General features: G+C 41.0%; 1 protein-coding gene across 1 annotated transcript; it reads left to right on the top strand.

Moving 5' to 3' along the window:
* The first annotated feature begins 53,749 nt into the window (after window positions 1-53,749).
* LOC126460440 (ovarian-specific serine/threonine-protein kinase Lok-like) lies at window positions 53,750-255,461 on the top strand. The gene is made up of 8 exons (XM_050095913.1): window positions 53,750-53,990; window positions 98,429-98,695; window positions 144,656-144,783; window positions 146,210-146,335; window positions 155,124-155,327; window positions 181,000-181,205; window positions 202,567-202,768; window positions 254,888-255,461. Exons 1-8 carry the CDS (start codon window positions 53,852-53,854, stop codon window positions 255,011-255,013), a joined length of 1,398 nt encoding a protein of 465 aa, XP_049951870.1. The 5' UTR covers window positions 53,750-53,851; the 3' UTR covers window positions 255,014-255,461.
* The last annotated feature ends 32,897 nt before the right edge of the window (window positions 255,462-288,358 follow it).

Below are 288,358 nucleotides of genomic sequence, written 5' to 3'. Positions count from 1 at the left end.
ACAGTACATGATCGCCAATCTGGGGTTGCCATACTGCTTCTGATGTCCATTTTCAGCATTGCTGGAGATCATATATATATTCTGTGGACCACCTCTTCCCAAAGGACTGATGCCACTGCTGCACAAGTTGCCATCTGTGAAACCTGTCGGCGGGAAACTCAAGGACGGAGGGTTCAGGATGAGCATAAAGGGCTGTACGATTAGGAAGCGACCAGGAGTGAGAGTGGCAGGTGGATCTAGGTCATCAGAAAGAAGACACAACAGCCTTGAATTCAAGCATGTTTTTGTCTGAATTAACACAGTAGTCAGTTCTCCAAATGTCAGTACCGCATTGCCTATGACGCATTTGAGATGTAACTTCATACATATAATTCCTGCCTTCCAGAGTCCACCAAAGTCCGAGGCACAGGATGGAGTGAACTTTCAACTGATTTCCTCTGAGGTCGGAAAATTAAACACACCTTCAACAGTAGCATCATTAGCGAAAAAACGTTTAAGTTCATTGTTTGCACCTACGAATGTGATGCCATTGTCACTTTACATGTGAGAAGGTTTTCCTCTTTTTGCAATGAATCTCCTGAGGGTGGTCAAAAATTAACTTGTTACCAAGTCACTAACTAATTCTAAGTTGATGGCCTTGGTTGCCATGCAAATGAATAAAGCAATATAAGCCTTGGTGGTAACCTTACTCCGTCTTCCACCATGCTTTACAGCAATAGGGCCTACATAATCTACTCCACAGTGCTGGAATGAACGATACTCTAGCTGCAGGTAGCTGACCCATGAGTTGAACTGCTGTCTTGGACTTAAGCCTAAAGCATTTTAAACATTTCCTGATAACTCCTTTGAGTGTGTCACGCACATTGGGGATCGAAAACCTACGCAACATAGCCATAGTTGTTAATCCACGAATAACCACACTTATATGAGCCACAGAAGAAAAGGCAACTAAAGCTTTAAATCAGCTTGACGAAAACAGATAAATCTAACAATAATTCCACCAAAAGTTGTGACCCAGCATGCAACAATTGTCATGTTCATATATTACGAAAATTTTTATCAAATGATGCTTTTGCGGTACGATAAGAGAATGGCGCTCATCATGTGGTACATCAGCTTTCATTAATCTCCGACCCACTCGTAAAATACCTTCGCCATCAACAAATAGGTGCAGATCTCTTATTTGCTATTATGTGGAATAGGGGAACTGGCCTTCAACAAAGCGATCTCATTAGCATATTCACTATGCTGAGCTGTGCCAAAGGCCCTTTTGATACCGTTTTGGCATTGCTGTGGAGTGAGTGGACCAGTTATCCTGTCTGATTGCTGAAGCCTAATATTATTAGCAAACCTCAGTGCATAGACTAAAACTCTGTAAGTTTTCTTGAATGATAAATATTTACACAGCAGTTCATCATCAAGTTTAATGACCGACACCAAGGATACTTGTACACACCATCTGTCAGGCGCATCTTCTACGCTGAGTGGAGTACAGGTGTTGCAGTTGAGGTCGCAAGTGGATAGCCATGATAGGCCAGACCACCACTGAACAAGTGAACTCAAAGCAGCTGGATTAATACCATGCAATAAGTGATCAGCAGGATTATCCTCTATTTTTACATGTCTCCAGTTGGCAACTGAACTCAGTTCCTGGATTTCAGAGACTCTGTTGGCAACAAAAGTTTTCCAATGACCAGGACTATGGTGCAGCCAACCGAGAACTATCGTGGAGTCCATACACAAATGAATGTCACCACAATCTGTGATGTCTATGGCATTGGTCGCCTTGTGAATGAGTCGAGTAAGAAGCAGAGCACCACATAATTCCAGTCATGGAAGAGACTGTTGTTTTACAGGAACAACCCGAGATTTGGCAGGAGCCAATGAGACCAACACACTGTTATTGGGAAGAACACATCTGACGTATACACATTCACCATATGCCAACTTTGAAGCATCACAAAAACTATGAATTTCTAATTTAGCATACTGGGGACAAGGAATGATCTTTCTGTTAATCAAAATACCATTTAGGAAAGGCAGTTGCACACAAACAGCATTCCATTCATCAGTGAGGTTGGATGGAAGAATTTCATCCCAATCAAGGCTTAGTTGCCGCAAGCGCTGCAAGAACAGTTTACATCTTATGACTGCTGGACCTAGAAGCCCCTGTGTGTCATAAATTGTTGCTACTGTAGACAGGACATTGCGCTTGGTAACCTTTGAGATCTGATGACTCTTCAGCTGCACATGGCAATGGAATATGTCAGAACCAGGGTGCCATAATATCCCTAACGTTTTTATGGCTTGTCTATCAGTAAGACGACAAGGCAAAGACATTTCTCTGTCCTGCATAAGAATTTTCTCTATGACCGTGTTATTGGGATGCCCTTTCCTCAGTGGAATCTCCCAGAAGCAAGTAGTTGAGTCAGCTATATTTGAAGTTCCTGAGCTTCAGCTTCCACAGCTAATCCATCTAAGAAGTCGTCCACATAAAGGCTGGACATCAACGATTGCGATGCCATTGGAAACCACTTTTTATCTTCCAAAGTCAACTGCTGAAGACATCTAGTAGCAAGAAAGGCAGCAGGAGCGGTTCCATAAGTGAGTGTACACAGTCTATATTCTTGCGTCAGTTCAGATGGTGATTCATGCCACAGAATTGTGTGGAAGTTCCTATCATCAGGATGACAGAGCCACATTAAAGGATCGAAATTTCATAACAATGGAAAATAAATGTGGCTGGACAGTGGGACCAACCATCAAGATTTCATTGAGAGATACTCCATTAGAAGTGGCAGCAGAGCCATCAAATACTACCATCAACTTAGTAGTGGGGCTACATTCTTTGAAGATAGCGTGATGTGTAAGGTAACACCTTGGACCAATAATACCTTGAGAATTAGAGACGTCCATGTCTGCAGTTCAACATATTCATGCACGAATGCAGCGTATTACTTCTGCATATTTGGCTGGCTTTTAAATCTCCCCCCAAGATGCGCCAGTCTCCGAGAGGTTTGTTTTCGTGATTCATCTAAAGGTTTACAGTCAGGTTTCACTGGCAGTCGAACCAAAAATCTCCCTTCTTCATCTCGTGCCATGTGGCCTTGAAAGTGAGCCTCACATATTTTATCCTTCTTACTCATCGTTTTCCTAGACAGTTCCTCTAACTCCCAAAACCTTTGCAGTTCGGCATCTAAATTGTCACCTGTAACAAAGCACGAGGTCACTGTAAAACGAGGCATGTTGCATGCAGCTGAAGGCATCCTACCAGACAAAATCCACGCAAATTTTCTTTCGATCAGTGAAGGATGACTTGGTTTCACCAGCCTTTCCTTACAAACAACATCAAAGAAAACCTCAGTGCCAAGAATTAAACCTACTGTGGCAGACTTGTTGAATCCTGGATCAGCGAGCAGAAGATTACGTGGGACACTCCAGGACCTTGTGTCTATCTTGCTCGCCGGTAGATCACTGGTGACATGGTCTTCGACAGCACAAGTGGTTCTAACATGAAAGTCGTTGGGCCTAGACGACAGTTCAACATTACAGGTGTAAGACACTGAGGCCGCAAAGGCATTGTTCATGTCTTTCCAGGAAACGAATGTTTACTTCGTTTCGGTTTTAATTTCTCTGCCATGGCCTTAGATATCAACTAAATATATATATATATATATATATATATATATATATATATATATATATATATAGCTGACTCGCACTATCTAGCAGAACTCGGCAAACCTGCTGTCTGCCCATGCTGTCCTTAATGTTGACAACAGCCGTTGCCAACAAAACATCACAATGTATGTTTGCTTTCCCATTCGTAGTTTGATGGCCTGATTCACTGCTCTGCCCATTCCTTGGATCAGCAGGCTTGTTGAGCAGTATGTTGTGCCATCCGTTACAGGTCTCACAAGGAGAAATCTTGCATTTAGTCGAGAAATGACCAGAATGGGTGGCCGAGCGGTTCTAAGCGCTACAGTCTGGAACCGCGCGACTGCTACGGTCGCAGGTTCGAATGCTGCCTCGGGCATGGATGTGTGTGATGTCCTTAGGTTTGTTAGGTTTAAGTAGTTCTAAGTTCTAGGGGACTGATGACCGCAGAAGTTAAGTCCCATAGTGCTCAGAGCCATTTGAACCATTTGAACCAGAGTGGATGCACAAAAAACAAAGCTTATTTTTTGTCACATATGCCCGCCGCTCATTGTAATATTGTGCCGTGCCCACTACGTAATAACATGCTATTTTCCTTTCCTATCGAAATATCAATAGTTAAAGATATAATTTAACTACTGAGTCAATGAACTGTGCTGCAAGTCAGTCAATATGTATCGATACAGGGCATTCCATGAATTACAGTGAAGTGAAGATTTTAACGTCCACCTCGTCCTTTTAAGAATCTGTCTTCAAGGAAGCTATAGCGATTAGATTAGCTAATAATTTAATAAATAGAGATAATGGTTTTAATTTGGACAAAGCATGGAATCCGGCTCTTGGGGCAATTAAATTGCACAGAAGTCGTCATGGTGTCACCGCCGCCCATCATACATCGATAAGCGAATCGAATGTCTGTACGCCTTCGCCACAGGCGGCGCATCTGTGACATCTGTGACATCTGTGACCCGCATGCGCAGTACCGCCGCGGTGGAGCATAGAAGGCCGCGCTTGGCATCTTACTCTAAGGATGGTTGGAGGATACGTGGCCGAAATATCAGTGGAGGAAATTTCATTTCCACGGTTGCATGCGCGAAATTTAATGGACTATTCATTACGCCGCCAAAAGTTGAAAATGCACACGATATAAGATTGTTTTTGCGTGTGAAGACAGAGAACACAAAATGGCCGATTTCGCTGCTCAGTGACAAAAGAGCATCGTAGTCAGCAAAATATTGTTAAATATTAACATTCATGTGACGAATTTTTCACAATATTTCGAAATTTCATATTATGGTCAAAGTCGGTAGAAAAGAGAATTTACCATCAGATTTCAAAAATGAAGCGGTAAATCTAAATGTATCACTCATAGATTTCACTGCGAGTGAGTTAGAAAATCAAACCCCAGACTTGAACGTGTCCGCCGCGATTTCGGAGATCGCACAAGGTAACGAAAATGGTCTTCCGACCACTGCAATTACTGAAACTGCGCCGCATACGGATCAATCGAATGAAACGACGGAAGACAGTATTGCGCTTGACCTGCTTACTGCTTTCCTGAAAAAGTTGGAATTACGCGATCGCGAACGCGATCAGCGGGGGGGAAAAAAAAAACGGGAAGCTTCACGCGAAAAGAAACAGGAACAAAGAGAGAAAGAATTAAAAGATGAAATAAAAGCCGAATTAGCCAACATCAGGTCCGAGTTAATGAATATGAAGCAACCTTATGCACCAATTTTGGACCAAGTCAGTAAACTGGACAGCGATGTTGAAAAATTAAAAACTTCGCATTCCGCAATAAACTTGATGTGGAAGAAATAACATCTGACAGTTACAAATCTCAAAATAAATAATCAAAGGTTTTAGACGAACAGCTAGAATCTCACAAAAGGTAAATAAATATTGGATTATCCAACTGGATAACCCACTAAAGAGACGGAACTTGATACAAATATTAATGTTGCCGTCGACAACGTTGTGCAGCGCGCACGGGAAGAACATGTTCTGCCGTACAAGCGAATTCAGACGCCGCACACAATCCGCGAGACGTACAAAAGAACCAAACAAAGGAATGCCTATGTGGACACGGGAAACAAACGCTGACGTCCGTAAATTGGAGATAGCTGTTTCGACGGACAGCAGAACGGAAATGAATTTTCCTATGCAACCGACGAACGACGACAATGCACAAAAACTACATTCGGGAATAAAAAATATTCCAATCACCCACAAAAAATATTCCAAACAGGCGACTTGTCGCCATCAAAATGTAATCACGAAGACGAACGTATAGTGAGTGCCGCGTAGATTGATCAAAGTTTGCTCAAGCATCGCCATTTTCAAATATTTTCCGAGGGCAAGAATTCCATCCATCCAATTGTATTTATACGCGCTTTCAAAACCATCTTTCCAGATACTGATCAGAATATAAAAAAATTCAGTTCGTGATGTCACACATCACCGGTGATGCAGCTCTATGGCTAGCGAAACCTCTGAATTATGCAATACGATTACTAGAATTCGAGAAAGCTTTCCTTGCAACATATTGGTCTGCAGGAATGCAAGAACGTTTGCGCAAAGAAGTTTATACTCCCGAACTGTATAACCCGAAAAAGGGGAGCCTGCGCAAATATTTTGAACGATACATTGCGAAAACGAGATATTGGTCTGAGCCTATCTCACAGAAATAAATACTATGAATATTAAAGACAAAATTATCGATCCATCTTAGGGAAAAACTAATAAATGTACCAGACGAAGATTTGGAGCATTTCCTTTCGGTGATTGACTCCTTAGATCTAATTCAAGAAGACGCAAAGTCCTACCAAACATTCACGAATAACTGCAACGACTGTCACAGTACTGATAATCCGAACAGTGATGAACAGAGTAAACGTAACTAACACAGAAAAGGTCAATACGACAATGTGAATGTGGCTGGTTACAACAATAATCCGAACCATGCTTCGAATGACGCGAATACCGGTTACGTAGCCAATAAATGGAATTATGGCAACGGTTAACTCGGGAAACGTCACGAGCCATAAGCGTAAATTCGGAGATAGAAATAATTACCATGACAGTTACTACGATAAAAGGACACCGTGGAAAAAGCCGAATGGCAATCAATGGGGTAACAACAACAGTCCTCCGAATCAGCCAAACACAAATTATCGGAACAATATCCAATATCAGAATAGTAATAACGGCAATCAATGGTCAAACCAGCAACCAATTCTATGGTTCGGTAACTAGACGGCGAATGTAATGCAAGCAGTACCCGTCATTCCAAACGCGAACGGTCAAGGTCCTACTACAGCGCGAGAATGTGAAGTAGTAGAACAATCCGGCAAGCAGCAACAGTCAGACTAGAGCCGACCGTTCTGAACGGACTCCCGAGGACGGTCAGATCTATGAGTGGAGGCAACCCCACAATCAACCTGAAAGCGCTATGTTGCAACGACGGTGCCGACATCAGGGACGAATTATTAGAAGAAGCTAATGTCTGTAAACATGATGATGAATACATGGTGCAAGAAGCAGTTATGGTCACTATTAACGGTGTTAGTGTGTAAACAATCATTGATACACCAGCACCAGCCACTACAAGTGTTGTAAATCAGACCTTGTTCGACCAAATTAACTGCACAAAGAGATTACCTATATTGCCCGTGCAAAATTGCCGAGTTCCAGGAGCATTAGACGCTGCCACACAGATAGTTAAGCAACAGGTGCAGGCCGATCTCTATGTAGAAGACGCGCAACTTACGTACCACTTCTTACTAATTAAAAATTTATCGGTTCTTTGCATTCTGGGATGGGTTTTTCTACGCGGTAGAAATGCGAAGGCGGGAAAATGCGTGGTTACAAAAAGGGGCAAAAGAATTGCACTACCGTTAATTAGGTCCACAAATACACATAAGAGATAATGTCGTAATGTTATTGTTAAATTGGTCGGCCCAAGAATACTCCACATTTCTAAGGATTTCGAGACGTCAGAATCTCTGCACTGTACCTAACAATTCAGCATCAATTGTAGCAAAGTATCAGAGTAGACCTATCCGAACGAAACACAGAAGGAAGATCTCGCAAATCTCAGTGACGATTATATGCCTATATTTAATGGTAAACCTGGCATCATAAAGAACCGTGTGTTTAACATGGAGGCTGCCCCAAACGAAACTTCTTTTAGGACATCATATGCCGTGCCGTGGAGTAAAAAAGGAAGCTATCTATTGAAGATACTGTTCTGTGACAAAGTCAACGGACTTTACAACCAGATAGATTTTAAAAAAGTATTATGAATGACCAAATGTTAGTAGACAAAGTGCTACTTACCCACTTGAAGTAATGACCTTTGTTACATGTGTACTAGTATTTGTATGTAAACAACTGTACTGTGTATCTAACTTGTATACAGATTTCATGATGTATGCATAACTAATGTGAATCTCTTTCTTTCAGTATTTAGCTCATAAGTTTTTCCTTTCGAATTAGTTGAGTAAATAACTTCATTCAATAATGAAAGGTAGCTTTTTCAAAAAGAACTTTTTCAAATGTTGTTGCTTTAATGGTATGAATACTTAGTCATGACAGGAATGAAGTTAAAGAAACCTTTTAAACTTAGTTTACAAAGTCAAGGAGTAAACTCAAACTTTGAATCACTTGATGAATAGTAAATTTCATTTTTCCAATTATATATAAAACAATTTCGACTTTGTGTGCTAATACACTCCTGGAAATTGAAATAAGAACACCGTGAATTCATTGTCCCAGGAAGGGGAAACTTTATTGACACACTCCTGGGGTCAGATACATCACATGATCACACTGACAGAACCACAGGCACATAGACACAGGCAACAGAGCATGCACAATGTCGGCACTAGTACAGTGTATATCCACCTTTCGCAGCAATGCAGGCTGCTATTCTCCCATGGAGACGATCGTAGAGATGCTGGATGTAGGTAGTCCTGTGGAACGGCTTGCCATGCCATTTCCACCTGGCGCCTCAGTTGGACCAGCGTTCGTGCTGGACGTGCAGACCGCGTGAGACGACGCTTCATCCACTCCCAAACATGCTCATTGGGGGACAGATCCGGAGATCTTGCTGGCCAGGGTAGTTGACTTACACCTTCTAGAGCACGTTGGGTGGCACGGGATACATGCGGACGTGCATTGTCCTGTTGGAACAGCAAGTTCCCTTGCCGGTCTAGGAATGGTAGAACGATGGGTTCGATGACGGTTTGGATGTACCGTGCACTATTCAGTGTCCCCTCGACGATCACCAGTGGTGTACGGCCAGTGTAGGAGATCGCTCCCCACACCATGATGCCGGGTGTTGGCCCTGTGTGCCTCGGTCATGTGCAGTCCTGATTGTGGCGCTCACCTGCACGGCGCCAAACACGCATACGACCATCATTGGCACCAAGGCAGAAGCGACTCTCATCGCTGAAGACGACACGTCTCCATTCGTCCCTCCATTCACGCCTGTCGCGACACCACTGGAGGCGGGCTGCACGATGTTGGGGCGTGAGCGGAAGACGGCCTAACGGTGTGCGGGACCGTAGCCCAGCTTCATGGAGACGGTTGCGAATGGTCCTCGCCGATACCCCAGGAGCAACAGTGTCCCTAATTTGCTGGGAAGTGGCGGTGCGGTCCCCTACGGCACTGCGTAGGATCCTACGGTCTTGGCGTACATCCGTGCGTCGCTGCGGTCCGGTCCCAGGTCGACGGGCACGTGCACCTTCCGCCGACCACTGGCGACAACATCGATGTACTGCGGAGACCTCACGCCCCACGTGTTGAGCAATTCGGCGGTACGTCCACCCGGCCTCCCGCATGCCCACTATACGCCCTCGCTCAAAGTCCGTCAACTGCACATACGGTTCACGTCCACGCTGTCGCGGCATGCTACCAGTGTTAAAGACTGCGATGGAGCTCCGTATGCCACGGCAAACTGGCTGACACTGACGGCGGCGGTGCACAAATGCTGCGCAGCTAGCGCCATTCGACGGCCAACACCGCGGTTCCTGGTGTGTCCGCTGTGCCGTGCGTGTGATCATTGCTTGTACAGCCCTCTCGCAGTGTCCGGAGCAAGTATGGTGGGTCTGACACACCGGTGTCAATGTGTTCTTTTTCCATTCCCAGGAGTGTATGTTAATTGTCATGTGTGTATATAGAACCCTTAGGTAGTCAGTCTCTAGAGAATCATAGGTGTTACCTTGCTTAACCATTAGATTATACATCATTCTGATGTATACGTGGTAGCCTTTTGGCTAATTTTCGGTGCAATTTTAATTTCGTAAGTAGGAAGTAAAGTCGCGCGATTTTCTCCACTTGACAGAGCAACGAATATAATTTGAATGAGAATGGAAGTTCTTCATTCCTTCCTGTGAATATGTAAATAGTTACGAGTAACTGAATTTTGAGTAATGTATATTTCTAATTTCATTGTAATTCTTTATGGACATTAGTGATGGTCTTCTGATCAGTGACTGTTACTGTGAAATCCAGTATATGAACCTCCAACGCGAGTATAGCTAAATGTACGCAGCAGTGAACTCTCACAGACCTGTGTTTCAAAGAATACCGAGATATTGTAACTATAAAATTTACCCAAAGTGATTACGTTGATTAAGACTTTTAAAATAAAGCGTAATCGTATTCTTCATTGAACAGTGTTGTGATTTACTGGACAATATATAAAAGCAACGGCTGTCTCAACGAACTGTGTATAAAAATAATTCTATTTAATGAACAGTGGTACCACGTCAGGTTTTGTGTGGCGATTTTTCTACAAGGTATGACAGTTGGTGACATTTCCCCATACATTACTGCGAGCGAACTGTGTGAACTGCTTCATTCAGTAACCATAAACTGCAACCAGACATAAAGTGATCTCTGAATTTTGTAACTTTACTGCCACAAAACTGAAAACAAGTGTGATCAAGAGGACAGAATCCGCCCGAGAACTGCAAATTTGATCAACTTGTTAAAGACTATGTGTGTGTAGTCGGAACATTGAGTCAACGTTCTTGCTTTGGCATGAACATTTCCTCCCCAGCCGCCGCTAGCGTCGCCTGAACTATTGTTGGGAAGGTTTACGCAGCGCTGTGCGGAGCCAACTAATGCTTACCGAATCGTCTGCAGAGAGACTTCGCGCGCAACGGCAATCAATCGCGCTCCGCGCTCTGTGAATTGTTGTGGATGAACAGCAAAATTCAGGACTCAGTACCTGTCTTACAACACAACTTACTTTTCAGGGCGATAAGCTAGCGTCTACAAATACAACTATTACAACATGTACTTGTTTTTTTTTTTTTTTTTTTTTTTTTTCATGACCACCTTGCAACGAGCTGCCACCCATCCATAACGGGCCGCGTTCTAGAGAATGTAAGTGCTCGTGTCCGAGAGGAAGGAAGGATGAAAGTCGCAGCCAGTCGGTGAACCACAGCACGTCCATCCGGACAACGCTGCTTAAAAGACAAGGCCGCACAGCTCGCCTGTGACGTCATGAGTCTAGGGCGGCGGGAGCCGGCAAGCTATGCCGCTATGAGGGCTAAGACGTTGCACTGGATTGACTTTGAAACTCGAAAAACAGCAGGCAGCCAAATGCATTATGGATAGGCGAAGGAAACTTTTACGAAAAAAATAAATAGCACGAATTGGTGGTTTTCAGTGAAATAACATGAATTTGAAGAAATAGCGTGATTCATGTCACTTTTTCGTGTAAACAATAGCTGAAGAAGACAGTTGACGACATTTTCGTAACTTTCAGTTTTTGAATGTTGAACTTTTCTTTTGCCTTTTTCTGCTCAAGGCCGTGACTCGTGTATTATCTTAAAATATAGTTCATTCCCCACGTAACAATCTATCATGTCATGTAAACAAAACAGCACTGAAATTGAAAAAATAAACCACCGAATCTGGCTAAAAACACAAAATTGGACAGTAAACCACTTTTACTTGGGAAAAGCAGCGAAATTGGCTAAAATAAGGAATTTAAAAAAGAATTATCATTGGTAAAACATTTAATTCTGGCAAAAAATAGCACCTGTGTTTGACAAAATAAATTCCCAACTTTTGCCAAAAATATTAGCAAAATTTGGCAAGAAATACACTGAAACAATTTCTTCCTGTCCCTAAGTATGGGTGTCAAAGTAATGAATATGAGGTAATTAAGACGTTATTGGTCATGGTATCACTGACAGCAAGTACGCAACAAACAGGTGGTTTGTAAAGTACATCAGCTGTGAAAGAACGGATGTGTAGCACTGTAACAAAACTTCTTTTACACTGCATTTGTTTCAAAATAATTGTTGTTTCTTTAACACTGACACAGATAACGACAAATAAATCATTACGAGAATTCAGCTACAAACCCCAGAGAAATTTTAGACCGTTGTCAACAGTTCTCTTTCAAAAAGGTTTCTGCAAATGCATTCTTCAATAAGAAATTTTCGGTATTGAAGAAAGTAGAGGTTTATCACTATACTCAAGCTTTATTTACGCTAAATATGTTTTATTAATACAGTTGGTCCATTAACATTACGACAGCTAACAGAAAGCTGACATTTATTTCTTATAGGTACAAATACTTACGATAATTCCTCTGAAAACTTGTAAGAACTGCTTCTCTGGTAAGGCTTACTGCACAAAACCGTTCAAATTGCTTATTATTTTATTTTTCAGGAAAAAGAAATGAAAGAGCTGGTGTCAGTTGTCTCTTACAGCGCAAGTATTTATGAGAATAAAAGTGCCCCACTGGAAAATAGCTGGGGAAATTAATGATGAAACTATTCAGACTTTTAAATCACATCTCCAAGACATGGACTGTAGACCAGTATATAATTTAGGTAATGCCAAATGCAAGTACAGTTTAATACTAAGTTATGAATTGTAATTTTTTAATTATTACCAATTTGTATTTCAAGCCTTTGTCTGTAGCTCTTAATGATATGAACAAAATAATGAAACTACTATTTTGACTCATTCCACATCCATGCATTATCACGCAATAATGGGTCTATGGAATATGTACCACAAATAAATAGATAAAAAACGCTAACAGATGAGCCAATCGTGGCAGAACCATCTTCCTACAGTACTGGTAACAGTACATCTCATAGGTAAACTTGTAGGCTTCAGTAAATGATTCATACAGTTAGTATGTAGTTTGTCTCTAGCTCTCTACACACACAAAGCACTATCACTGTAAAGAGGATTACGTAGAGTAAAAACTTGTAAATAACAGGAATGAGTTTATTGTACTGTTTATTAATCGTCTGTTAATACAACATGAAAAGAAGAGAAGTCAAATAATACATAACTACTTATTGCCTCTCTACCCTTAACAATTTATGCACTTTGAATCACATATCTCACATTTAAGGGAGGACACAAACTCATGGGAGTACATTGTAAACTTGTTTAACTGGTGCCATAAACTTACAGTTACTAAGTCACTGATAAATACACAAGAAACATATAAAATTATGGACAGCTCTTTTTAGTTTCAGTGTTTAAAATATGTCCTCCTGCAACAGTTTTCAGTTTTCTTTTATTTGAGGAATTTGCACCTTGTCTATTTCCATTAAACAATAGTTTTAAGAAGTATATTAGCACTGGTAAACACAATAGAGTTCCAAATTTCTGCTGATGAATGTTTGTCACATACTTCTATCAAAAAGTCATCATTGTTTAGTATGGAATCGATGATTAATTTGCTTGCTACTTGACGCTGGTTTTGAAGTCTAAAGAAGGACCCACTATGGTCATCTGATAACAGCTTTTGCATCCAGCAGAAAGAATGCATCACAATCAACACTGTAATTTTGTGAGGATATTTCAAGCTATCCCTGTCTAAAGTTTTAATAAGTTTGTGCTCTGCACCACATGCCAGTTCTCCATCCACTGTGAGCAATTGAGCACAATTGCTACATTGTAATTTTATAATGACACTGTAGCATCAATAGCCTGCAATAAATGTAGGCACTGGTAATTCTGGGGTTATACATTCCAAATCAGCCTGGTTGACAATTATTTGACGCAAAGTATTTGGTGCAGAGCTGTCAATAACTGTGTCGAGGTATTCTGATTGATCACAACTGGGTAGAGATCTAATTATAATTTTCTTAGTTGAACCACTTTGTAAAGACAGCTCTAACAAAGAAGACATTCTCAGTTTCTTTTCTGCTTCATATATCTGCCTTATTGATACATGGTACTCGGTTCCTGAGAGCCTTCGATATAATTCAAACCATGCTTCCCGTGCATCCATCTGATACTTTAGTGGTGGTACATATGAAATTTTTAGTTCTGATACACAATAGGTTCTCAGTTCTAGTAATGCATATGTGCTACACCTAAGTGCAGAATGTGTTTCTTTAGTGAGCTTACCTACTGACAAAATCATGAACTCCCATTTATCTAAACAATCAAGAAACTTCTCTAGAAATACACATCATTCATCTTCTTGATGTTTTGTAAGTGGTTTCTGCATGACTTCCTTAAATCTTAGTCCTTTAAAAGAGGTCTTAACATTAACAATCTGCTACCAAATGCTAATTATGTTTACAAATTCAGCAGTGCCTTCATAATATTCAATATGATATGTGGGTCCTAACTCAAGTAAACTACTCTGGATGTTTTCATTGAAAACTTGGAAACAAGCTTTACATTCTGTTTTTCCAGTGAAGATGGCCACAGTGCTTTCAAGCTTAAACCATAAGCAAATTTTAGTAATTTGTTGCTTTCAATTTCAAATAATGATCTTACTGCAGAAAATGAAGCTTGCATTGTAATAGATGTGCTCTCAAAACTGGGGAAATAGAATATCATATAGTCATTATTCAGGTTAATCCAATTATTCCTTATGCATTTGAAAATATGAACACTGTCAATAACATAGAACAAAGGCCTGGAATGATTTGCAGGGTGTGGGTAAGCAGTACTGAACTGTGGTGGAGTTGCAAAATTAGATATTGCCTTTCTATTAATAGAGTTTTTGTCTGTTGTAATACAGATAACTCTTAAACCTAAGTTTTCTGACCCAATCAATACATTGCTGATTACACTGTACAAGTTATCAGCAGTCATCTTATTTACAGGCAAGATGTGAACAACATCCTTGAATGGTGACATCACACCTTGCACCATAAACATGTGTCCTGTTGTTGTATGAGCTGTACTGTCATGTGCCATTCCTACCAGATTTCCACCTTTATAATCCATGGCTGATTTAATGTGTATTTCATCCAACATGAGTGTCATGAAACACTCCTGTGGTTTCAGATTCAATACTTTCTCCCTAATGTATGCCAAAAAGTTTGAACTACTAGGATTAACTTCAGCATTACCAAAAATGTTTCTGATTTTATTGGGATGGGGCAGAATAATATTCCCAGTACCATGTATAAACCTGTATGCATGACTTGAAATGGAAAACAACAATGGTGCAAAAATTAATACATCAGGAGCAAATCTGTGTCTTTTAGGAGGTGAAAAGCTCAGTTGAAGCTGACTTGTTTTAGTTCTGCCCTTCACGCTATAAATTGCACAGCAACTCAACAATAATATCAGGTAGGTGACCTTCTTCTTGAGTATGTATCAAACCTTCTGCAAATGTTATAAATTTCTCTATATCAAGAATAGTACTTACAGTTTTTGCAATTTTTTTGCAGGAGACTTCTTGGCCCTTGAGAAAAACACTTACGCTCAGATTTGAATTAATATCTATGTACAGAACATCATGTGATGTTTTCTCAATATCAAAATAAAAAAAAAATATGAATCCTTAACTGCTGTAGACCACTTATCACTACACTTCACACACTCAAGTTTCTTCGTTACTTCTTCAAATGAGCTGAAATTTATCGTCTTATTGTATTCTTCCAGCGACTTAACACTGGATTCTATTGCTGACTTCAGTGTAGCAGCCTCATGTTTTTGCTGCTTTTCACGTGGAGATTGCCTGCAGGATGGCATTTTCTTGGATAAGTAGGATGGGCAGTTAGGAAATTTGCACAGTACAGCAGTTTTTCTGAGTTATGGCTTGCTCAGAGGTGAAGTTACTGTAAGTCCCGTCTTCGAATCTACTGCACCCGTTTCCATGATATCGACAGATATACGGTATTGACATTGTAAAAATTTTACTACGAAACTACATTAAACTGCTAGGTACTTTCGTCATACTAACAGTGCTTAAAATGAAAGATACTTACCACAGAATGCTTGCTATGAATAAAATTAGCCCTTTTGATTGCGGATAACCATTTTCCACGCATTTCTTCATCTGAAGAGAATGTACATATGTGCACTTTCTTCTTATTGTTGTAGTTACCGACACAGCCAGAAACACAACACTTGTTGACCATTGTATTGACTAAAGCTGAGCTGTTAAAGATACCTTATGCCTCAGAAACCACTACAGTGATTTCCAACAACATTTTAGTCCATTTCAGTAGCACAGCTAAACTAAGGCCGTTAACAGGTTGAAACAATAAGCTCCTTTGGCGGGAAGGCAACTTCACATTCATGTAGAGTCGTTTCCAAACAAGCCACTGTCGTGGCTCTGGCTAGTTCCTCCTAACCGCCATAGGTGGCGTTGCTGGAGCATAGCCGGTAGACCGTGACGTCACAGCCTGATTCTCAGTGAGTTGGGAGGCCTTGTCTTTTAGGTGGCGTTGATCCGAACCTAAGGCTTACTTCACAATCTACCCGGCAGCCGACAAGCTGGCATTCTTGCCAGGCCGACACAAGAGCCGCGTCTCTTCAAACTCACCCGACAGCAGCACGGCATGCCGTGCCGCGCCGTCCTTCCGCCAGCAGTTGCTTTCAGACGACAAATGGAGCCCGACCAGTTATTATCGTGGCTTGTCTTGTACAGACGTTTGAAGGGAAGAAGAAGAAGGATGCATTGGGTTCATCCACTCATTATGACAAGAGACGAAATGGGCGCATTCTTCGTTCTTTTTGAGACATTAAGGGGAGATGAAGATAACTTTTTTAATTTTTTTCGGATGAGTACACCAACTTTTGACGATCTACACGATCCATTCAACGCTGCAACACGTCCTTCCGAGAATGTATCCAGTCTAAACAAATGTTGGCAATTACAATCAGGTTAGTGGGATAAACAATGGTAAAATTTTTAAAAAGTTTACTAGCCTGAAGGATGTACATTTTTGTAATCATATTAAAAAATTGAAACTAGCTTAAAAATTGAACGACCCAGCACATGAATTTTCAGAGGTTTTTGATGGCGTCCCTGAAAATTGCTCCACTGCTTGTTGGTAACATTATGTATCGGTTGCGGATCGTTGCCTATTGACTTCTGCATTTGTAATTGTTTGTGCCTCATAAAGGAGTAAACATGTGTATTCACGTGATGTATTAGGATGAGCGGCAGTATTATTTTTATCCCACGACTTTTTACGCTGCTTAATTTCCGAAACGATCTGCATAACTCTTAATTGAAACTCCACTATCTCATCGTCGTCAAATGTTTCCAGCGTTGGAACTATCCCGCTGAAAAAAGACATATTGTGATTGAATTTTCTGTGCAGTGCATTGACAGTTCTACCTCTACACGGTCAAGCTTCCTCTTATGGTTACTGCGTGATTTCGGTATGTCAGAATTACGTACTTCCTCTGTGAATGTCTCATTACAATCAGTTTCTGGATCCTGAGTATCGTCAGTGAAGGAAAAGTGTCATCAGAAACTGATCTTTCCGTGGTCGCATTTTCAGTCAGCGAGAAACTGTCGGGAGTCGGACGTGCTTCTGTTGTTTTCTTCAAAAATTGAAGCTGTCGACTGTATATGTACGTTCTGGGTGGTTGCCTCTCACTCCCAGATTTTAGAGATGAAATACATCCTCTCGCTTCTTTGGAAAGAATCGCGAATATTCGCCCACTTCTTCATAACCAATTTGCCTGAAGCAAAAATGCTAGCTGAAGAGGTACATCACACTACTATCCTTACAAAAGGAAGTTTAATGGTTTTCAACCTGTCTGATTTTAAAGCGTCATGAAAGCCGGAAAAATTAAAGTGTCTAGTGAACTAGAAATTAAGTTTTTAGAAAACCAGTGTTGACCGCAACATAAAAAGTATTGGAAAGCAGTAGGAGAATGAAATTTTACATTGTAAAACTATATGTTGATAAGTTGTTACAGACGAAGTTTATCATGCAATTTCTTCTCGACATATGAAAAGCCTGACCTCACACTTCTTTCAAGCGACTATTTTTTCGTCAGTCTTCTTTTCAAATCGCCTTTATGAAAATTGGTCATGCAATTTTTTTTGTTATTTCACGTAAGAAAGCCAAAACGTTGTACAATATGTCGTAGATTTGTTTCTTTCACAAATATATTGTCAGAGATATAGCGCAACGTTGTCGAAAACTAGGGGCGGACTGTTGAAAAGTGCACGATAGGGTCAAATATTTCCAGAAGTATTTAATTGGTTAACGTTAAACATTGCCATTGGTCACTTGGGATATGTGTCAATGTTCATACAAAATTTAATCAAAATCCGTGATGTTCATGCAGGAATACTTTCCGATTTTAGATCACTGTGCATGGATTGGGCCTACTGTAGGATAGTTCATTTTATTGCTTACGTTACAGCACATGCTATATTCAGTTTACTTTTCCAAAAAGCTACACAGCCATTCTACAATACTGAAACTTTCTTTTCAGATATCTGGCCAGTGGCTGTACGTTCACAGATCTTCATTATAGTTACAGAGTTGGTAATTCCACTATCAGTAAAATAGTCAGATGTGTGTGTCAATCTGTTTGGTGTCTACGTTGTGAATATATGCCTCTACCCACCACAGAAGACTTCGAAAACACTGCAGCAAAATTTGAGCAAAGAGCAAATTTTCCTCACTGCATGGTGGCTCTAGATGGAAAGTATGTCCGTATCGTCCATCCATCTAACTCAGTGTATTACAATTACAAAGGATATTCATCAATAGTGCTGATGGCTATGGCAGACTCAGACTATAATTTTATCTACGCACATATCGGCAGTTATGGCAGAGTGGGTGATTCTACTATATTTAAAGAATGTTTTTCGTGGAAATCACTGATAGGGAAGAAGTTGGTAATTCCTGAAGACATATGTCTTCCTAGTTCAGTAACTCCAAAGGTACCTTATTTTTTTGTTGGTGATGAAGCGATTGGACTGCATCAACATCTTCTACGACCACTCTCTGGACACCAATTAACAGTTGCTAAAAGGATCTTGAATTATCGCCCGTCAAGAGCCCGGAGGTACGTAGAGTGTTCATTTGGGATACTGACTAATAAATGGAGGATTTTCCACAGAGCTATAAATTTAAAACCCGATTTTGCTCTTGACATTGTTAGTGTTGTTTTGCATAATTTTGTTCTTAAAAACGAAGGCTACAGCTCCGAGGATACTCTGTACATAACTGGACTTGAAACTATAACAAGAAGTGAACGTGCATGTGGGGGAATTTCTGCCAATAATGTACGAAAAATCATGATGGACTATTTTATGACACCTGAAGGATCTGTGACATGGCAAGGATCTAAAATTCAATGTGCCACTGATTGTAAAAAATGTTGCGGATGAAGGATCTGTGAAATGGCAATTATCTAAAATTTAATATACCACTGATTATAAAAAATGTTGTGGATTTAACATAAAAAATATAATATGTACTTACCATAGTTGTCTCTATCCTTGTCACACATCCGTTCAAAACTTTCGTTCAATTCTTTGTAGACTTCGACCCATGCATTCCTGGTTTGTATTCTGTCCTTATGACAGTCTTGTCCCATAAAACTGGTCGATCCAGCACTAATGTTATCAGAATTTCGACATCGATTTCCGCCATGGCACACTAGAAATCTTCAGAACAGGCTGAACAACCAGAACAAAACAAAACGCAACTGGTCGGCAGACGACAGTAGATGTGAAGCCCCACTACACGCGCCGGGTGTTCCCCACGACAGCCGCCACCGGGCCGACACAGTGGGGGCCGCCGAGCCGGCATCCCGGCTGTCGGCTGTCGTCCAGCCGGCCACGTCGGCTGCCGGGTAGATGTGAAACAAGCCTAATACTTACGTACGGGAGGGCGAGAACTGTACCTAGCAGTCCACGCCGTCCGCCGTTCCACTGCTACGCAATTTTTTCACCTCCTCAACCAACGCTTCAATCAAGTCATTCATCATTCCACCACGTGAAGATTTAAATAGAAAGCTGTTATGAGACGTAACCACAAAACATACACTACACACACAGTAAAGTTCTAAAGTATACTTTGATTGAAATCTGGTTAATTCACAGTAATGCAAATTTTAATGTAACTGTATTGTAAAATATTTAAGATTTTTCCTTACAGTTTATGATGTGCTGTGTAATCATAATCCAAAGTAACATCCTTTTCCGTACCAATATGACGTTAATAACAAAAAAGACATATTTATTGTTCTGTGATAATGTAATCAATTGAGATTTGAGTTGAAATATTTAAGGATTCATATGATATCAGCATCGTCGAACACCAGTTCAATGAATTGACTTTAAATATTTACTTCCTGGTAGTATTCTATAAAAGCATAACTTCCAAATAGTGCAACCTAAGAGGGTAGTGAATGCCAATGTAAAAGGAATTTTACTGAAAACTCAGTAGTATTGCAATATATAACTACTATTTGAAAGTATCGTACAGACCTGATTGTAATGTAACTAGTAGACACGCGCAACCCTCTGCTCAAGGGGCGTTATTTTTAACGGTTTTGTTTTTTCCGGACCCTCCACTGCCGAATGGGTGACCCTGTTGAAATTAACAAAACTGTAGTCCAAATGTGAGGGTGCACATGTCAGTCATAGAAAGCCACTGGAAGTTAAAGAATGAACATTCCAAAGGCATTGATAACCCTATGATCAATTGAAATTACTAATACCAGTCTATGACCAATCAGAGGATCTATTATTACCAAAATTTGAACGGTAATTTCAAAAATATTGTAAATAGTTTTTAAATTCCCGTCCGGGAGGCGAGGTAATATTGTGCACTGCCCACGACGTAATAACATACTATTTTCTTTTCCTATCGAAATATCAAGAGTTAAAGATATAATTTAACCACTGGGTCAATGAACTGCGCTGCAAGTCAGCGAATATGTACGCTGAGGATAATGAGAGCGGCGTAGCGTTATCATCTGTATTTCGGTCTATATAAGAATGCGCACTCGTCTTCTCTTTCTCTTCTTTAATCGCGCGCCTTTCCGTCAGCATCTTACGCTATCAGACTCTTATTTTCTTCCATTTTGTTTAATCAACTAAAATTGTATTCCTGTTAGGAATTTGTTTAATTGTGCCATTATTATCGCCAATCGCGATTACTGATGTGACTTTACTATGAATACTTTTTTGTTTTGCTCCAGAATTGGGCTAAGGTTACTGTAATTTCTACGATTTCGCTGGAATACGGCAAAAATTCTTTGTTACGTTCAAACTGTGAGATTAATGCGCGAGATGTCAGATGTCTGTATAAAAAGCTTCATTCATTAAATAATAATAGTTTAATTTGGCATTTCTGCTTTAATTTCATCATAACGATCATCAATCCCCAATTTAGAAATGTTACAGACTGAACTTTACTATATTTTTTCTTACGTTACCAAAGCGATACCCACGAAATTAAATTAAACTATTCTGACTTTTCTTGCGAGGAGAGAATATAGTAATTTCCCTGCGATTATAGAAATCCAAATTAAGCGTTTTTCAGCACCCAACGAGCCTACCGACCTTCACTTCAAACAATAAAAAAGGTAAAAAAGGGTGGAATTAACTAACGAGTGAAATGATTTTTTTACGTAGTTGATAACATCGTATGCATCTTTGAGCAAAAAAAAATTTTCATTATAGAGACTAAAAAAGTGGTGTGTGTGCGTGTGTGTGAAATATTTAGGTTCATTTCACTTTTCATTTAGTAGATTTCCTTTTAATTAATTAATTGTTTAATTATTATCTATTATTATTATTATATAATCGATATTTAGTGATAAAAACCTCTTGCATTTTATGATAGCATGAAGTTCACTACAAAAATTACATGACTCCTCAGTATCAACATTAGCCAGATGAGCCCTCCTCACATGTCCCATTTGATTTGAATTATTGCCATCTCCTTACGGGTCCCTTGCGGTATTATTCCCGAACATGATCAACTCAAGGGCCTGACATTTTGTTTCCAAAAAATCTACCAGTTGATTTAATGTGGTGAATGTCGATCCAGATATCTTTCATTCCCACTCATGACGATCCGTGGGTCGCATACTGGACAGAATCTCTTCTGAAAGAATAACTTCATGAAATGGAACATCATGTTTGAGAGCTTCTAAGTCCTTCAAATGGCTATATACGTGATAATTAGTTGCCTATAACCGCTCGCTGTGCCATGGCCGACCGTAGGTAAGGCCAACAAAGCCTTACTATGTCTGAGGGCAATTATTTTTGAGTCTTGAATTGTTATTCATATTGATATTCAAAAATGTATCCCTGTATGATGACCACTAAAGGTAGTCGCCTTCAAAATTTGGCAAGTTAATTGCGGGTAGCTTCAAAGAACTGACACTGCCTGATGAATTAGAGCCCAAAGACTGCGAAACCTGGGTGTATCTATTCATTGTACCCTTGATAGTGGATTCAACGAAGTCCCAGTCCTCCAATTCTGCCCTGTCCTTACTATGATCTGCTGATTCGTCTTCAGTTTGCAGCCGTGTTTGAGACAACTCATAATTAATCTGAATCTGACTCAATCGACTTAATTTTGATTCCAGCATTTCGACGCTGGAACTGTCCGCAGACCGCGCAAAGCTCCGTAAGCGCGCAAGAACGGCCTTTGCTACACCTCTCTGCTTGACTAACTTCGTTTTCTCTGAGGGCTCCATTTTAGGACCGGGAAGATGATAGCAGCAACCCAACAGTTGCACTAAGCAGGTTGCAGCGGCAATACGAGGCTGTACGGAGTAGAACAGCAGCGGCATCACAGGCACTGGCAGCTGGCGTGGCAGGCAGGCGCTGCAGTCTCCGGCGGCACCAAGTTTCGGCGGGAGCAGGAGGTGACGTCACCGATGATGCTGGCACCGACACGTTTCTGTGCTTCTCGCACGTGAGTTCGAGCAGGGGCGCCGACTTAAAAAAAAAGTATTTGGGAGCTGCCCATACTGGGGGTCTTGCCCCGGGAAATTTTCTAAATTATAGATGAAAAATCGTGAGTTTAAAATTTTTTTAAAGCGTCTTAGAGTCATACGACCAACATTAGAACATCAAAAACTGGACTCTCGGTAACTCGACATTCCAGGAAACTCGACAAGCCTGACACATTTTTTGGTTTTGAAAAAAAGAAACAGAACATAAACACACATGCAGTATTTTCGTAAAAAGCTAATTTAGTTTACAGTAATAATCATGCTTATAGACTATTACAGAACAGTGAATATATAGCTCCGAAAAGACTGAAATTACATTTAAATAAATCCTAAACTATCATTAAAAGAATAACACATAAAATATTGCTGTCACACAGTAATAGCACTTTGATTAATATGTGAGATAGCTAATTTAAGCTTGCTATGAATAAGGCTCAGGGTTCATTGGATAACAACAATATCTAAAAATTAATGCTTTAATACAGTTAATAAATTTAATACAGAATGCCTAATACTTTCAGTCAAAAAGTATGTAAATGCCGGGTTTTAATTGGGTCTTACACCCTAAAAATATTTAAGTATTTGAAAAAAACTAATACACTACTATAGTAATATAGTAATGCACTACTAAACTAGTACTAATATTTCGAAACTGAAAATTCAACATTATGTATGTATCTAATACATACATACATAATGTCTTTGTGCGTGGAATCATACACGCACATTAACCTGGCCTAGGGTGCTTAGAGCCCCATTCTCTAGGCGCACTTGGGTAATTCTCAGCAGGCGCATCCATGTCGTGGGGGTGGGTCCGGCTTTCGAGCTGGTGGTAAAGTTCTGCTAGGGACCCAGTATTGTGGGGTATAACACGTTACCCATGCCCAGTGTTATGGGTGAAGGCCACATCGGCAAGGAAGGCGAAGAAGATGGACTTCGGTATGGCAGACTTGGCGTAAGTGGCACCTCATTCCCAGAGGAACCCAAGGGATGGATAGACAGAGTACCTGGGCCCAGAAAGGCAACCGTCTAGTGGAAGAAAACCGTGAATAAAAATCACCTGGTCCTCCAAGTTGGGGGTTTAGGCATTGGACTTGCACTCCATCCTAGCAAAAGAAATCAAATCCAAAACCTCCCAATTTATCCTTGGAACGGAATGGATCAAAACGAAGACGACAACAGGCACGAAAATGGACAATGAGAATTGCAACATGGAATATACAGGGAATTTCTACAAAGGAATGTGAAGTCTTTAAAGAAATAAAGCGCCTTGATGTCGACATAGTGGACCTAACAGAAACCAAAGTGAAAGGGCATGGTACAGAAGAGACAAATGATTACATATACATTTATAGTGGCGTACCAAAGGAACAACGAGCCCAAACTAGAGTTGCCATTGCTATAAAGAAACAACTCAATAAAAACCTAACCACCTGTGAATATGTCAGTGACAGAATTCAACAAGTACAGATGAAAATAAAGGGCCATCCTGTGGTGATTATTGTGGTCTATTCACCAAACAACGACGCTGATGTACTGAAGAAAGACTTATTCTACACTTAACTGACAAGATCTCTTGAAAATATAGGGAATCGAAAAGAAGTCATTTTACTAGAAGACCTAAATGCCAGAACAGGATGGAAAGCTAATGACAACATAGTGGGACAATATGGTGAAGAAACCATAAATGATAATGGTGAAAGATTGATAGAATTCTGCATGCAAAATTACTTAAGAATTATGAACGGATGGTTCAAGCGTAAGGACATCCACAAATACGCATGCACGAAACCAAGTGTTAACCTCAAGTCCATAGACTATGTCGTAATAAAGCAAACAACAAAGCTAGTAGTACAAGACGTGAGGGCTATGAGAGCTACAGAGTGCGGATCAGACCATTTTGTGCTAATGTCTAACGTATTATTCAAGTTTATCAAAGACACAGAAATTCAAGTGGAAGCCGGACCAAAGAAAGCCAATAATATTCAATATAATTTACAAAGCCTTGACCATAGTTCTACCCACTTCTTGTACCAGCAAAGGCTAGCAGAAAAACTTGCTGCTATTGAAGAAACCTCTGAAGATAAGATGTATGAGATGGTTAAAGAAGCCATCCCTAATGCAGCTTATGAAGCACTGGGAAAAAAAGAAATCCAAAAGAGTAATAGAATATGTGATGATTAGTGGAACCACTCGGTACAAGAGAAGGCAGAAAGTAAGAAGAAAGCTTATAATAAATGGTTGAACTCAAGACCAGACAATGATTGGCTGGAATACAGAGAGCGGACAAAAGATGCACAGAAAACAATAATTAAGGCAAAAAACGAAGCCTGGCAGAAAACCGGAGAAGAGATAGAAAAAAGCATGGGGAATACACTAGCAAATAAAGCTTGGAAGGTATTAAAAACAATAAGAACACAGAATAAAGATAAAGCAAATACAAACCTCATTAGCATGTAGGAATGGGTACAACACTACCAAGGACTACTAACTGAGAACAGAGCTGCATTCACTGAGAACCCGCCAGGCACTGAAATCAGTAATGATAATATACCACCGATAACCCCAAAGGAAGTCCACAATGCAATTAATGCCATGAAAAACAGAAAGTCGCCAGGTCCAGCATTAATTTACATAGAACTGGTTAAAGCAGCACTGTCAAAACTCTTTTATATATTGGCAGTGATTTTATGACAAATACCTTAGAGGTGACGAAGCCCCAAAGGAGTGGAAAAAGGCAACAACTACATCAATATTTAAGAAGGGCAATAGGAGAAATTGTGCAAACTATCGTGGTATTAGTGTGATGGCATCCATGGCGAGAGTCTATGGCTGTATCCTAAAAAAGAGGATAGAAGAAGAAATAACTGAATCTGAAGACTAAAATCGATTCAGATCTGGTCGCTCCTGTACTGATGGAGTATTTACCCCAAAAACCCAGTGGAGAAAAGGACAACAAGGAACCTTACAACCCACCATGTCTTTGCATACCTCCAGGAAGCTTATGACACAGTTCCACAGAACAAGCTATGGACAAGTCTAATTGATAATGGTGTGTCACTGAGCTACGTGAAAGCTGTCAGACTCATCTACCAAGGTTGTATGGCAATGGTTAAAGTGAGAAATCAACTATCTCAAGAGTTTGAGGCGACGGAGGGGCTACTCCAAGGATGCACACTTGCCCCTACACTCTTTAAGATCTACCTGGAGGAGGCACTAAAATCATGGAAAAGGAAATGCACAGGAATGGGTGTCCCTATAGATGACGATATCTTGTTCACTCTATTTTTTGCTGACGACCAAGTGTTAGTAGCTGGAGATGAGGAAGATCCAAATTACGTGCTCCGCAAATTAAAAGAAGATTATGAAAAATGATGTCTTGTCATAAACGTATCTAAAACAGAATATCTGAAAGTGGGAGAAAATACTGTTAACGACTTACAGCTCGGTTCTGATACTGTTAATGGATGTCATAATGTTAAGTACTTGGGAGTGACACTGTCATCCAATGGTAGAAGTATGGATGATATGAACAATAAAATAGGCTAGGGCAAGCGAGCCATAAAACAACAAAATGGTATTCTCTGGAACAAAAACATAACGTACACAACAAAACATACCATCTACCACACAATTATTGAAAGTATCACAACATATGGTGCAGAGTTGTGGGAGCTAACTCATAGGCAGAAAGATTGCCTGCTGGCTGTCGAGATGGATTTCTGGAGACAGAGTTGTGGACACTCCGGACTTGCCCATATTAGAAATGATAGGATCAGAGAGGTTATGAATGTCAAAACCACAATCCTAGACCACATAGAAAGGAAGCAGCTACTCTGGTATGGACACTTAGAGCGTATGCCAGACACAAGAAGGCCAAAACGGGTATGGCAATGGACTCCACATCAAAGAAGAAAGCGCGGTAGATCTGTGAGATGCTGGAAAGACGACGTCAACGAAGCAATGGCGGTGAGAGGTCTTAATGAAGGAGACTGGAATGACTGTGAACGATGGAGATTGGGATGCGAGAGACGGCGGCAGCCGTAGAAACCTCTCTCATATATATATATATATATATATATATATATATATATATATATATATATATATATATATATATAATTCTCTATTTTATAATGATTTTTAATGTTGTATATATGGTTCTCGGGCGAGACGTCGGATGTCATAGTGCAAACTCCACAATATTTCGTCAGCGCAACTGGCCGACATCTTCAGGTGCGACGAACACACTGCTAAGGCAGGACCAGGGCCCCCTATTTATGCCAGTTTTAGACAGGAAGTGCGCATGCGTGGAGGCGCCAAATTCGATGGCCAATAGCGACGATATCAGCTAGTAGCTGGAAGGACAGTAATGCCACCAACAGGATGAAGAACCAAATACTTCGGCGCACGCGCGGAGGCTGCCGCCGCTGCTCTGCGCAGCCATCGGCCGCCCCAGCGACCTCTGTCGGAGGCCGCAAGCGCGGAGGCTGCCGCTGTTACTCTGCGCTGCCATCGGCCGCCCCAGCGACCTCTGACGGAAGCCGCAAGCAAAACTGTGCGTCCACGTAGGCGCCTTGATTATTCTCCCGTTGTCAACAGAATATTTATGTTGCTGGCGAATCGTCGTCAGTCTCATGACCAATAGTATTCCTCTCTGCTCGAAGCGACTTCAATATGGCCAGTGCTGGATCCCAAGCTGTACTAAGCTGAAAGCCCGTGTCTCTGTTTACAAGATTCGTCGAGTTACGTATTTCCACTGCTTCCTTAATAACACTGTCCCAGTACGAACTCGTCGATGCGAGGATTTTTGTATGTTGATAATTCATAGAATGGCCTGTACTGAGACAATGCTCGGCCACTGCAGACTTTTCTGGTTGCTCCAGACGAGTGTAGCGTCGGTGTTCAGTGCATCTCTCTTCTACAGTGCGACACGTTTGTCCGATGTACGACATGCCGCAGCTACAAGGAATCTCGTAAACACCGGGTTTTCTTAGGCCAAGGCTGTCCTTAGATGAGCCCAAGAGAGCTCTGAGTTTTGCCGGCGGACGAAAAACACATTTAACTTTATGCCTCTTCAATAAGCTTCCTATTTTTGAAGAGACACCGCCGATGTATGGCAAGATGACCATTCCCCTTTGTTCTTCGCCTTCTTCCACTTCCTCACGTTGGGTAACCCGCTTCGGTTGTAAGGCACGGCGAATCTCCCGTTCGGAATATCCATTTTGTTGGAAAACGGTGCGCAGATGGAGTAGCTCATTGGATAAGCTGTCTGAGTCTGATATGGCTCGTGCTCTGTGGACCAACGTCCTCAGTACGCCACTTCGTTGCGAAGGATGGTGACAGCTGGTGGCCTGTAAGTATAAGTCCGTGTGTGTTGGCTTACGGTACACTGAGTGACCTAACATGCCATCTTCTTTTCTCCGTACCAACACGTCCAGGAATGGAAGTTCGCCGTTTTTCTCCATCTCCATCGTGAACTTGATGTTGGGATGAAGCGAGTTAAGATGCTCAAGAAAAACATTCAGTGACGCAATGCCGTGAGGCCAGATAACAAAGGTCCAGCTGGATGGGGAACTTTTAGACTTATTCCAACATGTGCTCACCTCGACATACTTTTTATTTAATGGACAATACTTTGAACAGACTGACGGCGCCGCAATGGGTACTCCCCTGTCACCCATTGTGGCTAATCTTTTTATGGAAGACTTCGAGGAGAGAGCACTCCAGACGTCGGATTTGAAACCTACGTGTTTTTGGCGATATGTAGACGACACCTTTGTTATCTGGCCTCACGGCATTGCGTCACTGAATGTTTTTCTTGAGCATCTTAACTCGCTTCATCCCAACATCAAGTTCACGATGGAGATGGAGAAAAATGGCGAACTTCCATTCCTGGACGTGTTGGTACGGAGAAAAGAAGATGGCACGTTAGGTCACTCAGTGTACCGTAAGCCAACACACACGGACTTATACTTACAGGCCACCAGCTGTCACCATCCTTCGCAACGAAGTAGCGTACTGAGGACGTTGGTCCACAGAGCACGAGCCATATCAGACTCAGACAGCTTATCCAATGAGCTACTCCATCTGCGCACCGTTTTCCAACAAAATGGATATTCCGAACGGGAGATTCGCCGTGCCTTACAACCGAAGCGGGTTACCCAACGTGAGGAAGTGGAAGAAGGCGAAGAACAAAGGGGAATGGTCATCTTGCCATACATCGGCGGTGTCTCTTCAAAAATAGGAAGATTATTGAAGAGGCATAAAGTTAAATGTGTTTTTCGTCCGCCGGCAAAACTCAGAGCTCTCTTGGGCTCATCTAAGGACAGCCTTGGCCTAAGAAAACCCGGTGTTTACGAGATTCCTTGTAGCTGCGGCATGTCGTACATCGGACAAACGTGTCGCACTGTAGAAGAGAGATGCACTGAACACCGACGCTACACTCGTCTGGAGCAACCAGAAAAGTCTGCAGTGGCCGAGCATTGTCTCAGTACAGGCCATTCTATGAATTATCAACATACAAAAATCCTCGCATCGACGAGTTCGTACTGGGACAGTGTTATTAAGGAAGCAGTGGAAATACGTAACTCGACGAATCTTGTAAACAGAGACACGGGCTTTCAGCTTAGTGCAGCTTGGGATCCAGCACTGGCCATATTGAAGTCGCTTCGAGCAGAGAGGAATACTATTGGTCATGAGACTGACGACGATTCGCCAGCAACATAAATATTCTGTTGACAACGGGAGAATAATCAAGGCGCCTATGTGGACGCACAGTTTTGCTTGCGGCTTCCGTCAGAGGTCGCTGGGGCGGCCGATGGCAGCGCAGAGTAACAGCGGCAGCCTCCGCGCTTGCGGCCTCCGACAGAGGTCGCTGGGGCGGCCGATGGCAGCGCAGAGCAGCGGCGGCAGCCTCCGCGCGTACGCCGAAGTATTTGGTTCTTCATCCTGTTGGTGGCATTACTGTCCTTCCAGCTACTAGCTGATATCGTCGCTATTGGCCATCGAATTTGGCGCCTCCACGCATGCGCACTTCCTGTCTAAAACTGGCATAAATAGGGGGCCCTGGTCCTGCCTTAGCAGTGTGTTCGTCGCACCTGAAGATGTCGGCCAGTTGCGCTGACGAAATATTGTGGAGTTTGCACTATGACATCCGACGTCTCGCCCGAGAACCATATATACAACATGTCCGTCGGGAAAGCCTCAAGCAACATTTTTAATGTTGCTCTAAGTGCCATTATTAGGGCTAGAGTGTCTTTAGAAAGGTGCAAATGTCGACCGTCTGACTGGATTTCTGAATATAAAGTCGTTGATGACTGGTCGGATATCCAAATGCATCCAAAACATCTCAGTGGGCATGAAGAACAGCCAAGTTGTTCAATCGCTTCTGTCCCATTGTTGGTTGGAAAAATGACTTCAGATGTCTAAGGAAGCTAAATGACCGTTTTGCTGTTGCTGTCCTAATTGGATCTACGAGGGCGAGTCAAATGAAAACCTTAAATTTGTAATAACAATTCGAAATTTCGCGCCGTTATCCTGTAATTTGGTAAGCGTGCTACAAACAGCGTGTAGAATGGCCTGTAGGTGGCAGCATAGTGCAGATGCGCACATACCGTCGCAGTATAAGTATATAGATGGCCGCCCCACTTGCGACTTGCACCAGGGAAGAACAGCGTTCTGTTATTCGGTTTTTACGTGGTGAAGGTGTGAAACATATTGAAATTCATCGACGAATGAAGGTTCAGTACGGTGAGTCATGTTTGTCACAGCAGCAGGTCTACAAAGGGAGTAGGAAGTTCGCAAATGGTGTGGCTTCAGTGGAAGTTGCTCCTCGTCCAGGTCAGGCACAGCGAGTTGTGACTCCACAGAACATTGCAGCAGTTGCAGCCGTAGTAAAGGAAAACCACCAAGTGACACTGAATGACATTGCAGCATGTTTACAGATTAGTCATGGGTCAGCACACCACATTGTGCATGATGTGCTCCAATTTCACAAAGTGTCTGCAAGATGGGTGCCACCGCAGCTGACTCCTGAAATAAGAGAACAATGTGTTGATGCTTGTGAAGAACTTCTTCTGTGCTTTGAATGAGAAGGTGATAACATCCTTGCAAGAATCGTTACTGGGGACGAAACCTGGGTTCACTTCCACCAACCACTTCCCCATCCACCAAACTCACCAGACCTTGCCCCAAGTGATTTCTATATGTTTGGGCCACTCAAAGACGCAATGGGAGAAAAGAAGTTCCGTTCTGATGAAAAGGTATGCCACACAGTGCATGAGTTGTTGCCGGACTACCAAAAGAATTTTTTTCTAAAGGAATTTATGCACTTTGTAAACGCTGGAGGACTTGCATTGAGCGTGGCAGAGATTATGTTGAAAAGTGATACAGCTTTGTACCACTTCTGCACGGTAAATAATATTTAAAAAAATGTTTAAGGTTTTCATTTGACTCACCTTCGTACTTGGAGAAGGTTAATGCACTTCACTACTTCACATAACATTTCTCCAACTGCAGGCTCTTGTGTAATGTACTTTGCTACATCACACATGTTTTTTAAGGCCAGTTATTTTTATTAACGATATCGGCTAACATATTCAAGTGTAAGCGCAGTCTCTCAGTGTCTAGGTCATTTTTGAAACACTTGATTGATTTTTCCAAATTTGTTTCACATATGCTTGCTAAAATAAAGCACTCTTGTTCACCTGCAATGACCTGTGTGAGTCCAGTTGAGGCAAACCGCTCAGTAATGCAAGAATGCACCGTTTCACAAACGTTGATGTAAATAGCTTTGTCGTATTTCTTTGGGTTTTGAAAGTGTGCAGTGAGCTGGCTTCGTTGTTTTCATAGGATCATCAACTTGTGAATGTTTTTCTTTTAAACACAATTCCCAAAAGCGATCAAAACTATCATGCTTTCCATTCAATATACATGTCAAGCCCTCATATATTTTTTCCAGATCAGCAACACTTAGATGAGGACATTGAAGTTTTTCATTGACACTCTCTACTGGGTTCATTGCATGGCAATAAAGACATAAAAAGAAATAAGTCTTGAATTGTAACATTGACTCAAGGTAGTCTGCACATTTGTAACCTGCCTCTGTTTTGTCCTCTGCAGAAAAAGATTCGAAAATTCTAGAAGTTCTTCAAAGTTTTTCAGTATTCGCAAGATAGTAGAAACCTGCATAGTCCAACAAGTTGGGCAAAGGGGTCATAGACCAGCTTCTTCAGAGTTTCTGATACAGTGTTGGGGGCCTCATATAAGCCAAAAAAATTTTTGTTGGTGATTAAGGAATCATCGACAGTATGAATACAAAATGACACTTGTTCGTGCATCTAAGAATCACTTGTTTCGTCAACTATAATAGAAAAATGTTCAGTCTTCTTGATTGAAGCCAATACGTTTCTCAACACAGACTTTCCTAGTAGATCAATGATCTCGTTTTGAATATCGTAGGACGTCTACCTATACCTCAAATGCCCTAACCAATTTTTAAACTGAGATATGTCATTCTGAAGGAGTTCCAACAATTGAAAAAACTCTGAGTTTACGTCTACATGCCCTCTAATTGCTAGTCCTTGTCAGCATAGAAATTGTACGGTAGTAAAAATTGTCTCAAGAGCTAAACTGCCATTCTTCATATCACTGTCTAATTGTTCATTCAGTTGGGATGCCATACTTTGGTTAGTGATAGAATTTAGTTTCAGAACACCTTCTTTGTGCATAAACGTATTTTCAAGAAGATGGAGTTTTTCCAAAGCCTTTTTCCAATTACAAAACCCTACAGAAGTAAATGCATCTTCTTTTTTTGAAGAAAATTGTAATAAATTTTTAGCATCTGCCTCTTTGCAGATTTTACAAAAAAAATTTTTCGGTAGATGATTCATATTCTAGCCATGTATATTTCATGAACCAAGACTTCTGAAATGATCTTCTCTTACTGTATTGTCCACGTTTCGGCTGTGAACGGTTCTCGCCTGAAGACGACTAAGCAATTGATGACACATTAATTGTTGGTGGTTAACTTGCAGTATCACCAACTTCCAAGCGCGCCATTTTGGTTCAAATGGTTCAAATGGCTCTGAGCACTATGGGACTTAACGTCTCAGGTCATCAGTCCCCTAGAACTTAGAACTACTTAAACCTAACTAACCTAAGGACATCACACACATCTATGTCCGAGGCAGGATTCGAACCTGCGACCGTAGCGGTCGCGCGGTTCCAGACTGTAGCGCCTAGAGCCGCTCGGCCACCCCGGCCGGCGCGCCATTTTAGTAACGAATTTATCCATTGCAGACTTAACTCACAATACACCAAGTGTGCCTTTTTGGTAACAAATTTATCCACTGCAAACTTAATTCACAATACACTAAGAGACTAAAGTAAACAAATAAAATATAGTCATATAAAATAGTCCACTAGACACTAAAGTCGGAACGCTAAACATGTCTGCAGCATGCACTGTACGAAACTATCCACACTGAGTGACTGCGACACCAGGATGGGCTTTATATAGCCGCGGTGTCGTAATGTCCCGAAGTATCAAGGCGACACAAGGCGGAGGGTTCCAAGCACTTCTGCTCCAGTCCTTTTGATGTCACTATGGCCGCAGTGCTGGCCCGCCGGCGCCAGACTTTACCCGAAGGTTAGCACACTGGGACAAATTCAAAGTGTGCACACAGCACCGTAACACTGTCATGATTCACATCACTCGTTTTCAGTTAACCTGCTTACTGCCATAATAATTATTTTTTCAAACGCATTAGTGAATGTATTTTAAAAGGTAACTATCGTCAAAGAAGGAAAATAAAAAATTCCAACATAATTTTGTGATTTTACAAAGCATAATATACGTAATAATTTTCTTAAATTATTAGGGGTCTTCGCCCCCACAAACGAATTTTTGAGAGGGTTCAGGCCCCCTCAGGCCTGTGGAGTCGGCGCCTGTGAGTTCAAGACACATTAAAAGTTCACAATTATGTCCTCTATCAGTATCAGATCGTTAAGGCTGTTATTCTCAAAGGCCCGAACAGGCCTTGGGACACTCGATAGCGGTCAACAACGAAAGCATTAACTTGTGCACCTCACACGTGTTTTACGTTCACAAGTACTGGAAAATAAATCCACACAAACGTAAATTCTGCGTGGTCACTGCATCCAACCTGGAGGACCAAAAAATGTACACACAGGCTCTTTCTCCCACGTTAGTACATTTGAGTTTGAGTGTATAGTGCGAGAGGACTCACTGTCCTCCCCTTATTTCCACTCACAGTAATTGGACAGAACACAATATCTGGTAGAAATGTTTATTCTAATAAACTTTACAATGTGCACAGGCAGCGATCCAACTGTGGTTGCTGGCTTAGCTGAGAGACATATATGCCTGTCTGTTATGTGGTCTCGAAGTTACCTGCTCGGCGCTAATCTTACCTGCATGCACAAAAGACCTGGGAGATCCACTTCTGCACGTAGGTTGCAAGGTCTCCTGACATGGACGAGACTATACTGGACAGTCTGACCTGCCCAGTGTGGAAGCTGCCACTAGATGGCAGTTGGAGTGAGTTGCAGAGTCCAAACAATATTCTTAATTCCGCATGAAAGAACTGTCAAAATGTTGTCCACTAAAGATCACTTCATTTGTATTTGTTTCAATATGATTATGATCATTGGGGCATTGTATTAATGATCACTTCATTGATGCCCGTTTCCATTATTCCATCTGAAGTCCAATACTCTTTCTCCAGCTACAGCATATTTCTGCAGTAGCCCTGCCAGTCCTGTGCAGTAACTGAGAGGAAAGCAGCATTAAGAAAATTCTGCAGTCTTTCGTTTGACGTGTCACCAGCGACATTGGTCTGCCTGAAATTGTGTTTTATTTTGGCCTAAGCCAATTCTGTCGGATTTAGATCGCAATCGCAGGGCGGTAAACGCACTAATTTGTGGCCTCTGCTCTCAGTCATTTTATCCACGAATTAGGCTTCCGCAGCTGGTTTGTTTTCCTTTATTTTAGATAACTGTTCAGCCTTCCTCACTGAGTCATTGCAGTTTTTTCACCAGACTCGCACCACTCTAACATTGAAGTGCTGAAATCATATTTATTAGGCATTCTGTAGAACTTCCTGCTATGATTTGACGCATTGTTCATGCAATCACTCAATTGTGTGGATTATTACGAACGGCCATATCTGCAACCCCCTTCCCAATCTACGTCCGCTAGTTTCGTCACATTCAAGAAGTTCGCAAGTTGGTGGAAACTGTTTCTTGCATGAAACTTCCTGACAAATTAAAACTGTGTGCCAAGTCAGGTGCCAGATCTCAGTCTCAGCCTTGCATACAGTTTTAATTTGTAAGAAAGTTTGAAAGCAGATGAAGTGAAAATTCGTTCTAGTTTCTTGCAACATATTCGAAGTACCTACCGAATTTATCTTCTCGTGGAAGTTCTCAAATTTACAGAGCTTGTGCGTTTTCATTACTGTGCCAAAGTTTCATTTTTGAAAAGAAGAATGGCACAAAGACAAATGGGCCGAAACAAAGGTACCATTGGGATCCCAAAACAGCTAAATGATTTTACTAATCAATTTGTTTCACCAGAAACTTTAAGTGATTTTTTAATGTTACTGTATACATAAATGCAATACATCTGTGATAAAACTAGTAAATACTGCTTGTAAAAATCGAAGAGTAGTTAAAGAGCAGTCTCTCGATGAGATACCACTCTGCATTTTTGTTTTCTGTTATCCAATACCTGATTACACAACAGACAAGAAGTGTCCAAAATTTACATACGATATCCTCAAAGTTTTTAACCTAAATGAAGCCCTCTGATTTTATTTAATTGAATAGTGTCTCGTGGTAACATCGTATGTATTCCTCTAATATTTTTTCTGTTTTCTTTTTTTTAGTTTTTGAGTTTCGTCACGATTCTTATGTATTAATAATAATGCAACAACACTGGCGACTTCTCTGGTTTTTAAGAACAACTGCACTTCTGTAAAATGCACTTCTGGCGAGTTCCTGAAATAAACTTATCCAAGTGACCTGCAGAAGTAAACTTGACTATGTTTCCGTTCAACTCAGAAAGTGCTTACGAAAGTTGTTTTTCAGCGGACGCAAGCCTTTTGTAAAACTTTGCATCCAGGGGCAGCATGATGTTGGCAGCACTTCAAGACAAATCAATTTCTTTCAAGTAATGCCGATTTTCTCCACTTCTGGCAGCACTAGCGAAATCGTTAGTTACTGTAGTGAAACATTACATCCACCTTTTGTGTTTCCACAAAAGCAGACTTGACATAATGGTCATAGGGATTATTGATTCCTTTTCTTGTGGTGAGGCTCTCGTTTGCGTCCCAGTCAGCACCAAGATTTGTCTCTTCATGACTTCAAAATTAGAAAAATAAAAACAAGCAATCCAAAATGCAAATCAAATTGGTCTACACAAAGCACGTAGTAGTGGCTACAGCGCAACTGTTTGCTGCAGTTGCCACTGTTAGGTGTAGTCAGGCCTGGCCTCTACTGGTATTTTGACTTTTCGTGGCTTTTCATGTCTGGTTTGAAAATATCAGAGAACAGATAAATAATAATAAGTAATGATAACAGTATGTATCAGTTTATACAAACTTTGCGCGCTTGACAATGGCTTTTGCGTAAGGCCTGTCCACTGTAAGTCTGACTGTGGGTGATTTTTCTGAAAATATATCTTTATTGGACTGCGTAGATTTAACAGTTCCAATGTGTTGTTCGTACTGAACCTTTGATATAATTTGTAACATAGAACCTTTGGCCTTGCCAAGATGCTGTTTAATTGGAACAATAGTTCGCAACATAAATGAAACACAAGATTAAATAATATCACTGTATTCACAAGTTATTATGTTAAATTAAATTACATAGACACTAAAATGAATTCCGTTGCTGTGTGGAACTGTGAGTACACTTAGTGAGATGTAAATAATGGATTTCAGCTATCAGTCGTCCTTTTTGAATTTTATTGGGAGATCTAGATTTCAGCTAGAAACTAGCCATTCTCAAGGCACTATCATTTTTGATCATTGCATGTAACGCCTGTTGGGCGGGCTTCATCCACAGTTCATACCTATATTTGTGTCACCAAACAAATATTCATTGGTATTCAATGAACTGTGGATGAAGCCCAACCAACAGGCATTACATGCATTGATAAAAAATTATAGTTCATTGAGAATGGCTAGTATCTAGCTGAAATCTAGATCTGCCAACAAATATTAAAAAGGACAACTGATAGCTGAAATCCATTATTTACAAGTCAATATAACAGTCTCTGTGTGCAACAGCCTTCTGAATGGAAGGTAATCTGATTTTGTGAGATTGTGTCTCAATAAAATATATTGATGACGGTGTGCCAAATAATTATCTGCAGTTATGGTAATGTACGCATCCTGTCTGGACAGCTACCAAAACAAAAAAGGTGCCATATTCTCGGGAAGACAACTGAACTGTGTAATTATTCTAATGTTTCAGCGGTTGCATGCTATAATCGATACAACTGCTTTTACTAATCAATATCTTAAATAATTCTTTATTTATATTCTGAACTTATATATACATTTTTGCAATATATCCACGCCCATCCTGCAAATGTGCCTTTAAACTGCACTGTGAATTGCGAAGTGAAGGGACTCATCTATAGGTGAGCAATTCACCCTAAAGCACATTCAGTCCAATATTTACATACATATTCAAATACAATTCATGGTATATAATATTTGAATGGGGCACGTGCGCCCAGAAGATTTCAATGTTGGTATTATAGCTGCCGCACATGCACAGTCACATGTATTTCAATGTGGTAGTACCTGTTAGTTGAACATATGACATGGTGATCACATTTTATATACAGTTCATATGTACATGTGTGCTACACATCACTATGACATGTTATTCCAAGAAGATTTTACAAAAAATATGCACTAACATCTAAAACAGGTACAATATTCTTAAAACTATTACATATCTTAAAGAAAATAATTTCATTATTGGTCATTGCCTCTCATGGAAAGTATTGCATTTAAAATGCCTTTCTGTTTCAGATTACCTTTCCTTGTACAACGTGTCATTCTTTGCAGTTCATATTCGTAATACATAAAATAATAACATAAAGGTAAGCATTGTTTTGGTAGTTTACATAATGTAAATGTTATTGCATACTGATGTCACCATTCTGAGATTTCGCAATCGATGTGTGGGCATGTTCACTTGTTGTACTGTTTATTTTCACTGATAACTCTGTTCTTCCTAGGTCATGTGTCGCATGACTGAAGACCAGTGGATTTCCATTCCACAACATAAATTCCATGAAGGCGTGGATGCGAGACTACAGATGGCAAACTGCTAGCATCGATGTCCAGGTGAGAGTGGCCATCATATTCTAAGAACATTACATTCCTGAAGTCCCATGCAAAATGCCTCCACCCATGGAGTTGTATTCAATGTTTTTGTGCATTGCAACCGTAGGTCCAAAGGTTTACCAGTTCCTTATTTTGCACAATTGCATCACAGTAAATGTCATTAGGCAAATGTTGTTGCACTCCACACACACAGTTCCATCGTGCTCACAGTTTATTGGGTGATGAACAAAGGATCTTTGTTAACAAGTTTGTACATAAGTATTTCATCGTGGTCCTTCTCATAGCGGTATATGAAGAATAGTTTTTAACAATTTTGCACACATACCTCATCGCAGCTACAGGCATTGTAATTTATGTGGAATGTCTTTAAAGCAGTCTCTTTTTGACATAAATCTCCTGGTTTTACACATTTTAATAGGTATTACAAATTCTGATCGCATTTATGTACCAATGTATTACATTTTGCTTTGCATCAATATAGATAATTACACATAAATATATTACATTTTGGCTTTATCTGGAATACTAGTTTTCACATAATTTTTCAAACATTACAGATTTTTTAACCAAATTTTGCATTCACACAGTGATGTCATCTGAAATTGGAAAGATTGGACACAACATCTGGCTACATCAGCAAACAAGCCCAAGCGCACATATACTAATGGACAAATGTCTAAAGCAATACACTAAAATCAAACTGACAGAATCCTCGAATTACAAGTATGTGTATATGGCCTTGGCCTCATATAAACATGTGTTATGCAGTATGAAGCGCATCTAATCCATTCCTAGGCGATAGTGTTTGGTTGTCATGTGGTTTTGTGTATACATCAATCAATCATGAATAGTCCTTGACTGACATTACAGTTAGTCAACTATATTGTCTCAAAAATATTTCCATCACACTTGCATAAATGTCATCACAACATTTGCATTAAAATCTAGGCTGATGTTGGTTATGTACGTTTGGCGAAGTCGAAATCTCTTCTTCCTTTTCTGCTGCTAGCTGGATCAGCTGAAGTAAAATGTTTTATGCTACCTAATTTCCTTGCAGCCGTACTGAGAGGTATTTGTGTTTTATAATTGCACAGTTTACTGACTCATTACTTATAGATATACGTTTACTGCTTAGAATGAAACACTCTTAAGTCTCGATGAGCATAAAGCTCAATGATTCTATTTGTTTTTGGGTTCTGCAACAGGTATGCACCAGGGTACAGTACGTTGACAAATATGTACAGCAGACGCCACTTCGCTTTGTGCTGCTTTAGTGCAGAAGATTTGTGGTGAGTAGTCAGTAGCACTTGCATGTCTACCTTCAATTCCTGCTTTCCCTTAATTGTACTAGAGTAGTGTCTATTTCTTGCATTAGCATGCTGTGTCAGCATGGTTAATACGTCTCTTACCTTTTATCGTGCAACAGCTGCTGAAATGAAATCTTTGGCAATGGGTCACTCCACTCATTTTACTCTTTGCAGTCGAACATAAGCTCATTAGGTGTACAGGTTGTGTCATACATATATTCAGGTTGTTGTGAACTTGTTCAAATAGTGACAAATAACTTAACCAATTAGAATGCTTCTAGATATATATGTCCTCATGAATCTGTTCAGAAAAGGTAATGGAATAGATATAACCCTGACTACCCCAACATGCAAGGTAATTTTAATAACTGGAATAGATTAAACTGTTGTGGTGTATCACCTAACGTGGATCTATACAATAACAGTGGTTAACATCGAAAATCAAATGGTCAGATGAACACTGTGTCAGATAATAAAATTAGATAAGGGGAATCAACAATAGTTGAGATGGTTAATAGCAACCACCACCAGAAATTGCTAGCCCACCTGTTCCTGGATTTAGGTGAGTGCATTCAGCAACTAGTCATTATATGAGGAACAGTGAGGAACACGACTTGGGAGAGGAGTTGTGCTCCAAAGAGACAAGGAAGGACGAAGAGAAAGTAGCACAAGCAATAATATATGCAAATATAGGCAATATACCAACCCATGTGGTTCTGCATATGGTGTGTCTGCTAACGTTTTGTCCAAGATTTTGTTTGGTGTGATAGGAAAGGTGATGCATGTATCCACCTTTCCAACACAGAACTGCAAAATATTAACGGTTTTAGGAAACAAGACAGAAAATGTAAAGTTACAAGCATGCATTCTTACTACCTTGGATAATACTATGATCAAAAGCAATTTTCTTGTGGTTGGGAAATTAATAGTAAATTATATTCTTGGAATGGACTTTTTCAGACAGTTTAAGGCAGACTACAACCTGGGTAGTGGTAAATGCTACTTGCAGGTTGATTGTTTTGTTTTGTTATAGAGCGCTAAAGCAATTAACATCATATTTGGTCATGTCAGAACCTTAGAAAACTAAGACGAAGAAGGAGTTAAAAGCAACTATACTTTAACCCTAATCAACGGAAGGAAAGATGGCTAAAAACAAGGGCTTCCTCTTAAAGAAAGATCCACAAAATACACCATAGAGACAACAGAGGTCCTGGACTAAACATTAGATGTCCTTTGCCATATTGCTACGACGAATAAAAAGTAAAATGCGGTCAACAGCCCACACGTCATTCCCTAAAATGGCCAATAACTCAGATGGCAAATGTACAGTAGAATGCAAGTGGTTAGAAAAAGGGCATTCGGTCAGGAAATAGTGAACCGTTGAAAGTTGATGACAGTGAGCACAAAGTAGTGGGGGATCACGGCTTAAGATATGGTGATTACTAAAAAGGTAGTGCCCAATACGTAGCCTAGCTAAAATGATCTCCTCTTGGAGGGAGGGCGAAACGAGGTTGGGAAAGCAGCTGGGAGAGGTTTAATTCCCTGGAGCTCGATGCAATGAAGGGAAGACCAGTGGTGACGACAAAATGACACCATCTGCTGACAGACGACAACACAGATATAATCAGAAGGAATGGAAGAACTTGTGGACCAAGGTACGAGGATTGCAGCCTTTGGCATAGGCGTCAGCAGCCTCATTTCCCATCAGACTGACGTGACCAGGGACCCACATAAACATCACATTAGCTCCCTCAATAGAATCGGAGCAAATGACACAACTGAAAAGCCCATGTCGCTAGATGAACTACGTGGCCTGATACAGGGCAAAGAGCTCTGCTGTATTTAGTGAGCAGTGTCCAGAAGCCAATACCATAAATGGTCGGTGCCAATGATGAAGTCACACCTGACACCAAAGTCAGTTTGAACCATCAGTGTACACAAAGATACTATCGCTAAGTTCTGTGCAAAGATTGAGAAACTTACATCAACAGATGGAATCTGGAGTAATGTCCTTAGGAAGTGAATGAAGTCCAAGGTGAACACGAGCCACGGCACGAACCCAAGGTGGTGAAGGGTTCACACCCTTTGGGAAACTGGCAGATAGCTTGAAGATACGCTGCCAGAGCAATAGCCAAAAGCAAACTCCAGGAGGTAATAGAGAAGAGCGATGCACCCTATACTGGCAATCAAAGGGGTCATCAAAGAAGGAGGGGTAGCATGGGTGGCTAGGCATGGCAAGCAAACTGCCTGCATATCTGCTGAGGAGAGCATCACATCGGTCTGACAGTGTAGTTCGGCAGCTTCTGCATACCTACTCTCAATTGGGTTAGTGTAAAAGGTACCAGTGGCCAAATGGATGCCACGATGGTGCATAGTACTGGGGCGGCATAGGAGGGACAGACATGCAGATGCATAAACGAAAGAAACTCAAATCCACTTAGATAGAAATTGAAGTTTCATGTGACATTGAGGAAGATTCATTGCCTGGAGTGAGCATAAAATGATACTTGGATCCTTCTAATGCCCACCAGACTCATCTCCTATTGTAACCAAAAGTTTTAGAAAAAACCTCAGTTCACATCTACATCAGTTCACGGATCATACTGCAATCATGTTGCGAACTGATGCTGTATGTGCGCCACTGCAACCTCCAACTCGGTCCCTTACTGTGTGTTAATGCAGTGAACATATGGTTCCAATAGAGTACGACTGGTCCCTGACGGTATCATGGGAGCAGGTTAAGCCTGCATATGTGTTCCCTACAGACATGCTCACTCAACAGCAAGGGAAGAGGGCTGCTGTACTCCCGATTACGACCCCACCTGACAAGCAGGCAGAACACCGGCAGCTGAGCCACCTCCAATATTTCAAGCAGAACTGCAAACGATGACAGGAGGTCCACTGACATATGGAAGAGTAGCTTATCAAGTATGACATAAGATGGCACACATTCCTTGGTTTCCACTATGCCATGGGGAGGGGGGGGGGGGGGGGGGGGGGGAGGGGCTGTGTTGGAGACTCCATTTAAGGACAGCAAATGAAATGTTAATTATTCTTTAGCCAAACAGCTGAGTTGTTTGTTCTCATTCATTCATTGTTTATTAGTTTCTTGGCAGATCAGTTTATTGACCGCCAATTTAGTTTTCGCTCATGAAGAAGAGAGATAAAATTAATTACTATTCAGCATTCGATAGTCTTTTGATCTATGACATTAATTATGAGTTACATCTACGGCCCTGTCCACATGCAACGATGTGTCCTGGCAAGTATCTGTGCACATCACATTGGTGCAGGCAGATCTTTGCGTATGAATTTGCACAGATAAGATGTGTGAGCAAACTATGAAGTTGGAAATTTGAGCGAATCTGAGGGTTGGAATGACATCTATACAGAGAAGTTGGAGCGTGTGGACAGGAGAACAACGTATATGTGACGCTAAAACTTGTTTGAGTCAGATTATGCTTATCCATTATGGATATTTTAGAACAGTGACTGTATATTGAATGGAAATAAGTTATATACAACTGCAACCAGTCACTTTTTTGAATAATAATGCTTTATTCCATAAACCGGTTTTCAAACCTTTTCAGGTTCATCTTCAGATGGTTTCGGGAGGATCCGGGAAGTTACATCATTACTGGTAGTAGCATAATGCTGGGTGCTGGTTTGTGACAGTATAGGCGGCTTTTTTCGGATCTGTCTGCCTCCATTTTGATGCCCAGAACACTTTCACACCAACTATATTAGTTTACACTTTACCAGCATCCAGCACGCACTTTACAACTGTTGCTTGTAAGAAAGATCTTTGTTACAACAACACAAAGATCTTTGTTACAAGCAACAGTTGTAAAGCGCATGCTGGATGCTGGTAAATTGTAAACTAATATATGAGGGTTGCCCAGAAAGTAATGCACCACATTGTTTTTCTTCAAAAATTCTTTATTGAACATAACGAGAATTACACACATGTAAGATTGGTGTTTTATCTGCACACCCTATTTTTCCATGTAATCTCCATCCCATTCTATGGCCTACCTCCAGTGCGAAACAAGGGCGTGTTGCCCTATCACTACCATTCCTTGTCCTGCTGGTGAAGCCAGTGCTTCACTGTGTGAATCACCACCTCATCGTCCTCATAATGTCTCCCACGAATGGCATCCTTTAATGGCCCAAACAACGTCAGCTCGCTGCAACATGTCAAGTGTGACAGCCGTGGATGCTCCCCCTGACCAAATCGTGGAGCTCTGCCGAACAGCTTTCTGATGACCTCACCCTTCGTGCCCAGTGACTAGCGTTAGTTCTGCCGACAGCAGATGCTCCACAGACTCTGCATAACCGTCTCTTTCACTGCAGTGAGAAATTAAATGACGGCACGTTGCGTGTAACGTACATCACCTACAGACGCTATAAAATAAATAAAATGAATAATAAAAAAAATGTTGTTATTTTAAATATGTTAATTATTCTATCTGTATGATGGTGATTGTGATTGCAATTGTATTTGCTTATCTGGAACGTGGACGTTTAATTATTCGGTATCAGACGCTTGACAATGGCTTTTTCGTAAAGGCAATGTTACTCGTAGTTGACCGTGAAATAAAACTGAATAATCGGACTTCGTAATTAAATCGTTTCCAAAGACTGCTGCGGTAGGTGCGGACTCATAATCTAAATCTCAATATTACAATAATTTGCCAGCCATGCCAATACGTCGTACAGAGGTGATTGTCTACTAAACATAAAAAAGTTACACAGTTAGTTAAATCAGATATATTCAATGAATAAGCCTACAGTTCATAATCCTACTTACTTTTATAAATATAAATTCTTTACAGAATCGAGTGCCTAGTGTGGTTGCAACTCGCAGTATTCTTCTATAACATGAAATATGGCGGTGTGCCAGACAATAAAATAAAATACGTGCTTCTCGCACCACTTCAACGAGAGCTCTCCCTTTCTTAAACAAACATAAGAGTAACGTAATTGTGCTTTTGTTTTATCAGCGACACAGCGCTGCAGTTGTGTGCCATAGGCTTTATTTATTTGTCACTGATTATTTATTTAATTAATATTTCGCGTTTCCGAGGAAACTCACGCTCGGCATGCAAATGTGCCTTTATATTGCCCCCTGAATTGCGAGGCGAAAGGACACACCTGCAGGCGAGCAATTCACCTAAAGGCACAAGAAAATCTAAGTTATCTACAACTATTTACATGACTTACATTACACATTATACACATTATATACAAAATTTGAATGACGCGGGTGCGCCGTAAAAGTTCTAATGTTGGCAGATAGAGTGCGCGCATGCGCAGAAGCGTCTGTGTAACTGCGGCACTGCCGTTATATCGTACAGTTAGATCATGCGGCACAGTATTGCAGATCATATTGTTCGTGTGCGCGCGTTTTTCAGTCGTTGCACAAAGAAAATATTCAACCAAGATTTCATATGAAGACTACATTCTACGACAGGTAACTTAGTTTTAAATTTACAATATTTGTTATAACACAATACAACTTAGATTGCTGAATGTTCTTAGTTACATAGTATTGTTTTGAAATACTTCAAAGAAAAATGTCCGTATTTTTCAGGTGCGTTGACCTATACACATCGTGTCGTTATTACAGTTCATATTCATCCGCTGCACAATAATTTTTTACAGGTTAGTATCGTCGTGGTAAAGTTTTTTGATCACAGTAAGATCGTTGTATAACAACGTGATTAATACATAAGCGTGTCCATTTCTCATTTCCATTATAGTCGTAGTGATGCAGTTCGTTGTGACTAAAAGCATTGCTTATTACAGATCAGACGTGACCCGTCGAGTAATTGGTCCACGTGCAGTTCGTTTTTTACATTCCGTGGAAGCTTGGTTGCAGAACCTCGGACGGCACATAGCTGGCGTCGATCCTTGGACAGTCCAGGTAAGAGTGTCCGTCACATTTCGAGAACATTTCATTCCCTGAAGTTCCAACCAAAATTCTTCCACCCGTCGTGTTGTTTTCTGGACAGGCACTTTGTGTCCATTTAATCCAGTTAACATCTTGAAGTTGGGTACTGTAGTAATATCACTAGACGATGCACGAATTATGCACTTCACATTTTCAGTTTTTTTGCTGAATATAGCTCACCTAAATGTTCGTAGTTATTAATCAAGGAAATCGTTCATCGCGTTCACATAGATACGCTGCATAATGAATGGCATTAACAGTTTCTTTCACATAGGTTTCCGCGTAGTTGCAGAGTTAGTAATGTTCGTTAATGTCCGTGAACAGTGGTTCACTATGCAATGTCTTTTTGGCACTCGTTTTGTTCAAATTTTTACATAGTAACAGTTACACTATACATCAGTTAAAAAAATAAGTAATTATACATACACACGTCACATATTTTCTTAGCATAAACATAATATAGTTGCACATAAACATGTTTACATCATCATTACATCGCTATAGGTTATTACATTGTGTCACATTTTATTACATGAATTGCAGATATTTACATCCTCTTTAGCGGTTTTGCTGGGATATTATCGATGTTTTTTGTGATGTCAGCTGAAATTAAGATAGGTTAGACACAACATTCATTACATCAGTAGGCAAGACCAGGCGTTTTCACTACTCAATAAATATTCAAAATAGTAAGAGAGAGAAAATGTTCGATTCCTCGCGTTTTGTGCGTGTGTGTAGAGTGTCTGTGTGGCCTTGACTACTGATAGATGCTTTTCGTGTTGAGAGATGTGCGTCTAATCTATTTCTCAAAGTAAAAGATCGCTTCACAGATGACGTCTGTCAGTTCGTCAGGTGTCACACCAAGTCAGTGGTACCTTCAGTAACAAATGTTCCGTGAAAAATTAATATGTCATCCACTGCTACGTAATCATAAATTTTACTTTAATATTCCGTCTTTCAGGTGGAGGCGCGCGCTGAAAGAAGAGTTCTTCTGTCTTCAACTGCGTCACTGGAACCGCTGAAATGAAAATTTCTATACTACTTATTATCTGTGTTGTAACAACAGAGTTTTTCGAGTTGCTTAGCAATATTTTGATAGGTATGACTTTGACATTATTCAGCATGAAATGCTCTAAGATCTCGGTGTGCGTATAGCCCAATAATTTTGTTAGTTCTAGGATGTACAAGTTTACAAGTTAACAAAAATGTCAGGGCCTGGTGATCGGTGTAAATTACCGTATGTTTTCCAAATAAATAATAATTGAATTTCTTGAATGCCCATACTATGGAAAGTGTTTCTAACTCAGTAGTGGAGTATGTACGCTCACATTCAGTTAGAGTGCGACTCGCAAACCCAATAATTCTTATCTGTTCCTCCTCTTTATTCTTTACAACTTGAAATAAGCAACAGCCCAAGCCAGTACGTGAAGCGTCACAAGTCATACAAAAATCTAAATTGAAATCTGGATGGCTCAATATGTTAGCATTCACTAAAGCATGTTTAATTGTATTAAAGTCATTCTGGCACTGTTCCGACCAGATCCAAACTTGATTCTTTCTGAGTAGATTTAGCAGATGTTTACTGTTCAAAAGTGGTTGTGGCAAAAAACGTCTGAAAAATGAACATAGCCCAAGGAATGATTTTAACTGCTTTTTAGTTCGAGGGCTAGGAAAGTTTCTGATAGCATCTAATTTACTGGGATCCGGACGTATGCCCTGTGAATTAATGATATGTCCTAAATACTTTATCTCACTGCAACCAAATTTTGATTTTCTTAGGTTGGCTGTGACTCCAGCTTGTGCAAATTTTTCTAAAATTCTTTGAAGAGTGTCAACGTGTTCATTCCAAGATTGTGTGCTATCAGTATATCATCTACATAGTGTGTGACTGTCTCAACTAAATCGTCGCCAAGCACGGTATCCAGGGCTGTAATGAATACCCCAGAGCTGACATTCAGTCCGAAGGGTAGAACACAAAACTGATAGGTTCGCCCCCCGAACATAAATGCAGTATATTTCCGAGAATCAGGAGTGATACCCACCTGCCAAAACGAATTAGCGAGATCTATTGTGGAAAAATATTTTGCATCTAGAAATTTCTGTAATTGGTCTTCTAAATTTTCAGGTTTTGTGTGAACCGGTAAAATTATTTCATTAATAGCTCGTGCGTCTAACACTAACCTAATGCTTCCATTTGATTTTTTGACAACAAGTAGAGGACTACAATAAGGTGAGGTGGATGGTTCAATGACCTTCCAGTCTAACATTTGTTTTAATTCTTGCCACACAGCAGGTCGTTGAGATAACGGTACGTTATATGTCTTATGGTAGAAGATCTTGTGAGGCTTAACTTCAATCTTGTACACATACGTGTTGATAACACCTAATCGTTTGGTAGAAACTTGCAAATATTTGGATAACACTTCCTGTAGTTTTATACGTTCATGTACACTGAGAGCTGTAGCTTCACTTATCTTATGATCAAGCAATGTTTTCAAGTCCATTAGCTCTGTGTCAGATGAGTGTGTTTGCATGTCTTGAATGTCATTGTCGAGTACTAACTGAACCTTGTACCCTGTACAGTGTTTGTCATGCTTTAGAGTTCTCCTGTCCAAATCAATAATAATTACACTGTCCTTATCATTTAAAATACATTTACCTTTGGAGAGGTCTATAATGCAGTCCTTCTCGCTCATAATATCTATTCCTAATATGCAATTTGTCACAAGGTTTTGTACAACCAGGAATGGCCATTGTACGGTTCCATTACCTATTTTAACGTTTACAAAAACTTGCTTCGTAACCCTACATGACTTATTACCTAGTGCAGTAGTTATTTTACAGTTTTGGGCAGGAAACTCAGGCACAGGTTCCAATTCACACATCTTTTTATAGAAATTAAAAGACAAAACGCTCACAGCTGCACCTGTATCTAGGATAATAGTAGTTGGAATGCCACCTACTACACCAGTAGTAGATGCTAAAACAATTTCATTTGTGTTTAAACGACATTGTGTACTGTCTTGTAAAAGTTCATCTGATATATTGTTATTGTGGTTGTATCTTATAAATAAAACAGGTAGTTTTTGTTTAGAATTACTCGGCATATCATTATTCTGTTGTTCAAGTGTGGTGTCGAATAACTGATTAACATTGAAGTCGCCCCCCAAGAATTCTTCAGCCACGACCTGGGGCAAAGTAGTGACTGTTTCTAGTTTGTTGGATTATCATTTGTACTAGGTACTGACACAGATTGAGGTTGTGCATCAGGTGTCATTTCTATTATATTCACATTCGGATATTGCCTATTATGATCTCCAAACTTTTGCGGTTGTTGTTGCTGTTGCGCATTATAACTTACCTGTCGGTCGTAAGGTATGCTCCAATTTTGTCCTGGTGGCTGCTGTGGTAAAGCAGAGTTTGAATGAAAGTACTGATCGTTACGAGTCCAACCTTGATGCTGTCTTGGCTCGTAGTTATTATTATTTCTATTTCTGTTTGTGTTTTTGTTATTACCTTTGTATCCGTTGTTACCGTTGTAGTTATTACCACGGTGCCTTTTGTATGGATTGCCGCATGAAATGTTATTACTGTTGTAACTATTGTTTGTATTGGAATACGCGTGTAGATTTTGATTTCCGTACTGAGACGGCATGTGAGTTTGCTGTTTTTGTTGTACCGCGTATCCAACTGTGGGCGCGCCAGAATTGTGTTGGCAAGCCTGCATGTTTTGCATACCACTAGTGTAAACATTGTGGCTGCTGTTTTGCCGCACGAAGCGCTGATCTTCAAGTAACATGTCAACCGAATCTAAGGCTGTTAAAAAATAATCTGAATCGTCATCCGGGATATGTAGAAGTTTTTCCTTAATGTTGAAAGGCAATTTGGCCTTCAACGCTCGGAGTATATCACGCGTTGCGACTGGTTCGTCTAAAAAATGTCCCATGTTCAAGTATTTTTCAAAATATCTGCGTAAGTTACCATTTTTACTGTTAAAAGTTTCAGGTTCTAAAATTTGTCTTCTGAGTCGCTCCTGGACGGATTGCGACCAGAATTTGTTCAGAAAAGCACGCTCAAACTCACTGTACGTGGTACATACGTCAGCTTGACTGTATGCCCAGACAGCTGCATCGCCTTGGATGTAACCGACAATATATGAAATCTTTTTCCGGTCACTCCAAGTGCGTGGAAATGCGTTACTAAAAGATTTAAGAAAAATCACCGGATGAATGGTTCGTTTTTCTGGGATAAAAATCTGAAATTGCCTGTGTTTCATTAAGCTTTCATCTTCCTTCGCATTGTGATATGGATTTATTCCACTGTAATTACTGGTATGTTCAGCTGGCGAGTAATTACGATAATGTTGCTGTGGTTTACCATGATAATAGCTTGTGTTTGTGTTTCCACATCGTGGTATGTGTTGTAGTCGTGGTGTGTTTTGTTCTTGTGTATTTGTCGTGTGCGGAATGTGTGTATCATACTCGAATGTATATTGGTTTCTGAACTGTACATTTTGACTGATATTTTCGTTACATTCAGACTGTAGTTGATCGGTGAATTGTCTCATGGGTGCAGTGACGGATTGTACTGCGTCACTGATCAGCTGTTTGTTATTAGTAATGTATTGCGCTACGGAGTCGTGCACAATTGTTGGTAAATTTTCACGTAAGCATCTATCAAAATGTTTGTCTTTGTTCTCAACCCAATCATGAAATTCTTTATTAATATTTTGAAAATGAGCTGTGGCATCTGATTGTAAGATGTCAGTCAGGTGTTGTTCAACATTGTCAAATTTATTCTGTACGTCAGTAATTCGTTTTTCAAGGTTGTCATGTACTGAAGGATATGTTTGAATTTGTTCAGTAAGAACTTCACACGTGACATTAAGGTTTTTTACTTGTGTCTGTAAAAGTGCTACGTCAGTTGTAGTCTTTTCTTGTCTCGTATTGAGCTGGGAAAATTTAGTACTGAGTTCGGTCATCTGTTTGGTCAGTGTGGCGTCTATAAGTTCCACACGTTTACACAAAGTGTCATTACCTATCTTGATTGCTATGAGATCAGATTTGATTACGTCATTTTGTGTTTTTAACTGTTCATTTTGTGTCTCTAATTGTGCCTTTAAGGTTGCCATGTTTTCGGCGTTTTGTTTCATTAGCATTTGTAACATGTCGGCAATGTTTACCGTTTGCAAGGTCTCTGCCCCCGCCGCGTCATTAGACGTGACGTCATGCATTAACATGGGCTCTGATTGAGATTTTGAAATTTTTGTAGTGGACGGCCTATCGTCAAAATTTTCGTCAACACTTGCGTCAATGTTTGATGAATCGTCACTACCGGTTGCTGTCGTAAAGTCATTTTCTAACACTTGTCTCACGTCCGAGTCGGATTGCGTCTGAATAGTACGTCCTTGCTGTTCCATTTTTGCGTATTGTTTTCTAGTTATTACCATGCCACACGTGATATATGTTTCAAGAAAATTTTTGACACTGATTTTAAAATAAAATGTAGTTGAGCATGAATCGCTCGTAGCAACAATGGCTGTCTGTTAATTTAAAAATATAAACTGAATTTGAGATTATTGGTAATGGCTGCTGGCCATGTTACATGATATCGTACAGAAGTCGGCCATATTGTACACTCGTGTATTGGTATTGTTGCATACGTTATTGTTTAGGGAAAAGTACTGAGAATGAATTTTATCACTGAAACTGTTATGCAGAAAAGAAACACTGCAGAATTTACTGAAAAGCTAATACACTGAATTATACGTCTGGTCAAGCCTACCAATGCAAAGATGCTGCGTCTTACCTTACTTTGCTGGAAGTTTCATTGCGTCTTCCCGCAAAATTTCAGAATTGGAAAATATCTTCAGATTTTGTTATCTCTCATACATTGACGTCCAGGTCCAGAAAGTTGATTTTTTACATGAAACAAAGAGAACAATGTAACAAATGACAAAATAACAAGTCCGACACGCAGTCGCCAATATAAAATTAATAATAAAAAAATGTTGTTATTTTAAATATGTTAATTATTCTATCTGTATGATGGTGATTGTGATTGCAATTGTATTTGCTTATCTGGAACGTGGACGTTTAATTATTCGGTATCAGACGCTTGACAATGGCTTTTTCGTAAAGGCAATGTTACTCGTAGTTGACCGTGAAATAAAACTGAATAATCGGACTTCGTAATTAAATCGTTTCCAAAGACTGCTGCGGTAGGTGCGGACTCATAATCTAAATCTCAATATTACAATAATTTGCCAGCCATGCCAATACGTCGTACAGAGGTGATTGTCTACTAAACATAAAAAAGTTACACAGTTAGTTAAATCAGATATATTCAATGAATAAGCCTACAGTTCATAATCCTACTTTTATAAATATAAATTCTTTACAGAATCGAGTGCCTAGTGTGGTTGCAACTCGCAGTATTCTTCTATAACATGAAATATGGCGGTGTGCCAGACAATAAAATAAAATACGTGCTTCTCGTACCACTTCAACCAGAGCTCTCCCTTTCTTAAACAAACATAAGAGTAACGTAATTGTGCTTTTGTTTTATCAGCGACACAGCGCTGCAGTTGTGTGCCATAGGCTTTATTTATTTGTCACTGATTATTTATTTAATTAATATTTCGCGTTTCCGAGGAAACTCACGCTCGGCATGCAAATGTGCCTTTATAACGCCATTTTGAAACTGTCCTGCAGCTACGCTATCTGTCGGAAGTGACAGAAACTCGGCGCTCTCACTCAGGAGACTTCAAATAATACATACGTAGCGTTTCACTTTCGTAGCATTGCTTTCAGATGAGAAAAAAATGCGGTGCATTACTTTCTGGGCAATCCTCGTAGTTGGTGTGAAAGTGTTCTGGACATCAAAATGGAGGCAGACAGATCCGAAAAAAGCCGTCTATACTGTCACAAACCAGCACCCAGCATTATACTACTACCAGTAATGATGTAACTTCCCGGATCCTCCCGAAACCATCTGAAGATGAACCTGAAAAGATTTGAAAACAGGTTTATGGAATAAAGCATTATTATTCAAAAAAGTGACTGGTTGCAGTGGTGTGTAACTTATTTACATTGTTTGAGTCAGCTGTTTGTTCAGGCAGGTGTTCTCATCTGTGTGTGCATAGTAAATTTTAAAATGGCATATACATGTGAGTGTACCCAGGGAATTGCTAGTATACTTTCTGTCAGTACTATCGTACACCATAATTTGAGTTATGAGAGCGGAGCAAAAAAAAGTGATAATGGAAGATCTTGGAAGAGCGCCTTCAGGGACATGGCTATTATTACACTAATTTTACACCCTAATGTAGTAAGTGTTTAACTACAAGAATTGTTTTACAGATGAAGTATAGAATTCACTACCACAATACTGCAAGTAAGTCTTTCCAGATACATGGGTCGGCATTTTATATTCTGATACAAAAGTTGCTGGTAGAAGGTAGGGAACTGGAAATCTCGGCTTAGAAACAAACTTAACTATATCTCATTGGCCATATATATCACTCCTAAGAATATACTGTGTCTCACCTGTAAAAATATTGTCTGTAACTTGGCACAATTGAGGTACAGTACTTTACTTTCTTCCTTGAAATCATCCTTTAGGACAGCGTAAATAGCTTCACGTGTTGCAGGTATGATTACATTCAATGCTTTTTTTCGGAACTGCACTGCAGTAAGAAATTCTAGACGCTTTTAACTTCTATTGCCAGTGACCTCAGCGGCACCGTCTGCCATGTTGCGAAATTTCTCTCCACATACAAGTTTCATATACTTGGAGTAACGAATGTCAAAATATGATTACACTTTTCTAAATCCACACGCATGTAACTACGATAGTCGTCGAGTTCGTTCTACAACTCATGAAGTAAATTTACGTGCGATAACGCCTTCAGTTAAGGAGCCACTGTGTTGATCTGTCTTTCTGTTTCTGGCTTTTTGTTTGCAGTTTTTAGCAACACAGTTTGCAAACGCAGACCATAATGAAATTGTTCCATTTCTGAATAAATGAAATAGACCTTGAGGTTACGACAGTGTGCTGGCTTCCATTGAAATTTCTGCTCTACACCGACAGATGGTGGACGAGCAGTAGATCGGAACTTACGTCGTGTGTACATACTAGTTCTGCTGCGATCATGCATCCACAGAATTATGCGGAGATATGCGCGCAGGCAAGATCGTTGCGTGATTACCTGCTTCTAGTATCGCAGGCTGTATACACTTTGCTTTGGGCAGAGACATTCTGTAAGTCCAAATAGAAGAAAACTTGTTGCGACAAAGTTTTATCTTTCCGAATGCCGGATTTAGAGTGTGGGAGAGTGGGGAGTGGGAGGTATGAACAACAAAGCGATGGATGTTCCAAACAGTTTACCAGATACTCAGCAGAGTGATGGAATTAATTATAGTCAAGATATTGTTGATAATAATAGCTGGGGTAGGCTGTATGCCACAAGAAAGCAGTTTACCACTATTGGTAAGGGTAACATTTCGTTTTCAGTGTTTTTGTCACTGTAAATTTGTTTTGTTTCTATAATCTTATTGACGTAGGATTACTTTTTTTCATGTCTTTCCTAAAGTTTTTAAAACTGAGTGCTATATGCAGATATCTTATGTTTGCTTTTAACTTTGTTACTGTGCAAAGGGATGTTAGTACATTTATTGTAAAAACAGTGAGTGTGTGGATGTAGTAGTCGTACACAACAAGATTGTTAAATAGTTGACAAAAAATGTATAGTCGAAAATATGAAGGCATTCATTCTTTAGTGGTCGCATTTGGCTTTTTATTCAGAATGTTCATACGTATATTTCTTTATCGGGATCTTGCATTCTTGTTTATGTGTCGAAATGGATAGTACGTTAGATTTTTCTTTAAACGTGTTTAACGCTCTAGACCTAGGTTAAATGCCATGTTCCAAATGTTCCAAGCTTTTTCGCTGGAACGACCCTCAAGTGTTTCATGGCTTGAAAAGGTCCAGCTTCATGCCACTTAAGGCATGGTTGCTCAATTCATCTAATTACACTTCTTCCAGTGAATCTCATGGTGCATTTGCCCAAGGTGTTATTTGGTTTCTTTCAAGTTTTGTTTAATTATTCATGTCTACATTGTGGTTTGGCATTCAAATGAAGCCTTGATTGTGATTAGTCTGATCTACAGCATAGTCCAAGGTTGGAAAGTGATAATTTGCTTTTTGAGAGTTGCCAAGACAGTTAATGTGAATGCAAAATAAACGTTGTTCTAACAGATTGCCCTGTAATGTAGTGTGGTGTGACCCATGTTCTGCAGGATAAATTCAGAAAAGCTAAATTAGAACAAGTACAAGTCTTACAGTATATCGATACATGTTGTGTACATATACGTAGACTTAAATTTTGAAAGGTGCAGAGAGGCTCCACTACGTAATCCTCTTCTTCTCATGGCGTTACAAGCCTGCTTAGATCATAGCCTCCTCAACAGGTTTCCTTCATTCTCCACTCCCCAGCACAATCCTCCATTATCCTCTACTCTAAGACATTTTATATCTTCTTGAGTATAGTATATCCATTCCTTTTGAGGCCTTCCTGTCTGTTTTCTTGTTCTTCCAGTGTCCATCCTAGAGACAAGTCCGAGCGAAGCTATTCCCTACTTTTTAGTAATCTTACAATGTTGCAACTCATATGGGATGGCCCAGATTAGTGTTCAGTCAAACCATTGCTATTCTGAATTGCCCCAAAGATATTTTGCAGAACTTTACCTTCAAATATTCTGAGCTACTGTTCATAGGTACTCCTTAGTGCACATTTTTCACATCTGCAAGCTACAGTTGGCCTTATCGTGACTTTGTAAATTTGCAGTTGCAGCTGTCTGTTTAATTACCTAAAGGCCCACAATCTCTTATTTGTTAAACATGTGAGAGTGTCTGTTATCCCTTACAGTGTGCAGTTTTATTTCAGTTGACGTGGAATTTGTCGTATTAATATTAGATCCCAGGTAGTCAAAATTATGCACATGTTCTAAATTGAAACCTGCTGCTGATAGTTAATCCAAGTTATCTTTCTTCCCGGTGAAAATCAAGTACTTAGCCTTCATTTTATTAAAAGCAGGCCTCTAAGTATTGCTGTTCTTTTTTTTCCAGTTCACCCATTGTTCTCTGTAGTGAAACTCTTCTTCTACTAATTATTGCTGCATTGTCAGCACATGCATATAGGTTTACATTGTGCCCATGTAACCAGATATTTCAAGCTTATGAATTTCTACACAAAGAGTTGCATTAAAGAGCGTTGTATGGAGGGTGTCCCCTTGTCTGTCTACTTTACGAATTCTAAACCATTTACTGAGTTCTCCATCCACTCACACTGCAGCCTAGGAACCAGCCAATGTTGCTTACATTGGTGAAGCATACTTAGTCTACTCTTCCTGGATTCCTTCCTGATTTCAAATAAAATTGATAAGTTTGTGGATTCACTTACTGAGACCAGTTCCTCCATTTTTAACAGTTCTGCAGTTATTCCATTGAGTCCTGGTGCTTTGTAGTTTTTTAAGACTGTGCACTACCTTCCACACTTCCTGTGTTGGGGTTTCATCTGGGTCATTCCACATCAAGGGGACCAGGGGTCCCCACTCGACCATTTCCAAATCTGATGAAATTAGGTGTGAGGGTTCTGTATGGTATTTGGTGGCTACATAACAAATTTCAGTTTAGTATCTTCAGTGGTTGAATTCTCAAGGGATTTTAAAGAGAGGCAACTCACCTCCGCATCATGTACGGAGGTGCAAATGTGCCAACTTTGACAGGCTTTTCTAAAAGTTCTATCAAACATTTGGTCATTTGCTTTAATATACACAGACAATTTTTTATGTTGAATCCCACAATGGCAAAAATTAAGGATTTAGCCTTATAGATACAAGCCTCTAAAGTGGGTAAAAAATTCGTCGCGCTATTCTGAGAGCCATGGTTTGACCGACACTGCTACATTTCATATGAATCAATCACACCAATATTTCAGCGGGTTATTTGTATCTATGATGTCTGTATATCGACCAGATTTAATTAACATTGGATGCCCAGATTGAAAGATATGCATCAGCAAAGTTGGCCAAAATTTTCTAATTGCAAAATTTTAGGGTATTTTTGGGGGGCAGTATCTCAACTACATCTTCTTCAATCCTCTTTTTTTTTTTTTTTTTTGCTATAGCTGGAAAAGGTATGCTTTAAGCTTTCAAAGAAATATTGTTTAATTTCTGGATTTTCAGTTTAATGAGTAAGAACACATTTCAAAAGTTATTATCTTAGCACTTCGAGAAGATTGAAAAGTCTTATATTTTGCTCATTAAGTCCCATAATTAATTATTTTTATTCGAGTGTATAAGTCAGTTTCAAACATTAATTTAGCACGACATATAAACAAGTATAGTACAAAATACAGCAAATAAGCAGAACAAAAATACTAAGAGACGGTTCCATTTTCGGTTAAGCACTTCTACAATGTTTTCAATGACAGAATGTGGATAACTGTATTGTCATCCTAGTGATGATGTTGATGGGGCTTGTAAAGTCATGAAGATATGTTGCTAAGGAATCCAGCAGGTATCTTTAGGAGTCGGCTAGTGGAAGGAATGAACATGTCCTTGTGGGTGCGTAAAGCTGATGGGGAAGTGAAACTTCATATGTTCTAGTCTACCAAAAATCGCCATACATAACAAGTAACATACTGTCCTGTAAACTTCAAACTGAGACTGCTGGAATTTCTTCATGTGCTTCGAAGGCATTAACTGTGAATGCTGTAGCATCATTAAAAACTCTGCTTACTCTGAGCTGATTACAAGTAATTGATTTTCTCTTGCTCCAGATACTGTATATCCCATGGTAAACCTTGTTTCTTGATCTGGGTGGATTTTTTCAATTTCATCTTTTGGTTCATAAAAAAGCTTTACACCTGTAATATATCATATGGAGTCAGTATTTGGTTATCTAAGGCCCTCTGCAGAATAGCGCAGGCTCAAGTCCTTTTGCTGTTCCCCCAATGCCATCACAAGGCAATTTACCGTGGCTTGTTTTAAAAAAATTCCATTTGGCAGTAATACCAAAATCCTTTTCGTGCAGGCATAAATTGATGAAATTTTTGAAATTCTTATATTGAACAGCTAAAGCATCACTAAAGTAATTAATGTTTTCAGTCTTTGTCTTTAAATATGCTATCAACTTTATTTGAAAGGTGTGGACAACAGTGGTATTGTGACAGAATAGTCGCTGACCATATGAATGCTAATACTCTGACATTCTTTTCCATCAAAATAGACATCAGATGGATGAAATGTGGCCTGACTAGTCTCCCAGTGGAATCCTTGCACTCTATCCTAAACAACAAATGAATATTTCTCAGCAAAATCTATCAATATAGTTAATTCATTTTCTGCAAGATTTCTTTTTATCTGCTTAAGATATAAACTTTGGTGTTCTGACACAGTGATGGCTTCTTAAACTGGTAATTTTCAAAATCAATACCTCCATGAAATCTTCAACAGTTCTCTGGCAAGTCTCCAATGTGTGTTTGCCAAAATGGACCCATTGTTTGTATTACATTGTTTCTTCAGGGTCATAGTCTTTAAAAGAGTCTTCAAGAAAAGCCTCAAGTCGCATTTTTCATGAACATTCCTCGCAATGTTGCAGCATACAATTTTTTTGATTACAAACTGCATACAGTTTTTTTCATCAATTTTTTGTAGTCTTCTTAACTTGATATTTTGATGAATTGCCCATAACATACTGAATGTGATTCAGAAGCACCAGCTGTACTACACCATTTCGGCTTGAGCTCATAAAATTTTGAGAAGCTTAGTTCATTTCCATATTGCTTACAATAAGCAATGAACATTTCTTGAAGGTTACAAAGGAGCAGGCATTTCTCTCCTTGTGAGTACTTCCACATTTATTCTTACTGCAACACAGTCCTTTTTCCCTGGGCATAAACGAGAAAACTCCTCATCTTCAGAGTAAATGAGGACATTTTGTTTTATTTCCCCAATGAGCTTTTTCCTCTTTTCGGTTTGCAGGTGTTGCCAAAATCCCGTCTTCCATCTTTAGTTTCCAAGCCTTCTTCACCGTTTTAGTTGAAGCAGCAAATTATTTAGCGATTTTTTTTTTCAGTAGTGCAGCTGTTTGGGGCCAGGGTCAAAATTTGAAATTTGCTGTTATTGCTTGAAGTCTGAAGTATAATCTTAACTTAAGCAATTAAGATGTCGGGTCAATGGAAGCGTTCGATTCCACCTGTCGGCTTTGACCCATGACGGCACGGAGTTTAGTTTGTGAGTGTGGCGTGTTTATAGGTGTCATTTTGGTGCGGTCGATCGTGCTCTCTGGTGGTGTGTTTATGTGTTGCATGTTATGTGGTGTATTGGGTTTAGTTGCGTGTTAGTCCTTGATGTGTTCGGTATTGCTGTTGACTGTGGGTTTACAGGAATGGTTTTCAGTGAGTTAACAATTTAGTTTTTGTTGTATTTTTGTAGTTATTGTAGTGTTGTTTCCTGTTCGTCGTTTGTGAATTAAAAATTAAATTACTTTGTCTATACCTTTGTTAGGTATGGATATGACTGACAAATTGAACAGTACGCGTTTGTGTGCACTACAGATGGGGAACAGTGCTTTGTCCCACATAAAGTTTCTCCAGCTTTTTGGGCTGTTGGCCGAAGGGGTGAAGTGCCTCTGTCTGTCAGGAGGAAATAAGATTGACGAAAATTCCAGTGTCTCGGACCAGGGACGGCTACATGTGGAGGAGTATATTAAGTACAGGGGTAAGTTGGGTGGGCCTAGGGTGGTGGTGGTGGTGGAGGTTGATTAATCACAGTTTGAGAGGAAGTAGTATGGAAGGGGTAAGTCTTTCGTTTGTGTATGGGTGTGAGGGGTGTTGTTTCAGGGGGTGGTTTTACAGAATGTGTATTTAGGGTTTTCGAGGGGCAGACGTAAAGGGAATTAGTGAGATTAATTGAAAATTTCACAGAAGATGGGAGCACCATAGTTTGATGTGTTTTCATCTTATAGGGGGTTGGGTGAGCAGGGGTACATTCATTTAGTAGTTAACCATAGTGTTGAGTTGTAAAAATTATGAGACCAAGGCCTGTACTAATACCATAGAGGGGTTTTGGGGTGCCATTATGTCAGTTATTGGGAAGAGGAAGAGGCGCTCTTCTAACCTTCAGTCTCATTTAGAAGAGCGTCTCTGAGGGCTATTGTGTTTTTTTTTTTTTTTTTTAAGGACAGTTAGTAGGATGTATAGGCCGAAGGTTGTTGGTTAGGGAGGTGCCGTGTGGGGGGGGGGGGGGGGGTTAGTTGGTGGCAAGGTATTTTGGAGGTGGGTGGTGGTGGTTGCTTTGTGATTTTGTTGTAGAGGATTTCTTTTGTTGCAGTTGTTGTTGACTTGTAGTGTGGGATTGAGATTTTTTTTTGTTTTGTTTTTATTTGTTTATCGGTCTTTGATTTTGGGGGAGGCTGGGGGCGGGGTGAGTTGTGGGTGGGTTGGGAAATTTTTTTTGTTGTGTTTTTTTTTGGTGTGTGTGTGTGTGTGTGTGTGTGTGTGTGTGTGTGTGTGTGTGTGTGTGTCCGTCCGTCCGTCCGTCCGTCCTAGAGTGCAACACCGGAACTTTTTTGTGGTAAGTTGTTTTTTTTTTTTCTTTTTTGTCTGTTTAGATGGTTGGTGGGGTATTTGTGAGTTGTTTGGTTTGTGGTATTGGTGATTTGGTATCGTGAGTTGCTGTTGACCTATCTAGGTCAAGGGAAGTGTTGGGATTCCAATTTGGTTTTTGTAGGGTTTTTTTGTGGTAGCAGTAATTGTTGCGGTGGTGAAAGTTTTGGAGTTTTATAATGTGCTATCTATAGTTGCTGTTGAGCTATATAGGTCAGGGGAAGTGACCGATTCCATAGGATATGGTGTGTAGTGGAACTTGGGAAGGTTGTGGGGTCATTTTATTTTGTCATTTTGTGGCATTTAGTACAGTGGTGTGTGTTTATATTTAGCTTGTCCCCACCCAAAAACCCCCAATTTCCCATGCTTGTCCCGTTAGTTTCATTATATCTTTGGAGGAAGATGTCTGTGATGGTTTTATGATCTATTTTCCTGTTTGTTTTCATGTTTACGTAATGACGTCATAGGCGTGATATGGGAGTAGTTGTGAATGGTCATTTCCGCCATATTAGTGATGTCATGGGTCAAAGTAGACGGATGGAATCGTATGCTTCTGTATTCCTAAGATGTCCATACCTTTACATTTATGGCACTCTTCCATTTGTATCTGAACAATAACTACTTGGCTCACACCAGAAACTGTGGCAATTACCTTAATAATGCTGCCTTGGGCTTTCAGACATTTGCACTTTATGTATCCCATTGAATTGCTTTCGCTGATCCGTTGAACCTTTAGTAGTGATTCTCCAAGTGATGATAATGAAATATTATCAGTAAAACAGGCATCGACAACACCCATGTCTTCAGTGGATGATGATTTTTGCTTATCCTGGCAGGAAGATTCTTTTTGGGCATATCATGTTGACACTCGATACAAATTTTCTGACCAGGTTTAGAAACTTCATTAGTCAGTAACTTCAACCTATCAGACATTGGAGTGTTTACTGGTGTTCAAGCCTTCTTGGTTATACATTTTTCGTTACCAAATCGGTTGCAGAAATTCTGCAGGAATTAAAATTTTGTCATTAACAAGGCATTCTGGTATGAAAAAATTTGGGCATCTTCAGTAAAACCTAGCCCAGACCTACACTGAATGAGCTCCTTGTCAGTTGGTGACATTTCCTTAACTGATTGTAGTTCCCTCTTGCCATGATAAAATGCTGATGACTTCAGACGATATTCAGGCTTGTTTTTATATAAAATGTACATAATGGTGATGATGTCAGACAGTATTGAGTATTATTTTTTATATAAAATGTACAAATTAGGCCATCAAAACATTGTTTTATTGCTTACCTTGAGCTACAACAAAAATTACTGACTATTCAAAACTCAGTACTCAACACTAAGATTGTGCAGTGTCAACATCAAAGATTACACCACACAAAGACTGATACTGTGAAAATTGCCAATAATGAAAGCAGCAATGGAAAGTGGTGATTCAGCAATGTATATCACTGCTGTGAGTATAGAGCCTTAAAAGAACTATTGCTGCTTTAAAATACCAATGGAAACTGAGTGACAGTGCATTGTAGGGTTACAACCTTCTAAAGCAACATAGCATTCCATTATGATCTTCTAGATTTTTAATCTTCAGGGCACTTTCTGAGGTTTTATTATATTTATATTCTACACCGTAAAATAATGTAAAAACACATCTTATTAGCACAGTTACTTTCCTTTAACCACAGGAACATCCTATACTATTAAAAGACACTACAATTACACATTTTTTTGATTTACAACTTCATATTGTTTTAATTTTTGTATTTCTCAGTAATCCATGTTACCTACTTTTGATAGGCGTTCTTACTCAATAATATGCAAGATCCAGAAATTAAACGATATAGCTCTTGAAAGCTTAAAGGATGCTCTATCCAGCTGTGGCAAGAAAAAAAGGATTGAAGAAGACACAGTTGTGATATTGCCCCCAAAAATACCATAAAATTTGCAAGTAGAAAATTTTGGCCAATTTTGCAGGTGCAAATCTTTTAACCTGGGCATCCAGAACTAATTAAATTTGATTGATATATAGACATCATATGTAGGAATAGATACATACATCTGAAGTTTTGGCATGATTGGCTCATACCTAAAGTAGCAGTGGTCGGTCAAACCATGGCTCTCAGAATAGTGCGACGAACTTTTTAGCCTCTTTAGAGGCTTGTATCATTATTTGGGTATGGCTAAATCCCTAATTTTTGCCGTGGTGTGATTCGGCATAAAAAGTTGTCTATGTATATTAAAGCAAATGACCAAATGTTTGCTAAAACATTTAAAAAAACCTAGCAAAATTGGCACATTTCACCTTTGTACATGATACTGAGGTGAGTAGCCTCTCTTTAAAATCCCGTAAGAATTCAACTACTGAAGATATTAGGATGAAATTTGGTATATAACCATCAAAGACCATGCTGAATCTTTACACCAAATTTCATTACACTTTTCAATATTGGTCCCTTTGCTGTGGAATGACCCTTCCCTCTCTGGGTCTGCAGTGTAGTATAGTGGCTGCTCACTCCTTGTAAGACTGGCCTCCAAAATTCCCATGAAGTATTCTCTCCATCTATCCAAAACATGGTTCATCTGTCAGCAAATTTTCCTCTTTTTCCTTACATGCTACTATTTTTGGTTTATATTTTTGAGTACCTTCTTTAATTTTCTTATAAAATTTTCCGCTGTCATTCCTTTGGTAGTGCTCTTCCATCTCCTCTACCTGTAACCCTATGGCTTTCCTTTTTGTTTGTTTGTTTTCCTCCTACATATCCTTGCTGCCTCTGTTCTATGTTCATTATATAAAACCTGATTTGATCTTGTATTTCACTGTAAGAACTTGAGTCTTGCGTCCTTTTTCTTTCCCACTTTGTCTACATACATCATAATTCTAGTTTTCATTTCTTAATCTCTTTGTTTCCCCACATTACTTCATGTACTGGTGTCAAAGTGTAATTTGTTGGAGTTCCATTCTGTGTCTTTAAGGTCTTCACAATCTTTTGTTTGTAATTCCTGTCTCCATCTGTTCTGATTTCTTTAATAGTAGACCTGTCTGTGTCATCCCATGTCAAATGATCTAGAGGTTCCCACATGGCAATCATAGATTTTGATGAAATTTTGTGAGAGCGTTCACACACATTCCCAGTGAACATTAGTAAAGTTTTTCTCTACCAGTATAATACTTGGTAGAGATGCAGTCATTTCTTTGACTCCATAGTAAGCTTTCAGCAGTGCACCTATGAGTTTTTGGTAACAGTGAGGCATAGTGTCTCTGGCAATATTTTCTTGAAAGAAACAAAAGTAAGCAACTTGTACAACTTTTTGCGCTTTTAAATGATACAATAAAAACATCTCTTGAACAGAATGAAATTCACACTCTGCAGTGAGTGTGAAACTTCCTGGCATTTAAACCTTTGTGCCGAACTGAGACTCAAACTCAAACTCGGAACTGAGTTCAAGTCTCGGTCCGGCACACAGTTTTAATCTGCCAGGAAGTTTCACATCAGCACACAGCCTAAAAATGACAACAAAGTAGAGGTGAATTGAAAATATGTGCACATTCCATTGGTACTCAAATTAAATACTACATTTTTTACTATTTTCTATGATTGTTTAATTCTCCCAGGGAAAGGTAATATTGAAAGTCCAAGTGACTAGGAAGTGAGATAGCCAAAAGAACTCAAAAAAACTTCAAAAGGGGTGTCGCACCACTCACCATGACACATCTCGGTCCCTTTTTTAACTGTGGATTACAGATGCACTGGACATCATGGTGGTAAGATTGTTGCATAACAGATGCAACAAACCTTGTGTAAATTGCCTTAAAGTTTCACACCATTGTCACATAGTGTACATATTGGTGAACTTCATATCATATGACTTTTGTTATAGAGAAATTTGAGTGTCTTTTTTATTGTACAATTGTACAGTGCTATTGATTGCTGTCTCATGATTTGTGTAATGATGAAAAATTGAATAAGTGTTTTTCTTGGTCCATGGTGGCGTAACCACTGCTGTTTTTTTTTTTTTTTTTCAAAGGATGGAAACAAGCATCCATGGACCATAGCAATACATTTGTTCAATTTTTCATCATCATGCTTATGGGTCACATATACCAAAAAGTATGTGAACACGGAACATCTTATACTTTAAACTGGAATTAAACCAGCACATTCTTAACATTGTACAATACTTGAAGGCATTTTATACAATGTGTACTCCAGCTGTTATGCAACAATTTTACTACCATGAAGTCCAGTGCCTTGGCAATTACAGTTAAATTTTGAAGTTGATAACCAGTTTGATTCTGTAGTTATTGTAGCAGAAAAACAGGCTGAAATTTCATGATGATCTACAACGAAAGACACTCCCGCACCCACTCCTACCCTCCCTCCCCCCCCCCCCCCCCACCCCCTCCCACCCTCTTCTTCCTCTAGACTCAATCTCACTTGCTAGTCATCAGGTCATTTGATATTACATCCCACAGAGAGTACTAAGTACTGAATACAAGCAGATAAGTGAACATTTCAATGATGTGACACTGAACATAATAAAATGTGTCAGTTTTAATAACTTCTGTGAACGGTCAATTAAAGATTTTGTTTTAGTATTTGGAAGATCAAATGATGCTAGCAAAAATCAAGCATCTGATGCAACCTCTGCTCTCCAGAGAATACTAGCAAACCTCACACGCACTAACGCCATAATAGTGAGCATACTCGATCGATATGAGTTGATAGAGACATCATGTGTGGATAAAGTAGTATTGAAAATGTGTACTAAATACAAGTAGACAGTGAACATTTCCATGATGTGACACTGATGAATACAAGTACTTTCAAAAGACAGCATTATACAAAACATGGTCAGCACTTTAACTACTCTGGTAGGTTAGCCTTATGCAAAGCTATTGGAAAATGTGTAAGTGAAAAATTAAAGTCGAGGAAATGTCTAGTCGTGAACGATAGTGTCTCTTTCAGGGAAACTTTTGCAGCGATGACCAAATCTTGTCTTCACACATCTGTCTATTAAGTTACAATCACTATCAATAACTACACAATCATGTAATGATAAATCTGTGCTACAATTAAAAGCTGAAGATGTCAGTTTGTCGTCCTGCCATATAGATACACAATCAGTGAGAAATAAAGTTACTGAACTACAAGGTGTACAACTTTGCTTCTGCTGTTTTTTCCCCAACATTTGAGGCTTTAATGAAACAAATTGGTTACACGTGTATCATTCAAAGTATTTTCCATTGCTGGCGACTACATTCTCTCATCTTTCGGGCAGTGTACAAATCCCGTGTTGAAAAAATTGTTCATCTTTTGAAGCGATCCACGAATCGATCCAATTTGTGACTTCTTCATGAGATAGGAAGTGCTGGTCAGGCAGGCCATGCACCATTGATCTGAACAGGTGATAGTCAGAGGGAGCAATGTCTGGAGAATGTGGCGGGTGGGGTGGCACTTCTCATTTTAACATTTCCAAGTACGTTTTGACCTCTTTTTGCAACGTGGGGTCGAGCGTTGTTGTGCTGCAAAACCGCTTTATCATGCCTATCGCTGTATTGTGGCTGTTTGTCCTTTAATGCTCTGCTCAAACGCATTAATTGCATTTGATAACAAGCACCTGTGATTGTTTCGCTTGGTTTCAACACCTCATAGTAACCACCCCCCCCCCCCCCCCCCCCGCCTCCCCCCCGCCCCTGCGGGTCCGGGGATTAGAATAGGCCCGAGGTATTCCTGCCTGTCGTAAGAGGCGACTAAAAGGAGTCCCTCCCCCTCAAGGGGGTAGTTAGAGCCTGCGTCCGGAGACAGACGGTTCCACGGCCTCTATTTGCGGTCATTTGGTTTTTCACTTCTCGTTTCTTCCTTCCTTTGGTTGGTTCCTTTCTTTGCTCTTCTCCATCTCACTGTCTTCCTTACTCTTTCCCTTGTCTTCTTCTCCTTGCCTTCTCATTGCCTTCTCTGGTCTCTGCCTCGGTGTTTGAGACAGTCTGTCCTCTCTCTCCCTCTCTCTCTTCTTTTTCCTCTTCTTCCTTCCTCCGTGTGCGCGTCTGAAGGCCGACCCACGCGTTCGCACGCGTAGCCGGTTATGGGGTAACACGTAATTCCCTGCCCTGGGTAGACAAGTAAGGCACGCACGTACCCCTGGTAAAGGCCAGGCCCAGGGAGGGGTGATTGCCTGAGATGATACCTTCTGACCATGCCGATTGGTCCCTCCGTCTGTTTCTCGGGAGGTGTGACCTGAGGTGTAAACATTCACCTAAGGCGGGAGTGCCCTCTGAGAGGGTCCCCACAAGGAAGGAGCGCGCCATCGGAGACGCTGGCAATCATGGGGGATTCCTCCGCAATGGATTTCTCTTCTTCTTCTCTCTCGACTTCTGCCCATAAACGGAAACTTGACCAGCCAACAGTGACAAAAGTACTACCGCCTGCCCCACAGTTCCTCGTAGTTTCTTGATCTGAGGACGGCAAGGATTTTTCCTCTGTCAACTCTTTCGTTATCCAGAAGGGCGTAGATGCCATAGCCAGATCTGTCAAGTCGTGTACCAGGTTGCGTAATGGTACCTTGTTACTAGAAACTGAGAGCGCCTTTCAGGCACAAAAACTGCTTCGGGCCACACTCCTGTACACGTCCCCTGTCCGGGTGGAGGCTCACCGCACTTTGAATTCGTCTCGTGGTGTGGTATATAGTCGATAACTCGACGGGTTGACTGACGAGGAGATTCAGTTTTTCCTCGCTGAGCAGGGTGTGACGGCTGTCCATAGGGTCATGAAAAAGGTCAACAATGACCTTGTACCGACCCGGACACTTTTCTTGTCCTTTGATAGTGTTCAGCTGCCGTCGCGTATCAAAGCGGGCTACGAGGTTATTTCTGTTCGCCCCTATGTCCCGACACCTACGCGCTGCTACCAGTGTCAGCGTTTCAATCACACTCGACAGTCTTGTTCCAATGCGGCTAAATGTGTCACTTGCGGCAGGGATGCCCATGAGGGTGACTGTCCACCTCTGTCTCCTCGTTGTGTGAACTGTCAGGGTGATCATGCAGCGTCCTCTCGCAACTGTCCCATCTACAAGGAAGAACGCTGTATCCAAGAAATTCGGGTCAAAGAGAAAGTGTCCACCTCGGCTGCTCGCAAGCTATTTGCTAGTAGGAAGCCCACGCTGCTCCCAGCGGGAAAATACAGTACTGTCCTCACCTCTCCTCGGACTACCAGGGTGGTGGCGACGCAGACATGCGATCTGACCTTCAGCACTACGGTCGTCTGTTCGGCCAGTGCTAAGATCGCGCGGTCGACTTCTCCTCTTCCTCCCGTCACCCCTCCAACACAAGCACCTTCATCAGCTTCTGCCAAGACAAAGACCCAGAAGTCAGATGCACGGGCCTTCAAGAAGGAACCATCCTGTGCAGACTTCCTACGTACCTCGAACTCCCAGCCGTCGACCAGTACTTCCACTAAAAGACCTTCCAAGAAGGCTCATAGGAAGCACAGTTCTCCTTCTCCGCCACGGCGCATTTTTTCTCTTGCGCCACCCAGCGGTTGCCGCCCCAGGCCGTCATCCGTTTCGCCTGGCCGCACCGCTGGTAGCCGAACATCTGACCGTCCACCGGCGGAGGAAGCTCCTCCTCCCGGCCATCTTAACGAGATGGCCGATGAAACTATAGAACCAATGGACGATGACTGTCCGCCTACTGATAGCGGCGGCAGTACTCGCTTGAAGCCAGGCCCTCAGCGGCCTTCGAGGTGACCCCTTCTTTCATCTTCCTTTTCTTCTCACGATGGCACTTATTCACTGGAATATTCGCAGCATTCGCTCCAACCGAGAGGACTTGAAGTTGCTGCTCTGCTTGCACCGTCCGCTCGTCGTAGCCCTCCACGAAACGAAGCTACGCCCATGCGATCACATTACCTTGGCACACTACACCTCTGTGCGTTTTGACCTACCCCCTGTGGTGGTAGGTATTCCGGCTCATGGAGGGGTTATGTTGCTGGTCCGGGACGATATTTACTACGATCCCATCACATTGCACACCGGCCTGCAGGCAGTTGCCGTCCGAATTACTCTCCTCACTTTTACATTTTCTATTTGTACCGTTTACACTCCATCGTCTCCCCCTGCGGGTCCAGGGATTAGAATAGGCTCGAGGTATTCCTGCCTGTCGTAAGAGGCGACTACAAGGAGTCCCACCCCCTCAAGGGGGTCGTTAGCGCCTGCGTCCGGAGACGGACGGTTCCACGACCTCTATTTGCGGTCATTTTGCTTTTTCACTTCTCGTTTCTTCCTTCCTTTGTTTGGTTCCTTTCTTTGCTCTTTTCCACCTCACTGTCTTCCTTACTCTTTCCCTTGTCTTCTTCTCCTTGCCTTCTCATTGCCTTCTTCTCCTTGCATTCTCATTGCCTTCTTCTCATTGCTTTCTTCTCCTTGCCTTCTCATTACCTTCTTCTCCTTGCCTTCTCTGGTCTCCGCCTCGGCGTTTGAGACAGTCTGTCCTCTCTCTCTCTCTTCTTTTTCCTCTTCTTCCTTCCTCCCTGTGCGTGCCTGAAGGCCGACCCACGCGTTCGCACGCGTAGCCGGTGACGGGGTAACACGTAATTCCCCGCTCTGGGTAGACATGTAAGGCACGCGCGTACCCCCTGGTAAAGGCCAGGCCCGGGGAGGGGTGATTGCCTGAGCTGATACCTTCTGACCATGCCGATTGGTCCCTCCGTCTGTTTCTCGGGAGGTGTGACCTGAGGTGTAAACATTCACCTAAGGCGGGAGTGCCCTCTGAGAGGGTCCCCTCAAGGAAGGAGCGCGCCATCGGAGACGCTGGCAATCATGGGGGATTCCTCCGCAATGGATTTCACTTCATCTGTCTCGACTTCTGCCCAAAAACGGAAACGTGACCAGCCACCAGTGACAAAAGTACTACCGCCTGCCCCACAGTTCCTCGTAGTTTCTCGATCTGAGGACGGAAAGGATTTTTCCTCTGTCAACCCTTTCGTTATCCAGAAGGGTGTAGATGCCATAGCCGGATCTGTCAAATCTTGTACCAGGTTGCGTAACGGTACCTTATTACTAGAAACTGAGAGCGCCTTTCAGGCACCAAAACTGCTTCGGGCCACACTCCTGTACACGTTCCCTGTGCGGGTGGAGGCTCACCGAACTTTGAATTCGTCTCGTGGTGTGGTCTATACTAGCTCCCTCGACGGATTGACTGACGAGGAGATTCAATCATTCCTCGCTGAGCAGGGCGTGACGGCTGTCCATAGGGTCCTGAAAAAGGTCAACAATGACCTTGTACCGACCCGGACACTTTTCGTGACCTTCGATAGTGTTAAGCTGCCATCGCGCATCAATGCGGGCTTCGAGGTTATTTCTGTTCGCCCCTATGTCCCGACACCTACGCGCTGCTACCAGTGTCAGCGTTTCAATCACACTCGACAGTCTTGTTCCAATGCGGCTAAATGTGTCACTTGCGGCAGGGATGCCCATGAGGGTGACTGTCCACCTCCGTCTCCTCGTTGTGTGAACTGTCAGGGTGACCATGCCGCATCCTCCCACGACTGTCCTGTCTATAAGGAAGAATGCTGTATCCAAGAAATTCGGGTCCAAGAGAAAGTGTCCACCTCGGCTGCTTGCAAGCTATTGGCTAGTAGGAAGCCCACGCTGCTCCCAGCGGGGAAATACAGTACTGTCCTCGCCTCTCCTCGGACTACCAGGGAGGTGGCAACCCAGATATGCGATCTGACCTTCAGCACCACGGTCGTCCGTTCGGCCAGTGCTAAGATCGCCCGGTCAATATCTCCTCTTCCTCCCGTCACCCCTCAGCCACAAGCACCTTCATCAGCTTCTGCCAAGACGAAGACCCAGAAGTCCGATGCACGGGCCTTCAAGAAGGAACCGTCCCGTGCAGACTTCCTACGTACCTCGACCTCCCAGCCTTCGACCAGTACTTCCACCAAACGTCCTTCCAAGAAGGCTCATAGGAAGCACAGTTCTCCTTCTCCGCCACGGCGCATTTCTTCTCCTGCGCCACCCAGCGGTTGCCGCCCCAGGCCGTCATCCGTTTTGCCTGGCCGCACCGCTGGTAGCCGAACATCTGGCCGTTCACCGACGGAGGAAGCTCCCCCTCCCGGCCATCTTCCCAAGATGGCCGATGAATCTATAGACCCCATGGACGATGACTGTCCGCCTACTGATAGCGGCGGCAGTGCTCGCTCGAAGCCAGGCCCTCAGCGGCCTTCGAGGTGACCCCTTCTTTCGTCTTTCTTTTCTTCTTACGATGGCACTTATTCACTGGAATATTCGCAGCATTCGCTCCAACCGAGAGGACTTGATGTTGGTGCTCCGCTTGCACCGTCCGCTCGTCGTAGCCCTCCAGGAAACGAAGCTACGCCCATGCGATCAAATTTCCTTGGCACACTACACCTCTGTGCGTTTTGACCTACCCCCTGTGGTAGGTAGCCCGGCCCATGTAGGGGTTATGTTGCTGGTCCGGGATGATATTTACTACGATCCCATCACGTTGCACACCGGCCTGCAGGCATAGCCATCCGCATTACTCTCCCCACTTTTACATTTTCCATTTGTACCGTCTGGATTGAAGGACATGTTCCCGCATGCTGGCGCGAGTCTATTGTTGTACCGATTCCTAAGCCGGGGAAGGACAAGCACTTGCCTTCCAGTTATCGACCCATCTCGCTTACCAGCTGTGTCTGTAAGGTGATGGAGCGAATGGTTAACTCTCGTTTGGTTTGGCTGCTCGAATCTCGACGCCTACTTACCAATGTACAATGTGAATTTCGTAGGCGCCGCTCTGCTGTTGACCATCAGGTTACCTTGTCGACCTTCATTATGAATAACTTCTTGCGGAAGCGCCCGACCGCAGCTGTGTTCTTTGACTTGGAGAAGGCTTACGACACCTGTTGGAGGGCGGGCATTCTCCGCACCATGCATACATGGGGCCTTTGCGGTCGCCTCCCTCTTTTTATTCGTTCCTTTTTAATGGATCGACAGTTCAGGGTACGTGTGGGTTCTGTCCTGTCGGACACCTTTCGCCAGGAGAATGGGGTGCCACAGGGCTCAGTTTTGAGCGTCGCTCTCTTTGCCATAGTGATCAATCCAATAATGGATTGCCTCCCAGCTGAAGTATCAGGCTCCCTTTTCGTGGACGATTTTACCATCTATTGCAGCGGGCAGCGTACATGTTTCCTGGAGCGCTGTCTTCAGCGTTCTCTTGACCATCTTTACTCCTGGAGTGTCGCCAATGGCATCCGTTTTTCTGCCGAGAAGACGGTCTGTATTAACTTCTGGCGCTACAAAGAGTTTCTCCCACCGTCCTTACGACTTGCTCCCGTTGCTCTCCCATTCGTGGAGACAAGAAAATTTTTAGGTCTTACATTTGACAGGAAACTTAGCTGGTCTCCACATGTGTCTTATTTGGCTGCCTGTTGTACCCGTTCTCTAAATGTCCTCCGTGTCCTCCGTGTTCTCAGTGGTATGTCGTGGGGAGCGGATTGAACCGCCCTGCTTCGTCTATATCGGTCGATCGTCCGCTCAAAGCTGGATTATGGGAGCTTCGTATACTCCTCTGCACGGCCGTCCATCTTACGCCGCCTCAACTCCATACAACATCGAGGTTTACGTCTTGCGATCGGAGCATTTTATACTAGTCCCATCGAGAGTCTTCATGCTGAAGCCAGTGATTTGCCACTGCCCTACCGGTGCGATATACTGCTTAGTTGGTATGCCTGTCGGCTACTGTCAATGCCTGACCACCCGTCTTATCGTTCCTTTTTTGACGACTGTCTCGATCGTCAATACGGGTTGTATGTCTCTGCCCTGCTACCCCCTGGAGTTCGCTTTTGTCGCCTCCTTCAACACCTTGATTTCTCACTCCCTGCAACCTTTAGAGTGGGCGAGAGCCACACGCCACCTTGGCTCCAGGCTCAGGTTCGCGTTCACCTTGACCTCAACTCGCTCCCAAAGGTGGTTACCCCCGGTTCGGTATACCGCTCCTGTTTTGTCGAACTTCATTCGAAGTTCATTAATATGACCTTCATTTATACAGATGGCTCTAAGACCAATGACGGGGTCGGTTGTTCTTTTATTGTCGGGGCACAAAGTTTCAAATACCGGCTCCATGGCCATTGTTCGGTCTTCACAGCTGAGCTCTTTGCCCTCTACCAGGCTGTTCTTTACAACTGCCGCCACCGACATTCTGCTTATGTCATCTGCTCTGATTCCCTGAGCGCCATCCAGAGCCTCAGTGATCCGTATCTGGTTCACCCTTTCGTGCACCGGATCCAACGTTCTCTTCAGCAGCTGGTGGACGACGGTTCTCTGGTTAGCTTTATGTGGGTTCCTGGCCGTGTCGGTATCCCTGGGAACGAAGCTGCAGATGCCGCGGCCAAGGCTGCGGTCCTCCAGCCTCGGACAGCTTCTTGTTGTGTCCCTTCATCAGATTGTAGCAGGGTCACTTGTCGGCACATTTTATCGTTGTGGCATGCCGATTGGGCTGCACTTACGGACAACAAGCTTCGGGCCTTGAAACCTCTTCTCGCGGCTTGGACGTCCTCCTCACGCCCCTCTTGACGGGAGGAGGTAGTTTTAGCCCGGTTACGAATTGGACACTGCCGGTTCAGCCATCGCCATCTGCTGACAGCTGCGCCGGCGCCTTTCTGCCCATGTGGGCAATTGCTGACGGTCCGCCACATTTTAACGTCCTGTCCGGATTTTACTACACTGCATCTTGATCTTGGCCTGCCATGTACTCTCGATGCCATTTTAGCGGATGACCCAGGAGCAGCTGCTCGCGTTCTTCGTTTTATCAACTTGACCAACCTGTGTAAGGACATTTGATTATGCTGTTTTTTTAATCCTATGCCTGTCGATCTTTTGTAGTGTTTTCCCTTTTAGTTGCTGTTTTAAACTTGTGCCTCGCGATGCATTCCTAACGTAGTCTGGTCGCTAATGACCGTTGAAGTTGTGCACCCTGAAACCACAAAAAAAAAAAAAAAGCTCGTAGTCCATGGTCCATGATGCCAAGCTGGTCCCACCAATCTCAGAGCACGATCTTGGAGCTGTGTATATTCGGTTTGGCCATCGTCGTAGAAGCATGACCGGGATATCCCCATGATTTTTTGTGTTTAGGGTTAGTGTAATGAACCCATTTTTCGTCCCCGGTCACAATGCGATGCAGAAATCCCTTCCGTTTTTGCCTCTGAAGCTACTGTTCACAAACACACAAATGCCGTCTTTTGGTTTCAGATCACACAGGACCCAAGTTCCTTCTTTCTGAATCATGCTCATAGCCTTGAGACTTGAAATGGCTTGCTCTGTCACTCCCACTAATTGTACTAGTTTTTCTTGAGTTTGATGCGAGTCTTACTCAGCAATGTCACCAGTTCTGCATCTTCAAACACATTCTCTCTTCCACCAATATGCTGGTCTAAGATGTTAAAAGCACCATTCTTGAAGCTTTGAAGCCACACAAGACACTGAGATTCAGCCGCTGTTTTGTTCATATTGAAACACAACAGTAACACCTCCCGCAAATTTGAGAATTAGGCTTGTAAACTGACATTTTCAATCAAGAACAACTTTATGATGCAGACACAAATCGACTAATGTTTGAATGAGGTTATGTTGACTGAGGTCCAAGCTAACTGTCTGACATCTGCGATTTATTTATTTAGCATCCAATACATCACATGATCTAGGATTTGTCATTTGATTACACGTAACACATAACAACACATACACATAATAAATGGACAAACATATACAAACAGCAAAACAAATTACATACACATAGTACATAAGTAGTGTACAAGAACTTATTACACAAAAACAAAAGTACGTGCTCATTATAAACAATTATAGATCATGAACTACGCTTTATACACAAAACGTATTACGGATATTTAACAGATTTTTCATAAGTACCGTAATTACAAAGTTGAAAACATAATTAAATTAGTTTGAATTTTTAAAAAATAAGTACAGGTTTCAATCCACAATCTGAGACAGGCATTCATTTACGCTGTAGTAGCATTTTTCCATCAAGTATTTTTTTACTTCACACTTGAAATTATTTTTGCCTTTCAATTCTTTAATTTGAGATGGAAGTGCATTTAAAAGCTTTATTCCTAAGTGGCTAACATGTTTCTGACTTCTAGTTTTTGCTACATAGGGAATGTGGAAGTATTGTGATCTTGGTAGCTTGAGTTGGTTTGGAGATCGCAGTTACTTTTACTGATCATTTCCAGGCATTTAAAAATATATATCGATGATATTGTCAGTATCTTTAGTTGTCTGAATAAGAGTCTACAGTCAGTTTGTGGTGGGCTGTGTGTCATGATACGAATAGCTCTTTTTTGCATAATAAAAATGTCATTTAGTCTTGACGGGTTTTTCCACAAAAACTTATGCCATAGCTTGCAACTGATTGGAAATAACTAAAGTACACCGCTCTAATACATTCCTTGCTACATACCTTGGATATTATTCTTAAGGCAAAACATGCTGAGCTAAGTTTCTGAGTAAGATATACACTGTGTTCATCCCAGTTTAAATCTTGGTCAATTCACATTCCCAGAAACTTTGTGGTGCACACTTTTTCTATTTGTTTGCTATCCAGCATAAGGCACATATTTTCCCCTTGACACTTGCTTCCATACTGTATAAAGTTTGTTTTCTTTGTATTGAATGTCAGCTTATTTGAATAAAACCATGACTGTGTGTATGAGGGCATTTTTTCTGGTGTAGTACACAATGATTCTTTTATATCACTAATTATGATACTAGTGTCATCTGCAAATAGTAGAATTTTGGCTGAGATGTCGGGAGCCTTTATATCATTGATATAAATTAGAAATAACAATGGGCCCAGAATGCTGCCCTGTGGAACACCCATTTCAATTTGTTTTGGTTCAGATATGAGTTTAAAATTGTGAAGATTGTTGGATGACCTCAGCTCAACAACTTGTGATCTGTTTTGCAGATAAGATTCAAACTATTTTTTAACAGTACCCCTGATGCCTATTGCTTCAAGTTTCCCTAGTAATATTACATGCTTCACAGTATCGAAGGCTTTGGATAAACCTAGATTAATTCCCCTCCCCCCATGAACCATGGACCTTGCCGTTGGTGGGGAGGCTTGCGTGCCTCAGCGATACAGATGGCCGTACCGTAGGTGCAACCACAACGGAGGGGTATCTGTTGAGAGGCCAGACAAACATGTGGTTCCTGAAGAGGGGCAGCAGCCTTTTCAGTAGTTGCAGGGGCAACAGTCTGGATGATTGACTGATCTGGCCTTGTAACATTAACCAAAACGGCCCTGCTGTGCTGGTACTGCGAACGGCTGAAAGCAAGGGGAAACTACAGCCGTATTTTTTCCCGAGGACATGCAGCTTTACTGTATGATTAAATGATGATGGCGTCCTCTTGGGTAAAATATTCCGGAGGTAAAATAGTCCCCCATTCGGATCTCCGGGCGGGGACTACTCAGGAGGACGTCGTTATCAGGAGAAAGAAAACTGGCGTTCTACGGATCGGAGCGTGGAATGCTAGATCCCTTAATCGGGCAGGTAGGTTAGAAAATTTAAAAAGGGAAATGGATAGGTTAAAGTTAGATATAGTGGGAATTAGTGAAGTTCGGTGGCAGGAGGAACAAGACTTCTGGTCAGGTGACTACAGGGTTATAAACAAAAAATCAAATAGGGGTAATGCAGGAGTAGGTTTAATAATGAATAGAAAAATAGGAATGCGTGTAAGCTACTACAAACAGCATAGTGAACGCATTATTTTGGCCAAGATAGACACAAAGCCCACACCTACTACAGTAGTAGAAGTTTATATGCCAACTAGCTCTGCAGATGATGAAGAAATAGATGAAATGTATGACGAGATAAAAGAAATTATTCAGGTAGTGAAGGGAGACGAAAATTTAATAGTCATGGGTGACTGGAATTCGTCAGTAGGAAAAGGGAGAGAAGGAAACATAGTAGGTGAATACGGATTGGGGGGAAGAAATGAAAGAGGAAGCCGCCTTGTAGAATTTTGCACAGAGCATAACTTAATCATAACTAACACTTGGTTCAAGAATCATAAAAGAAGGTTGTATACCTGGAAGAATCCTGGAGATACTAAAAAGTATCAGATAGATTATATAATGGTAAGACAGAGATTTAGGAACCAGGTTTTAAATTGTAAGACATTTCCAGGGGCAGATGTGGATTCTGACCACAATCTATTGGTTATGAACTGCAGATTGAAACTGAAGAAACTGCAAAAAGGTGGGAATTTAAGGAGATGCGACCTGGATAAACTAAAAGAACCAGAGGTTGTAGAGTGTTTCAGTGAGAGCACAAGGGAACAATTGACAGGAATGGGGGAAAGAAATACAGTAGAAGAAGAATGGGTAGCTTTGAGGGATGAAGTAGTTAAGGCAGCAGACAATCAAGTAGGTATAAAGACGAGGGCTAATAGAAGTCCTTGGGTAACAGAAGAAATATTGAATTTAATTGATGAAAGGAGAAAATATAAAAATGCTGTAAATGAAGCAGGCAAAAAGGAATACAAAGGTCTCAAAAATGAGATCAACAGGAAGTGCAAAATGGCTAAGCAGGGATGGCTAGAGGACAAATGTAAGGATGTAGAGGCTTGTCTCACTAGGGGTAAGATAGATACTGCCTACAGGAAAATTAAAGAGACCTTTGGAGAGAAGAGAACCACTTGTATGAATATCAAGAGCTCAGATGGCAACCCAGTTCTAAGCAAAGAAGGGAAAGCAGAAAGGTGGAAGGAGTATATAGAGGGTCTATACAAGGGCAATGTACTTGAGGACAATATTATGGAAATGGAAGAGGATGTAGATGAAGACGAAATGGGAGATAAGATACTGCGTGAAGAGTTTGACAGAGCACTGAAAGACCAAAGTCAAAACAAGGCCCTGGGAGTAGACAACATCCCATTAGAACTACTAATGGCCTTGGGAGAGCCAGTCATGACAAAACTCTACCATCTGGTGAGCAAGATGTATGAGACAGGCGAAATACCCTCAGACTTCAAGAAGAATATAATAATTCCAATCCCAAAGAAAGCAGGTGTTGACGGATGTGAAAATTACCGAACTATCAGTTTAATAAGTCACAGCTGCAAAATACTAACACGAATTCTTTACAGATGAATGGAAAAACTGGTAGAAGCGGACCTCGGGGAAGATCAGTTTGGATTCCGTAGAAATGTTGGAACACGTGAGGCAATACTAACCTTACGACTTATCTTAGAAGAAAGATTAAGAAAAGGCAAACCTACGTTTCTAGCATTTGTAGACTTAGAGAAAGCTTTTGACAATGTTGACTGGAATACTCTCTTTCAAATTCTGAAGGTGGCAGGGGTAAAATACAGGGAGCGAAAGGCTATTTACAATTTGTACAGAAACCAGATGGCAGTTATAAGAGTCGAGGGGCATGAAAGGGAAGCAGTGGTTGGGAAAGGAGTGAGACAGGGTTGTAGCCTCTCCCCGATGTTATTCAATCTGTATATTGAGCAAGCAGTAAAGGAAACAAAAGAAAATTTCGGAGTAGGTATTAAAATTCATGGAGAAGAAGTAAAAACTTTGAGGTTCGCCGATGACATTGTAATTCTGTCAGAGACAGCAAAGGACTTGGAAGAGCTGTTGAACGGAATGGACAGTGTCTTGAAAGGAGGATATAAGATGAACATCAACAAAAGCAAAACGAGGATAATGGAATGTAGTCAAATTAAATCGGGTGATGCTGAGGGAATTAGATTAGGAAATGAGACACTTAAAGTAGTAAAGGAGTTTTGCTATTTAGGGAGTAAAATAACTGATGATGGTCGAAGTAGAGAGGATATAAAATGTAGGCTGGCAATGGCAAGGAAATCGTTTCTGAAGAAGAGAAATTTGTTAACATCGAGTATAGATTTAAGTGTCAGGAAGTCGTTTCTGAAAGTATTCGTATGGAGTGTAGCCATGTATGGAAGTGAAACATGGATGATAAATAGTTTGGACAAGAAGAGAATAGAAGCTTTCGAAATGTGGTGCTACAGAAGAATGCTGAAGATTAGATGGGTAGATCACATAACTAATGAGGAGGTATTGAATGCAACTGGGGAGAAGAGGAGTTTGTGGCACAACTTGACAAGAAGAAGGGACCAGTTGCTAGGACATGTTCTGAGGCATCAAGGGATGACAAATTTAGCATTGGAGGGCAGCGCGTAGGGTAAAAATCGTAGGAGGAGACCAAGAGATGAATACACTAAGCAGATTCAGAAGGATGTAGGTTGCAGTAAGTACTGGGAGATGAAGAAGCTTGCACAGGATAGAGTAGCATGGAGAGCTGCATCAAACCAGTCTCAGGACTGAAGACGACGACAACAACAACAACAACAACAACAACAAATTAATTCCAACGACCTGTTTATTTGACTCCAAATTTTTTACTATTTCTGTTGTGTAGTCCAGTATGGCTGTATCTGTACTGTGTCCTGCTCGAAAACCATGTTGACTGTTATTTATTAGTTTGTTTTCCAAGATATTTTGTAACCCTGATTTTCATTAATTCCTCAAGTATTTTGGAGAAGGCTGGGAGGAGAGATAAAAGTCGGTAATTTTCTATTTTTTGTCGGTCACCATTTTTGTATAGAGGTATCCCTTTAGAGATTTTAAGTTTATCCGGAAATATCCCTTCACCAAGGACATGTTTGCTATGTGCACCATAGGTTTGACAACACATGGAGCAATTTTCTTAATTATTGATACAGGTACACCATCCAACCCAGAGGACATTTTGGATTTCAAGCATTTAATGTCTTTTAGAACTTCATGCTCATCTGTTGAGATTGCCGTCATGCTGGTATTTACCATTGGAGTTGTCACTGTTGGTTGTTGCTTAAATTTACTACTTAAAGTAAAGGGAATATTTACAAAATAATTGTTTACGTAGTTTGCCATGGCATCTTTTTCTATGGGAATATTTTCATTATTTTTTAAGATTGATTTCCTGTTCTTTAGTTTGGCCCCCAGTTTCTTTTTTTACCATTTTCCACATCATTCTGGACTTGTTACTAGCCTGCCTTATTAATCTATCACTACTTAATAATTTTGCTTTTGCTATTATTTTGCGGTAAGTCTTTTTGTATGTCCTCACATACTAAACAAGCTGCTGATCATGACATGTTTTTAACTTTAAAATTAGTAATTTCATAGTTTCACTTGACTTTTTAATTCTGGGTGTAATCCAGGTCCCTTTGGATCCACATGATCTATAACTCAAAAGCTTTCTTGGGAAACACATTTCAAACTGTGTCATAAAAGTGGAAGCAAGCATCATTCGTGTTTCTTTCGACCGCTACTTACCGTTGTCCTATCGCCAAACAGCTGAGGCGAAGTTGTACACCTTGTAGAACTATTTTTAGAAGAATTGTAGTGTTATATACTGTGCATAAATGAGCACTGACTTGAGAACATGAATACAAGATGTATATTGCAGTTGGCTTTAAATTTCGAACAGGTCATTTTACTTAAAATATGGAAAATGTTGGGTATCAGTAACAACCTAAACTGATCTCAGCTATATGGTTAAGATAATGCACTGTCCAGTCACATTAATATAACCACCTTTCAGAATCCTGAATGACCAGATTTTGCAGTGCAGACCATTGCGAGACCTGCAGGAAGAGAGAGTCAATGAGAATTGTGTGTTTTCATGGTAGCGTACCTCTTAAATTTCATTTGAGTATTTCTTTTTAAGAGGTTTCATGTAATATTTTTAATTGTATGTGTAATTCCAGGCAGTCCATAACACAGTTCTTACTTCTGAGCAGCACTTTAAGGAATCAGTTCTTTGTCGACGCATACTAATGTGTTAGCCATATCCATTTTTGCTGCTTTTATCCCAATATGAGCTTAAATGGAAGTGAGCCACCGATAACCAAACACGATTTATTTTGCCCCCCCCCCCCCCCCCCCCCCCCCCCCCCGACACACACACACACACACACACACACACACACACACACACACACACACGCGCTATGGGGCTCACCTCTATTTGGTGAGTATGTGATTGGATACCATGATGTCCCAGCCTTTGCAGCATTGCTTTCTGTCTCTCTGTCTGTTTTGCAAACCTACACTTCGAGTATATATTACCTTCTCTGACTTTGTCGAATGGTCCTTCTGGTGCAGACTTGATTCACAATTTTGGTCTTGATTTCTAGTTTTACTCCCAGCAATATCTTCACCTTCCATTAATGATTATGTGGCTCCCATTATTGGGTTTGGTCTGCATCTTTTCCAAATTTTACAGACGTGCATGTTGTGCAGGGAAGTTCGCCCACTGTGATGTATGCTCTGCTTCTGTCTCTTTCCACTCTGGCACCTTCTTTCCTGTTTTCATAGCACATCCAAAACCCAGCATGGTAGCCATCCCATTGTAGGGGTGGGTGGGATCGTCAAGTACCTGCACAGTGGTAGCCCACTGGGTATGCAGTGATCGCTATGTGGTGCCTACGTTGCACATTTCCCATGTATGTCATGGAGTGTGTGCCCATCATGACTGGGACATGGGGACTCCTGGCAATAGATTACTGGTCATGTAGCTGTAGCTGTTGCTGTGGCTGGGTGGTGCCTACAGGGAGAGCCCTCGTTTGGAGCTGGTGGCGCAATGGTAGATAGTTCACACATGAAGCAACTAAAACTTTCTCCTGTTGGTGGTATTAAGACCCAAGAAGTCTCTTTAAATTGAAAGGTTTTGTTCTATGCAACAAAGCATGATCTCAATGTATTCCTTTCCCTTGCGACGTCTTGGGATTAGATTATATTCAATTTTTGTTCCATAGACCCAAAAAATGAGATGATTCTCATGGCTGTGGAACATGTCAGAAAGTATAACATAAAAACATAAAACATTTGAATATAATACTTACTACACTGATCATTTGTCAGGAGATGGACGAAATAGGTTAATACAATGCAGTAAACTGGAACAGCTAATATTTACAGAATTAACACTCTTTCAGAATGAAACACTGTTATAAACTATTAATAAATTTATCATACACAAAATACCTAATCTTGACTGTTGTGACCAAGTGTTGTCAAAACTGAAATCTAACAAATATTTTTACTTAAGCTGGCTTAACAGTCTCTGTTAAGATATTCATCTATGGAGTAGGAGGAGTTGCGTATCAAAAAGTCGTTCAAACTCTGTCGAAACCGTGCTTTATCTGAAAACAGTTTTTTATGGTTGCTAGCAATTTATTGAAAATGTGGGTTCCTGAATATTGTACCCCTTTTTGGACTAAGGTAAGTGATTTTAGGTTTTTATGTAGATTGTTCGTATTCCTAGTATTGATACTATGTATTGAGCTATTGGTTGGAAATAGAGATGTATTACTTGCAACAATTTTCATTAAGGAATAAATATACTGAGAAGTAGTGGTTAGAAGACAAAGTTCCTTGAACATGTTTCGACAAGATGTTCTTCCACCAATGATTCTTGTCGCACACTTTTGCACCCTAAAAACTTTTGCTCGGTTTGAAGAGCTGCCCCAGAATATGATCCCATATGACATAATGGAATGAAAGTAAGCAAAGTATGCAAGTTTTTTTGTATTTATATCTCCTACATTTGACATCATTCTCATGGCAAATACAGACTTGTTTAGGCACTTAAGCAATTCTGTGGTATTCCCTTCCCAACTGAATTTTTTATCAAGTTGTAATCCTAGAAATTTAACACTGTCAACATCTTCGATATGCATATCTTCACATGTTATACTCGTGCTGGAAGGAAATCTCTTACAGGTTCTGAACTGCATATAGTGGGTCTTCTCAAAGTTTAATGGCAGTGAATTACCTTTGAACCACATATTAATGTCAGTGAAAATTTGATTAACAGCTATTTCTAAATCTGTACTTGACTTGCTACTTATTGCAATGTTTGTATCATCTGCAAACAAAACAAACTTAACATCTGGCAATGTAACAGATGAGAGGTCATTAATGTACACAAGAAAAAGCAATGGACCCGAGACGGAACCTTGAGGAACACCACATGTAATTAATTCCCAATCAGATGAAGACTGACTGCTTACTGCAAAGGTATTTCCGGACGACATCCTTTGTTTCCTGTTAGATAGATAAGACTCCAACCATTTCGCAGCATTTCTGGTGGTGCCATAGTATTCTAATTCACTTAAGAGAATGCTGTGGTTCACACAGTCAAAGGCTTTTGACAGGTCACAGAAAATGCCAGTAGCCTCCAATTTATTATCTAATGATTTAAGTATATTCTGACTGTAAGTGTAAATAGCTTTCTCTATATCAGAACCCTTCAGAAATCCAAACTGTGACGTGGTCAATATATTATTTGCAATCACATGCTCAAAGAGATGCTTGAATACAACCTTTTCAAATATTTTTGAGAAAACCAGCAAAAGTGAAATTGGTTGATAGTTTGATGGCATTTCCTTATCCCCCTTCTTGTAAAGAGGCTTAACTTCAGCGTATTTTAGCCAGTCTGGAAATGTTCCACTGATAAGAGATTGATTACACAAATAACTTATGGTAATAGAAATGAAGTACTTGTGTAAGAGTTTTGCAACACTACATGTACTTGTTACAATAGTCTCATTTATTTTTTGAGTTATCTGTTCCTCTTCCTTTTTGGCCCCACCTGTCTCTGTCTTCATAATATCCCATACAGTTTTTATTTTGTTACCTGATGTAATTATCTTTTTCTCATAATAAAGTTGCTTCGATTTGTGGATTACTTGTTTCAATATTTTGCAGTATTCTTCGTAATACATTACAATTCTAACATCAGAGCTGTATCTAGATATTACATACAGTCACCTTTTTGTTCTACATGATATCTTTATTCCTTATGTAATCCACAGTTTATTTTTTTACTTCTGTGTGATTTGAGTTACCTTTAGGGGAAAGCAATTTTCAAAAGTGGAGGCAGCTTTGTTAATGAATGATTTGTATTTTCCATTTGACTTAGACGGGTTGTAAACATCTATCCAGTCCATGTCTTTGAGCAGTTTCCTGAATTTCTCAATTTTTGACTTATTTATTACCTTCCTGTACTCAGATTTAATAGATTTTTTTTTTATCCTGATAAGTTTCAACATTTAGCACAAGATGCTGCATGTCATGATCAGATAGCCCATTTACTATTGGTTTTGTGATATGACTTTTTTTCCCTAGATTTGTCTACAAAGATATTACCAATAGCAGTCTCAGAGCATTTGCATATCCTAGTTGCAAAGTTCACAGTAGGAACAACATTGAATGATGCAGACTAGATGACAAGGAGCAAAATCCTTCCCCCAATACCCGGTCTGTACCAGGACAGACAGTGACACCTTTTTGGCCACAAAGCTTTTATTTTCTGTGGGAAAACATTGAAGACAAATACAGGAAAGTTAGAGCCATTCTAAGATGATGAGTGGTTCCCTCGTCATTAAAACAGGTGCTGCTATCTTTTCAAAAGTTAGATAACATTCCCATACTGTTACTCCACACAAATCTTAGTGTGACCCAGGTATCCTCCTCCTGAAATCTGACAATCCCCCAAGGGGGCTCACCATTCTTTAGCAGGTTCGTGCTTGGTTACCACGGGGCCGCAGCCTTTGCAGCATCTTTTCCCTTCCGTGCTGCACATCTATCCTCTTGCTATTCTTTTTCCCCTCCCTTGGAGAACATGTCTGTGGTGTTATTGAGAATGTTCTGCATTGTCTGCCGCTGACATAACAGTCTTATTGCTGTTTTTCGTTCCCTTTTTCTTTCTTTGTTTCCCTTCTCCTCTCATTCCTCTGCTTTGGCAATTGAGGTTCCTCTTTTTCTTCCTCCCTGTGCGCTCCTGAAGGCCAGCCCATGAGTCTGATGTGTAACGCACGAGTGGGTAACGCGTAATTCCCAGCCCCGGATTGACAGGTAGGGTTCGCATGTATCCCTTGGTACAGGACTGGCCCAGGGAGGGGAGATTGCCTGATCTGCAACCTTCCCAAATTGCCAATTTGTTCATCTCAGGAGGTGTGACCTGAAGTGTGGACAATCATCCCCATGTGGAGAGGGCCCCCAGTTGGAAGGAGTGTGCCATCAGAGACGCTGCCAATCTTCAGGGATTTTCTTGCAGTGAGCCGATCATCTGCACAATCAATGTCTACGAAATGTAAATGGAATGAGGCTAACAATTCAGACCTTTTCAGCTGCACCACAGTTACTTGTGTTATCATGTACTGAGATGGTCAGTCCTTTGCCACGGTAAATCCGTTTATTATTCAGAAAGGTTTTGACACAATTTCAAGCTCTGTGAAATCCTGCTCTCGTTTATGGAATGGCACTTTGCTTTTGGAGACTACTTCTGATAGCAACTGCTTGCTGCCTCACTTCTCCACGGCTGTCCTGTTCATGTCAAGGCCCATAGAACTCTGAATTCTTCCCGTGGTGTTATTTGCACTAGGCTGCTCGACTGTCTGACTGAGGCCGAAATCCGGTCTTATCTCTGATCAGTGTGTCATTGCCATCCGTTGAATGATGAAAAAGGTAGATTCATCCTTAGTGGCCACCTGCACTCTTTTTTCCTCACCTTTGATAGTGATGCTTCTGACCAAAACCAAATCGAGCTATGAAATTATCACAGTCCGACCGAACATTCTGAACCAGATGCGCTGTTACCAGTGTCATTGTTTCAACCACACTAGACTGTCTTGTCGACACACAACCAAATGTGTAACCTGTGGTAGGGATACGCACGAGGGCAATTGTCCGCTTCCTCCTCCCTGCTGTATCAACTGCAATGGTGGCCATGCCGCTTTCTCTCGGATTGTCCCGTGTATCTCGATGTGCGGGCTGTCCGAGAGACCCGGGTAAAGGAAAAAGTGCCTTACGCAGTCACTCGTAAGCTATTGGCTAGTCGTAAACCCTTCGTTCTCCTGCCTGGCACCTGTAGTTCTGTTCTTGTTACCCCTCACGCCACGAAGGACGTGACCGTGCAGACGTGCGACCTCGAATTCAGCTCTGTGGTTGTGAAATCACCCAGTGTCGAGGTAGCATCTGCATTGCCCTGTCCAGCTGTGCAACAAGCCATCAAACTCTCACCTCAAGGGGCAAAGCCATTGGCTACACAACTGGTTGGCTGAAAAGGACAGAAGGAGTACTCCCGTGAAGGCTTCCTATGTCTCTCCAGAGTCTTCCTCTGCTAACTGGAAAGGCTTGAAGTCCACCAAAGGCAGACAGTCTTCTCCTTCACCAACTCGGAGGTCCTCTTTGACGGTGTTGCCGTGTGATACCTTAGCCCGGCCAGCCTCTGTGTCGCCAGTGCGCACCACCAACTGTTTTTCTGTATTGGGCTCCACAGATTGACAGCAAAAGTAAGCTGATGTATCTGTGCCCTGTAACAGTGACTCTTTTCAGGCTGTCACTCAGCAGCCGCCTAGGTGGCACCCCTTCATCTCTTCTTCATGATTCTCCTCCAATAGAACGTTTGTGGTCTTCGGTCCCACAATTAGGATTTACGACTGCTTTTAGCATCGCAGCGTCCCCTTGTACTCTGCCTTCAGGAAATGAAATTGTGTCCTCACGACTGCTTGGAGCTTTCCCATTTCTTCCCAGTTTCATTCCATCTCGAGGGGGCATCGTGCCACTCGTACGAGATGACATTCGTAGCGAACCCGTGTCCCTGGCTACCCATCTTCAGGCTGTTCCAGTACGCCTTTTCCTCCCTCACCTGACTTTTTCCCTCTGTACTATTTATGTCCCTCTGTCATTTGATTTCATCAGGGCAGACTTTGTTCAGTCTATTGGGCAGCCACCTCGTCCATTTCTGTTACTCAGTGACTTTAGTGTGCATCATCCCCATTGGGGTTCTCCCAGGACCTGTCAGAGAACTGCCATCTTAGCTGATGTTCTTAATCAACTCGACCTCTTTTTACCTTAACAATGGAGCACCCACATTCCTTTCTGACTCCTCGCAGACCTATTGCTATTTGGACCTATCCTTCTACACTGCCCAGCTTGCCCGTCATCTTGAGTGGTCCGTTCTGACAAGTTCTCGAGCGACCCTGTCCCGTGTGCTATCTGTCTGCTGACTCCTACCCCAGTTGCATGCACACTCAAATGGCAGTTTACTAAGGGTGACTGGTGGCTTTATTCCTCCCTGGTGAACTTTGAAGAACAAGATTTCCCCAATTTGAGATGACCAGGTTGAATATCTCAAATGTTGTGTTCCATTCCTCCCACTTCCTCTTTACTAAGCTGTGTCCCAGTCCCTTGGTTGACTGAGGCATGCCGCGACTCAATTTGTGAATAGAGACCTGCTCTCCGCCTTTTTAACCATCATCCTACTATGACAAACTGCATTCGTTATAAGCAGATGTATGCAAAGTGTCGTCACATTCTTCGGGAAAGCAAAAAAGCTAGCTGGCTTTCATTTGCTAGTTCTTTTAACAGTTCCACCCCTTCCTCTGTCGTGTGGGCCAACTTCCGACGGCTCTCTGGGACCGAGATCCATTCGTCAATTTCCGACCTGAAAGTAGCGGATGATGTTATCGTGGACCCTCTTGCTGTCTCCAACCTCTTGGACCCCTATTTTGCAGACATTTTGAGCTCTTCCCACTATCACCCTGCCCCCATCAGAACGAGTGTAGGTGACTTGGACGATACACTTTTCTTCTCAGAACCTTGAGTGCTACAATGCCGCCTTTAGTATCAGGGAGCTAGATCGTGCTCTCAGTTCATCCCGATCCTCAGCCCCAGGGCCGGATGCTGTCCATATTCAGATGTTACTTCTCTCGTGCAGGCAAGCACTTTCTGCTTAACATGTACAACCGCATCTGGGCAGAGGACACATTTCCTGCACATTGGCATGAAGCCACAATCATTGTGGCTTCACACCAATGTGCAGGAAATACCTAAACCCAGGAAGGACAAAGAGCTGCGTTTGCAAGGTGATGGAATTATTGCTTGAGTCTTGCAATTTACTAATGACAGTGTGGCTTTTGAATATGGTGTTCTGCAGTTGACCATCTTGTTACTTTGTCCGCCCGTGTCATTATCAGTTTTCTGCGGAAATCCCAGACTGTGACATGTTTTTGATTTGGAGAAGGACTATGGCACCTGCTGGAGAACTGGTATCCTCCAGACTCTTTACATGTGGGGCTTCCGTGGCCACCTGCCCTGTCTCCTTCCAGAATTTTTAAAAGACAGAGTTTTGAAGGTGCTTGTGGGTTCTGCCTTGTCAGACACCTTTATCCCGGAAAACGGTGTGCCTCAGGGTTCCGTCCTGAGCATCGACCTCTTTGCTATCGCCATTAACCTTTTTGGTGACTATTTTGCTATATATTGCAGTTCTCCATGGACCTGTCCACTGAGCGGCATCTTGAGTGATGTTGTGATAGTCTTTACTCCTGGAGCATTGACAGTGGCTTTTGTTTTTCCACTGAAAAATCATCTGGTGGTGCAAATGGCTTCTCCCACCATCTTTACATTTTGGGCCTGTTGCCCTTCCATTCATTGAAACTATGAAATTTCTGGGGCTTCGATAGGAAACAATCTTGCTCCTCACGTGTTTTTCCTGGCAGCCCACTGTACGTGGTCCTTCAATGTCCTACATGTCCTCAGTGATACTTCCTGGGGTGTCGATCAAACTGTCCTCCTCCCTTAGTACTGGTTCCTTGTCCGTTCGAAAGTCAACTATGGGTGCTTCGTTTATGTGACTGCATGTCCATCCCTCTTACACCTTCCCAACATCCCTCTTACACCTTCCCAACAGTATTTATCATCGTGGCATCCGTTTGGCCACTGGCGCCTTTTACACGAGCCTGGTTGAGTGTCTGTTTGGTCTGTATGCTGAAGCTGCTGAACTACCACTGTCCTACTGCTGTGACTTTCTCATCAGTAGGTATGCATGTCATTTGTCTGCAATGTGTAGCAACACATGCTGTGCCTCCTGCTTCTATGTTTCGTTTGATTGTTAGTATTGGGCGCAGCCCTCTTCTCTGTTACCTCATGGAATCTGCTTTCGGCACTTGCTTCGGCAGCTTACCTTCACACTACTTGCAACTTTCTCGGTGGGTGTGAACCCTTCACCACCTTGGCTTCGTGAAGTGGCCCATGTTAACCTTGCCCTTCATTTACTTCCTAAGGACACTACTCCAGCCTCGCTCTGTCGCCTTCAGTTTCATGACCTTCGCATGGAATTTCGCGATAGTGCCATTGTGTACACTGATGGCTCTCGGACTGACCTTGGTGTCAGGTGTAACTCTGTCATTGTTGCCCACATCCTAGGTATCGGCTTCCGGCACGCTACTCAGTATTTACAGTGAAGCTTTTTGCCCTGTATCACGCCATGGATTACATCCGGCGACACCAACTTTTCGATTGTGTCTTCTGCTCAGATTCTCTCAGCGTTCTTAAAGGCTGTGTGCTGTACGCTGCCCATTCCTTAGTGCAATGGGTCCAGAAAAAATGTCACTTGCTCTCTCTTGGTGGAGCCACTGTGAAGTTTATGTGGGTTCCTTGTCATGTTACCTCAGCCCACTAGTTCATATATTCCCTGTGTTACCATCTACCAGGAGGTGGTGTTCCTTTGGCATCGCCATTGGTCCACCCTTCATGGGAATAAGCTCAGGATTATTAAGCTTTTCCCAGTGTCATGCACGACCTCCTCTCGATCTTCCATCTGGGAGGAAGCCATTTTAACCCGGTTGCATATTGGGCACTGCCTTGTTAGCCATCATCATTTGATAAGTTGCACTCCCCCACCACTTTGTACACATTGCACCCAGGTGACGGAATGCCCATTTTTTAACTGTTTACATTCCCGCTTGGGTTTGCCGTCTGAGTTATCGGCCGTTTTAGCAAGTGGTGCCCAGGCTGTTGACCGTGTTTTACGTTTTGTCTGTCAAAGCAATATGGCCTTCATGCCATTTAATTTTTAATTTTGGGCCTCCATTTCTAAGTGGTGTGTTTAGTAGCTCTTTCTCCATGTCCCTGTTTGTAGCTGTCTTCTCTTATTTCAGTAGGGATTGACGTTTAGCCATTTTTTAACTCCTCTCTGTTTTCGTGTTCTATAGTTTTGACGTGGGCGTGTATGACCCCAGTTGTTTTTGCGCTTTAAAAACAAAACAAAAAAATGACAATGAGCTGCAGGTCAACTTAGAGTGACAAGGTGTGCACTTCGTCTATTGTGTCCCTGGGGGAACAATGGAAAACAGATTTCCTACCGCGGGCTTGCCTTGGCTTTCAAGGATGATGCATTGCATGAGAAGGTTGATGTGATGACCTACGATGTGACATGAAAACCCAGCATTTCTCTGAGCATTATGCTTGGGCATGTGAAAACTACCATCCCGCCTTTCAGCCCATAGAATAGCTAGTGGAGAAAAAGCACTTATCTTTTACTACCCACAACCTGGAGCCATATAGTGCTCCAGTCAGTGAATGGGGACTCACCAGTGCCATAGCCCGTTGCTTTCACATAGTCCCAGGCCCAGACTGCATCCACAACTAAATTCTGAAACATATCTCAGTATTTTGTCAGCATCACATCCTTCCTCATTTTTATTGGATCTGGAATGAGGGCGAGTTTCTACCTTAGTGGCGAGAAAGTATGATAGTTCTGGTACTGACACTGGGTAAGAACCCCCCACATATTGACGTTCTCTGTAAGTTGCTCTAATGTGTGGTGAACAAGCGGCTGTTGGCTCCATGAGTTGGTGCCTTTTGGGTGCTCCTCAGGGTGGTTTTCACAAAGACCGCTCCACTGCTGATAATTTGGGTCTCTTGGAGTCCACCATCCGTTTGGCCTAAGCACACCATCAGCACCTCATCGCTGTCTTTTTCGACCTACCGAAGGCTTAGGACACGACATGGCATTAGTACATCCTCACTAAGTTACATAAGTGGGGTCTCCAGGGTCCACTGTGCGTACCGGGTTCAAGTACCCCATATCCAAGAGAATGGGGTCCCATAGGGTGCTATACTGAACATCCCCCTTTTTCTGGTTGCCATCAATGGTCAAGCGGCAGCTATGAGGTCTTCAGTATTGCCCTCCTTGTATGCCAATGATTTTTGCATTTATTATTGCTCCTCAAGCTTGGTTCTTGCTGACAAGGGGAGGCCGCCAATTATGAAATTCAGATTCGATTCATACTACGCATAATAAAAGCTCTTGGCCAGAGGTGTAATGTGGCAAAGCACCAAGACGCACTTCTCAGCCATTGTCGAGAAAATCGACAGTTAAAAGAAACCGTTGCGGTGAAATACTCTCTACGATTAATAATTTTCTACAGCGTCGGGTTCGTAATCCGAAGGTCGCCGGATCGAATCTCGCGCCACGCAATTTTGTTTTATTATTAGTTTTTTTGTAATTCAAATACACACACACACGCACACGCACACACACACACACACACACACACACACACACACTATTAATGAAGTGCTTATGCATGTTGGTGAAGGCGGATCGCTCTCCAATTGTACCGCCTCCATTTTTCCGTTTGTTTAACAGGGTGTACCAAAGCTCTCACGTCCGCACTGATTTTCGACGAAGTTATAAGTTGCGCTAGAGACCGCATCTACCTTCTATCGAAGTTAGCAGGCAACTACGCTGCTATGCGGCGGCTCGTTTCGGCCCATTCAACATCTGTCCTTCAAGTGTAACGAGTGAGTAACGGAGTTTATATTTCATACCTGCCACAGCAAATTTGTGTTCGTGGGGTCTCTATTCTAATTCGCAATACGTATTCGTTTCGGAATATCGTTTCTACGTCTTCCGTTAACTATACGTGCTTAACATTATGAAGACAATTAATAACATTTGTGAAATACAACTTTGTTTGCGGAAAACATAATGATGTTCGAAGTGGCCAGTTTTTCCACGACAAACGACTTTCAACGACTTATTATATGCATAATGGTTGCAACTGATTGCCGGGAATTTTATATATATATGTGTGTGTGTGTGTGTGTGTGTGTGTGTGTGTGTGTATACCCATTTGAATTACAAAAAACAAATACTAAAAAAAAAAAGGTTGCCTGGCGCGAGATTCGATCCGGTAACCTTCGGATTACGAAACCGAGCGCTTTCCGCTGCGCCACGACGCTGTAGAAAATTATTAATCGTAGAGAGTATTTCACAGCAATGGTTTATTTTAACTGTCGATTTTCTCGACAATGGCTGAGAAGTGCATCTTGGTGCTTTGCCACATTACACCTGTGGCCATGAGCTTTTATTATGCGCAGTATGAATCGGATCTGAATTTCACAATTGGCGGCCTCCCCTTGTGAGTGTCACCTACAGCACACCATATGAAAGGTGCAGTGATGGGCTCACCCATGGCTCCTGGTTTTCTGGCGCCAAGACTCTTTGTCATGTAGTTCTGTTGCCATCATACTGCCCACTCACACCCAGACGTTACCTACATCATCAATTACTTCTTGTCGTTGAGACGCACCACATTTTGGGACAGGTCTTCAATTCCAGTCTGACATGGTGTCCCCACTGTGACTGACTTAAGTGAAAGTACTGCTGACACTTCAATATTCTTCACTGCCTCAGCGATACTAACTGGCATGCAGATTGTTGTACTCTTTTGTGGCAAAGTCATGATTCCGTCCCATCTTGATTATGGGAGTCTTCCACATGGTTCACCATCAGCCTCAGCATTGCAGATACTGCACCCCCATTCATCATTAGTGGAGGGGGGGGGGGGTGTCCTCATGACAGGAGCCTTCCGAACTAGCCCTGTGAACAGCCTACCAGTCAAGGCTGGAATCCCTCCATTACCTATCAGGAACCAACAACAACAGCTACTGAATTAAGTGTAACACTTCATAGCTTCCCTGAGCATCCCAGCTGCTGTGTCCTTATCCTTGGAAGGGAGCTCCACCTCCCACAATGGCAACTTCGTCCACTGTCACCTCTGGTCAGGGAGACATGGCATATACCCCCACAGCTTGTGGCCTGACCTCAGACTTGTCTTGAAGCCTTCTTTCGTCCAGAAGATCCTATACACCTAACAATATTTTACCACCTGTTCTTGGCTGTCCTTAAGATGTATTCGGGTTGGGAAATGGTATTCACAGATGGCCCAACAACTGACGGATGAAAAGGCTTGCATACACACAAGCACGGTGCATTGAATTCCACTCTCTACCAAATGGCTGCAGTTCCTTCACTGCTGAATTTATAACCATTAAACTAGCCCTAAGCCATGTTCAGTCTTGTACTGGCAAGAGTACTCTAATCTGTAGTGACTCCTTTAGCAGCCTTCAGTGTGTAAACCAGTGCAACTGTCCTCACCCCCTGTTTACGCCTATCCAGGAACTTGTCTCTGACCTCTGTCAAGCTGGTCAGCTACTGGTATGGTGGGATTTCAGGAAATGAATGAGCTGACTGGTTGGTCAAGCCAGCCACCATGATTCAGGTTCTGGGAATGGGGGTCCCAGAGCTGGAGCTTTGGTCATTTATATGCCATGGATAGCTGCAAGTGTGGTATCAGAATGGTCTGCCCTGATCTCCCCATTGCAGCGCAATTAAGGAGACCATGAGAAAGTGTCAGTTTTCCCTGTGTGCTCCTTGCAGGGAATCCACCATCCTGGCCACACTCGGCTGACCCATTGCCACATTCTCTGATGGGAGGATTCCCCTCACTGCCGACGCGGAGCCTGCCTGATGGTGGCCCCGTTGCTCATAGCCTGCCCTAATTTGGCTGCTCAGAGGCAGGATCTTAATCTTCTTGGTGTGTTCCCTCTGATGCTAGCAGCCAGTATCAAATCAGCTGATCTGATGTTATGTTTCGCCTGCAGAAGCTCTCCCTGCTGGACGGTGCAGATAGGTGGCAACTCACATGTCTTAGGGTGCCAACCTCTGTGAATGACCTGGCCGGTGGTGAAGTTGATAGTGAAGGACGCCACAATGTTTATCCTTGGCTGAGAAAAAATAACTTTTGAAAAATCATAAGAAGTTTTTTGGTTAACTGAAGAAAACTAACTTGAGATTTCCACTACCAATATATGTGCCTATAAACTATTAAAATTTCATTAAAATTGGACAAATTCATTTCAAGCTATATAGTTTTAAAGTGAACAGTTCATAGCAAAGATGGTCAGAACTGGGCAATCATTGCAACAATCTAAAATAAAAAATATGTATTGAACTTAAAACTAAATTGCTCTGTATAGTCTAATGTGAAATAAAACAACAAAAATATTGGTGTGACTTATTTTGTGATAGGCCCATTGGTTCACTTGTTGAGCATAATGGATAATGCTTTGAAAAATAGATGTAAGATGAACATCAACAAAAGCAAAACAAGGATACTGGAATATAGTGGAATGAAGTCAGGTAATGCTGAGGGAATTAGATTAGCAAATGAGGCACATAGTCATAGACGGGTTTTGTTATTTGGACAGCAGAGTAATTGATGATGGCTAAAGTAGAGAGGATATAAAATGTAGACTGCTGATGGCAAGAAAAGCATTTCTGAAGACGAAAAATCTGCCAACATTGAATATAGATTCAAGTGTTAAGAAGTATTATCTGAAAGTGTTTGTGTGGAGTGTAGCCATGATGCAAGTGAAACGTGGACAATAAACACTAGGCAGGAAGAGAATAGAAGCTTTTGACGTGTGGTGTTACAGAAGAATGCTGAAGATAAAATGGTTAGATCACGTAACTAATGTAGAGGTATTGAGTAAAAATGGTGAGAAAAGAAATTTGTGACACAACCTGACTAGGAGGAGGATTCAGTTGATAGTATTGGGTGGAGGGTGGTGGTGGTGGTGAAATTATAGTCAAACCAAGAAATGAATACATTAAGCAAATTCAGGAGGATTGTAAGTTGCAGTAGTTATTCAGAGGTGAAGAGGCTTGCACAGGATAGAGTAGCATGGAGAACTGCATCAAAACACGTCTTCCGACAAAAGAAGAAGATGATGATGATAACAGTTGGAATCAGTAAATACGTATAAATACTTGGGTGTAATAAATTAGTAGGGACATGGAGTGGAATGATCACATATTCTCAGTTGTGGGTAAATCAGGTAGCAGAATTCAATTTATTGGTAGAATACTTGGGAAATGTAATTGGTCTAGAAGGGAGATTTGCTTAAAAACCACTTATATGATGCATTTGAGAATTTTGCTTAAGTATGTAGTACCAATACCAAATAGGACTTGCTGGGGATATTGAGTATATGCTGTGAAGGGCAGCAGAAATGCTTCCAGGTTTTTTTTTTTGATCTGCAGGAGTGCGACACTGAGATGTTGAAGGAACTGTGCTGGTAGATTCATGAAAATAGACGAAACTATCCTTACAAGGGAACCTCCCCATTCCACCCCCCTCAGATTTAGTTATAATTTGGCACAGTGGATAGACCTTGAAAAACTGAACACAGATCGATCGAGAAAACAGGAAGAAGTTGTGTGGAACTATGAAAAAATAAGCAAAATATACAAACTGAGTAGTCCATGCGCAAGATATGCAATATCAAGGCAGGTGTGAACAGAGGAACGACGTGGTCCCGTGGTTTGCGTGAGCAGCTGCAGAGCGAGAGGTCCTTGGTTCAAGCCTTCCCTCGGGTGAAAATTTTAATTTTTTATTTCCGGTTTACATGACAAACTCTTATGTTTTCATCACTTTTTTTGGAGTGACTATCACATCCACAAGAAAACCTAAATCGGGCAAGGTAGAAGAATCTTTTTACCTATTCCTGAAGTGTATAAGTTAGGTGGGTCAACAACATATTCCTGTCATGTGACGCACATGCTGTCGCCAGTGTCGTATAGAATGTATCAGACGTGTTTTCCTGTGGAGGAATCGGTTGACCTATGACCTTGCGATCAAATGTTTTCGGTTCCCATTGGAGAGGCACGTCCTTTCGTCTACTAATCCACGGTTTTGCGGTGCGGTCGCAAAACAGAGACGCTAAACTTATTACAGTGAACAGAGACGTCAGTGAACGAACGGGCATATCATAACTTTGCGAAAATAAAGAAAGTAAACTTTTCACTCGAGGGAAGACTTGAACGAAGGACCTCTCGTTCCGCAGCTGCTCACGCCAACCAGGGGACCACGGCGCTCCTGAACTCACTTAATCCTTGATGTTGCACATCTTGAGCATGGGCTATTCAGTTTGTATATTTTGCTTATGTTTTCATAGTTCCACGCAACTTCTTCCTGTTTTCTCGATTGATCTGTGTTCAGTTTTTCAAGGCCTATCCACTGTGCCATCTTATAACTAAATGTGAGGGGGGTGCAATGGGGAGGTTCCCTTGTTAGAAAGTCAACTAACATGGTTTCAAGATCCAGCTTTAAATGATGACTCTAGTAATATACTACAATGCCCTATATATATCACTCTCAAAGGAATTGTGAGGATACATCTAACTACTCGGACAGAAGCAGTGCAGTGGGTAGCACACTGGACTCACATTCGGGAGGATTTAGGTTTTCCATGAGTTCCCTAAATAGCTCCAGGCAAAGGTCAGGATGGTTCATTTGGAAGGACACAGCCTATTTTCTTCCCCATCCTTGACACAATCTGAGCTTGTGCTCAATTTCTAATGACCTCGATGTCGACAAGACGTTAAACTCGATCTTCCTTCCTTAAGACTAATTACAACATACACAAAGGCATTTAAACAATCATCTTTCCTGTGTTCCATATGTGAATGGCAAGCCCTAATAACTGATACAGTGGTACATGCCTGATGCTGTTCACTTGATCATGTAAAGGTGTCCTTTGTTACCTAGTAGGTATGAATGTGAAATGAGTCTCTTTCTCCATATTTGTAGAAATTTCATTTCCCAAGATGCCAAACTGGTTGCTTAATTTGATGGGGTGTAGTATTCTATTCTTAGATAAATTCTCATTATCTACATTTTTAACTTCCTGTCTGGTATGGTTTTTAGTTTTATAGCTACTTCCAATCTGCATCCGATGATGATGTGAGGTAATTCCATGTGAACTGACATAATCTGAAAGGTGCTCCAAGCTCAACTATCTTCGATTTTGTTGAAATTTTTACAGAATATGCCCGAGGTACCTGAATGGACTTTGAGCCAAATTCATGCTATGTATAGTTTTAGCATGCGAGACGGAGATGAGCCAGACACACATTAAATTTTTGGCAGCTTAAATGACCATCACAAAATGGTCAGGATGCGAGGGTCAGGGAATGGTAATTTTAAATCAGGCATATACTGGCAACTTTATCACACTTGATTATTAAATTAAACACACGTAAGGTAATTACTAAATTGTTTAAAATCACCAAGTGAATCAAACACTTTAAATATAAATATAACCACAAAAGACACCATAATAAAAAAAAATCGTTGCCACATTCTGTTGCCACACAAGACAGTTGAAAACAAAGTGAAATTTGCACCAAGATTGCACCTGGGGATGCAATAATTTAAAGATTAAATTAAATCTCAGGAACGTATAAGTACTGGATTGCACTCTGTTGTGTACATAGTTCCGCATAGTCAGCGTGTACACAACGTTCCCACTAGAGCGCGCCTTGCTAAGCAAAACAGCGCAGGTGCAGTGCTTGTCCGTCTCTGCACTACGAGATGGCTCTGCCTTAGAGACGGACCAAATTCTGCTTCTGCCGATCCGCGTATTAATATGTAACGCAGCCAATGAGATTGCTGCTAATGTAGAACCTTTTCTCCTCGCGGATCACACTTGCTCAGTGATACCTGAACGCTCGAGGTATTATAACGAGTGTACAGGCCTTCGAGCAGTCAGTCTGCATTAGTCTGTAGTCAAGTTTGTCTGCGCCTAATAAGATTATCATATTCCTGTACATAGCCATGAAGAGAAATGTATAGACACTTTGTCAAGTACCAGAGATATGTGAGAATAAGATTAACGTACCAAGACCAAAGGAACTTCAGATTGTCAATTGTAAATAGCATCCAGAATCGAGTTAAGTAAGGCTTATGATTGTTATTATTTTAATAAATGTGTGTGAAAATTAATCAAGTTCTGTTTAAAGTTGGTCACCGTCAATCTGCTACTCTAAGCGTGCAAGTGGCATTTCTATTGTCTGACCTAACGGCAGAAGATAAACACGTCACGATAAGACCACGAGACACATTGCTGACACTCGCCTACTTTGCTAGAACGACAAGTCAAATAATCTGATGGTGTGTGTACCGAAGGTCTTACAGTACGCACACCACACACTCCCTTCAGAATCTGAAGTAAAAGGAACACAAATTTAACATGTACCATAATAACTGATACCTGATTTTTAAGTGTCAAACACAGATCCAGTTTTTGTCATCACGTAAATGATGAGTCAGCTGATTTCGTATGAGCATTTTTGAGGTTTACTGATGCAAGTTCACTAGCTCTACTTACGTAACTCAGCAGACAGAAGCTTACATACTAATTCCTGTTCTAGGGTGATAATGACTGCCACAGCAATTTCACACCAGGTATCCTTTGAACTACTTTTGTGGCAGGAGCAGACCTGGATCCACTACATGGAAATGTTCCACATAAGCAACTTAAACACCATGAAATGACCGATGTTGTATGTGGTTACCAATCATGTAGCCTGCTCCAAACTAAAAAATCCGCCACCTTTTCGAGTCGGCATTCAGCACCTTGTGTGGGTGATGTTAATGTGCTCACCACTGCCAGGAGACTTCCTGGCCAATGTACCTCTAAAATCCCTCTCCGGTGCCATGCTCATGCACTGTTTGAAAACCGATGTGTGTGGAAATCAACCCCTCTTGCGTGGTGCCAAGAAAACTCTTAGACACTTTGAACTGGTACACCAGCTAGTCTGAGTGTGGTTTCTAAACAATTTTCAACACTCTTTTAGGGAAATACTGATGTGGTTCCCAATACCTGCCTCATGAGTTACGATAGCACACAGAATAAAGCTTATATGACAGACAGATGGTACACACACATTCCCAATCATAGGTATCCTGTGGCTGTTACGACAGTATGAGCATCTGGCCACAAAGTTAAAATAAAGTGAATGTGCCAAAACATGAAAACAGCAGATAATCTTGTACGACAGGATAATGCGCTGTGTGTGTGTGTGTGTGTGTGTGTGTGTGTGTGTGTTTTATTGTTTGTTTGTTGGAGGGGCATTTCTGTTTTTTTTTTTAACCACCTTATATTTTTCAAGTTCTTGAGTTACTTTGCATGCTTTGTTTGTAATACTGTGCTAACTCGTAATGGTTTTATTTCAGAATTAACAAAGGATGAGTACACTGTTGGACGATTGCCAAATTGTGATGTAACAATTACAGAAAGAGAAGTTAAAAAAGAAGTGCTGACAACAATAAGCAAATTGCATTTTAAAATAAGGAAGACGAAAGTAGGGGATGCACAAGCTGTATACCTGGAAGACTGCAGTTTTAATGGAACATTTGTTAATGGCGAGAAAATAGGGAAAGGCAGAGTAATAGTGTTACAGAGCAATGACCAAATAAGCCTTGCTGCTGCACCTTTTCGGGGTAAGTGTTGAATGAACTTGCCGTATTTAGTCTAGATTTTCACATGACTTTTTATCATTTGTTTTTCTTTTTTAAAATTATTATTATTAATATTAATATTAATATTAATATTAATATTAATATTATTAATATTAATATTATTAATATTAATATTAATATTAATATTATTAATACACTTAAATTTGTTTTGAGAATAATCCCCCAAAACAGTATGCATTTGAGTCATTTTCTAGCTGTATCTAGAATGTGATTCCACTGTTTGTGCAAGAATCCAAATTAGTTAGTTAGTTGGTTAGTTAGTTATGTGTTCAATTAGCGTCAATCCAAATGAAATGGTCCAATAAAAATTAAGTTGCTTGCTTGTCCATTTGTAAATATTCTAAGAATATAATAGAAGGAAACATTAAATGAAAATAACTGGAGAAAGTAACTGGAGATCTGTTGTGAAAAAAGGCGAAAAAGTGTTGGTTAAAGCTGGGCTATGTTGATCCTGTGGTGAACTTGGTGTGCACAAAGGTTAGGTGGTTGTGTTGCCGCCAAAACACGTTAAAGGATGGAGAAATTCGGGAAAATTTCGAAAAAAACTGCGTGTAAATGTATTAAAAGGAGTGGTTTTGTGGTGGCAGATTATGAGAATGAGGCTAACAATTGTCTGGCGAAGAAATAATGACGTTAAAACCCGTGGGAAGCGGCTAAAAATTATCAGTGGTGTGCGAAAAACGGAAATGGAAATAAAGCGAAAGTTATCAGAACTAGACGAAATGGTTGTTTAATAGGTGAAAGGAACTGTTTGTGGACTAGAAACGGTGGATTTATAGCACCTATTAAACAACCATTTCGTCTAGTTCTGATAACTTTCGCTTTATTTCCATTTCCGTTTTTCGCACACCACTGATAATTTTTAGCCACTTCCCACGGGTTTTAACGTCATTATTTCTTCGCCAGACAATTGTTAGCCTCATTTTCGTAATCCGCCACCACAAAACCACTCCTTTTAATACATTTACACGCAGTTTTTTCGAAATTTTCCCGAATTTCTCCATCCTTTAACGTGTTTTGGCGGCAACACAACCACCTAACCTTTGTGCACATCATTGTAAATATTATAATTATTTTATGTGTGATTACCCTATAATTGAGAAGTTCAAAACAGTTTTTAAAAAATTTACCTTTCACCTTTACTGAATGGCGGCCATTTTCATTTGTAAACGCGCGACAATGTTTGTTTAGAGACGTTAGCACAAATATGAACATCTCTGCACTGGGTTAAGTTATAACATTACAATTGACATGATTGTTTTTAGAAAAGTATCCTCTACAACATTGTCTATTACACAAAATACCCTAAATTCAAAAATAACCAGTCAAAATGACCTCAAAGTTTCGTATCGAAATTTTCAGAAATCCACTTTTTAGGCCCAAAAATAACAAACAAGGAGTGATTTATGAGTGTCTATTTTTTTCCTATAGTTAGATATCATACACTACTAACGTCATGTAGAGCAAGAACAGTTACAAATGTTTCCTTAATTTTTTATGAATTTTTGAAATTTGAAAATTTCCATTTTTGTAAAGTTTGGGTTTAGTTTTCTCAGGTGGTACGGAATATAAAAATAGGATTTTTGCACAGTTTGTACATGTATATGATAGCAACAAACTGTAAAAATTTCAGCATTAATATCGGACTGTGAACAGAGATACGAAATTTTGAAATTGAGGACATAATTCACATTACTCTACAACTGACTCTAAGGCTGTTGCCTATTCATGTATGATATTGACGGGATATAATCAGTTATTATTGAAGTAAGGTACTGAATTATATACAAAAAGTGGAAAAAATCACTGAAATTAACATTTATATTATTTTGACATACTTAAAATAAATATTTTCAATTAACATCCTTCGAGATGCGATTGTCCCTAAACCTCGTGGTGAATGTTAAGAACACTTATTTCTTCAGACAGCTTCTGTGATATAGAATAAGACCTCCCAGTTGCTGTGGTAAGTTCAGGCACTGAAAGTTTCCTTAAAACATTTTTCATTGGTATCCAAACTTTGTCACTAGTAGATTTCTTGAATGATCATCTTGGGCCAGCAGGGTGGTAAAAATGCACAAAAACATCATTGTTTTTCAAACTTATTCTTTCAACCTCAGCAAGCCACCACTGTCCATCATACACACATGCCACTATGTCATTCAATGTTAAAGACAGAGATGTAATTTTACTGACACAATGATTCTCATAATTTTCGGTTTCTGATAGCATCAAACTAAGTTTTCTGCAATGCCAAGGAATTTGTGGGAATGCCATGTTCCTTTTACTGCTATACAGTTTTCAAGTCTGGTTTGAAGTGTTGTTTTCATATGCAGAACCGCTTCTTCTTTATTGATCAGATAATAGATGTTGTTGTTGTTGTTGTGGTCTTCAGTCCTGAGACTGGTTTGATGCAGCTCTCCATGCTACTCTATCCTGTGCAAGCTTTTTCATCTCCCAGTACCTACTGCAACCTACATCCTTCTGAATCTGTTTAGTGTATTCATCTCTCGGTCTCCCTCTACGATTTTTACCCTCCACGCTGCCCTCCAATACTAAATTGGTGATCCCTTGATGCCTCAGAACATGTCCTACCAACCGATCCCTTCTTCTGGTCAAGTTGTGCCACAAACTTCTCTTCTCCCCAATCCTATTCAATATCTCCTCATTAGTTATGTGATCTACCCATCTTATCTTCAGCATTCTTCTGTAGCACCACATTTCGAAAGCTTCTATTCTCTTCTTGTCCAAACTATTTATCGTCCATGTTTCACTTCCATACATGGCTACACTCCATACGAATACTTTCAGAAATGACTTCCTGACACTTAAATCAATACTGGATGTTAACAAATTTCTCTTCTTCAGAAACGCTTTCCTTGCCATTGCCAGCCTACATTTTATATCCTCTCTACTTCGACCATCATCAGTTATTTTGCTCCCCAAATAGCAAAACTCCTTTACTACTTTAAGTGTCTCATTTCCTAATCTAATTCCCTCAGCATCACCCGACTTAATTAGACTACATTCCATTATCCTTGTTTTGCTTTTGTTGATGTTCATCTTATATCCTCCTTTCAAGACACTGTCCATTCCATTCAACTGCTCTTCCAAGTCCTTTGCTGTCTCTGACAGAATTACAATGTCATCGGCGAACCTCAAAGTTTTTATTTCTTCTCCATGAATTTTAATACCTACTCCGAATTTTTCTTTTGTTTCCTTTACTGCTTGCTCAATATACAGATTGAACAACATCGGGGAGAGGCTACAACCCTGTCTTACTCCCTTCCCAACCACTGCTTCCCTTTCATGTCCCTCGACTCTTATAACTGCCATCTGGTTTCTGTACAAATTGTAAATAGCCTTTCGCTCCCTGTATTTTACCCCTGCCACCTTTAGAATTTGAAAGAGAGTATTCCAGTCAACGTTGTCAAAAGCTTTCTCTAAGTCTACAGATGCTAGAAACGTAGGTTTGCCTTTCCTTAATCTTTCTTCTAAGATAAGACGTAAGGTCAGTATTGCCTCACGTGTTCCAGTGTTTCTACGGAATCCAAACTGATCTTCCCCGAGGTTGGCTTCTACTAGTTTTTCCATTCGTCTGTAAAGAATTCGTGTTAGTATTTTGCAGCTGTGACTTATTAAGCTGATAGTTCGGTAATTTTCACATCTGTCAACACCTGCTTTCTTTGGGATTGGAATTATTATATTCTTCTTGAAGTCTGAGGGTATTTCGCCTGTTTCATACATCTTGCTCACCAGATGGTAGAGTTTTGTCAGGACTGGCTCTCCCACGGCCGTCAGTAGTTCCGATGGAATATTGTCTACTCCGGGGGCCTTGTTTCGACTCAGGTCCTTCAGTGCTCTGTCAAACTCTTCACGCAGTATCATATCTCCCATTTCATCTTCATCTACATCCTCTTCCATTTCCATAATATTGTCCTCAAGTACATCGCCCTTGTATAGACCCTCTATATACTCCTTCCACCTTTCTGCTTTCCCTTCTTTGCTTAGAACTGGATTTCCATCTGAGCTCTTGATATTCATACAAGTCGTTCTCTTATCTCCAAAAGTCTCTTTAATTTTCCTGTAGGCGGTATCTATCTTACCCCTAGTGAGATAAGCCTCTACATCCTTACATTTTTCCTCTAGCCATCCCTGCTTAGCCATTTTGCACTTCCTGTCGATCTCATTTTTGAGACGTTTGTATTCCTTTTTGCCTGTTTCACTTACTGTATTTTTATATTTTCTCCTTTCATCAATTAAATTCAATATTTCTTCTGTTACCCAAGGATTTCTACTAGCCCTCGTCTTTTTACCTACTTGATCCTCTGCTGCCTTCACTACTTCATCCCTCAAAGCTACCCATTCTTCTTCTACTGTATTTACTTCCCCCATTCCTGTCAATTGCTCCCTTACGCTCTCCCTGAATCTCTGTACAACCTCTGGTTCTTTTAGTTTATCCAGGTCCCATCTCCTTAAATTCCCACCTTTTTGCAGTTTCTTCAGTTTTAATCTACAGGTCATAACCAATAGATTGTGGTCAGAGTCCACATCTGCCCCTGGAAATGTCTTACAATTTAAAACCTGGTTCCTAAATCTCTGTCTTACCATTATATAATCTATCTGATACCTTTTAGTATCTCCAGGGTTCTTCCATCTATACAACCTTCTTTCATGATTCTTAAACCAAGTGTTAGTTATGATTATGTTATGCTCTGTGCAAAATTCTACCAGGCGGCTTCCTCTTTCATTTCTGTCCCCCAATCCATATTCACCTACTATGTTTCCTTCTCTCCCTTTTCCTACACTCGAATTCCAGTCACCCATGACTATTAAATTTTCGTCTCCCTTCACAATCTGAATAATTTCTTTTATTTCATCATACATTTCTTCAATTTCTTCGTCATCTGCAGAGCTAGTTGGCATATAAACTTGTACTACTGTAGTAGGTGTGGGCTTCGTATCTATCTTGGCCACAATAATGCGTTCACTATGCTGTTTGTAGTAGCTTACCCGCATTCCTATTTTCCTATTCATTATTAAACCTACTCCTGCATTACCCCTATTTGATTTTGTGTTTATAACCCTGTATTCACCTGACCAGAAGTCTTGTTCCTCCTGCCACCGAACTTCACTAATTCCCACTATATCTAACTTCAACCTATCCATTTCCCTTTTTAAATTTTCTAACCTACCTGCCCGATTAAGGGATCTGACATTCCACGCTCCGATCCGTAGAATGCCAGTTTTCTTTCTCCTGATATTGACGTTCTCTTGAGTAGTCCCCGCCCGGAGATCCGAATGGGGGACTATTTTACCTCCGGAATATTTTACCCAAGAGGACGCCATCATCATTTAATCATACAGTAAAGCTGCATGCCCTCGGGAAAAATTACGGCTGTAGTTCCCCCTTGCTTTCAGCCGTTCGCAGTACCAGCACAGCAAGGCCGTTTTGGTTATTGTTACAATAATAGATATGCCTTTAATAATATCCTTGCAAAAGAGATGCATGTCCTGTACTGCTAGAATTTGGTCTGTGGCTGGTCTTTGTCGGCTGGCTTTACTTACTTCACGTTTTGTTGTACCTCCTACTCCATCACATGCATCTTTACCATGGCAAGACGCAAAAAAAGTGCCATTCAGCTGCCAACCCAAAGTCTACTTTGTGGTTGCACAGATTTAAAAAATTCTTTTTGATCTTATACTGACTACCACTTATATCTGAAAACTGTATCAGCTTCTCAACCTCTTGAAAAATTTTCTTTAATGTAATTTATTACATACTTTTGAAACATATGTACAGCCAAAGTGTTGTGCCCCAAGTAGTCACTTATAATGCAAATTGAAGAACTGCAAACTTCGCCTTTCTTAATTTTAAAGTAGAAAATAAATGGATATACTATTGCCTGGCCATTGACCCAGTGGTACCCTTGTATTTCATCCTGAATCACAAATGGAAAATTTTCTGCAAAATCAGCTTGCACTATGCATTCAGTTTCTTGAAGTTGTGCTTTTTTGTCCTTCAAAAACTTACTTTGGATTGTAGAAACATAGTGGTGACTTTGGAGTTGTTTTTATGTTGTCAATTAAAAGATTCCAAGTAATCTTCCTGAGATTTATCCACTGTTACCATTTCTGCCCTATCAGTTGTGACCCACTGTTTTAAGGTAATAAAGTCTGGCATTCCCTTATCATATTCGTGAAACAGTTCAATAACGGTTTTCTTACCAGGGCATTTATTACACGAAACTCATCATGCTGTCATAACTGTTAGTGTCACAGACCATTAAATCTCTTAACTCTTTGTAGTTAAGATCACTGTGTTTTGCACCGGCAATCATCAGTTTGACATTTTGATGATATAAACAAACACATATGGAGTGTGTCCCTGAGGATCCAGCCAAAATACACCACTTAGGGTGTAGGTCACAAAATTTTGACCTTCCGATTTTGCATTCAGGATGAGAATTTTTGAAAGCTACATAAAGGTCATTTAAATTTGACAGCACTAGTCGTTTCTGCTTTGTTACTTTAACTCCATTTATAGCAGCTCTTTTGCTGTCTTTGCAACCTGAGCATATTCTACTGTTTTCATCATCTTCAAAAACTGCTTTTTAATTATTTGTTCACTTATACCTACTACTTTCTTCTTTCCTAGAATTGGAAGAATGCCTTGCTATTTCACTAATTTTCAGGTTAGTTTAACCAAAGGATGAGAAATGTTGAATTCATGAACTATTTTTTATCTTTACCATAAGTTGGGGAGCAAACTTAAAATTATAATTTTTCGTTCTGTAGATGTCACTGAACATTTAATTTTTAATTTCTCTACTAAGCTCAAATATTCAGTGTCAGATGATGCTGGTGGTAGGTTTTCTTCTTCTTTAGAAATAATGTTGGTATCTTCAATAGTTGCTTTTCTTTTTCTGCTACTTAATTTTATTATTTTTGAAGCAGGAGATACGTCTAACTTAAAACAAGCAAAATCTAATATGTTAACAGCTTCCTCATTAGGAATATAAATGTCATTAACAAGGTTACATAATTCTGGTTCTGGATTCACAACAAATATTTTTGAGTAACAACTTGAACACAAGGAGTTTCCTGGAATCGCATTACGTTTCACTTGGGAAGCTGTTTCACTCTCACATAACAAGGACAAATGTTGAAGTTTTACTTCCCTCAAACCTTTAGTAATAGGCTTTTTATGAAGTGGGTCACAGCACATCCTTCCAAAAACGTAATTGTACATCAGAATATATTTCTTCTCATGATACTCACGCACTGATGTTACAGAACAACTTACTCGAAATTTAAACTAAGTTTGTCTAACTTCAACAAAGTCATTGACATTTTTCAAGTTTTTTGAAACTGAACCGTAAACTGTTTTGTGACACACTTCACTTGCTATATGTCCAACAGAGCACTGTTCATCCATGTTATTGCATTCCAGTTAATCTATCAAAATTAATTACAAATTACACACAGAACAAAGCACATAACACATTCTACACTCCCGATGAAGTATGAACACCCACTCTAACGGGGGTTTCAGAACAGACTGACTACAACAGTGACACACCCAGTAATAATGTACTTCTTTTCACAATAAAGCTAAATGTAAACGGCATTTTTATTACCACAGAATAAAAGCAAAAGCTCCTATTCTTTAATATTGCATTATTAAAAATAAATAAACTACATGAATATTATGTGAAAGTGTTAACTAAATATATGTCACAATTAAATTTTATTACAATGAAATAATAAACCATTTAAATAGGCAACAGCCATAAGATCAGTTGTAGAGTAATGTGAATTATTTCCTCATTTTCAAAATTTCATATCTTTGTTCAGTCAGATATCAATGTTGAAATTTTTACAGTACATTTCTATCATATACGTGTACAAACTGCAAAAATCATATTTTTATATTTAGTCTCACCTGAGATAACTAACTCCAAACTTAACAAAAAATGAAAATTTTCAAATTTAAAAAATTCATAAAATTAAGGAAACATTTGTAAGTGTTATTGCTGGGTCATTCCATGCCAAGTGGTCTAGAGGCTCCCACATGACCCTAATGGATTTTGATAAAATTTTGTATGAACATTCACACGTGTAAAGTTTCAGTTTCAGAAATTCAATACTTTCGGAGATACAATCACTTGTTTAAGATCATAGCACAGCTTTCTATAGGGCGTCCTTGAATTTTCAGCAACTTTGAGATAAGATATCTCTGCAAGTATTTGCATGAAAGAAACAAAATTTGGCCATCTTATACAACTTTTAGAGCTCTTTAAAGTAAAATATTAAGAAAAGGATTTCTGAGCAATTTTCATATAGATAATTTGAAGCATAGTTGGGTGAAAAAATAGCTGTTTTAAAAAAAAATGCGAACTTTAGTTTTTTTATATCTCCAAAAGTAATTGTGGCATGTACATGAAACTTTGCACACCATAATTCACCAACACAAGGTCTTAGAATATAAAATGTCATTATCCTATTGCTTTCCATTATTTCACAAATCTAGGGTGAAGTTGACGATTTTTCAAAAAGTGCTAAAAAATGGGTATTTTTAGTCAAATTTTTCAAAGAAGTGTTTTCTCCAAACTCTTCTAAACTATGGTCATTAGAAAGAGCATATTGTAAACTATCTAGAAAAGTGGATTTGGTTTTGCAATGTAAGCATATAAGGCCCTAAAAAGTAGCATCATCAAAGAGGCGCACTGGAAGTTTGAACACATTTTTCTGGCACTCAAATTATACCTGAAATCTTTTATTTTGCCTTATACATGTTTATTAATGTCTGGGATAAGTGAAATAAGAAGTCCAGATGAATAGGACCTAGCTGAAGTCTGAATAGCAAAAGAATAAAAATAGAAACAATGTTATTTCTTAATTGTCACCTCCCCCCCCCCCACCCCACCCCCCCCCCTCTCTCTCTCTCTCTCTCTCTCTCTCTCTCTCTCTCTGACACACACACACACACACACACACACACACACACACACACACACACACACAATTATTATTAAGAATGAATGTAAATCGTGAAATTTATTTGCATAATCATCTAATTATTCCAGAATGAGATTTTCACTCTGCAGCAGAGTGTGTGCTGATATGAAACTTCCTGGCGGATTAAAACTGTGTGCCGGACCGAGACTTGAACTCGGGGCCTTTGCCTTTCGCGGGCGAGTGCTCTACCAACTGAGCTACCCAAGCACGACTCACGCCCCGTCCTCACAGCTTTACTTCTGCCAGTACCTCGTCTCCTACCTTCCAAACTTAACAGAAGCTCTCCTGCGAACCTTGCAGAACTAGCACTCCTGAAAGAAAGATGCCGGTGTGGCACACAGTTTTAATCTGCCAGGAAGTTTCACATCAGCGCACACTCCGCTGCAGAGTGAAAATCTCATTCTGGAAACATACCTCAGGCTGTGGCTAAGCCATGTCTCCGCAACAGCCACAGGTGAGTTTCTTTATCACAGGTTCCCAAGCCTGATAGTAAAATTATTGAAGTGGACTGTGCAAAATTAGAAGGCACTCCTGGGTTCCTCTAACCTATTTCAATTTTTGATATGCTACATTTATTTTCTGATGAATATCAAGAGGAATGGTGTATTGCCGGCCAGACGAATTTACTGATGGAGCTGGAATAACTGCAACAATGTGGTGTTCCGGAACCCAGCACTTGTCACTTCTTGGTGGCCAATAAAATGAATTTGCTGGACCATGTGGGTGCATAAAGTTTATTAATGCATCCCTTTGCTCTGTGGAGGTCTCACATTTATTCCCAATCCACCACACGTTTTCATAGATGTATGCAACATATTGTCCTGGTTGGAGAGCAGACATTAATATGCCTCCTTCATTAATGTGACCCATTTTAGCTAGAAAAGATGAGCAATCATTTGAAACTCTGCTGACCTGAATTGTTGTTTCATCAATAGGTAAAAAGTGATGATTTTCTCTAGTGCCTGTACAGTTTGTCCAAGTTTAAACCTCTCTTCTTGTGATACAATATTTTTGTTCAATTTCATCTTTACGGACGAAAACAAATTTAATTCCATTAATTTTTTCAGAGCAGAAGTGAAACAGATCTAGAGGAGTAAGAATTTGTCCATTAAGTGACCGTTGCAAGCTTGCTCTTGATGCTAACCGCTTTGTTGTACCTCCAATCCCATCACAAGGTGATTTCCCGTGACTCGTAGCAAAAAAATTCCATTCAGCTGTCATTCCAAAATCACTCTTATGATAGCACAAATTTAGGAAATTCTTGAAATTTTTATATTGAGCATTGGAGGCATCACTGAAATAATGAGTGTGGGATATCTGTGCAAACCGTGCTTTTATATATTTGATGAGCTCCTTGATAAAAACATGAACTGTAATAGTGTCATGCCGCAAACAATCACTGATAAAGCAAAAACTTAAAGATTCTAATTTCTCATTTTGACGAAAGTAGATAACAAATGGATGAATTGTTGCTTGACTATTGTTCCAGTGGAAGCCTTGCACAGCATCCTGAATGATAAAAGAATAATTTTCTGCAAAATCCATTAGGACAACAAGCTCTTTGTCTTTCAGGTGACATTTAAGGCCTGTAAGTTGCAAGCTTTGATGCTTGGCAATGTAATGATGGCATGACAGACTCCATATTTTATTTTTTACATCTTCAATAATTTCATCCACTACCATTTGCTTCGTGTCCAGTGTGGCCCGATCGGTATGTATCCATTGCTTAAACACAATAACTTCTGTGGCTCATGATCTAGGAAATAGCTGGCAATTTCAGATGCAATAGCTGCGGGCCCAGGACACCTTTCACAGCGATGTAGCATGCACTGTTTAGAGTTCAAACTGCAAACTGCCTTGCTGAGAATCTCCTTATAATTTTCACGTATACCAGCTGTGCTAAGCATAAGTTTAACATTTTGGTGAATTGCACAGACACAAACTGCATGCATTCCAGCTGATCCTACTGTTACACACCATTTGGGTCTAAGTTCACAAAACTTTGAGAACCCTATTTCTGGACTATTTATATTCTTATAGTTAACATATATTTCCCGTCAATTGCAAAGTAACAATCTTTTCTGCATGTATATCTTTCTATCTAAAAGTCTAACTGAAATACTATCTTTTTTTCCAGGGCACACGCTACTATACTCATCATGTTCAAAAAAAATTTCGCACTCTACTAGCAACTTCTGCTGGTAATTTCCTGCTTTGCCTATTTTCGGGAAGTGCCAGAATTCCCTTCTCTACCTTAAGCTTCCGAGCATTCTTCACCATTCTTTCGGACATGCCGAACTGAGCTGCTGTTTGTCTGACTGTCCAACTTACAGGTGCCAAGGTTAAAATTTGCATCTGTTCTTTATGAATTGCATTCTGCTTCTTGGCTTTCAGTTCAGTCAGCAAATGTGCATAGTCGGCACAGTTTCCACATTCCTTAATTTAACTAGCATCTTCAATTTGTCGGTTTACTCCCATTGCATTTACAGTTCTGTTTTTAATCACATTTTGAGCCTTTTGAATTTTCTTCTTCACATTTTGGGACTTATCACTGTTGCTTACTGTTCTCTTCAGGGGTGAAATACCGATAGACAATAAGCTACTATTTAACTCTTCTTTTGGTGTAAAGTCCTCATCAGAATGTGATGATCAGGCTGATAAAGCTTCGTCAAAGTGTTTATTTAAGGTAGTTGTAGTAACACTGTTCACGTTTACGTCGCACTTCACTTAGCGTAGACCGGGACTGTGTCCTAGGCATGCCCGATGTTAACTGACTGGGGCACGGCCCGTGCTGCCGGAGTCGTTGTTGTTGTTGTTGTTGTTGTTGTTGTTGTTCTTATGCCGGCAGAGGTCGCGTCCGAATTCTCGCGTGCCCTCTGGTGGACGGGACTCTACTTGCGGCAACTACCGTCCGTGACGCGCCGTGCCAATGTGCGCCTCCCGCGATCTTTCTGGTGGCTACTGCAGTAGTCCTGCAAGCCGGACAAATTTTCTGACCTGGCTTTATGTTACTAACAAGCTGCTTCTTCAACATATCAGAAGCCTTATTAGCTGTTTCAGTATAAAGAGTGCGAATTCCTGCCTTAACATTATGATTCACCTTCCCAAAGGGATTGAAGAATTTTTTTTGTAACCTCTCGTATTGTGTCAATAACAGGGCTTCATGGTGCAGGCAAACTTGAGAGGTATTGTCCAGCTTTGCTTCAGAACGTCAGACCAACAACTCTTTTTCCTCATCACTAAAATCAGCAAACCATTTGAAAGCAGCTTTTTTGGCAAAGAAAGTGACATGACACTTTGTTGCACTATCTCCTTGTCAAATTGAGCAGGAAGGTATGCTGTTCCCTTCTGCATCCATCTCTAATCAGTAACTAAATAATGTATTTAGCCTCTAAGTGCAAATTATAATCTGCTTAAATGTCAGACAAATTGCTACTGAATGAAATTATACACAATGTATAATACCAATGAAAAAATCTAATAAGAGACATATGCTATAAAAGACACAAAACAATTTCTTGTGATTGTTCAAACAAGGCTCACAATAATGAAACAATCTGGTTGTTAAAGTAATTGTTGCCATTATATTTTCTATAAACAGTGAATCTTGTGAATTTTCTCTGTGAAACTAGTGGTTACGTATTTACCAAGGTAGTAGGCTACATTTAAGTGCGATTAAATACAAAATTAAAAGTCTTAGATGTTTAACCAACCAATTTCACATGTTTCCCTAATAACTTTTAAGACAAAAATTCACAGGTTACAACACCTAGGTATTAAAACCTCCGCAATATTGATTGGAAAATTTACACCACTTGATGCATGATTCAAGCAAACCGATTCTTTTTTGGAAAAATGTTTTATACAATTGAATCCAAAAATTAGGTCTTCATTTTCCACTTGTAAATATTTATAATTTTGAGAAGTACAAAAAATATGAAGCTATTATTCATTGAATTCTTTATGATCTCTCTCCCTCTCTCTCTCTCTCTCTCTCTCTCTCTCTCTCTCTCTCTCTCTCCCTCTCTATCTATCTCTATCTTCTTCTTCTTCTTCCTCTTCTTTTTTTTTACGAATGAGAAGAGTTTTATGCAGATGAATACTTCCGATAAAAGCAGAAGGGCTACTTCTCATGGTTTTCGAGTTTTTCTGACAGTCCCATTGCCTATTTACCAGATCTTTTTATTTCAGTTATTCAAGGCACTAATAAACATTTATTAGGCATAATAAAAGGTTTCAGGTATAATTTGAGAGCCAGAAAAATGTGTTCAAACTTTCAGTGCGCCTCTTTGATGATGCTACTTTTTAGGGCCTTATATGCTTGCATTGCAAAACCAAATCCACTTTTCTAGATAGTTTAGAATATGCTCTTTCTAATGACCATAGTTTAGAAGAGTTTGGAGAAAACACTTTTTTGAAAAACTTGACTAAAAATACCCATTTTCAGCACTTTTTGAAAAATCAACTTCACCCTAGATTTGTGAAATAAAGGAAAGCAATAGGAGAATGACATTTTATATTCTAAGACCTTGTGTTGGTGAGTTATGGTGTGCAAAGTTTCATGTACATCCCACAATTACTTTTGGAGATACAAAAAAACTAAAGTTCGCATTTTTTTTTAAACAGCTATTTTTTTCGCCCAACTATGCTTCAAATTATCTATATGAAAATTGCTCAGAAATCCATGTCTTAATATTTTACTTTAAAGAGCTCTAAAAGTTGTATAAGATGGCCAAGTTTTGTTTCTTTCATGCAAATACTTGCAGAGATATCTCATCTCAAAGTTGCTGAAAATTCAAGGATGCACTATTGGAAGCTGTGCTATGGTTTCAAACAAGTGACTATAGCTCTGCAAGTATTGCATTTCTGAAACTGAAGCTTTACCAGTGTTCATGGAGAACATGTGTGAATGTTCATACAAAATTTCGTCATAATCCATGATGGTCATGTGGGAACATTTCTCGATATTAGACCACTTGGCACGGAATGGCCCTGCTCTATATGGGGCTAGTAGTGTATGATTTCTAACTATAGGAAGAAAGTAGACTCTCACAAATCACTCCTTGTTTGTTATTTTTGGGCCTAAAAAGTGGACTTTTGAAAATTTGGATACCAATCCTTGGAGGTAATTTTGACTGGTTATTTTTGAATTTAGGATATGTTATGTAATAGACAATGGTGTAAAGGACACTTTTCTAAATACAATCATGTCAGTTGCAATGTTGTAACTTAACCCAGTGCAGAGATATTCAAATTTTTGCTAATGTCTCCAGACTGAAAAATTGTCACATGCCTACAGATAAAAATGGTTGCCATCCAGTAAAGGTGTAAGATAAATTACTTGAAAAAACTGTTTTGAACTTGTAAAATATGGAGCATTAATATAAAAAAATTAAAATATTTAAAAATGGTCAAGCAACCATCACTGGACCACTTCATATGGATTGACCCATAAATCATTTATCTTTTGTTGAAGTGATGTTGAATGAGTCAGTTTACAGGATATGTATACAAATTTAGTGTAAGCATTAATGAACACAGTACTTTTTTGTCCTACTTATGCAACTAACCTTAAAAACTAGTTCAATTCATGGAATAGTAGTCCAGGAGAAATGGTTTTGTAATTAATGTAAAACTTTCTTTGCGAGGTCAGATATTTGATATTGTTGGGCCGCATATTGAATTCCTTTCTGAGTCCCTAACAGCTTTAATAATTGGTAGTAAAGGTTTTTTTTTCTTCTGGTGTTGTAGATGTGGACATCACTGTTATTGTCAAATTCTGATAGGCTATTTATGATTAATTTAATTTCTGAATATATGTAGTGTTTTGGTGCAGTTAAAATGCCTATCTCCTCGGATAGGAATTATGATCTGGCCTGAACACCACATATTATTCTTACTGCACATTTTTGTGCCATCAGTACTTTCTAAGATATGAGTTACTCCACAGAATTATTCCATAAGAGATTATTGAGTGAAAATATGCAAAATATGTTAAGAGGTCGATTTGTTCATTTCCAAGACTAGCAGTTATACAAAGAAAAAAAATAGCGGAAATGTTGAGTCGCAGACAAGTACAACAAAGGAACATGTAAGCTTCGGGCCAGAAAACCTTCTTCTGAAACACACACACACACACACACACACACACACACACACACACACACACACACACAATTGTCTCTGGCTGCCAGGGCTAGACAGAGCAACTGCACATGATGAGAGAAGCAGTCTGGGCAGTGGGACTAGGGAAGGGGCTGGGGTGGAGAGGGGGAGGGAGTGCAGGATATGGAGCAAAGTGCTGTTAGTGAGGAGCAAACAGGGATGAGGTGGAGAGAGGGTAGGGCAGCTAGATGCAGTTGGGAGGGCAGGTGGGCAGGGAGGAGATGGGGAGAAGGGAGGGGGAGCAGAAAAGGAGAGAAGTAAAAAGAGTGGGTGCACTTGTGGAATAGAAGGCTGTGGAGTGGGGACAGGAAAGGGGATAGGTGGGTGAAGGACAATGACTAATGAAGGTTGATGCCAGCCTATTCGTGGACCATCTTGAGGAGTCCCTCCTAATCACTCACGATCCTTAATCTGGTCAAGATTCATTGATGGCATCTTCGTGATGCCAACCCACATTCACCCAGATCAGCACCACCTCCTCCCTTATTCGCTTCACCTGGTCCTCCTCCAACTCAACAAGCCACCATCCTCAATGTTTATGTCCACCTCAAAGGTGGCTGCATTAGTAACTCCTTCCACATCAAACCTACCAACCGCTAGCAAGACCTCTACCTCAGCAGCTGCCACCCATTCCATACCAACAGGCCCCTTCCTCATGGCTGTCACATTTGTAGCGATGAGCATCCCTCTTGAAATATACCAAGGATCTTACTTGGCCTTCACAGATCAAAATTACTTGACCAACCTTGTACAGAAACAGATCTCCCATGGCTTCTCTCTCCAGTCACCCACTCCCTCCATAGCCCCATCATCCAGACAAAGAGGAGCACTCCCCTCATAACTCAGTACCACCCAGAATTGGAGCAACTGAATCGCTTTGTTTGCATCCCATGAGGGCTCTCTGTTCTTTGTGAGTTTGTGTGTGGTGGCCACGGGGCCCCAAGCTATTGCAACCCATTCTTCCTTCCCGTGCTGCATTCCCTTCCCTGTGCCCCTCCCTCCCCCTCCCTGCTCCCTCCTTCACCTCTCTTAGTGTTCTTACTTGCATTGACCTGGCTATCCACCTGGTCTCCTGTCTTCCTTGCAGTTTTATTCTGCTTGCCTTCTGTCTTGCATCCTTCGTTTTTGGCATTATTGCTTCCCTTTAGAGTTTGATCTTCACTTCTGAATTTTCTGTCTGTAATGTGAGCCATTTGGGAAAAATTCTCTCCCTAGTGTCAACAGCATGGGTTCCTATCCCCCCGTCCATCCCCTCTTCCTTCCCTGCTGTAGGCATCCCTGACCGTCACTGCTCCTACAAGGTGTTCGTTTTGTTTGCTGTGTGTAGAAAGATTGTAAGGACAACCATACAGATAACAGCACCTGTATTCTGTCTTTTGAGGGAGGTACCCGCCCCAACAAGGTAAAGGTTGTGTGTTTCACTGTAATGTGAAGCCATATGTCTCGCCACCCATTTGGTGCCATGGATGCTTTTGTATCAGGCACATCTTCCCAATGTACAGCAGACCCACTGTGTGTTGACTGTGGATACCCTCTCCATGAGGGAAGCTTCTGTGTTCCACAAACTACATGTGTAAATTGTCACAACTTTCACTCTTCACACACACCAGATTGCCCGGCTTACAAGAAAGAAAATGAGATAAAAGTCCGTGGATCATTTATCTTACAATGAGTCTCATCAGAAATTTGACCAATTTGTGTTGTGATCTTCCCCTCCTCCCTGTTCCTTACTCCAGTCCCTTTACCCTTTCCTCTCCCCCTCCCCTGTGGTTCCCATGCCCTCCCCCCCTCTCTGGATGATCCTCCCCAGCCAAAGAAGTGCCCCTCTCCTTTATGGCCACTGCCCTCAGCATCTCTCGAGCTGGAGTGTTCGGATCCCATTTGGATATGCTCACTCTGTGATTATTCAGTGGAACTGTAATGATACTACTGTCACATCCCAGAGTTCCAATCCCTTACTACCTTTCACTCTGCAGCTTTTGTTGTTCTCCTGGAATCTCATTTTACTGGCGCTCACTCACTGAGCCATCATGTGTTATGTGGTTTGTCAGAACCGAGTCATCTCTTTCAGGTCTTCTGGTGGCATCTGCATGGTGGTCCACCTGGACATTGTTAGTATATGGATCCCAGTTCATACCCTGCTGGAAATGGTTGACATTCACGTTCATGGTTTGCAGTCTCTGATCTCTTTCCTGACAAGCCACTGACATCGCTGCCCTATCTGCTCTCCTTCAGTATCTTCCCTCCCCTGTCCTCAGTTTGGAGATTTTAATGTGCGTCACCCTGCATGGGGCTGTATTTTTTCCAGTTGGTTGCTCCTCACTGACCAATTTCTTGCGGACCACGACCTGTGACTTTTTATGATGGTTCCCTACTAATTTCAGTGCCACAAATGGCACATTTTCTGGCATTTATTGTCTTCCCCTCCTCCCTTCCTCAGAGTGTTCACCATATGGTGACCTCTATGATAATGACCACTTCATGTTGATTCTCTCATTCCCTTCCCACCTTGCAGTGACCAGGTTACCCCACTGGTCTTGCCATTGTACAGATTGGCTTCTATATAACTGTCAGGTCGTGTTTCCAGGTTCTTTGTCAGGTTATATCGATGAAGTCATCTGTGATCAGTCTGATAAGATAATCCGTGCTGCTGGCAGTGCCGTTCCCCACTTGACGGATCTCTTTTGCTGTTGGCCAGTTCCATAGTGGCCCTTGCAGGGGGCGTTTGTGTAGATCCATCAGTTCTCGCTGAACACCTCATGACCCATTTTGTGACGGCATTGGTGTTGGCCTCCAATCCAGCTGCCTTCCTCCTCCAGAAACAGCTGGCTGAAGCCACCCACTAATGTTTTACCCCTTGTTAGGTGAAATGCTACAATGAGTTTCTTGTGGACCTCTCTTCTTCCTGCGATCAACACATATCCCTGATTCCATGCCTAACCAGTTCCTTCAACACCTCAGTCCTCCACAATGCCAATATATCCTCCAGGTGTTTAACTGTATTTGGCACAAAGGCATTTTCCCCTCTCAATGGAAGGAGGGATAGTGTTGTGGTTCTTATCTGTAAGCCTAGCTAGCATGGGTCTATCATCTCTTTATAGCTACTGGTCCATCACTCTGACGAATGTCCCCTGCAAGTTACTAGAACAGATGGTGCCTCATTGGCTCAGTTGGGTCCTTAGAACCTTTTATCTCCATACCAGTGCAGCTCTTGGGAAGCACAGTCTCCAATCGATCATCTGCTTCAGTCGGAAACTGTAGTTCGGCAGGCCCTCTCTCAACACCGCCATCTTCTCGCAGTTCGTAAGGTCTATGACACAGCCTAGTGCCATCACAGCTTCCTTAGGCTCCATCAGTTTGGTCTCTGGGGCCCCATCTCGATTTTTGTTCACCAGTCCTTGTCCCACAAGTCATTGAGAGTCTGGGTTGACATTACTCTCTGATCTCAGCAGACCCATGAGAATGGTATTTGACAGGGCTCAATATTAAGTATCCTTTTTCTAATCACTATTAATGGACATCTGGCCTCTGCCAGACTGTTGGTCACACGTGATGTGTATGCAGACAATTTCTGTATTCGGGCTAGCTCCCTCTTGATGGCCTCTACAGAATGAAAGCATCTGTGTGCCATCCGGCACACTTCCACATCGACACACTTGCATGGTTTTCAATTCTCTCATCTTTAGTTGAAGGCTGTGCATATTAGAAAGTACGGACAATAAGATAAATAAAATTGTGGCAGTCGCTGGTAGTTTGTATGCTATGTACTGATGTACTCGCCCCTGCAGGTTCGGGGGTTAGATTAGGCCCAAGGTATTCCTGCGTGTCGTAAGAGGCGACTAAAAGGAGTCTCACACGTTTCGGCCTTTATGTTGTGGTCCTTTGTAGGGTTTGACCTCCATTCCTCAAAATTTTCCCGAAGAGCGAGCCAATTGGGAAGGGCGCCTTTCATGGTGCATTGTGTCCATCATTCATCGAGATATTTAGCCCACTTTCTCGTCCCTACATTGCAGTCCCACCCATTGTCCATATCTTGTGTGAAGACACCTACCTGGGTGTGTTTTCCACCAGGCACTATGCAGTGTCACTTTCTACATCGACGATGACCATGGACTTGTTTGCACCAGATACCCAGCACGTTAGCCAGTCCGTTGTGGTAGGGCCGCCATCTACCCTGTTGGTTGTAGCCTTCTGACCACACACAGATCGCTCTGCTGATGCCTGCGCCATTAACTCCCCACATATGCCAAGGGGTAGAGGCCCATTCCCTGGGGCATCGGGACTCCCGGCAATTGCCAAGTGGCCTTTGCTGCAGCTGGGTGGTGCCCGTGGGGAGGGTCCCTGGTCGGAGTGGGTGGCATCAGGGCGGATGACACGTTATGAAGTGTAGTCAATCATCTCTTGCTGGTGGTGAAACACCGGCAGTCTCTAAGTGTTCACGAGCTCAATTCAACACACAGAAGTACTTCCCCAAATCGTTCCCCTCCCTGGCCACACCATGGGAGGAATGTGAGACTAAGGATGGCAGCAGATTTTATTCACCCCGGTACCTTGTAAGTTTGAGAGCTGATCTTTCACGATGCTGCAACCTGTTTTTTGTTGAGCATTTAGAGGACACGTTTGGGGAGGTGGAGTGCTTGTCCAAACTGAGATCTGGGTCAGGCTTGATCAAAACAGCATCCTCTGTCCAGTCACGGGCGTTACTCGCTTGTGACAAGCTGGGGAAAGTTTATGTAACCATCACGCCCCTTAAGACCTTAAATATGGTCCAGGGTGTCATATTTCACAGTGACCTCCTTTTGCACTCTGACGATGAGCTGCACGACAATTTACAGTGGTGAGGTGTACATTTCATTCAGCGTGTCCACCGGGGTTCGAGGGATGATCAGGTTGCTACCAGTGCCTTCATCTTGGCCTTCGAGGGTGATACATTGCCCGAGAAGGTCAAGGTGATGGTCTTCCGCTGTGATGTAAATCCCAATATCCCTCACCCAATATGGTGCTTTAAGTGCTGGAAGTTCGGCCATATGTCTTCCCACTGTACTTCCAGCGTCACGTGTTGAGATTGCGGATGCCCATCTGTGTCTGATGCGGAGAGCACCATTCGCCTTGCTCACCAGACTGCAGGATTCTCCAGAAAGAAAGGAAAATCATGGAGCACCAGACCCTGGACCGACTGACCCACACTGATGCTAAGAGAAAATTTGAATGCTTGCATCCCGTGCTTATGACAATGTCTTAAGTTGCCCTTACAACAGTTCTGGCACAATCAGCTCCATCAACCCCCGTCACCTCTCAGAGCCGGAAGACTACGCCTGCTCCCTTGATGGTGGGGACACTTCCCTCCCTGTTGCTCCTGCACCACCCACTTCACTAACAAGCCCCCCCCCCCCCCTCCCCCCCCCCCCCCCCAACCATTGTGGACATTCGTCCCCACTTCTAAGCCGGAGAAGCATAAGCTTCTTCGGCTTCTCTCTCTCTTTAGAGGGGTCCCTCGGATCACTCCCATCCCAGGTTTCAGCTAGTGGGAGAGATGACACCTGCCAGTGGCTGAAGAGCCCAAAAGCAGCTGGTCGTACGTCTTTTTTCACGCTCATCCTCAGCCCCGGACACTGAGCCAGTGAAGTCCTCCCAGCCAGGGAAACCCAAGGAGCAGGAGAGAAATCCGAAAAGAAAACCCTTAAGACAAAGGAAATTGCAGTGGCACTCACACCACTGCTACCTACAAGCTCTGCGGCTGAGGATGGGGTAGAGATTTTGGAATCCGCTGAGGACCTAGATCTCGCCAGACCATCAGACACAATGGACATAGACTGCTCAGGCAATAAATCAGTGGCATCAGGTGATTCTGAGGTGTAAACTGCCCCATTCAATGTTCCATGCCCTCGCAGTCTCACGATGTCATCCTCCAGTGGAACTGCGGCTGTTTTTTCCACCACCCCGCTGAGCTACAACAACTGTTAAGCTTTACACCTGCTATCTGCATTGCCCTCCATGAAACCTGGTTTGCAGCAATGCAGACCCTTGCCCTCTGCGGCTATAAGGGATATTACAGGATCGTAGCGACTATAATTGAGTGTCAGGTGGAGTTTGCGTTTATATCCTAAACTTGGTCTGTAGTGAACATGTGCCCCTTCAAAACTCTCTTGAAGCTGTGGCTGTCAGAATGACGACGACGCAGGAAATAACTGTCTGCAATGTATATCTTCCTCCAGATGGTGCAGTACCTCTGAATGTATTAGCTGCACTTATTGATCAACTCCCTAAACCTTTCCTACTTTTGGGAGATTTTAATGCCCATAACCTCTTGTGGGGTGGCACTGTGCTTACTGGCCGAGGCAGAGATGTCAAAACTTCACTGCCTCAGTTTGGCCTCTGCCTCTTAAATGCTGGGGCCGCCACACATTTCAATGTGGCTCAAGGTAGCTACTCGGCCATTGATTTATCAATTTGCAGCCCAGGACTTCTCCCACATATCCACTGGAGAGCACATGACGACCTGTGTGGTAGTGACCACTTCCCCATCTTCCTGTCACTGCCCCGGCGTCAAACCCACAGACACCTTCCCAAATGGGCAGACTGGGGAGCTTTCACCTCTGCTGTCACCACTTAATCTCCCCCACACAGTAACAAGCAATCTGATGGTTGAGCAGGTGAGTAGCCCAATTATTTCTGCGGCAGAAAACGCGATCCCTCGCTTTTAGGTCGCCTGAGGCGTAAGGCAGTCCCTTGGTGGTCGCCGGAAGTCGCTGAAACGTTTAAGGAGCATTGTGAAGCTCTACACTGGCATAAGCAGTACCCTTCCCTAGAGCATCTCATAACTTATAAATGTGTCTGTGCCTGTGGTCGCTACCTTATCAAACAACGGAAGGAGGAGTGTTGGGAGAGATATGTCGCCACCATTGGGTGCCACACATCACCTCCCCAAGTCTGGGCAAAGATCAAACGTCTTTCCGGTTACGAGGCCCCCAACAGCTGCCGCCGGTGTTACTATAAATGGCGAGTTATGTACCGACGCGAACACGGTTGCCGAACACTTTGCTCGAGTCTCTGCGCAGGGGAGTTACCCCCCCCCCCCCCCCCTCCCCCCTCCTCAGCCTTTCGCACACTCATTTGGTGGCTGGAAGGGAACGTCCTCTTATTCACTGTGCGCTGCAGTGAATCCTATAAAGCCCCATTTACAGAGTGGGAGATCCTCAGTGCCCTTGCACATTGCCCCGACACAGCTCCTGGGCCTGATCTCATCCACAGCCAGATGAATAAACATCTCTCATCTGACTACAAGCGACATCTTCTCATCGTTTTCAACCGGCTCTGGTACGATGGCGTCTTTCCATCGCAATGGCGGAAGAGCACCATCATTGCGGTGCTCAGACCCGGTAAAAACCTGCTTGATGTGGATAGCTATTGGCCCATCAGCCTCACCAACATTCTTTGTAAGCTGCTTGAACATATGGTATTATGGCAGTTAGGTTGGGTCCTGGAGTCACGTGGCTTTCTGGCTCCATGTCAGGGCGTCTTTTGCCAGGGTTGCTCTGCCGCTCATAATCTTGTGTCCATCGAGTCTGCCATCTGAACAGCCTTTCCCAGACGGCAACACCTGATTGCCGTCTTTTTTGACTTACATAAAGCGTTCGACATGATTTGGTGCATCATATCCTTGCCACATTGAGTGAGTGGGGTCTCTGGCGACCACTCCCGATTTTTATCCAAAACTTCCTGTCACTCCGTACTTTCCGTGTCCAAGTGGGTGACTCCCGTGGTTCCATCCATATCCAGGAGAATGGAGTCCCGCAGGGCTCCGTATCGAGTGTCCCCTATTTATAGTGGTCATTAACTGTCTTAACAGCAGCTGTCAGGCCCTCGGTCTCACCTCTGTACGCAGAAGACTTCTGTATTTCGTACTGCTCTTCCAATACTGGTCTTGTTGAGCGGTCCCTACAGGGAGCCATTGACAAGGCACAGTCATGAGCTCCATGGCTCCCAGTTTTCAGCCACGCAGTCTTGTGTCATGCATTTCTGTGAGTGTCACACCGTTCATCCAGAACCAGAACTTTACCTTAATGATGATCCACTCACTGTAGTGGAGACATATCAATTCTTAGGACTGGTTTTCGACACGTGATTGACCTCACCTTCGTCAGCTTCAGCGGAAGTGCTGGCAGCACTTCAATCCCCTCTGCTGCCTAAGCAACCCCAGATGGGGTGCAGGTTGCTCTACACTGCTGCAGCTCTATAGAGCTGTTTTTCATTCCCACCTTGACATTGGGAGTCTGGTTTACGGTTAGGTGGCGCCCTCAGTATTGCGTTTACTCGACCCAGTGCACCACTGTGGCGTTCGCCCAGCGACGGGAGCTTTTAGAATGAGTCCGTTGATTAGTGACCTGGTGGAGGCCGGAGTCCCTCCATTGAGGGTTAGGCATGCACAACTACTTGCCAGTTATGTTGAAAATGTTCTTATTTCTTCTGCGCAGCCGAATTACCATCTCGTATCCCAACCGTGACAGTTCGTCTCCCGCATCGGCGGCCCAGGTCAGGGCTTACGATTGCGGTTCGCGTCTGGTCCCTTCTGTCTGAACTGGAGTTCTTCCCGTTACCACCTCTCCTCGAGGTCCATTCATGTACATCTCCATGGTGTACACCTAGGCCACAGATTCTTCTGGACCTTTCGCATGGCACTAAGGACTCCGTTAACCCTGCGGCTCTCCAGTATCACTTCCTCTAGATGTACTGAGGCCATGAAGTGATTTACACCGACAGCTCGATGGCTGATGGTCACATAGGCTTTGCATATGTTCGTGGAGGACAAACTGAACAGCACTCCGTGCCAGATGGCTGCAGGTTTTTCACTACAGAGCTGGTGACCATATCTGGTGCTCTTGAGCACAACCGCTTGTGCCCAGGGGAGTCATTGCTCCTGTGTACTGACTCCTTGACCATCCTACAAGATATCGACCAGTGTTACCCTGCCATCCTTTGGTAGCGTCCATCTATGCCCTGGGAACGGTCCCGTTGTTCAGTGGTGTTTGTGTGGACCCTCAATCTTCATTAGTCATTGTCCATCACCCACCTATACCTTCCCTGTTTCCATTCGACAACCTTCTGTTCCACAAGCGCACCCATAATCTTTTTTCTTCTCTCCTTTTATGGTCCCTCCCCTCCCCTCCCCTCCCCTCCCCTCCCCTCCCCTCCCCTCCCCTCCCCTCCCCTCCCCTCCCCTCCCCTCCCCTCCCCTCCCCTCCCCTCCCCTCCCCTCCCCTCCCCTCCCCTCCCCTCCCCATTCTTCGTCTAGCCTCCTGACTGCACATAGCTGCCTAACCCACCTCCACCTCATCCCTGTAAGCTCACACAAATACCACTTTGTCTCCCACCTGTACCCTGCTCTCCCACCCACTTTCTGATCCAGCCTCCTCCTTACCCCCACCACTCAGATTGCTTCTCCCATCTTGCACAGATGCTTGCAGTTTGACCCTGGCAGCCAGAGACAGTGGTGTCATGTGTATATGTGTGTGTGTGTGTGTGTGTGTGTGTGTGTGTGTGTGTGGGGGGTGGGGGGGGGCGGCATGCACATGCAGATGCAGTCTTTCAGGAGGAGGCCTTCTAGCTGACTGCTTGTGTGTTTATAGTCTTTTTGTTGTGCCTGTGTGCGACTCAACATCTCTGCCAGGTGGTGAATAGCAGTCTGGCCTTTTCAGAATATTGTCTTTATTCCATCCTGGGTTTTGTATTGTTTGATACTAAGGAGAAAAGTGGCTTGATTAGATTGTCTGAAACATTCACTAATATGTTTCTTCCAGTTAAAGGCTTCATTAACGTGTACATGGGAGCATTGTACCATATCTACTGGTTACAGGTAACGTGCTACATTAATTCTTGATATGATTTTGGTTCATCAGAGATAAGATATGCTACAGTTAGAAAAGTTCTTATTTCCGAAAATGAAATTACAACCTGGTTTACATGTATTCCATCTTCAGATGTGGCTGTAAAGTTATAAATAAATAATGATGCCAATGCAAATTTTTAGCATTAAAAAAGCTAAACAAAATGTACACCAAAATTCTTAAGGAAGAACTACGTGTACATACAGAAAATGAGTCCATAAAAGTCGAATAATAGAGTTTAAATTAGGTTAAAATAGTGGATCCTTGGTACATGGCATAAAACAGGAAACCCTCTCAATTACGAGGCCTGCTGGAAATCTCACCACAGAGCAGGATCTACATAAAGATAAAGGTTCGTAACTAAAAGAGTGGAACCACTGTAAATAAAACCGTAATATAACCTATTATAGGACCAAATGTCCCATACTCCTCGTTCCAAACTTCCAAAGGTCGGGCTTAAGTGCTTGCCAAACATGGATCTGTATAAAGTTAGATAGGTGGTCTCTCAAACACAGGAACGAACCCATAGTCCATATCAATTCAGGCAGGCTAGGAAAAAATCTTACCTACATAGTCTCGGATATTACTGAATTTAGCAAATGTGAGGCTGTGTAGCTGCAACATAAGGGAGTACACTGTTTGGGCCAACTGACAGTCAAAATTTGAGATCTTGTTGACAGCAGTGAACTTGTTGTATTGAGGTTTCTTTAGTGGCTTCATTTTCAGTTTTTGTTTGAGTGCACCAGATATTAATGTTCGTTCTGTGTGCAACCGTGTTCTGTAACATTAAAAAATTATATCTTTGTTTTTTGTTTTGTTTTTGTTGTTATGGTTAATGTGTAACTTTGGTTGCAATAAAGAAAGGTGCAATGAGTTATTTTTACTCCAATATACCATATTTCACTCTGATTTTCTGCCAAACATACAGGGTGGCGCACGAAATGTGTTGCCAATTGTTTTTTTCACAATTTACGACGCACATTAGATATCCCACTGGGATCTCTACAGCAGTACCAGCAGAGCTTGGAAAAACAAATGAGTTATGAAATGACGTGCAATTCACGATACTGTGAAATGACGTGTAATTCACGATACTGCCGCTGGGAGACTAGTAAGCAGCAATGGGTGACAATGGAAGTCTGAGACACAGCAATGATCGACAATTGTGTAACTTTTTCATGAAACGAAAAGCCTTGTTGTGACTCAGAGGTGTTTTCAACAACAGTTTAACACACAATGGGTCCCTTGCAAGAAGACCATCCACAGGTTGTACAATAAATTTGTACAGGAAGGAATAGTATTGGAAGCGAAGTGACCTCGACCTAACCCTGTTTGTTCGCCGGAGAATATTGAAGCGGTACGAGTTGCTGTACAGAGAAGTCCCGGGAAATCGTGTAGAAAGGGAGCAGTGCAACTGGGAATATCCAGACGCTCCGTTCAATGCATTCTTGAAAGTGACCTCCATATGTACCCATACAAGGTGACCTGTGCACAGAAGCTCACTGAAGAACACAAGCAGCAGAGACTGCTGTTAGCTCAGTGGGCGGAGGATAGGGAAGAAACTCTCAACAAAGTTTGGTTTTCAGACGAGGTGCATTTTCATTTAGACGGTGTGGTTAACAAACGAAATGTATGCTTTTGGGCCACTGAAAACCCACAAGTGCTTCATGAACGATAACATTATGCTCCGAGGATTACAGGGTGGGCAGTAATTTCCAGCCTGGACCCTTTTTCTTTGAAGAAACTGTGAACAGCGAGCATTATTTGAGCATGCTTCGCAGTAGCTTCATTCCACAGCTTCTTGCTACTGCCTTGCTCTTCAACACACAGTGGTTCATGCAAGATGGAGAAGGCCACATACTGCAAACACTGTGTTGGAGTTTTTACACGAGTATTTCGTCATGCGGATCATTTCACTCAGATTTCCAGGCAGCTTCAATGACGGACAAATTGTCCCCCCAATAGTCCAGACCTCAATCCATGTGACTTTTTACTTTAGGGGTACCTAAAGGAAAAAATTTTCCCGAAACGTCCACATGTTTTAATGGAGCTCAGAAGACTTATTCTTCAAGCTTGCAGTGAAATTATGGAAGACATGTGCCATAGGGTAATCAGTAACTTCAGTGTTCGTTTGAAGGAAGTTAGGAAACGAAATGGGCATATTGAGCATGTGCTGAGTTAGAACAAATCTCCATGGATGGCTCTTTATTGTAGTATATGTTCCTTTCAGATTGTATTGACAATAAAGTTTATATTCAAAAACAAAATGGTAACACATTTCGTGTGCCACCCTGTAATTAAAGACGTCAAATCATGGGCCCAGGCAAACGGCCTGAACTGTGACACTCAAGTTCTCTAAATATTGTATTTTGCTGGTTTATTGTGGAAAACCTTCATTTTCGTTTTGAACTGAGTATTATGAGTTTGACTTACATTCAGCCTACATGAAGATGGATAAATTGAAAATGTACACTATCCAGAAATTTGACAGTAAAAATTTCCAACTGTGGAAATATCAGATGCAAATTATTTTTCATGCTGAAAAAGTGCTTGATATCGTCGTGGGGAAACTGAGACCAAACGAAGCTGGTGAGAGTCAAACCGCTTGGGACAACTGGGTGCTAAGTAAGGTGATGCTCGTTCTATCTACTGTAATGGAATTTGACTAAATGCAATCTGTTATGACATGCACAAATGCAGCAGAAATGTGGGCCAGACTAAAGACTACTCATGAACAGCAATCTGCAGTAAGTAAAATGGCCTTGAAGCAGTTTTTGATTACAGAATGTTGCCAACAGACGCAATCGCACAACACATCAGTCGAGTCGAGTCCTTGGTTCAAGCATTAACTGATATTGGGGAACCTGTTACAGAAGCTGACAAAATGTCTAAAATTTTGGGAAGTCTGCCAGCAAAGTTTGCAACTTTTTCAACTGCCTGGGACTTGACTTGTGTTCTGAAGATCAACAAATGTTCGATAATTTGACTTTAAGGTTATTGAAAGAACAACAAAAACTTTTACAATGCAATGAAAACTCAACAGCCTTCGCACCAGTTAATGTGGACTAAACATGCAAGTTCAGTTCAAATACCGGTAACAAAAGTGGGTTAACACGGTCAGTAGAAAAGACGTTGAATGTTATTACTGTCACAAAAAGGGACATTTTAAATCTGAGTGCAGAAAACTATTAACAAAACTTAATACAAAAACTGATACGTCAGAGCACCAAGCTTTGAGTGCAGAACATGCGTATGTTTTTTCTCCAGGTTGCGGAAACATTCTGTTAGCTGACAGTGCTGAGTGAAAACATATGACGTCATATAAAGAGTGGTTCAAAACATTTAAGCCTATTCAGTCGGATGACTAATTTGTTCAAATTGGAAACAACTTGATTGTCGAAGCAGAGGGCATTGCATCTATTGAAGTATTGTCATTAGTTGAGAGCAAATGGCAACCTCACCCTTTGGAAAACACATTATATATTCCTAAGCTAAAGAAAAATTTATTTTCAGTGGGAGCAGAAGAATGAAAGTTATTTTTGACGACAAGAGAATAGAAGTTTGCAATTCAGGTCTAATTGTAGCAGGAATTAAGATGGGCAATCAGTGGTATCAAATGTAGTTTAAATGTTCAAATGTACGACAGGCAAATCCTGCTTCCCTGAATTCCACCGTGATCTGGGCTGAGAGACTAGGGCCCATTAATTTCAGTGGTCTCAATAATATGACTGATACCTAGTTTCAGTTGGAAGAAAGTTGAAAATCTGCGTTGTGAACTGTCAGTATGACAAAATAAAAAGAAAATCTTTTAATTAAAATTTGGAATCACGATCGGTAGTTCCTGGTGAATTTATTCATGTAGATTTGAGTGGATGGATGAGAAAACACTCTCTTGGAGGTGCACAATTGTACATAGTTTTCAAGGATGATTGCACTTCATACAGGTTCATGTATTTTCTTAAAAGTAAGCATGATACTTTCCCTGTGTTTTTGGAATTTCAGAGACTGATTGAAAGACAAACTGAAAACAAAATCAAAGTTCTGAGAAGTGACAATGAGCCTGAATTGGTAAATAAGCAATTTGAAGATTATTTCAAGAAAAGTGGTATAATGCGTGAGGAAAAAAGTCCCTATAAATCACAGCAGAATGGCCGAATTGAATGAGAAAACAGGTCCATTGCTGAGCGTGCACGCATGTTATTATTAAGTACTGACTTGTCTCACAAATTGTGGGCTGAGGCTGTAAACTGTGCTGCATATATCTTAAACTCACCGACCATGTAAAGCAAATGACAATGTTACGCCATATGGTGGTTTGCAGAGACTAGGTGTGATTTGCTGCCAAACATAATTAAAGACAGCAGATCATATAACTGTTTATTTTCAAGTCTAGAAACTTAAAGACTGTCATCAACTACTGCGACAGCTAATTTCACTCATGTGCCAGAGAGGTACTAATATTACAGATTGCAATGTGTGCTGTAAACACATTACAAAGCAACTAATCAGGTCAAAGCTGAGTAAATGGTCTATAATTCCTATCATGCTACTCCAGAAATCACATGGCACAGTACGAGAACATAATGCAAATTGTCACAATTTTGTACCCATTCAGGACCGACGATAAACTAAAGCAGGTGGAAACAATCTTATGAGGCACTCACAGCCCACTAATAATGCGGATCAAGCAGGTAAAAAAGTGCAACAGTATTGATCACAATAACAATAGTCATTACAATAAAATCAAAATGTTGCTCACAGCAACAATAGCCACATCAATAAAAACCAGATAATAAAAACAAAACTGACAAAAAAACAGAGCCAAAAGTGAAGCACAAGGTGCTGCAGTATCATAGGCACCATCATTTATTTATAGCACCTGAAAAATGGACAAAGGTCCTAAAACTGGGTTGTGCATTTCTTTTCGGAAATAAAAAATTTAACAACTGTAGCTCAGATATAATTGATGATGAATATAAACACTTGTGGATGTACTGTCAAGAAAACTGAGACAGTCTATTTTCAGAGAACCATTTATAATATTACGGATTACAGTCTGTAACAGTTATTAGGGTTTCTTTGTGTTCCATTCAAGAGTGGAGCACTGGAAGAATGATTGTTTGAATGGATCTGTGCAAGCAGTAATTAATCTTATCTTGTCATTACAATCCCTATGTTTGCAATACATAGGGGGTTGTTGGATATTCTTAGAGTAATCATAATCCCCCCCCCCATGAACCATGGACCTTGCCGTTGGTGGGGAGGCTTGCGTGCCTCAACGATACAGATAGCCGTACCGTAGGTACAACCACAACAGAGGGGTATCTGTTGAGAGGCCAGACAAACGTGTGGTTCCTGAAGAGGAGGGGCAACAGCCTTTTCAGTAGTTGAAGGGGCAACAGTCTGGATGATTGACTGATCTGGCCTTGTAACACTAACCAAAATGGCCTTGCTGTTCCGGTGCTGTGAACGGCTGAAAGCAAGGGGGAACTACAGCCGTAATTTTTCCCGAGGGCATGCAGCTTTACTGTATGATTAAATGATGATGGTGTCCTCTTGGGTAAAATATTCCGGAGATAAAATAGTCCCCCATTCGGATCTCCGGGCGGGGACTACTCAAGAGGATGTTGTTATCAGGAGAAAGAATACTGGCGTTCTATGGATCGGAGCGTGGAATGCCCGATCCCTTAATCGGGCAGGTAGGTTAAAAAATTTAAAAAGGGAAATGGATAGGTTAAATTTAGATATAGTGGGAATTAGTGAAGTTTGGTGGCAGGAGGAACAAGACTTTTGGTCAGGTGAATACAGGGTTATAAATACAAAATCAAATAGGGGTAATGCAGGAGTAGGTTTAATAATGAATAAAAAATAGTAGTACTGGTAAGCAACTACAAACAGCATAGTGAATGCATTATTGTGTCAAAGATAGACATGAAGCCCACGTCTACTACAGTAGTACAAGTTTGTATGCCAACTAGCTCTGCAGATGACAAAGAAATTGATGAAATGTATGAGGAGATAAAAGAAATAATTTAGACACTGAAGGGAGACAAAAATTTAATAGCCATGGGTGACTGGAATTCGAGACTAGGAAAAGGGAGAGAAGGAAACATAGTAGGTGAATATGGATTGGGGGTAAGAAATGAAAGAGGAAGACGCCTGATAGAATTTTGCTCAGAGCACAACTTAATCATAGCTAACACTTGCTTCAAGAATCATGATAGAAGGTTGTATACATGGAAGAACCCTGGAGACACTAAAAGGTATCAGATCGATTATATAATGGTAAGACAGAGATTTAGGAACCAGGTTTTAAATTGTAAGACATTTCCAGAGGCAGATGTGGACTCGGACCACAATCTATTGGTTATGAACTGTAGATTAAAACTGAAGGAACTGCAAAAAGGTGGGAATTTAAGGAGATGGGACCCGGATAAACTGAAAGAACCAGAGGTTGTACAGAGTTTCAGGGAGAGCATAACCGAACAATTGACAGGAATCGGGGAAAGAAATACAGTAGAAGAAAAATGGGTAGCTTTGAGGGATGAAATAGTGAAGGCAGCAGAGGATCAAATAGGTAAAAAAATTAGGTCTAGTAGAAATCCTTGGGTAACAGAAGAAATACTGAATTTAATTGATGAAAGGAGAAAATATAAAAATGCAGTAAATGAAGCAGGCAAAAAGGAATACAAACGACTCAAAAATGAGAACGACAGGAAATGCAAAATGGCTAAGCAGGGATGGTTAGAGGACAAATGTAAGGATGTAGAGGCTTATCTCACTAGGGGTAAGATAGATACTGCCCACAGGAAAATCAGAGAGACCTTTGGAGAAAAGAGAACCACTTGTATGAATATCAAGAGCTCAGATGGAAACCCAGTTCTAACCAAAGAAGGGAAAGCAGAAAGGTGGAAGGAGTATATAGAGGGTCTATACAAGGGTGATGTACTTGGGGACAATATTATAGAAATGGAAGAGGATGTAGATGAAGATGAAATGGTATATATGATACTGCGTGTAGAGTTTGACAGAGCACTGAAAGACCTGAGTCGAAACAAGGCCCCGGGAGTAGACAACATTCCATTAGAACTACTGACAGCCTTGGGAGAGCCAATTCTGAGAAAACTCTACCATCTGGTGAGCAGGATGTATGAGACAGGCGAAATACCCTCAGACTTCAAGAATATAATAATTTCAATCCCAAAGAAAGCAGGTGTTGACAAATGTGAAAATTACCGAACTATCAGTTTAAGAAGTCGCAGCTGCAAAATACTAACGCGAATTCTTTACAGATGAATGGAAAAACTAGTAGAAGCCGACCTCGGGGAAGATCAGTTTGGATTCCGTAGAAATGTTGGAGCACATGAGGCAATTTGTGGCAATTTTTCATTGTTTTAGTTTTCAGTTAAATTTTTGTTATTTTGACTGGTAGGAACTGGTACTCTAACAATGAATTTTACTGTAGCAAGCTGCTGCAGCGTACAACAGCATTACTACTGAGTACTTTAATCATTCAGGAAGCTTACAATTCTTAAAGGAAAAATTACAAATATGATTAAGTACAGGACTAATATGTGCGGCACAGAACTTTAATATTCTACTAGGTACTCCATCAATCAATGAGAGTCCGTAGTCTTCAGTGATTTAATTAAGACACCAGTCTTCTAAAGGCGTTTTCCAAGAAAGTTACATGATTCCCTCTAAAACTAAGTTATTATTTAATTCACCAGCAGTGCTCAGAAAGTGATTGTTAAATACTGTACATATGCGTGATTCATCAGTAACAGAAACATTTGTACTATGAACTGACTGTATTGTAGACCTTTTGCTGCTGACCACACTTTATTCACGACTGACCATATGATTTTAATTTTATTCTGTGAATTAGCTACTATTTTTGCATACCACATACTCTTTGCCTTCCTAATAACATTTTTAAGCACCTTACAATACTGTTTGTAAAGGGTTTACAGTAGCTTGATAGTGACTATCTCTAACATTTTGATATAATTCCCACTTCGTTCTACATGATATTTGTATCCCACTAGTCAGCCACCCTGACTGCCTTTTACTGCTAGTACCTTGTTTGGAACATTTTAATGGAAAGGAACTTTCAAAGAGCATGAGAAATGTGTTAAGGAAAGCATTATGTTTGTCTTCTGCGTTATCGTCACTATAGACATCTTGCCAGTCTTGTTCCATAATGAGATTTAAAAAACTCTCTATTGCCAATGGATTAGCTTTCATACATAGATTGTAATTATATGTAACATTTGTTTGAGCACAAATACCTTTTAGTGTTAAATTTTGTGCATCATGGTCTGAAAGGCCATTCATCCTTTTACTAACAGAAAGCCCGCCTAGTAATGAAGAAGGAATAAAAATATTGTCTTATGACTCTGCCAGTGCATCATGGTTGGAAAAAACGCAGCCTGCAGCATATCACACAAATTGAGGAGATTTTCCAGTATCCTTTTCCTTGCTCAGTAATGTACATAATTAATACCAAAGTCACCACATGTAACTAGTATTTGGTGCTTCCTATAAAGTGAATCAAGAACCCTGTATAGCTCGAGCAGAAGTGCTCTGAAGTCAGAGTCAGGAGCTCTATAAATAATAAGTTAGAAGTTTAGTTTCACTAAATTTGACTGCCCCTGCACGACATTCAAATACCAGTTCAGTTCAGTGCTGTGATGCATCAACAGACTCAAATGAATTTTTTTCTGTTTTACATACATTGCCATTCCCCCATTCTGCAAACAGCTCCTTGAAAAACAGGCAGCTAATTCATATCCTGGTAAAGGAAGCCTCTGAATTGCCAGATTATTTAAGTGGTGCTCTGATATACCAATAAGGTCAGCCATCTATGAGCAGTTCACTAACTTGATCTATAATAGCATATTTCAACGAAATATAAGAGCTTATTCCTTCACTACCTGAATACCTGACGACCTCTGAAGGTGATTCCTTTGTTGGAGAGTTTTCCTTTAAGCAGGGATACCTATCAGCTGACTTCAGTCTAAAAAAAGGTGCAGCTGTAACACCAACTAGTACAGGAATTTTCCCTAGAGTGATCCCACCACTGCCCACTACACTGTCACCTATGAGCTTTGCCAGCCTCCCGTTCCCATACCTATTCAGGTGCAAGCCATGCCTAGTGAAACCTGATCTGTTGATAGATTCAACTGGAGCCACTGCAATGTAAGCCATGCCTTCCTCCATCGGTGCCTTCTCCAGCCCCATGTTAACATGCCTAACAGGAGCATTAAGATGTTGCCGATCATGATACTGCAACGAGCATTAAGATGTTGCTGATCATGATACTGCAACGAGCATTAAGATGTTGCTGATCATGATACTGCAACAGCTGCATGAAGTACACATTTGTGCCACCAGTTTGAGTAGCTATCTTCACCAGGTCCCCGTCCCTATCAAGACTAGTACCAGCTCTACCCACAATCACTAACTAATCCTCTTTTGTAAAATTCCTACGTAACTCCCCGTGTTAAGTCACCTGAGCCAACCCTGCATTAGGCTTCACAATACTGGTGACATGGTACCCACTCCCAAGCAATTCCTCCAACTGCGGGCCCAGTTCTCTTCCATGTGGACTACCTAACAACAGAGTAATCTTCTTTCTGTTAGAATTTGGAACTGACTTAAGCTCACCTTCTGCTGAGGACTGCTGCATGTTTCCTACACCTACAGGAGCAAGAGGCTCCTCTCCACTATATTGTAATAGTTGATCAAATCTATTGGTTATAAGCAAAATAAAACTGTCTGAATATCTCCTTCTCCTAGTTGCCTTCTTACCAGCTGCCAGTTCCCATTCCCCAGTGCCCTTCATCCTCCTCGTCCTATCTAATTCCTCATTTTCATCTTTTTAACTGCACCTGAAGAGCACAAATCTCACACTCCTGCTCATCCATCATCTTATTTCTGCTACAAATCCTGCATTTCCAGGAGGGGTTCTCACTAGAATGCCCAATGGCTTTCCCACAGAATTCCTCGAATAAAAATTCTTTAAACAAATCTGACACCGTAACCCATTACTCACAAATCTGCGACAAAGCCCATACTTCTCACTCACAGTAAAATGTTAAAACTTAGTGAAAAAATGAAATGTCTGTGTTACCCAATTTCTGTTACTACGGTAGAACCATTTGAAGACCTAACAATAGTCATCTCGAATTTTGCTCTCTACTAAGAAAGCAACTACTTTATATTAATACTACTAAAGCACAACTGTTACCAATACCACAAAAACTTCACACAGTTTATAATCTAAAACCAAAAATTCAAGCGATTACTGGAACACTCAATGAAATTAAACACAGTGAACAATAGTTGGACTGAAATATTCCACTGCAAACAATAAGAAACCTCAGCTGAAACTGCTTTACTAAATTTAGTAAATAGCGACAATCCACAAACAACTCTGTAAAACACAGTGGGCAAAAGTTTCCTAAAGTTTGTGAAACTGTTATTTCACCAGAAAGAGCATGAGACACCGTTGAAAACTTCTAAATTTAATAACTGAAAATTTAATAACTGAATAACAGTGCACAAACAACTTTGTTAGAACTTAAGAACTGCCGCAGCTGCAATTGCGCGCTGCAAAATGTAAACACACTTCTACACAAAGATGACGTGACTTGCCAAACGAAAGCGCTGGCAGGTCGATAGACACAAAAACATACACACAAAATTCAAGCTTTCGCAACAAACTGTTGCCTCATCAGGAAAGAGGGAAGGAGTGGGAAAGACGAAAGGATGTGGGTTTTAAGGGAGAGGGTAAGGAGTCATTCCAATCCCGGGAGCGGAAGGATTTACCTTAGGGGGAAAAAAGGACGGGTATACACTCGCGCGCACACACACACATATCCATCCATCCATCCATTTCCCCCTAAGGTAAGTCTTTCCGCTCCCGGGATTGGAATGACTTCTTACCCTCTCCCTTAAAACTCACATCCTTTCGTCTTTCCCTCTCCTTCCCTCTTTCCTGATGAGGCAACAGTTTGTTGCGAAAGCTTGAATTTTGTGTGTATGTTTGTGTGTCTGTCGACCTGCCAGCACTTTCATTTGGTAAGCCACATCATCTTTGTTTTTAGATATATATTTCCTACGTGGAATGTTTCCCTCTATTATAACTGTGTATATATATATATATATACCTAAAACCTCTTTCCTCATCACCTTAGCCAGCTTCATCCTGACCCACAACTTCTTCACTTTTGAGGGCCAGACATACCAACAATTAAAGGGAACAGCCATGGGCACCAGGATGGCCCCCTCGTACGCCAACCTATTCATGGGTCACTTAGAGGAAGCCTTCTTGGTTACCCAAGTCTGCCAACCCAAAGTTTGGTACAGATTTATTGATGACACCTTCATGATCTGGACTCACAGTGAAGAAGAACTCTAGAATTTCCTCTCCAACCTCAACTCCTTTGGTTCCATCAGTTTCACCTGGTCCTACTCCAAATCCCATGCCACTTTCCTTGACGTTGACCTCCACCTGTCCAATGGCCAACTTCACACGTCCGTCCACATCAAACCCACCAACAAGCAACAGTACCTCCATTATGACAGCTGCCACCCATTCCACATCAAACGGTCCCTTCCCTACAGCCTAGGTCTTCGTGGCAAACGAATCTGCTCCAGTCCGGAATCCCTGAATCATTATACCAACAACCTGAAAACAGCTTTCGCATCCCGCAACTACCCTCCCGACCTGGTACAGAAGCAAATAACCAGAGCCACTTCCTCGTCCCCTCAAACCCAGAATCCCCCACAGAAGAACCACAAAAGTGCCCCACTTGTGACAGGATACTTTCCGGGACTGGACCAGACTCTGAATGTGGCTCTCCAGCAGGGATACGACTTCCTCAAATCCTGCCCTGAAATGAGATCCATCCTTCATGAAATCCTCCCCACTCCGCCAAGAGTGTCTTTCCGCCGTCCACCTAACCTTCGTAACCTGTTAGTTCATCCCTATGAAATCCCCAAACCACCTTCCCTACCCTCTGGCTCCCATCCTTGTAACCGCCCCCGATGCAAAACCTGTCCCATGCACCCTCCCACCACCACCTACTCCAGTCCTGTAACCCGGAAGGTGTACACGATCAGAGGCAGAGCCACGTGTGAAAGCACCCACGTGATTTACCAACTGACCTGCCTACACTGTGATGCATTCTATGTGGGAATGACCAGCAACAAACTGTCCATTCGCATGAATGGACACAGGCAGACAGTGTTTGTTGCTAATGAGGATCACCCTGTGGCTAAACATGCCTTGGTGCACAGCCAGCACATCTTGGCACAGTGTTACATCGTCCGGGTTATCTGGATACTTCCCACCAACACCAACCTATCCGAACTCCGGAGATGGGAACTTGCCCTTCAGTATATCCTCTCTTCTCGTCATCTGCCAGGCCTCAATCTCCGCTAATTTCAAGTTGCCGCCACTCATACCTCACCTGTCTTTCAACAACTTCTTTGCCTCTACACTTCTGCCTCGACTGACATCTCTGCCCAAACTCTTTGTCTTTAAATATGTCTGCTTGTGTCTGTATGTGTGGATGGATATGTGCGTGTGTGCGAGTGTATACCTGTCCTTTTTTCCCCCTAAGGTAAGTCTTTCCGCTCCCGGGATTGGAATGACTCCTTACTCTCTCCCTTAAAACCCAATTCCTTTCGTCTTCCCCACTCCTTCCCTCTTTCCTGATGAGGCAACAGTTTGTTGCGAAAGCTTGAATTTTGTGTGTATGTTTGTGTTTGTTTGTGTGTCTATCGACCTGCCAGCGCTTTTGTTCGGTAAGTCACCTCATCTTTGTTTTTATATATAATTTTTCCCACGTGGAATGTTTCCTTCTTATACACACACACACACACACACACACACACACACACACACACACACACACACACACACACAGCCTGCAGAGAATTATGCTGCTACATTTTTTCCTACATGTACTTCATCCCAGGTTTAGTTTGCCAGTTGTTTCAGTGACTGGAAGACTAGATGGAAATTCCATTTGAATGTGGGCCCAGATTTGTGTGTTATCCCACAGATTTTTCTGTAAAATTTCCGACCAACAACTTTGTTCTGCCTTTCTGCTCCTAACAACTTACTAACAGCCACTTACAGTACAGAACATTTTGAGTTGGACTCGGGATTGCATCGTGCCTTCATTCAGAATTTTACTGTTGTGGATGTCATGGAGCCTATAATTGGAGCTGACTTCCTGGCTTCTTACTATCTGTTACCTGAGGTAGCAAATGCATGACTTATCGATTGTGTCAGTGCACTTTCTGCTGCTGGATTCTGACGCAGTGTAGATTGCAGAAAGTAGGTAAAGTGAGATGTTCGACAACCTAGTGCACTGAGGGAGGTACATCACAACACTGTGCATTTTATCGAAACCTCCTGTGGCCCGCCAGGTTCATACTGTCCTAGATCGTTAGCTCCTGGTCACCTCATGACCTCAAAGACAGAGCTTAACTTGATGCTTAGGAAAGGTGTTATTTGTCCTCATAGTCCTTGGTTATCACACCCAAAATAGTTGGCATGTAAGGTGTATGTGGTGATTACTATGTGCTTAATGCAAGAACAATTCCAAACAGATACCCAGAACCACTGTTAAGGGATTACAATTGTGCTCTCTGTGGCGCAAATATGTTTAGCATTCTGCACTGTGTAAAGGCTTTTACGCTAATTCCTGTGGCAAACAAAGATATTGCAAAAACTGATCACTCCGTTTCACTTATTAGAAAGTCAAAAAGAGCAAACACCACACACATAGTTGTAGAGACACACCTCAATGGGTAGATGACTCTTTCAAAGCAGATGCACACCATTATTCATCTTGTCATGGGAATACGGCGAAGTTGTGAGGAATGGGGAAAATAAATGGGGCACAACTTTGGTAGCAAACAGTACTCGGGAATTTGGGTTGGAAGAGAAGTGTGTCCAGATGCCCGGTTAAGGCAACCTGTTCCAGAGAAGCAGAGTATCTGGATTTGAATCCCAGTCTGTCACAAATTTTCAAGTGCAGCTGTCGAATTATTTCAACATCCAAAGGCACTATGGTGTACCAATTTCCCTCTAGTTATGAATGTAAAGCTGCAGGAGTTATTCATTGTTGTCTGTTCTTTGTACATGTCGGAAAGAACACATATGACTTACATACTGTATAAATTCGTCTCTATGGTAGACAACTCTGTGTCGATGTATACTATTGTATGTATCGTTAATGAGAATGCATTGAGGCTGCAAATAATGCGAAAAATGGAGGGGCTCACATTAGTTGTGAACAGCACTTGGGAATTGAGGTCGGGTTAGAGTCCTGGTCTGTGGTGTGACTGTAGAAATGCAAAACTTGCATTTTTGTGGGAGAGAAGTGAAAGACGTGGGAAATTTTCCAAATGAAGCCCCCCTCGGACAGCACCTTGGAGCTGATATTCAACCAAGGCTACAGATTGGGAGCTTGCTTGCAGCTGAGATTACATATTGGGAGCTATACCAAATGCAAAGTCACTGGCATACAGTAGAGGGATGATCACTGGTCCGCTGGAGGTAACTAGCTTGTTTATATTGGTAAGGAAGGGTGTAACACTCTGCACGGAGCCCTGTGGGAGGCTAATTGATGTACCAAGTCCAAGCAACAACAAGCATGGTGATAAAAACTGACAAATGGTAGAATGTCTTGTCCGAGGTTACTATTCATATTGCCTGCTAGGTCATTGGTATAGAACGTGAACAGTAAGGGTCCCAACACACTTCCATGGGGCAAAAGTATTTCTGATGATGATTCTCCATCCAGGATTACATGCTGCATCCTCCCTACCAAGAAGCGCTCAATCCAACTACAAATTTCACTTGATACCCCATATGATCTTACTTTTGACAATAAGCATAAATGTGGTACTGAGTCAAATGCTGTTTAGAAATCAAGAAATATTACACCTACTCGACGGCCTTGATCCAAAGCTTTCAGTATGCAATGTGAGAAAAGTGAAAGTCGGGTTTCACAAAATTGATGTTCTCGGAATCCATGCTGGTTGACATTAATGAGGCCATTCTTTCAGAGATACCTCATTAAGTGTGAGCTCAGAATATGCTCTAAGATTCTACAACAAATCGATGTTAAGGGTATTGGACTACTACCCATAGTTTTGTGGATCATTTCTACTACTTTTGTTGTAGACTGGTGTGACTTGTGCCTTTTTTAATTTTTCAAGGACTGGACACGTTTTTTTTCTCTTGGGATCTACGATCGGAGAGGGGCGAACTCGAGAAATGTTGTTCAGGGGCTCTTGGGTCATGCAAATGCAATATGTATCAATCCCAGAGCTGTGAGGCAAGTTGGGCTAGGTAGCAATATGTGCTACAGAAGTAAGAAATTAGCCCCAAATGATAAGATTAGGAAATAAATGTTCATTTCGTTGAATTTTCATCAAATAGGAAAAGATGTGAGTAAGTATGTATGCAGCAGAAGAAGGTATCAATCTCTACCAGAAAGTTTCATATCAGCGCACACTCCGCTGCAGAGTGAAAATTTCACTCTGGAATCTAGACCAAACGCAAAATGTTTATTTTGTTGAGTACTTCTCTGCTGCAATAAAAATATATTTTTTCTGAATTCATGCAGTAACTGTGTGATTACCATCTTAATCGTCACTGATTTGTAGACTTAATGCATTCTAAAACATTTTGATTCATTGCTTAAGAGAAGTGCTGTACTGAAACATGTTGGTTGGAAACCCATGGGAGGGCCAGACCGTACTTTGAAGTACCAGCTTTGTAAAATGGTAAAAAAATGTAGAATTCTGAAAAAAAATTGAGTTATGTTACTATGTACTGCTGTGATCCATAAAAATATGGTGTGTTTTTCATAGTCAAGGCAACAAAGGGTTGACATTGATATTGATAATTATGATTGTTTTATAGAAGATGTGTGGCGGTGATGCTGTGGCGTCTGATGACATTTTTATTCCATTTTACTGTTGTGCCTGTGGTTTGTAGCTAGCTCCCATCTGGTGGACATGATGCGAGTGTGCATTGTCCACATTTGACAATGTTTTCGCTAGTGAGCTATAATTCTTTCTGTAACTAAATAGTTTCGAAATTGTAAAGAGACATAGCGTATGTGCTTGTTTTAATAAAGCTTCTTTTCCATTAGATTTGTTATATGACTTGTAGGCACAATCGTTTCCATTTTATCTTCTACATTTTCTTCCGTAGAATTTGCATGAAGTTTTCTATACGCTTGAGTATAAGGAATGTACTTCTTTGGCAGTAATGACGTCTAGTAGCATGGTGTTCTGTATGCCACAAGCATCACACATTGGAGAGTTCTCGTGCTGAAACAAGGAGCCTTGCTTCATAGGACTGTCGCCTATGCAAAGACAAGTAAGGAGGACCTCATCCCACCTGTGTGGCTGGAAGGAGGTATGCCACAAGCACATTGTGCACCTAACTCGCTTTTTTGCATCAGTGGATGACTGTACCATGATGGGCAGTATTGACACAACCAGTGAAAGATTGTGCAGAAGCAACTTCAACAGTTAAATATGTTGAACCACCATTTCAGATCAGCACAAGCATCTGGCACATATGACCTCGCATAAAGTAAAGTTCCTAAGTTGGCTTTTACATATAGATAAATGTGTGAATTCCACAAGTTTTTTTACTTAGCTGAGTCTGTGACAACTGCTACATTGGTGTGCAAGTATGCACATTGTAGCATCAGTTTCTTGGTCAAAATGCAAAAATGTGCAGCACCAACGAAGCATGTCTTCTGCTTGGAGATGCTCACAATACTTTATCAGAGTATGAGTTCCATTTTGTGAACAGTGCTTCTGACAGTAAGTACACAGGCAACTTAGGTAGACATGAGACTTGGGAGTGAAGATTGAAGTATATAACCCATCGCTGTACACCACTGAATTGCACGTGCAGTTTCAGTGATGAATTAATCTGCTTAACTTCTTACTGAATAACCGTTAATTCAATACTGGGTTATTCTATCAGTGAACACAAACATTTTGATACCTTTGGTATACCTATTCGTCGCCGTATTGATAGCAGACTTCCAAGTCTGTAGCCTGGTGTCAATTTGTGCTAATAGAAAATTGAACAACATAGTAACTGGTGTTGAGACATTGTTATATTACTGTGAAACTGAAATCTAACTCTATTTTGGTGTTTTTCACTTCATTGATGAATCCTCAACTGATGATGTTGGAGGATTGCAATTATTGGAAGAAATTGACCACTTCATTGTTTGTGATGCTCATTTATATGGAACCTTAACTGGCAATGGCTATTGGCTGTGAGCTACACACTCCAAACTTCTTCAGGTTTAGAGTGCTCAGAGAAGAAGAAAAGTGGTTCCATTTTCCACGACAATGCTTCACTGACTCTCATCTGTCCTCATGTTCACCGAGAAAAAAGAAAAGATATGGGAGCACCAATTTTGTATATTGAGAAAGCTATAGTTTTATGCATCAGTATTAAACAATATTACTTGAGAAGTGTGGCCTGGTATTTGTTGTTGGTGATTACAAAGAATAGAAAATGTTACGTACTGTGACAGGGAGTAATTCTCTAACTTCTGGAATAAATTTATTATAAATGATCCAGTTAATCTATTCTGCTCCTTCAGCACTTATGCACAGTACCCTTTTTTTCCTCTGTTCCTTACCTTAGTAATGAAACTCAGTAAAACAAAAGCAAAAATTGCTAACACAGTTTTCACATTCCCTTTCGCGAGTCTTTTCCCCCTTTGCTCATCTGATTATTTTCCTTTCTTATAAGTTGTATTGCAGATATGATTCCAGCTGCCTCTTACCTTTCTTGAAATTTTCTTTCGCTCCCCAACTAGTAGCATTAGTTCTTTGTCCTGTAGTTCTTCCTTATTCATTTTATGTGCCTCCCTGTGCATTCCATTCTTTTTTACTCCTTCTTATCCTTTATGGATGATTATACATAGCAACTTTGTTGGTGGCATTGTAAGTTTTTATTGTGCTCCATGCCTAACTTTACAGATAGAATTGGTACATTTGGAAAATGTTCAGTACATTTTATTATCTTTCATTTTAACTTTTTCATTTATTTTTGTAGTTTCTATTCCTTTTTCCTCCTCATTAAAGTTATTTTGGCCTCCGTTTTGCATCATTTGTGTAATAAATATGAATAAAGCAAATGTAATTATCTAGAGTTTAATATTGCAGTACTGATTAAATAAATGGTAGTTTGTGAGAACTTTCTCTTTAGACAGTACTAAAGTTTGTAAGTACTTTGCTGCATGGACATTTTATGTGCCTCCAGTTCTTTCAATTAAAATTCAAGCTGCTCATGTGGTATTTCTCCTTTGATTTTAAGAGTAAAACAGTATTATGATGATGATATCATCATAGTAAACAACAATTTTTTTTCTGCTCCCTGTTTTCAATTATTGCCTATCACTACAGTGAGGAATAGGCCTTTAATGTGATGACTTTGTTATCTCTGTTAGTAATATGAGGGTTATTGTGTGTGTGTGTGTGTGTGTGTGTGTGTGTGTGTGTGTGTGTGTGTGTGTGTGTGTCAGTTTCAACCAAACTTGGCACACAAAGAACCAACAGCCTGTTATTGGGTTGAGGAAACAAATTTGCGATAGAGAGAGATTGTGGGGAGGAGGAGATAGACATGGAGGAGGAGGGGGATGGGGATGGGGATGGAGATATTGACGTAGAGGGAGGAGGGTGATTGATTTAGAAAAGGAAGGAAAGTGAGTGACTTAGTGAGGTGATTGGCTTTGAGAGGGGGAAAAGGCGGTCATTGACAGTGTTTGGAGGGAGTAGGCACACACATCCTCTCCCATTTTCTGTCCATATACACACTAAGGTTACAAAGCCTAATATCATATCGGACCTCTTTTGCCTGGTGCAATGCAGCAACTCAACATGACATGGACACAACAAATCGTTGGAAGTCCGCAGCAGAAATATTGAACTGCGCTGCCTCTATAGCCGTCCATAATTGCAAAAGTGATGCTAGTCCAGGATATCATGTACAAACGTGACCTCTCAATTATGTTCCATGTTGGGCAGTCTGGGTAACCAAACAATTTGTTCAAATTGTCCATTGTGTTCAAACCAGTCACAAATGGTTGTAGCCAGATAACATGGCGCATTGTCATCCATAAAATTCCATTGTTGTTTGGGAATGTGAACTCCACGAATGGCTGCAAATGTTTTCAAAGTAGCCGGACAGAACCATTTCCAGTCAAAGATAGGTTCATTGGGACCAGAGGACCCAGTCCATTCCATGTAAACACACCCCACACCATGATGTAGCCACCACAGGGTTGCACAATGTATTATTGACAGCTTGGGTCCATGGCTTTGTGGGACCTGTGCCACACTACCATCAGCTCTTCTGAACTAAAATTGGGACTCATCTGACCAGGCCACAGTTTTCTAGTCGTCAAGGGTCTATTCGATATGGTACTAAGCCCAGGAGAAGCACTGCAGGCAATATCGTGCTCTTAGCAAAGGCACTTGTCGATTGTCTGCTGCCATAGCCCATTAATGCCCAACTTCGCCGCACTGTCATAATGGAATGTTCATCATATTTCCACATTGATTTCTGCAGTCATTTCAGTCAGTGTTGTTTGTCTGTCAGCACTGACAACTCTATGCAAACTCCGCTGCTCTTGGTTGTTAAGTGAAGGCCATGTCTGTGCTGAAATATTTGGTAAATGTTATACCTGAGAGTCTTTTTGTTGTGCCTATCTGCCACTCAACATCTTTGCTATATGGTGAGTAGCAACTTTCCTTCTCATAATATTTTTACATTCCATCCATGATTTTCCATTGTTTGATTTATACCTGATATTTGGTATTCTCATCACACTGTTGGCACTGTGAATCATGGAATACTGAGTTCCCTAACCACTTCTGTAATTGCATATCCGATGCGTCTACCTCCAACTACCATTCCATGTTCAAAGTCCGTTAATTCCCGTTGTGGAGCCATAATCACATTGGGAACCTTTTCTCATGAATCATCTGAGTACAAATGACAGCTCCACTAATACATTGCCCTTTATACATTGTGTACATGATACTATCACCACATGTATAGATATCCCTGGGCTTTTGTCACCTCAGTTTTATTGGCAGAACACTTGGAAGATGCAATTGATCTACTAAAGGGACTGTCAACAGTATTCTTGTTTGTTCTCTGCTAGAGCATTTTTGTGCTGAATGGGGGTCCTTACTAGATAGGGTTGACAGAGGACGTTGTAAAAGTTCAAAGAAGGCTAGCTTGTTTTGTATTACCACAAAGTAAGGAGGAGTTTGTCACGGGTATTGTAAGCGAGTTTGGATGACAGTCATTAAAACAAAGGTGTCCTTTGTTGTGCTGACATATTTTCGTGAAATTTCAGTCACCAACTTCCTCCTCTAAATGTGCAAATATTTTATTATTGTCAAACTACATAGGCAGAAAAGAAATAGGAGTTCATGGAAAAGAAAAAAAATTAAGTGTTGATTTTTCCCACGTGCTGTTGGAGATGGAATGCTAGAGAAATAGCCTGAAGACGGTTCAAAGAACTCTCTACCAAGCCAGACACTTAACTGGCGAGAGAACTTGTAACAAAGGATTGTAGCAGCAATACTAGTCAACCTTGTTCACATGGTTCACAGTTGTTCAGTAGAACCCTGCTATGTTGCTTTTAAAGGACATTTGCCATGATCTATATAAGTTTAATTTGTCTTGGTTGTAGAGAGTCCTTTTTCTGATACGTACCTTAATAGCACCTATCAGTGACAGTTAACTTTATCGTACAATTTGCAGTTTATCTCTTCATGAGTGCCAGCTCTTACGATTCTTTGGACTATCCTGAAGCTGTAAGATCTCGGTACGTGATATCTCGGAAGCTAGGTGCTGGAGCATGTGGGGAAGTGTTCCTGGTGTTTGAGAAGGTAAAATACAATCCTTTGCTTGTAAGGAAAATGAGAGCATAATGATAAATAAGTTGTACATACGAGGCAGCAGTAGATAGACACACACAAATATTGGCACAGAACTGGAGATTCCTTCATCCAGTGTAGCAACAGAGTGCTCTATTCTTCAGTAGTCAGAACCATTATGTTTATATCACCTATGCTTCTATTTTCAGTCTGGCCGCCATTTATCTCCGCCTTATCAACTGCCCTCTATGACACCTAAGTTTTAAATCTGTCTTGGCATATGATGCTGTTCCTCTTGACCTGCATTACTTTTTTTTTTAAAAAAAAAAACCTTCTCTGCTTAATCACTGGTTTATCTCATTGCTTTCCACCTTCACAACCTTAAGTACTTTAACTGAATGAAGCAACCTCTGATTGCAGAAGTTAGTTTTCATATGTAAATTTGTAGTAAGTTCATTTTGGCAACTACTTTTAGTTTTAATAAGCATAAGGTTTTGTGGATTTGGAAATGAATTCATATATTTTGGCACCAGCAATGCTCGTAAGACAGGAGCTTTTGGGAATAATATCCTGCACATTCAGTTTTATTCTGTCATGGTCTCATAACACATCTTCATCAAGGTAAAAAAAAGTGTTAAGTGTTCATGTGCTTAATGTTTGTGCCTTTGTCTGCATCTGCCTTGTAAGTAGAATTTCTTTGAACATTTTGATTTACCAGTGTAATTTTAAAGTAATTTGTAAAAACAAGCATACCCTGTTATTTCTATTAAATTTTTGTGGTGGGAATTTCATAATATCCGTTAATAATAATAATAATAATAATAATAATAATAATACTAATACATTAATCAAGTTGTTAATATGATGCTGAAAGTTTTCTTTATTATTTACAATCTACTGTCTTGGTTACTGACTTTATTTTTCCAGCATTAAAAAAAAAAAAAAAAAAAACCAAACATGTCTTCATTTATGCATTATTTTTAAAGTATTACTTTTTTTACACAGAAGGCTGTATTATGTTTTCATTATACAAGTCTCATTTTATTTAGTTCCACACAAAAGGCAATGAATCTCTTGTTTGTTTCACTTTCGGGAGAGAAAGGAAAGACACAGGAGTGAAGAATGTATATGCAGTGGAAGAGCTGTGGATCCAGTGAGTGATTGAAGGGGAATATTGTTAAAAATCATGCTGTTAGATCATTACTGACAGAATATTAAGAATAGTTCATTTTAATGTACTTGAGAGTAACTACTAAATGATAAATTGTGACATCCAAGTTTGCATAAGAATGTGACATTAAATGCAGTAGTGGTTGAAGCATTTCATTTGTGTGTAATGTGGGTGGTGCCTATGCCTTGAGCTACACTTTAGTGAATAGAAATTTTGTACTTTTTCTCAGCTCTTTTTTTTTTAACTGGTTACTTTATATATCCACAGAAAACATGTAACAGGTTTGCGATGAAGGTTGTGGAGAAAAAACGATTAACAAAAGGAGGAAGACATTTATTACTGGACCCAGAAAAAGTAATGAATGAAGTAAAAATACTGACATCCTTGAAGCACGTATGTATGAAATACATTGTGGGTTGTTATTTTGTAGTAACTTTATTTTGATAACAATATGAAGGGCAGTTGTTGAGAAATAGAATATTATGGATTCTTGACAATGTTAAGCAACTGGAAAGTGAAGATCACTATGACTAGCTTAATTCATTAGATAAGGAGGTTAGTACTGGAAAGAAATTTTGTTGCTGAGTAAGAACTGTACTTACTGAAACATTATAGACTGCCTTGTCCTTATACCTTAATAATTAGTATTTTACTAGCAAGTAAGGACTTCAGGGATGAAGCTGTGACAGATAGATGAAAAGCATATTATGAGGTTCATACAAATGAAACCTGGTCAGTGCGTCTATGATGCATGCATGCTGTTTGATGTTGCATAGCACCAGTGTGGTTTCATGCTGAAGATAAGGTGGTCACACAAGTTATCGTCCACTATCGAACATGCAGGCGAGTAAGTAGGAACAATGAGGAATAATAAGATTTTTGGTGGCAGTGGGAGTTGGAGGCTGTGATTTGTACTGATGCATGAAGGCTGTGTACGGTGAGTACAGTTTGAGCCATTCAAGTGTTGTGGAATGGCACAAACAATTCCTGGAGAGGCACAAGTCACTGGGAAACAATGCTCACCCTGGACAGGCTCATCATGTCATCACACTGTAAATGGTTGCGGAAGTGAATGCTTTAGTTTTGGACAACTGCGGAATCACCGTGGACGATACACGTCGGTTACCGGATATTAGCGTGGGCACTGCCCACACCACAATGCATCAGCACTTTCAAAAAATCTGTGCCCAGTGGGTTCTCCACCAACTGACCGCCGAACAACGCTATACTCGAGTGGCGCTACCTTTGAGTCATCTGCAACGTTATCATGAGGAGGAATATGGCTTTTTGTTGGGAATTGTCACAGGTGACGAAACATGATGTCCCCATTTTAAACCGGAAAGCAAGCATCAGAGGAAGCAGTGGAAACATGCGATTTCACTACCTCCAAAGAAATCAAAGGCCGTGCACACCAGTTCTGGTACGGTCATTATAGCCTTCTGTTTTGACCGCGATGGCCCACTGCTCGTTGAGTTCCTGGAATGGGGAACCACCATCAATGCCCAGCGTTATCAAGCCACTTTACAGAACCTTAGACGAGCCATCAAGTCGAAACACCAAGGCATGTTGTCCAATGGCATTATTCTCCTGCATGATAATGCCTGCCCACACATGGCCAATGCGTTGAAGACAACATTGCAGCAGTTTCGGTGGGAAACACTGGAACATCCACGGACAGTCCTGACCTTTCACTGTGTGACTTGCATGTGTTTGGACCTCTGAAACAAGCTATTCGCGGACATCAATTCGCAGTGGATGACGAAATGTGTGACTGGGTCTAGGCCTGGATCCGACACCAACCTACTAGCTTCTTCAAGGATGGAATCGACCTGCTAGTGTCGCAATCGGAAAAATGTGCCAACAGTTTTGGCAACGATTTTTGACTGTGTACTGTGTATAACTACATTTTTGAGTTAATAAAATGGTTACCGTTACTTTGCACTTGTGACTGGGTTTCATTTGGCTGCCCATTATATATGTATAAGATGAGTCATTAAAGCCAAGAAGGAAATATAATAAGAGATTTACACAAAGTGACAAAAGTCGTGGGACCTCCTAATATCATGTCTGACCTTTTGCCTGGCATAGTGCAGTAGCTCAACATGGTTTGGACTCAGCACATCATTGGATATTCCGAGCAGAAGTATTGAGCCATTCTGCGCCTATAGCCATCCATAATTTAGAAAGTGTTGCCAGTGCAGGATTTTGTGTGCAAAATTTCATCTCCCACAAATGGGTTCCATAAATGTTTGAAGGGGTTAATGTGAGGTGATAGAGGTGGCTACATAATTCGCTCAAATTGTCCAGAGAGATCTTCCAACCAATTGCGAACAACTGTGGCCTGGTGATATGATACTCATTTGGGAACATGAAGTCCACGAATCACAGCAAATGGTTTCCAAGTAGGTGAACATAACCACTTAAGTCAGTGATCAGTTCAGTTTGACCAGAGGACCCAGTCCGTTCCGTGTAAACACACCATTATAGAGCCACCACCAACTTGCACAGTGCCTTGCTGATAACCTTGATCCCTTGCTTCGTGAGGTCTGCGCCACATTTGAAACCTAACATCAACTCATAATAATTTAAATCAGGACTCATCTGACTAGCCCACAGTTTTCCGGTCATCTAGAATCCAATTGATATGCTCACAACCCCAGGATAAGCACTGCAAATGATGATGTGATGTTAGCAATGGGACTAGTGTCAGTCACTGGCTGCTATAGTCCATTAACGCCAAATTTTGCCACACTGTGCTTATGGATACATTCATTGGACATCCCATATTGATTTCTGTGGTTATTTCATGCAGTGTTGCTTTGCTTGTGTGTTACTACTCACAACTCTACACAAACACCGCCACTTTCGGTCATTTAGTAAAGGCTGTCGGCTACTGTGTTGTCCATGATGAAAAATAGTGCCTGAAATTTGGTACACTCAGCACTTGGTTTACACTGTGGATCTTGGAATATTCAATTCTGTAATGATGTCCAAAATGGAATACCCATGTGGCTAGCTCCAGTTGCTGTCTGTTAATTGCCAGTGTGCAGCCATAATCACTTCAGAAACCTTTTCACAAATGACAGCTCTGCAAATGCATTGCCCTTTTATACATTGTGTATGTGATACTACCGTCCTCTGTATATATATGCATATTGCTATCCCATGGCTTTTGTCACCTCAATGTATATCTTATGTTTCAGTCCTATAATGGTGCAGCATTAAACTATATGTGGCGGTGATATAATACTCATAACTGTTCTAATTAGAAAGAAAAAAAATTGCTTGCTTTGACAGTACTGATGCCAGTAAATGCTTCATTTAAGGATGTTGACAATAACTTGAGGGAAACCAAAACTGTGGCAGAGTGGGGAGATTAGGCACATATGTGGCAAATCAAGAGATTGTTGCAAGCAGCGGTTTTTGTGCCCTTACTGATGTATTTTACCATTTGTAATGTAGTTGAAATTGAAGCATTTATATGTGGTAACTTTTATGAATTCGACGTGGGTTGGACTACGAATAAACAGGTTAAGCAATTGATTATGACATTTGGGGATGCCCAGTCTTCAGTTAGCGGAACAGATTCAGTGATTAATCTTTTGACGGTCAAAGTTGGTATAGGTGCCCGACGACAGCTCCTAGTAATGCATACGTTTTTTCTGTGTGTGCAGAATGTTGTAAGAATGCAACTTACTATTCATATGTAGGACAGCCCACCTTCAGAAAAATATAGCTGTGCTATTATAGCATGTGAGATTTGTAGCTGGGCTGTTGTAGCACTGGCCACATTTCCTTGGGAGAAGAAAGCAGAATTCCCATTTGGTACTGTATCAATGTGGGTGACCAGTACTACAGAGCAAAGTGCCCTCTCATCAGCTGAGCTGACAAAATGTAGTAGCTTGCAGCACTGGTGCTCTGTCTTTAATGGTGAATTAGTGAGTACTATAGTTGCATGAGCCTTCGTGTGTTTGGTTGTTTGCCTGTTTGATGGGGACAGAATGTCAGTCAAGGTGATGATTGCTATGCCAGATATTGACTCATTGCTGTATTCAGAGTGTATTGCATATGCCCCCATAAATTTGGCATCTGGCAAAAGGGACCCTCCCCCCTCCTCTCTCTCTCTCTCTCTCTCTCTCTCTCTGAATTTTCTCGCCAGCATTCAGCATTTGTCGGGAAGAAATAGCAATTAAATGAATTCACTGCAAACTCCATCTACATACTCACCAGGGTGTATCCTGTCTGCCAGGTGCTAGTGGCAGCGTCACATATCTGCAGTAGTGTTGGAATGCCAGTGGGTGTGTTGCCCAGAGTCAGTGTCAAATGTTGCTGCTGGTCACAAGTGGAGCTTGTATCATTACTGTGATACCTGCTGTTTTGTCAGGAGGAAGAGTGGCTGGAACTGATAGAAAATAAGTTATGCCTAGTGCAGTCAACTGTCTGAACACAGACATAGGCTGAAGTGTTACTGACACCAGTTTGTATTGAAAACAGTCCCCTGACCTTTAGATTTCACCAAAAGCAAGAGGACAGCCCTATAATTAATTACCTGTGGACTCCTTGTTTTAACTGATGATTAGATTGGTGTAGCATTGTATGAGGTTATACAGGGTGTACATGCCTCAGGAAAGTCTGGAAAAATGGGAATCATCTGGTTAAAACATGAGAAACTTTTAGGATTCTGGGAAGTTTTTGTTGTTTTAATTTTCAGTTAGATGCTGCAGAATAATACTGTAGCAGTAAAACATAATTCAGAGAATAACACCAAAATAAAACTTTTGTTGCAAAGAAAATACCCCATTTATGACAACAATACACAATACATGTACATGCATCTGCTAACAGCAAAATGTGTCATAGGCTTTAAGACGAAGACTATGCAATACTTCGAACAACAAACTCCTTTCAGTAAGCGTATTGTCGCAACTGTTTACATTTTAAACAGGTCACAGGAAAATATTATGAATGGTGGTACGAGAAGCGTTACTTTCAAAATAAATTTCCTTTTACACAAGATGGATAATGTAGTGTGTGAGAAAGTGCAATGAGTGTTTGACACTCATTCATAACATAATGCTTTGAGGACCAACCACTTACAAAAATTTTGGGGCCAGATGACTAGCCATTTATGCCATTATTTAAAATTTTATTGGCTCATTTGTGTTTGATATATCTTAAAGGGTAATGCATGCTAAAGAAGACAAAGCTCCAGTTTTAGATTTTTGTGTTTATTTTAGATCTTTCGTAGATCACAAATTACACCAATAACCACAGAAAAAGGTATAATTATCCTTATTTAAAAAAAGCATGAAGCGAGTTTTTGAGCAGTTTTAAATGTAATTGGCTTTTCTATGGAAAACCCAAAGTGCTCAGTGGAACAGGTGCTCAGTCAAGTAACCCACAAAATGTTCAGTGCACAGCAGTGAAATTTGTAATCATGCTTGTCAGATATATTCAGCTGCTACAGTTTAAGCTGTGTTCTTAGGATCCTGCTTAACCACACACTTGGCAAAAAAACAGCAAAATATTTATGATGACCTGTCTTTCTTGTAGCTATACTGTATGTATATAAACAGTGTAAGAAAAGATAGAATGCTTCATACTGTGAAAATAACAAGCAATGTTGCAGACAGGTACAATTAAAAGAAATAAAAAATTCTCTGTCATCAACGAAGGCTGTGGCTGAAAGTGTCTTTTAATTGTGCTTGTCTGTAACTGAGCATGTTATCATTGTGATAAGTAGCAATCTCTCTTTTTCCTGCATTGTTTGTGCTGCATTTATGTCGATTTTAGCCATTAACTTTTCCTATTTGTGTGATCGCACTACTTAACAGTGATGTTGCTATTGGCTGGTGAGACCACATGACATGAGCAGTGGTTAGCTGTCAAAAGTGCATCACACAGTGCAAAGTAGATTTTTGTGCTTCAGAAGCATGCTGTGCTTGGTGGAATTTGTATTTATCATAATAAAAAAAAAAAAGTGCTGAGTACATGTTGCCATGCATCACAGATATTTCCAAAGAGCATTGTGAACTGTATTTTAACCAGGAAATCCAGAAAATATCCAGGGATATTTCTTTCTTTCTCATGTTCACTCCCTGGATTATAGGACTATTCCAGAAATTATGCCATAGATTTTAACTGATGTATATCAGTGGTCAGCTAGCCAAAAGTAATTTGTGAAAACCAGGGTGTATACGATCCAGGACAACTGGGAGACTCGGGAAAAATGCGGGAATTTTTTCACCCGGGAGAGAACTGGGAAAAACTCGGGGAATTTTTTTTTTAGAATTCCATGAATTTTTCATTGTTTTACTTTCCAGTTAAATTTTTGTTACTTTGACTGGTAAGAACCAAAACTCTAACAAATGATATTACAGTATCTGGCTACTGGCAGAATAATACTGCAGCAACAAAACAGGAATGAGAGGGAAAAAAAACAAAAAAATTAAGTCTCAAAGGAAATGCTCCATATACAACAAAATACAGTGCTCATACATGTGTCTGCAAACAGCTAAATGTGTCAAAGGCTTTAGGAAGACTGTGCAGTGCTTCATAACAACAGATTGCCTCCAATGAGCATGACACCACAATTGTTTACATTAGATTTGTTTCAGCAGTTGTGAGTGAGCTCACACATATGCGCAGTTGACTTGCGTATGAGTAATACCTTCTCCCGCTTCTGGCTACAGAAGTGTGGAAGGTAGCTGTATAAGCAGTAGCAGCAGGCTGCCAGATGCAAGTTTTACTGGTGTGCTTAAGCGGCCAGATTCATGTATGCGGAACTAGGGGGTGGGACAAACCGGGGTACCTGCCCCAGGTGGCAATTTCAGTGGGGTGGGGGGACCAGATTGTGGAAAAAGACCTTGTTTCACAAAGCGCCTAGCATCCAGCGCACGTTGGTTATCAGTTATTCATATGATTTTTAAACGCATCCCTGTTGATTTTTGAACAAATTCTAAGTTGAATTCTGAATGAATCGTAAGTTGATTTTTGAATGCAAGCATAATGTACGTGATGTCTCTGCCAGGGGAATCCCCATCACATCTAGAAATAAACTTCCCTGCAGATAAAAGAGGACGGGGCTATACGAGTTGTGCCTTATAAAGCCCAACGGGTGAATGACGATCGCTGATTGTGTGGTTGACTGGGTTTGCAAATGATCAGCGTTGTTATAATTACTAGTGAAATCCACAGATTTAGCCTACCAGAGTGGAAATAAATGACTGACAGCTTACAAAGATTATGTATTATCTTCTGTGTGTATCCAAGAAAATGAAATTTTGAGAGAAAATTTTTGGCCAGACGGCTACACTACTAAGGGCCAGTTGTTCAGTCCCCGGCTAGCAGTCGCTAAAATTCTGTTCTGGGAGTAGCATGGAAAACACATTGTACGAACACTTAATGATGCCTAACTGGAGAATAAACTCAGGATAATTAAACCGGTGATTGTGGCAGGGTTTGTGAAGTTAACCAGAGAATAAGTATTGACTCTGGCAGAAATTGTTACAGAATTAGTGACGACAATGTTGTTTGTAAGAATGAGGAAGGAGAAGAAATGGAGACTCACAAATTATGGAAGAATATGACGATTCCAAATTTATATTAAAATTTAATACTACTACTTTTCGACCTCATGCTTTAGAAGCTAGAGAGTATGAATGAAATGTGAAACTATTACCTAACATAAAACTTTTTCCATGTAGTTGGAGTAATAGGCATTTGATATTGGTACTTCATGAATTATATTCTGTCATGCTATAAAAATAACCATTATTGCCAAAACAGTCTCGTTTATTTGGTGTGTGTAACAATTGCTGCAATATTATGCAGGCCTATTTCATTTTTCTAGCAGACAGTGACAAAATACATGTAATCAGATCGAGTAACCACACCAGTCTTGGGTACTATTTGTATTAACATCTTTTTCAGTATTAGACAACATTTTGATTTTTCATGTAGCGACGAACTTTGATGAGGTAATATTCTTTCGCAGAAAAGAAAGCACACCATGTAAAGCTGTAGCAAGATCGAGAGAAAAATCGCTAGGATCTAAGGATTGAAGAAATGTGCACTGTCTTGTCAGTCTCTTGTCTTTACTGGTTTTGGGTACGCTATATTTAATTTTATGTCACACAGAAGAGCAAGTTATTAGCTAATAGGCAATAAAGAGTCCAGATTCTCTGAAGAGTTCTTGTCCCGATTACAAATAATCTCATCCAGTATTAATTGTGAGGGTGTTTTTTTTAATAAAAAAAAATACGTATTATAATTCCCAGCTGATTGAAAGGTCATTATGTCCTGCAAGTTTGACGTACTTTGAGCGTTACGACATGACAGAACAACTGTTGTCCAGGATAGCTGTTTTGGTTTCTGTGGCCGATCGTGTCATTGAGCTATGGCATATGAGATGTTTTCTCTTTATTACAAAAATGATAAAAAGATTTACTTAACTTGATCCAATCAGTTGCCACAGGTATGTGCCAAATATTTACAACTGTCTTTGAAATTAAAGGATCACTTGATACACACATTTAGTAAAAACTTCTGTCAAAGTACAAAGTTCAGAATGACTGTTAAATGTAAGACAAAGTAATGCATCTCCTAATGGGATGAAGATGTCTGCTTGATCGGAGGTCATGAACTGAGCTGAGCCTCTGCTCGGCTGTATATCGGCCTCCGTGTGGGACCATTGTGGGGCTGGGAGAGGGGGTGTGGCTTCGCCAGTGTCCCCCATTCATTCTTGCTGTATGCAGCGAGATACTATTCTCTTTTTTGGTGTCAATGGAGGTTTTCCAATTTTGTTACATTATCGAGATCTGTGGACAATACCACAATGAAGAAATTGTGTTTGTAGAATGTGGAGTAATACTGGCATAAATGCCACAGTATAGTGCTTGGTAAAAGTCAAAGGAATTTACAAATACCATGCTTATGAATGGCAGTCAGTCTTTTGCCATTTTGCAATCTGTTTAAAACATCTAGTTTCGGTAAAACAATTTTCGATGGACTTTTTTAAAATCTTAAATGAGTTTCCATGTAATAGCTTTATTAAATTACTATGTGGAATTGTGGATGAAATAGCAAAGTAACACAGATAGTGAGAATTTTTTTGTGACCATTTATCTTGATTTTAATTTGGAATATGAATGGGATTTGTGACAGATAATCCTTGTTTCAGCCATGCATTATAACCATCCATGACATTGTGGATACATCAAATAAAGTGTACATGTTTCTGGAACTGATGGAGGGAGGGGAGCTTTTTGACAGGATCACCAAAAAAGAACAGCTTGGTGAACCAGAGGCAAAGCTGATATTTTATCAGATAGTTGTAGCTGTTCAGTATTTGCATTCAAAAGGAATAACTCACAGAGATCTTAAGGTAAGTAATAATAGTTTGTTCTGTCTCAAAAACAATCTTACCAGTAACATGATAAAGCATAGTAGTGTGTGTGTGTGTGTGTGTGTGTGTGTGTGTGTGTGTGTGTGTGTGTGTGTGTGTGTGTTGGGAGGGAGGGGGGGGGGGGGGGCAGTGAATGTGTGCATGCACTCTACGTAACTATCGTGTGTTGCAAAACTAAAACTTCCTAGGGGCATCATTTTCATGTGATGGTTGTTTTATGTTGGGTGATTTTATTGATCCTTACAGTAAGGGGGGGGGGGGGGGTCTGTGCTTGTGCCCACCTCTTGTAAATATTGTAATTTAAGTTGGTGTTTCATATTTTAAAATTCTTATAAAATTATGTTCTGTTTTTTTATTATTTCCTCAACCAGATTTTATGAATACATAAATTTATTCAGCAAAACTTGAGCCATCAATTTTAGTCTAATGAAGTTGTCATAAAGTGTACTTCCTTGGTAGTAGTTGTGACTTGACAACAAATATCTTTTTCCATAAATTGTAACATTTCAGCAGTGTAGACCCTCTGGGCACTGAATTTCTGTGTGTGGGTAGCAACAGTGGTCTTAACAATGATTCATTTCTCTTTCACTTCCGATTCTCTCTTGTTCCATCTTATACAGTGCTGTTTTGTCCAGTGTTAAGAGACAACTGAGACTGAAAATGTACCCCAGCTCTCTTATTGAAAGAGCAATGTTAGACAGTTTAGAAGAATGTACAGAATTTGGTGGTAGTGGTGAAGTGGTGAGTGCAACTGAAGGAGTGTGTTGCGTGTGAGGATGTGACGGTGATGGTGTACAAACACTCAGCAGACTAGCTCTAGTTACCTGCAGTGGATGATGATACAGCTGGTTGGGTCAGTGAGAAGTATTTTACAATCACAGGGAATGATTTTACATCCTCATATTACAAGGTGAGTAACATAAAACATAAACAAACCGTGAGAAGGCATGAGAAAGGAAGATAAAGTAGGAACAATAAGAGAATAATTTGTAAAGAATTTTTCTCCAGAAGTTGTTAACACCATAATAAAGATTACTTGTGAAAAAGCATAAACCACATATGCTCTCAGCATGGTGCCATATGCAGGGAAGAAAAATGATAGTCCATAACAATCAAATTCAGCTGCAGCTGTAGTGAAATACCTGGTTGTTCCCATACATAATTCAGGGCACAATGTCACCACAGGCAGATATTACCCTTCGGTTGATTTGGAGGAAGAATTGTTGAGGAAACATCACAAGCTGGGTCTTGTGGAAAAATTACAAACTAATAGCAAGCAACACCTGAAAGACATTTCAAGAAGAGAATTATATTCAAGTAATTTTTTTTTCTTTTTTTTTTCAGTGGTTCTAGCACTGGAAATACCCTAGTCGCAATTGTTTCTTGTATCCCCACACCCTGCCCAAAAAAAACTTTCGTTGCTGTCTATTCAACATGATGCTGCAATTTATTCACCTACTGACACTAACAAGAATATCAACAATGTAGGAAAAGATTAGACACATTAAGTTGCAGAGAGGCACAATTAAAAAACACACTTACATAAAGTTTTTTGCCATAGCCTTCATCAGCAAAAGAGAAACACAAACCATTCATACACACAAACAAGGAAACCTCACACACACAACTGCCAACCCAGCATTTCAGGCCAGAATGGATTCTGGCCCACGCTGAAGTTGGCGGTCGTGTGTGCATGAGGTGTGCTTGCTTTGTGTGTGAATGGTGTGTGTTTCTCTTTGGCTAATGAAGGCTGTGGCCACATGCTTTATGTAAGTGTCTTTTAATTGTGCCTGTCTGGAACTTAACGTGTCTTCGTGCCCCTCCCCCCTGTGGGTTTGGGTGTTAGAAAAAGCCCTAGGTATTCCTACCGTTTGTTAGAGGTGACTAAAGGATTCTTCCACTTTCCAGCCTAATAAGTTATGGTCCGTTTTTATAATTTGACCTCCATATCTTCAAATTTTTCTGACATGCAGGCAATTTGAGAAAGGACACCTTATGTGGTGCATTATATGCTCATTGTGCATTACGATTTTCTGCAACTTCACCCTAATCCAGGTATTTGGGTGAGGACACCTCGCAGGATGTACCATCCACCTCCATTGTCCGCTGCCTTCTTCTGCACCCATGATCGTGATGGGACCTTTTGCACCTGATATCCAGTACAGTAGCCAGTCCAGTCTTGGAGGGGTCATCATGTGCCTTCTTGGTTGTAGCCCCCTCACTACACAGGGATCACATTGCTGATACCTGAGCTGCAACCTCCCCACATATGCCAAGGAGTATGTGCCTGTCATCTTAGGAATCAGGATTCCTGGCAATGGCCATTGTGCCAGGCTGTGCTGGTGGTGACCATGGGGAGACTCCCTTATTGGAGTGGGTGGCTGGTGGTCAAACAGCCTCAAAAGTCTCCAAGTGAGACACAACCCTAAGAGACACAACCCTAAATTATTCCCTTCCGTGGCTACACTATGGAAGGAATGCAGGGCTCATGATAATGGACAAACTTACTCTCCTCGATACTTGGTTTGCACCGGGTCTGATGGCAATCCTTTTTAATGGCAAAGCCTCTTTTTTTGTTAAGCACTTAGTAAACAAGTTTTGGGAAGTAGCAGGAATATTCAAAATGAGGAACGGTTCGGTCTCAATACAAACCAGTGTCCCCAAGACAAATTGCTTGTATTTTTCACCTGTGGCAAACTGGGTGATGTTCCGATCTTAATCATCTCACATAAGAGCTTAAATATGGTCCAGGTTATTATATTCCATAGAGATCTCCTCCTCTAGTCCGATGACAAGTAGCATGCCAATCTACAGCCATGATTTGTACACTTTGTCAGGCGTGTGTATAGGGAGCCTGAGGACAACAGGGTTGCTACTGGTGCCTTCATCTTGGCCTTCAAACGTGATTCGCTGCCTGAAAAGATATACCAGTGTGACGTTAAACCCTATGTTAATTCTCCTATGTGGTGCTTCAAATGTTGGAAATTTGGGCATATGTCCTCCAGTAACACCAGCCCCACATGTCGGGACTGCGGATGTCTGTCACACAAAGTTCCTTGTGCCCCCCTTCCGGTTTGTGTCAGCTCGGAGAGCACCATTCCTCCTGTTTACTGGACTGTACCATTTTTCAGAAAGAGCAGAAAATGATGGAGTATAAGACCCGGACAGACTGACCTACACAGAAGCAAAACGGAAATACGACCACTTAAATCCTGTGCACGTGATCTCCTATGGTGTAGCTATGATGAACGTCACCTTCTCTGGCAACAGTAACCCCACCACCTGTTCCTCGAAAAGTGGGCCTTCAGTGCTGCCAGACTAAATCTGCCTCTTTGTTGCTCGGGGGCACTCCTCCCATTCCTACCCAAACATCTACTTTGGGAGCAACGCCACCCCCTCCCCCTCCCCATCAGTCAGTGGTTCCCACCCACCCCTCTTACTGAGAAGCAACAGCCTCCTCTGGCTCCTCTCGCAAGAAAGGGGTCCTTTGGGACATTGCCTTCCAACAGTTCTGCTGCGGAGAAGCCAGACACAGGCCATTGGCTAAAGGAGCCCTAAGCTGCTACTTCCCAATCATCTCCGGTTCCTGAGCAAAACTCAGTAAAGCCCTCCCAGCCAGACAAACTGAAAGAAAAGCAGGGGGACCAAAAGAAAAAGCCTATCTAGAAGAGTGATTCCAGTGGTCGCCACACTGCTGCTTCTGGCAGATTCCAATTCTGAGGATGAGGTGGAGATCCTACTGTCCTCTGTCTCCTTGGAACCTCAGAACCAATGGACACAAAATCCACAAGCCCTCAACAGGTGGCAGAAGGTGATCAGAGATGTAAACTGCCTCTTTGGTGACTTCATGCATCCTCCAGTGGAATTACTGCGGATCTTTCCCCCACCTGGCTGAATTACAACAACGCTTCGTGCCGCACCTGATTTTTGCATGCCCTTCAGGAAACCTGCTTTCCAGTAATGCGGATCCCCGCCTTTCGTGGCCATCGGGGGTATTAAAAAATCATACTGACTGTAACAAGAGGTCAGGTGGAGTTCATATATATTACCTCTGTATGTAGCACACCTGCACCCCTTCAAACAACTTTAGAAGTTTTATTGATAACAATGCAGGAAATTACCATCTGCAACATCGACCTTCCTCCAGATGTATTGGCTGCGCTACTTTCCCAGCTACCCCATCTTTTCTACTTTTAGGCGATTTTAACACTAGTAGCGCTTTGTAGGGTGGAACCAAGATTACTGGCTGTGGTAAAGATGTTGAGGTCTACTAACGCAACTTGACCTTTGCCTCCTACATAGAGGTGCCCCCACTCGTTTCAGGGTGACACATGGCACATACTCGGCCTTTGATCTTTCAGATTACCAGTGCCACCTCCTTGCCATCTTCAACCGCATCTGGAGCAATAATGAGTTCTCGTCACAGTGGCATCAAAGCATCGTTGTTCCAGTGCTAAAACATGGTAAGAACCCTCTAGATATGGATAGCTATCATCCTATTAGTCTCACCATTGTTCTGTGCAAGTTGCTTGAACATATGGTTAGCTGGCGGTGGTGTTGGCTCCTTGAGTCTCAGGGCCTTCTTGCTCCATTACGGGCTGGTTTTCGCCAAGATTGCTCCGTCACTGACCGCGTGGTGTACTTGGAATCTGCCATCTGAATGGCCTTTTCCCCACCAACACCTTATTGCCATCTTTTTTGACCTGACGAAAGCCAATGACGTCACTTCGCACCACTACATCCTCGCTACATTACAAGAGTGGGGACTCAGTGGCCCACTCCCAATATTTATACAGAACTTCTTGTCGCTCAACTCCTTTAAAGTTTGAGTCAGTGTTTCACACAGTCCTCCCCCCTCCCCCCCCCCCTTCCCTATGTCTAATATAATGGGTTCCCATATGGTTCTGTACTGAGCATCCCACCCCTTTTAATTGCCATTAATGGTCTCACAGGAGCATTGGGGTCTTCAGTATCGCCCTTCTTGTATGCTGTTGACGTCTGTATTTCCCTTTGCTCATCTACAGTTAGTGTGGCTGAACATCAGGTGCAGGGAGCCATACAAAAGGTGCAGTCATGGGTTCTCACTCATGGCTTTCAGTTTTCAAGTTTTCAGCCAGCAAGGCTTGTAATTCACTTTTGTCGTCGTACTGTCCACCCACATCTAGAACTTTACTTCGATGACCTGGGACACACACCTCCTTCCAATATTTAAACAATTTAATATTATGAGTTTAGATTAACAAATGCGGAGATAGCAAATCAGGGGATCAACTGAAATAGTGCGTCGCTTCACTGCAATTTGCATTTATTGTAACACTTGATAACAGACCAAGAAAATTAATTAGTGTTACAATAGAACAATAATGAACACCTGATTCAGTTTGCTGCACTTTAGTTGAAGCTCAACAGGGGAACACACTTTTTCTCCCATAAATGTAAATATACACATAGGTGTGTTAAAAAAACTGGTTATGAAACAGTCACTTATAACATAAAGGCAGGGCACACTTCATGTAAAGAGAAAATAATTAGCAAGTTTACACACTGACTAGAACGTAAAGATGAATATCAGGAAAGTGTGCTGTCCCCAACACCTTACGGTGACAGTTAATCTCCAATAAGTTCCTTTCTTTACAATATGACTTGAAGTACAGTTCAATAGTAATAAAAAATTTAGATTCGAGGGAAACATTCCACGTGGGAAAAATATATCTAAAATAGTCTGCTTGTGTCTGTGTATGTGCGGATGGATATATGTGTGTGTGTGTGCGAGTGTATACCTGTCCTTTTTTCCCCCTAAGGTAAGTCTTTCCACTCCCGGGATTGGAATGACTCCTCACCCTCTCCCTTAAAACCCACATCCTTTCGTCTTTCCATCTCCTTCCCTCTTTCCTGATGAGGCAACAGTTTGTTGTGAAAGCTTGAATTTCGTGTGTATGCTTGTGTTTGTTTGTGTGTCTATCGACCTGCCAGCCCTTTCGTTCGGTAAGTCACATCATCTGTGTTCATCAAAAAACAAAGATGATGTGACTTACCAAATGAAAGCGCTGGCAGGTCGAAAGACACACTAATTTCAAGCTTTCGCAACAAACTGTTGCCTCATTCCTGCCTCTTTCCTGATGAGGCAACAGTTTGTTGCGAAAGCTGGAATTTTGTGTGTATGTTTGTGTTTGTGTGTCTATCGACCTGCCAGCGCTTTTGTTCGGTAAGTCACCTCATCTTTGTTTTTTATATATATATATATATATATATATATATATATATATATATATATATATATATATATATATATATATATATATATATATATATATATAAAAATGAGGGAAACATTCCACGCGGGAAAAATATATTTAAAAACAAAGATGATGTGACTTACCATACGAAAGCGCTGGCAGGTCGATAGAAACACAGACACATACATACACACAAAATTCCAGCTTTCATAACAGACTGTTGCCTCATCAGCATATATGTGGATGGATATGTGTGTGTGTGCGCGCGAGTGTATACCCGTCCTTTTTTCCCCCTAAGGTAAGTCTTTCCGCTCCCGGGATTGGAATGACTCCTCACCCTCTCCCTTAAAACGCACATCCTTTTGTCTTTCCCTCTCCTTTCCTCTTTCCTGATGAAGCAACCGTTGGTGCGAAAGTTTGAATTTTGTGTGTATGTTTGTGTTCGTTTGTGTGTTTATCAACATGCCAGTGCTTTCGTTTGGTAAGTTACATCATCTTTGTTTTTAGATATATTTTTCCCACGTGGAATGTACGTGGCAGGTGTGCCAGCACATCCGTTCCTACCCGAAAATCAACATTCACAACATAAACCATTGACACATTTCAGATAATATTATAGAACAACATACTTAAATACCTTTATTTATCACAAACCTTAATTAGTTAACAGGTTAGTTATTGAAGCCACGCAAAAGAGGTAGCAAGTTAAGGTCTAAAATTCTACTTTGCCATCTAACACCCTTCGTGATGAGGAAAAGGAGGACTCCAGCTAATTAAATGAAAGTCACTACTTGGATTCAGTATTTGATGATGCACTCAAAATTAACAGATGAAGGTGAGAGTCAGGTTTACACTCGCAAACAGCAGACGCAGAACACGAGCGTAAGATGAACATTACGTAAACTTCTCCTTGTTCAGTCATTTACACACCGATGAAACAAATAATCTTTGCCGAATTACTGCAGACGCCAGAATCCCCAGTTGCTTGCAAATAACGCAAAATAATGGCCAAAACATCTTACTTTAAGTCTGACGACATCCGTAGGATAGGAGTTTCAATGGACAACCAGGCCCCATCCTTTTGATCCATCTGCGACCAAGACTATAACATTGGCTGCTGTCATAGTCGCCGGCCGATGTGGCCAAGCGGTTCTAGGCGCTTCAGTATGGATCCGCGCGACCGCTACAGTCGCAGGTTCGATCCTGCCTCGGGCACGGATGTATGTGACATCCTTAGGTTAGTTAGGTTTAAGTACTTCTATGTTCTAGGGGACTGATGACCTCAGATGTTGAGTCCCATAGTGCTCAGAGCCATTTGAACCATTTTTTGCTATCATAGTCTTAACGATGCATCACACGGGACACGAGTCACGCCAAACATCAACAAAACGGCGTGGCCTCCTGTACACTCTCAGACGTCCGCAATTAGTCCCTCCTCCAGACCAACGCTCTCTCGCAAACACGGCAGACGCCTGGCCGCAGCAATGGCACAGCGCCCTCTGGATAGGGTAAGGAAACAACAGAGTGCGAAGCGGGAATTTCAAAAGAAAAGCACTACATACAAGGAGGAAACGCAAAGAACCAACTGTGACATTTCGTCACGGCTCATGACCAACTGCTTAATTTAATGGAGACTTATTGCTTTTTGGGACTGGTTTTCGATGCCTGCTTAACTTGGCTTCCCCGTCTTTGTCAGTTTTGAGATAAAGTGCCGATGTCATCTTAACATTCTTTGACACCACAGTCACACCAACTGCGGTACAGATTGCGCTACACTGTTGCAACTGTGTAAGAGCCCTTGTACAGTCCCATCGTGACTATGGGAGCCTGGCATTTGGTTCAGCATCTCCCTCAGCATTGCAGATGCTGGACCCTATACACCACTGTGTAGTTCAACTTGCGACAGAAATTTTCTGAACTAAACTGGTGAACAGCCTACTTGTGGATGCTGGAGTTCCTCCATTGCGGATCAGGTGATAACAACTGCTTGCAAATTAAAACACAGTGATCTCTCTCACGCAATGGTGGCCTAGATTCGGGATTCCAGTTTGTTGGTGTACAGTCCTTTCTCAGTGACTTAGAGTTTTCCCTCTACCACCTTTCCTGTGGGTCCACTCATGTACACCTCCATAGTCTGTGCCTCGGCCACAGCTTGTCTGGACCTATTGCTAGGCTCAAAAGACTCTGTTTCTTCTGAGGCACTCCGCCGCTAATTTTTCTCTATTCTCAGTGAGTTCCAGAGCTCAGAAATAGTCTACACCAATGGCTAGATGGTCATTGGTCACGTTGGCTTTGCCTAAGCTCGCACTCGATATACTGAATGCTGTTCCTTGCCAAATGGCTACAGTATTTTCACTGCAAAGTTGGTAGCCATCTCTCGTGCTTTTGAGCGTATCTGTTCCTGCGCAGGTGAGTCCTTCAACTGTAGTGACTCCTTAAGCAGCCTACAAGCTCTCAACCAGTGTTTCTCTTGCCATCCTTTGGCAGTGACTGTCCAGCAGTCTGTCTATGCCCTTGAAAACCGTGGACATTCAGTGGCCTTCATTTGGACCCCAGGACATATCGGAATCCCAGGAAATGAACTTGCTTACAGGCTGGCCAAACAAGCTACCAGTAAACCGACTCTCTCAATCAGCCTACCAGAGACTGATCTCTGATCAGTCTGACGCCGTAAAGTTTTCTGGATCTGAAATATCAAATGGCGCACCCTAAGTACATCAAATAACCTATGTGTTATCAAGGAGACAACAGATGTGTGGGGGTCATCCATGCGAGCCACTTGCAGGGACTCTGTTGTCCTTTGCCGGCTCCACATTGGCCATATTTGGCTGATGAACGGTCACCTCCTCCGTCCCTGCAGCTCTCAATTGATATTAGTCCACATTTTGCTAGACCGATCCAATCTAGCTGTCCGGTGGCTGCCTTTTAACCTTTCAGATGTGCTACCTTTGGTATTAGGTGACAGTGCCTCAGAGGCTGATCTAGTTTTATGTTTTGTTCGAGAGGGAGTTTTTGTCACTCAGTCTAATAGTGGACCTGTGCCCTTCTCTCCCAGGCCTTCGCCCTACCTAAATTGTAACTCTTCCACGCTCGCTCTGGGCTTGTGATTTTAGATGGGTGAGTTTTGTGTGTTGCGGAGTGGCTGGATCATCCTTTTCTATCTTTACAATCAGTCAGTCCAGCCCACTGCTATATTGTTTTACCACCTTCTACAGCTTTTTTTGTTTCAATTAATGTTTTCACTTTCGGCTTGGTTCTTTTGTTAGTCTTCTGTGTGGTTACACAGTTCGTGTTACACCTTTTGTTCCTTTCTCCAATTTGAAGTGATAGGATTCATTTGCGGTATAGGTTTCATCCGAGTCCTGTGTGACCTAGTAAAAAGGACTGATAACCCAGCTGTTTAGTCCCTTTACTGCCCAAACCAACAAGCCTACCATCCTCTTTAAGGTAAGTAGCAATTGGTCCTTTCCTACATTGTTGATATTCCATTGTTTGACACTAAGAAGAAAAGAGTAATATGATTATATTTTAATTAGACAAAATACAGTGTTGACACAATGGATCAGATAGTAAGGAAATTTTCAATTAAGAGGACCTAGAGGGTGGCCACTACCTATTTTCTATACTCTTGTGGACGTAGCAGCGTTAAATGGTTCATATTGTTTCTGCTCAACTTTCCATAGTGGAATAAGACAAAATCTAATAAACAGCAGCTTTTTCTTCAAGAATTGGTACTGCAGCTCATGAAACCCTACTTGGAAGAAAGGACTATGAATATTAGAGGACTCGAAAAGTGTGTGGTTTCAGGTGTGGGAGGTATTCTTGGACAGAATATCTGTCAGAAGTTTGCAGCAGAGAAAGCTGAAGGAGGAAGGAGAATTGTCATTTGTGTTGTGAAAGCCTGTCAGAAGCAGTGAAGTACAACAAGTGAACAAAACAACTATAATCTGTAACAACTGAAAGAGACGAGATACAAAGCAGTAAACATAACAGGGAAACTTAAATATGTTTCAAGCGTGAACAAGTTTCCAAAGAGAGTGATGAATAAGTGATCGCAGAACCTATGTAATGTACACTGCTGTATTTAACTGAAAATATCTGTAATATTTTTTAATTATATTGTAGTATTCTTCAATAACTCTGTAATGACTTTTACTACCAATGTAAAGACAAGAAAATAAGGTTAAATAAACTTAAATGATGAAAAAGTGAAAAATATAAAATGAATTTTTGTAGAGTGCTACAAGAAAAACAGTTTATGGAACTTTATTACTCATCTATAGCTCTTTATAAAAATATTTCGTAAATAAAGGTCAATAAGGTCTACTGTGTCAGCTGTTCTTCCTCTACTTTGAAGTTAATATTTGTTAAATTAGTGGTCCATGCATGAAATTTGAATGGTGATGTGTAGGCTCATTGAGATTGATGTAATGACCATTTTGTATATATTGGAATTTCTCTTGATGCAGCATTCTCACTTGTTTGTTCACGTAATATACATATCTGCCTATAAATTCTGATAAGTTGTCAGATATGAGTGGAATGGTATTCCTACTAAGACATAATTGTGCTATACGCATATCTTCATTTATAATGTTTCTCTCTGCCAATTTGTACTTGATTTCTCGATAAGTTTTCTTAACTTCACTCGAAGTCTTATATATTGCAGGAAATTCCTCATATTATCATATGACTGAAGTGCCAATATTTTTATTTATTGTGGGCCTGCAGCAGTGTATATGTTTTGTAAGGACATTCTATATATGAAAAACCAATTACACTGCTATAATGTTTTTATTGAGCTGTTCTGATTGCTTTTAGCTCATTTCGAAGCACATTTTCAATCTATCTCCAAAAAATTCAGTAAACAAACATTTTTTTACATTTTTGTTATTTACAAATTACATCACAATTTTTATTACGGTGTATTGATAATTTTTATTTTTTCGGCTGTCTGACTACAACTGAATGAAACACAATTTTTGTACTGTAGACGTTTCGCCTTTTATTCTCTGCAAGGCATCTTCAGTGGCACGTTGCATCGACGATTTTCTAAATATTATGCTTCTGTTCCATTTTTGATGCTGTTCCGCCAGTTGGCAACACAAACCAAAACATTGCATCAAAACAAGTGTTTGTAGTGTTGTGAAATGTGGGGAAAAAACTGTAAGTGGCATTTATAAGAGGAGGAACGGCACCAAAAACGGAACAGAAGCATAATATGTAGAAAATTGTCCACACAACCTGCCACTGAAGATGCCTTGCAGAGAATAAAAGGCGAAACGTGTATGGCATGAAAATTGTGTTTCATTCAGTTGTAGTCAGGTGGTTCAAAAAGTAAAAATTATCAATATACCGTAATATTACATGCAACTGAGGGAGACAGGACTTCAAAAAAATGGTTCAAATGGCTCTGAGCACTATGGGACTAAACTGCTGAGGTCATCAGTCCCCTAGAACTTACAACTACTTAAACCTAACTAACCTAAGGACAGCACACCCATCCATGCCCGAGGCGGATTCGAACCTGCGACCGTAGTGGTCACGCGGTTCCAGCTTGTAGCGCCTAGCAGGACTACAAAAGTTGAAGATGTTATTACAATTTTTAATTACTTACGTTCTTAGCACATTGTTATTGCAGGTTCAAGCTTCATGAATCGTAAAAAAGTCTTTCACCGAAGTCCTCAAAACAAACAAGCAACGTCAATGGGTTCCTAAAATAATCAGAAGCATTAACCAAAAATTACTCATACATCAAGCAGCAGCAATCAAAGCAGTTAAAAGGAATAGCCTTGTAATAAAGAAACAAAATGACTACATAAGAGGAGTACTAGAATTTTTCACGGGAAACAGTATTACAGAAATACTTATAAAACCAACTAACAATACGCTTCCCAAACCAAAAAAGTAATAAAAAGTAATGTTACGTGCAGTATAATGCTGTTTGCGAGTGATTACCATTTATAATTATTATCTCTGGTGCAGTTTCTGACTTATATTTTTCTTGATTTGTTTATATGCTGTTCTGTTGTTTAATTTTCTAGTAAAGGAGTCGTATGAGTTATGGTGTTTTTTTTTTAATGTTGCAATCAGTTCAATATAACTAGTACCACAACAGTAGCAACACATTTCTCACTGATTGGGAAGAAGAAGCAATACATCTCTATGAACCCAAGAAAACCCACACTTCACACACAGACAAGGATCCATAAACCCCAAATTCCAATATGGCCTCTAGTCAGCTGGATAGACAGTCCAACCTACAGAATTATGAAAAAATTAAACAGTCTGTAAAACAACTATTACACTTGCCAGAGACTTACCACAAAATCAGACATAAAAATAACAAAGAATGGAAAATTTGTATCTTTCGACATCACAAACCTGTATACCAGCATTCCAACAAATGAAAGAGTTGATATAACAGAAAACAACCATGTACAATACTGAAAACTGCCAGTCTCAGCAGTACTAGAAATATTAGAGCTACTGAAACTAGTACTCAACCAGAAGCATTTCGAATTTAATAACAATTGTACAACCATAAAGACGAAGCCGCCATGAAATGCAGTGTAGAAGGTGCTATCACTGATACTTTTCTCAATACCTTTGAATGAGAACTATTCAACCCTACAAACAAGGGACTAATGAAATCATACACTACTTTCATTATGTAGATGACACACAGCTTCTAATAGATGGATCTGACACACACATACAACACATCCACAATACATTAAACAATCTGCACCCAGTATATGAAATTCAACAGAGAACTAGAAAATAAAAAATCCATTCATTTCCTAGATCTAATGATAAAAAACATACACAACAGGCATGAATTTGAAATTTACAGGATACATACCATATCAGACAACATCGTAGATGCATATTCATGCCATCCTGAATACACAAATACACATATTTCCAAACCATGATAAACAGATTAGTAAACATTCCACTACAAAATCTTGTGGTACAGAAGGAATAAGCAACACCAAAATACATAGCAAACACAAAGAACTATAACCCCACTATAGTAGACCAACTATATGAAAATTGCACAAAGCCAGTACACAACATAATACATAATGACCAAAAAAAAAGAAAGTTAAACAAAATATTAAAGAAAAAGATTTGCATTGTGCACTGTACACATCATCAAAACACAAATCCGATCTGAAGACACAAAACCACCAATCCACACTCATGCCGGTCTATATATAATCAATTCAGCGACTGTGACTAATTCTATATAGGCCAAATAGACAATTTTCAAAATGTGATATTAAGAACACACAAAGACATAGTACAAGTTTATATACCAACTAGCTCTGCAGATGATGAAGAAATAGATGAAATGTATAACGAGATAAAAGAAATTATTCTGGTAGTGAAGGGAGACGAAAATTTAATAGTCATGGGTGACTGGAATTCGTCAGTAGGAAAAGGGAGAGAAGGAAACGTAGTAGGTGAATATGGATTGGGGGGAAGAAATGAAAGAGGAAGCCGCCTTGTAGAATTTTGCACAGAGCGTGACTTAATCATAGCTAACACTTGGTTCAAGAATCATAAAAGAAGGTTGTATACCTGGAAGAATCCTGGAGATACTAAGAGGTATCAGATAGATTATATAATGATAAGACAGAGATTCAGGAACCAGGTTTTAAATTGTAAGACATTTCCTGGGGCAGATGTGGATTCTGACCACAATCTATTGGTTATGAACTGCAGATTGAAACTGAAGAAACTGCAAAAAGGTGGGAATTTAAGGAGATGGGACCTGGATAAACTGAAAGAACCAGAGGTTGTAGAGAGTTTCAGGGAGAGCATAAGGGAACAATTGACAGGAATGGGCGAAAGAAATACAGTAGAACAAGAATGGGTAGCTCTGAGGGATGAAGTAGCGAAGGCAGCAGACGATCAAGTAGGTAAAAAGATGAGGGCTAATAGAAATCCTTAGGTAACAGAAGAAATATTGAATTTAATTGATGAAAGGAGAAAATATAAAAATGCAGTAAATGAAGCAGGCAAAAAGGAATACAAAGGTCTCAAAAATGAGATCGACAGGAAGTGCAAAATGGCTAAGCAGGGATGGCTAGAGGACAAATGTAAGGGTGTAGAGGCCTATCTCACTAGGGGTAAGATAGATACTGCCTACAGGAAAATTAAAGAGACCTTTGGAGAGAAGAGAACCACTTGTATGAATATCAAGAGCTCAGATGGCAACCCAGTTCTAAGCAAAGAAGGGAAAGCAGAAAGGTGGAAGGAGTATATAGAGGGTCTATACAAGGGCGATGCACTTGAGGACAATATTATGGAAATGGAAGAGGATGTAGATGAAGATGAAATGGGAGATACGATACTGCGTGAAGAGTTTGACAGAGCACTGAAAGACCTGAGTCGAAACAAGGCCCCGGGAGTAGACAACATTCCATTAGATCTACTGATGGCCTTGGGAGAGCCAGTCATGACAAAACTCTACCATCTGGTGAGCAAGATGTATGAGACAGGCGAAATACCCTCAGACTTCAAGAAGAATATAATAATTCCAATCCCAAAGAAAGCAGGTGTTGACAGATGTGAAAATTACCGAACTATCAGTTTAATAAGTCACAGCTGCAAAATGCTAACGCGAATTCTTTACAGACGAATGGAAAAACTGGTAGAAGCCAACCTCGGGGAAGATCAGTTTGGATTCCGTAGAAAGGTTGGAACACGTGAGGCAATACTAACCTTATGACTTATCTTAGACTCTAGATTAAGAAAAGGCAAACCTACGTTTCTAGCATTTGTAGACTTAGAGAAAGCTTTTGACAATGTTAACTGGAATACTCTCTTTCAAATTCTGAAGGTGGCAGGGGTAAAATACAGGGAGCGAAAGGCTATTTACAATTTGTACAGAAACCAGATGGCAGTTATGAGTCGAGGGGCATGAAAGGGAAGCAGTGGTTGGGAAAGGAGTGAGACAGGGTTGTAGCCTCTCCCCGATGTTATTCAATCTGTATATTGAGCAAGCAGTAAAGGAAACAAAAGAAAAGTTCGTAGTAGGTATTAAAATTCATGGAGAAGTAGTAAAAACTTTGAGGTTCGCCGATGACATTGTAATTCTGTCAGAGACAGCAAAGGACTTGGAAGAGCAGTTGAACGGAATGGACAGTGTCTTGAAAGGAGGATATAAGATGAACATCAACAAAAGCAAACCGAGGATAATGGAATGTAGTCAAATTAAATCGGGTGATGCTGAGGGACTTAGATTAGGAAATGAGACACTTAAAGTAGTAAAGGAGTTTTGCTATTTAGGGAGTAAAATAACTGATGATGGTCGAAGTAGAGAGGATATAAAATGTAGACTGGCAATGGCAAGGAAATCGTTTCTGAAGAAGAGAAATTTGTTAACGTCGAGTATAGATTTAAGTGTCAGGAAGTCGTTTTTGAAAGTATTTGTATGGAGTGTAGCCATGTATGGAAGTGAAACATGGACGATATCTAGTTTGGACAAGAAGAGAATAGAAGCTTTCGAAATGTGGTGCTACAGAAGAATGCTGAAGATAAGGTGGGTAGATCACGCAACTAATGAGGAGGTATTGAATAGGATTGGGGAGAAGAGAAGTTTGTGGCACAACTTGACTAGAAGAAGGGATCGGTTGGTAGGACATGTTTTGAGGCATCAAGGGATCACAAATTTAGCATTGGAGGGCAGCATGGAGGGTAAAAATCGTAGAGGGAGACCAAGAGATGAATACACTAAGCTGATTCAGAAGTATGTAGGTTGCAGTAGGTACTGGGAGATGAAGAAGCTTGCACAGGATAGAGTAGCATGGAGAGCTGCATCAAACCAGTCTCGGTACTGAAGACCACAACAACAACAACAAAGACATAATGACACAAACCAATCCACAGACTTTCATCACATCAGAACAGAAAATTGCCATGTAAACCAGTGAGAACATGCTATAGAAGTCTTGCACGTAACACTGAAGGACCTGACACTAAATCTTCTCAAAGAAATGGAAATTTACACTCATACTCGCACATATCCCAACCAACTCTTAAATGAACAAACTTAATTAAAACATAAAAACTATATTGACAGCTTTATTGAAATCATTCAAAATTGGTCTTGGGTGAATAAATGAAACACAGATAACACCACCAATAAACAAAACAAAAGATAACAAAATCACACAAATTCACAGATTAATATTAAGAGACATAACCATAGTACCAATAAACAGAATGAAGATTATATCTGCTCACAAACCCATAATATAAATCAGAGGCATAACAATAACTCTAGCAAACCCATAGAAACCCATAGAATAACAATCCAAAGTTGTAACCGTACTACATCATGAAAAGCTTTCAAACATGAAAATAATTGACCATCTTAAAAATAGTGTGCAGTACCTGCATAAGCTGACAGCTAATGCATCTCCACCTGTATTAACATTTCGACAGAACTTGCAATAATGATGTGCTAAGTATATAAGTAATTCAAAATTGTAATTTGTAAGTAACAAAAATGTGTGTTTCAGGATTGATTATTTTGCAGATAACTTGAAAGTGGTCATGGGGTTCAGAATGAGCTCGCATCAATCAGAACAACTCGGTAAAAACATTCTAGCAGCACAATTGGTTTTTCAGTCTCCTCTTAGTCATTGTCTTGAGAGTTGAAAATACAGTGGCTTGTGAAGTTTTATGTATGGTTAGCCCATGAGTAGAACTACTGTAAGGCCGTGTGAAATTTTATTGTCTTTAATCAAAGGCATGATGACATTAGCTGCTAGTGGGCATTGAATTAAATCGGGGGAAAGTTGAAAAGTTGTGCATGACTGTGACTGACTGTGACTCGAACCTGGATTTTTCCATTGCCTGCGAATGGTTGCCTCGACCCCTGACTGACCCGATTTCACAACTGATCTGCACACTACTGACATAATGCTCCTGCCCATTATCTTAATTTAATACATTACCCACCAGCAGTTAATGTCATTATTCCATTATAGTGCCCCTGCCCATTACTTTACAGGGTGTTTCAAAAAAGACTTTACAACTTTGAAAATTCATGTAAATTAATTTGTAATACCTACAGGGGTGATTGTAGTGTCAATTTGTAGAGAAATATATCAAGTTTTTGTAGAGAAATATATCAAGTTTTTGTCTTGCATAGTTCGCTAGTGCTGAATCACACCTTCAGGAATGCTAGCGGCAGTTGCGTTAAAAGATGACTGCCGTCACTGGGCCTGAGCATGCTAGCTGTGTGTTTTATTTATTTATTTAACCTGATCAGATTAGGGCCATCAGGCCCTCTCTTACATCGGACCAGTGTTTCACACGTGCAGCATTTCACACATCAGAGTTACATCATGACAATACTTTAAATAAGAAAATTAGATTACTCTAGTCACAATATGAATAAAGAATAATGACTAAGACTTAATAAAGTAAGTACTGGCAGTATTTTTACAACAGGTGCTATACATACAAATTATGATAAAAATAATAATAGTAACAGTAAAAAAAATTAAATAATAATGATAAACATGAGAAAAATGGGCAATAGTAATGAAGATTTGTGCAGATGTATATTAATATCTTGGTGTGTAAAGTAGATGTTTACTAGTATAGCGAGTTTTGGGGGAGAGAGATTTAAGGAGGGTGAAAGAGGGAAGTAATGAGGTGAAGTGCATTCGTGTACAAAGGAAAGCATTACTGTTGTTTGAGTAGATACGTCATTAACTGTTTTTTGAAGCTGGACATGTTTTTAATTTCTCTAACATACCGTGGGAGGTTATTCCATAGTCGGGTTCCCGCTACTGTAAAGGACTTGGAGAAGGTGACTGAGCAATGCAGTGGAACAGAGAGGATTTTATTATGATGGGAACGTGTTTTTCTGTCATGTTGCTCAAACATAAGCGTTAAGGACGAGGAGAGATATGAGGGACAGTGTACATTTATAAGGCAGTAGATGAAGCAGAGTGTATGGAAATCTCTGCGTTTGTCTGCACGCAGCCAGGACAATTTTGCATATGCTGGTGAAATGTGATCAAAAAGTTGAACTTCACAGATATATCGGACGCAGGCATTCATGACCAGTTCCAGATGTCGAGAGTTTTCATGAGAGAGGCCTTGTAGGATAATACCACTGTAATCAATGATTGGGAGTATAAGCGCTTGTACTAATTTCTTTTTCAGATCGAAAGGGAAGAGTTTTTTTATATTTTTGTAGGACATGAAGAGATGCTGATGCTTTTTTGCACACTGCAATTGCGTGCTCTGTCCAATTTAGATTTTCATCTATTATTACTCCCAAACTCTTTGCTGAGGGAGAGAAGTTAATATTTGTTCCATTTAGGATAAGAGATGGTACGGATTCCCGATGTTTTGGGCTAATGAGCTTAGAGTGACCAACAAGTACTACTTAGGTTTTAGATGGGCTTAGTTTTAGTCCTATGTCCTTTGTCAATTTTGATAGTGCATAGAGATCAGTATTGAAGTTTTCAATAGCTTTCTTAAGATTCTTTGGTTTCGCACTTAGATACGACTGAAGGTCATCAGCATACATATGATATTTGCAATAAGTCAGAACCGATGACACATCATTGACATACAGAGAGAAGAGTATGGGACCTAGTACTGAGACTTGGGGAACGCCTGACATTACCTGCCGCCATTGTGATTTTATATTCCCGGACAGGACGCGTTGCTGACGAGACGTAATGTATGAGCGAAACCATTGCACTGCACTTGGTGAGAAATTTAGACCGCTAAGTTTGGCTAGTAAGATGTCGAAGTCGACAGTATCAAATGCTTTGCTGAAATCTAAGAAGCAAATGATAGTCGCTTCTTGTCTGTCCATGGCAAGTTTCAGGTCATCTGTCACCTTTATCAGTGCGGATGTTGTGCTTCGATGTTTACGGAAACCTGATTGGTATTCGTCTAGTAGGTTGTTAGTAGTTAGGTAGTCGGTGAGCTGGTCATGGACTATATATTCTAATGCCTTTGATAGTGCAGGAAGAAGGCAGATGGGGCGGTAGTCAGAGGGTGCTGTGGCGATGTCTTTTTTAGGCAGTGGCTTAATTTGCCCCAGTTTCCAGGCCTCGGGGAAAACACTTGTGATTAACGAGTCATTGAAAATGTCTGTAATAGAGGGCAGTAGTTGATCAATAATAAGTTTTACCATCTGGATAGTGATACCATCATGTCCAGTAGATGCTGATCTAATCCACATTATGGCTTTCTTGACAGTATTGCAAGTGACGTGCCGTAGATAGAATTTTTCTTTGCTACAGTCGTTCATCCCCATGAAGTAATCAATGATTCTCTGTTTTTTTTTTGCGACTCAATTGTGGTTGCAGGTAATGTGAAGAATCGTTTTAGTTCTTCAGCTGGGACCATGGGATTTTCTGCAACTTTTATTTTGCCTAAACCGAGACTACGGAGATTTTTCCACAGGATAGCTGGTCTACATCTATTGTCAGCTAAAGTACGGGCATGCCTGAGCTTAGCGTTTCTCACCGCTTGACTGACTTTGTTTCGCTTCTGCTTCTATACAATGTGATTTTCAGGTGTAGGGTGTATCTTGTATGCTCGATGTGCAGTGTCTCTGAGATTCATGAGCTGTTTTAGTTCATCAGTCAGCCAAGGTGCAGGTTTCCTTTTTACTTTTCTGGTCTTTATTGAAGCGTATTTGTCATATAGTTTAGTAATTTTGGTAGTGAAATCTTGGAGTTTGTTGTTTATGTCCATGAGGGGAGTAGGGGTCATCCCCCAAACTATTTCTTGTGCCTCAGTTTCGAGTTCAGGCAAATTTATGCGTTTGAAGTCTCCGTATGTAGACAGTTTTTGTTTTTTTCTAGGACATTCTAGTGAATATGTCATGAAAATGATGTCATGGGCAGACATGCCAGGTGCAGATATATGAGAGGTGCGGATTATTCTGTTCGGAGTTGTGTGTTTTGGTTTGAAGAATCAAATTCGGCAACAGCAGTTCAGTATAATTTCCGTACCAAGTACGCTAAAGATCTCGTAGTAGGCCTACAATTTATGAGTGGCATAAATATGGGATTTTCTCAGGGACTGCTTTCAGGTTCAATGGATTGGCCGTGATGTGCCAGTTGCATGACCCCCCCCCCCCCTGCCCCCCACCCAATGTTCCCCAGACCTGACACCACTCGACCTTCCTTTTTTTTATTCATCAAGGATATTGTGTTTGTACCTCCTGTGCCGGCTTCTCTACTTGACCTGAGAGCAAGAATTTACGCTGCCACTGACCACATTACACCTGCAATGCTACAGCGAGTTTGGGAAGAAATTGACTTATGATGGGATGTATGCATCATAACCAACAGAAGCCACATACATCGTCTTCAGATTAAGGTAAAAATGACCATGTGCTTCCTTACCAAATGACACTAAACCCAGCTCTATATCTTCATTCAACAAATTTATATTAATTTTTAAAGTTCTAAAGTGGCTGTTCCATCAGACATGGGCAAAGCAACAGTGTGTGTGTGTGTGTGTGTGTGTGTGTGTGTGTGTGTGTGTGTGTGTGTGTCTATATATATGGTTTTGTTGCAGGCTTATGAACTCAGTATGCGGCAAATTAATTTTTAGTTTTTTTGCATGTAGGTATCTTAAAGATCTGTTCGGAAGGTCACAGGAGTGAGAGTGTTGATTGCAGTTGACAAAAATATTCTCTCTATTGAAGTCAAAGTTGATTGTAACAATAAAGTTATCTGGTCGTGTATAACCGGCCTAGGTGAAACCAGGCTAGTTGTTGGATGATTTTACAAGCTGCCTGGTTCTGCTATGATAGTTCTAGTCATTTAAAGAATGTCTATGGTTAGTTGATTGTAAATACCCAGATCATGCAGTGTACTAGTTGGAGGCAACTTCAGCATACTGAGTATAGGCTGGAATGACTAGGAATTCATTGCAGGGTGTACAGACGGGCAATCACGTGAAGTACTTTTGAACACGTTTTCTGAAAACTTTTGTGAACAGCTGGTTCGGGAGAGCACAAGCATTGGAAATGTCTCAGACATTGTAGCTACAAACAAACTGGGCATTATCGAAAATGTCAGTTAAGAAATGCGGATTAGCGATGGTGATGTCATTATAGTAATTATGGTTACGAAAGTTAATAAATCAGTGAAGAAGCGTAGGAGAGTCTTTCTGCTAGAAAGAGCAACTCACTTAAACTGTAAATTGGTATCACTTAGTTCCAGTAGGATGGATGCAGGAGAATTACAGTCAGAGTTTTAGCACATTGTAAATCATCATCTAGAGAATTATATGCCAAGTAAGTGGAATACGGACAGAAAAGACCCACCATGGTTCAATAATGAAATTCGGAAAATGCTGAGGAAACAGAGGCTGTTCCACTCGCGGTTCAAAGTAGAAGGCACAATTGACGGCAAGCAAAGGTTGTATAGTGATTTGTGCACGAGTGACATGGTTTATGTGCGAAGCATACAACTGCTACCAGCGTCATATCATAGCAAAAGATCTGGCAGAAAACTGTAGAAAATTCTGGCCCTATGTAAAATAACTGAGTGTGTCTAAGACTTCCATCTGGTCACTTGTATGTTGTCATTCTGGTGTGGCTGTTGAAAGTAGCAAAATGAAAGACAGAGTTTCAAATTTCACGTTTAATAAATCTTACACACAGTAGAATTGTACAAATATAAAGTTGTTCAACCATTGAACGGAGACCCTTATGGGTGACATAATAATAACCACCCCTTACGTAGAGAAGCAGTTGAAGGAGTTGAAAACAAGTCAGTCACCAGGTCCAGATGGAACTCCAATTCAGTTTTTCAAACAGTGTGCTATGGTATTGGCCCCTTACACTTGACCTCTTAGCAACAAATAATCCTGAGTTAATAACGAGCATCAAAACGGATACATGGATTAGTGAACAGAGGGTTGTTGTTGCGAGATTGAATATTGCAACCCCCAAATCCAAAAATAAATGAAAAATATACCTATTCAGAAAAGCATATAAAAATTCACTTGACACCTTCCTGAGAGACTATCTTCACTTCTTCCAAATTAATAATCTAAATGTAGACCAGATGTGGCTTGAATTCGGAGAAATAGTATCGGCAGCAATTGAGAGATTTGTACCAGAAACAACGAAACAAACATGCCAAATTTAAACAGACGCAAAATCCCCAAGATTGGAGATCTTTTACAGAAGCCTGAGATTAAGTGTGGACATCAATGCAAGATGGTTATAATAGTTTCCACAATGAAACTTTGTCTCAAAACCTGGCAGAAAATCCAAAGAGACTCTGGTGGTATGTGAAGTGTGTTACCGGCAAGAAACAATCAGTGCCTTCTCTGCATGATACCAATGGATATACTATTGAAGACATTGCTGCCAAAGCAGAGTTACTAAACGCAACCTTCTGAAACGCCTTCACTAAAGAAGACGAAGTAAATATTCCAGAATTCGAATCGAGAACAGCTGCCAACGTGAGTGGTGTAGAAGTAAATATCCTTGGAGTAGTGAAGCAACTTACATCACTTAATAAAAGCAAGTCTTCTGGTCCAGACTGTATACCAGTTAGGTTCCTTTCAGAGTATGCTCATGCATTAGCTCCATACTTAATACTTAACAATCCTATACAACCGTTCGTTCAATGAAAGATCCATATCCAAAGACTGGGAAGTTCCTCAGGTCACAACAATATTCTAGAAAGGCAGTAGAAGTAATCCACTAAATTACAGGCCCATGTCATCAACATTGATATGCAGCAGGATTTTTTATCATATATTGTGTTCGAACATTATTAATTACCTCGAAGAAAATGGTCTATTGACACACAGTCAACAAGGATTTAGAAAACATTCTTGTGAAACACATCTAGCTCTTTATTCGCTTGAAGTGTTGAGTGTAATTGACAAGGGATTTCAGATCGATTCCACATTTCTGGATTTTAGGAAGGCTTTTGACACTGTACCACACAAGCGGCTTGTAGTGAAATCACGTGCTTATGGATTATCATCTCGGCTATGTGACTGGATTTGTGATTTCCTGTCAGAGAGGTCACAGTTCATATTAATTGATGGAGAGTCATTGAGTAAAACAGAAATGATTTCTGGCGTTCCCCAAGTAATGTTATAGGCCCTTTGCTGTTCCTTATCTATGTAAATGATTTGAGAGACAATCTGAGCAGCCGTCTTAGTTTGTTTGCAGATGACATTGTTGTTTGTCAACTAATAAAGGCATCAGAAGATCATAACAAATTGCAAAATGATTTAGAAAAGATATCTGAATGGTACGATAATTGACAGTTGACCGTAAATAATGAAAAGTGTGAGGTCATCCACATGAGTGCTAAAAGGAATTTGTTACACTTTGGTTACACGATAAATCAGTCAAATCTAAAGGTCGCAAATTCAACTAAATATCTAGGAATTACTATTACGAACAACTTAAATTGGAACACAAAGAAAATTTTGTGGGGAAGGCTAACCAAAGACTGCATTTTATTGGCAGAACACTTAGAAAATGTAACAAATCTACTAAGGAGACTGTCTACGCTACGCTTGTCCATCCTCTTTTAGAATACTGCTGTGTGGTGTGGGATCCTTACCATATAGGACTGACGGAGTACATCGAAAAAGTTCAAAGAAGGGTAGCACTTTTTGTATTATAGCGAAATATGAAATGATACAGGTTTTGGGATGAACATCATTAAAAGAAAGGCGTTTTTTGTTGTGACAGAATCTTATCATGAAATTCCGATCACCAACTTTCCCCTCCGAATGCGAATATATTTTGTTGACACCGACCTACATAGGGCGAAACAATCACCACGATAAAATGCGGGAAATCAGAGCTCGTTCTTGTTTCTGCGTGCTATACAAGATTGGAATAATAGAGAATTGTGAAGGTGGTTCGATGAACCCTCTGCCAGGCAAATAAGTGTGATTTGCAGAGTATCCATGCAGATGTAGATGAAAACATATGCAAAGTAAACATTTGGCCACTACCATCTTTGAACAAAATAAAAAAACATTTCCACCATGTTGACACTTTCGCCACTTTAGCACATCTGTCTAAGACAGAGAATAGAATGAAGTATCAAATTCTCTCGACGTGTTACTACACCACCAAATAACTGTGGATGAATGCTATTGTACCATTATGACCATGAGAGAACACACCACTGAAAAAGGTGAAGACTTGACCATCATTGGGCAGTGTGACGTCAGCCACTTTTCTGGACTGTAACGGTGCTGTGCTAACTAGTTGTGCTAGTAAGAGAAAACCCAAAACAGTGACCTAGTACACTGCTAAACAAGTAAGCTTTTGGCCAAAAGGTCGTCTTCTGAATTAGACAACACACACACACACACACACACACACACACACACACACACACACGACCACTGTCTCTGGCTGACCTCGAGGCTGCCGAGCCGAGCCAGATATGGTGGTCATGTGTGTCAGTTGTTTTGCCAGAATATGTGTGTGTTGGCAGTTTTTTTGTTGTGCCTGTCTGCTTCTCATTTTCATAAAATTGTCGTTATTCCATCCTGGGTTTTCCATTGTTTGATTTTTGAGTTACAATGTTTCCTGAACAGCTAATATGCAGACTAAAACAGCTGAGGGCTCAACCTAGAGGAAAAACTGTGCATTGAAGGGTGAGGAGGAGTAACCCAAGTTTCATGGTTGCAGCTTGATTTTTTTTTTCTATGGTGGTGATGAAAACTTGAGGACTACCCCTCGTATCATGCATGAGTCACCTGGTAGATGAAAGAACCTCATTGGTATAGTACCTCTTGAAGAATATCTTTGTCTAATAGGTGAATTATTCCTGCATTCACATACAATTACAAAACATACGAAGTACAAGGAAAAATATTAACAAGTTATGCCCTTTGCTTACAATAGACACATGAAAAGCGTATTGGCACAGCCTTGACATTTAAAGAGTTTTAGCCTCATGGTAGCTACTGGTATTGAGTAGACTTTCTCGTATCATGTATCATATAGGCCTAAGTCAGTGGAATATCACAACACAAACCACTTTTGCATTATCAGATACCACCATAATACATAGCACGTTGAAGCACCGTAATGTTACAGACATAATGGCTTTATGTTTTGTGAATTAATACCTTCTGTTGCTGATCTTTGAATAGACTAATGTATAATATTCCTCATTCTCCTTTCTCTCATTGGAATTTATCTGAGAGGTGGTAAAAAGAAGAGTATCCACTATTAATGCAGATGGTCATTGAAATTGCTTTTCGAATGTAGCCCATATACTGTACCTGTTTAGTATTGTTTGCTCAGTTTCTTGATAAACTACTCATGGTAAACACTTATGCACATCAATTCAAATGATACAATAGCATGTTTTTGAAATTTTACTTTTCAAATTGTTTTGCAGCCAGAGAACATATTACTCTCCTCTGACAAAGAAGAAACTCTGATTAAGGTGTCAGACTTCGGTTTATCAAGATTTGTCACCTCGGAAATGACAACAGTCTGCGGAACACCTTTATATGCTGCCCCAGAGGTACTTGTAAAAAATGGAAGAGGGGGCTATACAATGCAAGTTGATGTTTGGAGCCTGGGCGTAATTTTATATGCATGGTAATTATCTTGAGCTGATACAGTTAAATCATTTTCATTTATAGCTCTTTATTTGTAATACAGGGATATTATAATGACTTGAAAGCAAATGAGAACATTGCAAAAACCCATTAAAAGTTCATTTTTCAAGTTAATGTGTACATTAAACAATAGTTATAACAGGTCAGATACTACCAGGAACTGACTGAATTGTTTGTATAGTTACAGCTTATCCTATAACTGCAGTTTGACAACAGCTCATTATTACATACATAATGGTCATATCAATGCTGTGGATGTGAATGGAATATAAAGTAATTACCAAAGAACACAAAGTGAGATGGAGCAAAAAAAGATTTTTGGTGTCTGCTTGGGGAGGACTAAGTTTTGCATTCCAAGTCAAGCCATATCTGTGTATATGATTGCTGTAGGTTTGGGAAATATTGCTGTAGGTTTGGGAAATATTGCTGTAGATTTGGGAAATATTGCTGTAGGTTTGGGAAATATTGCTGTAGGTTTGGGAAATATTGCTGTAGGTTTGGGAAATATTGCTGTAGATTTGGGAAATATTGCTGTAGATTTGGGAAATATTGCTGTAGATTTGGGAAATATTGCTGTAGATTTGGGAAATAGTGCTGTAGATTTGGGAAATAGTGCTGTAGATTTGGGAAATAGTGCTGTAGATTTGGGAAATAGTGCTGTAGATTTGGGAAATAGTGCTGTAGATTTGGGAAATAATGCTGTAGATTTGGGAAATAGTGCTGTAGATTTGGGAAATAGTGCTGTAGATTTGGGAAATAGTGCTGTAGATTTGGGAAATAGTGCTGTAGATTTGGGAAATAGTGCTGTAGATTCGGGAAATAGTATCTACAGTGGTGTCCAAAATTAAAGCAGCAAATCGCTATTTCCCTGTCTTTGGTCTAATACGCAGTATAATTGTACAAACTGTTAACAGATGCCTGTCTGCAATCGCGTTCTACATGGAAGGTAGCATTTCGGTGAACGGGCAACCATACTATTTATGACAACAGGGCACCTATCAAATGGGATAGTGTGTGCCAGGTAGTTCCACATTCCCAATTGCTATGTATACAGTCACAGGTGGGGCAGTAGGACATAAAGAAGATGCCTACCACAGACTTGGCAGTGGAGGACCATAGGAAGAATGTAAGGAGGACAGTTGCAAACATATTTGGCCCGATGGCTTAATGTGATTCGTTCTGTTGTTTCTCTAATGTGCTGACAATTTATAGAGACTGAAACAGGATGCTGAAGGTCAGTGCAGAGCCAACTATGTGAGATATCAGAAAGAGAGGAGTGTTATTTGGCTGTAAGGGCATGACAGTACCAGCTCAGTACTGCATGGCAGCTGGCATTTGACCTTGGTGCATCTGTTGGACTTGTTGTATTGAGACAAACAGTGACAGAAGGCTTTGGCAGAGTGACCTTTATTGTCGAAGACCTGCTGTATGTGTACCTCTGATGTGTCTTCACATGTTTAGGGTGGAGTCATCAGCATACCACCTGGACGTCGAACAGTCTTTTCACAGATGGGTCTCAATTTGGTCTGGAGAGTGATTCTCCTAGCATTCACATCTAAAAGCAATGTGGAACACAAATTTGAGACACAAGCATTGTGGAAAGAGAACAATATAGAGGAGGATCCCTAATAGTGTGGGCAGGAATTATGTGGCCCACTCGAACAACTCTTCATCAAACTGTATAGGTGAATTGGCAAGGTTTAACAGCTGTTAGGTGTCGTGACGAGATTGTGGGACTTCGTGTGCAGTTGTTACAAGGTGGTGTAGACCTAGAGTTTGTATTGCTGGACAACAGTGCTCTCCCAATTTGCATACCATAGAGCGTGTCTAGGGAAACAGATAGCATCACATCAGCTTCACCAACTCCCTCCTAGACTTGCGAGAAACTCTCCAGGAGGAATGGGTGTTATTGCTTCAGCATGAGATTGATGACATCATTAACAGCATGCCTTGTCGTGAGGCCTATATTGCTGCCAGAGGTGGTCACGCCTCATACTGTGCACATTAGCCAGTTGTCTGAATGTTTGTGCAAATCCATTAAGTTGGAAAACTGCATATGGCAGTTATTTATGTTCTGCATTCTTTTCATTGCATCAGCTTTATGCTGTTTTGTGGCAAAATAAATGCAACCTTGCAAAATTTCCATTTGTTGCTTTAATTTTGGACACCAGTATAATGGGGAGGACTACTTCAGGTCAAACCATCTCACTATATGTGATGGCTGTAGAGTCAGCAGTAAATTTTTATTTTTTCTCAGGTTTAAAAAATCCAGTATAAATAACCACTCTGACAGACAGCAATAAGAATTTGAATGGAAATTGGGGCCATAAGGCAAGGCAAATCTTATGGGGTGTCATGTAACTCACACCATGTACTGCACTATACAGACAAAGAGCATTATTATACAGCAGGTGTCACATAAGACTCAAATTTCTATGATATGTTTTATGTCATTGGAGTGCTTGATGTAATGATTGGTGGAAGGGTTGGCGTTTATGTTGATACAAGATGCAATCGACCCTTGTCTGGCTGATATCACAGTTCTTGTCTATATGTCTTGTGCCACAGCACAGTGATAAATGTAGTCTGAACAGCCTCTTCATGTGCTCTGTCAGCTGCAGTACTACTCCTCATCCTGCGAAGTTTTAGCATAGTGTTCACACCAGTGTTTTGAGAAACCATCTTAACTGTGCGTCGCCCACAAGTGATGAGGTTAGATGTCTCCATGCTGTCATGAAATTCTGATGTAATTTCTTAAAACATTCACCATACAGAGCAGCATGTCTAACTTTTCCTCACCAGTGTAAAACTCTGTGCCCAAGAAGCATTGAAGCAGAAATGAGAGATGTCATGTGGTAGTGGATAAATTGACCCACAGTAAGATTTATTGTTAGCCCTGTTGGAAAGATAACTGCAACCAATATATTACAAAAACATTGAACACCATTTTCCACAAATGCCTGAAGTGATAATTTTGCAACATGAAGTCACCCAAGCAATTCTACTCGCAATTGGAAAGCCCCTGGAAAAGATAAAATAGCAAATTTCTGGCTAAAGAAATTCACCTCAACACATTCACATCTAACTAAATTATTTAACAGTTACATTGCAGACCCATACACATTCCCTGATACACTTACACATGGAATAACTTATCTGAAACCTAAATATCAAGCAGACACAGCAAACCCAGCTAAATATCGCCCCATAACATGCCTACCAACAATATACAAAATATTAACTTCAGTCATTACACAGAAATTAATGACACATACAACACAGAATAAAATTATAAATGAAGAACAAAAAGGCTGTTGCAAAGGAGCACGAGGATGTAAAGAGCAACTGATAATAGATGCAGAGGTGACATGTTGTTGTTGTTGTTGTTGTTGTTGTGGTCTTCAGTCCTGAGACTGGTTTGATGCAGCTCTCCATGCTACTCTATCCTGTACAAGCTTCTTCATCTCCCAGTACCTACTGCAACCTACATCCTTCTGAATCTGCTTAGTGTATTAATCTCTTGGTCTCCCCCTATGATTTTTACCCTCCACGCTGCCCTCCAATACTAAATTGGTGATCCCTTGATGCCTCAGAACATGTCCTACCAACCGATCCCTTCTTCTGGTCAAGTTGTGCCACAAACTTCTCTTCTCCCCAATCCTATTCAATACTTCCTCATTAGTTATGTGATCTACCCATCTAATCTTCAGCATTCTTCTATAGCACCACATTTCAAAAGCTTCTATTCTCTTAATGTCCAAGCTATTTACCGTCCATGTTTCACTTCCATACATGGCTACACTCCATACGAATACTTTCATAAATAACTTCCTGACACTTAAATCTATACTCGATGTTAACAAATTTCTCTTCTTCAGAAACGCTTTCCTTGCCATTGCCAGTCTACATTTTATATCCTCTCTACTTTGTCCATCATCAGTTATTTTGCTCCCCAAATAGCAAAACTCCTTTACTACTTTAAGTGTCTCATTTCCTAATCTAATACCCTCAGCATCACCCGACTTAACTCGACTACATTCCATTATCCTCGTTTTGCTTTTATTGATGTTCATCTTATATCCTCCCTTCAAGACACCATCCATTCCTTTCAACTGCTCTTCAAAGTCCTTTGCTGTCTCTGACAGAATTACAATGTCATCGGCGAACCTCAAAGTTTTTATTTCTTCTCCATGGATTTTAATACCTACTCCAAATTTTTCTTTTGTTTCCTTTACTGCTTGCTCAATATACAGATTGAACAACATCGGGGAGAGGCTACAACCCTGTCTTACTCCCTTCCCAACCACTGCTTCCCTTTCATGTCCCTCAACTCTTACAACTGCCATCTGGTTTCTGTACAAGTTGTAAATAGACTTCCGCTCCCTGTATTTTACCCCTGCCACCTTTAGAATTTGAAAGAGAGTATTCCAGTCAACATTGTCAAAAGCTTTCTCTAAGTCTACAAATGCTAGAAACGTAGGTTTGCCTTTCCTTAATCTTTCTTCTAAGATAAGTCGTAAGGTCAGTATTGCCTCACGTGTTCCAGTATTTCTACGGAATCCAAACTGATCTTCCCCGAGGTTGGCTTCTACCAGTTTTTCCATTCGTCTGTAAAGAATTCGCGTTAGCATTTTGCAGCTGTGACTTATTAAACTGATAGTTCGGTAATTTTCACATCTGTCAACACCTGCTTTCTTTGGGATTGGAATTATTATATTCTTCTTGAAGTCTTATTTCGCCTGTTTCATACATCTTGCTCACCAGATGGTAGAGTTTTGTCAGGACTGGCTCTCCCAAGGCCGTCAGTAGTTCCAATGGAATGTTGTCTACTTCGGGGGTCTTGTTTCGACTCAGGTCCTTCAGTGCTCTGTCAAACTCTTCACGCAGTATCGTATCTCCCATTTCATCTTCATCTACATCCTCTTCCATTTCCATAATACTGTCCTCAAGTGCATCGCCCTTGTATAGACCCTCTATATACTCCTTCCACCTTTCTGCTTTCCCTTCTTTGCTTGGAACTGGGTTTCCATCTGAGCTCTTTATGTTCATACATGTGGTTCTCTTATCTCCAAAGGTCTCTTTAATTTTCCTGTAGGCAGTATCTATCTTACCCCTAGTGAGATAAGCCTCTACTTCCTTACATTTGTCCTCTAGCCATCCCTGCTTAGCCATTTTGCACTTCCTGTCGATCTCATTTTTGAGACGTTTGTATTCCTTTTTGCCTGCTTCATGTATTGCATTTTTATATTTTCTCCTTTCATCAATTAAATTCAATATTTCTTCTGTTACCCAAGGATTTCTACTAACCCTCGTCTTTTTACCTACTTGATCGTCTGCTGCCTTCACTACTTCATCCCTCAGAGCTACCCATTCTTCTTCTACTGTATTTCTTTCCCCCATTCCTTTCAATTGTTCCCTTATGCTCTCCCTGAAACTCTGTACAACCTCTGGTTCTTTTAGTTTATCCAGGTCCCATCTCCTTAAATTCCAACCTTTTTGCAGTTTCTTCAGTTTTAATCTACAGGTCATAACCAATAGATTGTGGTCAGAGTCCACATCTGCCCCTGGAAATGTCTTACAATTTGAAACCTGGTTCCTAACTCTCTGTCTTACCATTATATAATCTATCTGATACCTTTTAATATCTCCAGGGTTCTTCCATGTATACAACCTTCTTTCATGATTCTTAAACCAAGTGTTAGCTATGATTAAGTTGTGCTCTGTGCAAAATTCTATCAGGCGGCTTCCTCTTTCATTTCTTAGCCCCATTCCATATTCACCTACTATGTTTCCTTCTCTCCCTTTTCCTACACTCGAATTCCAGTCACCCATGACTATTAAATTTTCGTCTCCCTTCACTATCTGAATAATTTCTTTTATTTCATCATACATTTCTTCAATTTCTTCGTCATCTGCAGAGCTAGTTGGCATATAAACTTGTACTACTGTAGTAGGTGTGGGCTTCGTATCTATCTTGGCCACAATAATGCGTTCACTATGCTGTTTGTAGTAGCTTACCCGCATTCCTATTTTCCTATTCATTATTAAACCTACTCCTGCATTACCCCTATTTGACTTTGTGTTTATAACCCTGTAATCACCTGACCAGAAGTCTTGTTCCTCCTGCCACCGAACTTCACTAATTCCCACTATATCTAACTTTATCCTATCCATTTCCCTTTTTAAATTTTCTAACCTACCTGCCCGATTAAGGGATCTGACACTCCACGCTCCGATCCGTAGAATGCCAGTTTTCTTTCTCCTGATAACGACATCCTCTTGAGTAGTCCCCGCCCGGAGATCCGAATGGGGGACTATTTTACCTCCGGAATATTTTGCCCAAGAGGACGCCATCATCATTTAATCATACAGTAAAGCTGCATGCCCTCGGGAAAAATTACGGCCGTAGTTTCCCCTTGCTTTCAGCCGTTCGCAGTACCAGCACAGCAAGGCCGTTTTGGTTATTGTTACAAGGCCAGATCAGTCAATCATCCATACTGTTGCCCTTGCAACTACTGAAAAGGCTGCTGCCCCTCTTCAGGAACCACACGTTTGTCTGGTGACATATCAAGCTAAAACTAAACAAAGGTCACTACACTATGCATACATTGATTACCAAAAAGCTTTTGATAGCGTACCCCACTCATGGTTACTACAAATACTGGAAATATACAAAGTAGATCCTAAATTGATACAGTTCCTAAACATAGTAATGAAAAGCTGGAAAACCACACTTAATATCCAAACAAATTCAAATAATATCACATCACAGCCAATACAGATTAAGCGTGGAATATATCAAGGAGACTCATTAAGTCCTTTCTGGTTCTGCCTTGCTCTGAACCCACTATCCAACATGCTAAATATTACAAATTATGGATACAATATTACTGGAACATACCCACACAAAATCACACATCTGCTATACATGGATGATCTAAAACTACTGGCAGCAACAAATCAACAACTCAACCAATTACTAGACATTACAGAAGTATTCAGCAATGATATAAATATGGCTTTTGGAACAGACAAATGTAAGAAAAATAGCATAGTGAAGGGAAAACACACTAAACAAGAAGATTACATATTGGGTAACCACAGCGACTGCATAGAAGCGATGGAAAAAACAGATGCCTATAAATATCTAGGATACAGACAAAAAATAGGAATAGATAATACAAATATTAAAGAACAACTAAAAGAAAAATATAGACAAAGACTAACAAAAATACTGAAAACAGAATTGACAGCAAGAAACAAGACAAAAGCTATAAATACTTACGCTATACCAATATTGACCTACTCATTTGGAGTTGTGAAATGGAGTAACACAGACCTAGAAGCACTCAATACACTTACACGATCACAATGCCACAAATATAGAATACATCACATCCATTCAGCAACAGAAAGATTCACATTAAGCAGAAAGGAAGGAGGAAGGGGATTCATCAACATAAAAAACCTACATTATGGACGGGTCGACAGTTTAAGAAAATTCTTTATAGAACGAGCAGAAACTAGCAAAATATACAAAGCAATCACTCATATAAATACATCGGCTACACCACTTGCAATTTCATAACCACTTCTACAACCCTTTAGATCACATAACATCAACAGATACGAAGAAAGTAAATTGGAAAAAGAAAACACTACATGGCAAGCACCCATTCATCTAACACAGCCACACATCGATCAAGACGCATCCAACACATGGCTAAGAAAAGGCAATATATACAGTGACACGGAAGGATTCATGATTGCAATACAGGATCAAACAATAAACACCAGATATTACAGCAAGCATATTATTAAAGATCCCAATACCACAACAGATTAATGCAGACTTTGCAAACAACAAATAGAAACAGTAGATCACATCACAAGTAGATGTACAATACTAGCAAATACAGAATACCCCAGAAGACATGACAATGTAGCAAGAATAATACATCAACAGCTTGCCGTACAACATAAACTAATAAAACATGTTCCCACATACAAGTATGCACCACAAAATGTACTGGAGAATGATGAATACAAATTATACTGGAACAGAACCACTATAATAGATAAAACACCACCACATAACAAACCTGACATCATACTCACCAATAAAAAGAAGAAATTAACACAACTAATCGAAATATCCATACCCAGTACAACAAATATACAGAAGAAAACAGGAGAAAAAATTGAAAAATACATCCAACTGGCTGGGGAAGTCAAGGACATGTGGCATCAGGATAAAGTTGACATTATACCAATTATACTATCAACTACAGGAGTCATACCACACAATGTCCACCAGTACATCAATGCAATACAGCTACATCCAAACGTATATATACAACTACAGAAATCTGTAATTATTGATACATGTTCAATTACCCGAAAGATCCTAAATGCAATATAACACATACCATACAGTTAAAAGGAAGTGACGCTTGATCAAGGTCCGCGTCACTTTCCATTTTTAACCAGACTTAACGTCTGAGAAAGTAAAGAAAGAATGAATAATAATAATAATAATAATAATAATAATAATAATAGGCCTTCGGTATGTTCTGCCAGTCGTAAAAGGTGACGAAATGAACAAACCACTAATAGGGCTAACCCCCCTTTTAGTGTGATTAGTTGGTTCAGGACAGAACTAATGAAGCCTTGGACAAGCGCTGTCATGATCGAGGATGACGCTTGAACCCTATGCCCATCCACAATGGTAATGACACTGATAGCCAACTGGAAAATGATTTAAATCCAAATAGAGGTGTTTTGCAGGATATGCTTCCTGCAACCACCCTAGAAGGAAAACAAAGACAGAGGATGAGATGGTCAGATGAAGTTAACTAACACCTCATGTTCTGTTATTACCAAGCAACAAACTTAGGAACCAACACAGCTGGATACAGATCACACGTATACACAACATTTATTACCAGATACCCAGAATTAAAATTTTTAACAGAACAATGACTAGCTGATCAGATCCATGTAATAATCAAAAATAACAGGATATCCCAGTCAGAATTAGAAAACATCAAACAACAAGTACAACAAATACTGGAACAAAATAATGTGCAATCAGAAGAAGAAAATACAGTAATGGACTCAAACATCCCAGAGCAAACAAACAAACAACAACACACATCAGTTAAACAATCAGAGGAAAACGAAATCTTGAAACAGCCACCAGAACAAGCACAAATAGAACATGAAATGACACACATGTTAGATATAGAAGAAAAAAATTCAGCTGAAATATATAGAATACAAAGACACAAATACAGACATTAGACCATTCTTGCATAGACCCCCAAATAACCCACAAGTCGAAACAACAACAACAACAACAACAACAACAACAACAATCAACACAATCATACACAACAAAATAAATGAAAATACAACTATGGAAGAGTTACAACTACTGGTTTATATAGGAGCACTCACTGCACTAAATATACACACTAGGCAGAGATCAGAACCAACCGACACACAGAAGAAACCCACAAAACCAGCATGGCAACACAGGCTACAGATCACAATAGAATAACAGAGAAAAGAAATCGGACAGCTAACACAATTTATAAGAAAAGAAATATCAGACAAAAAACGAAAAAGGTTAGGTTAAATATCACAACAAGAAGCGATGGAGCAATTAGATGAAAAGAAGCAGAAATTACAAGCATTGGCCAAACGACTTAGAAGATACAAAAAAAGTGAAAATAAAAGGAAACAAAACCAAACATTCAACACAAACCAAAAGAAATTTTATCAGACAATAGATAATGCACACATTAAAATAGACAATCTACCAAACATAACAGACATGGAACACTTGTGGAGCAACATATGGTCAAACCTGGTACAACATAATAGGCATGCACGGTGGATACAAGCAGAAACAGACACATACAAGATGGTACCACAAATGCCTGAAGTGATAATTTTGCAACATGAAGTCACCCGAGCAATTAATTCTACGCACAATTGGAAAGCCCCTGGAAAAGATAAAATAGCAAATTTCTGGCTAAAGAAGTTCACCTCAACACAATCACATCTAACTAAATTATTTAAGTTACATTGCAGACCCATACACATTCCCTGATACACTTACACAAGGAATAACTTATCTGAAACCTAAAGATCAAGCAGACACAGCAAACCCAGCGAAATATCGCACCATATCATGCCTACCAACAATATACAAAATATTAACTTCAGTCATTACACAGAAATTAATGACACATACAACACAGAACAAAATTATAAATGAAGAACAAAAAGGCTGCTGCAAAGGAGCACGAGGATGTAAAGAGCAACTGATAATAGATGCAGAGGTGACATATCAAGCTAAAACTAAACAAAGGTCACTACACTACGCATACATTGATTACCAAAAAGCTTTTGATGGTGTACCCCACTCATGGTTACTACAGATATTGGAAGTATACAAAGTAGATCCTAAATTGATACAGTTCCTAAACATAGCAATGAAAAATTGGAAAACCACACTTAATATCCAAACAAATTCAAATAGTATCACATCACAGCCAGTACAGATTAAGCGTGAAATATACCAAGGAGACTCATTAAGCCCTTTCTGCTTCTGCCTTGCTCTGAACCCACTATCCAACATGCTAAACAATGCAAATTATGGATATATTATTACTGGAACATACCAACACAAAATCACACATTTGCTATACATGGATGATCTAAAACTACTGGCAGCAACAAATCAACAACTCAACCAATTACTAAACATAACAGAAGTATTCAGCAATGACATAAATATGGCTCTCGGAACAGACAACTGTAAGAAAAATAGCATAGTGAAGGGAAAACACACTAAACAAGATGATTACTTATTGGATAACCACAGCGACTGTATAGAAGTGATGGAAAAAACAGATGTCTATAAATATCTAGGATACAGGCAAAAAATAGGAATACATAATACAAATATTAAAGAAGAACTAAAAGAAAAATATAGACAAGGACTAACAAAAATACTGAAAACAGAATTGACAGCAAGAAACAAGACAAAAGCTATAAATACTTATGCCATACCAATATTGACTTGTTCATTTGAAGTAGTGAAATGGAGTAACACAGACCTAGAAGCACTCAATACACTTACACGATCACAATGCCACCAATATAGAATACATCACATCCATTCAGCAACAGAAAGATTCACATTAATCAGAAAGGAAGGAGGAAGGGATTTATTGACATAAAAAACCTATATTATGCACAGGTCGACAATTTAAGAAAATTCTTTATAGAACGAGCAGAAACTAGCAAAATACACAAAGCAATCACTCATATAAATACATCGGCTACACCACTGCAATTTCATAACCACTTCTACAACCTTTTAGATCACATAACATCAACAGATACGAAGAAAGTAAATTGGAAAAAGAAAACACTACATGGCAAGCACCCATATCATCTAACACAGCCACACATCGATCAAGACGCATCCAACACATGGCTAAGAAAAGGCAATATATACAGTGACACGGAAGGATTCATGATTGCAATACAGGATCAAACAATAAACACCAGATATTACAGCAAGCGTATTATTAAAGATCCCAATACCACAACAGATAAATGCAGACTTTGCAAACAACAAGTAGAAACAGTAGATCACATCACAAGCGGATTTACAATACTAGCAAATACAGAATACTCCAGAAGACATGACAAAGTAGCAAAAATAATACATCAACAGCTTGCCATACAACATAAACTAATAAAACAACATGTTCCCACATACAAGTGTGCACCACAAAATGTACTGGAGAATGATGAATACAAATTATACTGGAACAGAACCATTATAACAGATAAAACAACACCACATAACAAACCTGACATCATACTCACCAATAAAAAGAAAAAATTAACACAACTAACCGAAATATACATACCCAACATAACAAATATACAGAAGAAAACAGGAGAAAAAAATTGAAAAATACATCCAACTGGCTGGGGAAGTCAAGGACATGTGGCATCAAGATAAAGTTGACATTATACTATCAACTACAGGAGTCATACCACACAATGTCCACCAGTACATCAATGCAATACAGCTACATCCAAACGTATATATACAACTACAGAAATCTGTAATTATTGATACATGTTCAGTTACCCGAAAGTTCCTAAATGCAATGTAACATATACCGTACAGTTAATAGGAAGTCACGCTTGATCAGGGTCCACGTCACTTTCCATTTTTAACCAGACATAACGTCTGAGAAAGGAAAGAAATAATAATAATAATAATAATAGTTCAGAATAATTAAAGTAATGATAAATGGCAATAATAACAATAATAATGAAACAAACTGCATAAAGAATAATATATACTAGTTTAGAACAACTTAAATTTTGTTTAGTACTGTCAGAAAAAGAAAGGAAGAAGAACAAGAAAATTCGAATGACAGTAATAGTGACTGTTAGGAGAGGACTTGATTTAAGTAAACAACTCTGTAAGTGAGGAGAATGGGAAAAGTAGGGGGAGGGGGGATTGAAGAGTGTGGGCTGCAGACCAGTATGTGGGAGAGAAAGCTATTGCGAGAGAAGGTGAGCCATTAGCTGCTTTTGAAGCCTGGAAGTGATTTTATTTCTCTGATATTTTGAGGAAGATTGTTCCAAAGTCAGGTTCTGGATTCAGAAAATGATTTAGAAAACATGACAGTGTTGGGTGGTGGTACTGAGAGGATCGTACTTTGTTGAGATCCAGTATTTCTGCTGTGCGAAAATAAAACGTAAGTCGTAAAGGAAATGCTCCAGATACAACAACAAAATACAATGCTCATACACGCGTCTGCCAACAGCAAAATGTGTCAAAGGCTTTAGGAAGACTTTGCAATGTTTCATAACAACAAATTGCCTCCAATGAAAGTGACATCACAACTGTTCGCATTAGATTCGTTTTAGCAGTTACAAGCGGGCTCTTGCGCAGTTGAGTCGCACATGAGTAGTACCTTCTCCCGCTTTTGGTACAGAAATGTGGCTGTTCGCTGTGTAAGCAGTCACAGCAAGCAGCTAGATGTTACCTAGGAAAAAATTTACTGGCACGCCCAAGCTGCCAGATTCACACATGCGCAGCAGCCCAGCAGCCCCGGATGTAGGAGAGGAGAGCTGGGCGCCAAATTCATATTCTTGATGGGAAAAAAAAGTTTGTTTCACAAAGCATGCAGCATCCAGCGCACATTGGTCTCGATTATTCATATGATTTTTAAATGCATTCCTGTTGGCTTTTGAACATTTTTGAACACATTCTAAATTGATTTCTGAATGAATCGTAAGTTGATTCGTGAATGCGTGCACAGTGTACATGATGTCTCTGTCAGGGGAGTCCTCCTCACATCTAGAAATAAACTTTCCCGCAGACAAAATGGGATATATGAGCTCAGTGGTGTAAAGCTGAACTGATGAATGCCAATCGCTGTCTGTTTACGTGGTTGATTGGGTTTGCGAAAGATCAGCATTGTTATAATTACTAGCAAAATCCATAGATTCAGACTACCAGAGTGGAAATAAACGACTAACAAGAATAACTGGTAAGAAAGATTCTCAGTATATCCAAGAAAATGAAATTTTGACAAACATTTTTCGCCATATCCCCATACTATGGAAATTCCGTGTGGCTAGGGCCTCCTGTCGGGTAGGTCATTCGCCTGGTGCAAGTCTTTCAAGTTGACGCCACCTCGGCGACTTGCGTGTCGATGGGGATGAAGTGACAATGATAGGGACAACACAACACCCAGCCCCTTAGCGGAGAAAATCTCTGACTCAGCTGGGAATCGAACCCGGGCCATTAGGTGAGAGATTCCGTTGTCCAGGCCACTCAGCTACCAGGGGTGGACATCCCCATACTGTCCCTGGCTAGCAACCCTGTAAGTTCTATTCTGGATGTAGCATGGAAAACACGTTGTACGAACATGTAACAACGCCTAACCGGAGAATAATCGCAGGATAGCGAAACCGGTGATTCTGGAAGGGTTAGTGATGTTAACCGGAGAATAAGTTTGACAATGGCAGGAATATTAGCAGAATTAGTGATGACAAGATTGATTATTAGAACGAGGAAGGAGAAGAACGGGGACATCATGCAAATTATGAAAGAATATGATGATTCCAAATTAACATGAAAATTTCATACTACTACTTTTCGATCTCATGCTTGAGAAACTGGAGTGTATGAATGAAATTTGAAACTATTTCCTAACATAAAGATTTTTGCTTGTAGTAGGCCTAATAGACATTTGATATTGGCACTTTGTGAATTATATTCCGTCGTGTTATAAAAATGATCATTTGTGCCAAAACAGTCTCATTTATTTGGTGTGCGAAGGAGTATTTTGTTTTTTATATAGCAAACAGTGACAAAATAGACATAATTAGCTCGAGAAACCACACCAGTTTTGGGCACTATTTGTATTAGTAGCTTCTTCAGTATTAGACAGCGACTTTCGATTTTTCATGTAGCAAGACGTTTGATGAACTTTGATGAGGTAATAGGTTCTTCCTCACAAAGGAAAGCACTCCATGTAAAGTTGTAGCAAGATTAGAGAGAGAGAGAGAGAGAGAGAGAGAGAGAGAGAGAGAGAGAGAGAGAGAGAGAGAGAGAGAGAGAGAGAGAGAATACCAAGAGCTAAGGACTGAAGAAATGTATACTGTCCTGGCTGTCTCTTGTCTTTGCTTGTTTTATGTTCCTCATTTGATTTTATGTCACACAAAACAGCAAGTTATTAGCTAACAGGCAATAAAGAGTGCAATTTTTTGAAGTACTCTCTTTCTCCCGGTTGCAAATAATCCCATCCAGTATTAGTTGTGAGGTTTTTTAAAGAGGGGTAGGATGTCAAATCAGCCGACTAGGATCAGGAGAGGCACCACAGGACATTTTATCCTGAATATAGTTTGATGGCACCCATTACAAAATGTACCTGTTTCAATTCCACAGAACGATAGAAGTATGCTTTGTGAAAAGGTGTGGCACTGCACAAATAACATGTCTTACATTCCCTGGAACACATGTGTTTTATGTTTCAGACTTTTTAGAAAGATGTGCGCAACAAGATGAACATTTTTGAAAAGTCAATTTTTAAAATTTGTGGCCTCCTACCTCAAACGCTCAAGGGAAGGGGGTTTGCCACTATCTAGTATTGCCCGGTTCGGAAATATCGTAGATCTGGACCTGATGCACAGAGCAGTCGTGAGTTTTAGTGGGGAGTCTCCACGTGACCCTTGTTTACGTTTCGTGATTTTGTTGTTTCCTCTTCGTTTATTGCCCTCACTTCAAATGAAAACAAAATGGATTTCTGTGGCTTGGGTCTATCAAGTGAATTAAAATACATTCACATAATTATGGAAGTTTCAGATTTTATTTTATTTCTATCCTTCTGACAGTCAAGCATTAATCGCCTTGCAGAACAGTGTAGTTTTTTTGTACAGTTTGCTAAAGAAGTTTGGCTTTTATTAATCTTTTCCGCTGAGGCAGTCAATGTATTTGAAACAAAGTGTTTAATTCCACAGTATTGGCTAGCTTCAACTGTTCGCTGCATTTCAAGTGCACGTTTTCATCTTCTAGCACACATGGCATTATGCCATAAGAAAGAACCAAACATGAGATAATACAGTACCGGTACTCCAAGAAAATTTATATCCTGAAAACCACACTGAAAAGCTTAATATCAGTTTCAGGCCCATTTCATTGGGAATCTGGATGGATTTCCGACGATCTTGGAATATCCTCTGGTGTCTTGTTTCTTTTATGATGTAATGTAAGATCTTTTAATGTGGACATACGGGCCTCTTACGTCATCGTAGTTGCACAAGCGCTGTGACATCTGTTATCTGGCGCTGAAACAAAGCTGTTTCTAACAGGTCATGGGAAAATACTGCAAATGGTGGTTTGAAAAGCGTTGCTTTCAAAGTAAACATCCTTTGACGTAAGTGGAACTATGCGCAAGAATATATGATGAATTTCTTAAATCACAGAGCGTTTGGCTCTCATTTAAAAATCGACTTTTTGATGAGCCATTTACAAGAATTTCGAGCCCAGAAGATCAGACATTTATGTCATTACTAAAAACTATACTGGCACATTTGTGTGATATATCTTAAATGAAAAGATCAACATTATATGTGAAAGCTTAGCTTCTCTTGCAGCGTATTAACCTTAGAGACCAATATCATCTTGCAGCAACACTGTGTATATTAATTTAAGCCGTTAACTTTTCCTGTTTGTGTGTTCACGCTACTTAACAGTGATGTTGCTATTGGCTGACTACATCATGTGTCCTATGCCCTGATGCCCTGAATATCCGCTGTCATTGGCTGGCGAGATCATGTGACATGAGCTTTTGGCTGGCTTACAAAAGCGCATCACGATCTCGATTTCAATGCTTCAGAAGGTTATAAGTGGTGTTTGGTGGAATTTGAATTTGTACTTTTGTAACAAAAATATGCAGCGTACATGTTGCTGCTCATCAAAGATCTTTCCAAAACACGTTTTTTGCTGTGAGTTTAGTTTTATAAAGTGTCGTGAAATTCTACGCCCGTGTATAAAACCATCACCATTCGAAGGATTGATAGGTTTTACAATTCCGAGGGAAAATATAGTGTCACCACAGAAAAAGTGTGTTTTTACCCGGGAAAAATCTCTCCCCCCCCCCCCCCCCCCCCCCCCCCCCCTTGCTGTCCACATATACACCCTGATCCTGCATCTCTGTTGCTAAAAGTTTTAATGTGTATTGACAGTGACAAAATTGTTTAACCTTTGTGTGTTATCAGTTGCAACAAGACATGTTCGTGAGGGAAATTGGTTGTTATATCTTGCACAGCTCACCTTGTTCGCATGTTACTTTTCACATTTGTTACGAAGAACAAAAAGTGAAACAGAAAAAGAAAATGCTTTTTGCTATTCATCCTAACAAAGAACGATATTTTAAAATTAACATAAAGGTTGTTCCTCTGCACTTTTTGTGGAGGCCTAGGTTGACACCTTTGACAGTATGCAGGGCGAGGCAGCTCAGACAGGTAACCCCAAATATATCCAGAATGAATATATATATCTAGGCGCAGTTCTCACCAAGTATAGTGGGCAGTATGGCAAAATTACCTGTGTTCGCAAGAAATTTTTATAGTTTAGAACTGCCAATTATGACGTCAAATCTTTTTTTTTTAACTTTATACTTCTTTGTGTGGCACTTCAAAGAAACTTCTAAGAGCACTTGTACCACATAACATGTATGAAACTTGACCAAATAGTATCAGCTGCATCAAAAACCTCTGCACTGCTGTTGTAAGAGGTGGTTCCACAAAGGTCTGCCCCATTATACCAGGTATGACTTACATTTGCTACAATGACTGTTATACTAAATGTTCACCTTTAGCCTAGCAACACTGTATAAAACGATTCTGGAGAAGCAATATTGCACATTGAATATCATTTGGAGTTAGTGGCAGGGTGGAGTCATAAAGCATTTTATGCCTTTGGGAGCCATTCATGTATCCTTTGGTTTAATTTTTGCCACAGATAAAAGTATACAGGCATTAAATTTGGAGAGTGTGCAGGGCATTTTGAGTTGCATGAATGATTGTCCCACTTCCCTACAAATATTCTCTTAGGAGTGTCTGTACTTACATGTGTGGAATGGGAAGGATGTACATCGTGTTGGTACCACACTGATTGTGTTGTATCCTGTCTTCAAAGAACTGCTGCATATCATATGAACTTGAGATAATTAGGTTAGATTCCTATCAGTAAGAGAAACCAATGATGCAGGTGTAGGAAAACATACACCAGATGTCGATAGACAAAAAGTGTTGTTTTTATCCCCTTTTTGAATTATTGTGGATTTTGAAGTGGCAGTTAATGCATATTGTGAAGATTGACGTACCCATGATATGTTAACTATTCTTCTTTCTTAAACAAAATTGGTTGTAGATATGCCAAATCAATTTGCGCTTTTCGTAGGTCACTCAGAACCATATCAACTTACACTTTTCGTAGATAAGTCAGAGAACATCATCAATTTGTGCTTTTCGTAGATAAGGCAGAGAATTGTAACCAATTTTGAAAGTCACTGGTGTGAAGCTGTAGGTTCAGAGAAATGTGAAGAGGATGAAATGTGATGGAATGTAGTGTTTGCAGTCCACTCTTTTGTTTGATCCATCTTGTACTTCCAAGATGCCTGTTGGTGACATTTGCTTTGTGTGTTACTGCTGTTACTATGTTAGGTTCAGTTCTTTCCTCAGTTCTCCTTTTCCTTGGTGTATTTTATTTTCCAGACTTCAAGCTTCTAGAACTTTTTTTATAATATTTGCAAAGGCAAAGTGTGAAATCTTGGGGAGATGGCTACTCTTCAGCCTACAACCACACCGCTGCTCTAATAGTTGACAACATTTGCCAGAAACCGTATTCATATTTTTGAGAGTCATACCTATTGTAAATGCCTCAGTAGCTTTACAACTGATGGGCTTTTAAGAACAGATAAACATAAGGTCTGTACCAGAGTTATGTGTTTTCTTACATTTGGTATAATAGGGCAGATGTTTGTGGAACCTCTCCTCATGGCAGTGGGTTAGTGTTTTTGGTGCTTTTAATTTGATACTATTTGATAAAGTCCCATAAATGTTTACATGTATGTCATTGAAGTTCTCTTTGAAGCTTCTTTCAAATGCCAAAAAAATTGTTGATTGGAAAAACAAGACAATGTTGTAATTTGGTGATCATAATTGTTAAAAATTACTTTGAAACGTCAAGAAATTGATCATGTTGCCTCCTATCACTTGGTGAAAACTGTGCATCGATATATTTATTCATCCTAGGTGTACTTCGGGTGTTTGCTGACTCGTCCTGTATATTATATTGCTGAAATAACTCTTCGTTGTTGCGTACAATGGTGAGCCACAACAAAGGCAAAACAATGCTTCCATTATCTCAAATCATTAAAGGATAATTTGCAAAATTAGTCATGCTGCACCACAGAAATTATGATGGATCATGTCTTGGAAGTCGTCTTATACCTGGTATCGTTTTTAACGTACTTGGAAGTACACAGTCTGGAAAATTCCTGATTCCTTCCCATCCTCCCCCTCCCCACTCCCAGTTGGAAATACACTGACTAGACTATAGTGCCTACTAGCACTCAGAGGTAAATTGATCCTGGACATCCAGTAGCGCTACTGTCAACTTTCAGCTACAAACGACAAACAGCTGCAAGCAAAAAAACAACAGCCATCTACACAACTCCGGCAACACTGAGGCATTGCCATTGAGATGTTTACAAAATTGTGTAACGTGGTTCATTACAGTAAGTGTATGAAGCTGCTGTGCTCAGCTCACTCCAACTGTTGGGACCTTCTTACAGTGACTCGATTATAGATTAAATGTCTTGCCAAGTGACATCTCTTTTTCTCTAGCAATCTGCTGTGGTAAGTTATGGATGTTTCTTATTGTTGACTATGTCTATGAGTTTAATTTTTAGAAATAGAGCAACATTTAGCAATCACGGTTTGCATGAAATGTGGAAAACTACATTTAAAAAAGTAACAATACGAGAGAAGGAAAGTTGCTACTCACCATATAGCGGAGATGCTGAGCTGCGATAGGCACAATAAAAAGATTCACACAATCATAGATTTCGGCCATTAAGGCCTTTGTCAGCAGTAGACACAAATACACACACGCACACACACATTCACACATTCACACAAGCGCAACTTGCACACACATCTGCAGTCTCAGAAAGCTGAAACTCTGAGACTACAGATGTGTGTGCAAGTTGCGCTTGCGTGAATATGTGTGTGTATGTGTGTCTACTGCTGACAAAGGCCTTAATGGCCGAAAGCTATGATTGTGTGAATCTTTTTATTGTGCCTATCGTGGCTCAGAATCTATATGGTGAGTAGCAACTTTCCTTCTCTCGTATTGTTACATTCCATCCTGGATTTTCCATTGTTTTTTTTTAAAAAAGTAAGCAGGCATAATGTCTATGGAGAGATGCAGCAGCTGTTGGAAAGTTGTAATTAATTCTTTCAGTCACAGCCAATATTTTCTGATTCTTGAGCTCAGGGCAGTGTAACGCGTCAACAGTGTCGCTGTGCATGCCTGCCTCAATATTAAAGCTCTAGGTATGAACATCCAGGCAGGTTGACTTGAATATAGACACAGCCATTTTAATGTTGAGACAACCATACACAGTAACAAAGTAGATGCATTATGTTGTAACGAAGTTGAGTAGATCTGAAGATGGCTAATGATGGCCAAAACCTGGCCTATAGTAGATCACAACATAAAGCATTTGAAGTGACATAGAGGGTGTGTGGCCAAATTGTTTTGTGGAGGGGACTCTATGAGCACCAAGAGGTTTTATATACAGTGACAGTTGAAAGGTGACCCATTGAACTGACATTGATCTGGAAACACCTCAAGAAATGTGCGTAAACAATGATGGATAAACTTGAACAAACATATGTAAACTATGGTAGATATTAGTCTTAACAGCCTTTCAAAAACCATTTATAATAGATCAAATCAGATTAACAGCCTACGTTGAATATGCAGTTCCATTACCATCAGGAAAACTGTTGTTCATGTAATTTTGCAAACCTTGTGTAAGGTGCACCGAATCAAGTAGTAATCTAATTTTCCTGACTATATCCCCCACTGATGCTGAAAGTGTACTGTCTGTTAAATATCAGTTCAGTGAATCAATGAAAACTGTAAACCAGAACCAACAGACATTGGAACTGTGAAACTTAAGGTAAGTGTGATTATCATCAGGTTCATAACAATGTAAGGAAAAAGGTAGATAGCTACTCACTGTACCGATGTACACTTAGTTGTAGCCAGGCACAATGAAAAGGCTGTTACATATTTAGCTTTTGGACAAAGCATATTTGTTTGTAAAATTACTACAGAGCTAATAGTTTGTTATTGCTGTTCGTAATGCATTTTTATTGGGTATAGTAATATATGTAATGGGAAAAGTCATTGGTATTCCATTCTGTAATTAGGGAAAATGCATGTATTGCAGCAATCAAGATGGTTTTGATGGCCTATCAATAAAAGAATCTGACTTAGCTTATAGCAGACAAGCACAACAAAGATACTATGAAACACACAAGCTTTCGGCCAAAAGGCCTTCTTCTGAAATAGAACACACACACACACACACACACACACACACACACACACACACACCTGAATACTGTCTCTGTCTCTATTTCTTTGGCTTGACATTTTCCAATCTTTGGCTTGACTTGTAAAAACTACAAATGTGTTTCTCTTTCAGCTTGAGTGGTTATTTACCTTTTTCACCTGACAACAAGAAAGTCCCATTAAAAGAACAGATTAGGAAAGGCAATTACTCCTTCCCAATACAGTACTGGAGAGGTGTGTCTCCAGAGGCTATTGATTTGATAAAGAAGATGTTAACTGTGGACCCTATTCAGAGAATAACTGTTGACGGTGTTGTGAATCATTTGTGGCTTCAGGTGAGTATTTAAGTGACTAATTATGGGAAATTCATTCCTGTTACTGTTGTAACTGATATGTCTGACCACAGTTGTCCTTGGATACACAGAAAAATATGGAAAGTTATGTATGGTCAGTACTCCCACTTCAACTGCCCCTACTTCACCAACTCCTGTCAGTCATCCTTTGTCATTTGTTCCACTAAATCGCTCAGTAATTCATTGTCACTTCCACCTTCCCTCGTCTCGCTCTTTCTATGTTTCGAGATGGCACCTGTCAAAAAGTGCAGTGACATAATGCTGTTTTCCCGTACTTATAACAGTGCATCGTGTAAAAATTGTTAGAAATAGGTTGTAAAAAAATTCTGTGTGTGAAGTGCAACTTCTAGCTACATGAAAAGTTTGGCAAAATACGCCTCAAATTTATTAGCAACGATATTCACTGTTCATCCCTAGACTGTTTGTGGGATGAAAACATGAAACTGGCTTTCACTGTGAGCTCACGGGAACAAAATAATTAAAGTGCTACATAGCGACATTGAGACTTTAGCAGAATTATCAGTGCTGTAGTGAGAAAATTGTGACCTAAAACTCTTGATAAATAAATAAATAAATTAATTAATAAAATGTTTTTGCAAGGTAGCTGAGGTGATTGAAAAAAAAAAAAGAAAGGGAGAGAGAGAGAGAGAGTGGAGTGATACGTCGGTGGTGTGGAAATCTCAGAAACTGAAAATAAATGTAAGTGGACAAGTGTAACGTATAGAAAAAGAATTCAAAGCATCAGAACAGTAAAAATAAATTTCCTGTTACAAAGAGTTCTTTGCCTAAAAATGTGAAAAATGTGGTAGTGCAAAATTCCATAGTAGACGTTTGCCCCGGAATCAGGATCTGCCAGTTAAAGAAACACTTTGGCAATATATGTAGTTCGTAGGACGGTTTGGCAGAGGCATCTTGGAAGAATTACGAAGGAGTGTTTCTCCATGTGAGTATCAAGTTTCAGTTCTCTATGGAGTGACACTGTAGAAGAAATTGTAGAGAAACAAAAAAATTAATTTGAAATGTCGGTTACCTGTACAGAATTTTGCAGCAAGTGGTACTGTCTACAGGAGATCTGTCAGTGATTGGTATATCAGGGTCGCCATAAGTTCTGGAAATCAGGGAATTTCAAATGTATCAAGTAAATCATGGAAATTTGGAAAAAAAAAAAAACCAACACTGGAAAAATCTCGGTTTTGCCTCAGTAGCTTGAAATTGTTTGTTTACTGAGGTGTCATGTTTCATTGCTGGCTGGGTGCAGCTGAGTATGTGTGCCACTTCCCTACTCTCTCATTTTTACTGCTTTTTCCCTTCCCACCACTCCCACAGCTGGCAGTCAGTGCTGCCACCACTGCTTGCTGCTAGCTTAGCAGCTGCCAATGAGAGGCAGCGAGGCGTGGGAGTGGTTTATTTGGATCTGATTCTCAGACTGTTGACGCAGTGGCTGGAGACGACAGTTGTGTGCATGAGTTGTGTCTGAGTGGTTCTTTGAATTTGTGTGTGCTCTTGTTTTTTGACAAAGGCTATAGCCAAAAATTTAGTTGTGAGAGTGTGATTGTCTTTTCTATGTTACTGTCGGTGGCTCAGCGATAATCTTTATAGTGAGTTGCTACATATCCTCATTAGTATTGAGTCTCAGAATATTTGCGCACGTTACCTGTTGCGTGGGTGATCACCACAGTCTCATTTCATCAACATGGTGCCTGTGACACAAGTGGACTTCCATGACGGGTCAAAATCTCAGGCCATTTCTGTGGATATATCTAGTGGATCGGGCCTGCCCATCTGAAGCCCATAGTTTCCCACTAATAATATGCGGGTCCTGCCTGTTGGATCTAGTCTCACCGATCTGTCCGCTGGCCGTGTCTGTCGGTGTGTAGTATAATGTGATAGATTTTCGTGGTTTATCCGTGGACTTGGGACTGTGGTGCTCCACAGCAAACCAGAGGCCATGGGCGATTGATTTCAGGAATTGCGACTGCCTCACTGCAAGTACATTGTACAGTGCAGTGTGTTTTATAGACATTTAATTTATTCTAGTATACATGGTGTCCCCCTCAAACCTCCCCGATTTCAAGGCCCCAGGAGAGAAAAACCACAGTAGATACAACAATGAAAGATACACCACATTGTAGATTATGTCAAAGAATTTATATTCCTGTATCAGAAGTGCCAAGTATCATCGCCAGACTGCAGCGTGGTCGCATGAAGTGAAAATGGCAACTTCACAGCAGCGTACGCAAGCAGTAGTGTGTTTTGCAGAATCAAAAGTGCTGATCACTGTGCAGAGAAATTATCGTCGTGTGTATAAATGTGATCCACCTGATGCAAAAACAATTAAGGAATGGTGTAGGAAGTTTCTGGCAACGGGAAGGGTTCTGAAACATTCTGGCAGTGCATGTTACACAGTTTCAGAAGAGACGGTGGAGGAAATTCGACAAATGTTTCTGAGAAGCCCATGTAAGTCAATTTGTCAAGCATCTAGGCAAGTTGATGTACCTCAATCAACACTGCATTGTGTAGTTCACCAGTGTCTTCGTATGTGTGCTTACAAAGTGCAAATTCTGCAACATTTGCCGACAAACCACACCGACAACAACTTGCTGCGGATATGCTGCAGCATATTGATATGGATGCCAGCTTCCTGGAAAGATGTTTATTCTCACGTGAGGCAACCTTTCATCTATCAGGAAGGGTTAATAGGCATAATGTTTGGATTTGGGGTTCGCAAAATCTGCACATTGTCATTGAACATGTACGTGATAGCCCTAAACTAAACATCTGGTGCGGGCTAATGCAAGACAGGATTGTTAGACCATTCTTCTTTGCGGAACAAACAGTGAATGGGTCAGTGTATCTGGACATGTTGTAGCAGTTTGTGTACCCTCAGATACAAGACTTGCAACCCAACATCATTTTTCAACAAGATGGGGCTCCATCGCTTTGGTCAATGGCTATTTGCAAGTTCCTGGATAGGAAATTTCCCAATCATTGGATTTTACGTGTAGGACCCATTGCCTGGCTACCACGTTCACCTGACATTACTAAAATGTAGACTTTCACGGCCAGAAATGTCATGTCCATTATAATTATCCGGGCTGTTATGCCGTGTCAATTCCCAACGTTTCGTCCCCGCCTACGGAGGACATCTTCAAGGGGGTCTGTAGCTCGATGGAAGGTCGAACACACCCACTGGCTCGCTACTGACTGCCGCTAAATTCCGTGTCCGCAAGCTCCTGCGCCGAGGTGTGATGTCACGAGTTTTGAAAACGTCAGTGCAATTGGCTGCTGTCCGCTGCCGTTGATTGCTGTTGCCATCACCCAGTAATGGATGAGTGGTACACATCTTCTTCAACACCAGCATCCATATACCGTTTAATTTCACGCCCTCCTCCTTTCAATTGAAATTATTAGGGTGTTTGGCGATTTAGGTTGCCTCCCTGTAGAGCCTTTCATAATATCCGTTTGTGGCCGCTAGTACTTGCGTCTCCTCGAAACGAATATGGTGGTTACCTGGCTGGAAAGCATGCTCTGCTGCAGCTAATCGCTCGATTTCTCCTCTTCTACAATTGCCCTTGTGCTCTTCCAAACGTTTTGAAACAGTTCTTTTAGTGGTACCCACATAAACATCTCCACAGCTGCATGGGGTCCTATACACCCCGGCTTTTTCCGATAGTTTGCGAGTGTCCTTGGCAGGCTTAAGGTATTCCTGTATCTTCCTGGTGGGCTTGTAAATTACGGTAATATTCCGCTTCATCAAGATCCTCCCTATTCTTTCCATCACATATGTCTGCTTGTGTCTGTATATGTGCGGATGGATATGTGCGTGTGTGCGAGTGTATACCTGTCCCTTTTTCCCCCTAAGGTAAGTCTTTCCGCTCCCGGGATTGGAATGACTCCTTACCCTCTCCTTCCCTCTTTCCTGATGAAGCAACCGTGGGTTGCAAAAGCTTGAATTTTATGTGTGTGTTTGTGTTTGTTAAAGTCTCTATCAACATACCAATGCTTTCGTTTGGTAAGTTACATCCGCTTTTTAAAAAAAAGATGTTGTGACTCACCAAACGGGAAAGAGCTGGTAGATAGACATAATAAAACACACACACACACACACACACACACACACACACACACACCCATCCGCACATATACAGACACAGGCTGACATATGTAAATGCAAAGAGTTTGGGCAGAGATACCAGTCGAGGCGGAGGTGCAGAGACAAAGATGATGTTGAATGACAGGTGAGGTACAACTGGCGGCAACTTGAAGTTAGCGGAGGTTGAGGCCTGGTGGGTAACGGGAAGAGAGAATACATTGAAGGGCAAGTTCCCACCTCCGAAGTTCTGATAGGTTGGTGTCGGTGGGAAGCATCCAGATAACCCGGATGGTGTAACACTGTGGCAAGATGTGCTGTCCGTGCACCAAGGCATGTTTAGCCACAGGGTGATCCTCATTACCAACAAACACTGTCTGCCTGTGTCCGTTCATGCAAATGGACAGTTTGTTGCTGGTCATTCCCACATAGAAGGCTTCACAGTGCAGGCATGTCAGTTGCTAAATCACGTGGGTGCTTTCACACATGGCTCTGCCTTTGATGGTGTACACCTTCTGGATTACAGGACTGGAGTAGGTGGTGGTAGGAGGGTGCATGGGACAGGTCTTACACCGGGGGGGGGGGGGGGGGGGGTTCAAAGGTTGGAGCCAGAGGGTAGGGAAGGTGGTTTGGGAATTTCATAGGGATGAACCAAGAGGTTACGAAGGTTAGGTGGACACCGGAAAGACACTCTTGGTGGAGTGGGGAGGATTTCATGAAGGATGGATCTCATTTCAGAGCAGGATTTGAGGAAGTCGTATCCCTGCTGGAGAGCCACATTCAGAGTCTGAGCCAGTCCCGGAAAGTATCCTGTCACAAGTGGGGCACTTTTGGGGGTCTTCTGTGGGAGGTTCTGGGTTTGAGGGTATGAGGAAGTGGCTATAGCTGTTTGCTTCTGTACCAGGTTGGGAGGGTAGTTGCGACATGCAAAAGCTGTTTCAGGTTATTGGTGTAATGGTTCAGGGATTCAGGACTGGAGCAGATTAGTTTGCCACGAAGACCTAAGCTGTAGGGAAGTGACCGTTTGATATGCAATGGATGGCAGCTGTCAAAATGGAGGTACTGTTGCTTGTTAGTGGGTTTGATGTGGATGGATGTGTGAAGCTGGCCATTGGGCAGATGGAGATCAACGTCGAGGAAAGTGGCATGAGATTTGGAGTAGGACCAGGTGAATCTGATGGAACCAAAGGAGTTGAGGTTGGAGAGGAAATTCTGGAGTTCTTCTTCACTATGAGTCCAGATCATGAAGATGTCATCAATAAATCTGTTCCAAACTTTGGGTTGGCAGGCTTGGGTAACCAAGAAGGCTTCCTCTAAGCAACCCATAAATAGGTCGGCGTACGAGGGGGCCATCGTGGTACCCATGGCTATTCCCTTTAATTGTTGGTATGTCTGGCCTTCAAAAGTAAAGAAGTTGTGGGTTAGGATAAAGCTTTCTAAGGTAATGAGGAAAGAGGTGTTAGGTAGGGAAGCAGGTGATTGGCGTGAAAGGAAGTGCTCCATCACAGCGAGGCCCTGGACGAGCGGAATATTTGTGTATAAGGAAGTGGCATCAATGGTTACAATGATGGTTTCCGAGGGTAACAGATTGGGTAAGGATTCCAGGCATTCGAGAAAGTGGTTGGTGTCTTTGATGAAGGATGGGAGACTGCATGTAATGGGTTGAAGGTGTTGATCTACTTAGGCAGAGATACGTTGGTAACCAGCTACAATGGGGTGGCCGGGATGGTTGGGTTCGTGAATTTTGGGAAGTAGGTAGAAGGTAGGAGTGCGAGGTGTCGGTGGGGTCAGGAGGTTGATGGAGTCAGGTGAAAGGTTTTGTAGGGGGCCTAAGGTTCTGAGGATTCCTTGAACCTCTGCCTGGACATCAGGAATGGGATTACCTTGGCAAACCTTGTATGTAGTGTTGTCTGAAAGCTGACACAGTCCCTCAGCCACATATTTCCGATGATCAAGTACCACGGTCGTGGAACCCTTGTCAGCCTGAAGAATGACGATGGATCGGTCAGCCTTCAGATCACGGATAGCCTGGACTTCAGCTGTGGTGATGTTGGGAGTAGGATTAAGGTTTTTCAAGAAGGATTGAGAGGCGAGGCTGGAAGTGAGAAATTCCTGGAAGGTTTTGAGAGGGTGATTTTGAGGAAGAGGTGGTGGGTCCCGCTGTGACGGAGGACGGAACTGTTCCAGGCAGTGTTCAATTTGGATAGTGTCTTGGGGAGTTGGATCATTAGGAGTAGGATTAGGATTATTTTTCTTCGTGGCAAAGTGATACTTCCAGCAGAGAGTATGAGTGTAGGACAGTAAATCTCTGACGAGGGCTGTTTGGCTGAATCTGGGAGTAGGGCTGAAGGTGAGGCCTTTGGATAGGACAGAGGTTTCAGATTGGGAGAGAGGTTTGGAGGAAAGGTTAACTACTGAGTTGGGGTGTTGTGGTTCCAGATTGTGTTGATTAGAATTTCGAGGATTTGGGGGGAGTGGAGCTGGAGCTGGAAGTGGGAGATTGAGTAGATGGGAGAGACTGGGTCTGTGTGCAATGAGAGGAGGTTGAGGTTTGTTGGAAAGGTTGTGGAGGGTGAGTGAGTTGCCTTTCTGGAGGTGGGAAACCAGGAGATTGGATAGTTTTTGAGGTGGAGGGTGGCATGCTGTTCTAATATGTGGTTGGCCAGTAGGAGGATGCTCTGAACAGCTGGTGTGGATGTGTGAGAGGAAAGATTGAGGACTTTTATTAGGGATAGGAGTTGACGGGTGTGTTCATTGGCTGAGTTGATGTGTAGGTGAAGGATTGGGCTGGTGAGGGCTATGGATTGTTCATTTTGGAACTGGTATAGGGACTGATGGAAAGAAGGGTTACAGCCAGAGATGGGAACTTTTAGGGTGAGGTCTTTGGGGGTAATGCCAGATGTCAGACAAGCCTGAGTAAATAAAATATGGCAGCGTAATCTGGCTAGGGTGAAGGCATGTTTGCGGAGGGAATGTAAATAAAACTTAATGGGGTTATTGTGGGGATGTTGTGAGGGTGACATGGTATTTAGGATGTGGAAAGTGTAACATGAGGCTGAAACAAAAATAAAAATATATGGGGAGAGATAAAGGTGAACTAGAAAGCAACGAGAGTTCTGGTATGAAAAAAGTCAAAAATAGTTGGTTAAATCTGAGCTATGTTGATACTGTGGTGAACTTACGTTGGTAAACAACGATGTGCACAAAGGTTAGGTGGTTGTGTTGCCTCCAAAACATGTTAAAGGGTGGAGAAATTCGGGAAAATTTCAAAAAAGCTGCCTGTAAATGTATTAAAAGGAGTATTTTTGTGGTGGCAGATTATGAAAATGAGGCTAACAATTGTCTGACGAAGAAATAATAACGTTAAAACCTGTGGGAAGCGGCTAAAAAATGATAGGTGATGTGAAGAAAACAGGAATGGAAATTAAGTGAAAGTTGTTAGAACTAGCCGAAATGGTTGTTTAATAGGTGAAAGGAACTGTTTGTAAACTGGGAACAGTTGATTTTATAGCAGCGGTGAGTTGAAAGGGGAAAAAATTTTTTGGTTATTGTTTGGAAGTAAGTTACGTATTATTTAGTATATATAGGCAGGATCCCCCCCATGAACCATGGACCTTGCCGTCGGTGGGGAGGCTTGCGTGCCTCAGCGATACAGATAGCCGTACCGTAGGTGCAACCACAATGGAGGGGTATCTGTTGAGAGGCCAGACAAACGTGTGGTTCCTGAACAGGGGCAGCAGCCTATTCAGTAGTTGCAGGGGCAACAGTCTGGATGATTGACTGAACTGGCCTTGTAACACTAACCAAAACAGCCTTGCTGTGCTGGTACTGCGAACAGCTGAAAGCAAGGGGAAACTACGGCCGTAATTTTTCCCGAGGGCATGCAGCTTTACTGTATGGTTAAATGATGATGGCGTCTTCTTGGGTAAGATATTCCGGAGGTAAAATAGTCCCCCATTCGGATCTCCGGGCGGGGACTACTCAAGGAGGACGTCGTTATCAGGAGAAAGAAAACTTGTGTTCTACGGATCGGAGAGCGTGGAATGTAAGATCCCTTAATCGGGCAGGTAGGTTAGAAAATTTGAAAAGGGAAATGGATAGGTAAAAGTTAGGTATAGTGGGAATTAGTGAAGTTTGGTGGCAGGAGGAACAAGACTTCTGGTCAGGTGAATACAGGGTTATAAATACAAAGTCAAATAGGGGTAATGCAGGAGTAAGTTTAATAATGAATAAAAAATAGTAGTACGGGTAAGCTACTACAAACAGCATAGTGAATGCATTATTGTGGCCAAGATAGACATGAAGCCCACGCCTACCACAGTAGTACAAGTTTATATGCCAACTAGCTCTGCAGATGACGAAGAAATTGAAGAAATGTATGATGAAATAAAAGAAGTAATTCAGATAGTGAAGGGAGACGAAAATTTAATAGTCATGGGTGACTGGAATTAGGTAGTAAGAAAAGGGAGAGAAGGAAACGTAGTAGGTGAATATGGATTGGGGGTAAGAAATGAAAGAGGAACCCGCCTGGTAGAATTTTGCACAGAGCACAACTTAATCATAGCTAACAGTTGGTTCATGAATCATGATAGAAGGTTGTATACATGGAAGAATCCAGGAGATACTAGAAGGTAACAGATAGATTATATAATGGTAAGACAGAGATTTAGGAACGAGGTTTTAAATTGTATGACGTTTCCAGGGGCAGATATGGACTCTGACCACAATCTATTGGTTATGAACTGTAGAATAAAACTGAAGAAACTGCAAAAAGGTGGGAATTTAAGGAGATGGGACCTGGATAAACTGAAAGAACGAGAGGTTGTAGAGTGTTTCAGGGAGAGCATAAGGGAAAAATTGACAGGAATGGGCGAAAGAAATTCAGTAGAAGAAGAACGGGTAGCTTTGAGGGATGAAGTAGTGAAGACAGCAGAGGATAAAGTAGGTAAAAAGACGAGGGCTGCTAGAAATTCTTGGGTAACAGAAGGGCTGCTAGAAATTCTTGGGTAACAGAAGAGATAATGAATTTAATTGATGAAAGGAGAAAATACAAAAATGCAGTAAATGAAGCAGGCAAAAAAGAATGCTAACGTCTCAAAAATGAGATCGACAGGAAGTGCAAAATGGCTAAGCAGGGATGGCTAGAGGACAGATGTAAGGATGTAGAGGCTTATCTCACAAGGGTAAGATAGATACTGCCTACAGGAAAATTAAAGAGACCTTTGGAGAAAAGAGAACCAATTGTATGAATATCAAGAGCTCAGATGGAAACCCAGTTCTAAGCAAGGAAGGCAAAGCAGAAAGGTGGAAGGAGTATATAGAGGGTCTATACAAGGGCATCCAGTACAAAATATACATGTTTCAATCCCACGGAGCGAAATACAGTGACGTCCGGTAGAAGAATGCTGTGTGAAGAGGGGTGGCACTGCACTCTGGCACACTTAAGACCAAATAACATGTCTTAGATTTCTTCTAACATATATGTTTTGTGTGTCAGACTCTTCAGAAAGATGTGCACTACAAAATGAACATTTTTTGAAAATTCGATTTTTTAAATTTTGACTTATCTCGAGGGAAGGAGGTGGGGTTGGGGGGGGGGGGGGGGCGGATTTACACTTTTCTGACAGCTATGCATTAATAGCCTTGTAGAGCAATGAAGTTATTTTTGTCGGTTTGTTAAAGAAATTTGGCTTTCCTTAATCTTTTACGCTGAGGCAGTCAACGTGTTTGAAACAAAGTGTTTAGTTTCATACTATTGGCTAATTTCAACTGCTCACTGCATTTCAAGTGCACGTTTTCATCTTCTAACACTTATGGCATTATGCCATAATAAAGAATATAAAATGAGTTAGTACAGTACTGGTACTCCAAGAAAATTTACTTCCCAAAACCCACTCTGAAAAGCTTAATGTCAGTTCAAGGCCTACTTCATTGGGAATCTGGACATACGAATGTGCTCTTCAAGTATGCACTTTAAATATGCCATTTTAGTATGGTTCACAAGATTCCGATGCTCTTGGAGTATCCTCTGATGTTTCTTCTCTTTTGTGACATAATGTAAGATCTTTTAATATTTTACACATACGAACATACGGGCGACCTGTGTCATAGCAGCTGCCAACGTGTGGTAGCGCCTGTTACCTGGCACTCTGTGATGACTACGAACCTATTTTAGCAGGTCACGGGAAAATATTGCGAATGGTGGTTGGATAAGCATTTCTTTCAAAGTAAATTTCCTTTTACGCAAGTTCAACTATGTGTGAGAATGTATAATGATTTTCTTAAATCACAGTGTGTTTGATGACGAGCCATTTAGAAGTATTTCGAGCCCAGATCAGACATTGGGTCGTCATTATGAACAAATTGATGTACAGGAAGCTCTCTATCCTCTACGGGAGCTAATTTATTTGTGGAAAACTTTGAGGACAAGTCACTGGAATTGGCTAAAAATTTTACTGGCACATTTGTGTGAGATATCTTAAAGTGTTAACACGTGCAAAAAATATCAACATTATATGTGAAAGCTTAGCTTCTCTTGCAGCTTATTAACCTTAGAGACCAATATTATATGTGAAAGCTTTGCTTTTCTTGTAGCAACACTATGTATATTAATTTAAAACATTAACTTTTCCTGTTCGTGTATCTGCGCTATTTAACAGTGGTGTATTATTAGCGGACTACATCATGTGTCCTGTGGTCTGAATACCCACTGTCATCGGCTGGCGGGATCATGTGACATGAGCTGTGACTGGCGTATCGCAATCTCGATTACAATGGTTCGGAAAGTAACATACGGTGTTTGGTGGATTTCCAATGTATACTTTTGTAATACAAAAATATGCAGAGTACATGTTGCTGCACATCAAAAATCTTTCCAAAAGGAATTTTCTTCCCTGAGTTTCGTTTTCTAAAGTGCCAGGAAATTCTACGTCCGTGTATGAAAACATAACCATTCAAGGGGTTGATAAGTTTTACAGTTCCGAGTGAAAATATACTGCCACTTAATAACACGGAAAAAGTGTGTTTTGATCTGTGAGGAAGTGTATTTTTAACCGGGAAGTATGGGAAAAATCCGGGAATTTTTTTCATTGTCCGCGTATACACCCTGTCTATCATATGTTTTCCCCCTTCTCCAGTAATATTCCAATGCAATTTCACATGATTCTGACCAGTGGCATTATTTCTACAGCATTTCGAAAGCTTAACTTTAATTATAATCACCCTGTATATCAAAAAACATTCTCTTGAATTCCCCATGTGGGAGATGTTCTATTTCAAGTCATGTGCCGCAGTTATAAGCTCTTCATCTTTGTGGTTCACTACATAAACTTTTTTTTTTTCGTTCCAACTTTCCAGTTACAGGCAACGGAAATTTTTAAGCAAAGCTTGTGGGCGGAGTTTTCCCTTGAGATGAAATTTGCTGATTTACAGCAGTTAATAAACTCCACTTGTGAGTCACTTTTACTAAGTATTATGGCTTGCCTAGTGAAGGACCACATCTGTTATATTTTCATCTTTACCACCAAATCCACCCATTGTTCCATGATTTGTTGCAACTCTTCTACTACCTGGCCTATCTTCTTTACCTTTTCGTTAACATGTTGTTGTTATTTTGTTTTATTTTCACTTAGTGCTGTAAGAAAAAATTGCTATCGCTTCGACAGTGTCCTCCAGTTTTACCTGACTTTCTCATATTTTACTGATCCCAGGCTTGTTTAAGTTTACTGTGTTTGTTTATTCAAGGTTGATTACTTTCTTCCTTCATGGTTTTGATGTGCCATTTATTTCACCTCTCCATTCTGTTAATATGTTACCCACTGCCTGCTTAAATTGTTTAATTTCTCCCCCTTTTTGAATATTTTCCTTCTTGCCATGTTTTGAACTATCATGCAGGAAGGTCATGATTTGAAACTTCCTGGCAGATTAAAACTGTGTGCCCGACCGAGACTCGAACTCGGGACCTTTGCCTTTCGCTGGCAAGTGCTCTACCATTTGGTTCGCAGGAGAGCTTCTGTAAAGTTTGGAAGGTAGGAGACGAGATACTGGCAGAAGTAAAGCTGTGAGTACTGGGCGTGAGTCATGCTTCGGTAGCTCAGATGGTAGAGCACTTGCCCGCGAAAGGCAAAGGTCCCGAGTTCGAGTCTCGGTCGGGCACACAGTTTTAATCTGCCAGGAAGTTTCATATCAGCGCACACTCCGCTGCAGAGTGAAAATCTCATTCAGGTCATGATTTGTTCACCATTTGTTTCTTTCTGTACCTTTTTTGCATATAATTCTGTGAATGTTTTGTATCTTTCATCCACCTTAATTAGTGTTCCCTTTCTCCTTGTTCATCCAGGGTGTATACGACCTGGGACAACCGGGAGATCTGGGAAAAACCCGGGAACTTTTTAGAATTCCGGGAATTTTTCATTGTTTTAGTTTTCTGTTAACTCTTTTAATTTTGACTGGTAAGAACCAATACTCCAACAGTGGATATTACTGTATCCCGCTACTGCAGAATAATACTTCGACAATAAAATATAAAGGAGAGAAATGAAAATAACTTAAATTGCAAAGGAAATGCGTCATATACGACGACGACGACACACAGTGCTCATGCAAGCGTCTGCCAACAGCAAAATGTGGCAAAGGCTTCAGGAAGACAAATTGCCTCCGTTGAACTTGCAGTCACTACTGTTTACATTAGATTCGTTTTAGCAGGTACTGGCGGGCTCATGCGCATGTGCAGTTGAGTCTCGTGAGAGTAGTAGATTCTCCCGCTTCTGGCTACAGGAATGTGGCTGCTGGTTGTGCAAGCAGTCGCAGCAAGCAGCTAGATGCTACCGGGAAAAAGGGGCATCAAATTCATAGTCTTTAGGAAGAAAAACTTGTTTCACAAAGTGTGTAGCATCCAGCGCATGTTGGTCTATCTATTATTCATATGATTTTGAAACGCATCCCTGTTGGTTTTTGAACATTTTTCAAAAAATTTTAAGTTAACTTCTGAATGAATCATAAGTTGATTTTTGAATGCGTGTGTAGTGTATGTGATGTCTCTGTCAGGAGATTCCTCATCGCATCTAGAAATAAACTTTCTGCAGACAAAAGGGGACAGGCCTATTAAGCCGAACGGATGAATGCCAGTCGCTGTCTGATTATATGGTTGACTGGGTTTGCGAATGATCAGCATTGTTATAATTACTAGCAAAATCCATAGATTCAGACTACCAGAATGGAAATAAACAACTAACACATGAGGAAGATTACATATTATCTTCTCGGTGTATCCAAGAAAATGAAATTTTGACAGAAAATCTTTGGCCAGATGGCTACACTAGTAGGGTCCAGTTGTACAGTCCCCGGCTAGCAGTCACTTAAGTTCAGGAAGTAACACGGAAAACGTGTAGTGCAAACATATGAGACGCCTAACCGGAGGATAATCATGGGATAACTGAACCTGTGTATCTGGCAGGGTTAGTGAAGTTAATTGGCGAACAGATTTTGACAATCCCCCCCATGAACCATGGACCTTGCCGTCGGTGGGGAGGCTTGCGTGCCTCAGCGATACAGATAGCCGTACTGTAGGTGCAACCACAACGGAGGGGTATCTGTTGAGAGGCCAGACAAACGTGTGGTTCCTGAAGAGGGGCAGCAGCCTTTTCAGTAGTTGCAGGGGCAACAGTCTGGATGATTGACTGAACTGGCCTTGTAACACTAACCAAAATGGCCTTGCTGTGCTGGTACTGCGAACGGTTGAAAGTAAGGGGAAACTACAGCCGTAATTTTTCCCGAGGGCATGCAGCTCTACTGTATAGTTGATGATGATGGCGTCCTCTTGGGTAAAATATTCCGGAGGTAAAATAGTCCCCCATTCGGATCTCCGGGCAGGGACTACTCAAGAGGACGTTGTTATCAGGAGAAAGAAAACTGGTGTTCTACGGATCGGAGCGTGGAATGTCAGAACCCTTAATCGGGCAGGTAGGTTAGAAAATTTAAAAAGGGAAATGGATAGGTTAAAGTTAGATATAGTGGGAATTAGTGAAGTTTGGTGGCAGGAGGAACAAGACTTTTGGTCAGGTGAATACAGGGTTATAAATACAAAGTCAAATAGGGATAATGCAGGAGTAGGTTTAATAATGAACAAAAAAATAGGAATGCGGGTAAGCTACTACAAACAGCATAGTGAACGCATTATTGTGGCCAAGATAGACACGAAGCCCACGCCTACTACAGTAGTAGAAGTTTATATGCCAACTAGCTCTGCAGATGACGAAGAAATTGAAGAAATGTATGATGAAATAAAAGAAATAATTCAGATAGTGAAGGGAGACGAAAATTTAATAGTCATGGGTGACTGGAATTCGGTAGTAAGAAAAGGGAGAGAAGGAAACATAGTAGGTGAATATGGATTGGGGGTAAGAAATGAAAGAGGAAGCTGCCTGGTAGAATTTTGCACAGAGCACAACTTAATCATAGCTAACACTTGGTTCAAGAATCATAAAAGAAGGGTGTATACATGGAAGAATCCAGGAGATACTAGAAGGTATCAGACAGATTATATAATGGTAAGACAGAGATTTAGGAACCAGGTTTTAAATTTTAAGACACTTCCAGGGGCAGATGTGGACTCTGACCACAATCTATTGGTTATGAACTGTAGATTAAAACTGAAGAAACTGCAAAAAGGTGGGAATTTAAGGAGATGGGATCTGGATAAACTGACTAAACCAGAGGTTGTACAGAGTTTCAGGGAGAGCATAAGGGAACAATTTACAGGAATGGGGGAAAGGAATACAGTAGAAGAAGAATGGGTAGCTTTGAGGGATGAAGTACTGAAGGCAGCAGAGGACCAGGTAGGTAAAAAGACGAGAACTAGTAGAAATCTTTCGGTAACAGAAGAAATATTGAATTTAATTGATGAAAGGAGAAAATATAAAAATGCAGTAAATGAAGCAGGCAAAAAGGAATACAAAGGTCTCAAAAATGAGATCGACAGGAAGTGCAAAATGGCTAAGCAGGGATGGCTAGAGGACAGATGTAAGGATGTAGAGGCTTATCTCATGAGGGGTAAGATAGATACTGCCTACAGGAAAATTAAAGAGACCTTTGGAGGAAAGAGAACCACTTGTATGAATATCAAGAGCTCAGATGGAAACCCAGTTCTAACCAAAGAAGGGAAAGCAGAAAGGTGGAAGGAGTATATAGAGGGTCTATACAAGGGCGATGTATTTGAGGACAATATTATGGAAATGGAAGAGGATGTAGATGAAGATGAAATGGGATATACGATACTGCATGAAGAGTTTGACAGAGCACTGAAAGACCCGAGTCGAAACAAGGCCCCGGGAGTAGACAACATTCCATTAGAACTACTGACAGCCTTGGAAGAGCCAGTCCTGACAAAACTCTACCATCTGGTGAGTAAGATATATGAGACAGACGAAATACCCTCAGACTTCAAGAAGAATATAATAATTCCAATCCCAAAGAAAGCAGGTGTAGACAGATGTGAAAATTACCGAACTATCAGTTTAATAAGTCACGGCTGCAAAATACTAACACGAATTCTTTACAGACGAATGGAAAAACTAGTAGAAGCCATCCTCGGGGAAGATCAGTTTGGATTCCGTAGAAATATTGGAACATGTGAGGCAATACTGACCCTATGACTTATCTTAGAAGAAAGATTAAGGAAAGGCATACCTACGTTTCTAGCATTTGTAGACTTAGAGAAAGCTTTTGACAATGTTGACTGGGATACTCTCTCTCAAATTCTGAAGGTAGCAGGTGTAAAATACAGGGAGCAAAAGGCTATTTACAATTTGTACAGAAACCAGATGTCAGTTATAACAGTTGAGGGACATGAAAGGGAAGCAGTGGTTGGGAGGGGAGTGAGACAGGGTTGTAGTCTCTCCCTGATGTTATTCAATCTGTATATTGAGCAAGCAGTAAAGGAAACAAAAGAAAAATTCGGAGTAGGTATTAAAATCCATGGAGAATAAATAAAAACTTTGAGGTTCGCCGATGACATTGTAATTCTGTCAGAGACAGCAAAGGACTTGGAAGAGCAGTTGAACGGAATGGACAGTGTCATGAAAGAAGGGTATAAGATGAACATCAAAAAAAGCAAAACGAGGATAATGGAATGTAGTCGAATTAAATCAGGTGATGCTGAGGGAATTAGATTAGGAAATGAGACACTTAAAGTAGTAAAGGAGTTTTGCTATTTGGGGAGCAAAATAACTGATGGTCGAAGTAGAGAGGATATCAAATGTAGACTGGCAATGGTAAGGAAAGCATTTCTGAAGAAGAGAAGTTTGTTAACATCAAGTATTGATTTAAATGTCAGGAAGTCGTTTCTGAAAGTATTTGTTTGGAGTGTAGCCATGTATAGAAGTGAAACATGGACGATAAATAGTTTGGATGAGAAGAGAATAGAAGCTTTTGAAATGTGGTGCTACAGAAGAATGCTGAAGATTAGATGGGTAGATCACATAACTAATGAGGAGGTATTGAATAGGATTGGGGAGAAGAGAAATTTGTGGCACAACTTGACTAGAAGAAAGGATCGGTTGGTAGGACATGTTCTGAGGTATCAAGGGATCACCAATTTAGTATTGGAGGGCAGCGTGGAGGGTAAAAACCGTAGAGGGAGACCAAGAGATGAATACACTAAGCAGATTCTGAAGGATGTAGGTTGCAGTAGTTACTGGGAGATGAAGAAGCTTGGACAGGATAGAGTAGCATGGAGAGCTGCATCAAACCAGTCTCAGGACTGAAGACAACAACAACAACAACAACAACAACAACAACATTTTGACAATGGCAGGAATAGCTACAGAATTGGTGATATTAAGATTGTTTGTTAGAAGAAGGAACGAGAAGAAATGGGGACATCATTCGAATTATGGAAGAATAAGACTATTCCAAATTTATATAAAAATTTCATAATACTACTTTTAGATCTCATGCTTGAGAGACTGGTGCATATGAATGAAATGTGAAACTATTTCCTGACATAAAGCTTTTTGCTTGTAGTAGGCCTAATAGGCATTTCATATTGGTGCTTAGTGAAATATATTCTGCCGTGTTATAAAACTGACCATTTGTGCCAAAACAGTCTCGTTTATTTGGTGTGTGTTACAAAATTGCTGCAATATTAGAAAGGCCTATTTTGTTTAATCTAGCAGACAGTGACAAAGTATACGTAATCAGATCGAGAAACCATACCAGTCTTGGGTATTATTTGTATTAACAGCTTTTCTAGTATTAGATAATGACATTTCTATTTATCATGTAGCAACACGTTTGACGAACTTTGATGAGGTAATAGATTCGTTCGCAGAAAGTAAAGCACGCCATGTAAAGCTGTAGCAGGATTAGAGATAAAAATATTCTAGGAGCTAATGATTGAAGAAATATGTACTTTCTTGGTTTTTTTTTTGTCTTTATTGGTTTTATGTCTTCTATATTTAATTTTATGTGTCACAAAACAGCACTTTATTAGCCTAATAGGCAATAAAGAGAGCAAATTTTATGGAGAGTTCTTGTTCTCCCAATTAAAAATAATCCCATCCGCTATTAATATGACTGGGAGCAGGAGAGGCACCACAGGACATTTCAATTTTCACTGTCTGGAATATAGTTCGATGGCATCCATCACAAAAGATACACGTTTCAATTCCACAGAGGGAAATAGTGACGTGCGATAGAATGCTGCTTGAAGAGGCGTGGCACTGCACTTTGGCACACTTAAGACCAAAATACATGTCTTACATTTCCCCGAACACATATGTTTTAATGTTTCAGACTTTTCAGAAAGATGTTCACTACAAGGTGAACATATTCTTGAAAATTCGATTTTTTCTATAGTGTTGACCCAGTTAGCAAATATATATAAATATGTCTGCTTGTGTCTGTATGTGTGGATGGATATGTGCGTGTGTGCGAGTGTATACCTGTCCTTTTTTCCCCCTAAGGTAAGTCTTTCCGCTCCCGGGATTGGAATGACTCCTTACCCTCTCCCTTAAAACCCACTTCCTTTCGTCTTCCCCTCTCCTTCCCTCTTTCCTGATGAGGCAACAGTTTGTTGCGAAAGCTTGAATTTTGTGTGTATGTTTGTGTTTGTTTGTGTGTCTATCGACCTGCCAGCGCTTTTGTTCGGTAAGTCACCTCATCTTTGTTTGTATATATATATATATATCTAAAAACAAAGATGATGTGACTTACCAAATGAAAGTGCTGGCAGGTTGACAGACACACAAACATACACACAAAATTCAAGCTTTCGCAACAAACTGTTGCCTCATCAGGAAAGAGGGAAGGAGAGGGAAAGACGAAAGGATGTGGGTTTTAAGGGAGAGGGTAAGGAGTCATTCCAATCCCTGGAGCGGAAAGACTTACCTTAGGGGGGAAAAAAAAGGAAAAAAGGACGGGTATACACTCGCGCACACACACACATATCCATCCACACATATCCATCCACACATATCCATCCACACATATCCATCCACACATATCCATCCACACATATCCATCCACACATATCCATCCACACATATCCATCCACACATATCCATCCACACAAATCCATCCACACATATCCATCCACACATATCCATCCACACATATACAGACACAAGCAGACGTATTTAAAGACAAAGAGTTTGGGCAGAGATGTCAGTCGAGGCAGAAGTGCAGAGGCAAAGATGTTGTTGAATGACAGGTGAGGTACGAGTGGCGACAACTTGAAATTAGCGGAGATTGAGGCCTGGTGGATAACGGGAAGAGAGGATATATTGAAGAGCAAATTCCCATCTCCGGAGTTCGGATAGGTTGGTGCTAGTGGGAAGTATCCAGATAACCCGGACGGTTGAACACTGTGCCAAGATGTGCTGGCCGTGCACCAAGGCATGTTTAGCCACAGGGTGATCCTCATTACCAACAAACACTATCTGCCTGTGTCCATTCATGCGAATGGACAGTTTGTTGCTGGTCATTCCCACATAGAATGCATCACAGTGTAGGCAGGTCAGTTGGTAGATCACGTGGGTGCTTTCACACGTGGCTCTGCCTTTGATCGTGTACACCTTCCGGGTTACAGGACTGGAGTAGGTGGTGGTGGGAGGGTGCATGGGACAGGTTTTACACCGGGGGCGGTTACAAGGGTAGGAGCCAGAGGGTAGGGAAGGTGGTTTGGGGATTTCATAGGGATGAACTAAGAGGTTACGAAGGTTCGGTGGACGGCGGAAGACACTCTTGGTGGAGTGGGGAGGATTTCATGAAGGATGGATCTCATTTCAGGGCAGGATTTGAGGAAGTCGTATCCCTGCTGGAGAGCCACATTCAGAATCTGATCCAGTCCCGGAAAGTATCCTGTCACAAGTGGGGCACTTTTGTGGTTCTTCTGTGGGAGGTTCTGGGTTTGAGAGGATGAGGAAGTGGCTCTGGTTATTTGCTTCTGTACCAGGTCGGGAGGGTAGTTGCGGGATGTGAAAGCTGTTGTCAAGTTGTTGGTGTAATGCTTCAGGGATTCTGGACTGGAGCAGATTCGTTTGCCACGAAGACCTAGGCTGTAGGGAAGGGACCGTTTGATGTGGAATGGATGGCAGCTGTCGTAATGGAGGTACTGTTGCTTGTTGGTGGGTTTGATGTGGACGGACGTGTGAAGTTGGCCATTGGACAGGTGGAGGTCAACATCAAGGAAAGTGGCATGGGATTTGGAGTAGGACCAGGTGAATCTGATGGAACCAAAGGAGTTGAGGTTGGAGAGGAAATTCTGGAGTTCTTCTTCACTGTGAGTCCAGATCATGAAGATGTCATCAATAAATCTGTACCAAACTTTGGGTTGGCAGGCCTGGGTAACCAAGAAGGCTTCCTCTAAGCGACCCATGAATAGGTTGGCGTACGAGGGGGCCATCCTGGTACCCATGGCTGTTCCCTTTAATTGTTGGTATGTCTGGCCTTCAAAAGTGAAGAAGTTGTGGGTCAGGATGAAGCTGGCTAAGGTAATGAGGAAAGAGGTTTTAGGTAGGGTGGCAGGTGATTGGCGTGAAAGGAAGTGCTCCATCGCAGCGAGGCCCTGGACGTGCGGGATATTTGTGTATAAGGAAGTGGCATCAATGGTTACAAGGATGGTTTCTGGGGGTAACAGATTGGGTTAGGACTCCAGGCGTTCGAGAAAGTGGTTGGTGTCTTTGATGAAGGATGGGAGACTGCACGTAATGGGTTGAAGGTGTTGATCTACGTAGGCAGAGATATGTTCTGTGGGGGCTTGGTAACCAGCTACAATGGGGCGGCCGGGGTGATTGGGTTTGTGAATTTTAGGAAGAAGGTAGAAGGTAGGGGTGCGGGGTGTTGGTGGGGTCAGGAGGTTGATGGAGTCAGGTGAAAGGTTTTTTAGGGGGCCTAAGGTTCTGAGGATTCCTTGAAGCTCCGCCTGGACATCAGGAATGGGATTACCTTGGCAAACTTTGTATGATGTGTTGTCTGAAAGCTGACGCAGTCCCTCAGCCACATACTCCCGATGATCAAGTACCACGGTCGTGGAACCCTTGTCCGCCGGAAGAATGACGATGGACCGTTCAGCCTTCAGGTCACGGATAGCCTGGGCTTCAGCAGTGGTGATGTTGGGAGTAGGATTAAGGTTTTTTAAGAAGGATTGAGAGGCAAGGCTGGAAGTCAGAAATTCCTGGAAGGTTTGGAGAGGGTGATTTTGAGGAAGAGGAGGTGGGTCCCGCTGTGACTGAGGACGGAACTGTTCCAGGCAGGGTTCAATTTGGATAGTGTCTTGGGGAGTTGGATCATTAGGGGTAGGATTAGGATAATTTTTCTTCGTGGCAAAGTGATACTTCCAGCAGAGGGTACGAGTATAGGACAGTAAATCTTTGTCGAGGGCTGTTTGGTTGAATCTGGGAGTGGGGCTGAAGGTGAGGCCTTTGGATAGGACAGAGGTTTCGGATTGGGAGAGAGGTTTGGAGGAAAGGCTAACTACTGAATTAGGGTGTTGTGGTGCCAGATTGTGTTGATTGGAATTTTGAGGTTTTGGAGGGAGTGGAGCTGGAAGTGGGAGACTGAGTAGATGGGAGAGACTGGGTTTGTGTGCAATGAGAGGTGGTTGAGGTTTGTTGGAAAGGTTGTGAAGGGTGAGTGAGTTGCCTTTCCGGAGGTGGGAAACCAGGAGATTGGATAGTTTTTTGAGGTGAAGGGTGGCATGCTGTTCTAATTTGCAGTTGGCCTGTTGGAGGATGCTCTGAATAGCCGGTGTGGGTGTGGGAGAGGAAAGATTGAAGACTTTTATTAAGGATAGGAGTTGACGGCTGTGTTCATTGGCTGAGTTGATGTGTAGGTGAAGGATTAGGTGGGTGAGGGCAATGGATTGTTCAGTTTGGAACTGGTATAGGGACTGATGGAAAGAAGGGTTGCAGCCAGAGATGGGAACTTTAAGTGTGAGGCCTTTGGGGGTTATGCCAAATGTCAGACAAGCCTGAGAAAATAAAATATGACAGCGTAATCTGGCTAGGGTGAAGGCATGTTTGCGGAGGGAATGTAAATAAAACTTAATGGGGTTGTTGTGGGGGTGTTGTGAGGGTGACATGGTATTAGAAGGTGGAAAGTGTTACATGAGGTTGAAATGAAAATGAAAGATAAAAATATATGGGGAGAGATAAGGGTGAACTAGAAAGTAACTGGAGATCTGGTATGAAAAAAGGCGAAAAAGTGTTGGTTAAGTTGATCCTGTGGTGAACTTGGGTTGGTAGACAGCGATGTGCATGAAGGGTAGGTGGTTGTGTTGCCGCTAAAACACGTTAAAGGACGGAGAAATTCGGGAAAATTTCGAAAAAACGTGTAAATGTATTAAAAGGAGTGGTGTTGTGGTGAAAGATTACGAAAATGGGGCTAAAAATTGTCTGACGAAGAAATAATGACGTTAAAACCTGTGGGGAGCGGCTAAAAATGATCAGTGATGTGCGAAAAACGGAAGTGGAAATAAAGTGAAAGTTATGAGAACTAGCCGAAATGGTTGTTTAATACGTGAAAGCAGCTGTTATTGAACTAGAAACGGTGGATTTTATAGCAGCGGTAGTGTTGAAGGCGGAAAATAAAATTTTTTTGGTTATGGTTTGGAAGTGGGTTACGTATTATTGAGTATATATAGGCGGAATAAAATTGTATTACGGTAAAAAGGGGAAGGTGAATATGAAGTAAGACTACTGGTAAAAACAGAAAGAGAAAATAAAGAGAAAATAAGACGACAGGAAAGATTTCGAAATGCAACAGCGACAATAACAAACGTAATTGTTGGGTTCAAATTAATGATATGGTTATAATAAAGGGAAACATTCCACGTAGGAAAAATATATCTAAAAACAAAGATGATGTGACTTATCAAATGAAAGTGCTGGCAGGTCGACACACACACACACACACACACACACACACACACACACACACACACACACACGGACATAAGCAGAATATAAAGCGTGATCTGTTAAATCCATGTAGCATTTTATTGGTGACCTACGATGACCCTGTTCACGTTTAATTTGGGACTTTTACAGTTATTGAATGGCTACAATCCTTCTGCCATACCTTCACTGTGCTGCCCAATTGATGCTTCTGGATGGCAGCTCTTGTGCTACTGTAACTGTAATTACAGAAAATACCTTCAAGAATCTCAAGTTATCAAAAGTGACAGTGATACACCCCCACAAAAGTGCACCAAGAACGAGCAGTGGAGTGTGTTGGACAAACTACTCTGTTTTACAATGGACTCCATTTCACACACAGACAGGGGCAACTCTGAGCCACATCAATCCAACCAGTTGGTTTGTATTTTCTCACTTTGGGCGAGGTGTCTTCCATGCCACAAGCGATTTCATTCACACTTGCTTACGTGCAGCTGGCTGGATTGTCTGACAATTCGCCTACCTGGCATCAAGTCATGCCATGTACAGAGGCTACTTGCACAACCGTTTTTCCTCTACTGAACTGTGAACTCATTTTAAGCTGCCATCTTTTTGACCAGATGAACCAACCCAATTTGCCACTGTGGGCATCATTCGTGTGACATTGTGACAGCTTGAAATTTGTTGCACTGCTTAAACACATGGGTCACCATGTGGATACGATCAGTAATATCATCCTCACCCCACCCACTGATCATAAATCTGCACGCCCCTGCTACCTCACTCACTCTGTGGAGGAACAGTTACACTGCATGACAAAGAGTGAAGACAGAATTGTCACAGCTGTAGTGTTCATTAAGCACTGAAATTGATTTATACCTCATTCTTGATCATTCCGTATGGATCTTATGGATCATGAGCTGTCCGCATAAGTGCAACTGCCCACAGCTGCCCATGAGTAATAGCTGCAAGAGACGTACAACTCAATCTTGCGGATAGAATATTTTCCATCGTTCAACATCGATAATAAATTAAGAATGCAGACAACAATGGTGTTGAATATGACTAACAACTGTAGGGGGAACACAGATGACCTGCCACCTACCATGACCTGAGGCTACCTCACCTGACCTCCACTAACCCTAATGTCACCTTGCCTCACTGAAGTGAAGATCTTCGTGCCGCCACAACCATCCCCACCCACCCACATACTGCATCACTCCGCCACTGCTGCACTTGTTTCTGCATGGAATTGCTTCTCCTGGTACTATGAATAATTGGTAACTCTGCTTGCAACTGTCATTCACTCTGTGGCTTCCAAAATTCGACACACTGTTTGCTGGAGGCGCACTGAGCCACGTAGGATATTTGAATCACCTAGACCCTCACAATGATGATGACTCTTTATACTTGACATGACAATATTCTCTTTATACTTGACAGCATCAGCAGCCAACACTCCGGCTCAGAAGTCAGCAATTTGCCAGCCTCTTCGTCATCCGTGATTCCATCCAGGTCACCTAGCTTTGTGCAGCAAATGACTATAATCTGAGGTTATGGATGTTGGACCCGCACTCTTGACCTCCGTTTTGATGACATTTACACCTGGACATTTACAGTTACAGTTGCTGATTTGAGTGAACTATTACTTGGCACAGAGTTTTTCCATCACTTTCGTTTGGATACTGATCTGTCTGGCGGCATGTTGAGTCACATAACTAGTGGCCGCTCCTCCACACACGCCATCAGCCATACCCTCTTGATAGTTTGGCACAGTGGTGCAGTCCACTGTATGCAGCACCTCCCACCACTCACAGAAATGTCCAACTGCCTTCACACTATTTATCACTTTACTTCAACACACATATAACAAACTTCCACCTTCAACATGACAACAATGCTCTTCGACACAGAATTCAGATGTCGGGAAGAAGTCCACACGGCACAGTGGTGCCTTGACCAACTATGTTTTCTGCCTCCTGTGGATCCCAACATCCCATTGGTCCCTCTGCACAGTGCCAACACCGAATCCCTTCGACATCTATGGACATACACACAGCACAATTTCTATCTGTGGTCACAAAGATCATTATTGTGCTTTTCACTTGCACACCCCCTAATGTGTTTTTGAGCACTTTCTTGCAAGACTAGTTTGTGCAGTTTGCTATTAAAATGGGAATAGTTCATAAGATTATCACTATGTGTGGCCCCACCTGTGCATCACAGACCATGAGACCTCTGCTGGATTTACTCCATGCCACTAAGGCAGTGGCAGATAAACTCCTTCAAGCTTACCTTCAGACAGTTCCTGTGGGCTTCATTCACCAAATATCCCCCCCCCCCCCACACCCACACCCACACCCCCACCCACACCCCCCACCACCACCACCAAAAAAAAGATAGACCTGTCAGGTTGTGCTGTGATGGAAGAATTGTCAATTCTTGCACTGTAGTGGACAGCTACCCAGTTCAGAACATCCAGGATTTCAATTATTATTTGGCGAACAACTCTGTGCTTACAATCGCACTGACTGCAAGACAGTATGCCTGTAAGTCCATATGTTCCCAGACAGTATTCACAAAGTGGCTCATTTGAGTCTTTATTGATGGTGTGCTGTTAAAGTTTCCATTTTGTTATGTCTATCTTGGTGATATCCTAAGTTTATCGTCATACAGTGACTTCTGTAACTTGCATCTCAAGTTCTTGATGTGCTCTCTGGCAGTGGAGTTGTGTTCAAAGGGTAGAATTGCCATCTTCTCAGGTATGCAGTAATTGCCTTTGGCATTTGCACTACACCACAGTGTACAGAGACCATTCAACAACAGCTGCCACTACAGCACTACTAGAAACTGCATTTTTTATCGAAGGTGCCTCCCACAGGCAGTTTGGCGTCAGGTGCCACTCACTCAAGCCCTCACCAGCATGAGTACTACTGTCAAACACAAACTTATGTGGATGTCAAAGATTCAGTCTGTTCTGAATGCATTGGAGATTGCCTTTTCATAGTCATTACTTTGGTGCGCCCTCTCCCAGACTCCCAGCCCTTCGTAACTGCTGACACAAGTGACTCTGCTGTTGGCACTGTCCTGCAACAAGAGGTGGGGGAAGGGGAGATGCTCAGCAGCTTCTCTGATTTTTCTCATGCAAGCTGTTGCATTCGCTATGCAAGTAGTCAGCATACGGTTGAAAGCTACTAGCAATCTGGGCAGCAGCACATTTTGTATGGCAAAACATCGAAGGAAACCCTCTTATTATTTCCAAGGCCACTGTCCGTTTGCTGACTCTATCCAAAACCTGCCGGAGGACCTTGCCCCCGACGGTTTCAACAGACGTATGTCATCTGAAAGGTGTCGAAAATGTCATGGCAGAGTACTTCTCGTACACCAGTGCCATGTCATTCTAGTTTGACTAGGAACATTTTGCCAAAGTGCAACAGCAAGATCAGTACTTACAAGCTCTTTCCCATGACCCTTTGATGAAGCTATGGATCAAATTTCAGCCTATCCTGGGTGTGACCCATCCGATTCTCTTAGGCTCCCTCTTGTTCCCCATCCATTCAGCCATGTCATCTTTAAACAGTTATGTAACTTGGTACAACACAGCGTAAGTGACTGGTGTAATGTGCAGGAGGATTGTAAGCATTGGACTCATGCTTGTGTGTGGTGCCAAAAGAGCAAACTGTCTATTGGTCACTTTGAAGTCTCAAAAGGATGTTTTCAACCTGTGCACATTGACTTTGTGGGACCCCAATCCATCTCCGAAGGCTATTGCTACATTCTGTCAATGACCAACCACATCATGCACTGGGTAAAAGCGGTACCGCTTAATGATATGGCCAAGTCCACCACCAAAGCCTTTATTGACTGCTGGATTTCGCACTTCGGCTTTCCCATGTCAATCACAACTGACCAGGTTCAGCAGTTTGAATCTGCCCTCTTCCTTGAATTATGCAACATAGTTGGCACCTATTAATTTAGTATCACTGCGTATCACACACAGAGCAACAGACTCGAGCAGTGGCAGGTAGCTCTCATGTACCACAGTGGACTATTATCGTAGTTACTTCTGCAAGTTCATATGGCCCACAAACACAACCTGGGAGCTTTGCTTCCTGAATTTCCGTACAGTGAAGTTCTATGCCTGCCAGTGGACTTTGCACTCCAAGAACCTTTGGTAACACATCGAGACCTCCCCAACATTGTCTCAAGAGTTCAGCGACACATCATGCACAGCTGTCTCCCTCCCCCCTCTTCCACACACAGTGCCTGAAGTTTTCATTCACAAGGCTCTCAAAGGCTGTGGGTTCGTCGTGTTATGTGAGGACACGGTGTGAGTAGTGTTACAAGCCCTGTACTTGGGCACACACAAGAGAGAGAGATAAATATATGTTTTAGATATTCTTAAATGTGGGGCCTAAAACAGTATCTGTTAACTGTCTTTAAGTTAATGTGGATGCCACAAGAAGCTTTACTGGATGAGGATTCCAGCCAAACTGGCCCTACTGCTCCCTCAATGACTCCCACTACTGCATGTGTGCCTCCAACCTTTTAGTTGTGACTTGATGTCCACAATTTCCATACTGAATACATCAACATCAGGTTGAGTGAAGACGACCTCATTATTGAGGGGCAACATTTGGACTGTCGACTCTGGATGACTGTATTGCCTGTCACTTACGTAAAACAGTAAGGTTAACACATGATGTTGATACTGCTGCTGTCACCTCCAGCATTTTGCCCAATGGTATCCTCACAATTATGGCTCCACACTTGCATCCTCCAGGTCATGTATTACCATTAGTGCCACCTGGCCTTCGTGTCAACCCCGCCTCAGGCCTGACCTCTGACACCACCACACATTCATACTTCAGTTATCTGCACCATGTGCTGGCTTGACTCCAAGATTATTATTTGTATGCTATACAACATACATGCCTCTCTCAGTTGACACCCCAGCTGACAACAAAACATCTGCTGTGTCCATGTGGTGCCCAGACTACCACACTGTTTCCATGTTACCTTGGTGCACCCACTCTCCACACAACTTCCTCACTTTGCTTGTCACTACTTAGTGAGAGGGAGTAGAGGCTTTGTGGGCACTCTGCCACTACAAAGAACATTACTGAAGGTCAACATAGACCAAGCTCGTGATCCACATTTGCAGTTTTGTCTGGCTTGTACACCCTTAAGCAGAATAAAAAGTGGGCTCTGTTGTATCCGTGTAGTAGTATTATTATAGCTCATATATTATCTGCATAACGTAGCACTACACTCTGTTAAACTTTTGCCTATTTATGAGTGTTGTACCACTGTCATTTTCATTAGAGGCCTACATTTTTGCAGTGTAATGCATTGTTTTATCTTGTCACATGACATCCTTTAGCACGTAGTTGGGCTATAACTGTCCTCCTTTAAAATCTAAATCCCTACTCTCACTCTTCAGCCAAAATTATCCAAAACATTTCTTACACAACTCCTTTCTAGAACAAAATTCTTGTATCAGCAAATTTGTTACTAAATGGTATTGTGTTTTATACTTACTATGCTATTTCTCTGTGCACATTTGCCACTCAAATAATAAAGATAAGTTAAAATCGACACTTGATATTTCAAAATTGCTTCTGGCATCAGTAAAACTGGCAAACACTATAGTAACTGGAATTGGACACAACCAGAAGACACTGACCAACCAGCTGACACTGTTGATGGTGAGTGGCCAAAATCGCAGAAAGACAACAGCAATGATGGACGGACAATGGAGACAACACGACAGAATGAGAAATCCGGAGAGTGAACTGAATTGAGAGCCTAGATGTAGTCAATATCATGAAGAAAGCAACCTTGACTACAGTAGTCAGTACAAGAGGGCAGTTGGAACATGAACTGTGTCTAATTCTGTGCACTACTAGGTTTATTATGTTGCCATGGACACACCAATATGCTGGCATGTGTGGCATGGCCTCCACCAAGTGCTGAGTTGGTGACAGCAGCGCTCACAAATATTAGGAGTGCTGCCTAGTGGCTGTCACCTAGGCCCACGTGTTCTGGCAGGCTTTCAGACTTATCAGTCCGGGATACCAGAATCTCATCAAGAAATTTTATTTTATGTTGACATCAATACAATATGCTAAAGGTAGTGGTAACCGTTACAATTGTCAGAATTGCTTGTAGTTATTGTACATTCGAGGCTTGGTTATTTTCAGGCGGATATCACAATTGAAGACACACATATAGGCATAAATACAGCCACCATTGCAAACTGCAAATGGGAACTGGTGTTGTCCAGATCACTCAGTAGGCATATATGCCCAAAACCACAATAATAGCTTGTATGTATTCTGTCACTCATATTGGTCTGCTTGATAGTTGGATTACAGATCAGCGAATTTCCAAATATAAAGGGTGCCGTATAGAAATGTTACATGATAGTTTTGTGCATCACTGTTCTGAAGAAAGCTCATGCTTATTTGAAATTTGGAATAATGGATGTGGTTATAGCTGTGCGTGTATTTGCATTTATAATATTTGCTGGAAAATGACAAATGATGGGAAATAGGAATTGCAGTAATTACCAAGCTTAATGAAGCCTACCTTAATGACCTTCAGTGTGATGGAGTCTTATCACTTTCTGGGACTGGTCTTTGATGCCCAGTTGACATGGCCTCCCCAACTTTGACAGCTTAAGTGAACGTGCTGGTCATACCTTACTATTCTTAACTGTCTCAATAAAACCAGCTGTGGCACAGACCAACTTTTGCAGCTGTACAAAGCTCTGATCTTGTCCTGTCTTAATTATGAGAGCCTGGCATATGGCATGGCACTGATTTCAGCATGGTTGATGCTGGACCTGATACACAATTGTGGAGTCTGACTAGCACCTTTTGGACTAGGGTGTGTAGAGCCTACTTAAAGAAGCTGGAACCCCTCCCCTACAAATCAGGTTGCAACAGCTGCTGCTCATGCAATACCGATTTTATGGTCTTCTGAGCATCTGAACTTCTATACCCTAACTTCCACAACAGAGACCAAGGGATGGAGTCATGATTGCAGTTCGCTTATAGTGAACTCCCAACTACCCCCACTGTCGCCTCTTGTTAGGGAGAAATTGTGTGTGCGCCCATGATGTGTACCACGTCCTCGGATCTGCCTTGAGCTATCCTTTGGACCAAAAGACTGTGTAGATCTCCTGGATTTTCACCTCTTGTTCCGGGGCACCCTTGACACATTTCCACTGTCATAAGCGTTATACATTGACAGTTTTACAGTTGATGGATGAACCACTTCTGCTTACACAAATGCCATGTGCAGTGAACTACACTCCCTGCTTAATGGATGCAGTGTGTGTATTTGCTGCAGAATTGGTGGCCACTGCTTGAGTCATCAGCTGTCTTTATCCTTTCACTGGTGAGGTACTCTTATTCGACAGTGACTCCCTGTGTAGTCTTAAGGCTATTGACTGGTGCTGCCCTCAACACCCATTAGTTGTGACTATCCATGATCTCCTGTATGGCTTCCACAAAGCTGGATGGTCAGGATACCAGGGAATTGACATGCTGATCAGTTGGTCAAGTTGGCTACCAGGATGCCAACTATGGAGATGGGTGTACTGGAACCACATCTTTAGCCGACTATGGTGTTAAATGTTGGAGGCTCGAAGTATGGTTTGATGTGCCCTGGTTTCTCCAAATAAACAGTGGACCATAAAAGAGAGCACAACCGTGTGGCAGTCTTTCCTTCATGCTTCTTGGAGGTAATTCGCTGCTCTGTCGGCGTCACATGGCTACACTTCGCCTCCACACAACCGCATCCTCCGACACGAGAATCCACCCTGCTGTCCGCTGTGTTGCCCATCTCAAGAGTGGCCCAAATCCCACTGGACTGTCCTAGTTTGGTCACCATACAGCAAAACCTTAAAGCCCCACAGGGGGTCCACAACTCTTTTGTGGATACGTGCGTAGCAAGCACGGGACCCCGAGCTAATGTGGCCCTCCTTCCTTTCCGGGCTGCATACCTTCCTTTTCTGCATCCTTCCCTATACCCAATCTTCACCCCCCCCCCCCCCCTCCCCTCACCTCTGGCTCTTTCCTTCCCTTTCTCCCCCTCTGGGAGTATGGTTTGTGCCTACGTCTGGAGACGGACGCTCGTAAATGTAACTCATTCTTCGCCTTCTCTGCTTGTATGTCTTCATCCTTCCTTTGTCCTTCTCTTTCCCTTACCTCTTCTCTTTACCCTTTTCTCCGCTGTGGCGTTTGAGACCTCTCTTCTTTCCTTTCCCTTTCTTTGTTTTTCTCTTTCTCTTTCTTCCTCCCTGTGCGTGTCTGAAGGCCGACCCACGCATTTTCGTGCGTAGCCGGTGATGGGGTAACGCGTAATTCCCACCTCGGGTAGACAGGTAGGACACGTACGTACCCCCTGGTAACAGCCAGGCCCAGGGAGGGGTGATTACCCGAACTGATACCTTCCAAAAGTGCCGATTGGTCCCTCCGTCCGTTTGTCAGGAGGTGTGACCTCAGGTGTGAACAATCACCTAAGGCGGGAGTGCCCTCAGAGAGGGCCCCCACAAGGGAGGAGCGCGGCATCGGAGATGCCGGTAATCATGGGGTATTCTTCCGCAATGGTTTCCTCATCTTCCAGTATGTCTGTTCACAAGCGTAAGTTCACTGTGTCTCAGCCACAGACAGTTCTCCCATCGTTGCCACAGTTCCTTGTTGTTTCTCGGTCTGACGAAGGTCGCGACTTCTCCACGGTCAACCCTTTCATTATTCAGAAAGGTGTCGACGCAATTGCAGGTCCTGTAAAGTCTTGTTCCAGATTACGGAATGGCACCTTGTTGTTAGAAACAGTCAGTGCCCTCCAGGCACAAAAATTGTTGCGTACTTCACTGCTCCACACCTTCCCTGCCTGGGTTGAAGTGCACCGCACTTTAAATTCCTCACGTGGAGTCGTTTATACACGCTCCCTCGACGGATAGTCTGACGAAGAAATTCAGCACTACCTGTCTGACCAGGGCGTAACGGCTGTCCATAGAGTTATGAAAAAGGTTGACACGAACATCGTTCCAACCTGTACTGTCTTCTTGACACTTGACAGAGTTCAGCTCCCATCCAAAATAAAAGTGGGCTATGAGATAATTTCCGTTCGCCCCTATGTCCCAAACCCTACGCTTTGCTATCGGTGTCAGTGGTTCAATCACACCAGCGAGTCCTGTTCCAACCCGGCCAAATGTGTTACGTGTGGCAAGGATGCCCATGAGGGTGCTTGTCCACCTCCATCCCGTCGTTGCATCAACTGTATGGGTGACCACGCTGCTTCCTCTTGAGATTGCCCCATTTTTAAAGACGAAAAGCTCATTCAGGAAATCAGAGTGAAGGAAATGGTGTCGACCTTTGTTGCTCGAAAATTATTCGCAAGTCGAAAGCCCACTGTGCCTCAGACAGGAGAATACAGCACTGTCCTCGCCTCTCCTTGGCCAACAAAGGAGGCGGCCACGCAGACTTGTGATCTCACCCTTAGTGCCACGGTCGTCAGATCGGCCAGCGCAAAGATCGCCTGTTCAACCTCCCCACTTTTGCCTGCTCAATCTATGGCTCATCCTTCATCGGGTTCTGCTAAATCTCGATCCCAAAAGTCAGACACTCGGACTTCCAAAAAAGAGCATACTCGTGAAGATTTTTTACGTACCCCAACTTCACAACCATCGGTTCCTCCTTCATCTAAACATCTTGTTTCCAAGAAAGCTAATAAGAAACCCAGTTCCTCTCCTTCTCCGCCATGGTGGGTCTCATCTACAGCACCACCTGGTGGTAACCGCCCTCTGCTGTCTTCTGTGTCGCCGAGGCGCACTGCTTTCGGCCGATCAACTGGCCGATCGCTGGTGGCAGGAGCTGCTCCTGAACAACCTATGGATCAGGATCTTTTGCCTTCGGCTGAGTGCCGTTCCACACTGTCAGTCGTAAGCTCTGAGCAGTCGTTGAGTTGACGGCTACCTTGGTCACGTTCTTCGATTTTCTGTCCACCCTATGTCCATTATCCATTGGAATATCTGCGGCATTCGTGACAATCGGAATGAATTGATGATCCTCCTACGATCCTACTCGCCGGTCATCTTCAGTCTTCAGGAAACATAGCTGCGTCCCCACGACCGCTTTGTCTTCCCCCATTTTCTGTCAGTCTGATTTGATCTCCCCTCTGTTGAAGGCACTCCAGCACATGGAGGACTCATGATTCTTCTCCATAATACTCTCCATTATCACCCAATCCCCTTAAACACTCCATTCCAAGCAGTCGCTGTCCGTCTTTCCCTTTCTGGATACACCTTCTCTCTTTGTACTGTATACATTCCATCGTCCACATCAATGGCACGAGCTGATCTCCTTCATCTTCTTGGTCAGCTTCCACCCACCTATTTGCTGGTTGGGGACTTCAATGCCCACCACCCGTTTTGGGGATCTCCACATCCATGTCCGCGTGGCTCACTACTGCTACGCGTCTTCCACCAAGCAGATCTTGTTTGCCTCAACACTGGGGACCCTACATTTTTGTCTGCCTCCACGACAAATTTCTCTCATTTGGACCTTTCGGTCGGTACTGTTCCGCTAGCTCGGCGCTTCGAATGGTTCGCTCTTGCTGATACACACTCGAGTGACCACTTTACATGTGTCCTTCGATTGCAGCCACAACTGCCATATATGCGCCCGAGACGCTGGAAGTTTGCCCAAGCCAATTGGACACTTTTTTTCGTCTCTAGCGACATTCGATGACCGTCACTTTCCTAGCGTTGATGATGAGGTCACTCATATTACAGACGTTATTCTTACAGCTGCGGAACGTTCATTACCACGCACCTCCAAATTGCCCCGGCGCCCCCCAGTTCCTTGGTGGAACGAGGCATGCCGTGACGCAATACATGAGCGGCGACGTGCTCTTCGCGTTTTCAGACACCATCCTACTTTGGCAAACTGTATCCGCTATAAGCAGTCCCGTGCGCGATGCCGTCGCATCATCCGCGATAGCAAGAAGGCAAGCTGGAAATTCTTTACTAACTCATTTAACACCTTCGCTCCCTCCTCGGAAGTTTGGAGTCGGATTCGACGGTTATCTGGCACCCCTAGTTTCTCCCCGGTCTCTGGGCTCACTGTCGCACATGATACATTAGTGGACCCCGCCGCAATTTCTAACTCATTGGGTCAACACTTCGCTGAGATTTCGAGCTCTTCAAATTACCCGCCAGCGTTTCTCCCGGAGAAATGTGCAGCGGAAGTGCAACAACTTGCTTTCTCCTCTCAAAATCGCGAAAGCTATAATACTGTTTTCTCCATGCGGGAACTTCAACATGCACTCTCTTCTTCTCGCTCCTCCGCCCCTGGACCGGATGGTATGCACATCCAAATGTTGCTACATTTATCAAACCATAGTCTGCGTTACCTCCTTCGCCTTTATAATCGAATTTGGACCGACAGCACTTTTTCCAGACGATGGCGGGAAGCTATCGTCGTTCCTGTTCCGAAACCTGGAAAGGACAAACATCTCCCCTCTAGCTATTGCCCCATTTCTCTCACGAGTAGCATATGTAAGGTTTTGGACCGTATGGTGAATTGTCGTTTAGCTTGGTGGCTGGAGTCCCGCAGTCTTTTAACACCTGCCCAATGCGGTTTCCGAAGGCATCGTTCTGCAGTTGGCCATCTTGTTGCTCTCTCCACTTATATCATGAACAATTTTCTCCGGAAACGCCAAACAGTAGCAATATTTTTTGATCTGGAGAGAGCATACGATACCTGTTGGAGGACAGGCATCCTCCGCACACTGTTCTCTTGGGGCTTTCGAGGTCGGCTGCCACTTTTTCTTTGCGAATTGATGGCAGAGCGCGAGGGAGTGCTACTCTCTCCCGTACTTTCTCCCAAGAAAACGGGGTACCCCAGGGCTCCGTGCTAAGTGTTGTACTGTTTGCCATTGCCATAAATCCAATTATGGACTGTCTCCTTCCCGATGTCTCGGGCTCCCTCTTTGTGGACGATTTTGCCATCTACTACATCTCTCAACGGACCAGCCTTCTTGAACGACGTCTTAAAGGATGTCTCGATCGCCTCCACTCTTGGAGCATCGAAACCGGCTTCTGCTTTTCTCCCAGTAAGACCGTTTGTGTTAATTTTTGCCATTGTCAGGAGTTTCTTCCACCCTCCTTACATCTAGGACCTGTCAACCTTCCGTTTTCGGACGTCGCTAAATTCTTGGGTCTTATGTTTGACAGAAAACTGTGCTGGTCCTCCCACGTTTCCTGTCTTTCGGCTCGCTGTCTGTGATCCCTCAACACCCTCCGTGTCCTGAATGGTACCTCCTGGGGAGCGGACCGAGTGGTCCTTCTCCGCCTCTATCGTGCCTCAGTGTGCTCGAAATTGGACTATGGAAGCATAGTTTACTCCTCTGCTCGGCCGTCTATTCTTCAGCATCTCGACTCTATCCACCACCGTGGATTATGTTTAGTGTCTGGAGCTTTTTACACGAGCCCTGTGGAAAGCCTTTATGCTGAGACTGCTGAACCTCCACTGTCCAATCGGCAAGCAGTCCTTCTGAGTCGTTAATGCTAGCCATCTGTCTTCCATGCCTGCTAATCCAGCCCATGACATTTTTTTCGATGCCTCCTTGGATGTAGGGTATGCAGGCCGCCCTTCCTCCCTACTACCTCTGGGAGTCCGCTTCTGTCAACTGCTCCATTCTCTTTCCTTCCGCTTTCCTAAATCCTTCTTGACAACTTGGGGTACAGCACCGCCTTGGCTCCGTCCCCGGATCTGCCTGCTCTGTGACCTTTGTCAATTTCCCAAGGATGGTACCCCTTCGCTTGTTTATCGTCGGGCATTTGCTGGTTTATGTGCACAAATGAAGGAAGCCACATTTATTTACACTGATGGCTCGAAAACATTGTTAGGTGTAGGGAGCGCCTATATTGTTGGCGACACCCCAAATCGATTTCAGCTTCCCGACCAGTGTTCGGTTTATACTGCGGAGCTTTACGCTGTTCTCCAGGCTGTCCAATACATCCGCCGCCATCAGCAGATACAGTAAGTTATCTGTTCAGATTCTCTCAGCTCTCTCCTCAGTCTCCAAGCTCTCTACCCTGTCCACCCTCTGGTCCACTGGATTCAGGACTGCCTGCCCTTGCTCCACTTGGGGGGCGTCTCAGTGGCATTCCTCTGGCTCCCAGGACGCGTTGGTATCTGTGGAAATGAGGCGGCCAATATAGCGGCCAAGGCTGCAGTCTCTCTTCTTCGGCCAGCTATTCGATTGATTCCCTTCGCCGATCTACGGAGCGTTTTATGTCGTCGTGTTGTTCTTTTATGGTAAGCACATTGGTCGACACTTCCCAATAATAAATTGCGGGACGTGAAAGCTCTGCCCTGTGCTTGGACCTCTTCCTCCCAAACGCGTCGTCGTGAGGAGGTAATTTTAACTAGACTCCGGATAGGGCAGTGTCTTTTTAGCTATCGACATCTTTTAAGCGGCGATCCTCCCCCACTCTGTCCCCACTGCTCTCAGCTGTGGACGGTAAGACACCTTGTAATTGAGTGCCCCTATTTTTACTCCGTTACGCGCCCGTCTACAGCTGTCGCCTGATATATCGTCCATTTTAGCAGATGACACGCGCTCGGCCGAACGTGTTCTCGAGTTTATTAGTGCCATTGAGATGATGTCAGTCATTTGAAGCTCTTTTTGGGGACAACCAACCCCTTTCTGTAGTGGATTTTTAAGCTTTCCTTCTGCTTTTAGTTTCTCCAATTTTTTGAGTTTCGTTCTCACTGCTGCTGGTTTCCATTTTCGTTTTTTACCGTTTCCTAAGTCACAGAATGGGCGCTAATGACCATAGCAGTTTTGCGCGCCGCCCCCCCCCCCCCCCCCCCCAAAAAAAAAAAAAAAAAAAAAAAACCCTTGAAGTTGCTGATTTGCTACCTCTGGTGCTAGTGGACGACACCAGAGAAGTTAATATGGTTGTACATTTTATCTGTGAAAGTGGTTTCAGTCCTTCATCTGAAATAGGGGACATTAGCTGCTTGAAGGATTGGATGCGTGCCCTGTCACCTGCTCCGACCCAGAGGGTCCATGGCTGCACTAGCGGTGATCTGACTGAGCTCCTACTCTTCCACCTTTTTAATTCTTATTACTTTACAGCTGTCATTGGTTTACCATCTTGTTGTTGCAGTCTCCTTCCTGAGTAAACTTGTGTACGTAGTTGGTTTTCTTGTGCTGATGGATGGTGTGGAAGCACCAGTTGGACAGAGGGGGTGTGTCCCCTCTCACATAACGTGTCCGAGATGCTTCCAGCAGCTTTCTGGGTGGAGACATTCTCCCGCCCTCACCCTTTCGCCCCTCTCTCGCCTCTTCTTGTTTTTATCTCTTGATTTTCTTGTTTTTCATATACAATTATGTTCATTGTGATTTCTCTTTTGTGCTCTTCCCCTCTGAGGACTATTCCTGGCTGGACGCAAAGAGGCTTGGGGTACCGATGAGCTCGTAGTTAGGTCCCTCAAACTCTGTCAGCCCATCCTTGCTATTAGCAGACATAACGTGTGTGTGTGTGTGTGTGTGTGTGTGTGTGTGTACACATCTACATTTACGAAATTTAAACTCTGCCGAAAGCCTGTTCAATTACGTTTCTGAATGTCTGCAGATTGAATGACAGCCCATTATTACTCAAAAGTGAAAACTGGAGGTTAGCTATGTTGGACACAGGTTCCAGAGCGAAGTCAGTGTACTCATCACCGTCAGTTTTCTGCTATTTTAGCAGGTCCTTTGCCTCCCCATTTTCTGTGATCCATTGCTTCCTTCTTAAGGCTGCTGTATGTTGTACCGTCCATCACGTCATCCAGTATCTGAAATCTCTTCCTTCCTCGCTTCCGTTTCCCTTCTACATAACCTTCTAAAACTGTTTTTATCAGTCCGTCATTCTTTCTTAATATATGCTCAATCCAATTTCTCTTTCTTCTTTTTATTACATTTAGTAACTGTCTTTTCTCTCCCACTCTTCTTAGTACCTCTTCATTTTTTACTCTGTCCGTCCAACTTATTCTTTCCATCCTCCTCCACCATGTCCACACCTCAGAAGCCTCCAGCCTTTCTTAGTTTTTTAGTTTTAGTTATGTCGTGTTCTGTAGATTATTTTCCAGAGTATTTTATCAATATGATGTGGAACAAGTCAGATTACAAGATATATACATACATGAATAGTGCTAATATTAATATTAGAATTTTTAGTTCTACACATGCAACTACATTTAGAGGTACACTTTTTTTTGCCAGTTCTGAAACAAAAACTCATCCATCGAATAGAAGGAGTTGTCAAAAAGAAATGATTTCAATCTAGATTTAAAACTTGATCTGCTACCTGTCAGACACTTTATGTTGTTGGGCAAATGATCAAAGATTTTTGTTGCTGAATAATGTACTCCTTCTTGAGCAACTGACAGCTTCAAAAGTCCATGTTTCAGCTCCATACAAAACATTTTACGAGACTTTTCCTCAGTTCTCTGCAGAAAATTCTCCTTTTCTTATAAAATGCTTCTTTTGCCATTGCTATCCTTGTTTTAATTTCTGTGCTGCACTTCCAGTCGGTGGCTATCCTGTTTCGAAGATACTTAAAATTTTGCACCTGTTCTAATATTTACCCATTCAGCATAATTTTTATTTCTTTATTTCCTTCTAGTACCAATACTTTTTTAATTTTCATTCCATAGTTTTTTCCGTTAGTTTCAATGGTGTCCACTAAATCCTACAATTCTTTTTCCCCAGAAACTAGAAGGACAATGTCATCAGCAAACCTCAAGCACCATTCTCTTCTTCCTCCAGTTTAGACTCCTTTGTCATCAAATGAGCATTGGTCAATTATATTTTCCAAGTAGAGGTTGAAAAGGGCAGGTGAAAGTGTCCTTGTCTTACACCTTTTCCTAGTCCAATCCAGTTTGTACTTTCTCCTCTCACTTAAACTGAGGCTTTTTGATCCAGATGTAAAGAGTTTACAAGTCTTCTGGTTTTCCAGTCCACTCTCTTTTCCCTCATTATAGTCGCCAGCTTGCCCCAAGACACATTGTCAAATGCCTTTTCTAGATCGATGAAGCACATATAGGGGACTCTTCCTTTCTCAGTAAACCTTTCTCCCAAGATTCGTAGGAGCCCTATTCCATCTCTGGTGCCCATATTCTGTCTAAAGCCAAACTGCTCCTCGGCAAGATTCTTGTCCATTACTTTTTCAAGTCTCATATTTTCTTATTAATTATTCTTAACATCACTTTGGCTGCATGTGAAATGAGGCTGATTGTCCTGTGCTCACTGCATTTCATGATTCCTTTTTTTTAAATTTAATTTTATTTTTTTCTATTTTTTATTTATGTTGTCGGAAAGTCCTCAGGCTGTTCACTACTGTGATACATTTTATTATACAACCTCAGTATTGCTCTTATTCCATCTTGGTTCAAGTATTTTAATATTTCTCCCAGTATTGTATCTGTACCTACTGCTTTGCCAATTTTCATTGCAGCTATGGCAGACTTTACTTTTTTCATTATGATGGTGGGTCCTTTTCCATCATCACTTACACTGTTTCTGGTTTGCGATCTGTCATATAGCTCTTTTAGATATTCTTCCCATCTCTGGAGGACATCACCGTGATCTTTGTACAGTACCTCTTTGTCTTTACTCAGATTTTCCATAGTAGCCCTTCCTGCTGTGTTTTGATCCCATGTCATAGCCTTTACTCTGTTGAATAGTTGGTCGTATCTTCCCTTTCTGTCCAGTTCTTCAATTGCATCATATTCCTCTTTTAGCCATTTTTTCCTGGCCTGCTCCATTTCTCTTCACAGTTCATTATTTAACCCTTGGTACACCTTTCAAGTATCTTCAGTGTTCTTGTTTTTAAATTTTCTTCTCTCCTCCATCTTGGAAATAATTTTTTGTGTGACTCATGGTTTTTGTCATTTTCCCTTTCACATATCCTATATCTTGGTGTCTTGCTTTAATGATTCCTTGTTTCAGATAATCCAGTACTCGTTGACATTATCAGGTGGTTCTTTGTCTCGTAATGTGTTAAGAAATTCACGTGACAGCATTTCTGTAATTTGTTCCTTGTTGGAACTTCTTTAGATCCCACTTCTTCACCATGGTCACCTTCTTAATTTTTTTAAATTCTCGTTTCTATTTCTGCCACAAGTAAGTTGTGGTCGCTATTAATATCTGCACCTGGTAATGCATGTACATTCTTGATTCCATTCCTGTATCTTTCCTCTACCAGTATAAAATTGATTTGGTTTCTGTATTTATCCAAGGGTAGAGCCTCCTTTTGTGGTTCTTGAACCATATATTTGCCATTTTCAGCTGACTTTCCCTGCAGAAGTCAATTAACCATTCACCTCTATCAATTCTCTTTCCAAGACCATGACTGCCTACTGGGGTTGACCTCCATTTCCAACATTTTCTATTCAGTGTGAGCCATTTGGGGATGAACTCCCAACCTAGTTTCCACGGTGCAGGCTCCTTTCCCCCTCCCCTCCCTTTTCCCCTTGCACCCTGGCCCCCTTCCTGCTAGGTCACCTGCACGGTAGGCAGCCAGTCCGTGTGGTGGGGCTGTTAGGTACCCACTTGGCTGAGCCCCCTGACAACACAGGGATCACACTGCTAGTACCTGGCTGTTAACGCCTCATGTGTGCCAAGGAGTTGATGCTCATCAGTTGGGGCATCATAACTCCCGACAATGGCCACTGTGCCTGACAGCCCACGGGGTGAGCCCCTGGTCAGAGTGGGTGGTACTAGGGCAGACGCCTCGCACGTGAAGCGACAAAAGTGTCAACATCCTGGCCATTCTGCGGCCGTCTCTAAGAGTCAGAAGACGTGACACTCCTTCTGATCCTTCGGCCTTCCCCTCCCTGACCACCTCCTGGGAAGAGGGTCAAGCTCGCTGGCTTGGGTTGAAACCGTTCCCTCGGTACCTGATTTGTACCGGGACAGATGGCGAAAGTTTTGCACCGTGACCAAGCCTTTGTTTTTCGTGGGATGATAGAAGATAAGTATGGCGAAGTGGAATCCTTGAGTAAAATGCGATCCGGTTCTTTGCTTATAAAGACACCTTCTGCTTCCAATCTGAAGCCCTGCGTGCTTGTGACCATTTCAGTGACATCCCAGTCTCCGTTGCACCCTACCAGCCTTTGAACTTGGTTCAGGGCATCATTTTCCACCGGGATTTTCTTCTCCAGACTGACGAGAAGCTCCGTGCAAACCTCGAGTGGTAAGGAGCTTGATATATCCGCTGTGTCCAACAAGGCCCTAAAAACAGTTGAACTGTACAGGTGCCTCTTTCCTGGCCTTTGAGGGGGAGTCCCTCCTAGAGGAGGTCAAGGTGATGCTGTTGTCAGTGTGATGTAAAACCTTACATTCCACCACCGATGAGATGTTTTAAATGCTTACGGTTTGGACACGTCTTCCCACTGTACCCATGATCCCCTCTGCGGTGACTATAGGGGAGTGCTCCCCCACCAGTGTGCGTAAATTGTAATGGGAAGGATCCTCCAGGCTCGCCAGCATGCCCGATGTATGTGAAAGAACGACGGGTTCAAGAGTACACGACCTTAGATCGACTTACCTACACCGCGGCTTGTTGAAAGTGTGACCGGCTACATCCCATGCCTATAACTTCTACTTTTGCTTCAGTTTCGTCCATTCCCTCTCCTACCCCCTCCTCTTCCCAGCCCCGCCCCATTAGCCCACACCTTCCTCCTCACCCTCCCTCTCCCATTCCCCTTCCGCCTCACCCTCCCTCTCCCACTCCCCTTCCGCCTCCCCATCAGTACCCATACCCACCCCTCCAGGTGCTGCTCCCACTCCTCCGCCGGAGAAGCGCTCCCCTTCTTTGGCAGCCGCCAGTGTTGGAGCTTTGGAGCTCCCTCCTGGGACTCCTCTTATGCCCCCCCCCCCCCCCCAATGAAAGGCGATCTGCAGCTCCACACTGGCCATGCGATCTGCGGCTGGTGGGTGCCACCAAGATTGCTAGGTGTAATTCCGAGCCTGACTTCACTGCAGTCTGCCCTTCTCTTCCTTCACTAGGGAAGAAGCAGAAACACAAGAACAAGGGCGAGGCCTCACCAGTACCCCCTGAGGTGCTGCCTTCCCCTCCTTCAGCCAATGAACCAACAGTGTCTGACCCCACCTATATGGACATTACCCTATCCTTATAGGTGACGGATGGTAACTCGGTGGCGTGACCGGCTCCGGTCCATTCACTTCCCATTTGGACTCCAGCTTGAGAGTCCTCCAGTGGAATTGTAATGGACATTTGCATCACTTCCTGGAGTTGCAGCCCCGTCTTTCATCCTACTCTGCTGCTTGTGTTGCTCTCCAGGAGACCCATTTTCTCAATTCTTACTCATCCACCCTTTGTGGGTTCCACACTTTGTCAGAACCAAATTGGCCCCTTGCGGGCTTCTGGTGGTGTTTGCACCTTGGTCCACAGGAACATTGTTAGTAAATAGATTCCCCTCCATACCATTCTGGAAGCAATTGCTGTCAGGGTCCATCTGGCCACTCCAATCACAATCTGTAATCTGTACCTCCCGCCTGACAGGCCGCCCACATGCCTTGCCCTAACCACTCTTTATCAACAACTCCCTTCTCCCTTCCTGCTTCTAGGGGACTTTAAAGTCCACAACCCTCTTTGGGGTAGTCACACGACTACTGCCCTGGCAGGACGGTTGAAGCTGTTCTGGCAGGGCTTGCTTGACCTCTGTCTACTAAACACCGGCACTCCCACACACTTTAGTGTGGTACACGGCACTTTCTCTGCCATTGACCTCTCCATCTGCAGTCCTGGCCTTCTTCCCTCCATTCAATGGAATGTCCACGATGACTTATGTGACAGCGATCATTACCCCATTATTTTGACCTTCCTTCAGTGTATCTCACTCTGTCACCCTCCCAGGTGGGCCTTCTCTAAATGTGTTTGGGGTGCCTTCTCCTCTGCTACTGTCCCCCCCTGTACTACCACATGGCAGTACTGATGAGCCTACACAGACTTTGACTGCCACCATTCTTTCCACAGCTGTTTCAGCCATCTCTTCTTCCTCGGGTTCCCCCGTCGGAAGATGGTCCCTTGGTGGACTCCGAAAATTGCTGCGGCCATAAAAGATCGCTGCCGCGCTCTTCAGCACTTCAGGCGGCACCATTATACTGCTCTGTTCTGGTCTTTAAATGATTCTGTGCCTGGGCCCATTTACGAATCAAATTTCAGAAATGGATTTGCTGGAAATGATATGTTGCTGCCATAGGACTGCACACCCCCTCTTCACAAGTCTGGGCGAAACTCAGGCGAATTTTTATCCATCGTCGTCCCACTGGCATTGGAGGAATTTGTGTGTGTGGTGTTGTCCTTACCCATCCGGACTTTATTGCAGAGCATTTTGCTCAACACTTTGCCCAAGCTTCTGCATCGACTCAGTATCTGCCCATGTTCCTCCTCCTGAAAGAGCACTCAGAACGACTGTCTTTGTTTTTTGTTTCTCACTACTTGGAGCGTTATAATGCCCCATTTAGTGAGTGGGAAATCGCCAGCGCCCTCGCCCTAAGTCCTGACACAGCTCGTGGACCAGATCAGATACATAACCAAATCCTCCAACACTCATCGGTGGCTGGCCACCGTTGTATACTGACCCTTTTCAACCATCTGTGCGGTAAGGGGGTATTTCCTACCCAGTGGTAGGAAAGCATTGTTATTCCGGTGTTGAAGCCTGGGAAGCCACCTCTTCAGTTGGATAGCTCCCGTCCACTTAGCCTTACCAACGCCCTCTGCAAAGTCCTTGAACACTTGGTGAGTCGGTGGCTGTTATGGATCCTTGAATCGCATGAACTTTTGTCATCGACTCAAGGTGGTTTTCACTGTGGCCGCTCTAAGGTGGATAACTTGGTCCACCTGGAGTCTGCTGTCAGGTCGGCTTTTGCCCATCGGCAGCACATCATTGCAGTCTTCTTTGACCTGCATAAAGCTTACGACACCACCTGGTGCCACCACATCCTCACCACCCTTCACAAATGGGGCGTCCGTGGCACTCTGCCCTTTTTTATCTCTAACTTTCTTTCTTGTTACTCTTCCCGGGTCCAAGTTGGTTCCTTCTACAGCACTTCCCATTGGCAAGAAAATGGGGTTCCGAGCTGAGTGTCCCTCTCTTTCTCATAGCCATTAATGGACTGGTGGCGGCTGCTGGGCCAACAGTGTCCCCCTCTTTGTCATCTGATGATTTTTGTATCTATGTCGCTTCCTCCGTCATGGGAGCTGCAGAATGCCACCTACCGAGCACAATCTTGGGCTCTCTCCCACGGTTTTCACTTTTCGGTGGCCAGGTCGTGTGTCACGCATTTCTGCTGTCGCCGTACAGTCCGTCCCCATCCGGACCTGTTCCTCTGTAGCCAATCCCTTGAGGTGGTGGACATCTGTCGCTTCTCGGGTCTGATCTTCGATGCCCTGTTGACATGGCTCCCTCATCTTAGCCAGCTGAAGAGGACGTGCTGGTTACATCTCAGTGTTCTTAGATGTCTTTTTAATACCACCTGTGGTGCAGACCGCTCCATTCTACTGTGATTTTACAAAGCGCTGGTCCAGTGTCGTTTAGACTATGGGAGTCTCGCGTACAGTTCTGCGTCACCTTTGACATTGCGGATACTAAGCCCCTTGCACCATAGTGGGGTACTACTTGTGACTGGTGCCTTCAGACTAGCCTCATGATTAGCCTTCTCGCAGAGGCGGGGATTCCACCGCTGCGATTTTTGTGCCAACAGCAGCTGATATCTTATGCGCTCCGCATTTGCTGCACCCCAAAGCACCCCAATGATGGTCTCCTTTATCCAGACATGGAGATCAACCTCACACAGCGACGACCACCGTGTGGACTTACCATGGCAGCCCGCATTCAGTCGCTCTTTTCTGATCCCCAGCACTTCCCTTTACCGCCTCTTTTCTCTGCTCATACATGTACCCCTCTGTGGTGCATCTCTCGGCCACAGCTCTGTCTCGATCTCTCAATCAATTCAAAGGATTCTGTCGCTCTGGAGGTCCTTCACCACCAATTCTACTGTCTCCTCAGTTCATTCCAGGATTCAGGAGTGATTTATACTGATGGCTCCGTGGTTGCTGGTCACACTGGTTATGCTTACACAGGGTGTGTACGACCCAGGAGATCCGGGAAAAACCTAGGAATTTTTCTATCTGGAAGAAAACTGGGAAAAACCCGCAGAATTTTTTAGAATTCTGGCAATTTTTTGTTGTTTTAGTTATCAGTTAAATTTTTTTAATTTTGACTGGTAAGAACCGATACTCTAACAAAGGATATCAGTTGATCCCGCTACTGCAGAATTAAAACGTGAATGAGAGAAAAAAAAATGACAATGAAACTTAAATTGCAAAGGAAAGGCACCATATAAAATAACACAGTGCACGTACAAGCATCTGTCAACAGCAAAATGTGTCAAAGGCTTTAGCAAGACTATGCAGTGCTTCATAAAAACAAATTGCCTCCAATGAGTGTGACGTCACAACTGTTTACATTCGATTCGTTTAAGCAGTTATGCGCACGCGCAGTTGAGTCATATATGAGTAATACCTTCTCCCGCTTCTGGCTACTGAAATGTGGCTGTTGGCTGTTTAAGCAGCAGTAGCAGCAAGCAGCCACATGGGATACTCAGAAAAATTTTACTGCTGCGCTCGAGCTGCCAGATACACACGTGCGCAGCAGGCCCGGGTCTAGTGGATGGGTGGCAAATTCATATTCTTGTGGGAAAAAAAAAAACCTCGTTTCACAAAGTACGTAGCATCCAGCGCACGTCGGGCTATCGTTTTATTCGTATGGTTTTGGAATTTCTTGAACATAGTCTAAGTTGATTTCTGAATGAATCGTAAGTTGATTTTTGAATACGTGCTTAGTTTACGTGATGTCTTTGCCAGGGGAATCCTCGTCGCATCAAAAAGTTAACTTTCCTGCAGACAAAATGTGACGGTGCTATACGAGCTGAGCGAAATAAAGCCGCTGCTTGTTTATGTGGTTGATTTGGTTTGCAAATGTTCAGCGTTGTTATAATTACTAGCAAAATCCGTAGATTCAGACTACCATAGTGGAAATAAATGACTAACATGAATAACAGGAAAGAAAGATTATGTATTATCTTCACGGTGTATCCGAGAAAGTGAAATTCTGACAGAAATTTTTTCGCCGGATTGCTACACCAGACAGGGCCAGTTGTAGTCCCCGGCTAGCAGCCGCTTAAGTTCCAGTCTGGGAGTAGCATGGAAAACGCATTGTACGAACTCGTAATAACGCCTAACCGGAGAATAATCGCTGGATAACTAAACCAGTGATTGTGACAGGGTAAGTAAAGTTAACCAGATATTTGAGTTTTGACAGTGGTAGGAATAGTTACAGAATTAGTGATGACAAGATTGTTATAATGAGGAAGGAGAAGAAATGGGGACACCACACAAATTATGGAAGAATATGATTCCAAATTTATACAAAAATTTCGTTCTACTACTTTTTGATCTCGCTTGAAAAACTGGTGCATATGAATGAAATGTGAAACTATTTCCTAATATAAAGCTTTTTGATTGTAGTAGGCCAGATAGGTATTTTGAATTGGTACTTTGTGAATGATTGCCAAAACAGTCTTGCTTATTTGGTGTGTGTTAAAACTGCTGCAATATTAGAAAGGCCAATTTTGTTTTATCCAACACACGGTGACAAATAGATGTAATCAGATCGAGAAACCACACCAGTCTTTTGTACTGTTTGTATTAACAGCTTTTTCAGTTTTAGACGACAACATTTCGATTTTTCATGTAGCAAAACGTTTGACGAACTTTGATGAGATAATAGTTCTTTCACAGAAAGGAAATCACGCCATGTAAAGCTGCAGCAAAATCAGAGAGAGAAATTGCTAGGATCTAAGGATTGAAGAAACGTGTACTGCCTTGTCTGCCTCTATATTTAATTTTATGTTCCACAGAAGAGCAAGTTATTAGCTGTTAGGCAATAAAAAGTCCAGATTTTGTGAAGAGTTCTTGTTGTCCCGGTTACAAATAATCCCATCCAGTATTAATAGCGATTTTTTATTTTTATTTTTAAAAGGGGCAAGATGTCAAACCGGCCGACTAGGAGCTGGAGAGGCACTAAAGGACATTTTAATTTCCACTGTCCTAAAATAGTTTGATGGTATAACAAAATATACACATTCCACAGAGCGAAATACAGCGACGTGCGGTATAAGAGTGTTATTTGAAGAGGTGTGGCACTGCACTTCGGCACACTTAAGAGCAAATAACACGTCTTGCATTTCTTTGAAGATATATGTTTTACGTATCAGACTCATCAGAAAGATGAGCAGTCTGAGTTAGTGTGTTTACATTTTGTGATTTTTCTGTTTCCTTTTCGTTTACTGCTCTCACGTCAAATGAAAACAAGGCGAATTTCTGTGGCTGGGAGCTATCAAGTGGATTAAAATACATTCACGTAATTACGGAAGGCTAAAATATGTTAATAGTTTCAGATTTTATTTTATTTCCACCTTTCTGACAGTCAAGCATTAATCGCCTTGCAGAACAATAAAGTTATTTTTGTCTGCTAAAGAAATTTGACTTTCATTAATCTTTCCCACTGAGGCAGTTAATGTATTTGAAACTAAGTGTTTAATTCCACAGTATTGTCTAGTTTCAGCTGTTCACTGCATTTCAAGTGCACGGTTTGATCTTCTAGCACGTATGGTATTATGCCATAATAAAAAACCAAACATGAATACAGTACTGGTACTCCAAGAAAATTTATGTCCCAAAATCACACTGAAAAGCGTAATATCGGATCAAGGCTTATGTCATTGGGAATCTGGACATACGAATGTGCGTTTTAAGGCGAACTGTGTATTTTAGTATCGTTCACGAAATTCCAAAGCTCTTGGAGTATGCTCTGATGTCTTGTTTCTTTTATGACATAATGTAAGAAAGATCTTTTGATGTTATACACGTAAGGGCATATGGGCTTCCCATGTCACCGTAGCTGCGCAAGCGTGGTGACGCTTCTTATCTGGCAGTCTCTGGCAACTGCTGAAATGAGTCTAACAGGTTGCGGGAAAATATTGCGAATTGTGGTTCAAAAAGCATTATTTTCAAAGTAAATTTCCTTTTACACAAGATGAACTATGAGCGAGAATGAATGATGAATTTCTTAAATCACAGAGCATTTGGTCTCGTTTACAAATCAGCTCTTTGATGATGAGCTATTTAGAAGAATTTCGTGCCCAGAAGATCAGAGATTAATGACGGTATTAAAAATTTTACTGGCGTATTTGTGTGGTGTATCTTAAAGTGGAACATGTGCTAAACAGATCAACTTTATATGTGAAAGCTTAGCTTCTCTTGTAGCTTATTAATCTTAGAGACAAATATTATATGTGAAAGCTTTGCTTTTTCTTGTAGCAACACTATGTATATTAATTTAAACAATTAACTTTTCCTGTTGGTGGAATTAGGATTTATACTTTCGTAATACAAAGATGTGCAGCGTACATGTTGCTGCACATCGAAGATCTTTCCAAAGCGTGTTTTTTTTTCCTCACTGGGTTTTGTTTTCTAAAGTGCCGAGAAATTCTACGCTACTGTGTAAAACCATATCCATTCAAAGGAGTGACAAGTTTTACTGTTCCAACGGAAATTATACTGTCACTTACCACGGAAAAAGTGTATTTTCACCCGGGAGAAAATGTATTTTTAACCAGGAGATCTGGTAAAAACCCAGGAATTTCTTTTCTTTGTCTGCGTATACACCCTGTTACACCTATGAGAGACACACGGAACTTTGTTCCTTGCCAGATGACTGTAGTGTTTCTACTGCAGAATTGGTTGCTATCTTGCATGCACTGGACCATGTCCGCTTCTGCTCAGGACTGTCCTTCATTATCTGTAGTGACTCCTTGAGCAGTTTGCAAGCTATCAGTCAGTGCTTCTCTCGCCACCCGTTGGTCATAGCTATCCAAGACTCCTCCCTTTCTCTCTTTGATCAACGTGGATGCTCAGTGGTTTTCATTTTGACCCTAGGCCATGTTCGGATCCCTTGCAATGAACTTGCCAATTGGCTGGCTAAATTGGCTACTAACAGGCCATCTCTTCCTATTGGCATTCCGGAAATAGACCTTCGCTAAGCATTGTGTTGTCAGGTTTTGGGACTTTGGAATGACACACTCTTCGCTGAACAAACTCATAGCGGTAAAGGATTCTACAACTATGGGGCAGTCCTCATTACGGGCCTCTCGTAAGGCCTCTGTCGTCCTTTGCAAGCTCCACATCGGCCCTACTTGGCTGACTCATGGTTATCTCCTCCGTCGTGAGGACCCTCCTCTCTGTTGTCGCGGATCGATGTTGACTGTGGTTCACCTCTTACTGGATTGTCCCAACTTAACCACCCTGCAACAGACTCTTAGCTTTCCTGACTCGCTACCCCCTGGTGGTAGCTGAGAGTGCCTTGGCGGTTGATCTCGTTTTACGGATTCTTCGTGGTGGGGGATTTTTATCACTTTATTTTACGTTGGGACCTAATAGGTAAGTGTTAATAAGGTTTAGTTGCTTTGGGCATCATTTCTAATCAGTGTGTGGTTGCTCAACAGTGTTAAACAAATGAAGAGAGATTTTTGAAATAATCAATGTCAAGATATTGTGCACTATTTGATAAGTTATTTATTATAACTAGACATGATTTGAGGCAGACACTACTTTCAACTAGCACTTCTAGCTATGGTTAGTCTTAGCACTGGTAAATATTTTGGTAAATCATCACTTGCTGTAACAATGGTTAACACACAATCCTCACTGCAGTCCAATCTGTTGCCGGCATGGCTGGCATGAACATGAATATTCAGCACACTATAAACTGTCTTAACACTTGTCAGTAACATTAGTTATCATGATTCAGTATAGTGTTTTATTGAGAGTCGACCCTTGGTAGTAGGAGGGATATTCAGCCAATATAACACTACGCATTACTCACTGGCTGACAGCTCTGCCCTAATTACTGTTGCATTCGCTATTTATCTCTCATGGCACTTCACAATAGACTCTGCCTGCCATGGACCTATGCGAGCCATCTCTTTGTAAGGGATCATGGACCCCTTACGAAATGTTCTACTGAAACAGCAGCCTCTCCATGTTAATGTTTTCTATTGTGTTTTAGAAACTATATTACAGCAAATATATTATTAATGCTCATCTTTTATATAATAAATGTATTTTGGTTTTGATTATGTGAACAGTTAGGCATTTTTTAACGTAGCATGTTAGTTTTAACAGTGGTAAAAAAGCAAAAAACACTAGTTTTCTATTCCCCGCATGTAAGACTGACAAACAAACCAGCAAATACTGTGTATGCCTAGCAGATATTTTGCCCTATGTTGATAATTTTTGTGGGTGGAGAGGAAAGGGGTGCCAACAGCAAAGGGAGCATGGAGAGGAAACAGTATTCACAGCTTTGGGGAGGGTAAGGAATAAGAAATACTACGGTTAACACAATTTATTGCTGTTCACTTGTCCTGAAGACCACACACTGACAAGTCATTTGCAGCAGTGACAATACTTTCAACAAACGTTTTTGAGATGCCTTGTTCTTTTTTCTTGTAGATTTTTTGTTTTCTTGTAGATTTTCAGCCTCACGTATACACTCAGTTCAGATTTCCACCGTGACATCATCAATTGCTTCCTGTAGTAAATACTGCACATTCTTGTTCTCAATGTGCAATTTCTGGTTGCGATCGTCCCTTTCGTAAGGCCCACACATTTTCTGTGGGATTGTATTTTCAGTAGTAAGAGGGCAGCCTCACAATCTTGTGGTCCATTTCTTCCATAAAGTTGTTCATATTTTCATAAGTTGCTAATCTCACCTGACTTCCTCCAACACTTCTGCTTTTGTGTTGCAGCCTGAAATTGAAATACTTCGCTGTTCTAGCCACTGTGCAAGTTCTTCCTCCTTTGTACTTAAATCAGAAAATTCTCCTTTTTTTCTGGTATGATAATTGGTGTTATCCATAATGATCACACAGTGCTCTTCTAAACTACGTATTAAATCTTTAAAAAAAAAAGTATTTAAATGCATAACTATTCATTTCTTCATTGTAATTACTGGATTGGCACTTCTTTTTAGCCATATTCAGATGATCCTTCTCGACAGATAAGAAGTCGGTTTCCTTTGCAAGTCAGTAATTTCAACCTCCCAGTGCCTTTTGAATCCTGCCAGAAGTGCTTTTTGGCACAATTTTGATTGAGCCAGATCTCATCAAGATATACCGAGCGAGGTGGCGCAGTGGTTAGCACACTGGACTCGCATTCGGGAGGACGACGGTTCAATCCCGTCTCTGGCCATCCTGATTTAGGTTTTCTGTGATTTCCCTAAATCGCTTCAGGCACATGCCGGGATGGTTCCTGTGAAAGGGCACGGCCGATTTCCTTCCCCATCCTTTCCTCACCCGAGCTTGCACTCTGCCTCTAATGACCTCGTTGTCGACGGGACGTTAAACACTAATCTCCTCCTCCTCCTCCTCGTCAAGATATATATTGTGATGATGATTGTCTTTACTGATATGTATTTTTCTCAGAAAAATAGCTGTGGCTGCTACAATATTTGATCTCCCCATCAGAGTGGATCTTCTGTCATTGTGTTTTCTGCACATAAATCCCAAAACTTCAAAAGTTCTTGCATTCAAATGGTGCCCCCTGTGGAAACAGACTTGTCATTTAAACTATTACCTATATTTTGGCTATAGGATACTCATCACAGTCATAAAATTCCAGTACAGTACAATGAAGGCATCCTTCTAGTAACTGCCCAAATCCGTGACATATCTCCTTCCATTAGTATCTTTTCTCATAGATTGAAACTCCATTTCTTGACCACAAGTTTGCATTACCCATAGTTCTGCTAATATTCTCTGTACAGTTCATAGTGAAACATCACTTACCTTTGCTGTTGCAGTCTGAGATGTCAATAGGATGTCACCTCTTATAGCAGTGTCTTTGAGTTTGCAGACACCCTTTGTTGGGCTCTTATGTCAATCGCCTTAACTTGCAAACAAAAATAGCAATGCTATCCAAAGAAAATCACAGCTGGCCTCTCAGACATTTGGTTCCATGCTGTAGTCGATAGCAACAGAGCATGCCAGCAGCAGCAGCACCAGGAACGAAGTGCCGTATTGCCACATAAACCCTGTTAATCATAGGTATTTGTTTGGCAGCCATTGCTTCTTACAATGTTACCTGAATAGCACATGTGGTGGAAATTACACTATGACATTGTGTGAGCATAGAAACTTATACAAATCCAGATTAGATCAAAGGATGGAAGGCAAGAGGTGGGAGAACCCTTCTCAGCTCGCAATTTTGTTCCTGTGTATAGTTTACCTCTATGTTTGAGCCCTTTTTACTTGTATGTTTGAGCCCTTTGGTTCTTATTTGGGTAGCAAAGTTTTTATCCTGTTTTCCTTTGATCCAAGTCCGTACTCAAAGAAAAGCTTGCTAATCAAAACCTAAATTTTTCTAGCTGACTTTGGAGTATACTTAAAATATTTTTTCTGTTCTAGGATGAATTAATGCGAAAGAAAGCAGAGAATCTTATGAGAGAAGGCTTGCATGGCATCTGGCCAGATGAAAATTCTGACCCCGTTACATGTGGACCTCATCTTGCCAAGAGACCAAGGTTAGATTGATGGAATTAATTAACCTACAGTGAGAGGAAAGTACAAACGCTACCTGTACAACAGAAGTCATAAGAGTGATATCGTACTTCGATAGCTACATGTTACCTGCATTAATTTTCATGTGTTAAAACATGTGAATACACAATTAGACATAGAAAAATTGTATGTTAAATCACAAGTGATAAGGATTGTTTGTTTATATTGCAGTTGTTTTTGCATCACTTTTTTGTAAGATTATTAATTTTGAAAATTTTATGTACATACATTGCTATGTCCTTATTGTGACTTTGATATGCTAAATATTTCCTTATAGGAAATTATGTACTGAGCAAAGTATTGTCAGATCTGAGACTAGGACTATAGAAGATAAACAGTGTTTTTTTTTCCTCTCTCTCTCTCTCTCTCTCTCTCTCTCTCTCTCTCTCTCTCTCTCTCTCTCTCTCTTTTTTTTTTTTTTTAAAAAAAATCACACCTTAACATAGTGTTTGATATACATGTTTTGCATGCTTCACTTTGCTTTTGTCGTCATATATTTAATTTATCCAGTTTTGTTGCACATTTATGCTGTTTTGTATGTTTATAAGACACTTTACTTTGTATCTTCTTGCTACAGTTTGTTGTCGTTCCTGTAAACATTATTGTTATTTTTCTATCTTGATATTTTTATATGTTTCTCCCTCTTCTTTCTATGCCTCTTTGTGAAATGAACCATTTAGAAGATCCTACTTACAAAAGCTATCGTATTTTTCGATATATGTGAAATCCTAGTGACCTGTAAATGAATTTTTTTGGAGAAGAATTTCTTGGTGTTCTTAGGAACTAATTTAATTTCAGAAAAAAAAGAAAGAAAACTTGAAATAGTGGCCTGGATGAACCAGAATGTCAAAATAAACTCTACATATGGACTTTTGTGTGATCTGTTTTGTTCCTGTGGCCTGTCTTGTAATGCACTTGTTTGATGAATTTTTATATTAAAAATATTAGACAACTAGCGTGTTTCAATGGTGTACAGCTGAGATGCTGCATATTTACTGTGTTATTACTAACTACTGTTGTTAGGGAGTTTGCTTCTGTTAATCTTACCCTCTGACATGCACCTCTTTGTTAAATAGTATAAAATATATAAAATACTGCAGTCAATATTGCAGTTGTAGTATATTGAAACAATGCTATTACATGCAACGAATTCAGAAAGCATGTAATTGATTACTTTTTGAGGTGAAACATTCAGAAGCTTCAATAATACTGAGTGGCAGCCATCTAATTATAACCTCAAGATAATTGAATTTTGTGAATAGCTCGAAAGAGAACTGTTAAATTTTAAAAACAATTTAAATGAAAAAATGTATGATAGTAAGGTTGATCTGCAAAACTGTCTTTAATTTGTGATTGTAATACAGTCTTATTTATAACATTTGTCACAAATATTTGATTCTGGTATCAGCAGTTTGTATTCAGGATTACTTAAAATACATTACACACTGTCTTTTGCATTTGCGAGAGTGAGCCTTCATATTGAACACAAAGTATAATTACTTGCTGGCTTACATTATGGGTGTTATTAGATCATTGTCCATTCATTATCATGCTAATAACAAAGCAACAAATGCCTAGTTTCCGTAACCCCAATTGTTTTAGTTCTGCTATGCTGAAAACAAATGCATTACATTTATTCACTACATTAAATTATGAAGCATTTCAACATGCCGCATGTTTGCCATTTAGAATTTATGGCAGTTCAGCAAGTTGCCTCACAACCATCTGAAGAAAAGCACCATCAGTAGAGCAAATGAAGTCCTTTTTTTCCTGCTGGAAGCATCATGGGAATTAGAGGTTACTGGATTAGAAACATAAGAAACAGCCTGCCGTGGCTTCGCATGGGTAGCACCAAGTACTTTTGGCCATATGACTTGTCTGGTATAGCTGTAATAAATTATGTACACAAACCTTCCTCTTGAATCAGTCTACCTGTTTTTGAACACTGTATCGAAATCTCTACAATATTTCCTGAGATTAGCCCTCATATAGACAGTTTAATTTATATTTGTAGATGGCTGTCTCAGTTACAGTCCCCAGTATTGCTGAACATTATGTATATTATGCACATTTACTCAGTTTAGTATGTTTTGCTAGTTGTTTCAAAGAATGACATGTTATCACTATTTTACATATAATTTTGTAAATCCTGGATTTTCCATTGTTTGATTACATATATTTTTGAAGGATATTATGTATATGGTAAATAATACAAGCACTGAGATGAGGAGTGAAGCTAATCAGCGTAGTGCTTTCACATTTAAATTCCAGTGTATTCTGTAAAAAGTGATATGAATGCAGATTTATTACTTAAAATATTTTGCTATAGATGTTTGATATATGTTTGAAATTTAATGTTCAGTGCATTGTCTGTAACACCAGTGACAAAATGAACAAGAATGATTGTCATCATAAAATTCCTTATGTTATTTTGCAAATTGCTTGTAATTTTTATTAGTTACATTGAAGCAAACCAAATGGGTCTGACCATTATTGTCATTTTGTTTGACTAACATGGTTCATTTAATGCTATGGATGTAGAGTCTGTTGTGCTGTGGGTGAAGAGTCTTGTGTAATGTGCCAATCGAGGGAGCCTTTTTTTGTGATAATATGAAATTTCATCAGAATGTGCCATAAATCTCCAGAAGTGTGGTCCACTTTGGTGTGGTTATAATCGAAAGAGTTCTCATTGTTACATAATATGATTCTTGCTAGAACATGAAGTTATTACTATCTATCTGAAAGGTCTATGGAGAGTTGTTCAGCAAGTACAGTTGTTTTGCAGCCACTGTCTTGTAGCTGACTGTTCAAATAAAAATTGAAGGTAGAGTTATGTTTGCAAATTGACTGATTGTTAATAAGATACTTTCTAATTCAATATTAACAGCAGGCCTTAGGTATTTCAGAATCACAGAGAATTTCTATTCATGTTTGGTAATCATCCAATCTTACACTCAAGTGCTGACTTCTGGGGTCTTACTTTATTTGTTACTCTCATTTTCTTTTGACATCCTCCTTGTTTTCATGTCCTTGGTGAGCGACTACCCTGTGAATACATTTTGCCCCCCCTCCCCCTCAGTCTTAGTCTTATCTGTACATATCTACAGGATGTGAATTGATGCTATATTGTGTCTTAACTCTTTGGAGCACGGTGGTATACATAGTATACCACCTTTTGAAAATTTTCTTGGCTCTTTGCACAGTGGTTTAACTGCACGACCACCACTCTAATATGCTCACCTAGTTCTCTACTTATCAGACAGATGGCACTCACTGCCTATAAGGAATCAGTTCCCGCCAAGAATTGCATAGATTACAACTGTGAAAGCTGCGTGCTGAGTTGTGCATGGTTTTTGCGTGTGAATAGTGGTTTATAACGAATTTCTTGTTGCGCCTGTGTTTTTTCCATATCTTGGACGTCACAGCTACGGTATGAACCCATGTATACATTCATATGCACAATCTTCCGTTATTTATATACAATTTATTTTGGTGGTATATTATTTGTACCACCGTGCATGTAGCAGTATTCTATTGCATTTCGTTTCCTAGTATAAAATTCGAAATCCTCCGCTACAAAGTTTAGTTTTTAATTGTGTTGTGACTTATTTTAGCTCTTTCTCCATTTTGTTTTGCTTACGTATTCTTTACTTGGATTCAGGCTGTTGTTTGAAAATGAAAATGTCAAGAAGAGGCTTACGAGATGAAGAAATCGAACGATTATTGTGTGAAATTCCATCAGACGAGGATTCCACTGTTGACACCACAGATGACGAATCTGATTATGAAGCAAGCATTGTTGCGGAGGCTATTGTGTCGTCTGAAGGCGAAGTTTCAGAGAGCGAGGAAGAAAGTGAGTCCACTCCGCCAAAACGCGCTGCTGACACAGCGCCAACTTGGGGACAACAATTCAATGCTACCTCAGGAATGCAGTTCGACAGTGAATCAGGACCAAGTGCTTTTATTAGGGACATTGATGATCCAGAACCTATCGATATATTCGAAAAAATATTTCCAAAAGAGCTAGTTCAGCTAATCGTTTTCCAAACAAATTTATATGCGACGCAATCTGGCAAGTCTTTCACTCCAACAACTGACAATGAAATACGAACTTTCCTGGGAATCAACATTTTGATGGGTATAAAGCGTATGCCAGCATACAGAGACTACTGGTCTAGTGCCCCAGAACTTCATGATCGTTATATTGCATCTCTGATGGCAGTAAATCGGTTTGGATGGTTACTGAGGAACATTCATCTGAATGATAACACATTGCATCCAGAAAAAGGACACCCAGGTTATGACAAACTGTACAAGCTGCGACCAGTGATCAAGATACTATCTGAATCTTTTTCCAAGTGTTACCAACCCAGCAAACACCTAGCAATTGATGAGTCAATGATCAAATTCAAAGGCCGCAACAGTATGAAACAATACATGAGAGATAAACCCATAAAGCGTGGTTACAAAGTGTGGATGCTGTGTGACAAGACCTCTTACAACTTGAAATTTGATATTTACACCGGAAAAGTAGGTGACACAGTGCAAACAGGCCTTGGGGAGCATGTAGTGCTGAGTTTGTCCTCTGAACTCGTAAATAAAGGCCATTATCTTTATTTCGACAACTATTTCAATAGCTATAACTTGTTGGCTGGTTTACAGCAGAGAAACATATATGCCTGTGGGACAGTTCAACCAACAAGGAAACATTTACCCAAATTAAAAACAGACAAAGAATTAAGCAGAGGTGAATTTGACTGGAGGGTCAGCAACTGTGGCATCCTCTACTTGAAGTGGAAAGATAAGAGAGCTGTTCATCTCCTTTCAAATTTTCACAGTCCTGAAGTTACTACAGTGACTCGCCGTGAAAGAGATGGTTCACGCATAGAGCTACCTTGTCCTCAAGCAGTGATGGATTACAATGCACACATGAACAATGTCGACAAGTTCGACCAACTGAAAAAATCATATGAAATAAGCCGGAGAAGTAAAAAGTGGTGGCACCGAATATTCTTTCACCTGCTTGATGTCAGTATCGTCAACAGCTATATAATTTGGAAGGAACTAGGCGATAGAGAAAAAATGACTGCCAAAGTCTTCAGGATGAGTATCCTGCAAAGCTTAGTAACCCAGAAAACACCATTGAGGCCATCTAGACTTCATGAGAGTCAAGTCCACGTAAAGAAAAACAAGCCATATGTTTCCTCACGCCAGCGTCTCGACAATTCATCCCACCAGCCAGAGCGTACTACCGCCAGACGTTGTGCGAAATGCAGTACAAAAAAGAAGCAAGTGCGCACTTTCTGGATGTGCGCTGAATGCAAAGTGCCTTTGTGCCTTAGCAAAACAAAAAGGTGCTTTCAAGATTTTCACAAAAAGGAATAAGAAACATATTTTATTTGTAAGGTTTGTAATTTGATTTTGTATTGTAAATGACCAATTGCCAGAAATAAAATTATTTTACATTAATTATACTAATTATTACTGCTTAGAGTAGAATTTAAAGGTGAGTTACAAGCACAAACCAAGATATCTCAAAAACTTTAGGTACGGCCCTAAGTGGCATGGTGGTATATTATATATACCACCATCTAAAACCAAAATCAATACAATAAAAAATTTTAATTCATGTTTTCCTTTATTAGCAACCCCACCAGACATAGAAAATGCATGTTTTATTAAAAAATTAATTAAACATAAAATCTGTGCATCAAAGAGTTAAGCATGATGTTTATTTGTCATTGATGTGTATATAAATTTTTTTGTGTAGAGGATGGAAGTAATGATGGACTTAAATTATTTCTTCATTGTGAATGGAATAACATGAATAAGATCTCACTTAATGAATAAGACAGTGTAGCTGGTACATGCAAAACACTGCCTGCTTTTAATTTTCAAATGTTGCTTTGTGTGTAATTAATTGAACTCAAAATCATTGTTACATAGTGCATAAAACCTATGTAACTGTAATAATAGACCTGTATACAAAACAATAAAAGATAGACAGTGCCTACATGCTAGTATAAAACTGTTTTCATTCAAAATTTTATATAACATTGCTAAAGAACAGCGGTCTTATTGTGATAAAATTATTTAAAAGCAGTCTTGCTCGCAGCGGAAGTTAACTTCTGACTGGTTTCGGCCTTTTAATTATAGGCCATTTCGCGTTTTTTAATATCGCATATACGAAAAGAGCCGCGAAATATCTGTTAATAATGCCGTGCTTTGAATTTCTTTATCATCATTACCTTTTAACAAAGCAAAATATATATATTGAGATCTTATTGTTCTGTATCTGGCCTACAATTAAAGGAACGTTTTTTCGTGACTGTAACTCATTCTAAAAATCAACATATCTTCCCTACTTTATAGTTATTGAAAATTGAAATTACTTGGTTATGAACACTGATGTTACAGTTCGTATGATCATTCAACAACAAAATTTTGCAGTGGATTTTGTTCCTCGGTAAAACACCATTCAATACCACGACTAGCACAAGAACATGAGACTCTTATTAAAAAAAATACGTTTTCACTACAAAGTTTGCCAGACCAGAACGGGGCACAGCAAGATTCCTATTAGATTTTGACGGTACATTAACTTATTTGTACTGTGAGTTATATACTATCAGCAGCCCGCGTCAACCTGCAACACATCATAAAATCTGTTGATCTGCACTGCCAGTCTGGAAGCTAAAAGAAATAATATTATTTTACTGTTACTTTACCGCTTCCTTGCGGTATGATAGACTATATTGGAAGCCGTTTGAATACGCCGCGGCAGCGGCTCTTTCGCCACGCAGCTCAGCACCACAGATAATATTTATATAACTGAAAAATGTCTCAACAGGATGGGATAATAGGCAAGCAAGCTTTAACAATTAATAATGCAAGTTTTCATTTACATAACTCTATTAAAACATTTAAATATTTCAATTTTTACACACCTTTATGAATTCACACGTAATGGCGTACATCTCTTAGTCTCGACAAAAGAATGCTACACTAGCGTTCGCTACTACGACACAGGATATCTTACTCGTTCGACTCCCAGATGAAGAAGACAAAGAAATTGCTATTCGTCACGTATTATATACTAGTTACTTATTTTAATCTTTGTTCGACATTTATCGTCTGTGGCGGTTTCATTACTCGCCGACGCAGATATTCACAAAAAGAAATAATAAAAAAAAAAATACATAATTTTATACAATAACACAATATGATACATATAATTTTCTCGTTACTACATAATATGTTGTTTTTGTTTCTTACTAGACGTTACAATGCCCCCTGGCAGCAATTGACTAACGTTAAGAATGTTCGGCAATATGCTGCCACTAACGTCTGTTTGGTTATTGTCTGTTACCTTGGTTGGAACATTCACTTTAAACTTCTTAGTTCTTTTACACTGTAGGTTTAATTACACTTTTTATACTGTTCTTACACTTTGCGAGGTGACCATAAACCTAGTCCCAGGGTCATTACATTTATCTGGCTCCCCCATTCGGGCTACGTGCGATCAGAAAACCTGGGAAAACTGCGCCGGAGCCATAGTCATCTCGCCTGGTTTGTTTTAATACCCAGTTTGATCACAAAAAGTTCAGACTCTATCCAATGTTCACAGATAACAATGGCTATTTATGACAACAGGTTAAACTTTTAGTCTCTTTGTTACCCATATAATATTTGTGTTTTGGATTTAATGAAAGTCACTTATTACACATTTTTACAGTAGTATCATGAATCGTCCTTGCATTTACTCGCGACAATTGGTTTAAAATGTCTAGCATTCATGCAAGTATACTTCATTAACATGACGAAAACATATTATATCTATATATCACTGAACCAATGAATACTTTGGGTCCGTATTGAATAACTCAAGAAAAAAAAAAAACAAATGTTTGGCACGTCATTTCGTGTCCACTAAACCCTATTCATGTTAGTGCATTAAACACATATTTGGTAGTTCATTTGAATGACAACAATGTTGTACGGAGCTGGCGGCGCGAAGCAATTGTTGAGTCGCATCGTCTGGAACGCCGCGTGCCGACGGCCGCTGGGTTCGACGACCTGCTCTCAGTAACAGCGACGTCGTGCTGACGTGGCGCCCAAGCAGCCGTGAACCGCGGCGAACCATTCGCCGATGTCGGTGAGTGGCAGTGGTTTACCGCGACCGGCTGGCTGGCGGCACGGCACTCGTCTCGGCTTCTCCACATGGCTCCCCGTTGTAGCGCATGAAACAAACATTCCACAACGGTGTACTGCCTTTAAGGACACAGATTACTAGCTGTGGAAGAAGATGCAACTTGTTAAAAGCATTTATTGTTCAGTAAGCCGTCGCTTCACTGGTATGCACAGGATGGTTTGGCGTGATAACAGGTTTCTTGTGGCATTGTGACACTGGTATTCAAGGTTCGTCACACGCACATTGTACTACACATTTTCACTCACTCCACGGTTGGTACACTGCCAGAGCGTCTTTCAACCCGTGAAAATGTTTCGTAACACACATACTACATGTCCCCGTTGAGCTAGGTTCGTTTAACTCGACTCCGAACGGATCAATAACTACTGTTTTTATACACTGTCTATTGTTCGTTGAGCACTGCACTAGGACAGTCTGTCACTCAACACTAGACTTATCGACGTATATATTGGTGCAGATACAACAGTCATTTTCTGTCCCTGCTACACACAATATTCCGTCCTTTCCTCCATTGTTTATGCACACAGTTTATTTTTTAATACCTTTTAACTGTTCTTCGCATACTCACTCTCATCTACATGGCGTCTATTTGTTTTTACCTTATCACAACACACTTTTCATATTGTTACTAGGCGTATATAGCCCTTTTGTGAATTTTTTAAATTTTCTTATCAGTGTAGCTTGCCTGGTTATCACCCATCTATCAAACAGATTTTACCATGTGCATGACAGCTTGACTTGGGCATATTGTTCAATAAATACTTCATTTAGTACTAGTATTATTTTTAACGGTCCGTCCCACCGGACTACAGTGTAGTTTCCGCGTAACTTGATTCGCGTACCACGTAATTAATATTCAAGAACGTGTGCCAAGTACACAGGCTTCAATTGAAGCATTAATGCATACAAAGCATAGGTTACAAAGAACGGTTTTGTTTTTTATTGGATTCTGCTCCAGTGTCGTTCTCAGATCACTATTGGCAGTAAACATTACATCACATAATTATTTCGTACTACAAAGTCAATTTTTGGCTAGTATAGACTCTCTCTCAGGGTTCCTTGATTCTAACACAATTACATCTGCTACATATTTATATAAGATTTCATCATTAATTGTACTTACTTACTACAAAATGATGATTCAAGAATTCATTGCTTGAAGAGCATATAGTATTTTAATGACACTAACTGTCTGTAAACCAAGTCTTCCATTTGCATATTATTGCTCAGTTTACTGATTCTACTTCCTCAAAATTGTAACTATACATAAATTCTTTCTTAAAACTAACATACTTATAGTCTAAAACACAATTGAAATCTTCTTACCACTACTATTTACATCAGACATGTCACTGAATAAATAACTTTACATCTTTACGTGGATACAGTCCTTTTATTTTTCCCCGTCTGGGGATGTGCTAACAAATAGCTACATTCGTGTGCCAACATCTTCCGAATCTCTTTAGCCACTACTTCCCTCCTCGACCAAGGGATGGAGTAAGTTGCGCGACAGTATGTTTTGTGGGGCATCACCTCTATGTGATAGTGGTACCCTTTGACTATTCCTGGTCGGTCGGTAAATACCATAGTATATTCCGATAGCAGCTGCGCCAACTGTTGCTTTTGGATATCGCTTAAACCTTCAGATTCCTGCACTTTGGTTTGAAATGTCTCAACATTTGTTTCAAAATTTCGATCCTCTAAATTCGGGTAATAGAGGTCTGCTACATGTGAAAAATCATCGAGGTGTAGTACCCAGGGGTTCCTACATTTGATATTAATTCGATTCCAACATGGCACAAGTACCTCCTTCGATTTCATCATAGACAACTCAATCCTCCTACCTTTATTAACTATGCTTAGTTTCCCCAAGGAGAGGTCGATCACTGCGTCCCTCTCACGGAGAAAATCTACTCCCATAATGCAGGCCACCTTTAGTCCTTTAACAACGAGGAACGAGCTCACTATGGCTTCGCCCTCCTTACAAATCTCTACCTGCACCTGGTATTTAACTAATTGGCTCTGTGCACTTATGGCTCCAGACACCTTACAATTATTAACCGGGAAAGTCGGTATGCTACGTCCTTTTCCGAGTGCTTTAAATAACTCTATACTCATTACACTGACTGAGGCACCTGTTTCGATGATTATATTCACTGCAACATCATTGATTTTCGCTTCTATAATAGCTTGCACGTTTTCGTTATTATCTTTCTTACATTCGTGTGGTTCGTTCAGTAGATCTTTATCCATACTGACACCATCGTTGTATCGCAGCATACGTATCCCAGGTATATTATTATCACTCGTGTTGCTCTCACTCCATCCCTCGGCCATCGATGGAGAGCATATCGAGGCCGATTCTAGTTTGTTGGATTAGTTGCTTGTGAAGTACTTGGAAGGCTATTGTCCGCGACCTCCACTATATGTACACTCTGATTTGTCGGCCGCCACGGCTGCGCAATAGGCGCGTTTTGCGGCGGTGGTCTATTGTTGTCATACCGGTCATTACCCTGTCGCTCTGGGCTTCTTCGCTGATTTTGCTGCCAATTTCGATTACTATCACTATAATTGCTCTGCCACTGACCTCGCGCATTTTTCCAGCGGTTGGTCCCTGACATTCCAGATTCGTACCGGTCGTCAAATCGACGCCTTTTGTTATAAGTTGTTTGTCCATACCCGTTCTGGCCTCTACCATTACTACCATTTTGCGAATGTTCTTGCCGCTTGTTACCACCCCCACCATTTCCATGGTTGTGGTTTTGTGCACTACTATTTCTGTCATGTTCACATCCTGACCCATTATTCCGCGAGTGATCACACGCTGATTTTGCGTCTTCCTGTATCAAGTCTATAGAATCTAGAACAGACAGGAAGTTTTCCATATCGCTTTCTGGTACGTGTATTAATTTCTCTTTGATATGAATGGGTAAATGTGATTTTAGTAGTCTTATTATGTCTCTTGGTGATATAGGCTCGTCCCAGTAGCGTGTTTTGTTTATATATTTTTCAAAATACCGTCTCAAATTCCCCAGACGAGGTGAGTACGGTTCGGGATTATATACTTCTTTTCTTAGCCGCTCTTGTATACAAGGCGACCAATATTTCGATAGAAATGCCCTTTCGAACTGTTCATATGTCATGCAGCTGTCTGCTACTTCTGTAGCCCACAACGCTGCATCACCTTGAATGTACGACATTACGTATTGAATTTTCTGTGTTTCGTTCCACACACTGGGCAAGATATTTTTAAAGCTTTTTATGAATACTACTGGGTGTACTGATTTCCGTTCAGTAGTAAACGTTTGAAATTGTCTATTTTTGATTAAACTTTCTTCCACTAATATTTTTGAACTACATGGTTTTGCTCCTTGGACATATGCTGTGTGCTCCGAACCGAAGCTACAGCTCTTCGCATTATCGACTACAGATTCCCCATTGTTGTATCGCGTATAAGTTTGTGCGTTGCCGAAACCATGGGCTGTTGGCGACAGAGGTTCCTGTTCCAAATGTTTTCTGCTTTGTGCTAAACCCTTCTCCAGGTCGGATATCCGTTTGTTCATATTCACTTGCCACTGCGGAATATCCTCACTGAGTATTTGTTTGATGGTTTGCACGTCGTTCTGTACCTGACTATTCACTGCGGTACTGAACGATTCGGAGCCTCTATTTGCTATGGCTGCTTGTACTTTGGAATTAATGTTCTTGTCAATCTCACACTCCTTCACTTCTAGCCATGAGTTGAATTCTGTTTCAATTTTAGTTGCTTGTTCGTTCCACTTCTGCTCTACAAGCTGCGTGGAATCTATTTCTAGCTTTTCTACTCGATTGGCTAATACACCTATTTCGTCTACCCTGTTAGTGTTTGCTACTTGCAGGTTGTTGACCTGTTCAGTCAGCTCCTGCACGGCCTTAGGTATCGACTCATAATTCTGTTTCATATCTGCAATCTCTTTTTTCATGTTTTCTAACGATTGCACAAGTTGCTGGTCCCGCTCAGCTTGCCGGCGATCTCGCTCAGCTTGCTGGCGGTCTCGCTCGACTTGCTGTTGCGCAAATTCTGCCTGGTAATTCAGCACGCGCTCTAATATAGCCTGAAGCGAATACCCACCAGGCAGATTACCACTCTCTGGTTCCTGCTTTTCTGGTGGTGGTACAACTTCTTTCTCTACATCCCCTTGAGGACTAGTGGGCGGTGGCACCACTTCCTGTGCCCCTGCCCCCACATTCTCACATGTTATATCCTCAAAGAGAGTACTAGTACTACTTGAGGTACCCGGTTCCACATTTCCTGCACTAACTAATTGTTGTTCCTCAGTATCCATATTGCTCGGACGTTGACTACGCAACTTAACCATATTCCTAAATTGCTTACTCAAACACAAAATCTGACAGTTTTGCCACTTGCACACAAAATACGTTAATTTATCTACACTACACTGCCCACTAAAAATTACTATCTACCATCAACTTTGTCCTGTCATAATACTAACATCAAACTACGCACAATATGCACACCACTAGCGATATGAGATCACTTCACTGGAGCTCAGCTTCTACAAACAGGACAACTACACTGTAGTCTTACCTTTAGTTTATCTGATCTCGGGGTTCGGCTGCCCCCGGATTACGTAGTCGTTACAGTTTCTCAGTACTATCAGGATCGTCTTCTCTGACTCGCTTGCAGTAGTACGTTTTTTCATGAAAGAGTGGTTGCACATTCATTAATACATTGCATTAATCATGATACACATACATACATCTATCACTAAATACATATATATATACATATATAACAATAGACACTGAAAGGAAAATACATAAAATTTTTGTGGCCACTGCAAATTCGGGCCCCGCGATTTTGGGCGACAGTTTCGCGTTTTTTGATATCGCATATACGAAAAGAGCCGCGAAATATCTGTTAATAATGCCGTGCTTTGAATTTCTTTATCATCATTACCTTTTAACAAAGCAAAATATATATATTGAGATCTTATTGTTCTGTATCTGGCCTACAATTAAAGGAACGTTTTTTCGTGACTGTAACTCATTCTAAAAATCAACATATCTTCCCTACTTTATAGTTATTGAAAATTGAAATTACTTGGTTATGAACACTGATGTTACAGTTCGTATGATCGTTCAACAACAAAATTTTGCAGTGGATTTTGTTCCTCGGTAAAACACCATTCAATACCACGACTAGCACAAGAACATGAGACTCTTATTTAAAAAAATACGTTTTCACTATAAAGTTTGCCAGACCAGAACGGGGCACAGCAAGATTCCTATTAGATTTTGACGGTACATTAACTTATTTGTACTGTGAGTTATATACTATCAGCAGCCCGCGTCAACCTGCAACACATCATAAAATCTGTTGATCTGCACTGCCAGTCTGGAAGCTAAAAGAAATAATATTATTTTACTGTTACTTTACCGCTTCCTTGCGGTATGATAGACTATATTGGAAGCCGTTTGAATACGCCGCGGCAGCGGCTCTTTCGCCACGCAGCTCAGCACCACAGATAATATTTATATAACTGAAAAATGTCTCAACAGGATGGGATAATAGGCAAGCAAGCTTTAACAATTAATAATGCAAGTTTTCATTTACATAACTCTATTAAAACATTTAAATATTTCAATTTTTACACACCTTTATGAATTCACACGTAATGGCGTACATCTCTTAGTCTCGACAAAAGAATGCTACACTAGCGTTCGCTACTACGACACAGGATATCTTACTCGTTCGACTCCCAGATGAAGAAGACAAAGAAATTGCTATTCGTCACGTATTATATACTAGTTACTTATTTTAATCTTTGTTCGACATTTATCGTCTGTGGCGGTTTCATTACTCGCCGACGCAGATATTCTCAAAAATAAATAATAAAAAAAAATACATAATTTTATACAATAACACAATATGATACATATAATTTTCTCGTTACTACATAATATGTTGTTTTTGTTTCTTACTAGACGTTACAGCCACCATCAGAGGTAGCACTGTAATAACAAAAGTAAGAGTACTACATTAAATGGAGAAGCCAATGTTGTGAAAGTATTTGTATCATTACCCATCTGGATGATGGCTAAGCAGCCACAATTTATATAGGGTAGAGAGAGGGCACTCTGGAGCTTAAGGCATTGCTGTTGGCCAACAGGGAGCAACTTACATATCATTCGAGTCTATAGTAGCTATAGAACTTGAACTTATCCCTTTGAGCATCTGGACTTCAGTAAATGAATTACACTAGTTTGGCATGCATTTTATGAACCATAAATGAATATAAAATCGTTTCTTGATTACTTAAATTTATAAGATGAATACTGAAGAATGAAGATTCAAAAGATATGTAAGTTGTTCCCCAATGGCTCTGGAGTGCCTTCTCTCTACCCTGTATAACTTGTGGCTGCTTAGCCATCAGTTTCAGTGACTGAGCCATCCACAGCAGGTCAGGTGCCATCGCCATCGTCCAGATGGGTAATGATACATCAGAGCATATTTTTACGACACTGGCTTCTCTATGTAATATAGCATGGTTAATTTTTTAATTACAGTGCAAACTCTGATGATGGCAATTGAAAGGCTGAAACCTATCAGAAGTTAACACTGGCTGTGAGCAAGTTTGCTTTTAAATAATTTTTTACTGTTTTCATCTTATATATATACAAAGATGATGTGACTTACCAAACGAAAGCGCTGGCAGGTTGATACACACAAACATACAAACATAATTAAAGCTTTCGCAACCAATGGTTGCTTCATCAGGAAAGAGGGAAGGAGAGGGAAAGACGAAAGGATGTGGGTTTTAAGGGAGAGGGTAAGGAGTCATTCCAATCCCGGGAGCGGAAAGACTTACCTTAGGGGGAAAAAAGGACAGGTATACACACACACACACACACACACACACACACACACACACATACACAGACACAAGCAGACATTTGTAAAGGCAAAGAGTTTGGCCCATATATATATATATATATATATATATATATATATATATATATATAATGATTATAATAGAGGGAAACATTCCACGTAGGAAAAATATATCTAAAAACAAAGATGATGTGACTTACCAAATGAAAGTGCTGGCAGGTCGACAGACACACAAACATACACACAAAATTCAAGTTTTCACAACAAACTGTTGCCTCATCAGGAAAGAGGGAAGGAGAGGGAAAAACGAAACTTTCCCTCTCCTTCCCTCTTTCCTGATGAGGCAACAGTTTGCTGCGAAAGCTTGAATTTTGTGTGTATGTTTGTGTTTGTTTGTGTGTCTGTCAACCTGCCAGCACTTTCATTTGGTAAGTCAAATCATCTTTGTTTTTAGGTATATATATATATATATATATATATATATATATATATATATATATATATATATATATATAATGAGCTATCTGATCTTGAACTTAACCCTTTGAGCATACATCTGTGCAGAAATTTATTACTAGCATGAATGGCTTGTCTAAATTTGAAAGTTTTCATTGAAATATAGAATGTTAGGTGAGAAATCGAACATTTTTTAACTTGACTGTCTTGATTGTCAATTTTCTGTCCAATTGATTAGTTTCTAGGTGCTTAAACAATTTTAAATAATTATTTTAAATATAAAAATTCTTTAGATTCCATCATTAGAATTGACACTGTTGAAGTTAATTTTCATTATAAACATGTCTGTTGTCACTGAGAAGTTTTCAGATCAGGAGTTCCATTATTGAGACAAATGAGTCTAACTTAATACACATTTTCTACCTACCTACTGACTAGCCGGAACATTATTCCATGAATGTGCAACTAGGACTGAGTGTGCCATTGTTCACAGGACCTAATGGGACTAGCGTAGAAATGTGCTTGCAAAATGTTGAATACAGATTTATCACATCTACATAACAACATACAGGACACGAGTTGTAAGTAATGCTTTTAGGTATTGGTTCATGAAATTATTTAGATTTTCCAAAATTTTAAATGTTAAATATTTCACCAACAAAGTGTAATGAAGTATAAATGGCGGTGTCAACATGTTAGACCTCGTTGCTACAAAACAATACAGAGCAGTGTGTTAGGATGGATACAGGGATCAGTGACCACAAGGTTAATATAGTGAGACAATACTATCGTAACATATTCGGTCTTCCCTCTCACATTTTACATGAATCTGACTTCTTAACATTTTCGCATAAACAAAACAAAGCACATTGGTGTGGTGTGAGAGAAAATAGCAATGGTCCAAACTCTAGACCACAATCTACAACCTGTAAACACCTGCATCAGGACTCCTGTAACAGGATTGTGGCGATCTAGTGCTTAGCAGCCCTACATTTTTGGTTTTGCAACTTTGAAATCCAACTGCACCATCTACACCTGTCACAATTACCCGATGTATCCAGAGGACAGCATGCTACACACCAGCCTGTGAATTATGAATACGAATGTAGTATAAAAAATGATTCTCTAGGGAAGTTCTTAGCCTCATAAATAAATCGCAGAGAAATCTAGTAAAACCTTGATACATTGCTGAGACCCAGTGTCCAGTTTTGTTGGTGTACATTCCACACAGTAAAGGTCCTGCTGGTTCTCACTGATTCACTGTGTGCTTGCGAATTTAACTTTTGCCTCTCAGCCTGAAACTTCCAGTACACAGGAAACATTACTTGCACCAGAGTGCACAATAATAATCTTCCAATAATCGACCCTGTTTGAAACTGAAACTTCACCTGCCGTGCAGGTCTACCTAACACAACACCAGGATGTTTTAGGAAATGCTGGTGCTTTCTCAACAAATACCAAACTAACAGAAATCTATTCCTGCTGCAACCAAATGGTAATCTGTGATGCCAAATAGACACAACCAACTTTCCTGCATGTATTGTAGTAATGGCATTATGATTGACACAAGGTTTGCACATTGAATCATCTAGTCTGTGAATTTGTCACCAGTCAAAAATACTTAAAATTGGTTGTAAGTATTTTTGACTGGTGACAAATTCATTTCGTACTTGCCACGACTTGCAGATACATTACATATATAATATGCACAAATACAAAGTGTATTTTGCCATAACTGCTGAATTGTTTCTCAGTATGTCCATTTGCTTCAGGCTCCTTGTGCGTTCTCCTTGGACAATGATGCATCATTCTCACTGCTGCCCAACAGTGATGAAAATGATGTCACACCATTATTTTTAATAATTGTTAATGTTTTTGATATTAGAATACTATCCATCGATAGTTCCAAGTGACGCCCTTGAAGAATGATATCTGCCAAAATTTTATGTCTCATAATTTTTCTCATCCATAACTTTATCAGGTCCTACTTTGTCCCTGACTTTTTATATTACTTTGAACTCATCCACCTGTTTGGAAAGAAGAAATGCCCACTGTTTTAAACTGTTCAGTATTTTTGTGTAGGGCATGGTTTTTATCCATCCTCCAGCCTTCAAACCTTCAGAAAGCAGTGGCTTCACCCATGCCCTAATGACATGCGTTATCTCCGCCACCACCGCTCACTCTGCAATAATGGTGCAGCCCATTCGCTTCTGTCACGTGTGAATTAAGATCGCTCAGCTGAATTAAAACATCAATATTTTGTGATCCACTACTCGGATCATGTTGTGGTTTTCACCACCATTATTATAAAAAATTCTCTTTACGGCTACATTGCTTTCACTCACTCAGTTTTTCTTTAACTATTTTATTTTACCCAGTCATACACAGAGTATAATGAGCATGGACACTGCCACATCTCCCCCAACCCACCCCCAATGTTTTCAAAACTTCTGTGAATTTTAAAAGAACATTACTACAACTTTGTCTTTCTTTTTATTATTCAGTTATGCAGATGAATTTAATGTCCATCCTTATTTTCCTACACTAGAAATTTTTCTACACATTACAGCCTCTGAGTCTGACCTTTTCATCTACTTTACAAGTTCACCTTAAAAATACCTGTAGCTTTCAATTTATTCCAGGGTGTATACGTGGACGAGGAAAAAAAATTCCCGGATTTCCCGGTTAAAAATACACTTTCTCCCAGATGAAAAATACACTTTTTCCATGTTAAGTAACAGTATACCTTTCTTCAGAAATGTGAAACTTATCAATCCTTTCAATGGTTGTGGTTTTATACACCGGTGTAGGATTTCACGGCACTTTAGAAAACGAAACTCGTGGGAAAAAAAACACGTTTTTGGCAAGATGTCTGATGTCCAGCAACATGTACACTGCATATTTTCGTATTACGAAAGTATAAATACGAATTCCACCAAACACTGCATGTTACTTTCTGAAGGATTGAAATCGAGATTGCGATGTGCTTTTGCAAGCCAGTCGTAGCTCATGTCAAGCCATCTCGCCAGCCGATGACAGCGGATATTCAGGGCATAGGACACGTGATGTAGCCAGCCAATAGCGACCACTGTTAAGCAGCGTGAACATACAAACAGAAAAAGGTAATGGTTTAAATTAAAATTCATAGCGTTGCTACAAGAAAAGAAAAGCTTTCACATATAATGTTGGATTAATAAGCTGCAAGAGAAGCTAAGCTTTCACACACAATGCTGATCTTTTTTGCGCCTGTTACACTTTAAGATACATCACACAAATGTGGCAGTAAAATTTTTAACTACGACGTAAATGTCTGATCTTCTGGGCTCGAAAATTTTCTAAATGGTCCTCCTCAAAGATTTGTTTTTTGAATGAGAGTCAAACGCTCTGTGATTTAAGAAATTAATCGGACAATCGCGCACAGAGTTCATTTTCTGTAAAAGGAAATTTACTTTACTTGAAAATAATGCTTTTCAAACAACCATTCGGAAAATTTTCCCGCAACCTTTTAGATACGTTTCAGCAGTTGCTCAAGATGACGGGTGTCGCCGCGCTTGTGCAGCTACGATGACCCAGGAAGCCCATACGTTCGTACATGTAAAACATTAAAAGATCTTACATTATGTCATAAAAGAAACAAGACATTAGCGAATACTCCAAGAGTATGGGAATTTTGTGAACCATACTAAAAGGCATAATTCGGCTTAAAGTGCACATTTGTATGTCCAGATTTAGATGTGAATTTCCTTGGAGTACCAGTACCGTATTTTAGCCTTCCGTAATTATGTGAATGAATTTTAATTCACTTGATAGCTGCCGGCCACAGAAATCCGTTATGTTTTCATTTGACGTGAGAGCAGTAAACGAAGAGGGAACAAAAAAATCACTTAACGTAAACACGGGTCACGTGGAGACTACCACCTCCCCACTAAAACTCAGACTGCTCTGTGCATCAGGTCTAGATCTACGATATTTCCGAACCGAGGCAATAGATAGTGGCGTTCCCCCTGAGCTTAAACACTGTGGCCTTCTGCCTTTAAAGATTATGGTAATATATTCTAAAATGTAGGAAATTGATTGTGGCCCTCAGCCATTTGTATTGCACCTTGCGTATGTTGTTTTTTTTTTTTTTTTTTTTTTTTTAAATTATTGTATTGCTATCTTAATTGGATTTTCATCTTGTTAAGATTTCTTGTTGGAGGCCTTCAGCCATGAAGGCGTTGCTAAATTACAATAAACGACAATGAGAAGCAGAAACTGACTTCAACCCTTGGCCCTTTCCACATTACTTGTTCTGCCCAGCGGGTTTAGCGGGCTTCTCACCCCGACTAGAGTATTTGAGGTAGGATGCCAAAAATTTTAAAAATCGACTTTTCAAAAATATCTTCATTTTGTAGCACACATCCTTCTGAAGATGTATGATACATAAAACATATATGTTCAACGGAACATAAGACACGTTATTTGGTCATAAGTGTGCCAAACTGCAGTGCCATGCCTCTTCACACAGCATTCTTCCATTACACGAACTCTGTGTTTCGCTCTGTGGAATTCAAATGTGTAATATTTTGTAATGGATGCCGTCAAACTATATTCAGGTCAGTGGAAATGAAAATGTTCTGTGGTGCCTCTCGTGCCCCCCAGTCGGCCGGTTTGACATCCTGTCCCTCTTAAAACAATAAACTCGCAATTAATACTGGATGGGATTATTTGTAACCGGAAGAACAAGAATTATTTAGAAAATTTGCACTCTTTATTGCCTATTAGCTAATAACTTGCTGTTTTGTGTGATGTAAAATGAAATATAGGATACATAAAACCAGTAAAGACAGGAGACAAGCAAGACAGTACACATTTCTTCAATCCTTAAGTCCTAGCAGTTTTTTTCTCTCTAATCTTGCTACAACTTTACATGGCGTGCTTTCCTTTCTAGCAAAGAATCTATTACCTCATCAAAGTTCGTCAACGTTTTGCCACATGAAAAACCGAAATGTCGTTGTCTAATACTAGAAAAGCTGTTAATACAAATACTACCCAAGACTGGTGTGGTTTCTCGATCTGATTACGTGTATTTTGTCACTGTCTTCTAGATAAAACGGAATAGGGTTGCCCAGTATGCCAGCAATTGTTACACACACTAAATAAACGAGACTGTTTTGGCACAAATGGTCATTTTTATAACACGATAGAATATAATTCACGAAGTACCAATATCAAATGCCTATTACGGCTACTACATGCAAAAAGTTTTATGTTAGGTAATAGTTTCACATTTCATTCATACTCTCTAGCTTCTGAAGCATGAGATCGAAAAGTAGTAGTACGAAAATTTATATAAATTTGGAATCGTCATATTCTTCCGTAATTTGTGGGAGTCCCCGTTTCTTCTCCTTCCTCGTTCTAACAAACAATCTTGTCATCACTAATTCTGTAACTATACCTGCCGGTGTCAAAATGTATTCTCTGGTTAACTTCACAAACCCTGCCACAATCACCGTTTTAGTTATCCCGCATTTATTCTCCGGTTAGGCGTTATTATGTGTTCGTACAACGCGTCTTCCGCGCTACTTCCAGAATAGAACTTAAGCGGGTGCAAGCCGGAGACTGTATCTGGCCCTTAGTAGTATAGCCGGCTGGCCCAAAATTTTCTGTCGAAATTTCATTTTCTTGGATCACTGAGAAGACAATATGTAATCTTGGTTGCCTGTTATTCCTGTTAGTGGTTTATTTCCACTCTGGTAGTCTGAATGTATGGAATTCGCTATTAATTATAACAGCGCTGATCATTTGCAAACCCAGTCAACCACATAAACAGCGATTGTCATTCACCCTTACGTGTGTACAAAATTACATTGCAATGTCAAAGAAGTCGACACCGTGTATTGCACGTAGACCCGTCCCCTTTTGTTTGCAGGAAAGTTAATTTCTAGATGCGATCTGGCAGAGACATCACGTACACTATGCACGCATTCAAAAATCAACTTACGATTCATTCAGAAATCAATATAGAATTTGATCAAAAATGTTCAAAAACCAACAGGGATGCGTTCAAAATCATATGAATAATCGACAGACCAACATGCGCTGGATTCTAGGCGCTTTGTGAAACAAGGTCTTTTTTACTCAATAATATGAATTTGGCGTCCCCCCTCCCCTCACCCGGAACTGGCAGCCGGGGCAGATACCCCGGTTTGCCCCGGCCCCCTAGTTCCACGCCTGTTGGGCATACGTGAATCTGGCAGCTTAGGCGCACCAGTTAAATTTTTTCGGATAGCATCTGGCTGCTTGCTGCTACTGCTTATACAGCTAACTGGCACACTTCTGTAGCCAAAAGCGGGAGAAGGTACTATATTTAATCATACGCGACTCAACTGCATATGCGCATAAGCTCGCTCGCAACCGCTCAAACAAAAACAGTTGTGACGTTACGTTCATCGGGGGCAATCTGCTGTTATGAAACACTGCATAGTCTTCCTAAAGCCTTTGACACATTTTGCTGTTGGCAGACGCTTGTATGAGCACTGTGTTTTGTTCTTGTATATGGTGCATTTCCTGTGCAACTTAAGTTTAACTTTCGTTGTTTTTTTTCTCGTTCGTATTTTATTGCTGCATTAATTATTCTGCAGTAGCGAGATACAGTAATACTCTTTGTTAGAGTATTCGTTCTTACCAGTCAAAATTACAAAAATTTAACTTAAAACTAAAACAATGAAATTTTCCCGGGGTTTTCCCGGTTTTCTCCCGGATGAAGAAGTTCCCGGGTTTTTCCCGGATCTCCCGGTTGTCCCGGGTCGTATACACCCTGTTATTCGGAATTACTTCGTCACCCAATCTACTACGTCAAATGAGACCTCACCACAGTATTTCACACATTAGTGTTGAAACAGTAATCGAAAGGACGTGGAGTAAGTGACACTCACTCTCAACCTTGAGGGCTACTATACAAAGGTCCAAGGAGGCTACTGCTACAGTTCACATTGCCTTATTCCTCGACATTTCTGTTGTGTGCGCTAACTGCTACCTCTTGGCCGCCTTTCTCAGCTGTAGGTGAGCTGTACAATTCTCAGATGTTAGGCCATGCATTAGCGTCTGAAAGCTACCAATTGTCTCACCTCGCAAAAAGAACTGGCGAGCTGGACCCCAAGTCCTTTGTTACATTTACTACATTTTGAGCAAATAATTCCTGTATACCTTTCCTCATGATAAGGAAAATTTCAAAGCTTCATATTACTACACATGCAGGTTCTTTCAAATCACGGCTGCCCTTCACGATTGTATCAACTCGCCTCTGGCATCTGTCGTACCGTTGTAGTTTTTTGAGTAGACTGAATATCACACTTTCTTGTATTCTTTTCCGTTTTTGGGTAATTTGTAGATCTTCATATGCTTACATCACTTAATTTAACTTCTTGGGTACTCACTAACTCTTTTTCACTTTTACAAGCTTATAACTAATCGCAAAGGAAACATTTACAACTGTAATGGCGCTTTGTACCACTCAGCCTATTATTTACCCAAATATGACATGCAGATGTCTTGTACATAACATATTCTGGTGCTTTACTCTTCCCAGTCTTTGTTTGTTATGCTGAAGAGCTTACTTGTCTGTTCCAACCAGCAATCATCCACTTTGACATAACGTTCTCTCTCGCCTATATACTACACACTTCTGACTGTAACTTCTGTTACAAGCTACCATTTTTTAACTCCTTACTCATTGAACCCCTTTGAATTAACCACAAAAACCACTATTCATACATAGACATTTCGCAGCATTGCTTCCCATATTCTGGCTTCCCCAGGGTTACATACCATCTTTACCTTTGTCAGATCTCGTTACGTGCCTTATATTTCACAACTTCGCTTACATGGCTCTACTTAGCGTATTCTATGTTTCTCCTGTGACCATCACAACCTCTTATAACCCCTCTGGTTACTTCAAATTTTCTTTTGCCATTTATACTATTTCTCTGCCCTGTATTTCTTGAAACTTCACGGCTTCTTGAACATTTTCTACAAAGACAAATACTGATAGATAAAGCCAGAAAGGAAGAAAATAGAACAAGGAAAAGAAGAATTGTTGTACACAGCTCAGGTGCACACAGATGCCCAACTGTGAAGTTTCCTAAAGTTTTACATTATAACTTATTGTCCCCTGTCATGCCTCCATCTGCCTACCTTTCCTCTGTTGTTGATTCGTTTTCTGCTTCTCTTTGAATTCACAAACAATATAAATATCTATTTCTTTATCAAAATTACTATAACCCCTTCTCTTACTTGGCCATTCTTGTGGTAAAAATGGTATCCGACTGCCTTTCCTGCGACATGCATTTGAAACACACAATGTAAAATTTACCTCACAACTAAATAAATCCAGAAAATTGATCCTGATAGTGATTTTCATCAAGTTTACGAATGATCAAAAACGTGTGCTGTAGAATAACAGTTTTGAATTGCACTGACAGGATGGCTTCATGCTGTATGGATTTGGACACCATCCCTGCAGCTCAGTAAAAGGAAACACTGCCATCTCCCTCTTATTTGACAATGCTGGAAAATACTGTCGTAAAACCCCAGAAATTTCTGGATCTCTGTCTGTTAATAACTCACAGTCCAAACCACATATAACTATTTTAACAGCATGATGCACATCAGCAGGTATGGGTCTGGCTCTTTGTATAACATTTTCAATTATGGCTTTCCTGTCACACTGTGGAGGCACTATCAAATTCTTATTCTTCACCTTCCCTATTAGCAGACATTTAACACTTAAAGCATTCTGTCGTGAAGCAACAGTTCACTAATGCATTGGGCTTCTTGCCCCGCCACTCTGCTGCGGAGTTAATAGCTTTGCAGAATAGTTATCGAGCCTGAGGGATAGTTCATACTTGGTATCTCCATCGAATATGAATTCATAAATAATGTTGCTAGCCTCCAAAGGCACATTCGCTTGTTCTGATTGAGGTGCTTGTTTGTGTTCTATCACTCATGTCTCAGAAGTATTTGACATGTTTATATCTTGTTTTGCCATTCAGTGTTCCTGTACCTGTCTGCTCAGTGAATTTGTGCCACTTATCGCTGCTGTTGCAGTTGGTTTTGTGTTCTTCAAATGGGCACATGATCCCTGTATTGTCCACTGCTATTTACTCTATATCACTCACTAAAACTCCTACTTCTATGGTCACACCTCCTTGCCTTCCCAGATTGCACTCTGGGCAAGTCTCTCCCTCAGCCACAAAGGCCGCTGAAATACTCAGTTGTTGCACAGACAGGCCCGTCAGTGAGCCTACTCCTCTCGCCTTCTGGTCCTCTCTGCTATGAAGGTCACCAATGTCTGCTGCCTTCTGCGCATCATGTACTCCTTGTTGTTACCATTTCCTGCCCGTTTTCACCTTAAACTTTGGATATCGGGCATTTTCACCTTAAATTTGGAAACTCAGACCTATCTGTCTCTGGCTGACTCCGCACCGAGACACCACCTAGTTTAACGGATCCTGTGGGATAGGTTCACTGCTGTATTCCACATTGCCATAATTATGTCTGCCACGTGTGGTTCCAGGCCATGGCCAGTTCAGTGCTTAGAGCGTCCCAGCCTGTGACCTTGCAGTGGACTGTTGTGTACATTTGTAAATTGCTGTAATTGCTATGCAAGCATTCTACTATTTCTAGCGAACACAAATAATTCTTGTACTTGTCTTGTGGTGCTGCCATCAGTTCTCACTGAATATAAAATGGCAATATCCATTCTTTTCCCTACGGCAAACAGTTTACTCACCATGCCTCTGTCCAGATATTTTGTACATTTCCACCAGCATCCACAAGATCCTTTTGTCATACCATGATCTAGTTGTATCTTTGTTCCACTCCATAAATTGCGAACAATTTCTGTTGAACTTTTCCCAAGCAACACTCTTTTAAACTCTTATTTCTGAACTCTTGTAAATCAGAGCACTCATTAGCCACATTATTCACCCATGTAATGGTATATCCCCTGCAATGTTCTTTTACAAAAGAAATTTGTTACTCGGTAGACCAAGATAAAGCTAGCACATCCATAAATTCTTGTATGGATAGTTTTTGATGCATATTCCTTTGTGAATCGAAATAATTAAATTCATCAGAAAGAATAAATGTAGTTTCCACTGAAGTAACAAGTCAATGTTGTAGTGCAGTTAGGGACACCTTTGAAATTTCATCATGTTTAACCAACTTACTGTCTACAGAATTATTACGTGCCAGTTGCACTGTTCGATATGTTTCACATGCTGTGTTCTCAGGTCCCATCTCGTTTATTTGTTTTTTAGGCTTAGTTCTTTGATCAAGCATTATTTTATTGCTAATGTCATTTGATTTTCGGACTACAAACTGCTAATGTTTTAAATAGTTTAGTGAACTTTGCCCAGTGAAAGTGTCATATTCTTCCAGTGTTTACGCTATCTTTTCCTTAATTTCCATAACATGCACACATGGAGTGTACACAGTACACACCACAGTCTAACATAACAGTCGCGACACTTCTCCTCGATTTTGTTGCCTACAGCGCCAGCAGCGCCCCAAGCGGCCGGTAGGTTGAACTGTGACTTCGGCGCGATGGTGAAAGCAAATAGTGATTGTTTATTTTGATTTATACAATGGTTTTTACCATCGGGAGCGTTTGTAGCGCAACAAATTGCAGCAAAAACAGGAAGAAGACACAACAGCTATCTTTTTTTAGGTTTCCTAAGGATCCTGAGGGGTATATACCATCATGTTACTAAACTGTATCGTCAGGATTCACTTGCTAACTATATGTGTATAAATGATGAATGTTTCGTTTTAGGAGCAGAAAATGGCTAGTTAATAGCAGACGAGAAGATCTTATGAAGAAAGACTCAGTTTACCTGTACAATAATATTAGGTTTTGCCCGCTACATTTCGAACAAAACCAGTTCATGAATGCAGACAATAACAAACTCGTGTGGAATGCAGTACCCACACTGTTTGACATTCCAAATAAGCCACCTCAACTGACGATGAAGAGGAAACTGCCACAAAGATTCGACAGTCAATCTAAAGCTGTAAAACAGTCCTATGACACAGAAGTAGCCAGTTCAACTCTCCGTGTATCAGTGCCAAATTCGTGTGAACATCAACACAGACCTGCTTTGGCGATGAAGTGGTTAGATGAAGTGCAGCTGTTCGTGTCTTACAAAAGCGTGTGAAGTGCTAGAATATGCAGATCGAGCGAAACTATTACGGGACAAGGAAAGTGCCTACAGACAGATTGTTTGAAAATTATTCAAATATTTGGTTTTTCGTAAAATGTAATGTAATCAGCTCATTATAATGTTTTCAGCATATTTCTCCCACTATTTGGCAGTTGCTTGTCCCACTTAGAATAATATAGAGATGAAGGACGTACTTGTGGCAACAGGCGACAATGACACACACAGTAGGCCTACAGAACGATAAACGAGCTGTCGATCGCTTTTGCATGTAGAGGTACATGTCTGTGCTCCTTACATGTGAATCTGTGTGTTTATATTCTTTTGATATCAACGTGGTAAGCTGTAATTCTGTCAAATGTCACATGTGTTTCGTCACGAATGTGTTGTAGCTTGCCACTCTATTCATGGTTTTTATCCATACTTGCACTTATTTTAGAATCGTTTTTAGAAACATATATGCCTTCTGATACTACACAAACTCTTGGAGGCAAGAAACTAACTCGAATAATTCGGAAATTACGTAGTAAATTGATGCAAACAAACATTATGCTTACGACGCTTTGAGCGCTAGTGTCGCTCCATCTGTCAAAAGGCAACAACTTTCACAGCAGTGAGTGTCGCGACTGTTATGTTAGACTGTGGTACACAGCAAGTAGTAGCAACACATTTCCAGTGACGTTTCTCCATAAATTTATGGGCAGGTATAATCGATAATTACAGTATTGGCCCTTATGTTTTACCTGCATGAGTGACAAGTAACAATTACCGAACCTTTCAAGAGGAAACATTGCTACCAACGTTATTAGAAAATATAGTCATACATTATAACACATGGTTCCTTCACGATGTCGCTCTACTCCACATTGGTCACAAAGTACGAAGATTTTAGAATAGACGATTTCCTTCACAATGGATAGGACGCTATGGCCATCATTTTTGAACACTTATTATAGTATTGGTGTTGCAGGGAACAAAGTAATGTGGTTTTCATTTTCGTTACGGAACTTTTATAGGAAAGGTAAATGATCTGAATTTAATTTTCTTTACGGTATTTTAAAAAGAGGAAACAGCTGATTGTAAATTAGTGCACAAGAAATTATGCAGTGATTGATTGATTGGTTTTGTACTAAGGAAAACATTTTATTTGATGTTAGCTTTTCTTTACTACCATTACCTTCATTGTGGTGATGATGTAAAAGAGGAAACATCTGGTTGTACTTAATTCATTGTTCACATAAAATGAATTACACGTTTTTGACGACCCAGTGACTGTTTACGTTGCTTGTTTCAGTTTTACCTGCCACAGCGCTGCCTGATTGTACATGTCCAATATTTATACTGCTCTGATTTGTTCGTTCCTTTTTTCTGACCGATGCATCGATGTCTGTAAACACAAACAAGGTTTATATTAAAAAACTAAAAAACCGACTCGATTGCGAAAAAAGCACTTAGTGTTAAGTGTTAACACCGAAACCTGGGTTAACACTCAACACTAGGTGCTTTTTTCGCAATCGAGGTGGGTTTTTAGTTTTTTAATATATTAACCAATGATTGCTGATGCGCTGCGATGTTGAATGTTCTTACAAACAAGGTTGTGTGGCATCAGCTGACAATGTAAACAGAAATGCATCTACTATCAGTCCTATAAAAATCTGTCATTTAGAAATACAAAAATAAAGAACTTGATACAATGACATTTCATTAGACTTTTTTTGTAAAGCACACCGAGATGTACCATCTGTATATTTCTGGCAGTTAATACTGATTACACCTTATATGGAAGGAACTTGAATGCGGTCTGCTTTGTGAAATAGTTGGTCTTTTCAGTCTCTCCAATAAATTGTGAAACAACAGGCCTCATGGAGATTGATTTGACTGGAAATTCTGTATTTATGGCTTTGAATGATTAATTCGTTACACCAGCAGTGGTTGTTCTACAGAAATGCTGAGTTACTGGACACTTTGTGCATCTACTTTGCAATTCCTTTTTGTATGAAGTGGTGCTCATTAATTATATTGAGGGCGTATTTGTAGAACAAGATGCCAACATTTACAATAAGCAACAATTATCTTTTTCATAACCCTGGAGTAGAAGTGTACCTATGGCACATACCAAACAGGAGTCTGTTGTTATTGTATCTCACCCAAGTATGAGGTACAGTAACTATTTCGCACACAATTTTGGTTTGTACAATCACATCGAGCAGTTATATCTAATGTGGGAGGGGAGAGGAAGTAACTGCTTATGTGACACCTTCACTTTGTTGTTCTTTCTTTTCTACAGTCATCTAAGCTCAGGACTGTCAGTTTTGTTTTCAGAATAAAAATACCTGTTATCAAATCTGAAAGAATTGGCAGAGGTGTAGATGGTGCTGCTTCAGCAGTAGCTTGACAAGATCCAGAGAATGGAGGAATAACTGAATTGGTTAAAAACAGCATAAAGCTCAAAATTAGGGTCAGAAAATAAAAATTAAAACGAATGATTTCAAAATAACAATATGTTAATCCAAATACATTGGATTATTTTATTTACATTTAAGTACATCACGCAACTGAAACAATTAAAAAAAACTCTCTCGTGCATGCTGTCCAGTGTTGTACACATCCTCTTAATAATCCTGCTGGCTGTCTCCAGTGGACAGAAGCAAATCACCAGAGGCAAAATATCTGAGTGTTTGCAGGCAGCTGGTTCATTGGTGGAACAGAATTTAACGACCTCCTTCGTGATGACTGTTAATTGTAATAATTGTTCATTGAGTTAAAATATTGTTGGCCAGGTGTAGTGGTAGTTTTAAAGAAAAAATACTCATCTTGTTTCTTGAGGATCTCCTTAAATTTGTTGCTTGAATTTCTCCTGTCTGGAAGCCAGGTTCTGTTGTAGGTCTGGAAGTCCTATAGGTTGGCATAGAATAATGTAGATGACAAAACTGATTTGTACATAATTTTTATATTTAATAGTCCTAGATGTCTTGCTGCCATGTATTTACAATGTTCACTCAATGAAATACATTCCATTTGTTCACAACTCCATAATACTTTACATTTCTCCTTCCTGCCTTCCTTCCTTCCATCCATCCTTCCCCGTCATGCATGCAACCCAACTGCCCCCGTTAACATCGTTCTAGAATAAATCAGTAAAGATATAGTCATACTATGATCAATAGGCCCAACATAGAACATTAAATCAAAAATAATTTACAGAAAAAGAATTCACTCAACAACATAATAGAACAATTATGATTCATGTAAACAAAATTTTGCCTTTTTGTAGTACAGTAATTTTATGAAATTTGATTTTTAATCACAAGGATTAATTGTGTTAGCACAACGTATACTACTACTATACAGTCAGAGTTTAAGTCATTTCAAATGAAATCGAAAAAAGGATACCATTGTAAATTTGTGAATATACATGATCCAAATGGCTTATTGCATGTTACGGGAGTCATTTTCTGAAAGGAAGCAAAGAATGACATGAGACAAATCAAGAGAAATTTAAAAACATACCGGTAACTTACTAGCCAGTACTACCACTGTTATAGTTATGTAGATTCAATAACTAAACATTCATGTTAGCTGAATGACAAATACCTGTGTTCTTATAACACAAAGATAACAATTAGTTTATGATAACTATGGATGTGGTTGTGTGGATAATACTAATAACTGAGAAAGGCAACAGTTTTCTTGAAAAAAATTTCGTGTTACTTTTACCACGTTAAACTTAGCATGAGTTAGCACAAATAAATTGTAATAATTGTTCGCTGAGTTAAAATATTGTTGGCCAGGTGTAGTGGTAATTTTAAAGAAAAAATACTCATCTTGTTTCTTGAGGATCTCCTTAAATTTGTTGCTTGAATTTCTTCTGTCTGGAAGAATAATTATGGGAATAATGCTAAGTGTTGCTCTGAAGCATTCACTAAAATATGGGAAGATGCTGTTCCAGTGGGATACAAGAGTGAACAGATGTCGCTGAGTGAACTCAGGACACTTGCGTACCATCAAACTTTTTGTTACAGTAAATAATCAGAATAAGCCATCAGTTTCAGAAAAATGGTACTTCACACATGTGAATATAAGATATTTCAGTTAAGGTTACCTTCGACAAGCTACAATTTGACATAAAGTAGGACACTAAAAATAACTCGATTTTTAAGGAAGGTTGTAAACATAGCACTCTATGCACTCCTACATGCTCCAGCCATGCAGATTCAAAACTTAGATTCCTGTTCCGCTCTTATAACAGACATATGTAGCTATTATTTTATTATAAATATGAGTGGGCTTATGTAGATAATACTGAAAAACATGAAAGCTATGTTTTGTACAGGGAAGCATCAACTTAACAAGAAATTGTTAACTTTCCTTTTAATCTTATTATGTTAAACTTAGCATGAGTAAACACAAACAGTTCACAGGGTTCAATGAGTAATGGTAGGTGGAAGATAATGTTGTTGTTCTGAAACATTAATGGGCCTGTCATCCCAGAATTTTCTCCAAAAGGCGGAAGTTATTCTGATACTGTTGTGTACATTCCCAATAGAAAACTGAGTGGAACTGCATTTTCTACTATTGACGTAATGTGGCTGAGTGAAACTGGGACACTACTGTTTTACCAAACGTTTGGAAACATGAAAAATCAAATGTTTTGTCTAAAACAGAAAACGCTGTTAAAACAAACTGGTGTGGTTTCTCGATTGGTTATGTCTATTAAAGCACTGCTAAAGAAAACGAAACAGTCCTTTCCGCTACTGTGGCAATTGTAACACATTCCAGATAAACAATACCATTTTTGCACAAATCGTCATTTTAATGTGCCTGTTTTACACGACGGAATTCACAGAGTACTGAAATCAAATTGATATTACTATAAATAAACAATATTATTTAAGAAAACAGAGAAATAATCTCACCTGTCCGTCATATTCTCCAGTTTATCACGTACAAGTTTGAATAGATGGAGCATGGCTTTCTTCGACAAGCGAAATCTGGATATAAATTCGAAATTGGCATTGTCTCATTTTCTTCTCCTTCATCATTCTCACGCACACTTCGGCCAAAATATCATCACTGCTGTATGTGTCTGTCACTATTCCTACCATCTTGAAAACTTAGTCCCTGGTTAATCTCACTACCTGGCCAGAAATTGCTGGTTAAAGGTCGATTCATACTTAATGGAACCTCTCTCTCACATCAAAACATTCTCCCCTGTGTTTCTAATGGCTCAGTCCACACTCGACGTCACCGGCCTGGAACTTCTCCGTGACATCACCGTCTTTTGGAGAAAGTTTCCCATTCATGATGGCGAGTTGACGTAATGTACATCTCTGGGTCTTGAGAAGGAACGCCTCCATGTTTGCTCGAGCCACGTAAGTATTTGGAAAGACTGAGGTTATAGAGAGGAGAAGTACGAACGATTTGATTGTGTATCAATTTTTGGCAATTTCCAAGAATGATTGCCTCTAGAAGTCGCGGGGTCCAAACGATACATATCGAACGTGCGATCTTAAATCGATCAGGAACTCTGGTGGGAGACATTATGATCAATTATTTGTGATCGTCATTTTTATCTGTTTCTCGTCGTTCCCTTAGTCAAAAAAATGGCTCTGAGCACTATGGGACTTAACATCTGTGGTCGTCAGTCCCCTAGAACTTAGAACTGCTTAAACGTAACCAACCTAAGGACATCACACACATCCATGCCCGAGGCAGGATTCGAACCTGCGACCGGAGCGGTCACGCGGTTCCAGACTGAAGCGCCTTTAACCGCACGGCCACATCGGCCGGCTTCCCTTAGTCGCTCTAAGTTACACACCTCCGTGAATTAATGGCAAAAAGAGAATTGTTCTCGTAGCATGGACTTTCACTTGACGACAACACCCACAGTGAGTGAGGTAAGTCGTCTCCTTTGTAATTACAAGTATTTTTGTAACGCTCTTCTTTTGATGTTGGTGTAGTGACCACCGTAAACATACTCATAGCGTCCGCCACCAGAGTCGCCGGGTCGATTTAGGATCGCACGTTCGATATGTATCGTTTGGACCCCACAACTTCGAGAAGGAATCATTCTTGGAAATTGCCCAATTTTTTATTGCTCAAAGTTTCGATTTGTTATTTATTCTAATTACATGTATCTTCCTGTGCTTGTTATTTTATTTTATTTCGTTTTTGTTTAGACAATGGACTTCGACGAGTATTTAATAGAATTAGTTCGTTCACACTCAGAGCTGTACAACAAGAGTGATCGTAGATACAGTGATTCCCTTAGGAAAGAATCACTGTGGAAGGAAATTGGATTAGAGATGGGGCATCCAGGTAAATGAAACACTTTCTAGTAGGGAATTTTAAATGGTACATATATGTGCGAAAGTTTTCAGTACAACGATAAATATCTATGAGTGGACTACCGTATGCAATGTGCCATGGTTAAAACGTTATTTTATTTTTATTTATTTATTTTCGAGTTCCGTGCATCCTCGACGCGAATGTATCACTAGGATGTGAAATGTGTCAGGTTATTACAGTAATAGCCACATGTAGATGATCATGAG

This window comes from Schistocerca serialis, chromosome 1, assembly GCF_023864345.2.
Source record: "Schistocerca serialis cubense isolate TAMUIC-IGC-003099 chromosome 1, iqSchSeri2.2, whole genome shotgun sequence".
In the NCBI taxonomy this organism is placed as follows: domain Eukaryota; kingdom Metazoa; phylum Arthropoda; class Insecta; order Orthoptera; family Acrididae; genus Schistocerca; species Schistocerca serialis.
Note: the sequence above shows the minus strand (reverse complement) of the source record. Positions and strands in the feature narration are given on the sequence as shown.

What these genes read in the sequence shown, in the direction of transcription:
- LOC126460440 (XM_050095913.1), top strand. Translation starts at nt 53,852, where the DNA reads ATGAACAACAAAGCGATGGATGTTCCAAACAGTTTACCAGATACTCAG. An exon ending in TGTTCCTGGTGTTTGAGAAG is followed by an intron (nt 144,784 to 146,209) that starts GTAAAATACAAT and finishes ATATATCCACAG; the next exon opens with AAAACATGTAACAGGTTTGC. An exon ending in TGAATCATTTGTGGCTTCAG is followed by an intron (nt 202,769 to 254,887) that starts GTGAGTATTTAA and finishes TTTCTGTTCTAG; the next exon opens with GATGAATTAATGCGAAAGAA.